At 38.8% G+C, this 212,400-nt stretch overlaps 3 protein-coding genes across 4 annotated transcripts in view; 1 reads left to right on the top strand and 2 right to left on the bottom strand.

Moving 5' to 3' along the window:
• Positions 1-624, top strand: part of LOC128606885 (src substrate protein p85) — a 30,405-nt gene extending 29,781 nt beyond the window's left edge. For both annotated transcript variants that reach the window (XM_053623409.1, XM_053623408.1), the window contains one exon: positions 1-624. This exon is cut by the window's left edge and continues 48 nt beyond it. In XM_053623409.1, coding sequence (XP_053479384.1) covers positions 1-89 — 89 coding nt within the window. In that variant the 3' untranslated portion in view covers positions 90-624.
• Positions 625-9,945: 9,321 nt separating this feature from the next.
• Positions 9,946-175,849, bottom strand: LOC128606240 (SH3 and multiple ankyrin repeat domains protein 2-like). The gene is made up of 25 exons (XM_053622277.1): positions 175,777-175,849; positions 126,275-126,502; positions 116,606-116,809; positions 114,589-114,660; positions 113,217-113,325; positions 109,322-109,473; positions 104,194-104,361; positions 98,814-98,930; positions 98,647-98,724; positions 97,801-97,867; positions 86,191-86,443; positions 68,157-68,296; positions 67,110-67,238; positions 66,701-66,782; positions 60,547-60,629; positions 54,286-54,410; positions 28,781-28,916; positions 23,145-23,225; positions 22,438-22,446; positions 21,520-21,543; positions 18,129-18,188; positions 17,642-17,766; positions 17,235-17,337; positions 13,841-16,205; positions 9,946-10,449 (listed from the first exon to the last, which is right to left on the bottom strand). The coding sequence occupies exons 2-25, from the start codon at positions 126,476-126,478 to the stop codon at positions 9,978-9,980; spliced, it is 5,358 nt and encodes a 1,785-aa protein (XP_053478252.1). The 5' UTR covers positions 126,479-126,502; positions 175,777-175,849; the 3' UTR covers positions 9,946-9,977.
• Positions 175,850-198,777: 22,928 nt separating this feature from the next.
• Positions 198,778-207,191, bottom strand: LOC128606881 (actin, alpha cardiac muscle 1). The gene is made up of 9 exons (XM_053623396.1): positions 207,096-207,191; positions 206,574-206,724; positions 206,289-206,417; positions 205,138-205,248; positions 204,204-204,288; positions 203,221-203,382; positions 202,091-202,282; positions 201,768-201,949; positions 198,778-199,228 (listed from the first exon to the last, which is right to left on the bottom strand). Exons 2-9 carry the CDS (start codon positions 206,700-206,702, stop codon positions 199,085-199,087), a joined length of 1,134 nt encoding a protein of 377 aa, XP_053479371.1. The 5' UTR covers positions 206,703-206,724; positions 207,096-207,191; the 3' UTR covers positions 198,778-199,084.
• Between the last annotated feature and the right edge of the window lie 5,209 nt (positions 207,192-212,400).

Raw genomic sequence — 212,400 nt, 5'->3', positions numbered from 1 at the left:
TTGAGATGATTGACGAGGGCTGGTGGAGGGGCGTGTGCAGGGGGGCTTACGGACTTTTCCCAGCCAATTATGTTGAAGTCCGGCAGTAAGCCCTGCCCATCAGCCTTGCCCAACTCCCTGGAGGAGAAGGGATCTCCTTTGCACACCTTTCCATTTGTATCCCTTTCGTTTTCCTTCGCCTCACTGCGATGCTTTCGGCATCCTCAGGTCTTGCTCCTCTCTTCCTACTTTATCCATTCCCCTTTTCTTTGCCCAAGAATAAGCCCTGCTGTATCCCTATTCCTGAGCAAAATCCTTCCTTCATTGTCACACGTTTTCCTCTCCTTGTTGTTCCTGTTAACATTTAACAATAGTGTAGTCCACGATGGCACCAAAATGCAACATAATTGATCAACTGGGATACAATCTTGGCTTCGGGTTTTATTGATTGCGTACATGCAAGTGTGTGAAGATGCGAGGACTTCTAACAGATGGTAAATTTTGGAAGGGTTGGTGGAAGATTTGGTGTAAAGAACCCAAAAAAAAAAAGATGTGTATTAGAAAGGGAATGCTGTACATTTTTGGGTGGAGAGGCAAATATATGGATTTGAATTCCTGCCCAAAGTACATTAATGCAATCCAAAATTGTAAAATCATTATTATTATTTACACTTTTCATGGGTTTGACCTTTATGGATTTGCGTGCATTCCAACTTTGCATATGTGGTTTTGCTGGGTTAGAGCTGCAATTTGTACATTGTGGTGTTTCAGCTCTGACTTTTTGTCTTTCTATTTTGAGAGTACAATAACGGCTGCAGATTTACAAATCTAATTATGAAAATGCGATTACAGAAGCGTGATTTTCATTGATGTATAATACCATTCATTTTGACTGGTGTTTTTTTTTTTTTTTTTCTTTCATTGCTGCCATTACATAGTCTGAGACACTCTGCAAATCCTTTCACACTATGTGAATCTGTAGCTTCTTAACTCGATATGTTCGGCATTGGCAACACTAACAGAAAATAAATAAACATATAATGTGACCAAAAACATATAACACTAAAATATACTATAACTTACTGGTATACAATAACCAAAGTGCTACCAGTTGAGTTCAGTTCTTTCCGAATGTTATGGCAGGAAATGTCTTTAAAAAAATATATATATTTTGTTTTGTGAAATATGTATTGAGCCTGAGCAGCAGGAGAAATGTAGATAAGATTTCTTTATGTGCGTCCTGGGCATGCAGTGTTTTTGTCTTTTGTCCATGTCTATGTACGACTTGTGGTTTGTAACTCGGAGCCACTGCATCGTTTTCTTCCTGACCAACACAATGTTGAGAGGTGTTATATAGCTGAGTCTGCTGGATTGAGTGCACTTTTGATTTGGAGTTGCCCTTATAACGGCTGTCCCAGAAGTGAAACCTGAACAGAATAATGATCAAGTTATCTTGGTGTAACAGATTCTAGCATTTGGGACATCCTAAAGACGAGTATGCATGTATTCCAGTGTTTAGAACAGAGCTATAGAGCGAGCTTGATCTTATCTGATGATATGTAACGGACCCATTCTGGTGCAGTGGGATTTTAATTCATTAATGATGCATCCATGACTAAGTAGCAACAGCTAATCTTTTGGGTTTGGGGTTTTTATAAAAGTGACCTTCTCAGATCTGTTATTTTTATCTGTATCTTGCTGGCTTACCTCTCATTACATGCCTGTTTTGTTTTGTTTTTTTTTTTTTGTTTTTTTTTGTATGAAATGAAATTTCAATTAATAAAACATGGATAGTTGAAATAAACAATTGGAAATGCTTATTTCTTCCTGTAAACAAAAGAGAAAAAAACTGGAGGAACAGCTTAATTGTGTTCCTGTTGTCAGTATCTTCATCAGCATTTTTGAGTGTTTTTTCCTCCACAAACTATGCATTGTCTATTGCTAAGGGCTCAGGTGGTATAGCGGGTTGTCCACTAATCGTAGGGTTGGTGATTCGATTTCTGGCCCACATAACTCCACATGCTGAAAGGTCCTTGGGCAAGACACTGAACTCCAAGTTGCTCCGAATGGCATGCTAGCGCCGTGCACTTTTTGTTTTGGAGTGAAATCTGGCCCAAGACAATCTATCTAAATCAATTGGTAGTCAAAAAAGTGCAGGTCGACCGATGACTGACGAACACAATGGGAAAGGTTAGACTCAACACAGACATAAGTGAGCCAGGTGCTGAGAGCGTATAATGCTGAGGCTTGTACTTTTTAACACAGCCCTCCTTATAGCCCAGTCAGCTGTATTGTTCCTTATCAGAGGAGGGTGATAATGACCTACCAGTTGAGCTGGCACTTTCAACCCTGGTTTCAACAGCTGTAGATGGGGTTGGTTCTGCCCCTCAGTCACCTGAAAGCTACCTATGAAAGTCACTCTAAAGATGGACTTTGTGAGAGAGCTGAACGATGTGGTACGACCCAAAACCTCAAATCACCACTCTTTTGCATGGCACCTCTTATGGCAGAGTTTGCTACGCCACAGTGCAAAGACTTTATTGACATCTTTCAGGGAGAATTCAGATAGACCCCATCTCAACTGCAACCCAGACCACCAGGGTTCTGGTGAATCATGAACAGGTTGGTGTTGGCCAGATGCACTGCTGGTGTTCTTGCGATTTGGAGCTATATGCCCAGATATGAGTTGCTCAAATGAAAACTTACACAGGAAATGCCTTTCCATTGGAACAGGCATTCCAATCTGCAAAATGTGAACCCTGTGTAAGGGAACTGTTTGACAGCTCACTTCAGGATATGGCCCAGGTGAGGGCACCACACCCTGGTTTTACTTTCCAGTGCCTACAGGAGATCCACCTTCATAACACTGACTTCTGGTATAGGCATCTAGTAGGCCTCATCTGTGCCATGGGGCAGACACCAAAGCAGCTTACTTGTTTCAGTGTCAAGCGCTTAAATTAATTGAGAATGCTAGCAACTCTATTCACCCAATGTGTGGGTTATTTTGCTTGCCATTCAGATTCATTCAGGCCATCATGTGCAGTAATGGCATCTGTTGAGTATGTTGGCACTATTTATAGTAGGACAGTAATTCCCCTGGGCCTGTTACAACTGTGGGCACTCCAGACATGGATTATTAGCCTGTGACTGGACCACGTGCACCCCAGACTGAAATGCATTGACCGATCAGCCATAAGATTAAAACCAAATGCTTAATACTATAAATAGGTCCTGAGTACCTTTCAGGTTTCTCATGAAATTGTTGGTATGTTGGCCAGTTATTACAAACAGTTCACCAGGGGTGGTTTATCACCAGGATTCATTGTCATTCAGAATCTCTCACCTTGCTGGTATTTATTGTAAATACATCATGCATCACTACGTGACTTTTGTTGGAATATCTCATCCTGCATGCACAAGGTGGTATACAGGTGCTTTATACAAAAAACCACAATTACAGTGGTGGTTGAAAGTTTGTGAACCCTTTAGAATTTTCTATATATCTGCATAAATATGACCTAAAACAACATCCTAAACGTAGATAAGGAGAACCCAATGAAACAAATGAGATGAAAATATTTATACTTGGTTGAGACAAAAATATTATACGTGGTCATTTATTTATTGAGGAAAATTATCCAATATTACATATCTGTGAGTGGCAAAAGTATGTGAACCTTTGCTTTCAATATCTGGTGTGACCCCCTTGTGCAGCAATAACTGCATCTAAACATTTCTAGTGACTATTGTTCAGTCCTGCACATCACAACATTTCTATTAGATTAAGGTCAGGACTTTGTCTTGGTCGTTCCAAAACATTAACATTATTCTTCTTTAACCATTCTTTGCGAGAATGACTTGTGTGCTTAGGGCCATTGTCTTGCTGCCTAACCTACTCTCTCTTGAGATTCAGATCATGGACAGATGTGCTGATATTTTCTTTTATAATTCACTGGTATAATTCAGAATTCACTGTTCCATCAATGATGGCAAGTCGTCTTGGCTCAGATGCAGCAAAACGGGCCCAAACCATTATACTACCACCAGCATGTTTCATGGATTTGATAAGGTTCTTATACTGGAATGTAGTGTTTTCCTTTCTCCAAGCAAAACACTTCTAATTTAAACCAAAATATATATATATTTTGGTCTCATCCATCCACAAAACATTTTTCCAGTAGCCTTCTGACTTGTCCATGTCACTATTAACAAACTGCAGACAGGCAGCAATGTTCTATTTGGAGAGCAGTGACTTTCTCCTTGCAACCCTTCAATGCACACCATTGTTGTTTAGTGTTCTCCTGATGGTGGATTCATGAACATTAACATTAGCCAATGTGAGAGAGACCTTTAGTTGCTTAGAAGTTACCCTGGGTTCCTTTGTGACCTCACAGACTATTACACGTCTTGCTCTTGGAGTGATCCTTGTTGGGTGACCACTCCTGGGGAGGGTAACAATGGTCTTGAAGTTCCTCCATTTGTACACAATATGTCGGACTGTGGATTGGTGGAGTCCAAACTCTTTAGAGATGGTTTTGTAACATTTTCTAGCCTGATGAGCATCAACAACTCTTTTTCTGAGGTCCTCAGAAATCTCCTTTGTTCATGCCATGATACACTTCTACAAGCATGTGTTGTGAAGATCAGACTCTGATAGATCCCTGTTCTTTAAATAAAACAGGATGCTCACTCACACATGATTGTCTTCCCATTGATTGAAAACACCTGACTAATTTCACCTTCAGATTAACTGCTAATCCTAGAGGTCCACATACTTTTGCCACTCACAGATATATAATATTGGATCATTTTCATGAATAAATAAATGGTTTTGGGGGAAAAACTGCACGTCTTCAAGTTACTGGCATATATATATATATATATATATATTACGGGGGGAAATTGTATTGGATGCGTCAACATTGTTTTTTTTCAGTAAATAAGACAAGCCTATGAAATACTGGGAGAGTGTAGTCTGGTCAGATGAGAGCAAAATTGAACTTTTTGGCCATCATACTACACATCATGTTTGGAGAAGAAATGGCACTGCACATCACCCTAAAAACACTGTGTGTAATATCATAAATACATACATACACACCTATATCTGTGTATATATGCTTAAGTGTTTTTACAGGCAGCCAGTTAACATAAACTAAGGAGGATGTTTGTCATATTTGGCTAAACATCTTGGTGTTATCATGAAACTACCTTTTTGCACCAGGTGCTATTCAAACTTCTAAAGGACATCTTGGAGTTTATATAAGGGCTTGAACACCCTGCATGCATACCTTCCACCAAAATCAAGCTCTATGGTGTTAATCAGTGAATACTCACATTAGGTCATAAATGCTAGATTTATTTCTTATAGTTAGGTTTGGTTTCCATACATTAAACATTTTGGGCAGGAAAAAAAGCAGTCGCAGGAATTGATCTTCTTTGACATTTTAATAATAATTTTGTTACTTTCTAAATAAGAGGATCTGCACAAAATTACAGCAACGTAAAGAACATGAACACAAAAATAGAGTGAGGCTAAAAGGCTTACCTATTTAAAAAATAAATAGTAGCTGAATGTTGGGGATGTGAGGCCTGACGGTGAAGTTCAGCGTTTCATTGAATTCAACTACTACTTTAATCTACATTTTCATACTCAGTGAATGTGGTGTCACATTTTCCATTGCTAAATAGCTTTATATAGAGAGTGTAGACGTGGCCTGTGTATACATTTACAGCATGTCAGGTATACACATATTTTACAGAAACTCAACCATTATGATTTAGTAATGTAGACTATTTTACCTACAAAATCATAAAAGATGTATCTTTAGATCTTACAGTCACAGATTTCAGGATGTATTGTTGAAACTCACAACCAAGGAGATTCATAAATATAAATATTGCTTCTTAAGGAATCAGATAAATGTACATATTTCATCTCATTTAAATATTTCTAAAACACAATTTGGCAAACCGCACCATTTCAGTCCCATAACTTTTATAAAATTCCATACATTTCTATAGAAATCATTAAAAATACTGTGCTTTAAGTTTTTGCTGTTGTACTCTATTGTAAAATAATCTCTATTTAAAAAGGGTCGACACAAAGCAGTGTGACTTGGGCAGCAAGTTTCCTTTCCACTCTCAACAAGTAATAATAATAATAATAATAATAATAATAATAATAAACCATAGGATAACTCTAAAATCATTCACTCACGGCCCATCTGAACATTCACACACAAACACACACTTTTTGAAATATTACAGGGATGGAATAAAGGTGGAGGAATGTTTAGAATCAAAATCAAAGTGAATCTAAAAACTGAACGAATTAAAAATTAACAATTCGAAATCGTCATTTGTCCTGTGTCTTGGAGAAATCTGCCCAAGTAGGAAACATTTTTAATAAAGAAATAAAGACTGTCACAGACTTACACTCCTTTCCAGACTTTCTTTCACCTTGTCTTTATCTAAACTCCCTTATCTGTTTTTCTGTCTCTTTCTTTCTCCCTATCTTCTAGCCCCCCCCTCCAGTATGTCTTGCATTTTCCCACCATTCCCTTCTCATTTCATGTCTTTCTTCAGCTCTTTCTCTTTCTCTCGATGTGTCTCCTTCTCTCTCTTCCACTTCATATATATCCCACCTTTTTATCCTCCCACTCTGTCTTTCTTTCTCTCGCCCTGTGGTCTCCTCTTTCTGTAAAACTCAACCTCACTTATGTAAAACTGCAGCTGGAAAATGATGTGTAAAACGATAATGAAAGAAAACAGAAGACAAGCCGCTGCTTAATGAATGGAATACAATTAAGACATCTTAAGACATAAGGGCATATTTTGTTATAATAAAATAGAATAATTTAATGATATTTCATTTCTTTGATCGGCACAGTGTGGGTTCAAACCGAGCCCGATTTTGCCAGGTTTTAAAAACACATTCGTAAAATACAGTATTTCCACTTCTTGTTTTCGTTACAGCTGAATTTGAAATGTTAAACTTGATGTTTTATGTTTGACCAGCATTAATTCCACTCTATAAATGGTTAGATACAGTGGGGGAAATAAGTATTGAATGTGTGAGCATTTTTACAGTAAATATATTTCCTATGAGGCTATTCACATGAAATTTTCACCAGACTTCAGTATTAACTCAAGAAATCCACACATATAAAGAAATCCAAACATTTAAGTCCATAAATGAATGTGTAATAAAGAGGAATGACACAGGAAAAAAGTATTGAACACGCTAACTGAAATGTATTTAATACTTAGTGGAGAAGCCTTAGTTTGTAATGACAGCTTCAAGACGCTTCCTGTATGAAGAAATTAATCATCCGCAGTATTCAGGTGTGAATACCATGATCCTTCCACCTCCAAACTTCACTGTTGGTATAGTGTTTTTAGGGTGATGTGCAGTGCCATTTCTTCTCCAAACATGGTGTGTAGTATGACAGCCAAAAAGTTCAATTTTGCTCTCGTCTGACCAAACTACACTCTCCCAGTGTTTCATAGGCTTGTCCAAATGAGTTGTAGCAAACTTTAAATGAGCTTCCACATGCCTTTTATTTAGTAATGGAGTCTAGGCAGAGGGAGGGGGGCCAGGGGGCATAGCAGTGGAGTGCATTGCCTATTGTTTTCTCTGTCACTATGGTACCTGCTGCCTACATACTTCAATACTCTTCTGACTATTCTTCTGACTCCCTGGTCAGAAATCTTGTGAGGAACTCCTGTGCATAGCCGGTTGCTTCCACTTGTGGATAATGGCCCCAGTGGTGCTTACTGGAAGATTCAGAAGTTTTGAAATACGTCTGTATCCAATTCCATCAATATGTTTTGCAACAGTAAGGTTGTGAAGGTCTTGGGAGAACTCCTTGCTTTTACCCATCTTGAGATGTTTCTTGTGTGACACCTTGGTAATGAAAAGCCTATTTATAGACCATCAATTTACTAGCCCAGCTGATATTAATTTGCACAGATAGGAGGTATAATTACTTACAGATTTCAGCTGGTTCCTTGCCTTTCCTTGCCTTGGAGAATTGCTTTCTCTTAGCATGTTCAATACTTTTTTCCTGTGTCATTCCACTTTATTACACATAACTTTATTCATGGACTTTAATGTTGTGAATTCTTTATACTTCCAGATTTCTTGATTTAATACTAAAGTCTAGTGTAAGTTTCATGTGAAATATATTTACTGAAAAAAATGTTGACGCGTCCAATACTTATTTCCCCCACTGTATAGAACCCTTACAGGTTCTTTGGTTGTCCTTTTGTGGGGGAACTTTTAAAGGTTTGTTATCAGAAAGGGTTGCTAACAGCCCCTAACTATCCAAAGAACCCCTTGAAGAGCCATTTTTCTAAGCGTAACTATAAATGTAGAAAATCAAAGGCATGGAGTGAGAGACATGAGAGGAAAACCGAGGGAAAGAGATGAAACAAGAAATTATGAAGAGAAAGAAATGGAGAGAAGGCAAAAAATGGAGAGAAACAGATGAAAAAAGAGAAAGAAAGGAGGAAGAAATCTGAGAGACATGGACAAAGACAGAAGTAGGAGGATCATCTCACACCTCATACATGTAAATAAATAATGCAGACCACTACAATTCTAGAAATATATTGCGAAAGCATGATTGTAAATGAGAGAGTCTGTCTGGGGGAAAAATAGTAGTGGCACACTTGATTTTGAGTTATTCTGAGCTGATAAATGGATAAAACCACCCTTCAGTCACAAGGAAGACGAGACGGAAAAAGGGACAGCCACACACACAGCCACACACACTCACACACACACACAGAGGAGGGGCTGCTACAGTGGTAATGCTGTCCTGATATGACAGGTCCATAAATGTATTTGTGTGTATGTGCGTGTGTTTGTATAGTTATGACTAGGCATGTGCCGATGTCAGTTATCACGATATTCAACACATAGAATATCATCACGACTCCTGTGCTCTATTCAGGAGTTAGGCAGCATGTTTGGGGATGAAGTATGTGCTGTTCTGAAGGCAGCATGAGGATCTTCTAAGCGGTCTTCCAAGACCGCTTATTTTAGACAAATTTGAAGAAGCGCTGTGTTGAAGAATATAATCACATAATTCTGTTCACCAGCCATAGTGGGCAGGACTGGGGAATAACAATTTAGCAGTGTCACATTAAAAAAACAACAACAATATAATGGTAATATTATAAACCATTATAAAATGTTTGTCTTGATTATCGTGATACTGAAAAATATAATATCAGCTCATGCCCAGCTGAAACAGTTTCTCAAGGCTGTCTGCAGATCACAGACCACCAGTGTTGTTGAGCTTCTATATGTAAAAGTAGGTGTGTCATGGAAGTCTTGAAACAGGAAGAAGAAAGTCATATCTGCACATGTATCTTGTTAGCCAGCTAACTGACCTGACAGGATTTGAACCAAATTTTTAACTAATATTTGTAAATAAATAAATAAATAAATAAATGATCCCATCTGCATTCCTAACACTAGGAAGCTAGAATGGCAGAATTTGAGTTATATTTCTATTTATGTCACGTTTATATTGGTTAGTGCTAACAACCACGGCTCTGCACTTTGTAGACAGACTGTCCTCCCATTTTTGGCTTGGGTCTCATTCACACGTACGCACATGGAAGTGAAGAAAAGAAAGAACACAAACTGACAATCTGACACATCTTTTTGTTCCAGTGTGTGTTTGCTGCATCCATAAAGTAAACCGCCAGACATTTTTATAGTGATGAAATATTTTTTTTTCTAGCAAAGATAGAAAAAAGCCTCCAGCTCAGCTGGCGATCTGAAAAAGTCAGAGTGGAATCCGAATCCGAAATGAATCCGAAGTTTTTTGTTATTGTTTTTTTTTTTTTAAACTCACGCACTCATTCACACGTTCGGGAAGGACGTGTGAAAAGTGAGTGTCCTTACTGATAGTCCTTCGTGCTCAGCATTTGTGTAGGGAGAGACAGAAGGCAAGGGAAGAAAAAGTGCACTCGTCTTTGCTTTATCTGTCCATCAGCAGCTTAAGCGCCCTCTCGATGTTCATGCGATGGCCAACACGCGTCACTCCTAAATCGATGAGGTCGTCTTTTTGCAAGTTTGGCAGGTGAGATCCCTCGATCTCGTTCTCCATGAAGGCGTCTCTGTGTTCGGCCATGTTGAGGCTCTCCAGCCAGTCAGCGACGTCGTGCTTGGACCACAGCAGGACGGGCTTGCTGGAAAACGGCTTGGAGTTGGATGAAGATGAGGACGAGGAGGACGAGTGCAGGAGTGAGAGAGGAGACGCTGAGCGGCTTCCGAACGGACAAAGAGGAGGAGTCGGTGCTGGTGATGAAGCAGGGCCTGGTGTGGAGGGGGTGGGGCTTGATGCAGGAGGAGAGGTGACTGAAGGAAGGATGGAGGGAGGAGTGGATGGAGTGATGAATGTTAGAGCAGTGGAGCGCTGGGTACCTGAGACAGAGGGAATGGCAGAATCCCTAAAGAAAAGACAGAGAAGGAGAATATATATAGAGTGAGAGAGAAATGAAAAGAGCGAGAGAGAGAGAGAGAGAGAAAAAAGTAAAAGAAAAAGGGAGTGCGGAGGAGAGTGATAGAAAAAAAAGTGTAGGAAGTTTAAATAAGATAGCATGAAAGAGAAAAACAGGGAGAGAGACAGAAAGTTAATCCACAGTTACTGATCATTAGACAAGGGGTAATTTTAAATCAGCTTGGTGCTCATCACTATTCACTATTTAAATGAATTAAATAAGAATATAACTGTTAGACTTTTCATCACAATCCTTTTTATTGGCACTTGGTCCTCAGCATTATGGTTGTATTGTTCTTACTTGATATTATTTTACATTCTCATATCTCGTGTGTGCACACTAACCCTCAATTGGAATGTGTATTAAAAATTGTGAATTCAAATGAAAAAAGTAATTAGGTGGAATCCTGTGCCAACATTGAATTTTCATATCACTATAACTGTAAAGACACAGCAGGTGTTTCACAGCTCCAGGGTCCAGGATTAGATCCTGAAATCCAGTTTCTGTCTCCCTGTAGTACAGTAGGTTCTCCCTTGTCCATGTGGGTTTCCTTTGGGTTCTCCTGTGTCTTCTCAAAAGCATGCTGGTATTGCATTACCTACACTAGGTTGTTCCTATGTGCAAATGTGTATGTGTTGATTTATAATAATAACAAATGGCGAAGTCCTTGGAGGTCATAGAAGACGACCTGGATATGTGGCTTAAAGCTTTGTGATTTCAGGTTATTTTAAGGCCTACTTACAGTGGTGCTTGAAAGTTTGTGAATTTTCTATATTTCTGCATAAATATGACCGAAAACATCATCAGATTTTCACACAAGTCCTAAAAGTAGACAAAGAGAACCCAATTAAACAAATGAGACAAAAATATTATACTTGGTCATGTATTTATTGAGGAAAATGGTCCAATATTACATATCTGTGAGTGGCAAACGTATATTAACCTTTGCTATCAGTATTTGGTGTGACCCCCTTGTGCAGCAATAACGTCAAATAAACATTTCCAGTACCTGTTGATCAGTCCTGTACATCGGCTTGGAGGAATTTCAGCCCATTCCTCAGTACAGAACAGCTTCAACTCTGGGATGGTGGTGGGTTTCCTCAATGAGCTGCTTGCTTCAGGTCCTTCCACAACATTTCTATTGGATTAAGGTCAGGACATTGTCTTGGCCATTCCAAAACATTAACTTTATTCTTCTTTAAAAATTATTTGGTAGAACGACTTGTGTGCTTAGTGTCATTGTCTTGCTGCATGACCCATTTTCTCTTGAGATACATTTTCCCTTAGCATTCACTGATATAATTCAGAATTCATTGTTCCATCAATGAGTGCATTTACATGGACAACAATAATCCACTCTTAATCCGATTAAGACCATACTTTGATTAAGAAACTACCATGTAAACAGCAATTTTTACTTACCTTAATCTAATTAAGGTCATACTCGGAGTAAGCAATAATCGAATTAAGACAGGTGGAGTACTCCTGTTTTAGTCGCATTATGGACGTGTATTACAGACATGTGAACACCTCAATCACATTATGAACGTCGTGTGAGAGTTTTCACCACATTTTGGGACAGGACACGATCACACACGGCACTTTTACGTTTTACGGCAAACAAGAGAGTTCAGCTGCGTCCCAAACCGCATACTTGCCTACTATAGGCCTGTAGTGGGGAAAAATACATGTAATTACGCGGTTTGGGATGCAGCCCATGGCTTCAAGCAGTTGTCTATTAGCACGTATAGCATGAAAAATAATTAACTGCACTTAAAGCATTCATAAAAAAATTCTAATAAAAACACCCAAAACTGTATACGGTACCATAACAAAGACCAACTGTATGTTGATACGTGAAATTCTGGAGGGATGTCGGACGGCGTGGCGCGGTGACGTAATGACGCGGGCTGTTAATCTAATTATGTTCTAAAACATGTAAAACGGGAACATGACAGGAGTATTCTAAAAGCGACTCATGTAAACACCTTAATCACATTATTATCTTACTCAGAGTAAGGTCAATAATTAGATTACTGCTGTCCATATAAACGTAGTCAATGATGGCAAGTCATCCTGGCCCAGATGCAGCAAAACAGGTCCAAACCATTATACTACCACCATCATGTTTCACACATGGGATAAGGTTTTTATGCTGGCAGTGTTTTCCAGTCTCCAAACATAACACTTCTAATTTAAACCAAAAAGTTATATTTTGGTCTCATCCATCCACAAAAATATTTCCAGTAGCCTTCTGGCTTGTTCATGTGATCTTCAACAAACTGCAGAAGTGCAGGAATGTTGTTTTTGGAGAGCAGAAACTTTCTCCTTGCAATCCTGCCATGCACGCCATTGTTGTTTAGTGTTCTCCTGATGGTGGTCTCATGAACATTAACATTAGCCAGTGAGAGAGGCCTTTAGTTGCTTAGAAGTTACCCTGGGTTCCTTTGTGACCGCGTGGACTATTACAAGTCTTGCTCCAGGGGGGATCTTTGTTGGGAACAATGGTCTTAAATTTCCTCCATTTGTACACAATCTGTCTAACTGTGGATTGGTGGCGTCCAAACTCATTAGAGATGGTTTTGTAATCTTTTCCTGCCTGATGAGCTTCAGCAACTCTTTTTCAGAGGTCCTTAGAAATCTCCTTTTTTCATGCCATGATACACTTCCACAAATATGTGTTGACTCTGATAGATCCCTTTCTTTAAATAAAACAGAGCGCTCACTGACACCTGATTGTCATCCCAGATTGAAAACACCTGACTCTAATTTCACCTTCAGATTAACTGCTAATCCTAGAGGTTCACATACCTTTGCCACTCACAGATATGTAATATTGGATCATTTTCCTTAATAAATAAATGACCAAGTATAATATTTTTGTCTCGTTTGTTTAACTGGGTTCTCTTTATCTACTTTTAGGAATTTTAGAATCTGATGATGTTTTAGGCCATATTTATGCAGAAATAAATAAATAAATAAAAAATAAAAAAGCACCACTGTATTTCTCAATTAGAATACACATGTATACAGTACACACAGCCTGAAACACAAGTTGTTGGAGGGGTTTGTAATTTCCATATACAGCCACTAGGGAGAGCAGCCACAATGTGTAACTGCACATATTAAATGCATATGGTTTTCATATTGTTTAAAAACAAAGCTAACCACACATTCAAATTATGTATTATTATTTTGTCATTCACTCTACTAGTATAGCATTAAACTATCGATAGTACTGTGTACAATATACTCAGCCATAGATAGTATACACACTATATAGTACTGTATACACTCACCATATACATATATATATATATATATAACATTACAATCTCACCTGTTTGTAAAGCCCCTGGGTCCTGTTGGAGAATCAAGTGAATCACCCTGTTTTGGGGATTTGTCCCGATTCATGTGCTGCAGGATGGAGCTCAGCTCACTAATAACATTTGCCTTAGGATCTGGATTAGAAGAGGGGGGGCTACGGAGCTCAGGAGGTTCCCTCCAAAGCTTAGAAGCTCGCTGTGTGGGTGTTTTGGGGGTCTCTGATAGTGGTGGAGGAGTTGCAGGTGTGGGTTGATTGAAGGATTCAGGACCCTCCTCAATCAAGGGGTCCCTGTAAAGTGCATTGCTCTTGTTGATGATGGGCTTCATTTTTGGCTTGGGCGGCACAGGCGGTCGGTCCACCAGGAAGACCTGCCCGTCTGCATAGACTGTGCAGGTGTCCAAAGCCTCACTGCCTTCTGAAGGCAGTGTTGAGATGCTGGACACAGTAGAGATGGTGCTGGTGGTCTCTAGGTGAGGGTCTCCGCTACTTCGGCTATCCATTTCTATTCCAGAGTCTGTAATTGGCTCAAAGCTCTCAGAAGGAGGTGGAGGGTAGCTGGAAGGGGGAATGCAGTTTAAAATCCCAGGACGATTCAGTTCTACGTTGATGGGTGGAGGAGCATGGGGGTGGAATAGAGGCAAATGTCCCCCTGGTATACTGTTTTTCCTCTGCTTAAGAATCTCTGCTACCTGGTCTTCAGGAATGTCAATACTGTTGGCAAATTCCAATGGAGGTGGTAAAGGTTCAGCAAACACAAATTCCTCATCAATATCAACTGAAGCCAGTGGTGGAGGGGGGATTCGGAAAGGCAGTTTGATAGGCTCATCCACTGATCCACCTGCTGTGATACTTTTTGTTCGGGATGGGGCAGGTGTCTGGGAGGTGGGAGCTGAAGGCAGTTTGGAATCTGAGTCTCTTAGTTCTGTGTCCTGTTGAGGTGCTATTTCCTCTTTCCCTTCATCATTTACATTATTTTCTTCTGTCTTCACTCCATCCACAGTGTGCACCATCAACAATCCTGTTGGCTTCTGCTGTGAAGTATCTACAATGTCAATGACCATGTTCTTTTTTTCCTCTACCTGCTTGCTTTCTTTTGGACCTTCTGCTTCATATTTAGACTCTGTTATCTGCCTCCGAAGACCGGGCCGGCCTGTGCAAACAGAGGCAGCAAATTTGGCCTCAATGCCTGAGCGAAGCTTTGTATCAATAAACAGGGGTTGATTGATATCTGGTTTGTGAGGCTCCACCTTTGGGGGAGGTGAAGGAGGCTGTTTTTGCTCTTTTATAGCTCTGTCTCGGGCTGCCAGAGCCAAAGCTAACGGGGAATTGGGATCAAGAGTTTTACCCGTAACCGGGTGTAGGTATCCTTCACCATTGGTGGTATACGTCTTTATTGTTGCTGGAAGGCTGACTGGACTATCCAGATCAGGGCAGTTCCTTGTTCGTGTGTTCAGAGGTTCACGTACAATCACAGGTTCAGGGTTGTTAAAGTCTGTCACATTGCCTCCACTACCACCCCCACTTCCTCCACCTCCTTCACTCTCACCTCCTCGTGAAACATTACGCAGCGAAGCAGGTGGTGCCATGAGTGTCCGAAGCCTTTCATCATTTGCAAACATTCCCTCATCAATGGACTTTGACTGCCGCAAACGAGGGGTTGGACTGGGCATTGGTAAATCCTCATCCCCCAAATCTGTGGAAAGAAAAGCAGGGGAGTTTCTACGTGCTTCCAGCCTCTTTTCCCGGTCTCTTACTGCCCCAGCAATAGCGGCAGCAAAGGGATTATTTACATTGAGTGTATCCTCTGGTCTCAGCTGGCCTGGATGATCCAGAGTGTTTGTCTCAATCTCCATGCTGCTTCCCTGGCTACTTTTTCCACTGCTGCTAGTGGATGGTTCTTTGACAATGATGGTGGGGATTGGAATGGAGCAGGTCTTCTCTGGACTATCTTCGACATTTGGCTGCTTTACTAACATCCCTTTCCTGCGTGCTGGCTTGGCTGGGACATAAGGTGCCTTGTTTCCTACTTCCGAATATGGGTTCTCAGGGACTGAGGCCCTGTTTCGATTTCGGGAATTGTGCTGGTTTGATATGGAGTTTGAAGGGTCATACTGTTCTGAGTTTTGCCGCAGGAAACCACCTCGACCTCTGTTGATGGTGTTCGTATTTACGTACCCTTTGCCTGCTTGGGGTTGCATAAAGCCAGGCTGGTTGTTGCTATAGCCTCGGCTATTGGGGGCACTGGGGCTAAAAGGGGGTGATGGAGGGGAGATGCCAGGTGGAGGTGGAATGTCTTCTGATGTATCAGGCATTGAAAGGCTCCGTGTGAACTTTAGCAATGGAGGAGTCAGGAACTGCTTTTCCTCTTCCGTAATACCTAGACAATACAAACAGGGCATATGTTATTTGACCATCACAACCAAGACCAAGTAAAAACAAAAATGTTGTGTAAATTTCCTTCACAAGTTAGCCCATTCAGACTTTTTTTTTGTTTTGTTATAATAACACTAGTTAATTAATAACACTGCTTAGGAGGCACCATATTAATAGTACAACTTAGCATGGCTAAAGTGTAAGTGAAACTTTATCTAACCCCAATGTCTTTCAACATTTTGTGAGGCATGTCCAGAAACATACATATACATTCATCTGCTCTTCTCCCAGTGGTTGTGCTGGGTCTGATAAGAAGTGACATCAACAGCATAATTCCTTGCCTTAGGCCATACTGTATGGTCAGAGAGACATTTAAAGGACCATGAATAATAAAAATATCACTTATTAAAACGTACTTTCCAGTTGCCGAAGGAATTTGGCCACTCCAGAAGCAGATCAGCCTAATTTAACCATAGTTTAATGAACTAGGCTCAGCTGGCGAGACAAAACCTGTTGTGTGATAAAAAGTGTAATCTGCCCTGGGAAAAGCAATCAAGTGTAAAAATAGAACCACAGGATCTTTCTGGTTGGATAAAGAATCTGTGCCATGAAGTAATCATATTATTGACCTAGGATATTGTTCATAAAGTGGCATTTTTCAGCTTCTAATATCAATAAACCACATGACTCAATGTTCTCAATCTTTAATTCTCCAGAACTAACCCTAGCATTGAAAAGTGCCTAAATGAATTTGTCTAAGCATAGTTACAAGACAAAAAAACATCATACAGCTCTGCCTGTAGTGCTGTAAGGGCAGTAACACACACAAAAAAAGAAAGTTGTGATCTCAACAAATAGTTTTAAAAGTACTAGTTTACCAGACTATCATTCATTTCATAGAAGTTCTGATAAGTTATAATAAGTTATATAAGTTATAAATGCTACAAAAATAAGTTCAGGTAAGCATTTTACCACAAATATAATGTGACAATATTTTGTAAATCTTAATAAAATGTCATTGTGTCTTGCTTACCAATGGACTTTTGTCTTTTCATTGTCCCCTTTTGTATACCCAAAAGGGGACCGCTAGGAACGGTGGGAGGAACGACAGCTACACCTTGCCGTTCATACATGGCCTGCAAAATAGAAATGTAAGCATTCAATATCATAAGTACATAAATAAATATATTTAGATTCACCCCAACGGAGGATATTCTACAGCTTAACACTCTGTACAGCCTGTACAGTGAATGTGGTATGTGGTTTGGAATACATCCAGAGTGGACTGATCTACTGTTTATTCAATATGATCTATGTAGTGAATAGAATATGTGATATTGGATACATCTACAGTGATGGTGTTTTTGTGGCTTATATAGTGATTAAGGAGTAGAATGTGATTTCAAACACAGTGGTAAAATGGTAAAATTCAGGAATTACATTGAAATCAGTAGGCGTGACCAAGCAGCGGCTGGAGGGGCGAGGCTTAATGGTGGCCACTCTCATGTCCACTGAGCCATTGTCCCTTGCGTTTTTCTGCGATGGAGGCACTTCATCCACTTTATCTGTGACAGACAAAAAAAAAAAAAAAAAAAACACCGCACACTGAAAAACAGGACAAGGATATTGACAACTTTTGACTCCTATGAAAGGAAAATCTCCATGGTGCCAAAAGCTAATAACTGCATCAATCTTTTCATCAAAGGACACTTTTGATGAAATTAAAAGCAATAATAAATGTAATAAACAAAAAAGGAGAATACAGCCCTCAAAGCCGTGCAAGCTCTGTACAATTTGCGCTCTGTGCTTTAGCTTCTGCTGCCGAGCTGCATGCGAGCGATTCACAGTTTCTTTTTTTATCTTATTTATTACATTATGTATTCTTTTGTTTTCTGTTCAAAGCCTCCATGCATTTTTGTGTAATTACTTAGTGTGACTTGAAAAACAATCCTCTTCTTCAGACCCTCAACATTAGAAGACTGAGTATCTACACAGAGACGGGGAGAGAAGCATGATTTAGCGCTCTAGACGCTGAAGCCACACATGCTCCTACAGACTCTACATATACTGTACATCGATTTACACGCTCTATATACTGTATACATACCTGCATACTCACATTCATAAACACAGGTATTTAGATGACACTCAATTCACACATGAACCCAGATTCTTTGTTACATTTCTAAGAATTCTATTTTTATGATTCTTGCTATTATCAATAGTGTCTGTGATGGATTCATTATCAGTTGAATTATCAATTTAATGATTTTATCTGGCCAGTTTGAATTGGGCAGGACAGTGTTCGGAGTAAGTGACATAAGGTAATCCCATCTATGAATCAGCCACAAAGCCTGTGACTTCTTCACCCACCCTCAGATCCTCTTGATATAAACTGCATCTACCTAGCATTTACCATTTTGAATATACCATTTTAAGCACTACAGTTGTTCAAAGGTTCTTCAATGTCATTTTTAAAATGGTTCCAGCTTTTTAAAGGCTCTGTACTTGGGACCCTATTTTAAATAGAAATGTTTGTTTAAAAAGAGTGACTGACCAAAGAATCCTTTAGAGTGCTAAATGTATCTTTTTTTTCTAAGAATGCACGTGTTCACATGGGAAATAGAAGAAGACATGAGAATTAGCTGAATGGTTGGACTATGATGAGATAAGGCTGGCTGTATCCACTGCAGTTAAATGCAAGGACAGTATAGCTCCAACTCCAAAGTGGCAAGTCTGTTGCTTCTGAAGCATTGCAGTGCTGCTTGCAATATGATGCTATGCTAATAAGTATAACTTTTAAAAACAGCTGGAAGTGGCAAAGCAGCAGTCATGCATATACAAAGGGCAACCGTTTCTCGTTTTTGGTGCTAAATAAGCAACGTACACTGTCCTGTGTATTTATTGAAACATTATTTATTTATTTAATTATTTAATATTATATGTACATATATATTTCTTTTTTTTTCTTTTGCACACTCATCTCACGCTTTATGTAGTTTTGTGTACTGTACTACTGAATTGTTATGTGTAGTGCCATGGTCCTGGAGAAACAACAGTTCGTTGTATACAAGTCATATAGCGGAATGACAATAAAAGCCACTTGACTTCAAATTAGAAAAAAATTAAAAAGTCTTAGAAAAGATAATATACAATTTACATCCTATAGCCTACGTTGGTCAGATTTGGAAGAATAGTGTAATAATAATAATAATAATAATAATAATAACAACTACTCTTCTTCTTCATCGTCTCCTTTCTTCTTCTTCTTCTTCTTCTTAATTATTATTATTATTATTATTATTATTATTATTATTACTATTATTATTATTATGATTTAAGCCTTAAATCATCCCTTGAGGATGATAAAATGAATGAGAACAACTAGCCCCATTACAGGAGTTGGGCATGCCAAGTGGTCCCGCCCCACCATCAGCTTCATTAGAGCTGGTGGATCACCTCATTCCCCATTGAAAACATCTTCAGGAATTCTCAACTCTGCAATAGTCCAGCAACTATTATTAGGCATTGAACTGCAATTGAAGTTACCTAGTCATGTTGCAACTACCACCTTGAGACCAGACATTGTCCTACTGTCCTAGTCGACCAAACAAGTTGTCCTGCTGGAGCTCACAAAGCCTACTGGAAGAAGCCTTTGAAAGGAAGCTTTGCAAGTAAGAGGGTCTGGTCAGCGACTCACAGCAGATTGGCTGGAGAATGGCCCTATCTCTGTCCAGAGCCAATATCACCAATGTGGGAAAGAATCTCAAGATGGCTGTGCCTTAAGAGAGGAGAGCCATGGGGACAGTTGCTAACTAGCCACAAGCTGGGGTCTGAGTAGAGTCAGCTGGGTCACCGGGCTGTAGGATGTTGAAAGCTCTGAAACAGTGGGCACTGGTAGCAAGACATTGCACTAATGATCAGATAGTCATGAGTTCAATTCCCAGCACTGCCACTGTTGGGTCCTAGAGTAAGGCTCTTAACCCTCAACTGCTCAGTTGTAAAAATAAAAAATGTCCTTTCACTTCTGTAAATCGCTCTGGATAAGGGAGTCTGCCAAATGCTGTAAATGTAAATCTGAAACAATTGAGGATTTCAGATACATCACTGATTATGTGTCCAGAAGTATCAGCAGATATACAGTATATTCAGAACCGTTACTTTGTTTGCAGAATAGCAATAAGCAACTTGGTGGAACTATTTTTTGTCCAGAAGAAATGAATGATATTAGACATTTTAAATAATGTGCATATTTTCTTTACAAAAAAATAATAATAATTCAGAAATAAAAGATAAAAGAAAAGTTTAAATTAATATCTACATATAAAGGGCACACTCTCCTTCCCCTGTAGTCTTATGCTTGTTGTGAGGAGTATAGAAGATAATCAGAATTCAAGATAAAGATAGATAGAAAGAAAAAAAAAAGCCAAAGGGAATGTAGCATTGACAATTAATAATTATTATTCGGACTCCTAACATTCAACTTTGTGTAATCTAAAAACAAATGCCATAAATTATAAAATCTATTGATCACTGAGTCCTCTTATTTGTGCCCTTGTTAGACATAACATTCTCGATTAGCACACCCAAGACTAGAACAAGAGATTCAAATGGGAATGGGAAACAACTGATTGTACTTGAGTTAATGTTCAACAAATATGTCTTGTTGAAATGTATGCTATGTTTTTATTCCATAGATTTAGCTAGCACTGTGCTGCAGTCATGCAAGAAAACAATGTACTGTAAGTGCCGTTAAGACAAAAGTTCAACAATATATTTTATTAAAAATGAAGATTAATTTGTGCATTACCTGTGTCACAACTTCTCTGGTTATCCATGTTAATGCAGGCATGCATTACAGAGTATTTACCCCAGAATATGCTCCTTCCTACAGTTTTAATAATGGGAAATGCATCTCCAGGTGGGAGGTCAACCAGAAGCGAGTAATGGTTGAGTTCATTTTAAGTCTTTTCTTTTTAAGGCTTTTTTGCAAAGGAACATACAAGCTATAGTATAGTAATGTTAACACCAATACTTTTTGCAGGCTCAGTAGTTCTGATTATAGGAATATTTTGTATATGGCAATGTATAAGGAAAATAGAAAAGAAAAGCGACTAAAAACTCTAAAATACTACCATTCAACAAATGTTTCTGTTATAACATTCTAATGTTATATAGAAAATACAAGTTAAATTGTGACTTAAGACAGAAATATATTCATGCAAAAATGGAAGAAAGATGTTTATGGTCTTGAAATTAGCCACTATAAAACTTTAGAGTCTATGCTACGATGCTACAACTTAACTGCTAACACTTACCACCTTTCTTTTTCCTCAAGGTGGCTGGAGAAAGAGCGGAAATCATACTGCACAGATCAGTATAGGAAAGATAGAAATCTTCCACACAAACACACACTCACACATACTCATTCTCATACTCTCATCCATAGCCATGAAGCTAATGGTGCTAAGCTTGCTGTTCAGTTTTTGCCTGAGGTGTTGTGAAATTCTATATAGCTATATATCACATAAATAGTGTATTCCAGGTGAACTCTATGATTCATTCCAAGGCTAAAGAGTAGCTAATGACATGAGCCTGTTCCTGAATTGGGGTCATACCTATGTTCCAGGATTTACATTCTGAGCAGATTTTGTGCTGGAAGCTTCTCCTGGTTTGCCATTTGAATACCTGCTGACAGTGGCACCAGTGGCCCTGCTTCATCTCTACCTAATGGTGCCTTTGTTGCCATATGAGATTGTTGAAGTTATTTCTTTTTTTGTTATTGATATTAGACACCTTTAAATATCACATATTTATTGATATGCAAGATTAAGGGGGAATTTTTCCTTAAGTACTTAATTACCAGGAAATGCAGATTGGAAAGTTGTAGTATTGCACACGGGCCCAAGACATACACAAAGCAAAGCACACTCTAAATTTCAACAAAAGTCCAACGAAATACAACACCACAATATAAAGTACATAGGCAGACTTTGCATGCCAGAGCTCACCATTAAAGGTACATTTCTGCCCAAAATAAAGTGTACACATAATTCATCGTTTCATTTACCCCAAATGATTCAAGACATGTTTGGGGTCTGAAGTTTACTTTGTTAAATGTATCTTGGCTTATCAACAACTATGCAACGACACACTTGGTGATCATGCAGTGCCATTTAATCCAAATAAACCAGATGGTATGTAGAGAAATGTGCAGGCAAAAGACTCTTCCTTACCTTTATCCACTGCTCACGTTAACCCGGATTAGAGTACACACAAATAAACACACAAAAATAAGAAGAGAGATCTGTGTGAGCACAGCACAGCAAATCATCACAGTGTGTGTGTGTGTGTGTGTTAGGATTGTAACTGAATATGAATACATTATACAAATTGAACAGATAATGCATCCTAAATGAATACAAATACAGTTACGGACATTCTACAACATACATTCTAGATAATTGTGTGCTTCCAACTTTGGGTGTGATGGTCAGATGTCCACAAACTTTTAACCGTATGCAAATTAATATTTGTTGATATAAGTAATGACCATTTTCTAGCAACACTCCCCCCCCCCCTTTTTTTTATACAGCATTTTGCAGTGTTTCTATGGCATAATGGTACGGTTAACAAAAAACAAACAAACTGTTTTTTTTTTGTTGTTTTTTTTTTTAAAGATATAAATAATAGATATAAACAGATATAAAACAGATAATACACTATGTGTGTAAATGTGTGCCTGTATGTGTATCATGTCTATGTGGATGAGTGCATCTTTGGGTGTGTCATCACTTTGTATATGTGTTTATGTGTATGTTTGTATGTTAATATGAATGTGTCTAGGAGTGTCTAGGGGTGATTAATTATGTAAGGCACTGTCATATATGCATCTGTGTGCATATGTATTGTACTCTACTGTTTGTGAATGTGTGTGTCTTACCCATGTCCTCCAGTTCTGATGTCATAGATTTGGAGCGCATAGACAGTGCTGTGGTTGGTGCTCGCTTTGGAGGAGGCGGGGCTAAAGAGAATAACAGTGCACACTGTTTTGTTTATACAAATGTGAGAAATGAAAACCTTAATTTTTTTTTGTAATTGTTTATTACAATTAGGTGTCACAAAAGTGTATAATTTTATTTGTCTACATCAATAAATAAGTAAATTACAGCTGCATACAGTCTGTTTATCTAATTTATGTCACACGTTTAAGGTTTATTTGATTCACCTGCAAAAAATAATTCACAAATTAGATAAAATTAGATTTGTGTAAAACACAGTCTGTATACCGATGCATATGTATGTGTTTGTGTATAGTACAAAAAATTTAATTAAATAACTCACAATCTGCTCTCATGCCCTGAACGTCTTGTTACTATAGAAACCATAACGTATTAGAATGAGCATACTTATATAGATATTCATATGCAGCTGGCATTATTATTAGAGCTAATGTTATGGAAAAATAGTAATTAATGCCTTCTGACCAATGTTTGGAAATCAGAAAAGAGAATTCAGGGCCATGGTACAGTGCATCCGGAAAGTATTCACAGCTCTTCACTTTTTCCACATTTTGTTATGTTACAGCCTTAATCCAAAATGGATTAAATTCCTTATTTTCCTCAAAATTCTACAAACAATACCCCATTATGACAATGTAAAAGAAGTTTCTTTAAAATCTTTGCAAATTTATTAAAAATAAGCAACAAAAAAAGCACATGTACAGTGAGGGAAAAAAGTATTTGATCCCCTGCTGATTTTGTATGTTTACCCACTGACAAAGAAATGATCAGTCTATAACTTTAATGGTAGATTTATTTGAACAGTGAGAGACAGAATAACAACAAAAAAATCCAGAAAAACGCACATCAAAAATGTTATAAATTGATTTGCATTTTAATGAGGGAAATAAGTATTTGACCCCTCTGCAAAACATGACTTAGTACTTGGTTTAAAAACCCTTGTTGGCAATCACAGAGGTCAGACGTTTCTTGTAGTTGGCCACCAGGTTTGCACACATCTCAGGAGGGATTTTGTCCCACTCCTCTTTGCAGATCTTCTCCAAATCATTAAGGTTTCGAGGCTGACGTTTGGCAACTCGAACCTTCAGCTCTCTCCACAGATTTTCTATGGGATTAAGGTCTGGAGACTGCCTAGGTCACTCCAGGACCTTAATGTGCTTCTTCTTGAGCCACTCCTTTGTTGCCTTGGCCATGTGTTTTGGGTCATTGTCATGCTGGAATATCCATCCACGACCCATTTTCAATGCCCTGTCTGAGGGAAGGAGGTTTTCACCCAAGATTTGACGGTACATGGCCCCGTCCATCGTCCCTTTGATGCGGTGAAGTTGTCCTGTCCCCTTAGCAGAAAAAAAACCCCAAAGCATAATGTTTCCACCTCCATGTTTGACGGTGGGGATGGTGTTCCAGGGGTCATAGGCAGCATTCCTCCTCCTCCAAACACGGCGAGTTGAGTTGATGCCAAAGAGCTCCATTTTGGTCTCATCTGACCTCAACGCTTTCACCCAGTTGTCCTCTGAATCATTCAGATGTTCATTGGCAAACTTCAGATGGGCATGTATATGTGTTTTCTTGAGCAGCGGACCTTGCGCGCGCTGCAGGATTTCAGTCCTTCACGGCGTAGTGTGTTACCAATTGTTTTCTTGGTGACTATGGTCCCAGCTGCCTTGAGATCATTGACAAGATCCTCCCGTGTAGTTCTGGGCTGATTCCTCACTGTTCTCATGATCAATGCAACTCCACGAGGTGAGATCTTGCATGGAACCCCAGGCCGAGGGAGATTGACAGTTCTTTTGTGCTTCTTCCATTTGCGAATAATCGCACCAACTGTTGTCCCCTTCTCACCAAGCTGCTTGGCAATGGTCTTGTAGCCCATTCCAGACTTGTGTAGGTCTACAGTCTTGTCCCTGACATCCTTGGAGAGCTCTTTGGTCTTGGCCATGGTGGAGAGTTTGGAATATGACTGATTGATTGCTTCTGTGGACAGGTGTCTTTTATACAGGTAACAAACTGATATTAGGAGCACTCCCTTTAAGAGTGTGCTCCTAATCTCAGCTCGTTACCTGTATAAAAGACACCTGGGAGCCAGAAATCTTTCTGATTGAGAGGGGGTCAAATACTTTTTTCCCTCATTAAAATGCAAATTAATTTATAAAATTTTTGACATGCGTTTTTCTGGATTTTTTTGTTGTTATTCTGTCTCTCACTGTTCAAATACAACTACCATTAAAATTATAGACTGATCATTTCTTTGTCAGTGGGCAAACGTACAAAATCAGCAGGGGATCAAATACTTTTTTCCCTCACTGTACATAAGTATTCACAGCCTTTGCTCAATACTTTGTTGAAGCACCTTTGGCACCAATTACAGCCTCAAGTCTTTTTGAGTATGATGCTACAAGCTTGGCACACCTATTTTTGGGCAGTTTCTCCCATTCTTCTTTGCAGGACCTCTCAAGCTCCATCAGGTTGGATGGGGAGCGTCGGTGCACAGCCATTTTCAGATCTTTCCAGAGAGTTCAATCGGGCTCAAGTCTGGGCTCTGGCTGGGCCACTCAAGGACATTCACAGAGTTGTCTTGTAGCCACTCCTTTGTTATCTTGGCTGTGTGCTTAGGGTCGTTGTCCTGTTGGAAGATGAACCTTTGCCCTAGTCTGAGGTCCAGAGCTGGTTTGGAGCAGGTTTTCATCAAGGATGTCTCTGTACATTGCTGCATTCATCTTTCCCTCGATCCTGACTAGTCTCCCAGTTCCTGCCACTGAAAAACATCCCCACAGCATGATGCTGCCACCACCATGCTTCACTGTAGGGATGGTAGTGGCCAGGTGATGACTGGTCCCTAGGTTCCTCCAGACATTACACTTGCCATTCAGGCCAAAGAGTTCAATCTTTGTTTCATCAGACCAGAGAATTTTGTTTGCCATGGTCTGAGAGTCCTTCAGGTGCATTTTGGCAAACTCCAGGCGGGCTGTCATGTGCCTTTTACTGAGGAATGGCTTCCGTCTGGCCACTCTACCATACAGGCCTGATTGGTGGAGTGCTGCAGAGATGGTTGTTCTTCTGGAAGGTTCTCCTCTCTCCACAGAGACACGCTGGAGCTCTGTCAGATTGACCATCGGGTTTTTGGTCACCTCTCTGACTAAGGCCCTTCTCCCTTGATTGCTCAGTTTGGCTGGCGGCCAGCTCTAGGAAGAGTCCTGGTGGTTCCAAACATTTTCCATTTATGGATGATGGAGGCCACTGTGCTCATTAGGATCTTCAGTGCTGCAGAAATGTTTCTGTACCCTTCCCCAGATCTGTGCCTCGATACAATCCTGTCTCGGAGGTCTACAGACAATTCCTTGGACTTCATGGCTTGGTTTGTGCTCCGACATGCATTGTTAACTGTGGGACCTTATATAGACAGGTGTTTGCCTTTCCAAATCATGTCCAATCAACTGAATTTACCACAGGTGGACTCCAATAAAGTTGTAGAAACATCTCGAGGATAATCAGTGGAAACAGGATGCACCTGAGCTCAATTTTGAGTGTCATGGCAAAGGCTGTGAATACTTATGTACATGTGCTTTTTTTGTTTTTTATTTTTAATAAATTTGCAAAGAATTCAAACAAACTTCTTTCACGTTGTCATTATGGGGTATTGTTTGTAGAATTTTGAGGAAAATAATGAATTTAATCCATTTTGGATTAAGGCTGCAACATAACAAAATGTGGAAAAAGTGAAGCGCTGTGAATACTTTCCGGATGCACTGTATGTCTCAAATCAACAACAACAATGTTCTTTTTCAGACATTACTACTCTACATAGTGTGTAGTGTAAGTGTATTTCTGTCTCTCTCTCTCTCTCTCTCTCTCTCTCTCCCTCTCTCTCTCTCTCCCTCTGTATCTCTCCCTTATCTCTCTTTCTCTCTGTCTGAAGTGGCAGATGGCTGCACTGTGATTTAGGTCTGAGAGCATCAGGTGCCAAACGGCCATTCAGCAGGGCACTGGCATCCTGTTCTTAACTCCTCTGTTCTGTCCATCTCAAAATGACCCAGTTTCATTTTTCATTAACAAAATTGACATTTTTCCTTTAGCTTATTATCTCTGTTATTTATTACTTTTTTTTGTACATACAATGGTCTCCAAAAGTATGCAACCACCAGGGAAAGTGCTTCTATTTTCATTACAAATTTTATTATTGACAGCAACTTGAGTGAAAAAAGAATCGTTGAAATTTTTACATTAATTTCTGAGATTCTGAAACTATTTGCTACGTCCCCTTTTTTGCTTTAATGACAGTGTAGTGACAAATGACCATCTTGTCACTTAGAGATGTTGTAGGCCGTACAATGTACAATGTAGTGTTATTTCCGACATATGAGATCCGAACAAGACATGCTTCCAGTCTAGTACTGCTTTTATCCACTTTATTTATCACAAAGCTCATAGATGTCCTTTTATACTCGCAGTTCCAATGCACAAACACATAGAAATTCCACCAGCTTGCTTCCACCTGCACATGTCCTAACACAGTCAAAAATTGCTGTGCTTCTCTCCATTACACCTACCTTCTCTTACTCTCTGGCTACCTATATACTAATTAGACACACACTCCACCCAGTGTTAAACAATGAAATTACAACAGACATTGAATACAACATAATGGCTCTTACAGGCAGTGTGCATGAGGACAATCTGACTGTTTGTACAAATCATTTAACATGGTCAATATCACAATTTTACTTACATTTAAATAGGGACTTTAATATTAAACAGTCATATTAAACAACATTAAATGCTCAAAGATATTGAGCATTTACTTTCTTTGTTTTAAATATTTTACGATTCTAAAAAAAACCTTTCGTTTTATTTCCAATTTTGAATGAAACAAATTGGGTCTCAGACTTTTGGACCCCACTGTGTATATACTGTATACTGTGTATACTGCGCAGTACTGTGCACACACATATACAGTACTGTGCAAAAGTTTTAGCACATGCAAAGAAATGCTGTAGAGCAAAGATGACTTCAAAATAATAAAATGAAATGTTTCTACATTTAAAAAAAATACTATAAAGAGCAGTAAATATCAGTAAAGGAAACTAATTCAATATTTGGTGTGACAAAGAAATAAAAAATAAAATAAATGTTATTGAGCATGTTGCAGAATCAGTCACGGTTCTTCTGGAGACTTTGACTGTCGCACTTGCTTCTTATTTTTTGCAGCAAAATCCAGCAGCCTTCGTTGTGTTTTTTGTCTGAAAAGTGTTTCTTACCACTTAATATGCTGCTTTCTTTACTGACATTCAAACATTTTTCTGTAACATTTAATTTTGTTCTTGAAAACTAATGTTTGGAAATCTAAAATGTTTTTTGTACTGACTCGATAATATAGACGTCATAAAATAATAAATCTATAACAAAGTTTGGACAAAAAAAATAGAGTGCCTAAGACTTTTGCAGAGTACTGTAGATATATTATTTTTCTCATTTACCAAGGAAGGTATGAAAACTTCTGTGTGTGTATACATGTGTGTTGTTTGTGTGTGGATGTGTGTCTGTCCTGTAGGAGCTGTACCTTTCTTCCTTGCATTGTCATCATTGTCCAGGTTCCTGGTGACTGTCACGACTTTAATGACGAGTCTGTTTCCACCCTGTCGTATCATGTTGACCACCTGCCTGTGACCCACCTTCACCACGTTCTCCTGGTTCACCTGAAAACACACACACACACAGACACACACACACACAGTTACAGCCAGCACAGTTTTTATATAGAAATACAGGCAACTCCAAAATTATTGGCATCCTTTGAGACTATAACTATATATAATATATAAAATATATATAAAAAAGAAACAATATATGTATAAACTGCAATATGCAAGAAGGTATATTTTGATATTGGGATTTATTTATTTATTTACTTATTATTATTATTATTATTATTATTATTATTATTATTATTATTATGAAATTTAGTTTTAATCAAAACACTGATTTCAAAATGACTAGCACCTTGACAGTTAATAGTACTTTGAGTTTTCTATCTTGGATTTATTCTCTGCTTTGTATGGGCTGATTGATTCAGCTGCCTTAGGTATTAGTGTGCCTATTGGTAAATTGGGCTGCATTAATGCATGAAATGTGGATAGGACCTGAGTCATTTGAACTGCGGAGTCGGAGCAACAAGAAAACAAGAGTGGAGCCAATCTCTGTTATGACTCACTGAGATTCACTGGGGAGGGAATATACTGTAGGTCATGACCAAAAGGATTCATTGAAAGTATATACAATTGTATGTACAGTACAATAAAATGTACACTATTCAAGGATGTTAAAAAAAACAATGACAAATTAATGATGTAAACAAATGAAAATCTCTCTTTCAGAATCCTATATCAAAGATATTTGATGAAGCTAGAACCAGTAAGTCTTTGGTCTGTTAAAAGTTACTGCTGTTCGCAATTGCAAACCATGTAAGCTGTGACCGAATGAAAGGAATGAGTCAGTGCATGGCAGTGAAGACTTCATTTTCACAAACTTAATTTATCATTTTAATACACAGTATTATCCAATTACTGCCTATTCATTCATGCAACACTCCATCATCTGTAGCAAGAGGGTCAACCCTACCCTACCTCTTTGCTTAAGAATTCAATGTAAAGAGCTTTGAGTGCTTGGAAAACCGCTATATATATATCTAAGGAATTATTATTTATTATTAATTCCTTACTTAATGTTTCACTTTGCACTTTTGTGAATAAGTTTTAAGAAGGAAATCTTTTATAGGTACTTTTCATCACACTAAAAATTAGAATCACCGTGGTAAGAAAAGACTCTTGTAAATGTGGCCCCTGGTACTTAGTGAAATTCTGGATGTTATGAATCTTCACAGCAGCCGCTGTACTGTGGATCTAGATCATGCATCAATGCATCCATCCATTTTCTGTACCGCTTATCCTACACAGGGTCATGGGGAACTTGGAGCCTATCCCAGGGAACTCGGGGAATGAGGTGGGGGACACCCTGGATTGGGTGCCAACCGATCACAGGGCACATTCACACACTCTTTCACACACTATGGACAATTTAGAGATGTCAATCACCCTATAACGCCTGTCTCTGGACTGTGTAAGGAAACCGGATTACCCAGAGAAAACCCCTGAAGCACAGGTGAATAGAATTGGTGAATAGAGTCCTGTTGAAAACGCTTTTGTTTGATGGAATTTTACATGTTTGCAACTCATTTATACCTCATAGAAACAGGACGTAGTTAAACAAAAAAGACCACTTTCTTTGTTTCCATTTATTTATGGAATTATTTGCATTCTTTAAGGGTCTCTCTAAGTGCTTCATCAAAGGCAATAGAGGATATGAGTCATGATACTGCAGGACACACACACACACACACGCACACACGCACATGCACACACACACGCACACACACTTTGCCTCTCTTTTTCTGTCATCCTGGCTATTACTGTAAACCTTTTCCTAGAAGACTGCTGTCTGACATATGAAGAAAAAAGGAATGTCAGCTTGTCATCGATAACAACACACTCACCACATCACTTACACTAAAAATGTGACAAAAAAGGAAGTAGGGGGTGCTGATGTGGTGATTCAATGCAATCATTTAGTATGAGTTTATTCAGTGGTAGAAGTGGCTCATTCAATGTAAGCTTGTTGAGCTAGCTATAGTGGCTCAGTGGTTAAGGCTTTGAGATTTTTAAAATTTTTTCTATTCTTTTTACAGATTAGAAAGTCTGGTACATATCCCAGCACTTCCATGGTTGAGTCCTTGAGCAAGACCCTTCACCTTCCCCTCAGTTGTATCCTGCCACAGTTGTAAGTTGGCTTTTTTTTCTTTTTTTTTTAAATGTCAGCCAAATGAGCAAATGTACTTTACTGTAAATATATACAGATTACTGTAAATTTTTACTTTATTTTATTGGCTTCCCTATTAAGACTGTAAATCTTACAGTCAACTTTTTGCAGTGTATGATTTTGGATTTGAAGCACTGCATAGACCAGCCTTGTAACTCACTCACTCATATTTGGCAGACTTACAGTGGGGGAAATCAGTATTGGACGCATCATTACATTTTTTTCAGTAAATATATTTCCAATGAGGTTATTCACATGAAATTTTCACCAGACATCAGTATTAACTCAAGAAATCCGGAAATATAAAGAATTCACAACATTAAAGTCCATAAATAAAGTTATGTATAATAAAGTGGAATGACACAGGAAAAAAGTATTGAACATGCTAAGAAAAAGCAGTTCTCCAAGGCAAGGTAAGAAACCAGCTGAAATCCTTTGTTACCTGATATGGTAGTATGAAAATCTCAGTAGGTTTGATTAAATAAACATCTACTAATTCATTACTATAATTACCTATAATCTTCATAGATAAAATAACCAGAAAACATGAATGAACATGAACAAATGAATTCTAACGTATAATCTAAAAATATTATCTAAGGGTAACCAAGAAAAAAAAAGTTTGAAATTCACTGCAATTAGCATGGAAAACACAGGAGCTGGTACTAATCAGGCTACTTATAAGCTTCTCCATTGCATTTTATCTTGGCCTTGACTCCTGCTCATAGGGCTGCATACCAATACCAAAGCCTTCTTGATTCCTTCATCCTAGATCCTTCAGTCTACCGTCTTTAAGGAATTTTCTGAAACATTTTTATTAAGACAAAAAAAAAAAAACTTTTCAATTAATGAGACAATAATAAGCAATAATACAAAATTAATAATATTACTTAAATCAGGAACAATGTGAATGCATGAAAAACCTTGGACAGGTAGATTAAAATGAAAAATCACACTGCAATTTTGTATAAACTAAAACATTTACTTTTAAGCTTTTGTAATGTAAAAAAATAAAATTAAAATTAAACCAAGACAAGTCTGGCCAGTTCTTTTTCCACCTTTAATGTCATATACTGTAGCAAACAACAAAATTCAAGTGACTAATAAATAGAAACATTGTAGGAAAAAAAGAAAAATAAAAAACTTACAATAGCCTGCTTGAATAAGTATGCACCATGTGTGCTTAGGCTGCCACCACCATGCTTCACCGAGGCTATGGTGTTCTTTGGGTGATAAGTTATTTTGTTTGTGCACCTTTAGTTCTTCTTTAACTTCTACTTTGTTCTACAAAGTTCTTCTTTGGTTTCATTAGACCATAGCACATTTTGCCAGCTGGATTGGGGGGATTTATGCTGGCTTGGATGTTTTTTGTTTGTTTGTTTGCTTGTTTGTTTTTGTGAGAAAGGGCTTCTCTCTAGCCACCCTACCCCATAGCCCAGACTAGAATATGGGATTGGTGTCACATGTAGGGAGTGACCAGTACTTGCCAAATATTTCGTCAGCTCCTTTAATGTTTTAAATTTTGGAGGGACGTCCTGTTCTTGGTAACGTCACTGTTTTTCCCCATTTTGGCCATGTTGGCCTTCATGTTGTATCATGGTACATGTAATGTTTTGGAAATACTTTTGTACCCCTCTACTGATCAATACTTTGTAATAATTTGTAAGCTCTTTGCAGACCATGGCTTCTGCAGTTGGATAAAACCAACATGTCAAGAAAATCCTACAGAAACACCTGCTCTTTGATCTCTGATATTTGGGCTTAATCAGAATCTCTTCATTGATTAAAGGTCATTATAAAAGGTTGTGCACACTTATGCAAACAGTTTATTGTAATTCTTTTTTTCTTTTTTCATTCCTATTTCTTTGTTTATTTTATTCCTATTTTATTCTTTATGTGCAACCCGCTCTACCACCTGAGCCACAGCTGCCCGTGGCTGATCCTAACTATGTAGGTGATCTTAACTATGGTAGTGCTTAATGAAGATTAATGAATGAATGATCATATAGAGTAGTTATGCATCTTTAAAACCACCTGATTATCAGTCAAAAATTTGTTGTTTAAATTTAATGCAAGAAATCCCTAAAACAAATGATCTACATATACAGTATGCCATATGTAAACTGAAAAGCATCAGAGAGGTAGCAGCATGCTGCATCACTTCTGGTGTAAACCATCAATTTAAATGCTATTCATCACTCTTAGGTTACCTGCATGCCTTTATAGTAAATGAATCACTGAGTTGAGGACTTTAAGATTTTCATTAAATTCAGTAACTTTATAGTAAACCAGATTTCAGCTGATCTGGGGCATATCCCAAAGACAGTGGGCCCAAAGCGGTAATAAACTCTGGATGGGATGCCAGTCCATCACAGAGCATCACTCACATTTGTCTTACTATCCTTATAAGGACCTTCCGTTGACATAACTATTAATGCAGGTAATTAATGCGACACTACATCTAATCCTAAGCTAAAAAACTAAACACTCTCACACACACACACACACACACACACACACACACACAATCACTGACACCATTGGGCAATTTGAAGTGGTCATTTTGGTCAACAATTTTTCTTCTCTTGCCAGTGCTTTGCTCAGCACATTTCCTAACTAGTTCTTAACAACAATTAAAAAAAAAAAAGTTAAAGGTACTGAAAAAGATGCATTGCTGACTCTGTCCTCCAGCAATATAATCCACACTGCGACACTATCACACCTGCAGTACAAAGTGCAGACATAAACACTGTTCAGACACAGGTAAGATAATGTATAGCTATATATTTGCTATGGATAAGTTACTATGGTCATAGTCATTATTTACATTTTTAATCTTGTTGCAATGCAGCTTTATAAATTCAGCCACTGGTTTTATGTTCAATAATCACACGTCCAATACAAAAAGCATTCAAAGAGAGACTGTTAAAAGGTTTTAGGTTACACACAACATATCAACAGAACACACATTATGCATTTTGGATTAATGTTTCAAACTATAATCAGGTGTCAGTTTGCTTTCTATGTGAAGTAGCTGTCTGAAAAATTCACCAGTCTACAGAGAGAAGGATTGTTTACAAATGGAGAGCCTTCAAGACAGTTTCCAATCTTAGGAGTGGGCATCCACACAAATTTAGTCCAAAGTCAGACTGTTTAATGCTCAGAGATACTGCATAAAGAAAAACCCAAGAGCTAAATCATGTGACCTACAGACTTTCGCTCCAAAGAAGATATGGCAGCATGATATAGGTTTGCAAAATTGCATCTGAACAAACCACAAAAGTTCTGGAACAATATCCTTTGGACTAATGAGACCAAGGTGGAGATGTTTGGTCATCATGTTTGGTGAACCAAAACCAAACACAGCACATCTCGGTCTGGATGAGGGAATACCACCTTAAGCTCAACCTGGCAAAATCTGAGCTTCTGGTCATCCCAGCCTGTCCCTCAATCAACCACAACCTCACTATACAGCTTGGCTCAACCACACTCAAGCCATCCAGGACAGCCAGGAACCTTGGGGTGATTCTTGAGGACAGCTTGACCTTTACAGACCACATCTCAACAACTGCATGGTCCTGTAGGTTCATTCTGTACAACATCAAGAAAATCAGACCCTATCTCACCGAACAGGCTACACAACTACCCGTATCAAATTCAAGGCCTTAATGCTCACCTACAAGACCTTGTCTGGAACAGCACCCATCTACCGCAACTCTCTCCTGAAGGCTTACGTTCCCTCATGCAATCTGCGATAAATCAACGACCGACGCTTAGTAGTGCCTACTCAGTGTGACTCAAGGTCCCTTTCAAGAACCTTCAAACTAACTGTTCCTCAGTGGTGGAATGAACTTCCGACCTCAATCCGGACCACAGAATCTGTCACCATCTTCAAGAAACAGCTAAAGACCCACCTCTTCTGTGAACACCTAACCAACCCCTAAAAAAAAAAAAAACCCTTACTCTGGCACTTATACCTCAACTCTGTGACTTTGCTTCTTCTAGAACTCTATTAATGGATCTTGTATGGTTGCACTACTTGTATTGTTCTCTGCTTGATATATCGCTTTGCTTGTATTTTCTCATTTGTAAGTTGCTTTGGATAAAAGCGTCTGCTAAATGAATAAATGTAAATGTAAATGTAAATATCACAACAAACACCTCATACCAACTGTCAAGCAGGGTGGTGGAGGGGTGATAATTTGGGCTTGTTTTGTAGCCACAAACTCGCAGTCATTGAGACAACGATGGACTCCACTTTACACCAGAATATTCTTGAGATGAGGCCTTCTGTACAGCAGCTTAAGCTGGGCCAAATATTGGGTCATGCAGTAGGACAATGATTCCAAGTGCACCAGCAAATCGACATGTGAACGGCTAAAGAAGAAAAATATCAAGGTGTTGGAATGGCCAAGTCAAAGTCCAGACCTCAACCCCACTGAGATGCTGTGGCAGGATCTTAAGAGAGCTGTGCAGAAACGAATGCCCTGAAACATCAATGAACTGAAGCAATTACTCCAAAATGATGAGATACTGATAAACTCCTACAGAAAACATTTACTCCATGTTATTGTTGCTAAAGATGGTTCTACATCCCACTGGGTTTCTGAATGTTGGTTTAGTTTTTATTAAAAAAATGACTAAATATTGCAATCTGTTGTGTTTGTTTTTTGTTTTTTTTGTCACCTGAGGTTATCTGTTTGTTTATAGAAGTTGGTGAGGTGAGGACCACACAACTGTGATTTAGACGCTGATGAATAAAAACATAGAATTAAAGGAGGGTGTACTTACTTTTCCCCATGAATGTATAAACAGACTTATGGGAAAATACACACTCCAATGCTGGTATGTGTGTGTGTGTGTGTGTGTGTGTGTGTGAGGTGTTGTAATAATTGACTGTGCACCTCTATGGTTCGTATATGGTATGGCCATAACATCGAACATAGCCAGAGCTTCCTCTGATTGGCTGAATAGACTATCATTCAAGCTGTAAAGCTCCCTCTGGCCGCTTCAGTGCAGGATGCTTGGCAATAGTCACCATGACAACGGGCATCACACACTGAGGGGCCAGCACCATGTCTGAATTCATTCCCTATTCACTGTATAAAGCATTATTTGGGGTGCAGTCATTTTGTAACCTCATCTGAATTCTTGTTGGACAAATTCTCTTCCTGGAAGAGTTCACTATACTGTATTATTACCCATAATCCACTGTGCATAACTGATGCATACTACTTCCACACATATTACCAAAATGCATAGTGATGGCAGATAAACCTTATTTATATGTAAATATAAATGGTTGTTTAATCATGATTAAAGCCAACAGGCACTCATCAATAGTGTATTTAATACAGAAAACTGCTTTTGATACATCTGTAGTTTTGTGGTTTCAAGCTGCTATGTAATTTGTAACCTTTGAATTGTTTGCATATTTGTTTGGTTGTGATGATGTGTAGAGCACTCGCTAGTATGTGCTGTACCTGTATTTATGACAGAGATTTTAAACGTGGAAATTGTTTGTTATCGTTTCATGAAACTGTCTGAATACAACAAGTGCAACTGATCCAAACAATGGGCCTCATTTTTCAGGCTGGATACACATGGATTCATTCGTAAGTCATTTGTATGAATGTCTACACAAGATATTTCATATTAATAAAAATCCCGTAAATTCGGAAAAACATCCATATACTACTCATCCTCCTGAGTGTGTGTAAATTTACACGTAAGAAGCCTGACTAATGTAAACCTCGACTTGATCGACATCAGATCATATAATTTGCATGGATTACTGCACCTTTATACTGTATATATGGAATATGCTGTAGAGTATAAATTGCTTATTTTTTATTACAATTACAGCATTTAGCAGACACCCTTATCCAGAGCGAATTGCTCTATCCTCATGCTAGTTCACTAGGTCAGGGACTAAGAGTTCCCTTGATCCCGCTGTCTATGCATAGTTGTAAGCTGTAAGGAAATGACTCAACTGATTTAGCACTCACTTATTATTATCAATATTAAAATTAGAATATAAATGTTTTAACAAGATCAAAAAATTTAACCTAGAACTCTCTAATATGTGAACATTATATATAAGTGCCTTCACTGCACCTATTGTCTGCCTTTTTCCTACTGTCTACAGTTGCTTTAAATTGTTGATCGTGCATTGAGATGACCATCTCGGAAAGAGCGACACACCCCAGTATTCAGCCTGTGTATGTATGTACTATGTGATCGTTAAACATAAGATGTATAATGTGTAATTTCTATTTTTACAGACATGTTTCATGTCAATCTACTTTGTCTTTATCGTTGTCTTCTGCACTGTCTTTCCTTCTCTCAATGACGTCTGCAGTGGCATGAATCATCACTGCTAGCTTTAACAGAGCATTACAGTTCACACAGACACACAAGCACACGTACACAAACAGCTGCAGCAGAGCTAATGCCTGTTCTTAAACTCAGAGAATAATACACACACACACCAGCATAGGCAGGTCCATCACACACACACACACACACACACACACACCAGCATAGGCAGGTCCATCACACACACACACACACACACACACACACTCTCTCTCTCTCTCTCTCTCCAACAAACTGTCTAATTCATAGATAAAGAGTCTTCAGATTTTCAACATGCTGTAGAATAATCGTGTGTGTGTGTGTGTGTGTGTGTGTGTGTGTGTGTGTTTATTCACTGACTGCATCTTCTGGGTCTGAATGTATTTAATTACACTGATCACAATGGAGAGTGAGAGAAGATTCCTGAGAATGCCACCACACACACACACACACACGATCTAGCACTAGCATGATGCAGATTAATAATCTAATTTATAGATTGATAAATAATAGTTTAATTAGTAATAATAATCAGATTAAAAATTCATATCAAGCAGTGGTGGCTTGGTGGTTTGGCTCTGGGTTACTGATCGGAAGGTCGGAGGTTCAAGCCCCAGCACTGCCAGGCTGTCACGATTCCAAGGTGGAGACAGATGCAAGTGTAGAATTTCTTTAATTTATAGCTCAACCAAACACAAAACAAGAACTGTGAATTAGCAGCAAAACACTAAGGCTATGAATAAGGCCCTTGAGCAAGACCCTTAACACTCTCTGCTCTAGGGGTGCTGTATCATGGCTGAACCTGTGCTCTGACCCCAGCTTCCTAACATGCTGGGGTATACTGTGCATATGTATATGTGATCAATAAAGACTCATTATCATTATTTCAGCTGAGCATAGCTTTACAAACTCTGACAGGTATTTTCACACTGTTGGTTTATCAGGTCATCCTACGCACTGTTGCTGAACCTTTTCAGGGGGAAGTAGCTTATGCCTGCTCAAAAAGTAGCTTGAAGATACAAAATGAGGTCATGGACTAATGTCTATATTGAATGAATTGAGTTTTATCAAAATAGTAAGTGCTCAAACTTAACCCTAGGATTTATACAATAGGACTTCCATATTATTTGAACATTTTATTAATCGCAGTAACCTATGTACAGTGGATTTTAAAAGTCTACACATCTCTGTTAAAATGTCAGGGTTGTGTGATATAAGGAAAAAAATGAAACCAAGATAAATCATGGCAGATCTTTTTCCATATTTAATGTCGTGTAGCAATGAGCAAAATTGAAGTGAAAAAAAAAAGAACCTGCTTTCAGTGGAAAAATGATCATTTTTAAAAGTAATTCAAGGATTTTCTTGACATCTTTTTGGTTTCATCTGACTAATGAAGCCATGATCCGCAAAGAGCTTACACAGCACATACTTGATTTTATTACTGAGAGGTACTGATCAGGAGAGGGGTACAAAAGAATTCCCAAAACATTAGCTGTACCATGGAACACCACGAAGGCCATCATCAACAAATGGAGAAAATGGAGAACCACAGTGACATCACCAAGAACAAGACGACTCTTCAAAGTTGAAAACGGTGATAACTTATCCGCGAGGGTGCCAAGAGACCTGCAGCAACATTAAAGAGCTGCAACAACATTTGGTAAATTCTGGTCACTCCCTGTATGTGACAGCAATCTGACATATTCTTCACATGTCTGGGCTGTGGTGTAATGTGGCTAGACAGAAGCCCCCTTTTTCACAAAAAACAGAAATAAAACAAAGATCAAAAAACATGAAAGCCCACCTAAATGTTGCAAAACCATGTGGCAAAATGTGTTGGTCTGATGAGACCAAGGTAGAACTTTTGGGGCGTAATTCTAAAAGATATATTTGGCACAAAAACAAGACAGCTGATCACCTAAAGAACACCAAACCCACTGTGAAGTAACATCATGCTATGGGGATTCTTCTCTTCACCTGGGATTGGGGGTATAGTAAGATCATAGATAGTTCCAAATACCAATCTATTTTGGCACACAACTTGCCTCTGATAGACAGTGAAGAAAAGTGTCACCTTCCAGCATAAAAACAAGCCAAAGCACAAATCCAAGTCAGCAAAGGAATGGCTTCATATGGCCTCATGAAGATCAACGTTTCGGAATGGGCCAGTCGGAGCTCAGAGCTAAATCAAACCTGTAATATAATAAATATCTAATATATATATATATATATATATATATATATATATATATATATATATATATATATATATATATATAATATATATGTAATATAACAATGTAATATAATATATGATATAATATAATAAATATCTTATAAAACCTGTAGAATGGCTAGAAGAGGGCTGTACACAGGTGATCCCCTTGCAATTTGACTGATCTGGAGCATTTTTGAAAGGAAGCATGGAATAAAATTGCCAAATCAAGATGTGTTAATTTGGTAGACTCGTACCTAAAATACTGTATACTGAGTTCTGTATTCAAGCAAAATGTGCTTTAAGAAAATATTAGTTAAGGGGTGTACACACTTGTGCAAATAGGCTATTGTATCAAACATTGTTCACACACTCACTGAGTTTCTTATTCTAGTGATGGATAACTATTTTTTCCTTCATTAAATGAAATCATGATGTAAAAACTTTAATTAGAGCTATTGAGCTGAAAGTCTATGCTGTACTGGATTACGTAATGGGTGAAAGCTAACCTAGCAGGTGAAGTCTATCCTAGAGGGTGAAGGCTAACCTAGTGTAGAAATCTAATCTAGCAGGTGAAGGCTAACCTGGAAAATAAAAGTTAATCTAGCAGTTGAAAGCTACTGTAGAAGGTGAAAGCCAACCTAGCAGATGAAGTCTATCCCAGAGGGTGAAGGCTAACCTAGTGTAGAAATCTAACCTAGCAAGTGAAAGCTAACCTAGCAGGTGAAAGCTAACCTACTAAATGAAAGCTAACCTAGCAGGTGAAAACTAACCTAACAAATGAAAGCTAACCTAGCAGGTGAAAGCTAACCCAGCAGGTGAAAGCTAATCTAGCAGGTGAAAGCTATCCCAGCACCTGGGTTCTCTGATCAGTCTTATGAATGAGCTTAGCCAGTTTTGAGCAGTGTTTTATCATATATCATTTATCATTTCATTCTTGTGTATTTTTCTTTTGTTAAATTTAAGCTTTGATGAATGTTTAATACAACCCCTTTGGCATTAGTTTGGCATTAATAGTTTCTTTTAATTATTTTTTAAATATTTGAAATAATATTTGAAATAATACTTTCTATTCCTTTGGCATAATGGGAGTATATCTATCCTAAAAAAATGGATGCAGGATGAGCAAAGAATGATAATAATGCTTGCCTATTTCATTTGCAGCAAGGAGAATGTCCCAGAATGCATAAGCATGTGACATAAGGGCTACACACACACACACACACACACACACACACACACACACACACACTTACGCACAGGTTTGTACAGTGATACACACTTAAACGCTGTGCTTTGCTGCCCTTCAGCTGTGCCAAGCAAAACTGGGTTAGCAGGCGGAGCACTTCACAGGATGAGGAATGTGTGTGTGTGTGTGTGTGTGTGTGTGTGTGCGCATGTGTGTAAGAGCAATCCAAGCAGAGCAATCCAAGCAGAGGTATCACAGGCCTGTGTAACCAAGGCAACAGCCCAGGAAGCTGATGTCACAGAAGCACCACATGCCAGGGTGAAAAATAAAATCTAAAGCATGGTGTACATATGCGTATGTGTGTGTCTGTGTGTGTGTATACTGGTACATATGTGCACTCATACTATGCCCTGTCCATCAACAGTATGCAGTACACAGCATGTGAACAGCGTGAATATTACTACTCAAGCCAACATTTCTAAATATGCAGCCAGTGCTATATTCATGGTTATAATGCATCCCACAAAGCAAGGCAGTAGGCAAAAACAGAAGAAACTAAACATGGTTAAATGTTTATACTGCAGTATGTTTTCTTCTACTGTATATTTTGCAGGCACTAAAATGTTCCTTAGGTTAATGGTCACATGAAGAACACTATAGAGCTTTAATTGGACCCCCTGCAGTTCACCTATTAGGGGAGTAGATCTGTTAATGATTCAGTCAACATGGGGATACATTTTCTCCTCCAATACCTTGACTGTCTGTTGGTGTACACTAGGATCCTTTTTCTGGATTTCAATTCAGTTTAATAGAATCATTCTTGATCTGGTCCACTCCAAAGTCTCCCAACTCAACATAGTTGCCTATGAATATTAAAAGTTCACCAACATTCTGACTGGTAGGAGGCAGAAGTTAAGGCTGGGGATTCTCACTTCTGAAACCCCTATCCATTAGATTTGGTGACCCCAGGAATGCATACTCTTTCCATTGCTCTTCTAATTCAAGGGTCCATCTGTTAAACTTTGCAGATGACACAATCATTGATCTCTTCAGAGATTATGAGAAGTTTGTACTGTGATCATTTTACCAGTGCTATAGCCCCTAAAATATGTCTTATACAATCCAGCCATACAACAAAGCATGAAGGCTGAACACTGGGTAACACAGACCCCATTATTAGAGCACTAAAGGGCACTTCTTGTTTCTATAAACTCCATTTTCTAACTACCTGGGATGGTCAAATCTGTCAAGATACCTAACAAACAGGATGGCTAGCAATCTACAACACACAAGACTCCATTCCAACCTGCTCCAAGGGGGCACAGACACAGGATTGATAAGACTGTCTCCCCAAGAAAACTTCAACAATGAGACAAATAGGTATCAAATGATCTGGTATTACAGAACACTTTCTTTTCAAATACATCAAATCAGAAAAGTGCTCAGGACACTCGTAACCTCCGTCTTCGTGCACTGTGCTGTTTGTTTGATATCTGCATGCTCCATGAACATGTAATCCTAGCAGGTTTTATTCAAAGGCACAGGGAATTCAACAGCAAGGTCATATTTGGTGTTAAATGCATTGTAAAACCATACTTGGAACTTTGGACTACGTTCTGTGACTGTACAATACTACAGTTTCATGATAGAGGCATTTTATAAACATTGAATTGGAATTGGCTGACCAATCAGCTGCACCAAAAGAGGAGAGGCAGAGAAAAATATATAGTCACTCCTTAGTATAAATTCTTGCAAACTCAGAAAACTCTTGGGCATTAGTCTCCAGTTGCATAAGTCTGAAAGTCTGAGGTTCTAATGCACCATGATCTCTGGATAAGCTGCCTCAACTGAAGCTATGACGGGACCTTCAGTGTGATTCTTGATGAAATCTGTCCACACAGAGTTATATGTCTTTGTCCGCAAACCATGCACAAGCAGACTCAACATCATAGCTGGATGTTCCACAAAAGCTCTACTGAACTGTGCAACATTGAGTCCCAACAGTTTCCTACACTCTCTGTGTATTAGGGGTGTAACACAATGCCATTATCTGTATTTGTATTTGTATGTGTTTAGTGTTAAATATTTGTATCTGTTTTCATATTCAGTCTAACCAAAAGGCTGAAAAAGAACAATGTGCCTAAACGTTCCTATCCTGAACAGTATGGGCTAGTTTCATGTCTCTTAGTGTGGTTTTTGAGTTGTATTCGAGGTGTGAATTTTGCTAAAACCTGGCAACCCTCCCCATGAGGTTCAGTGAGCCGTTCTCTTAGCTCCACATTAAAGTAAAAACATTGCACTATCGATGCAACATTTTTTTTGTTCATCCTGCAGATTCTTGATGCACACATACTCTCACAAACTTTATGGAAAAAAGAAGAACACTATGCCTAATATTTCGCATCTGTATTCATATTAGCTTAGGATGCATTATCTGTTCGACCGGAATAATGTATTTGCATTCAGTTACATCCCTACTGTGTGTGCTTGTCATTCCACTTCATTCCACTCATATCCAATTGTTTTATCTATCAGTTATTTTCACTACACCTGTATATAGTATATTTTGTATTATATTGATGCATACCGATAGCTGAAACCCACTACTCACTTCCCTTATTATACAAGAAAAGAATGGCTGTGGTGAATTGCAAGTTCATAGTCACCACTATCTTCCAGTAACTGAAGTGGAAAGCCAATATCAGCTGCAATAGCAAAAGGCTCAGCTGAGGTTATACCTATTGGGTCAGTTCTACACAGCCACCACTAAATCTGTCCTCACCATCTCTGTAACAAAAAATTAATGCCCCTCCTCCAGTAGTAGCTTCATATAATTTTTTGTCAACACCACCAGACAGTAGTAAAGCTCCATTCCACATGCTATCAGAGAAATGGGTGTTTAATCCATCCACACATATGATGACTATGTTACTGTCAGCAGTATATAATAGTTGCTTACCATCCACTTTATTAGGAACACCTGTACACCTACACATTCATGCAGGTATCTAATCAGATAATCATGTGGCAGCAGCACAATGCATAAAATCATGCAGCTGCAGGTCAAGAGCTTCAGGAAATGTTCACATACATGTAAATGTGGTATAAAAATTATATATAAATAAGAAGTGTATATGAAAATTCGGACATACCGTATATACAAATGTACAAAATATATACACAAAAGTGTTCCTGGGCAAATTGCACCTGGACACCATTCCCATTGGCTGGGAAGATTTCATGTAACAAGTACCAATCAGGGTGATGATGAAGGAGCTTCCTTATCGAATATAAGTTACAACATTATTAAACACTCGAATGTAAAAAAAAAAAAAACTAAACACTACAGAGCCGTAGCAAAGACCTTGAACATCTCTCTCAGTACAACAGGTACAATAATATGCAGGTGGACAGTTAATGGAACCACATCTAATCATCCCTAGACAGGTGCGCTATGAAAAATTTCACAGTGCACTCTCAGACTAATGATAAGGAAAGTAAGATAGAAAAGAGCAGTCATTCGAATATAGTTGCAGGTCAAACTGAAAGCAGGAACAACATTTAGAATACAATAAGCAATAAACTGCACTGCAATCATCTCCATTCCTACATCTCATGCAAGACTTCTCTGCTAAAAAAAGAAGCACAAAGATGTGCATCTAAATGTATAGACAAATCAGAGCTCTTCTGGAAAAAAGGCAAAACAAAAACAGAACTCCTCGTCAATAACTCAGCTTGTCATGTTTGGAGAAAGAAAGAAGGGCTGTCTGTATGATCCCCATACCCACAGTGAATTAAGGAGGTAGGAGCACCATGATATGGGACTATTTCTCTGTAAGTGGTACTGGTGCATAACATGTCATTGACATGAATGGAACAATGTATCGGGACAAATTAGAGAAGAATTTAATCTCGTCAGCCATGAAGCTGAATCTGTGCAGATAGGTGTCGGAACAAGTCAATAACCTCAAATTTTCAGCCAAAATAACTGAAGACTCGTTTCTACAAAAGAAGGTAAAAGTGCTTGCATGGACTAGCCAATCTCCTGATTTTTTTGTGGAACAGTTTGAAATTGTGAGGCCAACAGAGGGACCCTGGTAACCTTGTGGAATTAAAGACAATTTGCCAACAGGAATGGGCCGAAATGAGCCCGTAATGCTGTAAAAAGCTAATTACATCTTACAGTAGAGATCTCAAAGCTGTAATAGCCAACAATGGCTTTGCCACAAAGAACAAATGTTGTTAATTTGTGTTGTCAAAATACATTTTTCCCTATCAATTTCATTTTGAAAACATATCTTTTTTATTCTTTTGAATACATACAATACACTTTTGTTCATATTTATAATTACAAAGTCAAAAGACATTATGTGTTCACTGGTAGTATATTAAATAACAAAAATAAGAATGTTTGAATACGTATTTCCCCTTACCATTAGCGATTGCTAGAAAACGTTTTAATTTGCTATTTTTTTGTTACTTGTTCTGTCTATTCCAATTATTATCACATTAATACATTTACTGTTAATGCATTCCTAAAATGTTTTTTTTTTAATTCAGACAAAATTGGCTATAAATGTTTACAACAGACTGAACAGAAAATTAGCTGTTTTTGCTAAATTGCTTTATGTCCTTCTCTGTTGCATCACTAAGTGATTTTTGGTTTTAATTACCAAGTATATATGTTTTGAATAATCTCTTCACAAAAATGAAGCAAGGTAATACTAAGAAAATTGGCCTGACAGGTATAGTAGCCTGTTATATATATTAAATGTTAATTAGCACATACTGTGCTCTATACTGCATAGTACTACAATCAATATTATGGTGTATGCACTTTATACTGGTGCATTATATGTGTGTCATTTCATACACATCCTCAGACTACTCAGATTTACTGATCACTTGTGTGGGTGTCTTATGTCTGGCTTCTCAAATGTCCAATTGTCAGAGTGTTTGTGAATAAGGACTACTAGCAGAAAGCAGTATTGTCAAACATAACACAGTAATTCTTGCAAATATGCATGTTTGAGTTTATACATGGATTGCTAGTCTATGATTTAGGTGAACACTACCACATACTGCAACAACAAAGGCAACAACAATGATATTTTGAAATCCTTCACATTTGTCTCAAATAATGGTCCTTAGAGGACAGCTGTCATGATGCTACTATTATTTAATAATGTAACTAAATTATTTCAAGTTCAAGTGGGTTTATTGTCATTTCAACCATATACAGCTGGTACAGTACTCAGTGAAATGAAACAACGTTCCTCTAGAACCATGGTGCTACATAAAACAACACACTAACCACAATGGCAAGTCAAATTTAAAATAATTTGACCTGCCATTACCTGTACAGTACAGAAGGCAGGAGAAGGACACTATATCCCCCTGTCTCTCTTGGCAATTATTTATTCATTCACTGATTCATTAATCATGTGAGACTGGACAGTGGAAGGTCACTACACTGTGTACATGCTACAAACCTGGCCAGAACATTTTCAGTGAAAGTGTTTCTGTTCATAAAGTATTGACAGAATAAGATAAACATTGTAGAGTTCAAATCTGACCTTATTACGCAAATGATACAGTATGTGAAAATTAAAAAGAAAAATGGGTGTAGTAGTAGTTTTTTTTAACGGTTTTATAGTATTTTTAGTGCAACAACTACAGTTGCAATCAAAATTATTCAACCTCCACCAAGGCTTTGTTGCAGAAGAAGTCCTGGAAGATTCTACAGGGCCATCACAGTCACCTGACTTGAACTCCATAGAAAGTGTCTGGTGGGATTTGAAGAAGGTGGTTGCAGCACGTAATCCCAAGAATATTACTGAACTGGAGGCCATTGCTCATGAGGAATGGACTAAGATTCCTCAGAAACGCTGCGAGAAGCTATGTGTCTTGTTTGCAGCAGGTAAAAACAGCAAAAGGGTGCTCTACTAAGTACTAAAGATGCTTGCCATGAAGGGGTTGTATAATTTTGAGACTGGAGAAGTCATTATAAGTTGCATTTTCAGTTGAATTTGGGGAAACCAATTAAAACATTCGTTGTGTTGAACTATTTCAAATGTTTTTGTTTTATTTGTTCATTATAAACAGCTTAAAGTCTGTAAATCTTGACAATAAACCGGATTTGCAATTGGGGTTGAATAATTTTGATTGCAACTATATATGACAGTAAAAGAGCACCAGCTGAACACACACACACACACACACACACACACATGATCTAGCACTAGCATGATGCAGATTAATAATCTGATCCAATAGATCACCCAATCTCAATAAATCTCTTGATTTTTACACCTAAACTGTAAAACTGTAAAGTGTAAGATGACTGAGGCTGTCTGATGGAAAAAGTTTGTTCATTTGCTTTTTTAATCATTAAATGGAAGAATCATTTGAGTACTTTCAGAATTGGAAAACTACAGTACACGTCTGTACGTTCTACACGTTAGCATTTACAAGACCCCCAGTGTCTGACTTTAACACACATTCATCTGGCAAAATGTAAAATTTGGTACTGGTGCATAGCTGTTAATTTACCAGACACCATCTTAAAAAATTTAATTACTACATAGCGATTGCTTTTAGACAGCCAGAGTATTATTGCAATTTTCTCCTTTTTTCACTTCTGGGGATAACCACAGTTTTAAATGCTACAACTTAATTAAACATTTTTTATTTTTTATTTTTTAGATATATACAAAAGAAAAACATATTTTTGTTAATGAAAACATGTAGTTTGCAAAAAAATTCATGTAACAGAAAATTTCATCATCCAAAGGGTTTCCCCAAGCCACAATATATAGGTTAGTGTTGATGTACAATGCACTTGAGCATGTGCATTTTCCCAGCTTCACTCCAATTTTTCTAACAGTCGGTCATTGATATTTTTATTTATTTATTTTTTTTTTTGCAATACTGATAGAAGACTTCTATATGTACAATAAATATATCCTCTAACCAACCATGTTATGTGTTCTATGTGTATGCCGCTCAATTTCAAAGGTTCCTGATAAGTCTTTTTTGGGGACTGTTGCTAAATTTGGCATTGACATATAACTGGTTCACCAGTTTGTTCTTAATATATTGCCATATCACAGGGTGTAATATAATATATAATTCATATAATTAATATAATATAAGTAATATAATTTTAATATGCTATTTTTATCTATATCATGCAGCCCTATGGGCAAATATGTAAATGACCTTTTCTGTAAGGCTTATGTGTTCCCAACTAACTTAATGAGTCATAAGTGGCTTTGGGTATAAATGACCCGATTAGTCAGTTAGCCCCGCCTCCAGCCCAAACACAGCTTCTCAGCTCTGCCCCTTTCCTTTAAAAGGAAACTCATGATGCATATGTACTTTCAGCAAAAGAGGTGGGGTTGGTTGCAGTCGTGAGTCCAGAGCAAACACGACACAGAATTAGGCATGGAGGTCATCAGAGAATACGAAACATTGCTAACTCCCTACTTCCAATTACCTACCACGATTTACACTGTAAACTGTATTTGTATGTGTATGTATTATATTTGTGTGCTCATGCATCTATGTTATAACTGACAAGATTGGATAAACTGGTAAAATGATCACACATTTCAATAAGGGTTCTGCTTTATATGCTTGGTGTGAAATGATTAATAATTGTATGGGTTGCAAATAAACAATGTAAATCAAGCCCTTGTTAATGACTACACATGCAAATGTATTTTGTAGAATGAATGAAGAAGCAGATCTCAGATCTCATATTTTGGCAGTTATTTTAGATAAGTGTTACAGTACATGACATTACTTCATTCTGTTATTCTACTAGGTTATTTCATGTACTAACTTTCCTGTGAATAAAAACAAACCTACTGTAGATAATAAACTGCATTTCCTGATCATTTCTGTTTCCCACTCTAGCTTTTTTTTTAAACTCAAGTTGAAACATTTTATAATCACAAACGGTTCATTTAGATTATAATATTTATAATTAAGAATATTATTATATAGTACTATAATTACTGTACAGTATATCAAAATTTTATTGTATGTACAATGTGCACCAATCAGTTGTGGATACCCTCATTGGTGGCAGTGACTAAATGTGAATACATAGCATTATAGTTCTTCAACTGACAAATTAACTCATTAATATACCAACTGCCACAGCACAAAATTTTAGTAGGGATCAGTGCCACTCCACCAGTTCTTGGTTAGGGGAAGTCTGTGCTGAGTTCATCCCTGTGTTTACCTGGGATTCCTCAGGGTACTCTCATATCTTCATGTTGATATTTCTGTCATGTTGATATTTCTGTAAAGCTGCTTTGAGACAATGTCGATTGTAAAAAGCGCTATACAAATAAAATTGAATTGAATTGAATATCTCAAATAAAAGTGGGTGAAGTGTCATCTTTAATTATCCTCCAAGATAATTATGCATGATGGACTGGTGTCCAAGCCAGGGTGTGTCCCTGCCTTGTGACCAGTGTTCCCAGGATAGGCACTGGATTTAATGAGTTGCATGCATGCTGCTAAACAAAAAAGCAGCCCTGTGTAGAAACACAGTCTAACAAAGAAACTGAATTTCCCACATTTTAAATATTTTTTAAATGGCCCTAAGTTTGGATGGTGGTGAGGGGCATTCAACTAACATTTTGAAGCATGATGCACATTATTCCTCTTGTTTCCTTCTATATGATAACAGTAGTTTTGGTGGATATCTTGCTGAAACAGACATCATCTAAGACATACTCAGCTAACATCTGCCACTTGCGCACACACATTCACTCACAGCTAGGGGCAATTTCACGCAGTCAATATGCCTGCCTGCATGTTGTTGTTTTTTCAGAGATGGGAGAAAACCAGAGATCTTGGAAGAAAGCCACATGAACACAAGGATAACTTGCAAAACTCTGCACAGACAGTAATGCGAGCTCAGGATCAAACTAAAGACCCTGGAACCATACTGTCCCTACAGTAAACCACTGTATTATACCCTATATTGTGTAGTGTTGTCTGTCACACACACACACAGACTCTTATGAAAGTTTTATGCCAAGCTGGGCAGTGTCGTAAATCATGCATGCAGAAGGGCATGTTTCAAAGAAACAGAGCTGCAGGTCACACACACACACACAGACACATACACACACACGCACACAGACACACAGACACACACTCTGTCTCTCTGTCTCTGCTGCATTTAGACAGCACAACTATATAACAGCAAAATGGGAAAAGCCCTGCGCTTCAGACATGCCCCATTTTTAAAATAGCATTTTTAACATTATTTTAAATTTAATTTTGTTGCATTTTAATGAACAGCTTTTTTGTAATACCTCAAAAGTCTGAATGGATCACACAAACACTGTGTTATATACAGAATTAATTATTATACTTTTGTAATGTTGAATGTTTTAATCAATTGAGGCACATATTCAGGCAATCATATGGAGGTACCACTATATGGAAATTGCAGCGAAATGGAATTTGTGATTACCTCATAGATAGATAGATAGATAGATAGACAGCTTTGCATAGCAGTGTACTCTAATGTGTACTCAGTGTACTAATTTGCTTAATTTTGGTAAGTGTTTCCCCAATACCGTCCATCTTTAACCATAGTTCGCAAGCTAGCAGTACAGTTCTGCTATAAAATACATAGCTCCAGCGTTCCAGTCTCTGAATCTGAAATTATCTTTTACCAGCTTTGGCAATTTCAGTATAACCAGCGTTCCTGTCTAGCTATACTGCTATACCCAATAGATTGGAGTTCCCACCCTCAATTCAACTGTAGCCAAGAAACCTCAAAGACCATTTCTCCATTTCCATTTATGTTTTGCTGTTTGTTCTCTACTCAACTGTAGAGTTGAGCGATAATCAAAAATTCTTTTGATCAAATGATTTTACTGTGTTGTCAAGTTCAACAATTGCTGTATTTTGCATGTAATTGAGTAAATAGAGAGTAAAGAGAAAGAATGGCAAGTTGGAGATCAAGTAAATAAAAATTTAAATAAAATAAAAAAGAGAAGGAAAGGCAGACTGGGAAGGGTGAAGCGTGGTGTAAAAAACAGTAAAAAAAAGATGTGGGAGTGGAAATAAAGAAAGAAAGAAAGAAAATGGATGGAAAGGTACTGTACAACTTTACTGCTTCATTATTATAATAATGACAGCATCCTGACTATATCATCACACTAGAGACAAACTGCACACACTGCAGCTTAAGTGTGTGTGTGTGTGTGTGTGTGTGCGTGTGTATGTGTGTGTGTGTGTGTGTTAGCAAACTGTTCTCTGAGAGGTGCTAATTCTGAGGAAGTAAACTACAAAAAAGGTCTGTAGGCAGGCAACACAAACACAGCTGAGTACTGCTTTAAGTACTGCTTTTATTTCATCAGTTATCAAACACTATTACTTTATTTCTTCTTCTTCTTCTTCTTCTTCTTCTTCTTTTTTTTTTTTCTTTTACAAATAGAATGTGTCCCAGTCAGAAAACAGCCCTCTAGTTAGGATTTCTGTGCAGCAATTATGTGCTTCAAAAATAATAATAACTGTCCCATACAGAAAGCAGCTGCTGACATCTGAGCTTCCTTATTTTGTACAAATTTGAGAGCAGAATCACACACACACACACACACACACACACACACACACACACACACACACACACACACACAGTATCTCACAAAAGTGAGTACATCCCTCACATTTTTGTAAATATTTGATTATATCTTTTCATGTGACAACACTGAAGAAATGACACTTTGCTACAATGTAAAGTAGTGAGTGTACAGCTTGTGTAACAGTGTAAATTTGCTGTCCCCTCAAAATAACTCAACACACAGCCATTAATGTCTAAACCGCTGGCACAAGCTGTTACAAGGTCTCAGGTGTGAATGGGGAGCAGGTGTGTTAAATTTGGTGTCATCGCTCTCACACTCCCTCATACTGGTCACTGGAAGTTCAACATGGCACCTCACGGCAAAGAACTTTCTGAGGATCTGAAAAAAAGAATTGTTGCTCTACATAAAGATGGCCTAGGCTCTAAAAAGATTGTCAAGACCCTGACACTGAGCTGCAGCACGGTGGCCAAGACCATACAGTGGTTTAACAGGTCAGGTTCCACTTAGAACAGGCCTCGCCATGGTCGACCAAAGAAGTTGAGTAGACGTGCTCAGCGTCATATCCAGAGGTTGTCTTTGGGAAATATACGTATGAGTGCTGCCAGCATTGCTGCAGAGGTTGAAGGGGTGGAGGGTTCAGCCTGTCAGTGCTCAGACCATACGCCGCACACTGCATCAAATTGGTCTGCATGGCTGTCGTACCAGAAAGAAGCCTCTTCTAAGATGATGCACAAGAAAGCCCGCAAACAGTTTGCTGAAGACAAGCAGACTAAGGGCATGGATTACTGGAACCATGTCCTGTGGTCTGATAAGACCAAGATAAACTTATTTGGTTCAGATGGTGTCAAGCATGTGTGGGGGCAACCAGGTGAGGAGTACAAAGACAAGTGTGTCTTGCCTACACTCAAGCATGGTGGTGGGAGTGTCATGGTCTGGGGATGCATGAGTGCTGCCGGCACTGGGGAGCTACAGTTCATTGAGGGAACCATGAATGCCAACATGTACTGTGACATACTGAAGCAGAGCATGATCCCCTCCCTTTGGAGACTGGGCTGCAGGGCAGTATTCCAGCATGATAACGACCTCAAACATACCTCCAAGACGACCACTGCCTTGCTACAGAAGCTGAGGGTGAAGGTGATGGACTGGCCAAGCATGTCTCTAGACCTAAACCCTATTGAGCATCTGTGGGGCATCCTCAAATGGAAGGTGGAGGAGCACAAGGTCTCTAACATCCACCAGCTCTGTGATGTCATCATGGAGGAGTGGAAGAGGACTCCAGTGGCAACCTGTGAAACTCCGGTGAACTCCATGCCCAAGAGGGTTAAGGCAGTGCTGGAAAATAATGGTGGCCACACAAAATATTGACACTTTGAGAACAATTTGGACATTTTCACTTAGGGGTGTACTCACTTTTGTTGCCAGCGGTTTAGACATTAATGGCTGTGTGTTGAGTTATTTTGAGGGGACAGCAAATTTACACTGTTACACAAGCTGTACACTCACTACTTTACATTGTAGCAAAGTGTCATTTCTTCAGTGTTGTCACATGAAAAGATGTAATCAAATATTTACAAAAATGTGAGGGGTGTACTCACTTTTGTGAGATACTGTGTATATATATATATATATATATATATATATATATATATATATATATATATATATATATATATATCTTCTTAAAGTAGGCAGTCCTCTTATTCTGTTCACACAATCAGAAATATCCATGACATTCCAACAAACACAGTACGGCGGACCAAGCTGTCATTCAAACAGAGAAGTAAGTTTGCAAATGTAAAGTGCTTTGTTTCCTAGTGTAGCCAACAGCCGTATTTGTGTTTGTAGAGTAGGTAAATATAATTAGCTAATATAACACAACCTCAGAACTTAGTTTATGTGGCTAGTTTTTGTGGCTAACTAGCTACTGTAGCTACTAACTTGTAGGAGGCAAAAAAAGTGTAGGTTGCAAAAACAACAACAGCAACAACAACAACAACAACAAAAAACAACCCAACTGAAATTTAATTATCATGCATCTGGACCAAGATCATTTGAGAAAATTTATAAATGTACAAAATGTGCAAAAACACAGGTCAACATGCCATGACATTTTTAAGGTGATATAGTTTCGCCCCACCTTGGCACACCAAACATTATTCGTCCCATTGTGTAATGTGTACTTTCTTCTAGTTTCTCCTTCAGACATTTAATAAAAAACCTCGTTCATGTTTATTATACCCTTCACATGTGCCTTCACAATCACTGCTGATAACAAGTTATGGCTGTACCAGTCTCAATGCACACCAAATCTAAGGGGCATCACTTAACACGGCTATCTGTAATAGGCTGCATAAATCTACAGTCTCAGCTAGAAAGAAATCAGCCCCAACCTCTACTTCATATGTTACACGTATTTCTTCTTATGTCCACTTGAGTTGCTGTTGTTCTTGGCTCCAAAATAGTAAAATATAATGAAAAACCCCATTTGTTAACAGCAATTAAGAGCATATGGATGGCTGTGCTAGCCCATTCATACCAGACGGCCCTGCCGGACACACTATGTACGGTTATGTACTGTACACTCGAACATCATGTAGAATAGTACAGAAGCATGTGATTTCATGCAAAGCTTGAGGTTCAATGGAGTTTTGTTATAATAAGGATCAGCTGAATTAAATGTTCGATTTGGATTGGACAGCTGATTGGATAAAATCATTAGTTTGTAACTATGGCTGACATAATAGTAAGAACACTAATTAAAAATTTATTCCAGCATTTGAGAAAGGACAGAGCTTTGAAATGCACCTTACCTCAATGAGGAAGTCACCGGTCCGAAGCCCCGCCTCCCATGCAACTCCACCTTCATCCACTGACTCCAGATACTGAAGGGCAGGAAAAGCGGGAGTAGGTGTAAACTCCTCGATGGGCGTGTCCGCTTTTGAGTGTATTGGGAGGTAGAAACGAGAAAATTTGAAGACAGTTAAAATGAGTTTGATTGAGTGATAGAGTGATAGATTGTATGGTAGTGTTTCGGAATGGGTGCGCATCCTTGATGGGATGGAATTGTTAGATTTTTTTGGGAGATAATGGAAGTGGATTTATTTTTATTCTGTTTATTAAGTTATTATAGTTATTATAAATGGATGTGTATTAAAATGGGAGTGTATTAGTGTGTATTAATTAGTTTAAAGGAACACTTTGGCCAGAGATGAAATTCAGACTTTGGCCCTCTTACCCCATGTATAGTTGGCCAAACCAAAAGCTGAGACATGTTTGGGGCCTGAAGTTTGCTTCTTTAGTCTTACACTGGAGCTAATGATGGCTAATGTTGCTAGTAAGTAAGGGAAGCATTTAGCCTGTAGTTGGACATCGTCCAAACTGCATGTCTAAATCAGTGGTTCTTAAACTTTTTCACCGTGAGGCCACCCTTGTGTAGGATGCATCCCTTTGTGGCCCCCTAGAGTCGTCAAATTTTCACAGTTTCGTTTTTTTTCACACTAGACCCTTCTGTATTAACTTCCTCAGATAAGAGACTATGTGCTCTAGCTAAAACTTATACATTTTAAATAGTCTTAGGTTTTTATCAGTGTGTGGCTAACAGTAATGTACACTTGTATATCAACAGACCCCCCTCCCCTCTCCTTATCAGTGTTTGAAAACCACTGGTCTAAATCATCAAACATTCACCTTAAGAGACATCTTTTGGTTATGTAATACCATTTCTACATAAAGATTCTTAAAACAGGAGAATAAAACTGTATTTTGAAATTCAGGATCACATCCAAAATGCCATTCCTCCTTCAGTTCTTGTGTGAGCTTATCTGATACTTATGACACCGAACTATGTGCTCAATAAGAACTTGATTCTGACTTCAACATGGCCACTACTACTGTTTCTACCTTTGTGATGTCCTTCTGTCCAGTTTATAAAAAGTACAGTGACAGAAACCACACAAGCAAGTCTGAGATTAATGAACAATTCAACATAGTTTGAGTGTGTTAGCATAAGCTAGATTAGTGGTTCACAGTTTTCCTGCTCCTTTTGCCTCCTGCTCTGCACATATTATTGTTTCCTGCTGTAAGACACATTCAATTATATGAAATGCAATCAGTGGTCAGGATGTAAAGTCTCAAAGTCTACACTTACTATCCAGTTTATTAGGAACATTTGTATACCTGCACATTTATCTAGATTTATCCAATTTAACTAATCAGCCAATCATGTGACAGCAGCACAGTGCATAAAATCATGCAGATACAGGTCAAGAGCTTCAGTTAATGTTCACATCAAACATCAGATTGAAGAAAATATATGATCAATGTGACTTTGATCATGGCATGGTTGTTGGTGCCAGATGGGCTGTTTTGAGTATTTCATGCTGCTGATTTCCTGGGATTTTCACACACGAAAGTCTCTAGAATTTACACAGAATGGTGTGAAAAACAAAAAAACATTAAGCAAGTTGGCAGCTCTGTTGCTGGAAACGCCTTGTTGACAAGAGACGTCAGAGGAAAATGGCCAGATTGGTTCAGGCTTCAATTCATCCATCCATCCATCTTCTATACCGCTTATCCTCTTCAGCGTCATGGGGAACCTGGAGCCTATCCCAGGGATCATCGGGCACAAGGTGGGGTACACCTTGGACAGGGTGCCAATCCATCGCAGGGCACACTCTCATACACATTCACACACCCATTCATACACTACAGACACTTTGGACATGCCAATCAGCCTACCATGCATGTCTTTGGACTGGGGGAGGAAACCGGAGTACCCGGAGGAAACCCCTACAGCACGGGGAGAACATGCAAACTCCAGAAAAGCATCTCAGCATGCACAAAACATTGAACCTTGAGGTGGATGGGCCAGAACAGCAGAAGACCACATCATGTTCCACAGTCTCCTGACCTATATCTGTATGCTTTTATACATTGTGCAGCTGCCACATGATTGGCTGATTGGATAACTCCATAAATGAGCAGGTGTGCAGGTAAACACATGAAAGTAAAGAGTAGTTAGATTAAAACTTGTGTTGCAAAGAATTTTGACTGCACCACATATGTGAAATTGTAACTGTGTAAAGTGACCATAGAGCTAAATTTTGTCAAAGAGAGTGACCATTCTGACCATCTCCAACAACCAATAGCATGGCTTTCCATTACCACTAAACACTGCATCCATTATTGAGATTAAAAGCTCTGTGAACCCATTTCTACTTAGTGAAAAGTGATGTGTTATGCAATTTAAAATAAGTTTTATATTATAACATCCACAGAGGTTCATAAATATAACACCTGCAACCCAAATGGTTCAAAAACAAGATGTTGCAGTATGTAAATTAAATTAAACGTGTTTGTAGACGGAAAAGATAAGATAAGATAAGATATTAATTTGGCTAGTTTATTCCTGTCAAGTATTTATTTACATTTATTTAAAATTATTAAGCTCAGAAATTAGCTCTGTGTCTCAAAATTAAATGTTCATGTTCATGGCTGTTTACAGCGGCTGTTCTGTCATCTAATTTGCAGATTCACATTAGCCATTATAGCTTAAAACTGCAGTGAACCTATTCAGTAACTTTTATTTGGGGAAAGTTTTTAAAAGTTCAGTATTTCCTGAATTTGATCGTGGTGACAGTTTACATTCTCACTAGGCTCGAATCAAACTCAAATCAAACCTTCTACAGGATTGGGAAACATTGCTTAAACACACACTCTAACACACTGTTAACTCATCCATTTTGTCCTTATGATGGGTGTGCTAATGATGGAAAATGTGTAGAGCATGGAATCCTCATAGCATTTATTAATGCTAACCCTAACAGCTGGATTAGCAGAGTAGAAAAATTGTATAAATAGAGCACATACAGTACTGTGCAAATGTTTTAGGCACCATATTATTTTTTGGACCAACTTTGTTATAGATTTTTATTTTACATTATCAAGTCAGAACAAAAAAACATTTTAGATTTCCAAACATTAGTTTTCCAGCACAAAATTAAATGTCAGTAAAGAAAGCAGCATATTATGTAAGAGAACACTTTTCAGACAAAAAAACACAATGAAGGCTGCCGGATTTTGCTGCAAAAATTAGAAGCAAGTATGACAGTCAAAGTCTCCAGAGGAACTGTGACTGGTTCTGCAAGATGTTCAGTAAAACTTACAGCTCATTTCCTTATAAAACTGTAGAAGGTGTACCTGAGACTACTCATTTTTTAAAAGCAAAGGATTGCCAAACTAAATAGTGACTTTGTTTCCTTTACTACTGTTTACTGCTCTTTACAGTATTTTTTAAATGTAGAAACATTTAATTTCTTTATTTTTGAAGGCATCTTTGCTCTACAGCATTTCTTGACTTGTGCACAGTACTGTATATTATTACAATCACAAACCAGTTTCTGTTTCATTCTATTTTTGTTTTAAAGCATTGTACAAATTTAACAAGAGTGTAGTGAGTACAGAATTGTTCCTAATTTCTTTTTATCTATTCACCGTATTCTGCCCAATTTGCGTACCTTGCTGGGGTAAAATATTCCCATAAAATTATGGTCATCGACAGCATAATAATTCTATGTGTAATTCAGTATAAAATTAGACTTTATAAAATGTGGTATTTTATGGGTATTTAATAATATATACATATGAAATACAATATTTTAATAATTTTATAAAAATCTGAATTTATACTGAATTACACATTTTATTACACCATAATTTTATGGGAATACTTGGCCCCACCTTGGCCGCCCCAACTTGCCCCCCCGATCATTAACTACAAAATGTTACCTCACATGCTCACATTACCTCACATGCATTACACACGTGTGTGTGTGTGTGTGTGTGTGTGTGTGTGTGTGTGTAATGTTAATTATACATATACAGTACTGTGCAAAAATCTTAGGCACATGCAAAGAAATGCTGTAGAGCAAAGATGCTTCAAAAATAGCATGAAATGTTTCTACATTAAAAACAAAAACTATAAAGTGCAGTAATAAACAGTAATAAATGAAACAAAGTCAATATTTAGTTTGACGACCCTTTGCTTTAAAAAAAACTAGTAGTCTCAGGTACAATTAGTGCAGTTTTATAAGGAAATGAGCTGTAAGTTTTATTGAGCATCTTGCAGAACCAGTCACAGTTCTTCTGGAGATGTTGACTGTCACACTTGCTTCTTATTTTTGCAGCAAAACCCAGCAGCCTTCATTATGTTTTTTTTTTTGTCCGAAGTGTTCTTTTATGTAAGATGCTGCTTTCATTCCTGATATACACACATTTTTCTGTAACAAAATTTACAATAAGTAAATTTTTTTGTTCATTTTGTGCTGAAAAACTAATGTTTTTCGAATGTTTTTTTTTTAAACATTTTTTTTTGTACTGACTTGATAATGCAGAAGTCATAAAAAAGGGTGCCTAAAACATTTGCACAGTACTGTATATTCTGTTATTATTCTGTATAGTAACAGAACAGTAATAGGAAAATAATGCTCTTGTGTGCTGTTGTGCTTGAGGGAAGGGGCTAGTGCAAGAGGAGAACTTTCTGAACTAACGGACTATAGCACTTACAGCCAAGTAGGTATAATTTCCTGTCCTGATTAGCTGGATGTTAGTGATCATTTGTTTTTCTCGTGTTGGGATACCACATACACTGGAGCTTTATATCTGAGGTGCTATTTTATTGACAGACACCAGAATATAAGGAGAACTTCACCAAATCTTACAAAAAAATGTAAAAAAAAAAAAAAAAAAAGAAAGAAAAGAAAGAAAAAAAAAGAAAGAAAAAAGAAAAGTTTACTTTTTTCTCACCTGCAGCCATTAGCTTCTACCGACACAAGCCTTTAAATTTTAGATTGAATCCACTTGGGGTAAGGGGAAAACTTCATCTGGGCTCAGGTAAGAAGACTAAACTGAGGATGAAATCTGTTTTTCAATTTGTTCTTAAAGTAATGACATGGTTGTAGTGGTGTGTTTGGTTATCATTAGCAGGAGAGTGAGGATCATCAATTCTGAGGAAGGCGATGATGAGGATTGTGAGAAATTAAATATAATCAAAATTTCAGGGTCTCAGAAGTCTGGATGACTAAAAGCTAGTTTAAACCTGCACACCTTGATTTTTAATGACATGATGTGGTTGTTTGGAGGAGAAGCATTAGGCTAAGGAAATCAGTTATTACAATAGGTATAGCTGTTATGGTGTGTTTCACCAGGAGTGTCAGATAATGGTGATGATGGTGATGAAGAAGAAGAACTGAAATGGACTAGAAGTATGTGCTGGAATTAGGAAAATTCTTTTAGGCTCTTCATGTGTGTGTTCTGGTGCAAATCACCGTTGAACACCTATATAAAGTGCATGATGATGATGATGAAGGTTAGAACTGAGATGAAAATATCTGGATTAAAAATCTGGATCAATCATATGTTTGTGTGTTTGGTGTGGGATGATGATGATGATGATGATGAAGGAGTGACCCAACATAAAGCAACAGTGTAGACTCGATTGACACATGCTCTCAATCCAGATTACTAATCCAGACATTTTTCTTGTGGTTAATAGCTAAATGTGGGTGTTTTAGGTGTTTGACGCGTAATAGTAGGATTGGAACTGACATGGTGATGATGATGCTAATGATGATGATACTGATGATGTTGATGATGACGATGATGATATTTCAAGTCCACACCTCTGTTTTCTGTGGTGATTAATGCTAATTATTAAAGGTGTGATGATGATGATGATGATGATTAAAAGGTGTGAAACTAAATAGACCCAAAATGTGGACTGGATTGACACATAAACTCAACCCAGCCTTCTAATCTCTAAATTAATGGCGATTTGTGGGTGTTTTGGTGTCTCATTAGAAGTGTAGCTCTAATGATGATGGTGATACTGATACTGATGATGCTGATAATTATGATGATGATGTAAAGTGAAATATCATAATATGGACTCAATTGAGAAAATTTGGCTTGAGGAAATAATGTGGGTGTCTGAGAACAGATTTGTGAGATGGATGATGATGATGATGATGATGATTATGATGATGGTGGTGACGAAGGTAGGAACTCTGGCTTACCTTTCGCTCCTCTCAGCACGAACCCGAATCCCTCGTTCTCCTTCTTGTGCAGCACCACAGTCTTTTCGTCGATGGCGCAGTCGCTGCGGAGGAAATTGCGAACGTAGCGTCCGTTATTGCATCCCATCATCCTCATCATGGCCACCGCCTTGCGGCCAGAGTGCACGTTCATCATGATGGAAGGTAAGGGAGGACGGACCGTAGGGATGGAAAAGATGGATGGTTGGATGGATGGCTGTGTTTCAAATTAATGGAGGGGTTAACGCATCCCCTCTTTTCCTCCGTCCCTCGGAGAGCGAGTCGCTCACCGAGGCCTCGTCGCTAAAAACAACCATCACCGGCTCGATGAATAAATGATGAAATAAATGATGAAGAGCGGCAGCAGAGGAACGAGAGGAAACGTAGAGCGGAAAAATGAGTGCAGGGAGTGATGGCAGCACACAAACGCAAGGATCGTGCGAGTGAGTGTGTGTCATCAGCAGCCAAGAAGCAGCGGTGACATTTTCATTCCTGCGATCCTTTTGGCAGCATGAAGAAGCGAGTGTGTAAGAGCAGGAGAGGGTTTCTCTCTCTCTCTCTCTCTCCCCCTCCCTCACTCATTTCTCTCTCACTCTCTCTTGTTCACTATCTCTCTCGCGCTCTTTTATGTAACATTATGTACTACTCAGTCAGCATCACTTCCAGTTTGAAGATTTACATGCAGTTTTATTATACAGTAATATCTGTCTAATAATAGATTTATTTAATAATAATAATAATAATAATAATAATAATAACAACAACAACAACAACAATGTTGTTATTATTATTATTATTATTATTATTATTATTATTAAGTAACTTTAATCTTAATAATAAAAATCTTCACATGTCTATAAAGATTACAAGTTGCTTCCTATGTGTGTGTGTGTGTGTGTGTGTGTGTGTATGTGTGAGTGAGTGAGAGTGATAAACAGAGAGAGGGAGAGAGAGAGAGAGAGAGGGAGAACAAGGTTATATGTGTGAGCATGAGTGTGTGTATGAGTGTGAGTGTGAGAGACTTCTGCAGTCCTACAGTCCTAGCAACAGAGCAGAGGATGCTTAGTTACCCTGGCAACCAAGTCTGTTTTTTTTTTTTTTAAGATGCCGTGCTGATGGAGGTTGATTCAGGTGATCATGTGATCTAAATTTCACACACAGGTGAATTGAATTCTGTGACAGCGTTTTCAATCCCGTAAGAATAACGAATGATAACGCAGCTTTTCAAATCCACATAAAACCGTTTCCTAAAAACTGAGAAAATCTCATCCGTAAATTTGTAGAGTTTTGTGTTTTTGGTGTTAAGGGAGTACACACTAGATGGTCAGGCAAAGATGCACATATTAAAATCCCTAGTGTTGAATTAACACCCAGAGTGTTCATTTGTGTCCAGTGGACTTATATAAATACTGTAGGGTGTAAATTCATCACTCTGGGTGTTAAATCAACACTGGGGATTTTGCTGTGCAGTGTCACACACACACATAATGTGCTTTGATGTTGTTTATAGGCAACACTAAATACTAAAACGTCTCAACGAGGATGGAAATAAGCATGATCCCATCATCACTACACAGAAATGGAGTAATACTGTTTGTCGTGAATGTCACTGGACTTGTTTGTACTTTTTATGTGCTAACACACAAGTGTGAGAAGCTACAATGCAAATTGTGGATGAAGGCGTGGTCAACAGGGTTGCCAGGGTGGCAGTGTTTACTGCCCACCGTACTAGTTTTGGAATAAGGTTGTGGGTGTAATTGGCGAGGTGGCTTTTTTTTTTTGAGTGGATAGTTTACAAATAATCCCAAACCGCCATGATCTTGTTTTAAAAGCAATAATCAGAATTAATCAATTCCCACAATCAAAGGGAACATGTAAATCCAGATATTGTGTTTATGATGTGCGAAGAATTTCTGTTGTAAGACACTGCAAAGACTGGGACAGGGAAAGAGGGATTGTGAAGTGGATGGCAAAAAAAGTGTACTGCAGATATTGCCAATCAAATATTTTTGGAGAGATTTCTGAACGGACCTAAAAGGTACAGACCAGCTAAAAATGATATGTATAAGTTTGAATCAGTTACATTCATTCGGACTGTTATTATGCTTTGTGTAATTTGTTTTAATGAAACAATCATTTGATAGTAAATGCTTGGGAACGATAGATAGATAAATTAAACATATAGATGGATGGATGGGTAGATAGATAGAAAGATAGATAAGCAGAGGAAAATTATGTAATGACACTGCAGATATAACAAAGCTGATTTTTTTTTTTCAATGAATGAATTAAAAAAAATTTAATTTAATAAAAAAATATCGGGAAGCATAACTATTCACACTTCAACCCCCCCAATGTTCAAACCAAATCTACACCTATGGACACACAATTATTTTTAGTCTTCAAGTTTCCACTACCTCAGTTTTTAGATATTGTCCACTTACATCACTGACCATATTGCACTACAGTACAATAACTTTTTTAAGTTTTAACAATGGAATGTGTAAATAATATGGTGAGGCCTTCAATAATTCTGGAGGAAGATCAGAACGCTTAGGATCATTTCAGCTATATGTGACTCTCAGCTCTGATTGGAAAGGGCAAATGGGCAATTAAATCTGGCTAAAGGAGTGAGGACATAAAAACTACATTACAAATATTGTAGTAAAACAGGCTATAGGTTTCTCTTTCATTAAATAAAGCCTTGTTGACCTTAAATCTAAATTTGTTTAAATTAACTTTGGGTTAGTCAATTAATTACCAACTAACAATAGTCCATTAACAGTCAAAAGGACTTTCCAAATGCATCTCTAGTAATAACACAACTACTGATTCATAAGACATTCTTCCTCAGATCCCTCCATCTCCTCTTGTGTTCAGACTGTAGACAGTTTGCAGTTCATGCAAAATTTAACGGCACCTTCTGTCAGTGTGTAAAAAAAAAACCAAAAAAACAAAACAAAAAAAAAAAAACGACATGAATATTTAATGCAGTGTTGTGTTTCAGCCCCCCAGGGAAAATTCAGCTTGACTTTGAGAAAAAACAGACTGAATTATCTCATTAAAATCCAATTTCACTGCAGCAGCACATTTGGGTCAGTGCTGCAGAGAAATAGATATTATAAATGTCTGCATCAGAAACAACAAGCTGGGCTTTTCAGCGTTTTTACACTTCTGATGTCACTGTCAATTTTGCAGTATCAAGAACACAGTGTTTGTGTGTGTGTGTGTGTGTGTGTGTGTGTGTGTGTGTCTTATAGTGTCTTATGAATAGTTTTATGCATGACTGACTGGATGGAGATACTACTGACAGTTCATGCGTCCATACATTATTTCTGGCCTATTAATTCCGCTCTGCAAAAAAAGAAACACTGTAAAGGAAAGAGAGTAAAAAGGCTGAAAAAAGTTTCATCTGTGACAAAACCTTCTAAGACAAGGTTGCTAGAGCCTGTTCCCTGAACATTAGCCATAGTCTTCTTCTTCTTCTTTCTTAGTTATTGTTCATTAAATGTGCTGCTTTAAAATCTATTTACATATATATTTTTCTGTGGTACTTCAGTGTTTAAATATTGGCACTATCACTCCTTATGGAATTATATGAAAATACAGTACCATTACTATTTTTTGAATAGCTAATATCCGCTAAGGTAGTTAGTAATTTAGCTACAATGATTAGATTAAATGATTTGAGTCACTGCCAGCTAGGAACAGGCCTCTGATAGTTTTTATAGTGCTATACTATACTATAGTATAATATAGTATGTGGAAAAGTTTTAAGCACCCTATATTACATATATGAGTCTAATATGCTGAATTTATGCCTTCTGCATTAGTGTGTTCATACAATAGAAAAGGGGGAAAACTGATTTCCAATATATTTTATTACCAAGAAAATAATGATCATGTTAATGTTAATCAATGTAATAATCGATGTTAATGTTAATTTTTTTTTGTTGTTGTTTATTATTAAAGCGCACCAATTACGGTTTTGAAACTTGCCTAATTTTGTTTTAGAAGTCTCATACAATATATTTACATGCATCCAAGGTCAAAAAACACTTTAACGTGCTCATAATTTAAACTGCAGTATTACCCCCCCAGTGTTTAGGATTCATTCTAAACTCCTCCTTTCAGAGAGCATACTCTGCTCTGATTGGTCAGATGTCCCAGTCTGTTGTTATTGGTCTACTGCTGTCAGCAAGCAGCCAATGAAGACCAGAGGCAAGGTTTCTTGTTACAAACCTACTAGGTGTGTGCAGGAAGTAAGTCTGGAATTACTGACGACTCGTTTCAGCTGTTCAGAATCGGTTCCTTCTTTTGGGAGTCAATAACTCTGTTTGTCATGCACTTTGATTTTTGAAACTTTGCAGATGTTTTTACATTCACAAACAACTCTATAACAAACTACATGAAAGGTAATATTTGAAAAACCATAATAGGTGCACTTGAAGTAATGGACTATTACCAGAGACAGAAGAACTGTAACAGGTTCTTTATAGAGCCTGGAACAACATATCATTCCATTAGAAAACTGCATGACAGTGTACCTATGTTAAATTATGTTTTGATAATATTTTCTCTCTTTTTTTTTTAAATAGTTTTTTGTTCAAAATGCAAATATTTTAATACTTAGACACTTCTTTATGAAGGCATCTGCATGTTACACAATGTCTTTAGATATGCATAATGCTCAACATGAAGAAAAATAGTATAGTATAGTATTACTTTCTTGTAGTAAATTAACCATTCAATTCTTCATAATTAATTTCACTTTTTGTAGAACTAAGTATATATGTCCAATGGGCTTCATTTATCAATATTTTAGTAAAGTTGTGTATAAATATTTGCATAAGCCAAACTGAAGACACATTTTCCGCCAGAACGTTTCGGGAGTGCTTATGTTCCATTCGCAGTGCAAAGTTCAAAGCTTGTTTCCCGACATAGCTCATTTGCATTTAGTGATGCCCACAAAACTCCATAAAAGGTCAAGCACACAGAGGGCTGGAAACACTAAATTACTACCAAACAGTGAAGAAAAGGTAGAAAGGCAGAAATGGAAGTTAATTTGACTCACTTCTGTGTCAATAAACAATTTTTAGCAGTGTAACAGCACAGGTCAAAATCTAGAGACAAATTACAGAAAAGGTAAATTAAGTGTGAAATGAGGTGACAAGAAAATGTTGTGGCATGAAAACGGAGGAGAAAAAAAAGGAGATCTACTCTGTACCCTGGTGATCATGCACACCAAGCACGTCACACTGGAAAACTGGCATTTTAAAATTGCTTTAAGTGTCTCAGCTGATTTACTGGATCTAAAGTGTTGCACAGTGTTAAAAGAAGATGCTGTGGCAAATTATAAGCCAGCATTCATCCTCGAAAATACAAACAAACAAACAAGCAAACAAAACATACCGGTCTTATTATTACTGCAGCTAATTAATACCATGCGACACCTATATAAAACCCTAACCTTAACCTCAGTGACCAAAAGGAAACCTTTTAGATGCACATGCACACATGTCTGTGTGTCTTATATGACAGATACAATACTGTGCAAAAGTCTTAGGCACATGCCTAAATATTATGTTTGAAGCAAAGTTGCCTTCAAAAATAATGAAATTAAATGTTTCTACATTAAAAAAAAATATTATAAAGTACAGTAATAAATGAAACAAAGTCACTATTTAGTTTGATGACCCTTTGCTTTTTTTAAAAAAAAGAGTAATCTCAGGTACACCTTCTACAGTTTTATAAGGAAATGAGCTGTAAGTTTTATTGAGCATCTTGCAGAACCAGTCACGGTTCTTCTGGAGAATTTGACTGTCGCACTTGCTTCTTATTTTTACAGCAAAACCCAGCAGCCTTCATTATGTTTTTTGTCTGAAAAGTGTCTCTTATGTAATATGCTGCTTTCATTAATGACATACAAACATTTTTCTGTAACGTTTCATTTTGTGCTGGAAAACTAATGTTTTGTAATCTACAATGTTTTTGAACTGACACAATAATGTACAAGTCATAAAATAAAACTTATAATATAAGAAGACTAATAAGACTTTTGCACAGTACTGCATATGGTATGACTTATACAGTATTCTGTTATGAATTAATATGGATTTATGTACGATGAACGTACCTGGAGGCATCAAAGCTGTCATATGATCCCACGGTGTAATGCCTGAATAGCTTCTTTTTATCTGTCCGATCTATTCGGCTCTCTGGGGGAACACAAAACCGTATCAACACTTAAAAAGTTGATAATCAAAACATCATTATAAGCAAAAAACAAAAATTAAACCTAAATATTAGTGTTTTATTTAATTGTAACTATCATTAAACATTTAAGATAACATTAGGGTTTAGGATAATATAGCTAATTTAAATGTTTTTCATCCGACCACAATGATTTGAATATTCACTATTGAATTTTTTTTATCGTTAAATTCTTCTATTGTCCACATTTTAAAGCTGTGCTATCTACAGCCACAAACAGAGACAATATGACAGCCACACACACACTCACACACACAGGTGTGTAGACTTACGTGGTCTGTCCTCGTTGGTTTTGCCAGGAATTTCTTCCACACAATTAGCTGGAAACCAGCCGACACGGCCACGAGTGCTGCCTTCCCAGTAGCCACCTTCACCAACACTGAGGACTGAGACAGCCAAAAATCAATTCACCATTCTCCTCTAAGATTTGTTATTGTTACTGATCTGTTACAGATCAGAGACAGAGCCAGTGTTTAGACATTCACTTCATTTTATAACAAGTGTAAGACATTTTGAACACACAGCATTGACTATTGTGGAATCTTAAAGGAGACCTATTATGCAAAATTCACTTTTATGTGGTGTTTGATCATAAATGTGTGTGTGAGTGCATAGCCCATTTTATTTACAAATATAAAAATGTAAAAGTTGAAATTGTATAAATATTCTGCCACTTGTGCAAATTAGTTTTTGATCTAATGGATAGATTCAAATGGTTACAGAATCAGATTTTAAGCTTGTTAATGAATAATTACATATAATTAGCACATTTTATCAGTAGATTATATGGCTTTATTTTGTCCCCTAGTGGGATAAGAAGGTCCACGAGGTGATTTTGATTTAAAACATGGCTTTTAAATTCATTTAGTGGGCCGGATTAGGACCTTCACTGGGCTGGTCCTGGCTTGTGGGCTGTAGGTTTGACATCCTGGTTTATTTCAATATGTAGTGTAATCTAGGAGCTTAGTAGAGAACAGACTTTACTTCAGTACATGTGAGGTTTGTAAATTCAAGCACTAACCATATTTTATTTTGGGACAACGCACATGATGTTAGCAACCCCTTCATTAGCATAGTACATGATGGAACAGGTCAGTATGTGAATTTGCTCATTTGTTTAGAAAAAACAGTCCATCTTTCAGGCCCTCTCAAGACACCACATGTGTTCATATTTCTCACTGTAAACACACTAAACTATTATGTATATTCAAACACTGTCTAGTACATAAGTATGTGATTTGAGACATGCCTTAAGGGACCTGCATCTATGTGTGTACATGTGCATGTGTATGTGAATATATCTGTGGGTGTGTACAGACCTTTGACCCTGTCATTTTTATACAGTGTGATTTCTCCCTCTGCTTGAGGCTGATAGGATCGCACGGCAACAAAATGGCGACCGGGGACAGCACTGTACAGCTTCCTTCTTGACCCCGAACCATCAAGACTTGTGTTTGCTCTGAGGAAGATAGGAAGTGGAGAATTAAAATTGCTCTACTGCAGTAGCTTTCTTCAGGGACTGAATTTGAGAGTGTTGTTATAATAAAACATCCTCCTGCAAACATCATTGGAACTGGAAACATAACCATCACATTCAACTGTAATCTTTCCTCATGCTGCATAACAGGACTGGTCTACTTTGCTGAGGAAGGTCTGTCTGCAGAACAGGGACCAGTGGGTGTCATTAAGGGGGGGTAGATGGAAATGTGTTCGAGTTCATTCTGTATATTTAAGCATTACTGGGTAAGCATCTAATGCTTAAATGTAGTTTAATAATTACACACAAAAAAGTGAGGTTTTCTCTAATATCCTATCAGGTTAGTGTATGTCCACCAGCTAGTTGGCAGTAAAGGTGAAGATTATGAAAAAAAAATCATTGCATAAATCATGGCAGATTAGCTGACTTTAGCGAGCTGGCTAACAAATCAGGCAAAGTTCATATTTCAAATTTCAGATATCACTATTAGGACTCCATCAATCCATCCATTTCTGTACCTCTTATCCTTCACAGGGTCATGGGGAGCCTGGAGCCTATCCCAGGGGACTGGTAGCATGAGGCAGGGGACACCCTGGACAGAGTGCCAATCCATCTCAGGGCACAATCATGCACACACACTCTTTCACACACTACAGACAATTTCGAGGTGCCAAACTGCCTACAACGCATTTCTTTGGACTGGGGGAGGAAACTGGTTGACCCGGAGGAAACCCCCGAAGCACGGGGAGAACATGCAAACTTCATGAACACAGGGTGGAGGTGGGAAACCCCAGCCCTAGAGGCATGAGGCAACAGTTCTAACCCCCTATTTAGGACTCATACATATATAATTACAGAATTAATACTGTGATGTGAACACATATAAATAAAAATATTACACATAAATAACATTTTCCAACAAACAGTCACTTTTTTTATGTGGCTTTAATGGCAAATCAAATAGCATGCTGTTGGGCATGTAGTGATCTAGGAAGGGTCTACAAAGACCCTGTTATGTTAAACTGCTTGCAGTGAGAATATATGATGAATTGGATGATATTTTGTGTATTGCTTTAGGATTAGTTGAAGAGGCACATGTGTCACATCAATGACTGCACAAAAAAGGACAAGCAAACTACCTTCCCATGATTCCCAGACAGCCAATGATCTACAAACCTCATCACATGATCCTTCCCAAGCAACATTCAGCTGGCTACTAATTACACACACCTGTTTGCTATCCATACAACTCATTGAAATAATCCAGACTCACAAACAGTCACTGCCAAATAGTTTCTTGAAGAAACCTTTCTATGATATTACTATGTCCTTTGTTCATTGCCTTTTTTTTTTTTTTAACCTTGCCTTGTCTCATATTTACCCCATTTAGCCTAGCCTGACAACAGCCTATTGTTGTTTTTGAGTATTTTTGATGGACTTTGTTTAATAAAGTCTTTAACCTGAACCTGTGTCCTTCCATCTGCTGTTCATGACATTGTGGGCAGCCTAATAGAAGTACAGACTAATCTTATTGACAGTACTGTATTTCTTAAGGTGTTACTAGTGCTAAGATAGATTAGTTCAGTCAAATACACAGTTCTATTTTGATCTGTCAACAAAGTAGCTTTAGTAGGGGAGAGCTGGCACAGTTGTAACACAGCACAGTTATTACACGCTTATTTTTTCTAAATGTGCGCATGCAGCCGTGACTTTATTACATGCAAATACAAGCACATTGCTTATCCTTGCCTGTCTTAAAAACAAATGAACAAACAAACAAACAAACAAACAAACAAATCAAAACTGGACTACTGCAACGCACTACTCTCGGGCCTCCCAGCCAGTTCTATCAAACCCCTTCAAATGATTCAGAATGCAGCAGCACGTTTCATCTTCAAACAGCCCAAAAAGACCCATGTTACACCCCTCTTCATCTCCCTCCACTGTCTTCCTATAGCCACCCGTTCCCTTACACAATCTGCGATCAATTAATGACAGACGTTTAGTAGTGCCTACGCAGCATGGCTCAAGGTCCTTTTCCAGAACCTTCACACTAACTGTCCCTCAGTGGTGGAATGAACTTCAAACCTCAATCCAGACCTCAGAATCTGCCACTATCTTCAAAAAACAGCTAAAGACCCACCTCTTAACTAACTGAACACTTAACTAACCCCTAAAATGCCAACCCCACATTATCCTTAAAAAAAAATAAAAAAGAAATAATCTACTCTGACACCTACACCTCTCCTCTGCGCACTTTGCTTTTCTTGAACTCAATTAAAGATGTTTTATGGTAGCACTACTTGTATTGTTCTCCGCTTGATACATCGCTTTGCTTGTATTTTTTCATTTGTAAGTCGCTTTGGATAAAAGTGTCTGCTAAATGAATAAATGTAAATGAATAAATGTAAACAAACAAACTAAAAAAAACAGCGCAATTCATCCTGTTGTATTTGTGAAAAGTCCATTTTCTGTCATATAGGTAAAGAATTTTTTTCCCCCCCTAATATTATTTTTTCCTTGTGTGTGAAATCTGTGCTGTTGTCTACACTTATCTCTAAACTAATTGTTAGAATTGTTTTCAGAGTTCATGCATGCTGCTGTTTGAAAGATTGCAAGAAATCCTGGGTGTGATGAGCGGTAAGTGTAACACCTCTCATACTGTAATTATACAGAATCTTGCTTCAGAGTGTCTCACTGTTAAGACTAGCAAAAGGTAGTAGCACTGAAACAGAAAAAAATACACACAAATTTTAGTCTGTGTAAAAATGAATTCCAGTTGATGCAGAGCACATTAATATGTTGGTGTTTGTAAAATCAAAATTATAAACCTTAGTAACCATATACCATACTGTAATGATCATGGTTACTATGATATAAAAAAATGAATGGAAAATAATGAAAACAAGCATAAATATTTTGTAAATACTCCACTCTTCCCTCAAAGGCATATCACATGGAGAAGTGAATGCATGACGGGTTAACATTGATTTTCCTGATGTACGTATAGGTTTACAGCATATACAGCTATAAGCATTGTAATCAGCATTAGTTCCAAATTTAACCAAGTGTAAATATACATTGTAATTATGCATTATTCATGAGCTGGTACACTGTAGTTACACTGGAATAAAAGCAGAATATAATACAAAAGTGTTTCATTCTCTCTCTCTCTCTCTCTCTCTCTCTCTCTCTCATCTCTTTATATCTGATCACACTCATTTTCTACCAGAGCATCAAAACAATTTCTGCCATTGCAACACATCATTATCAAAAATATATTCAGTTATATTGAACAATTGAATTTAATGAAAATAACACCATGATAATAAACAATAGAGGGACCCCCCCATTCGTAATCTTAGTCCTTTTTTCCCCCAACTCATCTTCATCAAGGGTGCTAATACTTTTAGTAAGCATAACCTTGGTAAGTCAGTGCATTTTGTGAATACATGTAAAGAAGAATGTCTGAACGTCTCCTCACTGAACTGATGTGAGAGCTCCATCTTATGGAAAGTGTCTTTAACACAGTTATTTGTGCTATGAAAATGACACTGCGCTGCACAGTGCACACTTGGATGTTAAAGGGATTGATATCAACGAAATTATATTCGATATTCCAGCAACTCATATAACCATATGTCTAAATAATGTTATGAATTACTTTTTCTTTTCTTTTCTTTTTTACAACTGTGCTGCTGTCAGGGATTTTGTAGACGCATCGGATGCAAGTGCAGATTTTACTGAAAACAACCAAAACTGTAAAACAAGATCCATAAACATAAACATTGGATATAAAGCAAAAACAGGCCAGACTATGAGCAAGGCTGTGGAACACACGACGACACACGCACAACAGCGACAAAAGCTTCACAAAGAAACATACAAAAACTAATCCTGCGTCCCAACTGGCATACTTACAGTGCTGTGAAAAATGTGAAAAGAAGTGCTGATTTCTTCTGTTTTTGTGTATGTAATTTCAAACAAAATACAACATAAAACAAGGGCAACCTGAGTAAACACACAATACAGTTTTATTATTATTTTATTTTATTGAAGCAAAAAAGTTATCCAACACCTATCACTTATGTGAAAAACGAATTGCCCCCTTAAACTTAAAGGGGACGTATTATACAAAATTCACTTTTATGTGGTGTTTGAACATAAATGTGTGTCAGCAGTGTGTGTACACAAGCACCCTACAATGGTAAAAATCCACCCACTCCTTTTTTATATTTCCCATAAATGATAAACAGTGTCTCAAAATCAGCCGTTTTCATTTTCAACGTAATATGACATCACGTTGTAACAAGCATCGCCCAGGGAGTCTGCCCTATTAGTATAGATCCTCCCGTGAGTGAGCTGCACACAATCTGGCGTGTTTTCCATGCTGGAGCAGCTACAGTGATAAGAAGAATGTCTCAGCTTCGTAAGCATTGTAAGTGTTCTGTTGATGGCTGTAAGAATGAACATAAGAGTCTTCATGTACTCCCGGCATCAGAGCCACTGAAGACACAGTGGAGATGTTTAATTTTTGAAGGAAATGTGCCCCCAAAATAGCTAAACTCTTGTATGTTTGTGCGAATCATTTTACACCAGACTGCTTTGTGAACGAGGGTCAATACAAAGCAGGATTTGCTGAAAAGTTGATTCTCAAGCATGGATCAGCACCAACTGTTCGTGATCCAGCTTCATATCCAAAAGATGTAAGTATCGCACTAATTTATGTGTCTTTGTTGACTACTTAAATAGCCCTTTATATAAACCAACCAACCCCCACCACAGCCACTTATTCATCCTGAATACCTACTTCACGACTATGGAGAAATTTTGATTTTCAAAATTCTCCATAGTCGTGAAGAAGGTATTCAGGATGAATATATATATATATATATATATATATATATATATATATATATATATATATATATATATATATATATATATATTTGTTGTTTTAATTGTTTTATAATATTTCTAAGTATAGATTTTTGTAACTTATACCATTTGGAAAAAACAACAATTTCTTTTATCAAGGATAGTAACGTCTGGCATGTAACCCTGTTCACTGAGAAGGGAACTAGACGTTGCATTTAGCATAACACTATGGAAGCGCCCTTGCGCGCGACCAGCATCTGAAGCTTGTGTAAAATCATGCCTATTTATAGGCCTGCCATGATCAGGTGACGTGGCAATTAAGTGTGTCACGTGATATATATATATGGCACCTGTGAACCATGCCGTCAGCCTCTAATTTTGTAATTAACACTTTTATTGATTCACAAGTTAACACAAAGAGACAAACAACATATATAATGAACCAAACTATTTTAACATAAATCCTCACTATAACCCCTCCCCCTACCAACCTCCCACCCCACCCTGGTCCCCCCACGAACACCCCTGTGGTCAATAGAATATAAACTCACATATCCAAAAAAATTAAAAAAAAAAAAAATAAAAATAAATATATATATATATATATATATATATATATATATATATATATATATATATATATATATATATATATATATATAAAATACACACAATTAAAAAAAAAAAGGAAAATACAATAATCAAGTATAATCATAGACTAAACTCTAAATTATACTCTCCACTGCCCCTCCTCGAGAGTCCCCCAAAAATGCCAAATAACTGCTCCATTTCTTCCTGAAGGAATTCCCAACTCCAATCCTTCTGCTCGACCCCTCCTCAAAAGCAGCCACCCTCCCCATCTCCACACACCACTCTGGAAACGAGGGCGCTCCATCTGATTTCCATCCCCTTAAAATAACCTGTCTACCAATCATCACACTGGTCAAAATCCAATCTTTTTTGTACCTATCCTCCAATTTTGTGACCTCACCATCTCCCAAAATACAGAGTCTAGGGAAGAACGAGATCTGAGTGTTCAACACCTCACATACAAAGCTCTGCACCTTCAACCAAAATTCTTGGATCTTACGACACCCCCAAAAAACATGGGTAGTGTCTCCATCTTCTGAATGGCATCGCCAGCAGGTGGGTGTGTCTTTAAGACCGAGCCTATACAATTTAGAGGAGGTCCAATAGAACCGATGTAAAATCTTAAATTGTATAAGGCGCACCCTTGCGTCTCTAGATGCAGTTTTTATATTTTTTAAAATCCTAGCCCACTCTCCCTCCCCCAATTCCAAATTTAAATCTTTCTCCCATAATCTCTTGAGAGTGGTCGAGACTCTGTCCCCTAGACTCTGAATCAGTAAGGAGTAATACACTCATGCTTCATGTCCGCTTCCAAAAGCAGAAATCACCTCTCCCAGAGTATCTGCTGCTTTAGGGGGGTGCATGCTACTCCCAAAAATAGTAGAGAGCAAGTGGCGTAGTTGAAGATACCTAAAAAACTGAGATCTAGGGATCTCAAAATGTTGAACCAATTTTTCAAAAGATAACATCACACCACTCTCTTAAAGATCACCGAGTGTATTAACCCCCCTTGTGATCCACTCTGACCAACAAAAAGGGGACTTAGTAGTTTGGGGTTTAGCCATAGGCTCCAGGCAACATTGAGATAAATACCAGAATCAAACACTCTGGACACTCTTGTCCACACTGAGTGCAGATGTGAAATAACGGGGTGTGATTTAACTTCTCTGGTTAGATTAATGGAAAGGCTTTGCAGTGGCAAAATAGGGGCAAGAACTTCTTGTTCAATGCAGAACCAGGGAGGGGCTCTCTCAGGTGGAAGTGACCAATGAGCCAAATGTCTGAGACCAAACGCATAATAATAAAACAGAATCTTGGGTAGGCCTAGCCCACCCTTGTCAATCGGCCTATGTAACTTATTGAAATTTAACCTGGGACGCTTACCATTCCAAATAAAAGACTTCGCTATACTCTCAAATTGCTTGAAATAAGAAAGAGGGACATCTATAGGGAGAGATTGTAGCAGGTAATTGAATTTTGAAATACAACTCATTTTAATAACATTAACCTTCCCGATCATAGATAAATGTAAAGAAGACCACCTGTCTACATCACTCGAAAACCTTTTTATTAACGGGTCAACATTAATACTAACTAAATCTGACAAATTTTTTGGAAATAAAATACCCAAATACTTAATGCCCTGTTTGGGCCACTGGAAGGCACCAGGCTGAAAGGCCGTTACTGGACAGTACGCTGTCAGAGCCAAAGCTTCGGATTTAGACCAGTTGACTTTGTATCCTGAGAATTTGGAAAAGGAATTAATAATTCTGTGGAGGAAAGGCATAGATCTAGTAGGGTCAGAGACGAATAATAAAATATCATCTGCATAAAGCAAAAGCTTATGCGCCACACCTCCCGCCACCTCCCCTGGAAAATCATTCTCCTTTCTTATCACAGCTGCTAATGGTTCCAGGACAAGACAGAACAATAATGGGGAAAGATGGCAACCCTGCCGGGTGCCCCTATCTAGAGTAAAATAATCTGAAATTAGTCCATTTGTTTGTACTGCTGCTACCGGGTGTCTATAAAGTAGCTTAATCCAACCAATGAAAGTATTCCCGAACCCATACACTTCCAAAATCTTAAAAAGATAATCCCATTCTACCATATCGAACGCCTTTTCAGCGTCAAGTGAGATGGCAGCAACCGGAGACTGATCATTCGCTACTGACCACATGATATCAATGAGACGTCTAATGTTATCAGAAGAGCTACGGCCCTGAATAAACCCAACCTGATCTATATGTATAAGAGATGTCATAACTTTACTTAATCGGTTAGCCAGAATTTTCTACAAGATTTTTACATCTAACTGGATCAGGGAAATTGGACGATAACTTTTACACTCACTTGGATCTTTGTCTTTTTTAAGAATCAGACTGATCTGGGCTTGTGTCATGGTTGGAGGAAGCTTTACATTCTTTAATGATTCTGTATAAACTTCTAACAGAAGTGGAGCCAGTTCTGTAGCATAAGATTTGAAAAACTCAGCGGCAAAGCCATCTGGCCCTGGAGACTTGCCTGTAGGCAGGGCCTTAATTACCTCACCAAGCTCCTCCAGGGTATCTCAGAATCAAGAGAATTTTTTTGCTCCGTTGTCAATTTCGGGAGTTCTAATGGTTCCACAAAGTTTCTAATATCTTCATCAGTAGACGAAGACATTGAACTATAGAGATCAAAGTAAAATTCTTTAAAAGCATTATTAATATCAATTGCCGAGGTAAAAATTTCACCACTAACAGACTTCACTGCGGGAATGGTAGAAAGGGCCTCCCTCTGTTTTATATATCTAGCCAAAGGTTTTCCTGCTTTGTCCCCCGACTCAAAGTATGACTGTCTTGCCCTGAATAACCAAAACGCCACTTTCCTCGACAAAATAGTATTATATCTATATTTCAATCTGGTCAATTCTCTGAGACCATCAGACGACATTCGGCGCTTCAGCTCTGCCTCTGCACTTTTAATATGTCCTTCCAACTCCACGAGTTCTCGTGCTTTGGATTTTTTAATGAATGAGGCATACTGTATGATCCGACCCCTAAGAACCGCCTTAAGTGCCTCCCACGCCACGCCCACAGAGGATACTGAGGACCAGTTGGTCTCCATATAAACATCAAGTTCAGTCTTTAACATTTGTCGGAAATCAGGATTTTGTAAAAGGGATACATTAAAGCGCCAACTAAATGATTTCTTCTTCTCCGTTTGTGGCAACACCTCTAAACTCACCAGGGCGTGATCTGAGACTAGAATGTTTCCGATTGAACAATCAGCAACAGATGAAATGAGTGATTTGGATATCAAAAAAAAAAAATCTATTCTAGAATAAATCTTATGGACTGAAGAAAAAAAATGTACCAGATGGGTTCAAAAGTCTCCAAATATCTGCAAGACCAAGATTTTTACACATCCTGTGAAGCATCACTGTTGCTCTAGGGGGCTTACACACTTTTGCAACACTATGATCAAGGACTGAGTCCATCAAAAGATTACAGTCTCCTCACAATATTATATCATGTGGGGTGCCAGCAGATTGCAACATCCCTTCAAGATCTATAAAAAAGCCCTGATCATCAGCATTGGGTGCATAAATATTAGCCAAAATAAGACTTTGCCCCTGAATTTCTGCTAAAACAGTAATTACTCTCCCTAATTTATCTTTAAACTGTTTGAGACATTTGAATTGTAGATGCTTATTTACCAATATAATGACTCCCCTGCTCTTACTTGAGCCAGCACTAAAGAAAACATGACCACCCCATATCTTCCCAAATTTTTCAGATTCCTGCGGGGAAAGATGCGTTTCTTGAAGAAACACAATATCATATTTCTTACGCTTAAGAAAAGTAATGACCTTCCTTCTTTTTATGGGGTGTCCTAACCCATTCACATTCCACGTGGAGAGAGATAGTACACTCATATTAACATCTGACATTTTGATATAACAGGAAAAATTAATTGTGATGCAATAATCAGCGAGCCGGCTGTTATGAAAGAATGACGTCATTATTCCAAAGTCCCGTGGAAGTACTCCACAAATCGGACTTCAGCCAACAGGAGGCACAAACGCAAGGAGCGAGCAGAGACATCTGCCACTGTCCTGAAGCAGTGTTATTCAACAAAAGAAGCCCCACCGCTAGGCGGAGCCAGCACAAAAGGAAACAAAACCGCATCCTGGTTCCTCTGATGGTCAAGAGCCAATTCACTCGGAGGCCGCATAATTTTGCGGTCGTCTGTAGTATCTATTATTAATCTGGGCTGGAACTTCATTGTAAAAGTGATCTTCCGTCCATGCCTAAATTTCTTTAAGGAAGTGATATTTCACAAAACAAAACAACCTCTAGCCGTTCGGCAGCGCCAACGCAAAAAGAAATAAAAAACGGCGCCCATTTTCCTCCAAAATCCAGAGTACGCACAGCGAGTCGACCCACTCACAAGAGAAACATCCAATGGATTATTCACCCATTGATTCAATAAAAGACATTGCCTGATTGGGACACGTAAATACTTTGCTGCCGTCTTTGGTGTTTATTCTCAGTCTGGCCGGAAACATCAGTGCAAAAGTGATCTTATGTTGGTGCAAGACTTTCTTGCATTCCTTGAACCGATCGCGTTTCTCTCTTGTCGAGTTCGCAAAGTCCGGGAACAAGAAGATATTGTGATTCTTCCAAGAACCTTCCTTTGCTCCTCGCCTGGCGCAACACGAGATCTTTATCGGATGATCTCAGAAACCTGGCCAGGATTGGTCGCGGCCTGTCTCCCTCGCCAGATCTCCGAGCCGGGACTCTGTGGGCCCGCTCAAGTTCTAATTTATGGCCTGTTACTGTATGTCAAGCAGACTCGGGAAAAGCTCGTCCAGAAATTTCACCATATCTCTGCCTTCTTCATGCTCAGGAACTCCAATAATCCGCAAATTATTCCTTCGGCTTTGATTTTCCAAATCTTCCAATCTTTCAAATATTTTTTCCAAGTCTCTCTTGGTCGCGGGCGGATTAGCGGATAATGCCCTTTCCGAAGACTCAAGATACTTGATTCGTTTCTCAGCATCCGCCACTCTTGTAACTAACTCAGAGAATTTTATTTCTATCGCGGTAATCGAACGTCGTATATCAACGAGATCTTCCAAGTCAGCAACAACCTTCGTCAACATCCCCGACATGTTGGACAGTTGGCGCTGGATTTCTTCTCCCGCCGCACCACCCAAAATGAGTCCGCGGTCCACAGGCTCGTCTGGGCTTCCATCTTGAACACGTAAGTGTCTTTTAATGTCTCCAGAGCTCGAGGATTTTGACTTCTTTGCCATGTTTACCTCAAACAGCAAAAGTGTAACTGGGTATACCGTATTTCACCAGATTATATCATGAAAATAATTAGAAAAATTAGCAAAGTGCGCAGAGCTGTCTTTCACATGTCTGCCCTTCGTATGGCGTCATGTGACTCGCCATCAGCCTCTATTATCTGAAGCGAAGACACAATTCACAGGCCTACCCCGGTATGATAAAGCTACGCAACGTCTCATTCCCTTCTCAGGGAACAGGGTTACATGCGTTGCGTTTAGCATAACACTATGGGAACGAGAATACCCACTCCGTCATACTGAGGGTATGGCCTGTTCAAAAAGACCCAAGCCCGAGGATCACTGCAAGACACTCGAGCCTGGGGCGGAATGAATATCTAGGCTGTAATATTGAATGAATGTGTGTGGCGTAGACCACCCTGCAGCAGCACACACATCCTGTAAGGATATCCTGTTGGACAAAGCCTTCGAGGAGGCGACCAACCTAGTGGAATGAGCCCTTATGCCCAGAGGCGTAGCAAGACCGCACACCTCATAAACGATAGAGATTGCTGAATATAATCCGGAATTGTATTGTAATTGTAAACGATAGAGATTGGGAATATAATCCGGCCAAGGATAAAGGAAGGCCTTGGATAATCCAGGGGCAAAGTCAAGGCAGGAAGGGGCAACAGAGAGAGCTTGTAGATCTCCTACTCGCATGAGAGATGTCAGGGCCAGCAGAAGAGCTACCTTTAGAGTCAGAAGCTTCTCAGAGGCTGACTCTAAGGGCTCAAATGGGGCACTTGACTAGACGTAGTTGTGAACTCTCGCTAGAACTTGTGGGAGCAGAGCAATCGGGGGAACACATGCATTCCTGCTTGGCCAAACCTCTGCCATATGGACTCCACCACTTGTGGATGGAGCCACCAATCCCTGGGCCTCACTGCCAAAACTTTCCCTCTGCCCAGAGAAGAATTAGTTGCGCCTGCCTGAACAGGGGGCGTGCACATAATCCTCCCTGGTGGTCAATATATGAGACCACCACTGTGTTGTCTGTAAACACATGGTGACCTCTCAATTGACGTTGGCTGCTGCTGCCATAAGCTCCAATAGTCTCTCATAGAGACTGGAGGGGATGCCAAGATCCAGATTTATCTTGCTCAATGTTGATAGGATTGACCCTATGCACGTTGGGGATAGAAACGCCCTCATCGTAGTAGAATCCTTATAACCCCTAGAAAAGTTGTCCACTGCACTGGAGAAAGCATACTTTTCTGAGGTTCAACCTGAGCTCCAAGCTCTTCATGTGGGTGAGAACAACATCTCGATGTTGAACCGCCAGGCAACGTTTCTGGGAAATTTTAGCCCATTCCTCAAGAGCAATGGCCTCCAGTTCAGTACTATTGCAACCGCCTTCTTCAAATTCCACCAGAGATTTTCTATGGGGTTCAAGTCAGGTGACTGAGATGGCCCTGTAGAATCTTCCAGGACTTCTTCTGCAAACCAAGCCTTGGTGGAATTTGAGGTGTGCTTGGAATCATTGTGCTGTTGGAAGGTCCAATGACGCCCAAGCTTCAGCTTCCTCACAGACGGCATGACGTTTTCTCATAGGATTTCCTGATACTTCAATGAATCCACCTTGCCTTCCACACGCTGCAGGTTTCTAGTGCCAGTGGATGCAAAGCAGCCTCAGAGCGTCACTGAGCCACCACCATGCTTGACTGTGGACAGAGTGTTCTTTCTCCATTCTTCTTCCTCCAGACATACCGCTGATCCATTGTGCCGAAAAGTTCCAGTTTTGTTTTATCACTCCACAGAACAGAATCCCAAAACTTCTGTGGCTTATTTATATGATTTTGAGCCGACATTTCTTGTGCTTTTGGGTCAGTAGTGGTGTACGTCTTGGAGTTCTGGCATGGAAAGCTTCTGCATTTAATACGGGCCTTACTGTGCTCACCCATCCTCAGTGTATCTTGCCACCAATTCATGCTGCAGGTCTTTTGCAGTCACTCAAGGGTTTTTCACAACCTGCCTTCTCAGAAATCTGGTTGCAGCCATTGATAGCTTCCTTTTTCTGCCCCATCCAGGTATTTCATGTGTTCCAGCTCAAGCACATCTGGTGCAACTAATGAAGCCCTTGATTAGTTGCATCAGGTGTGCTTGAGACAACACCCGTTTTGCATATTTATGCTTTGGTGAGGGATTCTATTCAGGGGTTGAATAATTTTGAAACTGGAGAAATCATTATAAGTTGCATTTTCAGTGGAATTTGGGGAAACCACTTGAAGCATTCATTGTGTTGAACTATTTCAGCTGCTTTTGTTTGATTTGTTCATTGCAAACAGCTGAAAATCTGTACATTTTGACAATAAACCTGATTTGCAGTGGGGGTTGAATAATTTTGATTGCAACTGTATACTGAATATATAAAATTATAGTGAACATTATAAAATTATAGTATGTTATAGTGACCTCAATAAAACAACCAAATCAATTGTGTGTAAAATTTTGATATTTCATATGTTTTATACAACTAAAAGTACCTGGGGTAAACCCCAAAGAATGCTACAAAATGTATACAGGACATTGAAAAAATATCCTCATGTTAATTTTATGCTTACCAAGTTGTCTCCATTAAATTAGGAAAAGTCATTAAATCTGAACCAAAAAAAAAAAATGATGTCAATCTTGTATTTACAGACATTAAACATTGAATGGGGTCAAATTGACCGCAAAGATAATAGGAGGGTTAAACTTCCTTAGGCAATGAAATTCTGTCTCCTGGTTTAGATCAGCCTGTAGTTTCTGTATGAGCTCTAGAAAGGAAATGACTGTATTTAGACCAGCTATCGTGATGCTAGAGGAAATGAACTTTCCAATGATACCAAACGTTATTTCTTTTTGTTCCACACTGGACTCCTTGAAACCAAATTGTTTCCGAATGGCTGAAATGCTTTTATCTTTCTTGTCGACCAAAGGTGCTCTTTCTGCCATCTTGGCTCGAGCTGAACTAAAAATGCCACAGCCTGGCAGGAAGTGAGTTTGGCCTTTTAGGGAAGGGAGAAAGCACACCGCAGTAAAGAAAAAATGGCGCGCAGTTTTTAAAAAGACCAAACGAGAACATTGCAAACCAGAATGCAGCATAATTATTGTTTTATCTTGATTATTTTGTTTTCATAATCGAATTTGAAATAAAAAATTTGATTAATCGCACAGCCCTACAATACAGTAAGGTGATTGTCTTTTTTTCGAAACATGTGTACATTTTGTGGGAATTATTTTACACCAGACTGCTTTGTGAATGAGCTTGTTAGCAGATTCCATGGTAATGCGGTTAAAGTTATCGATTGATTGTAAGCCAGAGCTATGTGGCTTTTTCATTTTTATTTTATTTTTGTAGTGAGGTGGAAAATAGTGTCATTATTTAAATTGATTCATTCATAGAATAAGTTCTTAAATAGTTGTTTGGGTAAAATTACAGTCATAAAAAGTTTAATGCTGTAATAATATTGTGAGGTGTGTACAGAAAAAAGGGATGTGAAGGTGTAAGTTTATGTTTATGTGTTAATGGACTGATCAGGAGGGAGTTACAGGTCACCAGAAGGTCGAGGAAAAAACGGCGAGAGAGAGAGAGGAGGGAGAAGAGCGTGCGTGTGGAAGGAGTGTGAATTCGCTAGCTGTTTTTTTTCTTTCAAGTACCATCACTGTGAGTTAAGTGGTCGACCAGAGCACTATATGTGACTTTAGTGGTGGAATAAGCTATCTGTGGAGAGTATAACCTCGGAGAGACGTTATATTACCGCGGAAAGAATATAATAGCTAAGAGCTAGCTGTTAAGTCTTGAATACTAGTGCACACGTGGACTTTTCTAAGTTAACGAACAGCCGACTGGAGGTGCAGAGACTGTGTTTGTCACAGAGAAAGTAGCCGTGGACTTTGCGGATGACTATCTGTGTGTGAATCTCCTTTTCTTCTTATCTTGCAACGACCCTGTGTGAGTGTGACCCCATTCTTGATCAAGGTACCATTTATTTGTTTTTGCCCTCGTGGTGAAGCAGCCATTTTGTTTGAAGCTTCTACGTACGCCAGCTACATTCAGGCCTGCAACGGGGAACTTGGTACTGTTATTTTGTTTGTTGTATAGGGTAGTGCGTTCTTTGTTGGTTAATCTGGGTAAATAGCTTATATCTTTTGAGTGTTATGCACACATTTTTCTGTTGTGACATTTGAAACTTCTTAAGGCATTCGGAGAACTGTACATGATGCTGAATGTCTAATGCCTGACTTTCATGTTAAATACTTTGTGTCTATATTAGTAAAACTGTTAAATGTTTAGACATTGGTTTGATTACTGACTTAAAGGTTAAACATAAGTGTATACACCTTAAGTTAGTCTATTTTTCTGAGATAATAGACAGTTAATCAGTGATAAGAGATATTATCATTGTATGAGGGGATATAGTGGACATTTCCTAAAGAGTATATTTATTAATTGGATAATTATGGAATGCATGGGGAACCCAAGGCATTAGCCGAGTAACACAAAACACAAAGAAGAGTAAATATTTAGTATTTCTGTTGATAAATAGAAAAGAACTTAGGGTAGCTCCCCCAAGTAAAAGGAATTACACCAAAGGGGCGCTACATTTTTATAATTTTCCTCAATAAATAAATGATCAATAAATGACCAAGTATAATATTTTTTGTCTTATTTGTTTAATTGGGTTCACTTTATCTTCTTTTAGGACTTAGTGTGAAATTTATTTCTGCAGATATATATATAAAATTCTAAAGGGTTCACAAACTTTCTTTTCTTTTTTTTTTTGACTTCCGGAATGTGTAGTTGTTGTGCTCTTGGAGGTATTTGGGAAGGTTGGCCACTTCTGGGAAGGCTCACTCCTGAGCCGTGTTTTTCCATTTGGAGATAATGGCCATCACTGTGCTTTTTTGGAGTCCCAGAGCCTTTGAAATAGCGTTGTACCATGTCCCAGACTGATGTATTTCAATCACTTTCCTCCTCATCATTGCTGGAATTTCTTAAAATTTTAGCATAGTGTGTTACTGGGTAAGACCTTTTAACCAACTTCATGCTGTGAAAAAATTGTATTTAAGTGCTGATTTGATTGAACAGGGTTTGCAGTAATTAGGCCTGGTTGTCTCTAGTCCAGCTGAACCACATTATGAATGCAGTTTCACAGATTTGGGGAATTAATAACTATAGGGGCAAATACATTTTCACACAGGCCCAGTTGGTACTGGATAACTTTTTTGCTTCAACAAATAACATATCAGATCTCAGATACTATTTAGTATGGATAGTATGACAATTTGGACGCAGAGCAGGACTTAAGTAAGGGTGCTTATTAGGGGTAAAACAGATCAGGTGTGAGTGCTCAGTGAGACATGTGACAAGGTCATGTGATGTGCAGGAACTGATGGGTAATGTAGTCAAGTGCCGATTTCGGCATAACCATGACAGCTGCTCTATGCAACATTACAACCTGCAGTGATGGCCATGGAAATACACACACACACACACACACACACACACACACACACACACATACACATACACACACAAAATATTTTCTAACATGACTATTATGTTCTAGAAATGAAGTGAAATCACTGTATTTACTATCAACAAGCAAGTAGTGAATTCTACTGTATTGACTTTAAAATAATCATAAATAATATTTTTTAACAAATTTATATGGACAGACAAACTGCCTAATGGCTTTGAAACATACAACTTACTGACTATGTTATCTATATCTTGTATATGTGATGTATATTGTTTAGTTGCTTGTAATTTATTGATTTTTTTATTAAGAAAGGTTAACATTCATGTGATGTGTGTGTAGATAGATAGATAGATAGATAGATAGAGAGAGCAAGAGAGAGAGCATTACATAGAGATAGAGAGACAGAGAAACAGAGCGATAGAGAGAGAAAGCTAGAGAGGGAGAGAGTAAGAGAGCGATGGAGATAGAGAGAGCGAAAGACACTACCATATGTCAGTTTTTAATCTACAAAGAGGTCAGAATGTCACATTTTAATCAGTTCTGAGGCTTTGTGGACTTGGCAAATAAAGCCCTTGATATCAGTGGGCATGCACACACACACACACACACACACACACACACACACACACACACACATTTATCCTTGTAATTATGTCTGATGACATAATACCTAATGCAGCTATTTAGTGATATGCTACACCTAAGTCAAACACTAACCCTAACCTCTGTAACCAAAAGGAAACCATTTGGCTCTTTGGTTTGTTGTTTAATAAAACTCATGGAAACCAGTCAAATGCCCAGCCAAAGATCAAAACTCTCAGATATTCCTATCCTTGTGGGGACATTTATTCCCCACCAAAATATAAAAACATGCCCACACTCACACACATTGCACACAGTGACACTAATCTTCTTAATCCTGATGATAGTCAGGTTGATCCAACTTCAGTTTACAAAAAACAATAAACAGAATCCAGAGAATGGGAGATTCTTGTTATGTATTATAATTTTAACAGAGCAGGCAGGACTCTTGGACTTTAAATATTAAAATAACAGAGCACCTATATTCCACCTATACACTCCATATATATATATATATGTGTGTGTATGTGTGTGTGTGTGTGTGTGTGTGTGTGTGTGTGTGTGTGTGCGCATGCGTGTGTGCGTGTAGAGAGAGAGCCACAAAGTTGTGGCTACACAGTGTCTGATGAGATTATTCACTAAGATCTCCACTGATGAGATCTCTACTGATGAATGTCAAAAAGTCCCCATAATGATAGAAATTATTATTTTTTTTTTGCACAGACTGCAATGTTTATTAAAAATAAAAACAAAAATAAACAAACAACAAATAACTGAAATAATGTTTGCTTTTTGGTTAATGAGGTTAAGGCTAGGTTTAGATGTAGACATAGCTATGGTTATATGTCACGATTTTTGCCTTGTCTTATTGTGTTATCATTGTTCCCTCCATGTTGTTTTCCCTCTGTTTGTTAATTGTCCTACTGTATGCATTTTAGCTGAAATGTCCCAGAATTATTTATTTATTTATTTATTTATTATAGAATTATATGTGTGTGTGTGTGTGTGTGTGTGTGTCTCACCTGTGCTGCAGTCTATGCTGTTCTTCTCCCAGACGGCTGAGCGAGGGCGAGCGGCTACGTGGCTGGGCTCTGGTACTCACTGTGCCATTAGGGCTGGTTTGTATGTGTAGTTGTGTGTGTGGTTGTGTGTTTGTGTGTTGGGGATGCAGTTGGAGGAGGTTATCACTGTTGGAGCGCAGCAGCACGCGTGGAGGCACCAAATGATGAGGGGCACGACGTCTCCTGGAGTACGAAGGAGCCTCACGGAAAGGCACTGAAAGAGATAGGAAGAGACAGATTATTATTATTATTATTATTATTATTATTATTATTATTATTATTTCACTGTGCATTCACAGTGTATTATTATTATGGGAGTCCACCATTTCATAATTATGTACGGTCACAAGATGCAAATCCCTCATTAGCAGTAAGAATCTGAAAGCCAGATTAGATTTTGCAAAGAAATACAGAGATGAGCCACAAAAGTTCTGGAACCAAGATTAATCTCTTCCAAAGTGATGGAAAGGCCAAAGTGTGGAGAAAGAAAGGATGATCATGATCCAAAACATACAAGCTCATCTGTGAAGCATGGTGGAGGTAGTGTCATGGCTTACTAATCTTTATCGATAATGTAACTCATGATGGTAGCAGAAGAATGAATTCAAAAGAACAGGAATTTATTTATTTATTTATTTATTTTTTTTTACCAATTTACAGAGAAATGCATCCAAATTAATCGGGAAGTTCATCATGCAGCAATAGGATGATAAATGGCAAATGGCGCACTTATATAGCGCTTTTATCCAAAGCGCTTTACACTGTGTCTCATTCACCCATTCACACACACACTCCAATGGTAGCAGAGCTGCCATGCAAGGCGCTAATTTGCCATCGGGAGCAACTTGGGGTTCAGTGTCTTGCCCAAGGACACTTCGGCATGTGGAGTCATGTGGGCCGGGAATCGAGCCGCCTACCCTACGGTTAGTGGACAACCTGTTCTACCACCTGATCCACAGCCGCCCCGATGATTCAAAACATACTGCCAAATCAACAAATGAGGGGGTAAGTGGAAGGTTTTAGACTCGCCAAGTCAATCACCAGACAGTAAAAGCCTGGAAAAGCATCACAAAAGAAGAAAGCAACAATATGGTGATGCCAGTGAGTCACAGGCTTGATGTAGTTTTTACAAGCAAGGGATATGCAACCAAATATTAAGTGCTATTTACTTTACTTTACTGCAATACTTATCTGTTCCTATACTTTGCTCACCTAACAATTGGTTGGTCTGATACGAAAGGTTCTATGTTTTATGTTGTTTAACACATCTAGATGTAAATACCAGGAAATAAAAGATGAAATATCCATATTTTTAGCTCAAAGCCAAACGTCTTTGGTGTATAGCACAAACAAATGAATTGACCTTGTCGTTCCAATAGTTTCAGAGGGGACTGTATTACTTAAGGGTATCCTAATTAATGTATTCATTCAGTAACCACTAATCGTGGTCAGAGTTGTGGTGGATCCAATGCCTGTCCCAGGAACACTGGCACTGCACCTTTGATGGGACACCAGTCCATCACAGGGCACCATGAACACACACATCCACACACTCATTCACAGATAAGGCAATTTTGCGTAGTCAGTTCCCCTGTCGGCATGTTTTTGGGAGGTGGGAAGAAAGCAGAAAACCCAGAGGAAACTATGTTGTCGTGGAAAAAATGTGAAACTCCACACAGACAATAATCCACACTCAGGATTGAACTAGGGACCCTGGAGCTATGAGGCAGCAAGACTACTGCTGCACCATTACGGCACTTCTGCTTAATGCTAAATAAATTGTATGAATGTGAAGCTTTAAGCCAGATTCCTTGATTAAAATCAAGGAATCTGGCTTAAAATCCAGTGAGACAGAGACATCTGAAGGATGTGGTTAGTAAGGCAGCTGCTTCCAGAATGCAGAGCAGCTATAATAATATTATTGAATTGTTGGATTGTTATAGTTTATAAGTATATCAACTTAAATCTACGTTTTATACCTAGAGGTGGCATTCTAACAGATTGTTTAATCAGCCTGTGCAATTGTAAGTTTCTGACGCTTATTTGCTTTATTCCCCTCTAACTGGATTCCAGAGATGCAGTGATGAAGAAGAAGCAAAAAAAATGTTAATCATTCTATGACTGTTATGTTAAAACTTCTCCGGAGATGTTCCAATGTGATCAAACACTGTGTAGCAGCAGACAAAACTGTGTTCCAGCACACTTAGCAATATCTGCGTGTAAAATCACAGTGAGTCTATTAACATTCGGCTCGGATGATGAACTGAATGCTTTTTGTTACAAATACAGTACTAACTGAGGACAAACAGGAGACGGTTGTCAATGACATATGTTACGTCACATATGTCAAAATCCCAAGGATACCTGGGAGTGCTGAGGTTATGAGAAATTGAGATTGGTGTAAAAGATGCTCTTGAGGGATTTAAAAAAAAAAAAAAAGTATTTTAAAAATCTGACATGAACAACTCATCATTCTGCCCTTCAGGTTCTCTCAACGTCAGCACACTAAAAATAGCCTTCCCTCGTTCTTTTCCTGTCTGATCAGGAGTGAAGAGTTTCAGATTTAGAAGTCAAAATGAGGACGTTGTGCTGAACTGCAGTCTCCAGGAAAAAATTAATGCAATTTTTCACATTATCTTTACTAATAATTGTATAGCATGCTCTTATTGACTGAACTGACTGAGAGCAGTTGGGATGATAACATACAGATAACACTGAGGAGTTTACTGAATATACCAGTACTGGGTGATAGTCTTTAATTAATCGACACCTTCTGATCAATCAGAAGAAACAATTCAACAGTGCTGAGGTATACAGTAAATTAATAGTTGAACTGAACCAATTTCTATTATACAACAGTTAGTTACAGTCTAAGGAGCCCTGTACTTGAGAATTAAGCCCTGAAAATTAAGAATTCGTTTCCACGACTTATTAATACGTGAGCACGTTTTACTAATTTGTTCACTTGTTTTAGGTCAATTGTGGCCACGTTTTATTAATTCTTACCATTGTTTTAGGTCAGTCGTGCCCATGTTTTAGAAATGTGTGCCTATATCGCATATTGAGAGCCAGGGGACTTTACTGGTGACAATATGGTGACTTGGGGGCTGGTTTTGACTTTATTGTTGATCAGCTGCAAGGCCCTGGAAAAGGTCATGGATATCGGTGGATGTATACAAAGTGTTTGCAACAAGGTATTTGTACCAGGAAAGAATATCATTCTCTCTATGCCTGACACAGTTAACTCCCTGACCAATGCTTGAGCACAGCCCCTAAGTCACCCTATCGTCACTGGTAAAGCCCCTTGGATCTCAATATGCGAAGTCGGTGCCTCTCACTTAAATCGATTCAGTAAAAGGACGGTGGATTTATGAAATTGCAGGCATGAATTGGTAAAATGTGGCCACGATTTGCCTAAAACGTGGGAAACAATTAATAAAACGTGCTTACATATTAATAAGCCATAGGAATGTGGCCACAATATATTGTTTCTTTACCCGCATGTCATGTGCGGGGCTCTGTACTGGCCCACTAATTTGATTGGTCAAGTGGCATTCCAAGAGTACCTATACTTCACTGTGTGGATCATTCCCTTCGTCTGTGCTTGCTACGTAAAATTTCACTTCAAAACCTTTACTACAGTAGAGTCATCGACATAATCAGTGGACATTGCAAGCGATACTTTTCATGAATATAACGTTTTGGCTTAAAATATGAAATCTTGCCACATGATGATGAAAAGGAAAAAGGGATGCCAATTTTACTGGAAGCATCTTTAACGGGAATGTTACTTTGAGTTAGCTAGCCAGCAAACCAACGTGCTATAAAGTATAGCTGTAGTGTGTAGCTTCTTTGGGATCTATTTTGACCAGCAGAATAATGAACAGAACATTTCGTCATATTCTAAATATCACTTACTCAATATAAATTTCTTGTTTATAGAACTGTTGTATAAAAACAATATTGCATGAGCAAGTGTGCAGTTTTACTGAATATCGGCATGGCTATGATCACCTTCGGCACTTGTGGTGAATCACATCTGTTATCGGTATTAATGCCGATTAATGTTTGTACTATATTGATTAATTAGAAGAACACAATAGCTTTACGGCACCTTCAACTGCTTGGCCTATGCCCACAATTTTTGGATTAACCACCACATCCGGTCTGATCATCTGCAATGGAGTGATGCGCTCACACACTTACTACCTTGATCAACCTTCCCATTATATATAGCCACACACACACAATACAAATATATTTACTGTTATCTTTACTAGAATGGTCAAATTTGTGCTCATAAATGCTTTCATCCAGCTGATATTTTGTTAAAAAGGATTGAAAGTCCCTTGAAATGTGCCATGGAAAAAGTGCAGTTTTGCAGTAATGAGAGGGTTCTCTGTACTTCTGTAACAGTCAAAAGACAAAGTTCCTGGACTCGTTACTGTCTGTAATGACATACGACTTTCGACTCAGTATAGTGGAGTAGGCAAGATTCAAAAACCGGTTTGCTCTAAAGAGAGCTGCATGACTTCAGACATACCCTGTTGAGAGTTACACAAGCAAGATTAAGGGAAGTTGGTTCCATGAAAAATGTGTCTCCCATTTCCAATGCTTGAACTTTTTGGGCTAATTTAATTATTTCATTATTTATTTATTTATTTATTTTGCAGTTTTTGAGATGTAGTTAGGGTGGAAATTTTGCTGAGACTTCACAAACCTGCACAAGTGTGGCCAGAGAACTTATCTTTAAGTAGCCATGTTTAAATTTGTTACATTCTAATGTACAGCTTTTGTTTTGATATGTGCTGCTAAGAGTCTGAATGGATCATGCAAACAGTACCTGAACACTGTCATTAATTTTTAATTATTGTATAATTATTAATTATACAATAATTATAATTATTGTTTTAATGTTTATTATAGAAACTTATGGCATACAGTGCCTCCGGAAAGTTTTCACCCAAAATGATTATTTCTCTTTTTGCTGTATTGCAACATCAAATTTAAGCATATCATATCATATAAATAAAATTAAGTATTGGAAGATAAGATGTCAATTGTCCTTTTGCTGCAATTACAGATTGAAGTTGTCTCAGATGTGTCTCTATATGCGTTGCACATTCTGATTTTTTAAAATTATTATTATTTGTCAATGCAAATTATCCACAAGTCTGCATAATTAGATGGAGAATGCTGGTGGACAGAAATTTTCAGGTCATGCCACAGATTTTCAATTGGAGTCTGAGCTTTGACTCAGCCATTTCAAAACACAAACCTCCCCCCCCCCCCCCAAAGTGCTTTGGCTCACTGCCTTGTCAGAATATATATTTTTGCCTTAAATGCAGATGTCTGGCTGACTGAAAAATGTCACCTCAATAAGTTGCTTATATTTGGCTTCATCCATGTTGCCTGTGATGGCAGCGAGCTTTCCAGTTCCTCCTGCTGAAGGCAAGAGCATGATGCTACCACCACCGTGCTTGATTGTAGCGCGGTGTTACCTGGGTGCTGGGCTGTATTTGGTTTGCACTAAACAAATGACAACTTTAGTCTCAACAAACCAAAAACTCTTTTCCCAAAAGCTCTAAGATTTGCATGGCCTTTCTCAGAAATGGCTTGCTACTGGCCACTCTCTTATAGAGGCTGGATCGGTGAAGAGCTGATGATATTGTTGAGGTCTGCATAGGTTCTCCTTTTTCAGCCAGTAATCTCTGTAACTAGTTCAGTGCTGTAGCTGTATCTACATACACTTCTCTGAGAATTGCCCTTCTTGTCTGAGCACTCAGTTTGACCTGATCTGGGTTGTACTGGGTTGTGCCAAAAAATTATCCACTTTGTTACAATGGATTTCGAAATGGTCCAAAGAAGTTTTAAAGTTTTGTCAATGTTTTAATAACCTTCTCCGTCTCAAAGCTTCTTGGGCAGTTACTTGGTCTTCATGACCACAGGGCTGATCTGAACTACCATTTTAGCTGTGAGACATCACAAACTCAGATATATTTATTGTGGAGAAACAATCACTGGGTGAGAAAATAATCAAATTTTGTGTATCCTTACACCTCTAATAGATAGTTAAAGGTTAAGGCAGCAGAGTACACCTTACAAGCTGTGGTCATTTAACACAATTAATCCCCACACACTCACTTATAACTTTTTCATTACAGAGTGAGTGGACATTTGCCCCAGAACTCTTTGCCTTCATCATTAACTTCATTAATCGCCCAAACTCTGATGAGGTTTTCATCAGGCATGAATGACAAGTTACTGACCTATGCGCTTGCATTTATTTCCCATCAGACAGCAGGAATTAAAGTGATCTTTCAGTCATAAATTTAATCTACACCATTCCCAAAGGTATGTTTGATGTCTGAAGTTTGAGTCTTTAGTTCTGTACTAGAGCTCTGAGTCTAAAATAACCAACAAGTAAGTGAAGCTGGAAAGTTTGAAGGTTATCTAATCAGCCAATCATGTGGCAGTAGTACAATGCATAAAATCATGTGAATACTGGTCAAGAGCTTCAGTTAATGTTCATACCCCACTTCAGAATTAGGGGGAAAATTGTTGGTGGCTGGTTTGAGTATTTCAAAAACCTGGGTTGCCAGTAAAGTGCTGCAAAATTTACAGTAAACAACTGGAAAACATATTTACTGTAAAATACTGTAAAATCTTACATAGTGTAAAATAACACAATCTAGTACACTTGCTCAATGCAGGATACACGTGAGCTGAAGGGTTGTGCTCTAAGACCCAACCATGGCAGTTTGGCAATGCTGGGATTTGAACACACAACCTTCTGATCTGTAATCAAAGACCTAACCACTGAGCCACCACAACAAGCTAGTGTGCATTGATTGAACCACTCATACCTCTGAATTAACTCCACTAAAAGTTATTTAGTTGAGTGACATGTGGTGGGGCGCACGGTGGCTTAGTGGTTAGCACGTTTGCCTCACGCCTCCAGGGTCCGGGGTTCGATTCCCGCCGGTGCCGTGTGTGTGTGCAGTTTGCATGTTCTCCCCGTTTCTCTGGTTTAAACCCCCAGTCCACAGACATGCATGGTAGGCTGATTGGCGTAGTGTATGAATGGGTGTGTATGTGATTGTGCCCGATGCTTCCTGGGATAGGCTCCAGGTTTCCCGTGACCCTGAAACGGAGTAAGCGGTTGAAGATGGATGGACCTGTAGGGGCTTAGTGGTTTAGGCTTTGTGTTTCAGTTCAGAAGGTTGTGTGTTCAAATTGCAGCATTGCTTAGTTGTATCCTGCATCAGCCAAAACAGCAAATGTACTGTGTTCTTTTACTGTGTACCATGTAAGATATTATAGTGCATTACAGTAAATATGTTTTACAGTTGTTTACTGTAAATTTTACAATACATTACTGGCAACCCAGTTTGCCCATTACTGTATATTATTGGAAAATCTACAGTCTTTTATATATATATATATATATATATATATATATATATATATATATATATATATATATATATATATATATATATGTATATATATATATATATATATATATATAGTGTGGAGCTCATGGTGCAATTAACAACAACAACAACAACAACAATCCAGTGAGCAGAAGTTCTGAAGGTGGTAATGCCTTGCTGATGAGAGTAGTCATAAGAAAATGGTCAGCTAGTCTGGTTTCAGTTTCAGACAGGAAGGTTAAGGTAACTCAAACAACCACTCTTTACAACCGTGTTGAGCAGACAACCAAGCACAGGAATCTGAGGCCACAGTGGGCACAGGTGCACCAGAACTGGACAAGTGAAGATTAGATGACTTCAATGCAAATCTAAAGAAACAACTTCAGACACTATATTCGTCTAGGCTGAATGACTACATGTGATTGGGTACAGTAAAGAGGAATTGTGTAAATTTGACCCTTTAAAGCCAAGAGTGATCTGTAAATGGTTACAGTTAATACTTTATTTAAATGAAAATTAATACTAAGATTTGGTCTGTGTGCAGGAACAGAATTACAACATTTGACACATTACACAATTCCCATCATTCTTCCATATAAGTAAAAACAGTGTCTACTTATCGACTGCAAGCAGTAGAGATGATACATTACATACATTAAGAGTAGCATACTAATTGAGTAAGCATCGGGTGCTTGACATTACAGGACTATAAGAGCAGACAGCAGAGGTGGCAATAGGTAAAGGCTAAAAGCCAATGAGAATAAGCTAAGAGAAAGACCCACTGTAGGTCACAAGTATAGAGAACAGAATGATACAGTGACTGATGTTGTAATGTTGTTAAAAGTGTTAAAGCATTCCCTTACCTTCCTTCTTTAAGGCACACAGAAAAGATTTCATTTTTACTCCACTAGCTTTCACTGACCGATATATTCTCCAGAAATAGTCAGAATATGATGTTTCCTCAATTAGGAAATGAAAAATAAAACAGCAGTAGAAAGTGTGAGAGTGAGAGACAGTGATCACAGATCATGATTTGTCTAGAGCTGGCAATAAACTGGAAAAGATTCACACTGGACCCTCCACCCTGCCCCCAACTCTCTCGCTCTCTCTCTCTCTCTCTCTCTCTCTCTCTCTCTCTCTCTCAATGACTCTGACCATCGCTTCTCACTTCTCACTCATCCATTCACATGGATTCTTTCAGCATGTGTGCATTACTGTGTTTCATCTTTCTTTCATTCTTCCTTTCCTTTTCCTCCTCTCTTTTAATTTTTTAATCTCTCAGTATCAATCTTTCTGAGTTATACAGTATATCTCTCGTATCTCTCGTACCAAATCATTTACTTTCGGCTTAATTTTTTTAAATAATGATTTATTAGTGTGATTGTCTTTATACACAATAGCATATAACAATTATAAAAGCAGTGCTGAAGGTAACTGTGAGATCAAAGCAGAGGCTATTTGCACCCAGGTGAGAATAGAATTATATACCAACTGCACACAATCACATTGCCAATCCCACTCTTTATCACACCAGTCTGGGACTGGTTTACACTATAGTAAGCTTAAAGCTAGTTAGCTTGCTAATGACTGTGGCTACTGGATTAGACAATACAATAGCCTAACAGTAGCTAGCATGATACTGAACTACTGCTAGTTGTTTACACAATTTAATAACCTGATGTTATCTAGCTTGCTTTTAATTACACAATATGTAGACTAACATTAGCTTCCTTGTTAGCAAACTTGGCTAATATTCTGTAGCTGGAGAGGTAACATTATCTAAGCTTACTACTTAACAGTCAACATTAGCATAAAGGCATAAGGAGCTGGTCATCTTAACTAATGTTGCTAAATACGGACATAATGAGACACATTACAGTTCCATACAGGAATTTCTCACATAGCTAAACTTGTGAGTTAATTGTGGCTCAAAGTTAAATAATAGATTCTTCAGTAATAAAGATCACTTTAAATGATCAGGTTAGTTTTTAATAAATTATTAAATAAAACCAGCTCCTGGTACAGCACTCAGATTTATGCATAATCACAAATAAAACCTCACTGCACCTGTTCTTTCACATGTACGATGATTTTAATTTGCATTGTGTCATGAATCATGTGGAACAGTTTAGATGACCTATGTGAACATCTACTGAAAAACAAACCCCCTCCATATTAATCTACAGTAGTAAAGGGAACATTTCATTTTTGGCTGAACTATACTTTTAATGCTTACTAATAGCCTGGATCATTCAAAATGGCATATGGTATATTCTATTAAAAGAGTAACATGCAGGAACTCCTAAAACACATTATTCATTAAGTATTTTTTTTTAATTAATAAGAATACACCTCAGCCAGTTAGAGGTTTAATGAACGAGTTTCTTCAGTGAATTAAAAACAGCTACGGGATTTTAAGAAATAACATTTCAACAAAACATTGTAGTAATCCTTGAACGCACCTTTTTCTGTGCAGCACGAGGAACCCATGCCGATTACCGTACATTCCCAGATCAAACAAGGAAATAGGGTAATAAATAGGAAAGAAGGGAGCAAAGGGGATAAAGGAGGAGTAAATGGACAGTTCGGATGCATCTGGAGTTCCTGATGTCCGATTTTGTGTCCATGATGCTGCCTGATCAGAATGTAAACCTCTTAAACTGCAGCTTGTCTCATTCCGCCTGCTGGACAGCTGTGAAGCTCGGATTAACTGTGCCTTATTTCTTTCTTTCTTTTACATCCATCCATCCATCCATCCATCCATTCATCTATCTATCTATCTATCTATCTATCTATCTATCTATCTATCTATCTATCTATCCATCCATCCATCCATCCATCCATCAATCTGTCTGTCTCTGTCTGTCTGTCTGTCTATCTATCTATCACACTTGGAATAAATAATACAACAATAGATCCTCTTCTTCCTCTCTCTCTCTCTCTCTCTCTCTCTCTCTCTCTCTCTCTCAGTTAGTGTCACCTGGTGGATTTCAGAAGTTCTAAGATAAATAAGAACAGTAATTCAATAACACACACACACACATACACACACACATACTCAGACATACTTACTTTCATTCTTTCACCCTTAAATTGCATAGAAATATAAATCGTGTACCTTTCAGAATTATTGCCGGCCTTCGTAAAAATGAGCAAAAAACAAAAATATATCGAAAAATTAACTTGGGCAGTAATTGATACTTTGAGCCCAAGCGTACAGAGACATTATATTGTTTTATTTAAACTTTTTACTTTTATTTTGACTTTCAACATTGGTTTCAAACTTCTCAACAGCCTTAAAGTTAATATTTTGTGATGTCTGCCTTGGAGAGGATAATGGCACTGAATCTCTTCCTTGTAGAAGGATCTTGGTTCACCCCTCCATCAATTGTGATCCTTTATATTCTTTCATTCGTGCTTGTGGACTTTCCTCCTCAATACAGACCACAGGATTTCTGCCATTTCCTTGCCGATGATTTTTGACGGGATTATTGATTATTACTTAATGTCATAATAATTTTATTTATTCTAGCCTGCTATAGTGTTGGTTATTGTTCTCACTTTGAATCTGTTTTTTTGAATTTTTTTTTTTTAATGTATGTATTTCTGTCATTTCTGATTATTGTTAGTTTTCCATCTGTTTCTGTTGATTGCCTTCAAGGTTTGAGAGATAGTCTTGTACTGTGTTCATGCTGGGCCCTTAATTCAGTTCCGTTTATTGTGACTTTAATTATTGTTTTAATAAATCCCCCAGAAAAGTGAATCTCTGTCTTGTTACATTTATATCTTTTCTTGTTGCACATACAATACCATAAAATAGTTAATGTACATAATGTATATAATAGTGTGTGACCAGTGACGCGTCATTTGTTTTTGCACGTGTTGAGTTTGACAAAAATTTGACTCTCAGTGTCAGAATCATTTCACAATCTGTAAATGAGTGTATTAATGCTGAAGACTGAGACTTCATCACAAAAAAGCAGTATTGTAAGTTTACATCACTGCGATCAATTATTTAAAAATTATATTCAAATACAGTAAGTATAAGGTCTTTCACAATTTGTGTGTGTGTGTGTGTGTGTGCGTGTGTGTGTGTGTGTGTGTGTGTGTGTGTGCCTGTGTGTAAGACTCTCACCTACGTCACTCTCTCTGTGGTTCTTGATCAGCTCAGCAAGCTCAAAATTTCCTGCGATGATGGCCACCTGACACACAGTATTTTAGCAGAGTTCATTGAGGTTCAAGAATTCAGAAAAGAAACAAGGGAATTTCAACAGAAACAAATGCCTTCATCTGGAAAATTCCATACTGTGTGCACCCAGAACACACAATTCATACAATATATTTTCTGTTTGGGCTGGGTTTGAATGTGTGTGTGTGTGTGTGTGTGTGTGTGTGTGTGTGTGTGTGTTATCATACAACATTAGGGACAGTATTCTATAGTAAACAACATGGAAGAGGATGAAACTTTTAGTGCGTTCACCATGCATTCATTGTCTTTTGCATTAAATCTTGGTTTTTAATGTATTATTATATTGTTATTATTATTTTAAAATATTATACTTTATATAATATTTGTAATTTATTATTACAGTTATTTATGCATCCATCCATTTTCCATACCACTTGTCCTACACAGGACATGAGACTGAGCCTGGGTTATTCCTTATTATTTTTGCTTTGTTGCATGAATATGATGTTAAATCCTTAATGTACTGTAAGTGCAGATGAGCAGAGTGTAACTAGGTGTGTGTACTCACACAGCTCACCACATTTCAGTAAAAGTGCAGCAGAAACCTTCCCTTTTGCTGCTCCATCTCTAATATAAAACTCTTTAATGGGTGATTTTTTTTGTCCATTACTCTTATTCTTAGACTTATTTTAGTCTGAGTGGCTTTATACATACCAGCCCAGGAACGAAATACATCTTTACACTTTCTACAGGAACAGGAAGTGAAAAACAGATAACAGGAAATAGACCAACCTGAAATGGAGTTTGGCTATTGTAGTTCTTCACCTCTTTATCAGCTCCCCGAACAAGCAGCACACGAGCACATTTATCCTGGAGGAACACATAAAAGGGTAAAATATAATGGAAGAAATGTAAGCGAGTTCCTTACTTTCGATAGTAAAAAAACAGCCACCACACACCTGGTTGTAGAGAGCACAAATGTGCATCGCCGTGTTTCCCGATGCATTCTGGGCGCTCATATCAGCTCCATAAAACAGGAGATGCTCAAGATGCTGGACATGACCGTGTCGACAAGCCTGCATGCACACACACACACACACACACACACACACACACACACACACACACAGAGTTCAACATTTACAGATCATATCATACAGTGACAAGATTTTAAGCCTTGCCACAGACTTGCCACTTTATCAGGTGCACATAATATACAGGTGCATCTCAAAAAATTTGAATATCGTGGAAAAGTTAATTTTTCCCATAATTTAATTAAAAAAGTGGAACTTTCATATATTCTAGATTCATTTCACATAAAGTGAAATATGTCAAGCCTTTTTTGTTTGAATATTGATGATTACGGCTTATAGCTCATGGAAAGAAATAATCCAGTATCTCAAAATATTAGATTAAAGAATTTATAATACAGAAATGTCGACCTTCTGAAAGGTATGTTAATTTATGCACTCAATACTTGGTCTGGACTGCTTTTGTGGCTTGGAGGCAATCAGCCTGTGGCACTGCTGAGGTGTTCTGGAAGCTCAGGTTGCTTTGATAGCAGCCTTCAGCTCGTCTGTATTGTTGTGTCTGGTGTCTCTCATAGATTCTCTATGGGGTTCAGGTCAAGCGTGTTGGCTGGCCAATCAAGCAAAGTAATACCATGGTCAGCAAACCAGTTACTAGTAGTTTTGGCACTGCAGGCAGGTGCCAAGTCCTGCTGGAAAATGAAATCAGCATCTCCATAAAGCTTGTCAGCAGATGGAAGCATGAAGTACTCTAAAAGCTCCTGGTAGACTCTCGACTTGAGAAAACACAGTGGACCAACACCAGCAGATGACATGGCACCCAAAATCATCACCTACTGTGGAAACTTCACACTGGACTTCAAACTTCAAGCAACTTGGATTCTGTTCCTCTCCACTCTTCCTCCAGACTCTGGGACCTTGATTTCCAAATGAAATGCAAAATTTACTTTCATCTTCCCCATGATTGAGGTTGTGTACTGAACCAGACTGAGAGATTAAAGGCTCAGGAAACCTTTGCAGGTGTTGTGAGTTAATTAGCTGATTAGAGCTCTTCTCAGGTCGACATTTCTGTATTATAAATTCTGTATTCTAATATTTTGAGCTACTGGATTTTTGATTCCCATGAGCTGTAAGATGAAATCATCAAGATTAAAACAAAAAAAGACCTGAAATATTTCACTTTATTTGTAATGAATCTAACATATATGAAAGTTTCACTTTCTGAATTAAATTATGGAAAAAAACTAACTTTTCCACGGTATTCAATTTTTTGAGATGCACCTGTAAATACTACCATGTCAGTGTCACTGCTGTGGTAAGAATGATCCATCACCCAAATATCTTTTCAGTGGTGGTCTACTGATAGTCCTGTTCATACACAGCTGCAGTAAATGGTTGCTGAGTGACCTACATTTTACTTATACAAAATAAAATGGCCAGCAAATGTCTGCAATATACACGAGGTCACAAAATCATGGCCACCAGATGGCAGCATGACTTTGTAAAATATTAAACTATATCTCCATTTATTACTCTGACATGTTGTCAGTTCCAGATTATGGGCAAATTCATCAGCTGTCCAATAAAAGGTGTGACATTTATCAGCTCAGACAGATTCATCTGGGTGCTGATATATATGTTATTGTATTTTATACCACAGTGTGGTTGAATTCTCAAATATAATTGGTCAGAAGGTGTAAATAGTTTGTGTATAACAGCACAGTTCAGACAGTATTTCTGGCTGTAACATGAACGGTAGGGTTATATTAATGTGCTCGTTTTTAATACATTATTGTTTCTATAGTAACTGCTCATCTACAGGGACTTGTATGGTGGATGGGTCATATCATCTAAGACTAAGACTAATAATAAACAGATTTTTTAAAAAACAAGGTAAATGTATAATTGTTTATGCAGTGACTTTTCTGGTGACATTTATTTAACATTTGTGGAAGGAGTCTCAGTTGTAAGTGCTTTGTAACAGAGAGAGAGAGAGAGAGAGAGAGAGAGAGAGGATTTTGAGGGGATGAATGTTTATCACAGCTATAACATAAGTGAGAACAAGAACGTTTCTCTCGGACAAGGCATGGCGTGTTGCTCATTAATAAATAAAAAATTGTAATTGTCCAATCGCTGTGGTATAAGCAGAATTAACACACCCTAGACTATGTTGTTATACAAAAATAATATGTCTGCTGCAGTACATTTGTACACTGACAAGGCAGCAGTGTTAGAATAGTAAATCTCTAAATGTCAGGCTGGATTTACTGTAAGACTCAAGCACTCCACCCACAGATCGTCTGACACATAGCTTCCCAAAACTATTAAAACTGTGTCAGTTATATTTGCCGCTTTTATTGGTCCATTGTGATATGAATTCATAGGGGTGCCAATAATTGTTTCACACCTATATTTAACAAAGATATATTGGATAAACCTGTGTTTTGTTTGCAATTGTTTGATATACATGAGAGCAGAGTATTTTTGTGAATCGTTTGAACAATGGATCGAAAGGTTAAACAATAAAGACATTTTTTCACAGCCTTCTTTGCTCATATTTACCAAGGGTGCCAATATTAGTGGAGGGCACTGTACATGAGACTGAGACTGGGTTATTCCTTAAGTGCAGATGAACAGAGTGTAACTAGGTGTGTGTACTCACACAGCTCACCACATTTCAGTAAAAGTGCAGTAGAAACCTTCCTCTTTGCTACTCCATCTTTAATATAAAAATCTTTAATGGGTGAATTTTTGTCCATTGCGCTTGGGCTTATTTTACTCTGAGTGAGCAAATGATAGCAAGTGATAGCAATGAGCGTTTAAGAGAGCTAGACTGTCTCAGAAAGTTTTGCGAGGTTTAGAGTATCCTAGATCTGTAAACATTAGACTCAGTTACTGTATAAATGTGGTCTGTAAGAAGTACAGTAAACCATGCTGCTTCCAGGTTGTATTTGCAACGTTTTTACAACCGTCTCCCCCAACAAATCATACAAAAACAAATAGTCTGTGACTGGTCATTTGCAGTGTCTGTGAAGTGGCCACTTTCAGGGTTCTTGGCAACATACAGTATAGTGATAATAACTGCCAGACTGTCCAATCATAGCTAGAGGTCTCACTTACAAAATTGGTCTGGATATGACTATTTACTGAGCTCTCTCTCTCTCTCTCTCTCTCTCTCTCTCTCACACACACACACACACACACACACACACACACACACACATGTGCCAATAGACACAATAGGAAGGAAATCAAACAGATATGTGATATGACTGACATCTCACACGGAAAGGTTATCAGCTTCAAGGCATCAACATTTAGTGAATATAAAGGTTCAGACACACACACACACACACACACACACACACACACACACACACACACACACACACACACACTCAACACCTTAGCTTTCCAATACTGGCATTCTGGCATCATTCACACACAACAATGTCTTTCTCAAATTAAGAAACTGTTATTTACAATTGAAAACAATAGTCATGTAATAATATTTCATCAGCTTTACTTTAATTTGTGGGTTTGTTACATTCAAGAAAGAACAGGTAAGTTAGCTGAACATGCTATCAGAATATTCTATACTATTCTATACTATTCTTGGAGTGCTTTTGGGGTCCTTTCAGAAGGGCATTTCATTACAACTAATGTAGGATTTTCCAGGAAATTATTATTTTAGTAACAATGAAGAATGATCATTTAAGAATGATGAAAAACATGTGCAATAAATATTCAAGTTAGAATTCTTTTTTATTAATTTGATGGAGACCCCAGGAGATAAATCCTTCCCTGTGCACAGACTGCTGTCTTCATGGGCTATATGGAGTTGCAGTTCTATAAATAAAAGCATTTCTATTGTTTGTCCAGAAATATGGCACAAATATGGTTTTATTTTGGAGCTCAGTAAAGCAGTAATTAGTTCAGGCTACTGGAGTAAACCACTCCACAAACAAATAATGCATCTCCAGTTCATATGATTTTAGTGAACTGGATCTTTGTTCCATGAGCAGGGTTGCCAGGTATAATATCTGTGTATAGATGGACATTGCAAATCAGAAATGTGCACCACTGTCAACTTGTTTCTCCATAAAATAGACTGAGAAAAAAAAGAAAAGACAAACGTGTCTACTTTTTTAATATATCTTAACATTTTTGGGTGCCCGGTGGTTTAGTGGTTAGCACGTTCGACTATTTAGTTATTCAACTCATTCTACATTTAGTTGGGAAATGCCAGACCTGTCTCCAACTGTTAAGTGGAATATGCCTGTGTCTAAAATCCCTAATATAGAGATCAACTAATACTTCACTGGAGCAAACAAATTTGACTGATGAGCCACTCAATAAATCTCATCTCAATAAAGAGTTAGATGTGCCTTTAATACAAGTTTACTTTACAATTACTTGGTGTTACTTAGCTGCAAATTGCTGTGAGCGTCAAAATCAGTAATTATATTGTCAGTTATGCTGATGAAGGTATGACTGACAACAAGTGGAATGAAAGTGACTCATAATCAGTTTTACCACTACCACTAGGTTACTGCATATGCATGCTCAAGAGTGTGCGTAAACATCCTCACGCACATGAAGAACTTGATAAATCATATCCTATTCACATTTGCTTTCTAGAAGTGTGAACCTTTGGTTTTATTTACTAACATGGTATTTTAATCAATCTCAGTGGAACTGTCATAAAAGTATTTTATGGCAGTGTTAATATGACAAGACTGGTTGATATTAGATCATGCTTTAAATGATTAAATGGCACATTTGGAGCCATCACTGTGCTTACTTCTATCAATCACCCAAAATGCACGCTTGAGTTGCACTTGCTAATATAATTATATGGACATTCTGTAATTTTATTTATCATATTTTCTCCACCCCACCACACCCTTGAGACTTGAGACTTGACTTTTCTTTGCCCTGCAGTGCTGCAGTGTTCAGCTTTATTGCATGCAGTAATCAGGGTTAATGTGCTCTGGCAGAGAGAAGATTGACCCTAAACGAATTAACTTTCTAAAATAAGATACCTAGCAAAGTGATGAGAAAATGCTTTTGTTTCATTGCTTGCCTTTGTGTGGTGTGGTTCTTTTTGTGTGGTTTTAATAACCTTTATGCTTTAGAAAATATTTTGGCCCCTTACAAGCACTACACTTCACACATACATATTAGTAAAGTAGGACTGAAAATATAATCTGAGAGACTGATAAAAAACAATAAATAAATAAATAAAAAAGAATAAAAACAGTTCTTATTATTGGACTCTGATTACACTATACTAGAGGTCAAAGGTCACCTGATGAACTTCATGCCAGCCGTTCTCATCCTGGCAGGTGATGCTGGCATGCTCGTGAAGAAGGAGCTCGCAGCAGCCTGAGTCGCCACCCACCATGGCTGTGTGATACAGTGCCGACAAACCACGACTGTCCTTATAATCTGGGGATGCCCCCAACTCCAGCAGAGTCTGATGAGAAAGTAATACTGTGTTAACACTTGCATTATTTTAGGGAATCTTTTTTATACCACAATCACACCTCCATCTTTCTCTGGCTATGCTTGAAATGCATATTCTGCATACTAATCATACATGTATGTGAACAACATGAATACTTATAATATGGCAAAGATACACAAATTATGTACTAATGCATTCCAAAATGCAACCTAGTCATAATATGTAAAAGGAAAGCTTTAGTGGGCTCAAAACTTGATTAAAAAAAAACGAATTAAACTTTAATTATAAAGTGAAGCAAGGTGTAAAAATAAGTAATATAATTATATATATATATATATATATATATATATATATATATATATATATATATAAGCGATAAAGATACAGAGCAGTACAGAAAAAATCTTGAAGTGATCTGTTTTGCCGTTTTAAGGCTGAATACAGAGTACATGACTGTGTAACAAGGTCATGAGGCTGTCAATTAAACTAAAGACAAAACATTTCAAACAAATAACTCACTTAAGCTTAGATTTGGTTTCATTTATTTACTTCAGATGACCATGGATATACTAAAACCAGCAAGAGAGAGGATGAAGACAGGTCAGATGACAAGTAAGTAGATATAATAGTGGACATTAAAAATTCAGGAGATATGTAGTAGGCCTGGGAATAATATTGTTGGAGATTAAATTTGATTCATTATTAAGATTCCTAATCAGTTATCAGCAATAATAACATTGCCAGCAAAGCTATGTTTTGGTTTCAAAATACATTGTCACACTTAATGTTGTTAATGCCTATAAGCATTGTTCTTTAAAAATAAGAAGTTTGTGTGTGCTCATATTGCCCACAACTGAGAGTAAGAATTCTGCCACTGTGTAAAGAATAGAGTTATAATGTAATAAGTTTTAAATGTTGCAGGAAATGGAAAAATACATAGGTAGATAATTTATTTGTCCTCAAAGAGGAAATTTGTTTCCACCGTGGATGTGTAGAACAACATAAACACGACAACACCATACATGTTAACCAGCAAAACAATCACAAACATAGAGGGGAGAAGGGGACAAAAAAAAACATCAGGATCATACAACAAATGCCAGAGCATAAGAAGGCATCACAATGTCTGATTACCTATGTGTTTAACACTCATATTGCCATAGGAACAAAACTCCTACCATAGCTAGCCTTTCTGCACATAGGCAGTCTATACCTGCGGCCAGAATTAAGGGGGTTGAAATGTTTATAAAGTGGGTGGTCTGGATCATTTAACATTTTCTGTGCCTTCCGGAACGTATATGAAATGACAGTCTGATAAATTAAGGTGGGAATACCAATAGTTTTTCTCACTAAATTAGTTATCTTTAAGAGTTTGTTCTTATTGGTAACTGGAAGAAACAAATGGCACCATACATGAGAATCAGCTCAATAATACTTTGATACAGAAGAAGAAGCAGTCTAGGCTGAACAGACAGATGTTTAAGTTTATGAATAACTGTCAGTCTCTGTTGACAGCATTTGTAAATACCTAGAGAGTGATGATTGAAGTTGAGATGTTTATCCAATGTAATGTCCAGATATCTGAAATGCTCCACCCTTTCAACCATCTCTCCATTAATGATAATACTGGAAGGATGGGTCAGTGTTTTGGAAGAGCTAAAAACCAGTTCCTTATTCTTTTCGATATTAAGATGGAGAAAGTTATCATCACACCATGTACTAAAATGTGCTATGGAGCGTTGATAATCCAAAAAAAGAATCCATCCATCCATCCATCCATCTTCTATACCGCTTATACTTCTCAGGGTCATGGGGAAACCTGGAGCCTATCCCAGGGAGCATTGGGCATAAGGAGGGGTACACACTGGACAGGGTGCCAATCCATTGCAGGGCACAATCACATACACATTCACACAGCCATTCATACACCCATTCATACACTATGGACACTTTGGAAACGCCAATCCGCCTACCATGCATGTCTTTGGACTTGGGGAGGAAACCGGAGTACCCAGAGGAAACCCCCGCAGCATGGGGAGAACATGCAAACTCTGCACAGACGGGGCCATCGAACCGTGAGTGGACCATGACAGTCATTTTTTATAGAGAATACAAAGGAGTGGACTAAGTACACATCCCTGAGGGGGCCAGTGTTGAAAAAAATAATGGGCGATAATGCATTGTCCACTTTTACCACATGTGGTCTATTACAAAGGAAATTATAAATCCAGTGTACTAGTGGTGATGGAACTTGCAGACACTGTCGTTTCTTGATTACCTGATGATGCTGAATTGAGTTAAAGGCAGAGCTAAAGTCAATGAAAAGAAGCCTGGCATAATTTCCAGGAATATCCAGGTGTTGAAGTAGACAGTGCAAGAGACAAGCCACTGCATCCTCTGTACCTCTCTTCCACTTATATGCAAATTGGAGGCAATCTAAAAAGGGTGAAACATATGGAAGCATAATGTTTTGAACCATTTTCTCAAAGCATTTCATTAGGATCAAAGATAATGATGCCAGCCTGTAGTGATTTAACTCTTTTGGATGAGTTTTTTGGGAATAGGAATAACAATTGATGTTTTCCATGTGACCGGTATTGTTGAAGCACAAAGTGATCGAAGGAAAAGAAAATGAAGAATGGGGGTTAATTTCAGAGTGCAGTTTTTCAAGACCTGACCTGGAATTCCATCTGGCCCAGGAGCCTTATTCAGTTTGCATCTAATAACCTGGAAATAGACATCCTGCTTAGTTAGAAGCGACTTATAATCCAGTTCTTGAGAAGGCAAAGAATCCAAAAAGCTATCACACTCTGCTGAAAAATTAGAGGTATCAAAATGGGCATAGAAATGATTAAGATTATCAACAAAGGTGGTGGGATCTGGTACAGAAACAGTCTGTTTAACTGCTTGTCCAGCAAGAGACCTGACTCACTGAAAAGCCTGTTTGGTGTTTATATTTGCAGAGTCCTGATCCAATTTGTTTTTATACTTATTTTTAGCCTTAAAGATTTCAGTTTTAATGTCCTGATGTATAATTTTGAGACCAGCAAAGTCCTTCCGCTTAAAGGCAAGTTTTCTTGAAAGAGAAAACTTAAAGACAACTTAAAGGCAAGAGATTTTATCAATGAGTTGATCCATGGTTTTGAATTTGGGTATGTTCTGATAGTCTTTACCGGTATCAAGGAATCCATACAGAATTTAATGTAATCAGTAATAACTGAAATCTGTTCGTCAAGCTCTCCCTCAAAGACTTCCCAGTCTGTACCCGCAAAGCAGCCTTGAAGGCATGCAATAGCATCCTCCGACCATTGAGGGACGCTGTGTATTACCGGCTTGCATTGTTTCAGCTGTTGTTTGTAAACAGGAAATAAAATGGATAACATTATTATCCGCTAATCCTAGCGGTGGGTTTTATTTAATCTTGTTGGTACATCTACATATTGATTGAAGGCTGGCAATGAGTAATCAAGCTGACAGCTGTTGAAATCACCAAGAAGTAGTACTGGAGCATCCGGGTATTTGCTGAGCATAGTCTGTGTATTATATACTATCTGGTCAGCCATTGCCTTGACATTAGCTCTTTGTGGAACATAAACATAGCTAAGCACAACATTCGAGATCTCCCTGGGGAGGTAAAAGGCACGGGCGGACAGGGTGAGCAGCTCCAGGTCCAGATTACAAGTCTTCCCGTGTACGTTCATGTTAGTACACCACCGCGAGTTGATATACATACACACACCACCTCCCTGCTCTTTACCCGAATTACTGATTCTGTCAGCCTGGAAGATATCAAAACCTTGGTATCCAGGACAGACTCATCCAGCTAGGACTCTGTCAAAGCGAAAACACATGCCTACCTGAACGATACATCCATGAGACATTTCGCATGCAACAAGTCCCTTTTGTTTTAAAATGAATGAACATTTGAAAGGATGATTTAGGGTAGTGGAGGTTTAAAAGGACACCTTCTGAGTCTGCAACGCACCCCTCCTTGCCTTCCTCTTTTCCTCTTTAAGGCAGATGTTAATGTTATATCAAGTGAAGTGACGATAGATTGGTTCAGTTGGCAGTGGATAGAGTTACGAAGGAGTAGAAGTTCATCCCATGAATAGGCGAGTCCATGCCCCTCTCTGACATAATTTAATTGAATACTCCAAACAGTGCAGTCACTAACCATCCATGTAATTATAAACATAATCTAAATCCAACCTGTCCAATTTCCCATGATATTTCAGTCGTAGATAAACAACAAAGAAATAAACAAACAAACAAACAAACAAACAAACAAACAAACGCACGCACACACAAAAAATGCGGCTTTTAGTAACCACTGGACGTTTTCTAAGCTGGCAATTCAGCCACTTAAGTTCAAAACATATACAGTATCATCAGAGAAATGGGATCGTTATCCAAATTCACACTTGCTTAACTTGATTTTCTAGTCAGCATTTCTCAAATTACTTGGATACACTTCCTTGCCTCTATTTTGGAAAAAACTGCCTGGTGATTCCAACTGTCTGAGCATAGGTATTACATAGCAATTACATAGGTAATTCTGAGGTCTGAATACTATATTTTGATATTCACTCCTTCTAACTCAACTCCAAAAACAGCAAAGTGTGAACAAGGTAAATATCTTGATATTGTTATTCAGTGTCTTTGCTCTGTTAGTCACTTGATGTAGGAGAGAAAACTTATTTATGTTAATTGTGCCATCTGTGCTAGTAAGGTTTTCTGTGCATCTTTAACCACAAAAACCTTGGTTCTGTAAAAATACAAAAATGAAACAGTATTGGCTACACTATAAGTGAATTACAGTGGCAGGGAGTCACATGACTGTATAATATACCAAATGAATATTTTTTCACATTGCATACTACTACAAGGAATAGGAAAGATACTGTATATAATGATGGTGTATACAGTATACACAGTATCCATTCTGAACACAGTCTCTGCCCTTCCATACCATTAGTGTGTACTTGTTGTTAGCGCGAGCTGCTCGGTGTAAGGCTGTCATGCCATCTTTAGCTCTGAAGTCCAGATGAGCTCCTCCATTCTTTAGCACTTTAATGATATCAGCCATGTTCTCCAAGTGAGCAGCAGACGTCAGGGGCGTCTCTGTGCAGGAATCACACACACACACACACACCCCTGAATTCAAATGATTAAACAGAGGAACTTTAATATTTGCTTCAAGACTCTTAAGTAGGTAACAAAATACAGTCATGTGAAAAAAATAAGCCATAACCCATGGAAATAGTTGGCCATGGATATATCTGGACAAGCAAACATTTGATCCACTTTGAAACAGTGCCTATTAATAAAGTTGATACACTCTATCAAATAACACATAAAATTGACATTTTGTAGTAATTTTCACAATCTAAATGAACAAAAAACATAATTTAAAAAAAAAGTAAGTATGGAAAAAGTAAGTACACCCTTACATTTATCACACCTTCAACTCCATACAATTAGAATCAGGTGTTCAAGACTGGGTGCCAATGATTAGAACCTGCTTAGGGAGTGCAGGTGGAACCTGTCTTATTTATACCCCTCTCATATATAGTGTCTGGTGTTCCCTTTGTTATTGAAGTGTGTGGTGTCATCATGCCAAAATATAAAGAGTTCTTTAAGGCCTTCAGAAATAATGTTGTGGATGCCTATGAGTCTGACAAGGGATTTAAAAAGATTATTTGAAATACATCATTCCTCTGTAAGGAAAGTAATCTACAAATGTTACAGATTTCAAATGACTGTCAATTAGTCCAGGACTGGCCATGCCAGCAAATTCAGCCCAAGAGCAGATCATCTGGTCTAAAAAGAAGTCTCCAAGAAGCTAGAAGTCTTGTTGGTGTCAACTGGTCTCAATGGTGTCAAAGTGCATGCTTCTACAATCTGAAAGAGATTGCACAAATTTGACCTGCATGGGAGGAATGCTTTGAAAAAGCCTTTGCAAGACTACAGTTTGACAATGAGCATATAGACACAGACCAGCCCTTTTGGAATAATGTGCTCTGGACAGACAATTCAAAGATAGTTGTTTGGCTACAGCAGGTGTCCCCAACATGTCGCTCGTGAGCTACCAGTAGCTTGTGGCCTGATTGTAGGTAGCACGTGAAGACATTCTGGCAAACCTTTCCCATTTCATCCAATCAGAGTGGGCTATACCACTTCCTATCCCACCCCCTCCACTGAAAATGTAGTATTATTTGACATTGGTCATCATGCCAATGTTTCAATCAAGCACGTCATCATTCTCATATTATGTTATAGTATTAGCTAGAAAATTTTGTTTGCTTCAGGATGAGTGAAGACAGTGTTCCACCAAACAAAAGGAAGAAAACATACTATTTCCATGAGGAATGGGAGAGTGAATTTTTCTTCACCAATGTAAGCGGAAGATGTGTGTGCCTAATTTGCAGCGCTAGCGTTGTTCTCGAAAAAACGATGCAATATTGAGCACCATTTTACTCAAGTTCATGGTAACTTTACACGGGACTTTCCTGTGGGTAGCGGGCTACGAACTGAAAAAGTGAAGCAGCTGAAAGCAACATTACAAAAACAACAATCTTTATTCACCAAACCGATAAAGACAGGAAATGCTGTAACAGAGGCATCATTTAAAGTGGCGCTGATCTTGGCAAAACAAAAGAAGCCGTTCATTGATGGCGCCATGATGAAGGAAGCGATGACTGCAATGGCCGAAACTTTGTTCAGGGACCACAAAAGCAAAACAGAAATTATGTCCGCTGTCACTGATGTCCAGCTCAGTGCCAACACACTGGCAATGAGAGTTTCCTTGCTTTCTTCAGATGCGAGGAGACAGTTAGAACAGGACATGCAAAGGTGTAAATGGTTTTCATTTCAATGTGATGAATCGGTGGACTTGAGTGATACAGCCTAGTTGGCTGTTTTTTAAAAGTCATACACTAGACAGTAGAGAACACAGTGTATAGTGTAAGTGATTTGGGACACAACTTTAGTATTTACTCTCAGAAGCGTGTTTACAGAAGAGAAGTAAAGTAGTGAGTAAACGTGCCCCATGCCAACGATTGAGATTGACAATGATTTTCATAATCGATTGTTATCAATTTTATCGATTATTTGTTGCAGCTGTAAACCTGTGTTTTGTTTGCAATTGTTTGATATCCATGAGAGCATTTTTGTGAATTTTATGAACAAAAGATCAAAAGGTTAAACCATAAAGACAATTTTTCACAGCCTTCTTTGCTCATATTTACCAAGGGTGCCAATATTACTGGAGGGCACTGTAGGTGGCCTTTGTCAATAAATATCCATATTCTATTTTCACTCTGACAGAAAAGAACAATCTTCAGAAGCCTCAGTATGATGAATCAGAGGAGAAAGTAACTTTAATCTGAAAATCCTCAATGCAACAGAAAGCGAATATTGTGGCTTTGATTAGCATTATCATCACATTAGAGATCATCACATATTACTGAAATTAGTTAGCTACATACAACACATCCATTTCTAGTGTAACTGGGGACTGAAGGTCACAAATGAATGACTTGGTAGCACTTGTGGCTCATCTGAAATGAATGAAGCAGAAGTTGAGGCTGTGTAACTCACAGGCTCATCCTACTTATAGCTCCTTGACTTGTTATCCTGATGTTGACATACAAAGACTCTACCAGTCTTGGTTCGCCCAACTGACCTGCACCGGGGCTCCATGGCGTGTGTCCTGTCTAATGGATATGTGCCTGCTGGTGATGGTTGTGTTTTCACCAGACAAAGAAATGTGTCATATGTACACTGGCAAGCACCCTACTGGAGAACACCCTACAGGCTTCTGGCATTTGAGTACACTATATCTACCTTGTAAGGAGGGCCCTATATAACACCAGCTGGTGTACAAACTAAACTTCTGGCAATGTCCCCCCACTTTTACACAATCCAAGATCTCACTGTTTTCAAAAGCCAAGAAAATCAGTACTCTGTCACAAGAAGCTCAGTCCTTTTTGGGCAAAGATGACATTGATCAGTAGACAAAAGAGAGGGTTCTGCTTTCTTGCACCAAAGAAACATGTCAGTTTCCATCGAAACTTGAGAAATTTTAACTAGTTCCTGAAGACCCTTCCATGCTATGAGTAAAAGATATTGTTCAAAGTATGCAGCCACAGGATTGGTTCACATCCGTCGACCTGCGCAAAGCTAGAAAGGCCACACTAGTGGCAGACACTATCCAGGTATTATACACCGTCCCTGGCTATTAGAAGGGGTGAAATTAAATGCTACTTACATTAGTAACTGTGGTTCTGTGAATGCCATATATAAGCTATATATAGTTCATTACAATTTAAAACCTGGGCTGGTTTGACAAAAAGGTTCAAAGAAATAATTGTTGTATGACAGTAGTATTTCTTGTAAATGCTGCATAATACATTACTACTTGACCTTAATGGAATATCTCAGTATGTGTGTGCACATGTACAAGGGGTTATTCATGTGTTATACACCACCAGTGGTGGTTATACAGGGTTCACAGAACCACAGCATACCCAATTAGCATTCAACCTACAGGAATCTAGTAAATTCTCAACAATTTTAATCAAGTGTACTTAGAATTAACTGTTACTAAAGTAACAGAGGTGTATTCGATCAAGCACAATAATACAATTGTGATTTGCCTTGCGGATAGTACTACTTGTCAAATCCATGCTGTTATAGAAAAGCAATCAATACCCTCTGACCCATCAGAATAGAAAATTCAATACTGCCATTGTGTAGCAGAATTATCATTAAAGACCTGCTGTAGTGAATAAAATAATACTCTATATTCTGTGTGTGTGTGTGTGTGTGTGTGTGTGTGTGTTTGAAGGTGGAAGGGGGTGTACCTCCTGTTTCTGAATCGTGGTAGTTTGGGTCAAGTCCTTTATCCAACATTTTAGAGATTTTCTCTGACTGGTGATTTTGGATGTAATCCATAAACTTCCTCAGATTGGCCTAATGAAGGAGAGAGAGAGAGAGAGAGAGAGAGAGAGAGAGAGAGAGAGAGAGAGAGACTTTCCCTGTATTTTTCGGGCCAGTTATAAATAGGTAACAGAACAGCTCCCCATACACATTTAAAAAAAACAGTGAGAAAGAAGTGAAGTGAAGGGAAGCAGATGAAGGTCACATATGATGCATGTGATCACATAATATCAGTGGGAATCACTTGGAGATTGCAGTGATGGAGTAATTTGTATATATTGTAAATAAACGATAAAGTTATGTTTGATTATTTGCATTCATTCCTGAAAGTTTTTTTTTTAATATAAATTTTATAAATTTTGCTGGCAATGACATGTTAGAACAATACTGTATACAGTTTTCCCTGTGTGCTGTAAGAGAGTTTTTTTTAATGGTGTAGTGGTTTCGTTGTGCTAGTTACAGTAAATAGCATAGGGATTTGCTTGATCTTGAAATTTTACTTTACCTTGACCCACATTTCCCTTTATACAGTTTATAAACAAGACTGAAAGTTGGTGTTTTGGTCAAAGCAAGACATAATCTGCCAACAGCAAACAAAAGATGTTTTGTCTTTTTTGTTTACACAGTTAAAACAATTAATTATACAGCTTGATTGAAGGAAGTATTAACAATCCCTGCAACGTTTTCTAGTACCACTGATACATGGTCAAAAAGTTGATTTATAGCCCAGGGAGATAGTAAATGTGAATAGTGAAGCCTATTTTTAAACCAGAAGCCACATGCTACGTATGGCAAGCCAGGAACCACACCATGATGGTTTTCAGTTCACACTGTGACTCACAAGCATCATCTAGATAAAACATGGAGCAATAGTTTATATTCTTTTTATGGGTCAGTAATTACAATGTGCAAATATCTGCAAACTGCAAGCTGGGAGATATAAATATAACATAAAACATATTTTCCCACTGCATATGACTATATAAAATGTATTAGCCCAAAAAGATCTTCACTCCTATGCCCAGTGGCAGGTCACACTTCCATTTGGAAGAATGGAATTATGACCAACTGCTTGGACTCCCACTGCTGCAGTATGAGTACAAATTGAAATATAGACCTTTTGACAATTGGCCTAGACTGCAACATAGCATCATTATGGTATTATGCAATCTTTTGAACTAGACACCACTAGCATGCTGTTTGTGGCAAGTGGCAAAAATAGTTTTGCTGAATTGCAGGAATGGCTCCTGGTGTAAAATAGTCTTAAAGTGCCATGAAGCATGTATGCTAACTTACCTTGGTATGTAATTTGGCAATTTGCTTCTCATCTACACTGGGTTGTTTGTATACTCTGCTTTTATACCGAAACTGTAAAAGAAACCAGAGAACATTACAGTTGTGTTGAAGGTATTAAGATCCAGTCCATCTGTCAATCTGTGCACACACTATAGCTACCCTAGTAGTTTGGTAGCTGCAGGGCTCTATATTAGGGCCTTTTGCTGGTGGAAGTATAATTTAAATGCAGACAGATGATAGAAAACACATTTGAATTATATCAGCCGGCTAGTTATTTCTTATTATATAATGATAATGATTCTTTATTGGTCACATATACATATGCACAGTGAAATTCTTTTCTTCACATACCCCAGCATGTTAGAAAGTTGGGGTCAGAGCACAGGGTCAGCCATGATACAGCGCCCCTGGAGCAGACAGGGTTAAGGGCCTTGCTCAAGGGCCCAAGAGTGGCAGCTTGGCATTGCTGGGGCTTGAACCATTGTTGGGGCTTCAACAATTAGTATCCCAGAGCCTTAACCACCAAGCCACACTGCCCCATATAACAGTTTTTACTGATTTTAAGTAAATCCCTGCATTGTTTACAGCAAAAAAAAAAAAAAAGTTCATGTAAAATTGCTACATCAGGAAGTAACACTAACAAAATTATTAAAATATCCCACCCCACCCCTTTCCCTCCTCTCATCCAGTAGCGTTCCTTACATGAGCAGTATGGTATTATTAGGATATTATTTTAAGTCTCAAATGTGTCACAACCCATTTTAAGTTGCAAAGGCTGTTCCAGTCTGGGCCAGTGATGTAAAGCACTTTAAACGTATAGCTATCTGTAAGTATACAACAATTGCTCTACAGTCTGTAAGTATATACTGCCCCACATACTCTATACTTCCAGGTAAGTATTGTTTTTTTTTCTTTCATTATTTAATAAACTTCCACTGATTACAGTACTGTGCAAAAGTTTTAGGCACATGCAAAGAAATGCTGTGGAGCAAAGATGACTTAAAAATAATGAAATTAAATGTTTCTCCATTAAAAAAAAATGCAGTAAAGAACAGTAAACAGTGGTAAATGAAACAAAGTCAATATTAAAAATAAATAAATAAAAGTAGTAGTCTCCGATACAATTTGTTTAGTTTTATAATGAAATTAGCTGGTAAGTTTTATTGAGCATCTTGCAGAACCAATCACAGTTCTTCTGGAGACTTTGACTGTCACACTTGCGTCTAATATCTTCAGCAAAATCCAGCAGCCAGCATTATACTTTTTGTCTGAAAAGTGGTCTCTTATGTAATATGCTGCTTTCTTTAATAACATACAAACATTTTTCTGTAACATTTAATTTTGTGCTGGAAAACTAATGTTTGGGAATCTAAAATGTTTTTGTATTGACCTGATAATGTAGAAGTCATATAATAAAAAATCTATAACAAAGTTATTAACAAAATAGGGTGCCTAAAACTTTTGCACAGTACTGTATATCCACTTCAAATTTAATCAGAGATATGTTTAAAAAGATGAAATTGATAAGGAAACAAGTATTTGGACACCACAAATGGACAATATTGGTACTTTGTTGCAAAGCTGTTGTTGGGTGCAGTTCATTGCTTATTGTTTTCTGTGTAACTGCTGTTCCTGCTGCTTTCAGTTCATCCTGCAACTTTTTTGAGCATCTGCTGACATTTTCTTTTTAGCTTCCTTCCTCCTTAGGGTACATTGTGAAATCTTGCCTGGCACAGTTGTTGTTCTTGAGGAAGGTAGGAAGTTTTTATAATTATACCAGATGAAATTTATACAAGAACATTTTTCATCATTTAATTTTTTTAATTTAGCTTTTTAAACATATATTTGTTTATGCTTATGAATGCATGCTTTTTTCATTATCTGACATTATGTGCATAAATTTGAAGTGGATATATGCACTGGAAGTATATTAACTAAAAAACAAAAGTGTCCAAGTTTGCATACAGTAGTGTATATTGTACCATTATAAACAGAGACTGAGCTTTTCCCTTTTTACCTCCAGAGTTGGGATGCTTTTACTAGTTGGTTGTGGATATTCACTGAGCAGACGTTCTTCATCCAAGAACTTTCCATCTCGGCCATTATTTGCTGGCTGGAAGAGGCCATAATTCAGCACGTCCTTTAAGCTTTGACTCAAAGTACAAAGGATCTGCTGCTTCACCGCCCAGACCGTCAAGTCCACATCAAACCTCATACATTTCTGTTTGGGAAGATAAAACTGTCATTTCAATTTCCTGTCATTATCATTTCAGAAGCTACTAAACTCAGAGCCTGGAAGAAAAACCATGAAAAACTCCATACAAACAGTAATCCAAGGATCAAATCAGGTACCATGGGACTGTGAGACAGCAATGCTACCCACTGTGCCACCCAGTATTTTATAATCAATACAAAAAAAAAAAGGCAAAAAAAAAAATTGCATAATGTATGATTATATTTCTTAGCTTAGCAATGTTTTTGAAATAAATTAAGGCTCTCCTTGTACTATTACCTAAATGAGCTTCAACTGAGAAACGAGACTGTAGTCAATAATAAAAAAAAGGACTTTCCCTGCTGCACATAGAGGAGTTCAGAGTTACTTCATAATCACTTTACTTCTATCTTATAAGTATCAAATGTCTTAATTAAGCTGGTAACTGTTATCTGGTTTTACTGAAACATTCAACTCATTCTCATTCAATAGAGATTTGATTGCTTCTGGCTGTTTAGGAAAATGTATAGTTGATAATTTAAGAAGAACAGAACTTCAATTCTGTTTTTTTTTTTATTATTATTTGTTATAAATAACAATTGCATGATCCTTGCCAAATTCTATAAACAAACAAATAACCTCAATATGTAGTTTGTTTGTTTTTTCACAAAAAAGGAAACCAGCATTCTGAAACCAGGTGGGAAGAAATAAGTATACCCTTCCTACTTCCACAACCGTTAAGAGAGTAATTAGCAGCTAGGTATAACAAATTAAATGCTCAAGATTATTTAATCATCAAGAAGTGTGACTGCCTCTATAAAAACAGAACTTTTGGCAGTTTGGTGTTCTGGAGCACTCAGGTGTGTATCTACATCATTCCAAAAAGAAAGGACATCAGTCATGACCTCAGAGAAGCAACTGTTGCTACTCATCAACCAGGGAAGGGTTATAAGGCCATCTCCAAAAATTTTTTAATTAATTATTCTACAGTGTGAAGGATTATTTACAAATGAAGATCCTTCAAGACAGTTGTCAATAGTCTCAGGAATAGGAAGTCCCAGCAAATTCAGTCCAAAGTCAGACCATTTAATGGTCAGAGATATAAAGAAATATTAATAATAAGAGATCTCTGTAAGCACAACAAATGTATATTTTAATGACAGCACAATCAAAAAAGACTGAACAAGTATGGCTTTCATGGAATGGTGGCTAGGAAAAGCCCTTCTCTACAAAAAGAATATGTCAGCACAACAAAAGTTCTGTAAAACTATTCTTTGGACTTATGAGACCAAGGTGGAAATGTTTGTTCATCATATACAGCACCATGTTTGGCAAAAACCAAACACAGCGTGTCACCACAAATGCCTGATACCAACTGTCAAGCAGGGTGGTGAAGGGGGGATGATTTGGAATTGTTTTGCAGGCACGGGACCTGGGAAACTTGCAGTCTTTAAGACAAGGATGAACTCCTCTTTATACCAGGATATTCTTGAGACAAATGTGAGGCCTTCTATCCAGCAGCTTAAGCTGAAATGAAATTAAATAACGCGACACTAAAATGATCCCAAACACACCAGCAAATTGACATCTAAATGACTAAAGAAGAAAACATCAAGGTGTTGGAATGGCCAAGTCAAAATCCAGACCTCAACCCCATTGAGATGCTGTAGTGGGATCTTAAGAGAGCTGTGCAGAAACTAATGAACTCAAACATCAATGAACTAAAACAATGTTGTAGAGGAGAGTGGGACAAAATTTCTCCAAACTGATTTGAGAGACTGTTAAACTCCTACAGAAAAAGTTTACTTCAATTTATTGTTCTAAAAGGTGGTTCAACATGTGGCTGAATTATAGGGTATACTATTTTCCCACCTGGTTTCTGAATATTGGTTTACTTTTGGGGAAAAATTACTACATATGGAATTCTGTTGTTTGTTTGTTTTTGTTGTCATCTCAGGTTATTATTTTGTTTATAGAAGTTGGTGTAGACCACACGATTGTTATTTAGATCTGCGTCATCTGAACCGTACACTTCGGACATACAGGTTCAAGATGCTGACGCTCAAACTTATCGTGTCACATATTCAGTTCAAGGACTGGTTTGTGACGATAGATCTGAAAGATACATATTTCCACATAGGAATATCGCCCAGTCACAGGAAGTTCCTGAGGTTTGCGTTCCCTTCGGGCTAGCTTTATCCCCTCGCACCTTCACAAAGTGCATGGATGCTGCTCTGGCTCCCTTGTGACTCCGGGGCATCCGTGTACTAAACTACCTGGACGAGTGGTTAATTCTAGCATGATCCAGGGAACTGGCGGTTCATCGAGATGTTGTTCTCGCCCACATGAGGAGCTTGGGGCTCAGGTTGAACCTCAAGAAAAGTATGCTTTCTCCAGTGCAGAGGACAACTTTTCTAGGGGTTATATGGGATTCTACTACGATGAGGGCTTTTCTATCTCCAACACACGTAGGATCGATCCTATCAACTTTGAGCAAGATAAAGCTAGGTCTGGGCATCCCCTCCAGTCTCTACAAGAGACTGTTGGGTCTTATGGCAGCAGCAGCCAACGTCATACCATTAGGCCTATTGCACATGAGACCGTTTCAGTGGTGGCTGAAAATTCGGGGGTTTCATCTGAGGATGAAACCTCTGAGAGTAATCAGTGTCACACGGCGATGCCTACGTGCTCTGAATATTTGGAGGTGTCCCCAGTTTCTAGCCTCGGGTCACACTCTAGGGGCGTCTCCTTATCGCAAGACTGTAATGACAGATGCGTCCCACACGGGCTGGGTTGCAGTCTTAGATGGCTGTCCAGCTCATGGTCTTTGGAGTGGCCCTCATCTGGAGTGACATATAAATCGCCTAGAGATGCGGGCCATGTTCCTAGCACTGAAATTCTTTCTTCCTCAGTTGAGAGGTCACCATGTGCTAGTTGTGTCAGCCAACACAGCGGTGGTCTCATATATCAATCACCAGGGAGGGTTACGTTTATGCCCCCTGTTCAGGCAGGCACAACTAATCCTTCTCTGGGCAGAGGGAAAGTTCTTGTCAGTGAGTGCAATGTACATGCCGGGCAGCCAGAATGTAGGGGCAGGCATCCTGTCAAGGCAGGGGCTGAGGCCAGGGGTTGGAGGCTCCATCCACAAGTGGTGGAGTCCATATAGCGGAGGTTCGGACAAGTGGAAGTGGATGTGTTCACCTCTGAGGAGACAACACACTGCCCACTGTGGTTCACCCTCACTCCTCCTGCACAATTGGGGCTGGACGCCATGATGCACACATGGCCGAGGTCACGTCTATATGCTTTTCCACCAATCGCTCTGCTCCCACAAGTTCTAGCGAGAGTTCGCCAAGACTGTCTACGTCTGCTGCTAGTAGCACCTTATTGGCCGGCTCAAATATGGTTCTCTGAGATAATCTCCCTGCTCGACGGTACTCTGTGGGAGATTCCCATCCGCAGGGATCTACTGTCTCAAGCTGGAGGGCTGATTTATCACCCTCGGCCAGAACTATGGAAACTGTGGGTCTGGCCCCTGAGGGGCACCAGCTCATAGATTCTGGTCTCACAACTGAATTTGTAGACACCATGTTAAACGCTAGAGCACCATCCACAAGGAAATTGTATGCGCTCAAGTGGCAGCTTTTTGTCTTGTGGTGTGAGGAATGTCAGCTAGACCCAGTGAACTGCGCAATAGCTACAGTCCTGGAGTTCTTACAAGAACGTTTCTCAGCAGGGTTGGCTCCTTCTACAATCAGGGTTTACATGGCACGTGCATCTGCTGTGTCCAGTAAGGGCTCTCTGTACTTACGTCCACTGCTTCGGCAAGTGGTGTAAGTCGGAGCAGCTGCTGGTCTGCTTGGCGGCGACAGTAGAGGTGATGCTGTGTCAAAGCAGCGTATCTCTAATTGGATAGTGGAAGCAATCTCTATGGCTTACGAGGCGCACGGTCTCGCCACGCCTCTGGGCATAAGGGCTCATTCCAGTAGGGCGGTCGCTTCCTCGAAGGCTTTGTCCAAAGGGGTATCCTTACAGGATGTGTGTGCTGCTGCAGGATGGTCTACGCCACACACATTCATTCGTTATTACAGCCTGGATATTCATTCCACCCCGGGCTCGAGTGTCTTGCAGTGACCCTCGGGCTTGGGTCTTTTTGAACAGGCCGTACCTTCGGTATGACGGAGTGGGTATATTCTCGTTCACATACTGTTATGCTAAACGCAATGTCGAAGTTTTCTTTGAAAGGGAACATCAGGGTTGCGCATGTAACCCTGTTCCCTGAGAAGGGAACGAGACGTTGCATAGCTTTATCATACCAGGGCAGGCCTGTGAATTGCGACTTCGCTTCAGATAATAGAGGCTGGCGGCGTGGTTCACAGGTGCCATATATATATCATGCGACGTGCTTAATTGCCACGTCACTGGATCATGGCAGGCCTATAAATAGGGGCATAATTTTACACAAGCTTCAGATACCGGTCACAAGGCAAGGGCACTCCCATACTGTTATGCTAAACGCAACGTCTCGTTACCTTCTCAGGGAACAGGGTTACATGCGTAACCCACACGTTTTACTTTGTGAATTTAATATATTTTTGAAAATATACACAGATTTCAAATCTGATGACTGCAAAACATTCCAAAAAAGTTGGGATAGTTGACTGTTTACCACTGTGTAACATCACCTTTTCTTTTAATAACACTTATAAAGCATTTGGGTACTGTAGACACCAGTTAGTTAAGTTTAGCAAGCGGAATTTTCCTCCATTCGTCCATTATACATTTCTTCAGCTGCACAACTGTACAGGGCCTTAGTTGCCTTATTTTGTGCTTCGTAATGTGCCACGCATTCTCAATTGGACACAGGTCAGGACTGCAGGCAGACCATGCTAGCACCCACACTCTCTGCTTACGCAACCATGTGCTTGTAATCCAGACAGAATGTGGTTTGGTGTTGTCCTGCTGGAAAATGCAAGGATGTCCCTTTTAAAGACGACGTCTGGATGACAGCATATTTTGCTTCAAAACGTGTGCATATATTTCTGCATTAAACACACCCCCATATCATGACAGATGCTGGCTTTTGGACCTGACGCTGATAACAGCTTGGATGATCCTTTTTCTCTTTGGCTCGGAGAACACAACGGCTGTTTTGTCCAAAAACTATTTGAAATGTTGACTCATCGGATCACAAAACACGATTTGCTACTGTTCATCTCAGATGAGACCGAGCCCAGAGAAGTTGGTGGGCTTCTGGACAGTGTTGATGTATGGCTTCTGCTTTGCATAGTAAAGCCTTAACTTGCATCTGTGGATGCAGCGGTGAATGGTGTTAACTGAAAAAGGTTTACCAAAGTATTCCCGAGCCCATGTCAGGATATCCATTACAGACTCATGACGGTTTTTAAGACAGTGACGTCTGAGGGATCGGAGATCACACGCATTCAGAAGTGGTTTTCGGCTTTGCACTTTAGGCACTGAGATTTGACCAGATTCCTTGAATCTTTTAATTATATGGTGTACTGTAGAAGGGGAAATGCCCCAAATCCTACCGATTTGTCTTTGGGGAAGTGTTGGATTATTTGCTGCTTTTGAGGGAATAGACCTTTTTTGGAGGCCTAGTACTTATATTCCTTATATACTATGATTAGACGATTGCCTCCCCTGTTTCACATCACCTTCTTATGTCAACTTGTCACATCTCTATTAGTCCTAAATTGTCCTGTCCCAACTTTTTTGGAATGTGTTGCATGCATCAATTTCAGAATAAACGTTTAACTTAAAAAAAACTATACAGTTGATTAAGTAAAACATCAAATACCTTGTCTTTGTACATTTTTTGTTTAAATACAAGTCAAAGTGCATTTACAGATCACTCCTCTTTGTTTTTTCCTGGAAAAGTGATTAGGCTGAAATTATTGAGCGAACTTGACCAATAAAATGACAGCACCTGTAAAAAATACTGTACCTCTTATTATTATATATTATTATTTATTATTTATTATTTTTTTTCCTTGAATGTTCAATGTTGAGGGTGATGTGAGGTAGGGGTGTGTTCTTTCAGTGCAAAAAACCAATAAATGTAATGTTAATTTTATTTAAATAAATAAATAAATAAATAAATAAATAAATAATAAAACTTTTACAGATCAAGGTCTTACAATGGTTGGCTGTGCAGCATTTGGATGCAAAAAATAAAAAATAAATAAGAAAAAAAGGAAAGTATGAATGAGCCCCAGTAATGAAATCCTTCATAAACAGCAGAATACCTGCTTATAATAACAGACCAGTCTGATGTGTGTAGACTTGTGTGTGGTTATGTTGTATTTTCTGCCTGTATTTAATAATAATAATAATAAAAAAATCTAATCACAGACTATATACTTTGTATGTTAACAAATGGTAATAACTGCAATTAATTTGAGGTAAATGTAGGCCAACTGACATCTGGTTATGGTAGCTAGTGAAGTGTTGCTCAGGCTAGCTAACTGCAATTAAAATGTAACTAGCTATTGTATAACAATAAAAATGAACTAAAGCAGGCTACATAAAATACCACTACTGACTAGATTTATGAGAGGTCAGCTAATGCGTTAAAATGTCAAAAAATGTGATAATTTCGCCATCTTTCCAGCAATTGTGTTTGGGAAACGTTGAAATGAATGGGGTTCAGTGCTGGAACTATTCAGTGTTTGGAACTATCAGTTGCCTCATGACACAAAAGTCATGACAAAAAGATCATCATGGTGTAGCGCAAGGATCATGGTGGCAAGCTCTGCCCTGTCCATTAATACTATTTTGAGCTGGAAATCAGTTATTTGGGGTTTGGCCATGCCTACGTGCTTTACAAGTCACATTTCTGGCTGTGACAGCCAGTGTTCACATTGTCCCAGCAAACATGAGATGTCTGCCAGATGTGTAGATCATGTCTATATTGTGTCGGTCAGTCCAGAACCATATCTGTATGTCTGCACAATGTGCAAATCAGGTTCAGTATCTGGACATCTGACTACAGCCCTTCTTTGACGTAGATATGCAGTTCAATGTTTGAACATCTGGCTAGGAGTTATTTTGGACGTGCAAGTCATGTGCAGGAACTTGACATAGGAATTGTCAATTTAATTCAAAAGTTACCTGTCATAGCATAATGTTCATATTGCTGTTATTGTATACTGTCCAAATATTTGGACAAATTTTTTGATGCTTTGGAAATTGTTCTTGAAACTTTCATGCCAATAAAGCCCCATTGAATTGACCTGAATTTTTTACAAATGCTATGCTATGACAGGCAACCATGCAACGCTGTCCAAAATAATCATTATCAAATATAATAATAATTATAACACACTTTTACTGCAGTTCTGCAGGTTTGTCCAAGTGCTGTTGCCATATCTAGCTGTCCAAGATGGTGGACATGTTCACACATTCAGTACTCAGATTGGGCAGCGACTCACATCCATGAGCCTCGCTGCTTGCAATACATGTGATGTTCTACTCATGCAAGGGCCATGTTGCAGCAAGGCAAAAAACCCACCAACATCCCAGAGTTGAAGCTGTTCTGTACTGAGGAATGGGCTAAAATTCCTCCAAGCCGATGTGCAGGACTGATCAACAGTTACTGGAAATGATTAGCTGTAGTTATTGCTGCACAATGAGGTCACACCAGATACTGAAAGCAAAGGTTCACATACTTTTGCCACTCACAGATATGTAATATTGGATCATTTCCCTCAATAAATAAATGATCAAGCATAATATTTTTGTCTCATTTGTTTAATTGGTTCTCTTGGTCTACTTTTAGAAATGTAATGATGTTTTAGGTCATATTTATGCAGAAATATAAAAATTTACATTATTATTATTATTATTATTATTATTATTACTTTGAATGGGAAAATATAGTAGGGCAGAGTAGAGTTTTCTACCACTCCAGCTTGGTCTAAGTGCTGTTTCAGCTGTTTGGCCAAGGGCAGCAGGTGTGGTGGGTATCTACATTTAACCGTGATTTGGTTCAGATGATGGTAATATATGCAGGCATGAAGATCCCCTCCCCTCTTTTGTATGAAGAAAAATGCCACAGTTGCAGGAGAGATGGAAGGTCTCATGTAACCTTGCTGTAGTGCTTCAGAAATGTACTCTTCCACAGCCTTGTTTTCAGTTAAAGTTAGCAGGTAGATATTGCTACCTATTCAGGTGTCATAGTACCTGAGAGCAGGTTTATAGCACAGTCAAATGGTCTGTGAGGAGGTAGAGTGTAGGATATGGTGTTGTTAAACACCTTTTTGGACTCACTGTAGCATTTGGGAATCACTGTCAAAAATCAGTATCTGACATATGGACCATGATAGAAATATGGATTTATTTTGGAGAAATAGTACAGTGCATACTGACAAGAATGTCAAGCCTTCTCTGTACTGGGAGTGACTGGATATTCACCAGAGTAGTAGCAGAGACCTCTTTCCAAACCCTTCTGACATTTTTTGATGGTTACATGAATATGGGTGATTTACATGAGCTCTGGAGCTGGAGGATTCTCACTGTTGATGCTGGCAGGGAGAAAAAGAAGACTCAGAGTTGAGGAGCTTGTCTAGGCAACTGGCCAAACTGATGTGGGGTCTTTTGACAACCCACTGTCACAGCCAGCCAACTCTGTGATCATATTCCATCTCAAACTCTGGTTGAAGGCAGAGATGGGTTCAAGTTTGATTCATCTGCTTCCTGTAGCCAATGTGCAAAACGCTAAGATATAATTGGTTGCTGACTGTTGGCCTTGTTTGAAAGACATGGGAAGATCACCTGCTTCACTGCCATGGTTAAGGTGATGAAACATGTTGCAAATCAGTTCTACAGAACTGTCTTAGAACATGACTGCATAATGTCAACTTCATAACTTCAGGTTAGGTGCTTGACTGGAGATGATGTGAGGGGCTGAAGGTCATTTCAAGAAATTGTACTTTGCAATTTGGGAGTTGCAGACACGGAGTGACACAGGAGGGAAATTAATTTTTCTGTATTCTGTCTTAACCATCAAATGTATTGTGACTATCAATGTTTGACTGTTGAAATATTGTGTAAGGTGTGAATTTATCATGAGATGTAAACAAATTAAAGACTCTGTAGTGAGCCAAATGATTCATTTTGTTCCATCAAAAACATATATATTAAGAAGATAGCAAAATAACGTACACAAAGACAATTAACACAGAGATACATACTGTATACGCTGAGATAAAAACATTTTTAATGCAAATTGTATATTTAGTCTTGTATATTATATCAAAAAGGCTGTTGTCCTTGTTTACTTTATAACCTTTATATACCTTTATAACCAAATAAACATCAACCTGAAAATGTAAACTCCTTAATGGAAATCAAATGAAACTACATAAGAAATTTTCAGTTCTCAAATATTCAATCCTTCCCAGCTACACACACACACACACACACACACACACGCGCGCATGCACTACTCACCGTCTGCTGCAGATCTGGAATAATCACCCTGATGACAACTGTGTTGCTCTGAGTGTCCTCCATCAAGCTCAGCGGCCTCTCAGCCGGCACTCTTATAGTCTCATAGATAGTGTCTTCTTTAGAGCTCCCGGAGATAGACTCATCAGAATAATCAGAAAAGCTCTGAGCCATTTCATCCTCACTGGATGTTGGACTCCGTGGCATAGTATGGGACACACACAGAGTCAACTGTGGAAACACACACACATACACACACATAATTTTCTATTATAATTACTTTATATTAAAATGTTAGACAAGTTGATTAGTTGCATAAATGTATCTATATTTATGTATATTTATTTAAGGCATCAATCATATTAGATTTAATGTTTTTAATTAGTTCAAAAGAAAGGCAAACTGAACATGAAAGAATGGCAAATTCATTATTTTATACCCAAATAATGCACAAGTAAAGGCAATCATAACAAACTATAATGTTAGAAACAAAAGCATGCTTTATAAGTTGTTAATCATTTGCATGAAAACTAAAGCAATAAAGCCTGATTAAATCCGCTCCTTAGTGAAAATGAATGTATCAGGGTGCTGTTTAGCATAATTAGCATACACATAAAATTATAACGTGATTTGCAGTGATTAAGACTTGACAAAATCATGCAAACACATCTTAATGAATGTGTTGAATACACAGGATTAGGGATGTGAATGTGCTACATGGGCTGATCCACATGGATATACTTTGATGTTTTATTTTAGCCGTGAAATGTCTTTTAGTTTGTATAAGCTGTTCATGTTTATGAATTTTATGAAGGGAATATAGTCTTGTAATTTATAGGAATTTGCAGTTGTGTTTAACGGTTCAAAAGCTGAAGAAGATATAAAGTTATTTCTCTTTTTAGTTTGCTATTTATACACACAATCAATTACTCTGACCAAGTCAATTAAACCCCAACAATACCTGGATTGTAAAGACCAAAAATGTAATCTATCACACTAGACAGGGTTTTTATTTATTTATTTTTTTTAGATATCATTAAGTGTGTGTGGGTGTGGCTCGTGGTCTGTCCTTGTATCTCCATCTTTACTTCTCTGTTCACGTATATACAGTAAAGTTGTAGGAAATGGGGAACAGATTATACCAGTCAGTAACAAGTGTGAGGGTAAAGAGTTCATAAATAAATATGAAAATAGGAAACTAAAGAGGTCAGAGAGATGCACAATGAGACTGTAGCAGTTGGGGGTATGGTTTTATTGATCTGCAGTGGGATTGTTGTGCCTGAGGAACGAGCTACAGGTGTAATGATTATTGTGGCACACCATCTTTTGGCTGCTTGTAATCCTTGTTATTAGGAGGCTAAAGCTGGTGGAATGCTTGAGCTCAGGGTTTCTGGGCTAAAGTGAGTTATGCTGATTGGGTGTCCCCAGTAAGTTTGGTTTCTATATGGTGTTTTGTAAGGGGGCTTGGGACCACCAGGTTGTCTAAGGAGGGTTAAACAGATCACATTAATAGACTGGAAACAGGGCTCAAGTGTGCAACACCTATCAGTGCAGATGCATATGGAGCTGGCAAATGGAAAATAAAATACAGACCTGTTTAATCATATCTGGTAAGGTTTATTTTAGACTTGTAATTGTGAAAATAACTTTACCATTTTAAAAGAAAAAAAAAATAATACTGAAATATTCCTGAAAAGGGTGGTTTGTGGAAACAAGACTGAACATACTTTATCATAGTTCTGTGAAAAAGTAGTTCTTCTGTTTTTGTGTATATCTCATACTAAATAGTGTTAGATCTTCAAACGAAATGAGTAAACACCCAATACAGTTTTTGTGTATTTTTTATTGAAGCAAAAAAAGTTGTCCAACACCTATCACCAATGTGAAAAACTAATTGCCCCCTTAAACTTAAAATCTGGTTGTGCCACCTTTAGCAGCAATAACTGCAACCAAATGCTTCTGATAACTGGAGATCAGTCTTTCACTTACTTCTAGGACCAAGACTTACTCCTATGCTTTGGCTCATTGTCCTGCTGCAGTTGCGCTTGAGTTTCAACTTAAGGACTGAAGACCGGATATTCTCCTTTAGGATTTCCTGGTACAGAGCAGAATTCACATTTCCCTCAATTATAGCAAGTTGTTCAGGCCCTGAAGCAGCAAAGCATCCCCACACCATCACACTTCCACCACCATGCTAGACTGTAGGTATGATGTTCTTTTTATTGAATGCTGTGTTTGGTTTATGCCAGATGTAACAGGACTCTTGTCTTCCAAACAGTTACACTTTCGACTCATCAATCCACAGAACATTCTCCCAAAAGATTTGAGCCTTAATGTTCTTCTGGGTTAGCAGTGGTTTTCGCCTCGACACTCTTCCATGGATGCCATTTTTGCCCAGTGTCTTTCTGATAGTAGAGTCATGAACAGTGACCTTTACTGATGCAAGAGAGACCTGTAGGTCCTTTGATGTTGTCCTTGGCTCTTTTGTGACTTGCTGGATGAGTAGTTGCTGTGCTCTTGGAGGAATTTTAGATGGTTGGACACTTCTGGGAAGGTTCACTACTGTGCCAAGTTTTTCTATTTGGAGATAATGGCTCTCACTGTGGTACTTTGGAGTCCCAGATCCTTTGAAATAGCTTTGTAACCCTTCCCAGACTGATATATTTAAATCTTCATACTGGTATTCTTCCTCATCATTTCTGGAATTTCTTTCAACTTTGGCACAGTGTGTTACTGGGTAAGACCTTATAACCAACTTCATGCTGTTAAAAAAAGTTCTGTTTAAATGTTGATTTGATTGAACAGGGTTTGCAGTAATCTGGCCTGGTTGCGTCTTGTCCAGCTGAACCCCATTATGAAATAACTTTTTTGCTTCAATAAATAACATTAGTACTTAAAAACTGCATTTTGTGTTTACCCATGTTGCCTTAGTTTTATCCTAGATTTTGTTTTAATTTCTGAAACAATTTAGTATGAGATATACACAAACACAGAAGAAATCAGCAAATAAATTTTCACAGCACTATACACTACAAGGAAGGAAGGAGGGCCTGGTGGTATATTACATTCTCTCTCTCTTTCTCTCTCTCTCTCTCTCTCTCTCTTTCTCTCTCTCTCTCTCAAACACACACACACACACGCACACGCACACACACACACAAAATAAGATTATTAAATATTAGCAACAGTGTGTGTGTGTTGTGTATATTGTGTTTGCTCATCTCTGTGACTCATAAGTCTGGCCAAAGGTCAGAGCTCCCTGTCTGAAGTTCTCTTTTTGGTTAACCTGGCAATGCCTGCTTCAGTCGCCATGGTGCTAGACTCACAGTGGAGTTTATAGATGGTTCATGGATGGTGTGTGAGCTACAGCAAACCTATTGTTAAGAGTTTTATTGGATCAGGGCAGTGTTATAGCAAGGCTGGGGAGTGAAGATGGACTTTAAAGATGTTTGATTTGTTCCTCTTCATGGAGACAATGCATGTTATTAAATTAAGGCATTTTGGTTTACACTCAACTTTACCGCAATCAGAATCACATTTCAGTAATCCATCCTAACTGCCAGCTGTGACGCATACAGTCCTAACAACCCGCCAATGCTTTTGTCTGTTAATACAGCGGATATATAATGGCAATCTAATGTATATGTAACATTAATTTTAGAATTATGTATCACTGTATTATTATATATAAAGTTGCTCAGACATTTTAATGGAAATCCTTGGTCTCTGTTGCTGCTTTTATTTAGTTTAATCCACACATCATAACCATTGTAATGGTGTGCCTGATCCCTAGTGGATCACTCTATTGCACTATTAACTGGTACACTGCTATTGTACAGAATATTGTATTTATCTATTCCTAACAACTTTGCTCATAGTCAGATATCTTCCTTCTTACATTCATAGTCAGTTGTTCTTTATCTTTTGAATTGTATTCATATATTTGTATGTTTTCTATGTTAGCATTAGATACTGGAAGACCAAACCTAATCTCATTGCTCTTTCTATGTGCAGTGACAACAAAATTATTTATAAAGTTACATCTGAAAAACTTTCACTACCTTACTGGAGGTAAGTTGCATATAGAAAAGCTACTACATTTACATTTATTATACCTAAGATATATTGAGTATATGCACTCTAAAAAATGTTGTTGTTTTTTTTTTTATCCAAACACTGTGTTGAGCATTTTGCGTCATTTAATTGGGTTATTTCCTCAGTCTTGGGTAGTTTTTGGGTAGTTTTGTGTAACTGAAATGCTGGGTTAGGGTCATTTTCACTGACAGTAGAATCAATGCACCCCTCCCCCACCCGATGCATCAGCCCAGCTCCTTGGGTCAAATCAACTCAGCACAGACTGTTTAAATTCGCCTCAGGTGGAGGTCGCAGTTTTCACACAGACAGACTGTTAGATTTATTTGGAGAAACAAGATTCGCATTTATATATATATATATATATATATATATATATATATATATATATATATATATATTATATATATATATATATATATATATATCCATAAAACCATTACTGTACATTAGAAAATGCAAAAATGTGCGATAACAGTCCAGTTTACATGACATTAAATGCACCACTATCTTCGTTAGTTTTGCCTTACTTGTTTGTAATGCCCACTGTTCGTAAGTTGGTTACTCAGTTTTTTGGATATATTAAACATCTCCTTTGATCAAAATCTGATGTTCTCATCTTAAATATATGACTAAATATATGAATATATGATTTCTGATCACCTTCTTGTATATGATTAAAGGAGATAGCATGTTTACATATTTGTTTTATAATATGATAAATTTGACATTTTCAAAGGGTAAAAAAACCCCTGAAAATATGAACCCATTTCTGAATTAAAATTAACCCAGCATTTTTGTAAAAATGAAATCATCCTTTGGGTTGAAATTAACAACCCAACTTGATGGTTAGTTTAGCCAAAAATATGTTCTGTTCTGTTCTATATTTGCCCAGCCACTGGGTTAAAATAACCCAATTTGGGTTGTTTTTAACCCAGGGTTTTTTTAGAGTGTGGTAATTAGTAGGAGTGATATTTTGCTGCGTTTTAAGTCGTCACGTTTTATTGTTTTATTTCCCACTATGTGAAGCTACATGCTTTATGCTAGTTTTAGCACCGATTTCATATGCTGGAACAAACAAGCAAAGCTAGCAAGTATTTCTCTTTCTTTTAAAGAATTTATCAAGCAAAAAGGATATTTTGTGTGCATGTGCCGGTATGTCATAGCTGTGTATGTGATGAATGTTATAAAATATATACTATAATTGTTTTCTACGAATTTAATATGTTATTGAAATAAATAAATAATATTTGTATTTTTTATTTTATTTCTTTTGATCAGTGTATGGTATCGAGTACAGAATGTAGCGGTATTAGTACTACATGTGCAGTTACAGTAAGTATACTGTATATGTGTATACAGTGCCTGCAGAAACTATTCCAATTCTGCCAAATTATATGGAGATTATTGGTGGACAGGAATTTTCAGGTCATGCCACATATTTTTAATTGGATTTAAGTCTGGGATTTGACTCTGACATTCTTTTTGGAACGTATATTTTCAACCTAAATGCAGATGTCTGGCTGACTGGAACAGATCCTCCGCAATAGTTTGCTTATATTTGGCTCCATCCATGTTGCCTGTGATGGCAACAAGCTTTCCAGCTCTTCCTGCTAAAAGCAACACTAGAGTATAATGCTACCTTGCTTGATTGTAGGAACGGTGTTTTCTGGGTGCTGGGCTGTAGTTGGTTTGTGCCAAACATTATGCTTTAGCTTTAGACCAAATGGCTCAATTTTAGTCATCAGAACACAAAATCTTTTCCCAAAAGATTTTCGAACATAGCCATTTTCCCCCTTATGGTCACTCTTCCATGGAGGCTGTGAAGAGCTGATGATATTATTGAGGTCTTACATAGGTATTACATAGGTTCTCTTATTTCAGCCAGTGAAAACTTATAAATTATTATGCCATATTTAGACTTTTTTATTATTAAAATAATTCTGAAGACATCTAAATACTTTATTTCATTTTATTTCTGTAGAGAGTCACATCAAAATAAGGGGAAAAAATCCCACGAAGATATGCTTATATTTGATGTTACAAAAATACTGCAAAACGAGGCACTGTATATATCTACATGCGGCTTTGGTACCTCAGCAATGTTTTAGCTACCTTGCTGGAGAATTTGTGTGAAATAAGGATATTTTGTTTGTATGTGCAGAATAAATGCAAAGGAAGAGAGGGAAGAAAAGCAGATTCACACCACAGACACATCATTAGCCCCATTGCAGAGATACTGTAACAACCACACTGATCCAGTCACTGCCAGAATAGTGATGAGATTGTCACACAAATGCTTAAAGTATTTACTGAGTAGTAATCTAGAAAAACCAACATAATTATAGGTGGGATCAATCATGATTGGCTTGTAAAATTCAAATCCCTTTTTGCATTCATTCTTATTTTTCAGTGTGAACACACTAGTTGTGTACACACAAACATTTTCTACAGTAGTACATACTATGAGTATGTCATTCTATTTCCTAAACCCCACATATAGGTTGTGAATTTGCATGATTATGGCAAAAGCCCTTAGAAAACTCAGCAAACTCAGCATTTGAATCCTCACTGTATTCCTGAGTCTTCTGTATTACACTAAGCTTCCCTTTGAAATATTTTATGAGCTTATCTTAGTCTAGACACTTTTATGTGTGTTCCAGTCAACCCAGACAAGGAATGATAGAGCCTTGCAGTGTCCCATTTAATCAACTTTCTTTTGCTTCTGTTTTCTTCTGACATAAATCCTGTTTTTCACCATTACACTCTGTGCACTCCAATTAAGATGAAGACTTTTTCACCTCAGCCATTAAATGGTGTGATGTCTCTAATTTTAACTAAAATACACTTCAGAAAATTATGTGCACAAACCACAGACAAAACTACAATGGATATAAAAAGTCTACACACCCCTGTTAAAACAAGAGGTTTTTGTGATGTAAAAAAAATGAAACAAAGATCAATCATATCAGAACATTTCCACCATGAAATGGAGTTGGAGACAGATGCAAGTGCAGTTAAAAGCTTTATTTGAAGAGAGGCAGGCAGACAAATCCAAACGATGGGCAAAAACAAGTGAAGGGTCAGGCAATCAGTAAGCAGGCTTAAACAGAACAGAGACAAGAATCAGAAATGTGAGGACAAAACAAGATCAAAACCATGAAACACAGAACAGGTCAAAGCTTGGTACGGGTCTGGCGGAAAACACAGAAACACACATACTTCACACTGCACAAAGACACACGAGGGGTTTAAATACTAAACGTAATCAAAGAGGGATAACACAAAACAGCTGAGATGTTAGGAAAGAACTTTATTGGAAGCACCTTTTGATTTTAGTACACCACTTAGTCATTTTGGGTAAGAGTCCTTCAGCTTGGCACATGTTGACTTGGCAATATTTTCCTACTCTTTCTTCCAAAAGCATTCTATATCCATCAAATTGTAAATTTCAGTTCACTTCAGGTCACCGCACAGATTTTTAATTGGATTCAGTTCTGGGTTCTGGCTAGGTCATTGATCTTCTTTTGGTTAAGCAATTTCTTTATTGATTTGGAGGTATGTTTTGGGTTGTATTGAAAGGTGAAATTCCTTTTCACCATCAGGCACCTTCACCTGAATGTTTTGCACAAAAATTGACTGGTATTTGTAGCTATTCACGATTCCATTCACTTTGTTAAAAATCCTAGTTCAAACTGAAGAAAAGCAGCCCTAAAGCATAATGCTACCACCACCATGCTGCATGGATATGGTGTTCTTTTGATTATGTGCTTTTTTTGCACCAAACATACCTTTTGGGATTGGTCTCATCAGACCATAACACATTTTGCCATATAGTTCGGAGTGAATTAGTTGAGCTTGGATGTCTCTTGTGAGAAAGGGCTTTCATTTAGACACCCTACCCCATAGTCAAGACATGTGAAGAATACGAGAGATTGTTGTCACATGCAGAGAGTAATCAGTACTTGTCAGATATTTCTGCAGTTCCTTTAATGTTGCCGTAGGTCTCTTGGCAGCCTCCCTGGTAAGATTTTGTCTTGCCCTTTTATAAAATTTGGAGGGACGTCCTGTTCTTCGTAATGTCACTGTGGTGCTCTATTTTGTCCACTTGTTGATGATGGCCAAGCAACCAAGAAGATGTGAAGAAAGTCCTATAGTTACAGCTGATCTTTATTTGAGCTTTGAGCACGGCCACATGCCCCATTATAAAAGGAGGTGCACAATTATGCAACCAGGCTACTATAATGTTTTTTTTTTTTTAATTCATTAATTCATTAATTTCTCTTTCTCATACACACACACACACACACACACACACAGATATATATATATATATATATATATATATATATATATATATATATATATATATATATATATATATATAATCACATTAAAGGTGGAAAAACATCTGACATGATTTATCGTCGATTCAATTTTTCCCTCATCATAAAACAAGGGTGTGTAGGACTATTTTATGTCCACTGCACTGGATAGTTTTGAGGCCCACAAGCGCCTTCTAATTTTACTTTTTCATATGTCCACTATATTGATTCTAGTGAGACCTAGTATATCGGCATCTTTATCACTAATTATATAATCAACAACTTATACTAGACTGTGTAATATAAAACAACTCATCATTTACTATTCTGGATAGAGTTTCCCAAAAGCATCACAGCACAAAGACCATCATGAAATTGTAGAGCATTCATCACATTGAACACTCCCTCAGTTAAGCTGATCTTAACTTTGCATTACTTTTGGGAAACTTGGCCCCCAGTCAGAGGAAGCTAGGTTTAGTCTTGGTTCATCCCAAAATTCCTCTAATTTTTTTCCATTGTAGAGAGTTTTTCCTATTTCTGTCTTACATAGCTTGCTCATTGGGGATTAACTAAAACAGTTTTGAAACAAAATAAAAAGCTTAATCTCCATAATTAGCATTCAGATAGTAACAGTGCTCAATCTTTTCAGCACACAGGACTTCCAATTTACCCATGAAAATGGGTGTAGCTCATGGATCCATATACCCTCATAGTGGTATGAGTAAAAAGTTGAATTACTGTTTGATGACTGCTGAAATTATTAGTATTTCCCCATAAGATTTTTGACCCAACTCTATGGAGATAACTAGAGAACTTGTATGATAAATGTCAGTGTTTATCATTTCTTTTCTCTGCCTTTGTGCAACATCTATGAAAGAGAATGCAGACACGTGCCAATTGAAGAAGAAAATCTCAAGAGCTTTCAATAATCTGCTGATTAGTCAAGAGCGGGAAGGCAGCATCACAGGGGGGCTTGTCTTCTTTGATGAGTCTGAATGTGTCATTTGGCATCACAAACAGAAAACTTAAAGCTTGGTGTGTAGCCACTTGTATAATGAAATACTTTGATTATGCAACAGAACGAACAGGAAATTAACAGTGTGAATGGGTGATGATTAACAAACATGGCTATCAGCAAAAGTTTTGTGTCCCTTTGGTCCAATGTTTAAAGGTGGAAAAAATTTGTTTCAGTGGTAAGCAAATTTAAAATGTGTCATTTTGACCTAAATAGGACAGAAATACTCAGTGAGATTTTGTTCTGCTGTGCTCCAAGTACACAGCTGTTGTCAGATTAGCAGTGCAGACTCTGAGTACTTTTCCAGTAGGTTTTTAAAAATCCTTGTCTAAAACTGAAATCTGTTTATATATGCATATGCAAATCTTCTTGATTTGTTTTGTAGGACAGCATATAACAACCCCAGAGGCATAGAATGGACAGTAAACAGTTGTCTAGAGATACTCAATGGCAACTACATCTGTAATTTGTCCCACCACCTCCAAGACTGCCAAGATCTGAAAATTCAGTCCAGGCTATGCAACCTAGACATAATATAAGGCCTATTCATCAACCCACCAAAGACAAAAACCATGAGAATCAACTTCAATCAAGAGGAAAAGATCTAAATGAGAGGGTCAATACCTGTGAAGTGTGATCAGCAGAATTTTTGGTACCGATGAAGAAATTAAGGACTGAAAAAGAAAAGCTCACAAAACTAAGGTGGAAAAGCCTTGGTTATCCTAAAGTCAGGATATCCAACTAAAATGTGAAATCTGCACTCCTCTACAGATCAGAGACATAGACAGGAACATCAACCATCAAAATTCTACAAATGTTTGTCAACCGTTGTCTACGAACCATTTTAGGAATGAGATGGTCTAATACCATCAGCAACACTGCATTATTGCAACGGACCAACCAAGAACCTATTTCCACAACAATAAAGACCTGAAGGTGGAAATGGATAGGCCACACATTGGGAAAAAAGAACTCTAACATCACAAAACAAGCTTTGGAGAGGAATCCCCAAGGAAAACTGAAAAGAGGAAGACCAAAGAACACCTGGTGCAGTGGATTAACAACAGGCCTACAAAAAATTGCCTTATCTTGGGGAGAGGCAAAAACCATCACTAAAGATAGTGTTAGCCTGTTTCAGCTACACTAGACCTTCTTGTTCAAATGAGAGCAGGGCTTTAGTTTGGCTAAGTTTGGACATCCCAATATTGTTGTGCCCCAGTCTGAGGCTAATGATGTTGCTGCTTATGTTAGAGACCAAATACAGATATATGTTATGTTTCTTAATACATTAACACATGGACCCACTTGTGTTGATTATGATTATGATTATGGAAACAACTAGGGGGCATTGGCTGAAACTCAGGGGTCTCAGCATCAGAAGAAGTGTGAAAGGCTTTTGTGTAGCATCGAAAAGTTTAATGAAATTACCACACACCATCATTACTGAATTGAATTGAAGGCTTATTTAACCTTCTCGTTGTTGAACAGCAGCACAGGGTTGTGGCCTCATTCATTCTGCTATAATTCAATCATCTCAGTTGAAGGTCACAAATGAACAGGGAAGCAGATAATATGCACTGAGTGCTTATGACAGAGTGGATTCTCTGTCTATAATGGTTTTATTCATCCAGATCATGATGAAGGTCAAAGGGTGTATAGGCAACTGGACACATATATTGTAATCTTTAAGTTGCTTCTTTAAATGTCTTACATTTGCACAATTGTTCTGATATCACCTGTTGTCTACAATGGCATACAGTACATATGACATGTTTTCACACCAATGCACATTTTAAGTCCATAGTGTCATGCTATTCTCATCATGTCAGACAGAAAGGTTTAAATGCTAGGACCTTCCTAATAATAATGAGAACTGATTAAGAATGTCAGATGAACAGAGAAACATCTTTGAGTTTAAAAGATAAGTGCAGTAAACAACAATTACAATGTCTAGATATCAGAAGTACTGTGCTCTATAAAGAACTGAACAGCTCTAAGAAGCTGAAAGAGCAAAAAAGGGGTGTTTTCCACTGAATTAATATTGATACTTTGTCTGATTGGCAATTTGGTTATTGGTTACACCTTCAAGTGACACAAATAGTTCCTGTTGGTACCAATAATTAACAGGGAACAAAAACAACATTGCTCAAACCAATGGTACTGGAACAGTTTTCTAGTGTCAAAGATTCTGATACTTGCAGTGGCAGTGGCAAAGACAGTGTGAGAGTTCACCAATGGAAATAAAGTCATATACAGACCCCCCACCCGTTCAACCTCTGCAGCAATGCTGGCAACGCAATGCTGTTATCTATGTGTATAAATACTCCTGTTCTAGACGAAATAAACTGGAAGTCTCTGTGAACAGCATGTGTGTCAGTGTGTGTGTTCATTTAGACTCTCCAGGCACCTGAATACTCTGTGGTAAACGACACTTTCTAGCTCATAGCAGCACAGAAGTAAGAGTTAAGAGAAATAAAAGGCTGTAAGGTTGACGGAGGACTGAAAGACATAACGGCACCTTTTTCTAGCCCCTCACCATTTGTGCATTCCTTTGTCTCCATTGTGAATCCATTTGTGCGAAGTTACATACCTTCCTGTTTCATGCAAATATGCCCTTCTGCTTAGCCAATCAATAGTTAACCCATTGTCTCTGTTGTGTGCCAAGCCTGATATATACGCTGCCTTTCTTTGAAAAAATCAGGAGATCTTTCCATTTGAATTTTGCATGTCTGTATGTTATTTGGCAAACTATTGCAAGCTTAGTGCGGGAAGTGTGTAGCAAGGCAAGGGTGCCTTTTTTCTGGTGTATTTTTGCTTTCTCTCTTCTTAAGAATCGTAACCCGGCGATTGTCTATTTTCAAATCCTAACAACACCTTTGGGATGTATTGAAACACCAACTTCACCGGAGGTCAGTGCCAAGCCTCCTGTGTTTTTGTGGCTGAATGGGCACAGCCATGGTCCAAAATCTAGTGGAAAGCCTTCTTAGAAGGGTGGTAACTGTTATAATGAGGGACAATTTAATATTAATGCTGGTGGTTTTTGGATGTTCTCCATGCATTTACTGCAGCTGTCCTCAGTTCCTGTTTGTTCTTGGGGCATTTTACTTTCAGGATTCAGGTCAGGTGATTGACTTGGCCATTGGACAATATTCCACTTCTTTGCCTTAAACAATCTTGGGTTGCTTTGCATCATTGTCCACCTGCAGTGTGAAGTGCTATCAGAGTTTTGAAGCATTTGGCTGAATTTGAGCAGATAATATAGCCCTATAAACTTCAGAATTTATCCTGCTGCTTTTGTCAGTTGTCACATAATAAATAAATACAAGGGAACCAGCTCCATTGGCAGCCATATATGCCCACGCCATAAGGTAAGGTGGTAGGCTTTGAATCATGAACAGTCCCTTCTTCATACTCTTCTCTTTCCATCGTTCTGTCCACAGTTCTGAATGTTGTTCCATAACTGTACAGGTTTTAATTAATTTATTTAGATTTTTTTGTTTGTTTTTGAGGCTCACCAATGGTCTACAGCTTGTGATAAACCCTCTGTATTTGCTCTGATTAAGTTTTCTCTTGATTTTTGATTTTGACACAGATACACCTAACTCCTGTGTTCTTAACTGGCCTCAGTTTCTGTGGTCTTTCAGGCCTTTTGGTGTTCCTGAGCTTACCAGTGTGTTCTTTCTTCTTAAGAATGTATGAAATAGTTGATTTGAATAGTTTGCTATGACCCTGAAGGGAAGGGGTTGGGTTTTTTTTTTTTTTAGTTATTATTATTTCTTGCTTCCTGGCGGTGACAGCTCTTTTGATTTCATATTGAGAGTTAACAGCCAGGGATGTTGCTAGGTCTATTTTTTTGGCCCCCAAAATATTCAGTATTTTGAAGCAAATTAATAGCCTATATCAGACAGTATTTGATTTCTTTTTTTTTTTTCCATCAATGGTTCAATTCCACCACATCTAAAACCTGTTCCTGGCAGGCACTAGGTCCTGGGGGAGTGATCCATACACGACAGAGTTTACTGTTTTTACATTTTACTTTGGTTTTATTAATTATGCTGACCATTACTACGGTTACAGTTCAGCTGCTCACTCACACACTTGCTGCAGACTCACACACAGGCAGCGAGAGTGCAGAATGATGCAGTCACGTGCCCCTCCTGGTCTTAAAGGGAAATACTCCCAGATCATTACAAGAGGTGAATCACAAGGGATCGCACCAAACTGTATCAATCATTCGATTACGCATCATGTCATGTATACTTGGACAGACAAATAAGACTGTGCCTCAACTACACAGTAGCTCTATTATAACTGCCCATGTAAACGTAGTTAATGTAATTAACAAAGACAGTGTGCAGTAATGTAGCGTTGATTGCCGTCTCACTCACTCACTCACTCACTCTATAAATAAAATCCAAAAATTATTTTGGCTACATACTGTAGTACAGCATTTTTTGCCTTTTGTTGGTGTTGGATGGATTGGGACAAAGTGGACTTTAATTTCTTTATTTTGATATAATTTAAGTAAGTCATATTAGATCAGTCTCTAACACAAATTATGAGACAGGTATACCTTGACCAAAAATAACTTTATTTCTATAGATTTTACACCCATTGTTACTCTAAAATATACATGACTAGAAAGACGTTTTGGTGTCTTTAAAATCTTTTGGGGGGAGTATGCCCAGACCCCCCTAAAAGAGGCTTAGCCCCCCATTAGAAATCCCTAGTGATGTCCCTGTTAACAGCAACAGATTCCAAATGTAAAGTGGAGGAAATAAGTATTGAACTTGTCAACATTTTTTATTCAGTAAATATATTTCCAATGAGGCTACTCACATGAAATTTTCACCAGACATCAGTTTTAACTCAAGAAATCTAGAAATATAAAAATTTCAACATTAAAGTCTATAAATAAAGTTCACCCGATTTGGATTTTCTTGATATCTTCTTGGTATCATCTGACTGCTGAACCCATGGTCCGCAAAGAGTTTACAAAGTATGTACAGGATCTCACTTGTTGAAAGATATCAATCAGGGGAGGGGTATAAAAGAATTTCCCAAACATTATATATACCATGGAACACCATGGAACACCATGAAGGCCATTATCAACAAATGAAGAAAATGGGGCACATTACCAAGAACAGGATGTCCCTCCAAAATTGACAAAAGGACAAAACGAGAACTTCATATTGTTGTCTTTATCCACATGTCTAGGCTAAGGGGTAGGCTGGCTACATGGAAGCTCCTTTTCACAAAAAACATCCATGCCCCACTAAATCACCCCAAATCATGTGGTAAAATGCATTATGAGCACTATTCGGATGGGACTAGTTTTCCAGGGGGATGTTAGAGAAATTTGTGTTTTACAGGCGTACTTTGCGATGTTAATCTCATCCGAATCTGCCAAATCTGTGTTTTTCTCACACAACCTCTGTAAAAAAAATTCCAGCGCAAATTGCCTACTGTTTTTTGGCTAACTCAGTGATCCTCTGAGAAATCTAATCCCATCTGAATGCCTGTGATTGCTGATAATATTTCTTCACAATGCTTTTCCTTGTGTGTTTTGGCCAATGTAGAAGCTCTTACGTGTGTGTTTTCTGCTTGCTACGTGCAATTCATATATGGAGATACATGTTTTTGCTACCTGGTGAAGAAATAAAAAATAAAATCAAGAAGAGCCAAATCACATAAATTGTTACGACCAGCCACTGTAATATCAGTGTCAGGTGATTACTCACCTTAATTTCTGCATTCAATTATCCATCCATCCATTTCCTATACCGCTTATCTTTCAGGGGAACCTGGAGCCTATCCCATGGAGCATAGAGCACAAGGCCAGGTACACCCTGGATACTAATATTGGATCCTAAGCTATAGTCTCCTCCTTAGTCCAGTTGTACTGCTCTGTCATACTCCTGCTTTGCCTGCTAGTGTGCTTTATTGGTTTATTGAAGGATAGGTGTTGATACGGTGGTGAATGGTGTCTGAAAATCCCTTGATACTAAAGTCACATAACACTAATTACAATTAGTGCATAATTGCAGTATTTTTTCCTGGCAAAACCATTTCCACTATTGTTTTTCCACAACATTCACTAATCAACAAACAATTTGTCTACTAAATCAAATGGAATTTTTTAAAATAGCATTACCAGTAACAGCGGTTTTAAACACCAACACAAGTAACCATTTTGGTGAGTAAAATCCATTTAATGAAAACTTTCTGCTCATAATATTCAACATAACAGTAATGAATGGAAACACACACCCATATGGACACATTTCATTCATATATTCTAATGGTGACATTGCATTTTAAGTCATGCATGTATACAGTATATTCTCAATATATCATTAATTCTGAACCTGCTTTAACCTGCTGTGTAGAGGTTATGGAAAAATGAGGACATGCATATAATAAGGCTGCAATTAACTGGTAAAATTGGACAGAAATGAATGTGATACTTGTCGTGACACTTATTCATTCAGACTTAACAACAGGGCAGTTTCAGGCATATTATGTTGTTTCTTTCCACAGTTAAAAGTCTCTAAATTATCACTTGTCACAGAGTTACTGAAGAAGGAAACTGGCTTAAACCTGCCTGCCAAGCAAGGTAACACACTGTGTTCTGAAAAGCAGTAGGGATGATAATGTGAAAAAACAAACCCACAACATAAATTAGTGCACTAACTGACTCCATATCTGGTCATACTTTTAAAGAGATAAATGAACCTGAGATAAAGGTTCATACCCTACTTGAGTGTGTGTAAATTTATACATAAGAAGACTGACTAATGTAAACCTCGACCTGACTGCCTTCAAATCATATACTTTGCATGGATTACTGCACTTTTATATATATATGGAATATACTCTTGAGTATAAATATCTTGTTTTTATTACATTTACAGCATTTAGCAGACGCCCTTGTCCAGAGCGACTTACAGGAGTGCTTTGAAGTCTTTATCAAAAAGACATCCTTATGCTAGTTCACTAGGTCAAGGACTAGGAATATGATTAAGAAAATTCTGTTAAAACCAGTCATTTAATATTATTGGCATTAATTAAATAATATGCAAAATAAAGAAAGTGAGCAAACCCTGAAATTCCTCCAAAAGCACAGCAACTACCCATCCAGGAAGTCACAAAACCCAAGGACAACATCAAAGCACCTACATGCCTCTCTTGCATCAATAAAGGTCATTGTTCATGACTCCAATATCAGAAAAACACTGGCAAAAATGGCATCCACAGAAGAGTGGTGAGGCAAAAACGTCTGGGTTACACAAGTAACCCTGTTCCCTGAGAAGGGAATGAGACGTTGTGTTTAGCATAACACTATGGGAGCGCCCTCGTGCGCACGACCGGCATCTGAAGCTTGTGTAAAATCATGCCTCTATTTATAGGCCTGCCATGATCAGGTGACGTGGCAATTAAACGTGTCGCGTGCTATACATACATACATACTGTCACAGCCCGGTCCGATCAGAACTCAAATTCCCAAGATGCAACACTCGCTTCTCATGCACGCATGCGCTCACCATCCCCGGAGTTCTGATCAGTCACACCTGGCACCAATCACACTCACTCACCGCTAGTATTTAGGGAAGTCATTCACCCAGTTTATACGCGAAGTATACGCTCAGTAGCTCCTTTCTCTGCGTTACCAAGCCGTTCTAGTTTGTTTGTTTATCGTGAGCCTCGACCCTTGTTTTCTGTCTCGACTACGCTTTCTGCCTATCCCTGTTTGTATTGTTCGCCCGATCGCTTGACCCTTGTTTACCCTACGACTACATTTCTTGAACTTCCCGATTCTACGCTCTACCCCCGCCGCCCGCTCCTGCTTCCGTGCCGTTTTGAGGTTTGTGACAGAATACTTTGCCTTCTAATGGAAGCAGCGGGAGATCGTTGGCCGCAAGCCATCGAGGGACATGGCCGGATGATTAGTGAACATGATCACCGTCTCGCCCACCTGACTGAGCAGGTAGCTCGGCTAAACCAAGCCACGCAGCTTTCTACGGCGCCGACCCCACGCTTACCTTCCACTCCAGCGCCGGAGAAGTATGATGGAGATCCGGCACGCTGTCGAGGTTTTTTACTCCAGTGCTCCCTGTTTTTTTTCACGTACCCAGACATGACGGAGAATCAGAAGATAATCCACTTCATGGAACTTTTAACCGGGAGAGCTCTCCTCTGGGCTACCGCGGAATGGGAACAGGAGGGGAACGGTATCAGCACGTATGAGCAGCTGACATCACGCTTCCGCACTGTATTCGATCACTCTCCAGACAACCGGGAGACTGGGGAGGACTTATTGTCCTTGGTGCAGGGATCACGTTGTGTGGCGGATTATGCTCTTGAATTTCGTACTGTGGCCGCTAGGAGCGGATGGAATCAACCAAAGCTATGTTTCGCCGGGGATTAAATGCTGACATCGTAACGGAGCTGGCGTGCCGCGATGATCAGCTGACCCTTGACCCTTGACCCTTGATCATCAGCGTAGCTATCCGCCTGGATCGTCTACTACGGAGCCGCCGCTTCCTACGCAGCGAGGCGGAAGCACCGGCATCTGAGAGCCCTAGCGAACCCATGCAGCTGGGGAAGACCCGGGTGAGCATGCGGGAGAGAGAACGACGGCGCCGTGAACATTGTTGTTTCTACTGCGGCGAGAGGGGCCACTTCGTGCAACAATGCCCTCTCAAACAGCGCTCTACCCGAGGGGAAACCAAAACTGCCAGACAACCTCAGCCAGGGGTAAGTTTAGAACCCATTGCCCAGTACTCAGTCCAGTCTGCATTCGTATTACCCGTTATATTGGGTTACTCAAGTGTTTCCTGTATTTTAGAGGCGCTGATCGACTCTGGAGCGGCGGGGAACTTCATTAACCAAGAGACCATACTCCAATATAACATCCCCGTTCGTCCTCTCAGCACCCCCCGCCGTGTCCAAGCCATTGATGGAGCCCCCATTGGAGATGGCTTAATCACCCACTGTACCGAACCTATTAATCTCTGCACCAGCGCTCTTCATCAGGAGAAGATTACGTTCCATGTCATTGTGACAGCCCAGCATCCAGTGGTTCTCGGTCTTCCTTGGCTCGAACATCACAATCCACAAATTTCCTGGAATCAAAGGGAGATCACTAGCTGGTCAGCTCACTGCATCAATCACTGTCTTCAAGTCCCTGTGATCTCCTTAGCATCCACATCCATTGAGAGCCCAGACAAGGCAGACAACGTTCTGATCCCCAGTGTTTACCACGACCTCATTGAAGTATTCAGTAAGAAGAAGGCTAGCGGACTACCTCCTCATCGTGAGTACGACTGCGCAATCGATTTGCTCCCAGGCGCTACACCACCGCGAGGGAGAGTCTATTCATTAACGGTCACCGAGCAAAGGGCCATGGAGGAGTACATTCAGGAGGCGTTGCACCAAGGGTATATACGACCATCTACTTCTCCAGCATCCGCGGGGTTTTTCTTCGTGGAGAAGAAGGGAGGAGGTTTACGACCATGCATCGACTACCGAGGACTAAACCAGTGCTGCGTCAAGTACCGTTACCCACTACCTCTAGTACCAGCCGCTCTGGAACAATTACGCACTGCCACCATCTTCACGAAACTGGACTTACGCAGTGCATACAACTTGGTCCAGATTCGAGAGGGAGATGAATGGAAGACTGGGTTCAGCACAACTTCAGGCCACTATGAGTATCAGGTCATGCCGTATGGGCTCTCTAACGCTCCCTCGGTTTTCCAATGTCTGATTAACGACGTGTTACGTGACATGCTGGGACACCATGTGATCGCCTACATCGACGACATTCTGATATGTTCTGACTCCCGGGAGGAACATGTTCACCACGTCCGCCAAGTTCTACAACGACTGCTCCGTCACCAGTTATATGTTAAAGCTGAGAAATGCGAATTCCATAGAACCACCATTGCGTTTCTGGGATACGTCATCAGCCCCGAGGTGATCTCCATGGACCAGGAAAAGGTCCAGGCAGTAGTAGGCTGGCCCACACCCTCGACGATCAAGGAACTACAGAGGTTCCTGGGGTTTGCGAACTTCTACAGAAGGTTTATCAGAAATTTCAGTGCCATCGCCAACCCCCTCACGTCCCTGCTAAAGGGAAACCCAAACGTCTATCATGGAATTCAACTGCCCAATCCGCCTTCGACAAACTCAAGAAAGCCTTCACTACTGCACCCATCATCAAACATCCGGATCCATCCAGACCGTTTATAGTGGAGGTGGATGCGTCAGAGACCGGGGTAGGAGCCATTCTATCCCAACGATTTGGAGAGAAGCCAAAGCTCCATCCGGTAGCATTCTTCTCGCGAAAGCTTTCCCCCGCTGAGAGAAACTATGATGTGGGAAATCGTGAACTCTTGGCAGTTAAGTTAGCGCTGGAGGAGTGGAGACACTGGTTAGAGGGGGCTACACATCCATTTGTCATCTTCACAGACCACAAGAACCTGGAGTACCTTCGCACTGCAAAGCGACTCACACCCCGCCAGGCCCGATGGGCCCTATTCTTCACCAGGTTCCATTTCACTTTATCCTACAGACCCGGGTCCAAAAACACAAAGGCTGATGCTCTGTCTCGTCTCGACCACACAGAACGTGTCAACGAGCACCCACCGACGCCTGAAAGAGACCACAGACATGTACAAGCACAAAGCAGATCGCCGCCGCAAAGAACACCCTAATTACCAACCAGGCGATCGGGTGTGGTTGTCCACAAAGGACTTGAGACAAGCTCATAGTTGTAAAAAACTAAAGCCAAGATACACTGGACCATTCAAGATCCTCAAACGAGTCAATGAAGTCACCTACCATCTGGAACTGCCACGACACAGCCGCATCTCCCCCTCATTCCACATATCACGTCTCAAACCTGTTGTCAACAGTCCACTAGCCACCGAAGTACCAGCTGAAACTCCTCCGACCCCTCTGGAAATTGATGGACAACCGGCTTACCGTGTCAAGAACATTCTCAAATCTAGACACAGGAGGGGCAAGCGCAAGTATTTGGTCGAGTGGGAGGGTTATGGACCTGAGGAACAGTGCTGGGTTCCCAAGCAGGATATACTGGATCCACAGCTTACTAAGGACTTTCACACAACTCATCCTCATCTCCCTGGTCCACGACCCCGGGGGAGGCCAAGAAAGAACTCTGCTCCCGGAGTGAGCCCTTTGGGGGGGGGGGGGGGGGTTCTGTCACAGCCTGGTCCGATCAGAACTCAAATTCCCAAGATGCAACACTCACTTCTCATGCACGCATGCGCTCACCATCCCCGGAGTTCTGATCAGTCACACCTGGCACCAATCACACTCACTCACCGCTAGTATTTAGGGAAGTCATTCACCCAGTTTATATGCGAAGTATACACTCAGTAGCTCCTTTCTCTGCGTTACCAAGTCGTTCTAGTTTGTTTGTTTATCGTGAGCCTCGACCCTTGTTTTCTGTCTCGACTACACTTTCTGCCTATCCCCGTTTGTATTGTTCACCCGATCGCTTGACCCTTGTTTACCCTACGACTACATTTGTTGAACTTCCCGATTCTACGCTCTACCCCCGCCGCCCGCTCCTGCTTCCGTGCCGTTTCGAGGTTTGTGACACATACATACATATATATATATATATATATATATATACACACACACACACACACACACACTATATATATATATATATATATATACAGATGGGCCTCAGCCGCCTGACACCATGCATGAACCTCAAAGGCTCCATCAACAGGGGCGTGGCTGTCCGAAATGGCGGCCACATAATTGTAGAAGGAGCCAACCCTGCTGAGAAATGTCCTTGTAAGAACTCCAGGACTATAGGAATTGCATGCACAGTTCACTGGGTCTAGCTGATGTTCCTCACACAACACGACAAAAAGCCGCCACTTGAGCGCATACAATTTCCTTGTGGATGGTGCTCTAGCGTTCAACATGGACTATACAACCTCAGTTATGAGACCAAATCTATGAGCTGGTGCCCCTCAGGGGCCAGACCCACAGTTTCCGTAGTTCCGGTCGAGGTTGATAAATCAGCCCTCCAGCTTGAGACAGTAGATCCCTGTGAATGGGAATCTCCCAAGGAGTGCCATCTAGCAGGGATATTATCTCTGAGAACCATATTCGAGCCGGCCAATAAGGTGCTACTAGCAGCAGATGTAGACGGTCTTGGTGAACTCTCGCTAGAACTTGTGGGAGCAGAGCGATCGGGGGAAAAGCATATAGACATGACCTCAGCCACATATGCACCATGGCATCCAGCCCCAATGGTGTGGGAGGAGTGAAGGCGAACCACAGCAGGCAGTGTGTTGTGTCCACGGAGGCGAACACATCCACTTCTGCTTGTCTGAATCTCCGCCATATGGATTCCACCACTTGTGGATGGAGCCTCCAACCCCTGGGCCTCAGCCCCTTCCTCGACAGGATGTCTAGTCCTACATTCCGGCTGCCCGGAATGTACATTGCATTCACTGACAAGAACTTTCCCTCTGCCCAGAGAAGGATTAGTTGTGCCTGCCTGAACAGGGGGCGTGAACATAACCCTCCCTGGTGGTTGATATATGAGACCATTGCTGTGTTGTCTGTCACAACTAACACATGGTGACCTCTTAATTGAGGAAGAAAGAACTAAGAATACGGCCCCATTTCTAGGCAATTTATATGCCACTCCAGATGAGAGCCACTCCAAACACCGTGAGCTGGACAGCCATCTAAGAGGCGTGAGAGAGGCATCTGTCATTACGATAAGGAGACGCCCCTAGAGTGTGACCCCAGGCTAGAAACTGGGGACACCTCCAAATATTCAGAGCATGTAGGCGTCGCCGTGTGACACTGATTACTCTCACAGGTTTTATCCTCGGATGAAACCCCTGACTTTTCAGCCACCACTGAAACGGTCTCATGTGCAATAGGCCCAATGGTATGACGTTGGCTGCTGCTGCCATAAGGCCCAACAGTCTCTTGTAGAGACTGGAGGGTATGCCCAGACCCAGCTTTATCTTGCTCAATGTTGATAGGATCGATCCTACCATATAACCCCTAGAAAAGTTGTCCTCTGCACTAGAGAAAGCATACTTTTCTTGAGGTTCAACCTGAACCCCAAGCTCTTCATATGGGTGAGAACAACATCTTGATGTTGAAGCGCCAGTTCTCTGGATCATGCTAGAATTAACCAGCCATCCAGGTAGTTTAATAAACGGATGCCCTGGAGTCACAAGGGAGCCAGAGCAGCATCCATGCACTTTGTGAAGGTGCGAGGGGATAAAGCTAGCCCGAAGGGAAGAACACGATATTGGTATGCGTTGTCTCCAAACACAAACCTCAGGAACTTCCTGTGACTGGGAGATATTCCTATGTGGAAATATGCATCTTTCAGATCTATCGTCACAAACCAGTCTGTGAACTGAATCTGTGGCACGATAAGTTTGAGCATCAGCATCTTGAACCGGTATGTCAGAAGAGTACGGTTCAGATGACGCAGATCTAAAATTGGCCACATACTCCCATCTTTTTTGTGGACCAGGAAATAACAGCTGTAAAAACCTCCCTCCCTTAGGGAACGGAGTGCATGTTCTATGGCCCCTTTGTCCAAAAGGGATCTTACTTCCTGCGCTAACGTTGGTCTCTGCTCTGTGCTGACTACTGTGGTGAGCACACCTCTGAACCAGGGGGGTCGAGCTCTGAACTAGACCCTGTAACCCTTTTCTATGGTAGACAGAACCCATGGAGACACATTTGACAGTATTTTCCATGCTGCCAGATGGTCTTTTAGTGATGTTGGCTTTTCCACATTCTGTTGGAGGGAAAGCATCAGATTTTTGTTGCCCAGTGACAGCTCACTGACCAGAGAAGGCTGAAAGGCTAGGGGAGGCCCTACAGTAGCACTGGGGGCTATCTGCCCTAACAACGTCTTGTCCCCTGATACGTCCCTCCGTGGCCCATCAGGACTGTTCCTTCCTTGCCTGCTTTGTTTTTTGATCTTTCTTAGATCAGGCCTGTTAGCAGGCCGCGGCTGTGGCCGCCCGGTCCCCCTGGCTCTCCGCGGGGGGGGAGGCAGGCCACCACACTTGCCTTTGGTGCCTCCCTCACGCCAGCGCTGGCCCAGGCTCCACTCATGGATGCCCGGGCGAACTCGACACGACGGGGAAGGAACTGGCTGAATGCTGCCGTTTGTTGTTTTGCCTCATGAAACCTGTCGGTGATGGCATTACTTGGCTTGGAAGGCAAAGTCGGCCCCCCTAAATTACCTGCCGCTGATGGAGAGAGGTGGCTCGCAAGCGTCTACTCCACCTTCGGCATCGGTAAATAGCCGTGCTGCTCACTCCTCATGATGGCTGAGTAATCAGACATTTCGGGGTTATAAACACGGCTAGTGTATGGTTATCCCCAGAAGCGTGATATCTCATTATACACTTCTGGAAAAAAGGGGAGTTTTCTGCGGTGTGAGGGAGATTTATATTTATTTTCACTGGAGAGGAAGCGCTCATCCAGCCTGCTACGAGCCACTTCCTCTTCCCCGGGCCAGTCTATATTTAGCTTTTCAACTGCTCTAGTAATCACCTCAAGCAGTTCTTTATATGCTTGAGAGCTGCTCTCAGTTTTTGGTGCAATGGCATCCCCTACCGACTCCTGGGAGTCAGCGAGGGTGTTTTTGCTTTCCATAGGGGAAGGAGGAATCGTGATGCGAGCTCCAAAGTCAGACGGAGAGCTGGACCCGGAAGACAGAGGAAGAGATAGAGCCGCGCTCATCTCCGGCACCTCTTCCAAATCCATATGAGATCCCCAGGACCTGAGCCGGCTGGCTGCCTCGGCAGCAGCCAGCCCAGATCCATGTGGCTCTGAAACCCATCTCCCTTCAGACGAGAAGAGAGCAAGTCGCAAGCGGAGCTGCCTAATAGTAAAATGATCACAATGCTCACAGTTAGACCCCTCAATGGCTGCCATGGCATGCTCCACCTCCAAACACTTCACACAGAAAGTGTGTCTCCCCCATGATGAAACGGGAGCAAGGCGTAACACGCTTTCTGAATTCTCTCTCGCTCATTCTTTCTTTTTCTTTTCTTTTCCTTTTTAAAAAGGAATAGAAAAGTTCAGAGATTTTGAGAAAATATATAGGAGAAATGAAGTGTATTTTTGTTTTGTTACACAAACAACCAACATGCAGTCCCACTGAAGATAATAAGGCTGATGGCAGGGTTCACAGGTGCCATATATATATCATGCGACGAGCTTAATTGCCACATCACCTGATCATGGCAGGCCTATAAATAGAGGCATGATTTTACACAAGCTTCAGATGCCAGTCGCGTGTGCACTCCCATAGTGTTATGTTAAACGTAACGTGGAGTTCCCTTTAAAAGGGAACCAATGTTAACCCAGAAGAACATAAAGGCTCGTCTGAATTTTGCCAAAACACACCTTGATGATCCTCAAATCTTTTGAGAGAATGTTCTGTGGACTGATCAGTCGAAAGTGGAACTCTTTGGAAGACAGGGGTCCCATTACATCTGGCATAAACCAAAAACAGAATTCCAAAAAAAGAACATCACACCTTCAGTCAAGCATGGTGGTGGAAGTGTGATAGCTTGTGGATGCTTTGCTGCTTCAAGGCCTGGGCAACTTGCAATAATTCTGCATGAATCTCTGCTTGCCTGTCGGACATCTCAGTATGGGTGAGGGAACACCACCTTAAGCTCAACCTGGCAAAATCTGAGCTTCTCGTCATCCCAGCCTGTCCCTCAATCAACCACAACCTCACTGTACAGCTCGGCTCTACCACACTCAAGCCAACCAGGACAGCCAGGAACCTTGGGGTGATTCTGGATTACAGCTTGACCTTTACAGACCACATCTCAACGACTGCACAGTCCTGTAGGTTCATCCTGTACAACATCAAGAAAATCAGACCCTACCTCACTGAACAGACTACACAACTACTAGTCCAGGCTTTTGTTATCTCAAAACTGGACTACTGCAACTCACTACTCTCCGTCCTCCCAGCCAGCTCCATCAAACCCCTTCAAATGATTCAGAATGCAGCAGCATACCTCATCTTCAACCAGCCCAAGAGAACCCATGTCACACCCCTCTTCATCTCCCTCCACTGGCTTCCTGTGGCCGCCCGCATCAAATTCAAGGCCTTGATGCTCACCTACAAGACCTTGTCTGGAACAGCACCCTCCTACCTCAACACTCTCCTGAAGGCTTACGTTCCCTCACGCAATCTGCAATCAATCAACGACCGACGGATAGTAGTACCTACTCAGTGTGGCTCAAGGTCCTTTTCAAGAATCGTCAAACTAACTGTTCCTGAATGGTTGAATGAACTTCCAACCTTAATCCAGACCACAGAATCTGTCACCATCTTCAAGAAACAGCTTGTTACGTTCTCCAATGTATTTCTGTTTGCTCTATGCACATGAGTACTAAGAAAATCAGCATTTCTGAAACTTTTAAAAATCTGGTCGAAAATTTTATTTTAGTTTGTCTTATGCAAACATGTACACACATTTTTTTTATTATTATTAAAAGATTAATAAATGTGGCCCATTGTCTTCATTTACTAATTCTCTCAGTTACTGACTCACTTGCTTATTCTCTGAATGATTCACTTACTCCCTCATTCTCTCAGTGTCTCACCCTCATTTAACCAATAATTCACACACTATCTTATTTTCTAGATTATTCACACACACGCACATTCTTTCTATGATTCATTCACTTTTTCTCTCTACTCACCCACCTATTAACTCAGTTATACACATACCCTAAATTATATACCCACTTATTCAATAAATGATTCACTTACACACTGAAATAACTTTTCTCGATGATTTTCACTCACTCACTCACTCTCTTAAATGATTCACTTGCTTTCTCATTCTCTCAATGATTCAGTAACTCACTCACTTATTACATCACTCATTCACTCACACAATCAATCACTCATTTATTAATTCATACTCTCATGCACTCATTGTAATAAGTATCGACTCATTCATTGACTCAGTCACTCACTCATTCACGTGCTCGGTCATTCAGCCAGTCACTCATCTGATCGGACATTCATTTGCTTATTCTCGTCCTTCATAAAGTCACAAAAACTGTTCAAATTAAATAGAAACCCAGAAAATTAAACATCACACACTATGGGTGCCCAAGCTGAACTCAGTGCTGCTACGGTTGGCCGTATTTGGGACACTAGCTAAATAAAGAGTGTCTATATGGAGCACTGAAACACTATGTCCTCTTTCCCTCCTTTTACATCTACTCTGTCCATCTCTCCTTTATGTCCTTTCTGTCTTATTGTAGAGGAAGAGATCAAGACTAAAATATCATTACAAATATCATTACAAATATCATTACAAGCACGGTGGCTTAGTGGTTAGCATGCTCACCTCACACCTCCAGGGTCCGGGGTTTGAGTCCCGCCGGGGCCTTGTGTGTGCGGAGTTTGCATGTTCTCCCCGTGCTGCGGGGGTTTCCTCCCCCGGTCCAAAGACATGCATGGTAGGCCGATTGGCATGTCTAAAGTGTCTGTAGTGTATGAATGGGTGTGTGAATGTGTATGTAACTGTGAGGGTGCCTGCGATGGACTGGCACCCTGTCCAGGGTATACCCTGCCTTGTGCCCCATGCTCCCTGGGATAGGCTCCAGGTTCCCTGTGACCCTGAAAAGGAGTAAGCGGTAGAAGATGGATGGATGGATTCTTCATTAATAAGTGTCAGCTGGGAGAAATAGCTGATTAGTGTATAATAAATCATGAAAAGTTCATACGTAGTATTTTGAATAAGCAAGCAGTTGAATTCAGTGAATTTATTTAGAGATTTATATAACTAATAAATTAAACTAAAACTTTGACCCACACTGCTATTCATCTACTCCCTCACTCAGTCGTTCTTTTATTTGCTCACTTACTCATCCACTCACTTTATTTAGACAGTATTAGATCTCTGTGTGGGACTATTAATTCATCCCGTACTTTGGTGATTTTCTTTCTGTCTGGCTTTCCATCATTTTTTATACCTCCATGAGAAAATGGGGAAAATATAAAACTGGCCAAATATATGTCTTGACTATTCAATATTCAAGATGTTGCACAGTTTCTAGATCACTGTTTAAATTTAAGTAAATTTGTGATATTGACGGATTTGTACAAAATATCAATTGTTTCTGTGAGACTTATTCCTTCCATTGAAGCACATGTTCAGATGACATGGGGATGGATTTGATCTAACATGGATCATCAGGTTTTACACAAGCCTGTGGAGTCAGGGGACATACCAAATACTACGAAATTCTGAAATTCATATAAATATTTAGAAATCTATGTAAATATCAGTAAAGGTGTTGCTGATAATGTCATTTGTAATGAAAAGCATTGAAAAAGAATGCCAAACAGAAGCATTTTTACTAGTGCAATCCCACTTTATTTTCAGGGGCATGGTGCAATCAAGCAATGGGAGAACCACCATTCCTATCCCGGTGGACACCAAAAATCTAGCTACTATGGAAAAACCCACATGAATCAGTTAGTTAGTTAGTTAACCACCTTACTAATTTAACAGCCTAATTTATGTGTCAAACCAGATTTAAATATTGACACAATCACCCAAGAAGCCAAACTGAGCCCTGGTTGTGGTGCTGGTTTTCTGTGTGTCTTGCAAGTTAATAAATGATAAGCTTTTTTTTTTTTAATCTGGGACCTTCTGTGCTTCTCTACTATCTGTCTCTTTCTGTCTACTGATAAGAAGGTTAAAGCCTGCCTTGTGCATAATGGCAGTGGGACACCACAAAAGCTGGCAAACTGCTTCTGTCACTCTCTCTCTTTTACACACACCAAAGTCTCTCTAGAAAAGTCTGTCCCCTCTGTGGACATCTCGGCAATGAACCCTTTAGAATTTTCTAAAGTTTTTGCATAAGTATTACCTAAACATCATCAGCTTTCCACAGTCCTAAAGGTAGACAAAGAGAACCCAATTAAACAAATGAGACAAAAATATTATACTTGGTCATTTATTTATTAAGGAAAATGATCCAATATTACATATCTTTGAGTGGGAAAGTATGTGAAACTCTAGGATTAGCAGTTAATTTGAAGGTAAAATTAAAGTCAGGAATGGGCTAAAATTCCTCCATGTCGATGTGCAGGATAGATCAACACTTACCGGATAATTTTAGTTGCAGTTATTGCTGCACAAGGGGATCACCAGTATAACTTTTAGGACGTGTGAAAATCTGATGATGTTTTAGGTCATATTTATGCAAAAAAATTCAAACTTTCAAGCACCACTGTAAATTATATATGGTTCAGAGTTATCAAATCTTTGGCCCAAATAGAATGGAAAAAAACAACAACCCCAAAAAGACATTATGAATTTTCTGCAATAAGTGAAAATTGAAAGCAAAGGAATGCCCTTGCACTGACTTTAGTAGGAAAAGTGAGCTTGCATTTCTCGGCACAGCCTTTCAAACATCTCATTTACACTGTCATATCCAGATTCAAATTATTTAATTCAGGCTAGAGAGCGCTGAATCCAGCTTCACACATATAGGAACTATCAAAGGAGTTGATCATTTACAGAGAACTTCGAGTACTTTGCTTTTGTTGTTTATCAAAACTCTGCCACAGACGAGGCATTTTGATTTCCCCTTGTTCATTAACGTCACACTTGTAAATTCATATTCAATAAATGTTCCATATTTTTGTGTGTTTTTTCTTGATTAATTTTGTTGCAGAGTCAGAGTCCCTCAGTGTTTTTAAGGAACTACAGGAGTAATTTGTCCATTTTTATTTGAACTCTTTGTTACTTGGTTAGACTGTAACTTCCAGCAACATGTCAATAAGACGTGTCTTCACGGTCAGAGCGATATTTATAATATTAATTTGTAAAGAAATTAAAAAACAAAAGAGGAGATTGTGAGTTTCTCTCATGATCCTATTTGCAAATCAAGCAACCCCACTTAGGGTCATGATTCCTAGTTTTGGGACCCCTGCACTAGCCAATTCACATGTTGTGTCTTTACTTAAACTGTTATTGCACACACACACACACACACACACACACACACACACACACACACACAGATTTAATATAAGCAGAGAAACCTCATTTATTTCTCTCAGATTGGTACCTATTTAGGAAGCCATAAATATATTTACCTCCATATATCTTCTGTTCTGTTTAATTATAAAACCAAAGATGGCAATAAAACCCATGTAATGTTCCCAGGTTATGTAAGCTGCACGGCCAATGACATTTACCTTTAGCGGTCAAAAATCAATCCATCAGTTTATTTATCTATCAGACTATCCCTGCATATATCCTTGCTTTTAAATAAAGTACAAATTCCAGTTTTGTAATGATTAACCCAAAGATTCACCCCTATGGAAAAAATTGTACAGCCCAAACCTGACACTACATTTTAATTAGCATCTCAATTGACATGTTTTGTGCTAACCCCCATTATTCCATCCAAAATGTTAGCTGACCTTCTCACTGGCAAAATTAGCATTTAAATTGCCTCTCTGGCCATGCCATCGATTTTCATACATTCATATTCAACTCCCATGAAGGTGACAAAGAAAAATAGACATGTTTTAACTATGAACACACCCACATTTAGCACTTAATAGAGCGTCTGATGCAAAAAGAAGTCTCCAAGAAGCTTCTACAATCAGAAAGAGATTGCACAAATTTGACCTACATGGGAGGCGTGCCAGGAAAAAGCCTTTGCAAGACTACAGTTTGCCAATAATTATATAGGCAAAGACCAGGCCTTCTGGAATAATGTGCTCCGGACAGATGAATCAAAGATAGAGTTGTTTGGCCACAGTAACAGCAAACATGTTTGGTGCAGACCAAAGCCATCTTTTCAGGAGAAGCACCTCATACCAACTGTGAAACACGGTGGTGGAAATGTTATAGTTTGGGATTGCTTTGCTGCCTCACGGACTGGACCGCTTGCATTCGTTGATTCAAATATGAATTCTGCATCATATCAAAGAGTGCTTGAAGATAATTTGAGGCCATCTGTCCAAAAGTTGAAGTTGAACCAAAAATGGACCTTGCTCAGGTCGAGGCTCGTGCTCAGGATAATGATCCTAAGCACACTAGCAAATCCACCAAGGAATGGCTCGAAAAGAAATGGAGGGTTATGGAATAGCCTAGTCAAAGTATATTGCATGGAAGAGTGGTCAAAAATTCCAGCAAGCCAGTGTCAGAGATTGGTGGACAATTATGCAAAATTTGTTTGTCAAAATATGTCTAAAAAGCCAACAATTTCCATGGGGTGTACTTATTTTTTCACATGATTGTATTTATCTATGCCAATGACCCACTTGGTACTGATTCATTTTATGGGCATAATCCAACTATTCAAACATTCACATAGATATTTTTTTTTATTCACGACTTATCATTAGATTCAAGTTGACATTATTTTTAAGACCTACTTGGTGTTTTTGAGTTATTGAGGTTTGAATTAAACATTTTCATATAAAGTGAACCCACAAATAGGCTAATAACTATCCAAACCCTCAATAAATGTAATTACATTTATAAAAGTGGTTTGTGATTAACAGAACTGTAACAAAATATAAAAAATTGTGGACCTGGCAATGTTTCACAGCCCCTGGAATCCCTGGACCCTAATTTGAGAACCATATGGCTGGAGGAATTTCATATTGAGATTTTAGTAGTTATAATTTGATTTAGACAATTTGCCTAGCAATTATTCCCAATTAAAGATTTTTTTTTTCTCCCTACCTGACACATTGACATGAGTACTCATATTGGCTCAAGCTCATGGGTAAATTAGGTTACATTCTGTTTTGTGTGGTAACATGGAGGTAAAAGCGTGCTGAGACACATTGGTTTCACTCTGGTTGCCTTCTCCTTCACTCTTGCGTTTTTATTCCCTCTTTAACTCTCACTCACTCTTGCTAATCCAAGGTCCTGCTGTCTGTCTGTGGAGGCTCATATCTTTACTCAGCAGCCATCTGGCCAAAAAAAGCCAACTGCCCAATTAAAAACTGTCTGATGTACCTAAAAGGCAGCCAAAGTGAAGAAAAGGGTCAAAATGCTAATAATTGGTTACTTTGGATGCCTGTTTAAAAAAAAGAAGGCACAAGCCCCCACAGTCATTCCATTTTATTTTAAATGGGTTTATATTGACTAATTTAGTTGACATTTTCTCTTATACAATTCCAGTAAATTGGGTTATTCTGATCGAGACATCGATCTAATGCACTTTTAATTAATTATTTGTTTGCCTGTTTGCTACAGCGAAACATGATCTAGCCTAATAGTAATCATGAACTACTATTGTAGTAAAAAGGGTCAAACAAACCAAAATGATGATAAATAGGATTATACACTGCTGTGAAAAAAGTATTTCTGTGGAAAAAAAAAGTTCTTCTGTTTCTGTGTATATCTCATACTAAATAGTTTTAGATCTTCAAACAAAAAACAACATAAAACAAAGGCAACTTGAGTAAACACACAATACAGTTTTTATTTATCTATTTATTTTTTATTGAAGCAAAAAAAAGTTCTCTCCCAACACCTATCACCCATGTGAAAAACTAATTTCCCCTTTAAACTTAAAATCTGATTGTGCCACCTTTAGCAGCAATAACTGCAACCAAATGCTTCCGATAACTGGAGATCAGTCTTTCACTTAATTCTAGGACTAGGATTTACTCTTATGTTTGGATTATTGTTTTGCTGCACAATCCAGTTGCGCTTGAGTTTCAATTTACGGACTGAAGACCAGACATTATCCTTTAGGGTTTTCTGGTAGAGTGCAGAATTCATGCTTCCCTCAATTATAGCAAGTTGCCCAGGCCCTGAAGCAGCAAAGCATCCCCACACCATCACAGTTCCACCACCATGCTAGACTGTAGGTATGATGTTCATTTTTTGGAACTCTGTGTTTGGTTTATGCCAGATGTAACGGGACCCTTGTTTTCCAAACAGTTACACTTTTGACTCATCAATCCACAGAACATTCTCCTAAAAGGTTTGAGGATCATCAAGGTCTGTTTTGGCAAAATTCAGACAAGAGCTTCTTCTGAGTTAGCAGTGGTTTTCACTTCGCCACTGTTCCATAGATGCCATTTTTGCCCAGTGTTTTTCTGATAGTGGAGTCATGAACAGTGACCTTTATTGGGCAAGAGAGACCTTTAGGTCCTTTGATGTTATTCTTGGCTCTTTTGTGAGTAGTTACTATGCTCTTGGAGGAATTTTGGAAGGTCGGCCTCTTCTGAGAAGGCTCACTCCTGAGCCGAGTTTTTCCATTTGGAGATAACGGCTCTCATAGTGTTTCTTTGGAGGCCCAGAGCCTTTGAAATAGCTTTGTAACCCTTCCCAGGCTGATGTATTTCAATCACCTTATTCCTCATCATTTCTGGAATTTCTTTCAATTTTAGCATAGTGTGTTACTGGGTAAGAACTTTTAACCAACTTCCTGCTGTTGAAAAAGTTCTATTTAAGTGTTGATTTGATTGAACAGGGTTTGCAGTAATCAGGCCTGATTGTGTCTAGTCCAGCTGAACCCTATTATGAATGCAGTTTCATAGATTTGAGGGGCAAATACATTTTCACACATTCCCAGTTGGTATTGGATAACTTATTTGCTTCAATAAAATAACATTGTCATTTAAAAACTGTATTTTGTGTTTAGTCAGGTTGCCTTTGTTTTATCTTAGACTTTATTTTATTTTCTGAAAGAATTTAGTACAAGATATAAACAAAAACAGAAGAATAATGTGGCAAATACTTTTTCACAGCACTGTATAAAAATATTTTTATTATAGTATAACTAATTAATCCACCCATCCATTTTCTGTACCACGTATCTTACACAGAGTCAGGGGGAGCCCGGAGCCTATCCCAAGGGAATCGGGGCACAAGGCGGGGGGCACCCTGGACGAAGTGCCAACCCATCGCAGGGCACAATCACACACACACACTACAGACAATTTAGAGGTGCCAATCAGCCTTCAGTGCATGTCTTTGGACTGGGGGAGGAAATTGGAGTACCTGGAGGAAACCCAAGAGGTATAGGGAGAACATGCAAACACCGTTCACACAGGGCAGAGGCAGGAATCGAACCCCCAACCCCAGAGGTGTGAGGCAAACATGCTAACCACTAAGCTAATATTAATGCAGCGCTAAAATGTATAGTTTGTTGTAACAGTTTATTATCTAGTAAGTGAAATAAATAGTATTCTTTCTAGGTGGCTATACTGTATGTTACAGGTATGCAACATTCTTTTGAGTTAAAAACTGAACTATAGCCATTAGCATCCGAAACAGTGACAAAAAATTACAAGAAAAATTGAAAAAAATTACATTTAGTGTACTATTGATATTAATAGCTTATATGGATAGTCTGGTAGTCTGGATAGACACCTTGTATTTTTGTGTCTCAATTACATCCTGACAACATATGATTGTATTTCCTGACTAGAAGGGATGCCAGATCTGCAAAAAGCAATCCAATATCATTAAAAAATTCTCTCACAAAAATCTACACTCAAACAAAGTGTATATATTTAGTTGTCTGATGGCCAATAAAAGCTTTAATGTGTGTTTAATGTATGTGCTCTATCAGTGATCATGGGTTAAAAATAAATAAATCAGTCCGTCATGCATATACAGTTCTAACAAACTTGATAACAGGGCTGTAAACTCATAACCTAATACAATGTTTATGCTCTGTTTTATTTGCTTTGTATCATTGTCTCAGTAGAGTCCTTTTTAAAACTGGACCAAATATATTGATAACAGTGTCTGTATTTATCTATACACTTTGTATTTCTTGTTTAAGGCTCAGTGTTATGTCAGGATTCAAAATTTGTTGTAATATTTAACTGTAAAATCTTAACCTGTTACGCTCCCGCCGACAGATGGCACTGCGGCGTCGACATGCACGCGCGGCTTAAGAGATTGAGATCTAGATCTTTAGAGATTAGAGACTTTTGCATATGGACACGCGCCTTTTGTTTGTTTTGGTTTTCCCCTGTTTAAGCATTGGTTGATGTTCGAGGGTGTGTCTTGATTTAATCCAGGTGTCTATGTTTCTGTTTGATTGTGTTTGTTATTTAAACCCCTCGTGTAGCTGCGCACGTCGCGTGGAATTAACCTGAACTAACCCGAACTAAACGGAATCTACCCACGCGAATCGGTACGGGACTAAGAGACAAAGCTAAAAGAGTTGCAGCAAAGCAACACCAAGCCAAGCAAGTTGAGTGTTTATGCCATGCCATAGTTGAGTGTTTATGCCATGCCATAGTTGAATGTTCATGTCATGCTATAGTTGAGTGTTTATGCCATGCCATAGTTGAATGTTCATGTCATGCTATAGTTGAGTGTTTATGCCATGCCATAGTTGAGTATCCATGCCATGCCATAGTTGAGTATCCATGCCATGCCATAGTTGAGTATCCATGCCATAGTTGAGTGTTTATGCCATGCCATAGTTGAATGTTCATGTCATGCCATAGTTAAGTGTTCATGCCATGCCTCAGTTGAGTGTTCATGCCATGCCTCAGTTAGATGAGTGTTTCCTACCTTAGTTTAAGGAATGTTCAAGTCTTGGATTAAAGAACGTTCATGTATTAATTTAAGGAGTGTTCAGGCCTTAGTTCAATTAGTGTTTCCGTTCCATGTCCTCTGTTCAAGTATCAAATAAAGACTTCCCTCCTGTGCTTACTTCCTGTCCAAGTCTCGTTACGTAACAGAATGCCATGCCCGAGCAGGGAGGTAGCAGGAGAGCACCTGGTCGGGAGGCGCTCAGACTACTGGCCGCAGTACAAGTCCGTGCAGTTACCACAGAGGACGGCCGCTGAAAACGTATGGGTGGGGGTCCCACTCGCTGCTGTTCCTGTTTCACAGCCAGGTGTACTTTGCAAGCCTGGCGGCCCCCAAGCCTACCATGAAACAGTGGCTGGGCTTCCTAGTATCCCGATTTTATCGCCCGGCCCGGGATTGGGCAGAGCAGCTGGCCCGTTCAGGGTCCAGTGCCCTCTATGACGTCACCCAGTTCTCAGAACTTTTTCTGAAGGAGTTCTCGCAGCCGGGGCAAGCAAACCGCCTGGATATACTGGAGAGGGGAATCGAAGTAATGGACAGGGAGGACTGGCCATTGCACCTCTATTATGCATGGCTGGACCAGACAGAAGCAGCAGCAGGTTCGCTTCAGGTTCTGGTCGCAGCTGTGGAGCTCCAGCCCGAAGTTAACATGGCAACCTCTGGGTCCCCGTCTGAGGTCAACATGGTGGCCTCAGAGCTCCAGCTTGAGGCCTATGGGGAGGTCTCAGCTGTGGAGTTCCAGCCCGTGGTTAACAGGGCAACCCCTGGGCCCCCGTCGGAGGTCAATCCGGCGACCTCGGAGCTCCAGCCATTGGCCTACGGCGAGGTCTCGGCTGTGGAGCTCCCCCCGGAGGTCAACCCGGCAACCTCGGAGCTCCGGCCAGAGACCTACGGGGAGGTCTCATCTGCCAAGGAAGCTGTCCTGCTGCCCTGCCCAGCCGAGGAAACTGTCCCGCTGCCCTGCCCAGCTGAGGAGGCTGTCCTGCTGTCCGGCCCCGCAGAGGACGTCCCTCTGCCTTCCTGCACCTCTGAGTACGCTGCTCTGTTTGATTACTCCGCGGAGGACGGTATTCCGTTCGCCTGCCCCACAGAGTTCAGTGCTCTGTTTACCTGCGCTGAGGAGGACGTCTCTCTGCTTTCCTGCTTCGCAGAGGAAGCCGCCCAGCCTGCTAGTCCCGCTGATGACGTCGCCCTGCGTTCCAGTCCTGCTGAGGACATCGCCCAGCGTTCCAGTCACGCTGAGGATGTCGCCCTGAGCTCCAGCCCCGTGGCGGATGTCGCCCAATGCCCCAGTCCCACTGGGAATGCCGCCCAGCCTTCCAGTCCAGGTCCAGTCCTTCCAAGTTCCAGTCCAGGTCCAGTCCCTCCAAGTTCCAGCCCCGTTGGGGACTCCGCCCAGCGTTCCAGCCCCACTGGGGACTCCGCCCAGCGTTCCAGCCCCGTCGTGGGCGGCGCCCAGCGTTCCAGCCCCGTCGTGGCAGCGAGTGTCAGCTTTCACGGCGGCCCCGGACCCCCATTGGAGGGGGGTTTTTTTGGCGCTCCGGGAGAGCGCCTTTGAAGGGGGGTTCTGTTATGCCACCGCCGGCAGATGGCACTGCGGCGCGGTTGCTGTGCGGCTCACGTGACTCTTTGTTTTTATTCGCTTCCTGCCTGAGTTCTAGTTTCTGTTTGAGGATGTCCTTGATTTAACCCAGGTGTCTTTGGTTTAGATTAATCATGTTAGTTATTTAAACGCCTCGTGTTGCTGCGCACATCACGCAGCATTAACCTGAGCTAAACGGAATCTACCCACGTGAATTGGGACTGGACTAAGAGAGACAAAGCTAAAGAGTTGCAGCAAAGCAACACGAAGCCAAGCAAGTTGTGTGTTTATGCCATGCCATAGTTGAGTATTCATGCCATGCCATTGTTGTGCGTTCATGTCAAGCCATAGTTAAGTGTTCATGCCATGCCTAAGTTAGATGAGGGTTTCCTACCTTAGTTTAAGTAATGTTCATGTCTTAATTTAAGGAACGTTCATGTCTTAGTTGAAGGAGGGTTCATGTCTTGGATTAAAGAACGTTCATGTATTAGTTTAAGGAGTGTTCAGGCCTTAGTTCAATTAGTGTTTCCGTTCCATGTCCTCTGTTTGAGTTTCAAATAAAGATTTCCCTCCTGCGCTTACTTCCTGTCCAAGTCTCGTTCCGTAACACCTTCAAAAATCATCCCAACCAGGATTTCGCAGAGTTTTTCTGTGACTGTCCTGGCCCAACAATGCCTGATTTTGCTGAGGCTTTTTTCTTTTTTCAAAATTCGTGAGTCAATTTGCTGAGTTTGCTTTTTTGGCAGAAAACTACTTGAATTAGTGAAATTTCTATTGCACTAAATTGTGTTGCACTCTTTCGCAGTGATGTTTATTGGTAAATGATATCTTTTAGCTGTACTCATGTTCGACACATGTGAATAGAAGAGGACTTTAGTTGAATGTGTGCTGTCATGATATTACATGACGCATTGTGATGACATTGTGATGCGTCCTGGTCCAAATCTGTGGAAAATCTGCAGTAATTTAGAAAAATTGTAAGCTCCTGCGAATATTGTGGTTTCCTTGATTTTGCCTTAATTTCTGCAATTGCAAAATCATGGAGGGACTGATAGAGAAAATTTTTTTGTAAAAAATAGAGAAAAATTATATATTTTAAGAACAATTGCCCATACGACAAAAGTCAGCAACTTAAGTTGAAAAGTAATATCAATGCTTACGTGAGGAAAGTTCAGAGCTGGCCTCAGGGGCAGTCCATTCAGATTATTAACATTACCTGCTTATATTTCAAGCTACCATGGTTCATGACAGAAGTACCTACCTAATGTAGGGGTGAAAGTGATGTTATGAATTGCAGCATGTGACTGAAAAGGCCATGAGAATATCTATTTTATTTTTTAAATCAGGCATCAACAATTCACATGGCCACAAGACAGCAATAGTGTCATACACTATGTGGCCAAAAGTATGTGGACACCTGGCTATCGCATCCATATGTGCTTGTTGAATATACCATTCATCAGACATCAGTGGATATTGGATATGGTCAAAAAGGCTACTGACTATGTTGTCATTTCTCATGTTGTTTCGGCTTCTGAAACTTGTTGGCCAACTGCTCAAACTACAACTGCATATCATATGTGCATTGGGGGATTTTAAGGAGCTGTCTCAGATGAGTAAAGCAAATCTATGGCATTGGGAGGAGAGTGTAAATTACATGACTGTGTTGTGGGGTAATTTTCAAGGCAAGCTAAGAAAGTATTTTTTAACTGATAGTCATGTTTGGTTCATGTTATGTTGTTGGAGTTCCAGTCGACTTATCAGATAGTATAAACAAATCAGCATAAACAAATGAATTATCACTGCAAGTCTGTTATAAGATTAGTCAGAACAGTGTTGGGTTTCTGTGTGTAGAGTATCAAGACTCTGAGTTTATCTGCTGGTGTGCAGGGCAATGGAAAAGGGGCGGGGAAAACAATTCACACCTCTCCACAATAACACTGGAACAGAGATAAAACAGATAGCACAACTAAAGCTTTTTTGATAGTAAAACACTGTATACAACTACCACAATAAAATGATAACATTTAAACCTAATAGGCTTGTTAAAAAAATAAATACTAATGAAAAACTTCTCAAATTCCTAAAGCCCTGAGTGTCTACTTTCATATGAACCATTAACCACTACTATGGAGTGTGACATCCAAATAAATTTAATGCTTGGGCACCCCCAAAACAGGTTGAAATTCCGTTTTTGGGTCTCTGGTAAAAAGAATCAAAAGTATTCAAACATAATGTACAACTTTTATAGGTGTTCTGAGCAAAATGTTTGCTGTGAGGCTGAGTACATACTGAGAAGCTTAACACATCCTTTCACAAGCATCAGTGAAATGTTATGGATGCAATCCTACATTTACATTTACATTTATTCACTTAGCAGCCGCTTTTATCCAAAGCGACTAACAAATGAGAAAAGTACAAGCAAAGCGATATATCTAGCAGAGAACAATACAAGTAGTGCTACCATACAAGATCCATTAATTGAGTTCCAGAAGAAGCAAAGTGCACAGAATAGAGGTGGAAAGTGCAAATATGTATAATGTTTTTTGTTGTTGTTGTTGTTGTTGTTTTTTTGTTTTTTTTTATGAGTTGGTTAGGTGTTCATGGAAGAGGTGGGTCTTTAGCTGTTTTTTGAAGAAGGTGAGAGATTCTGCGGTCCGGATTGTGATCCTTCACTGTACCATGGTCATCATACCTACACATATGTCATCCTGTTCAAAATGTTACACCCCCCTGGCCCTGTTGCCTTCTTGAGCATCAGTGAATGTTTGCACCTTTTGTAATAGATGTGTATGAATCCCTCAGTTGTCCTCAGTATGAAAAGATGGATGTCAACATTATATAGCCCCTGTTGGAAAGGGGTAAAATATGCAGAAGATGCTGGAAAAGCAAAGAATGTGCAGGACCTGGAGGATTTTTCTGAAAAACAGTGGGCAATTTAAGTGCTCAGGACAAACAAGGGACTCATGAACAACCATCACAAAACATTAAAACAGTTGTGGATCCTCCAGGTAAAGATACACAGTATTAAGAATCAAACGTATGTAAACTTTTGAACTTTTTCATTTGTATAAATTCAGTTATTGTTGTGTCTTGTGAACTATATGTTAACATCTGATATTTGAAATAGCTTATTCAGGGCAAAACTAAATAAAAAACAATTTTTATGATCCTTCATTATTATTATTATTTGTTAATTATTATTATTATTATTATTATTATTATTATTATTATTTTAACTTTTTAACATTTTGCAGGTTCTGCAAGGTGTATGTAAACTTATGACCTCAACTGTATGTGCTAGCATTCAACACTCTTGTATTATGTGAAGTGCTTGAAGCACTGTTATGTCTATGATTCAGCACCTTTGCTCTCTCTGACTATGTGTCAGATCACCTCTTGCTTGGTGCTGCCTCATGCCTTACACATTAAGCACTAATGTGGGCACATTCTGTTATAGAATATAGTTGGTCATTTTCTGCACATTTTTTGTTTATAAAAGTCAAATTGTGACAGCTTGTTATGTTACTGAGAAACTGCAGAATGCAATAAAATCTTTTATGTAAAAGAAAAAATAAACTTTATCTTAGGAATGATGTGAATTTTGTTTGCATCTTAGTGTATTATAGATTGTGCATATTTCCCCAGCATAGGGAAAAATTATTATGTAGACAGACCGTTAAGTCTGCTATTTGTTTGCCATCTTGTTTGCTATATGATTTAGAACATGGATAGGAGATCTACAGGAAATGCCATTGGGGGCATAAAGGAAGCAGGATCACATCACACTCTCCATCTGACCCCTCCCTGATGCAAATATATTCCTTAGAGCTGCTTTCTGCAGGTTTACAGTACAACTGTATCTGTGTGTCTCCAATTTAATAAAAGTCAGAACACTAAAAACCCTAGTTTTTCATGCAGGCGAGATCTCTCCAAGGCTGTGTTTTGAATGGAAATTGTAGAAGCATAGAGAATCCCAAATGTATGTGTATATTCATGGTGAGTGTGTGTGTGCACGTGTGTATGTGTTAGATGATACGAGAGATAGAGTAGAGGGACAGATGGTGAGGCTGAGACACAGCCTCACATTAGCCAGAATATCTATTGAGTCCAAGCCAGGAGCTGTGTGCGTTGGGGTTGCAAGCACCCTAGCACACTAACATACTGGTTTTCAATATGCTAAAGTCTCTGTATCCTGGACACAATATGAAATGTTATAATTATACTTACTATATCTGTTATAACACTTAATATATCTGTTCAGTTTGTACAGACCTTTTGTACACATTGCAAAATTAAGGCTCATTTTTATGATTCTTTTCATAATATTTTTATGTTGTGTATCAGATTGTATACTTTGACTTTTGTTTATATGTAGTAATCAAGAATATGGGGATTTGAGCATAAAATGTGTGTTGAATTAAAAACATTACCCATATGTAAGAATAAAGCCATAACTATCAAGCCATCAGTCAGGTTAATGTTAGTGGTACACTAGGCAGACTGACCAACATCATTATCTGAATAAAGACAAAGATTTTCAAAATAACAATTTAACAAAAAAAAAAAAAAAAAGCTCAAAATAACAAGAAAATGCCTCACAATTATGACTTAGTATAGTACATTGAACAGTACATCTAAAATACATTTTAAAATATGTAGAACACAGGAATATTAACCTAATTTTCTCATTATGAGAAAACAAACCCATAATATTATGTTTATTGTGCTTATTTCTAGGCTTTTGCTAATTTCCTAATCATAGTATTGTCTTGATGTTTTGCCAGATAATTTTGTTTATTTCAATCATTCCATTTTCATGCTTAAGGCTAGACTTGGGTTGAGGAAGCAATGCTGCCGTTTTCAAGTTGTTACCTTTCTCAGTGCCCCACTGTGTGTGTGTGTGTGTGTGTGTAAGCGAGCAGCATTTGACAGACTGATACAGGAAGTGTGGTGTCACTGATTGATCCCCAGAGCTCTCATTCATTATCTTGTCTATCATCCTTTATCCATGAACTGACAGATGAGACAAAAGGGAAACAATGCAGCATGAGGCAGCAGAAATGAGAAAAAACATCCACACATTCCTGAGAAAAACGAATGATGGATGTCACTCAAAATGAAATGAGATGAAAAAGAAAGTTGCCTGAAATACAGCAGTTTATTTTTTCCCCCTCAAATTTATTTACTAGTGACTAGGGTGGCACAGCAGGTAGTTGCCGTGAGCTTGGGTTACTGTCTGTGCATGTTTTCCCGTGTCCATGTGGGTTTCCTCCTACCTGCCTCCCCAAAAAAACATGCAAGTAGGTGGACTGGCTGTGCTAATTTGCCCTAGTTGTGAATGAATATGTGTATAGAGGCCTGGAATTGACTGATGTCCCATCCAGTGTGTATTCACACCTTGCGTCCAGTGTTCCCAGCATAGGCTCCAAACCAAGAGCCACCCTGACCAGGATAAAGCAGTTACTGAAGATAAATAAATGAATGGATATTAGTGAATAGGTTTTCAAATATAATTAACCATTGACACTTAACATTGACATTGACATTTAATGCTAAATTTAATGTGCATTTAAATTTGAATCGCCATGACATGAGTAAATAAGTAAGTTCTGAAAAACCTAGTGTTCTACCTATTGTTCTATGTGTGTGTTTGGGGGGGGGGGGGGGTTCAGCCAACAAGATTCAAATAGTTAAAAGTTGCAATAAATAAACAAAACCTTGCACCCAATTTCACAAATAGATATGGGGTAAATAGTTAACACAACAAACTTATGTGCTTATGCAAATGGGAAAATAGAGGGTATGCATTGACATCACTTTCCCACTGGAACACGCCCACTTGGCTGGACTGAGTGGCAAAACATCCAGAAAAATGGCTGGTTTTAATAGAGAAAACGTTAGTATAACTAACAATTATTAGCTTAAATTTAAGGCAGTTGGACTCGACAGTGACCCTTACAACTTGCCCAAAAACCTGTGGTCCATGGACATTGGCATGTGGGCAGAAATCGGTTTTCCTGACATTTATATGTACCTGATTTAGACGCCCAGGAAATACACTAAGTAAAGTCTGAAGGCATAAAAAAGCCTTGACACTTGATCCTACTTCAAGCCGGGATTTGTTGGAGAAATTAAAGTGAGAAGAACACAAATAAACATTCTAGTTGTATGTGAACAGGTATGTACACATTTTTATTTTATTATATCATTTTATCTGGTAACCCGTAAACTAGCTAGTTCTAGTTTGTTTGTAGCGAACACTGCTTACACTTACTAGCGTTATATATTTGTGAAGGTAAAACACAGTCAGATAATGAATGAGCCCCCATTATTCATTAGTGGAAATAGGCAGCGTTTAAAAAAAAATATGTAGCAAATTTTTCAGCATTGTACAACATGAACACTACATGCTGAAAGAACTTACACTTACAGTACACTGCTCGACTTAGTAAAAAAAGAAGGAATGGTTTTTTTTTGTTGCCACTCCAAAGACAAAAAGATAGCTCCGAATTCCTGTTGAATCTGTTAGCACAGTCGATTGCACAACAGCCTTTTCCCATTTTAGATGCGTTTTTCTATGTTTTTGCGGAATTCACACTGTACACTAATGCTGCCGCTCAGACTTTTTGCCACTCACATGCGTCACATGCATACCCTCTATAGCAACCAATTTACTTTTTAAAATAAAAAATAATAAATATTTTACCAGTAGAAGCTTAAAGGTTCAATATCTCCTGTGAAATAATGTCTGACCATTCTGACCCTTTATATGAGACATCAAGAAATGTCTGAAAAGTGTGAAAATATGATAAAATGGATGAGATTAAATAAAAGCACTGCAGTTATTCATTAGCATTGCCCCCTGACAGTTCCATAGTACTGGGTTCAATCATTAGCTTCGGACACTGTCTGTGTGGACTTTTTTCATGTTCTCCTTGCATCTAAATTGGTTCCTCTGGGTTCTCAAATCCCCCCTCCCCCCAAAAAATATGTTGCTTAATAAATTGGCTACTCTAAATTGTCCCAGCTGTGAATAAGTGTGTGAATGTGTGTGCATGCCATGCCATCCAGGGTGAATACCTGTCTCATGCCCAGTGTCCCTAAGACCTACCATAACCCTGACAGGAATAAAGCAGTTACAGAAGATGAATGCATGAATAAAAGAGTGTGTTGGCATATACTAATATTGTCATACCTCATTAGAGCTGTAGGAAATTTATAGACACTGACATTTTGTTTGTTGATTTTATTAAGAAAAATTGGCCATCAGCCAATCAGAGCAAGCTAAGGGGAAGAAACTACTGTGGCTGGTTTAAACAGCAAACAATTAAAAGAGAGATAGAAGGTGAAGTTTACTGCACCATCAGCTAAAGACAAAGTCTGGTATTAAATCATTAGATATACTGTCTACTGGTCTGATCTGTCTGCTTTGTTATGTAGAACAAATAGTTATTATGTGAGAACTTGAATAATAATAAATTGTAAACAATGTTTCCTAATTATCATCAAAGTGTCAGGGTGCAATATTTGTCAAAATTATTTACTGCAATAATCTTTTTAATGTTGCCAACTTCAGACTAGGAAATAACTTGTGCGCCATTCTCACTTCGCATGACTCACACTGGATCGTCCTGACCTAAATAAAAAGAAGTCACTTTGGTATAATTTTCTCTACCTACTACTTTTAGATGTTCTATTAAACACTTGCCTGTCTACTTTATAACATTTATAAGATGTTTCTAAATATATTTTATTAGGTAAGAATTCTTTACAGATCTGCTGTACCAAAAACCTTTTAACTTTTTAATTATTAATTAGAGAAGTTGATATAATTAAGTGATCGATTGGAAGCAGCATGTACAATATTACATAATGCAGAGAAGCATACTGTAATTGGATGGGTCTCAAATGCTAGTGATTGACAGAAGGGCTCTTAATAGAGGAAACAGTCAAGAGTAAAAGATCATGTAATTTGGGACAGAAACTGAGTTTTTTCCTCATTCAGATCTGAGTGACAAAAGAAAAGAAGTGTATTGTGTTTCTTCTAGTGTCTGACTCGCTGTGATGATTATCTATTATTCACACACAACCACTTCTGCATGAGTCAAACGTGCAGGTAAAGTGGTGCTCGTCATACGCTAATGATTCTGACAGTACATATACTTTCTTAATACATCTCTTCTATTGACAATATCTAATATTATCTCCCAAATAGATCTGCATTATGTAAAAAACAGTAGCATATTGCAATTAAATTGCTACATTGAGGTCCCAGGAGGTCCCCAATTCAAATTAGATAATTATTGGTTATTGTATAACATACATCAGCAAACTCCGTTAAAGCCACACATTTAAACTTTAGCTCTATGTTATGTGCATAGACATGTGCAGCACTGTCACTGCATCGTTGCTGATGAAACATCACACTGAAGCTGAACACACTAGGAGGAGAGCGGTAACTGAACTCTTTAAAAAACAGGAAGTCACACTGATGACTACCTAGCTAGTGTGATTTTAATTGACAGAAAGGAGAGCCAGTTATGCTCTCTTGATCGCATGGCTTTGGCATCATTAGGATAGGGTAAACATGCCACTCAGGAGCCTTGATTCATTATTTAATGTCATTAAACCACCAGATAAATAAGCTGTGCTCAGTTGCACTAATCTGTTTTTTTGTTGTTTTTTTTTTCAACACTCTTCTGAGAAAAAAAAAATGTTGGAAGAGGCTTGCCAAATAAACAAACTTTATCCACTGCTTATGAAGAGCTTTGCATGTAATGAAGAAATTACGGGGTGCCTTTCACTTGAAAACTCAGTGTAACAAAAAAAAAAATAATAAAAAAGCATATTCACAATTTGGGTTAAAGCTGCTTTTGTTGTGCTCAGGAGTCAGGGAATTTGCATTTTGCCTATATAAACAATTTTGTGTCATGTTTTCAGGGGAAAGGACACTGTGCTGTCACATACTGAGGAATTTGGAGAAAAGATTTGTGAAAATAGTGCATTGTTCCTGACTAAGAAACTGTCAGTCTATAATTCCATTTCTTTATTTGACTGGGGGTATGTATGATGGTATATTTTTGGCTGTATTAAGAGGGACAAGTTCAAAGTGGAGACCTCCTGGGACCTCAGTGTAACTCCCAATTGTCCCTCTTCAGTCATACTGAAGCAGAGCATGATCCCCTCCCTTCGGAGACTGGGCCGCAGGGCAGTATTCCAGCATGATGACGACCACTGCCTTGCTAAAGAAGCTGACGGTGAAGGTGATGGACTGGCCAAGCATGTCTCCAGACCTAAACCCTATTGAGCATCTGTGAGGCATCCTCAAACGGAAGGTGGAGGAGCACAAGGTCTCTAACATCCACCATCTCCATGATGTCGTCATGGAGGAGTGGAAGAGGACTCCAGTGGCAACCTGTGAAGCTCTGGTGAACTCCATGCCCAAGAGGGTTAAGGCAGTGCTGGAAAATAATGGTGGCCACACAAAATATTGAACTTTGGGCCAAATTTGATATTTTCACTTAGTGGTGTACTCACTTTTGTTGCCAGCGGTTTAGACATTAATGGCTGTGTGTTGAGTTATTTTGAGGGGACAGCAAATTTACACTGTTATACAAGCTGTACACTCACTACTTTACATTGTAGCAAAGTGTCATTTCTTCAGTGTTGTCACATGAAAAGATATAATCAAATATTTACAAAAATGTGAGGGGTGTACTCACTTTTGTGAGCTACTATATATATATATATATATATATATATATATATATATATACATATACATACACATATGTATATGTATATATATATATATATATAGAGAGAGAGAGAGAGAGAGAGAGAGAGAGACCTCAGTGTATCAATATAATTGCAATATGCTTTTTTTTTTTACATAATGCAGATCTATTTGGGAGATAATATTAGATATTGTCAATAGGAGAGATGCATTAAGAAAGTATATGGAGTACTATCAGAATCATTAGCATATGACAAGCACCACTTTACCTGCACGTTTGACTTATGCAGAAGTGGTTGTGTTTGAATAATAGATAATCATCACAGCAGGTCAGACACTAGAAGAAACACAATACACTTCTTTTCGTTTGTCACTCAGATCTGAATGAGGACAAAAAGAGGACACACAACTCTCTCTCCATCACATTTATCTCACACTTTTTTTTCTCTGAAATTCGATAACCTGTTTGACAGTGGTTGGTGATGGTAACACTAGTACACATAAAACACACAATACAGCTTGTAGTATTAGTCAAAAGGATAATTTTATTAAAATGTGAATGATTGTGCTTCTGTCAACTATAGTATTGGTAAATATTCTGAAATGTAGCTATCAAACAAGTGCCAGCCAGTGGAGAGACTGGAACACACAGCATCAGTTATCCTAAACATTTTCTAGAACACTTTCTACCCCCATCTTTATCACATAGTCAAGAAATATTTAATGTAGGGTCATTAGCCACAAGTCTCCTGACTTGTTTTCTTCACTTGTGTAGTTATCTTTTCCTAATAGTTTCACTGTATTTACTGAATAGTTCATAGTAGTTACTGAACAATATATTATTTAAACAAAATGCTACAATAAGCTATGCACGTTTAGCTAACATACTTCAGAGACAACCCATCATTCTCTGGCTAGCTAGGTTATTTAAAACAAGCTAGCTAGCTATCTTAATGATCACTCAATAATTCAAAAGATTTCCAATTCATTTCAGCTTGGCACCTTGGCACACAGATTTACAAAGATGCACACTGTCTCTAACTCACTAACAGAGTAACATAAAGTAATTAACCCATGTCGTATACCAATGGAGAAATCAATGGAATAAAAATTCAAATACAAACATGCATAGTCTAATTTATTTGATTTAATTATTAAGTTAATTGCCCCTGTTTCCACTAATAAAAAATTTCACCAACAATTTTGAGAATGAAATTGCAACAGAGTTTTTTTCCCAGGTAATTGGTCCTGATGAACTCTAAAGTGATATTGACGTCCCTTATCTGACATTTCTCTAATGAACTTCATAGTCGCAAAGAAATGAAACAGCCCTTAAGATGACCCATGGAGTTCAACCAATGGTAAATCAACAAAGGAGAATTAAATACAGGATCGTTGAAATGAAGACATGTACAGTATACAGAAACACATTTTTCAAAAATAGAACATTATACTCAGGCATGATGGACAGGTGTGACTTTCTGCAAAGCTGAAAGCACTTAATTACCCTCTTCATGTGAAACCCAGCTATCACACACCAATTTACTCCTGGAAACTAGGCAAAATGAAAACTAGAAACAGTTTAGATCTCAGAATGAAAGATTTCTGGGAGAAAAGAGAGATCTTTAAAATGAAAATAGACCCTGTTTTTCCCCATCTGTTATTCATATAGAACACTATAGGAAAATGCATCAATGTACTGTATTCACACCAATTCAAAATTAAATACAATTAAAATAATGATATTAATGAATTTAGAATTTATATTCCCAAAGCCCACAAGCAATCACAAAGACAACCACACAAAGTAAGTAAATAAGTAAACACAAAACAAAAAACAAAAAACAAATAAATAAAAGCCAGATAGAAGCAGCATTAAACATACACTTTTCTCTTTCTATCTTTGTGAGGACCTTCCGTAAACACTAACCCAAACATTTACCTCAGCAACCCAAAGGCTCTTTTAGTTGTGTAATTAAAAGCTGTAGTTTTGTAAAAAGCAGGGTTTTTTTTGTTTGTTTTTTTTGTTTTTTTTGTGGGGACCAGCCAAATGTCCTATATTTGTGGAGACAAATATAGATATAAAACCCACCAAGATATAAAAACATGCCACACACACACACACACACACACACACACACACACACACACACAAACACAAATGCCCATTATTAAAAAGTAAAAAAAAAAAAAGAAGAAAAAAGGGAAAAGAAAAAGCTGCACCAGACCACAATATCTATATAAAGCTCATCTAAAAACCTTCACTTGAACCGATTGGGGACTGTGAAGTTGGCTATGTTACATTTCCCTGAAGCATTAGAGGTTTTCCCCCAAAAAATCACTGTACTAATCAAACACCCTTTGCAGGACAGAAAACCCCTCTAATTTCACTTAGCTAAGGCTCTTTTATGTAAATCTTTGCTGCTGCTTAATTACTTAATCCATTTGGGGGAAGTTTCTTGGATGAGCTATATAGTACTTGATTTTGTATATATTTTATGTAAATGTATATATTGCTTGCAGGCAAGTTTAGATGCCTGTTAGTAAGCCTTATTTCACTAAATGCTTGCTGTTATTAAAAATGTACACATTCACATTGTTTTATCTATATTCACACGCACATTTTCATGCAATCTCATCTGATTATTTAATTATTGGCTGTAGATACTGCCACCACATTTGATCACACATCAGTTAATACTTATTCATTTATCCCCTCTTTATCCATCTGCTGTTAAAATGGTTACTGTCCACATGTACTCAGTTCCAGGGAAACAAGTCCATAAATTCATAAACAAATCAGTATAAAAGCATAATCCAGACATAAAATAAATTTAGCAAAGAAAAAGATGGATTGCAAAGTAGAGAGATCGATGCCCTCCCTGAATATGTGGCACAGAATGCCATAAATGCCATAAATGTAGCAGAAAGATGAGGGAACTGGACTTAACAAGACTTTGTACTAAAATTGAAACGGCATCCTGTGAAAGCAAACTGTCCCTTGCTTTCTATGTTCCCATTATACTTCAAACTTAAAGACTATTTAAACAACCCACCAAGAAAAACAGCACTTGAAATTCATTTGGTGCAGTTATAAATAAACCCACAGTTTTACCTGTAAATCCACCTGCTGCTCTCTTCTGTCACTCCTCTTTCCTTTACAGTCTACAGCTCATCACCCCGTCTCTTTCCACTGTACTGTAAGAGCGCAGAGTGAGGATGAGCAGAGCTGAAGGAGGAGGAGAAAAGAACAGGAGTTGGAAAGAGGAGGGGCAACAAGAAGAGCAAAAAAAGACAAAGCGGAAAAGCAGAGGGAATAAGAGGAGGAGCAAGTAGGAGGAAATACTAGAGAGGACAGAAGAGGAAACATGACAATTAAATAGTAAGTAGTAGAATGAATAGTAAGAAGAATAGGAGAAGGAGGAGACAGAAATGAAAGAATAGGAGAAAAGGCTAAAAACAGGATAGAGGATAGGAGAAGAGGCAGTGACAATATAAAATGAGATGGTTGAGCAGGAGAAAAAGGGAAATTATATGTCCAAAGACATGTCTTGTAGGCTGATTGGCATCTCTAAATTGTCCATAGAACATGCGATTGTGCCCTTCAACTAGTTGGCACCCCACCTTGTGCCCTGAGTCCCCTGGGATCCCTGTGGCCCTGTGTAGGATAAGTGCACAGACAATGGATGGATGGATGGAAAACCAAACATTTCCAACCATTCATTTTCGCTCATTATCTGGTGTTTATCTTTACAGGTGATTGAAGGATTTTTAAAAGAAGAGTCCTAAAGAGCCAGGCCACAGTTCCTGTACAGGGGCAAAATAAGTACAAGTATAAAGATAATTTGGGGGATAACTGCCTGTCTTCCACAACAGTAAATAAAACCATGCCTCAGGCAAGCCCAGTGAACTAACAATCAAGCATTCAAATTATACACCATATTATAGGAAAAGAGCAACTATACAAGAAAGCCAACACTGTTTTTTATCAATACTTGACACTTTGGAAAGCTTTTAGAAATGATAGAAGGAAGGGATGGCTTGCATTGCACAGCTGACAGATGGATTCCATATGGTGATGGTCAATCCTTACCATCCAGCTAGCAAACACTCAAGTCACACATTTTCCAGACCATGTAGGAGAGGCCTGAAATGCACACCTGGCAGATGGAGGTACAGGGCATATCTTAGGGGGTGTGGCCTAAAAGAAGCAACAAGAGAGAAATAAGAGGACAGGTTCTAATTAATTAATGCATTCATTCATTCTTTCTATATTTAAGGCTATAATCAATATGTATCTGACATACATCTTACTGTCCTGGTGAAGACCTCCACTGACATTGTTATTAATGCAGCTATTCAGTGCCATGCCTACAGTGAAATCTAACACAAATCTAACACTAAAAAAAGAAAAAAGTTTTCCTTGTCTATTGTGGGACCAGCCAAATGTTCCTATAAGGTTAAAACTGTCAGATATGCCTATCTGGGTGTCCCCACTATCATAAAAACATGACCACACACACACACACACACACACACATGCACACACACACATTTACTGGTTCTGTCATGTTCAGGAAGTAATCCCTCTGAAACTGTTCGGCCTCACCATGGCAACTGACCTATATAGTAGAAGAGGTGTGAAACACTGTCAGAGCCCTCACTTGGTGCCCACCCACACACATGCATACACACCCACCCACACACATTATACATGCATGTGAGCCACATAGAAACTTGGCAAATTGGCTTCATACTAAATCACAATATGCTAAGTTGTTTATTTTTTTAATATAAATATGTTTTTTTTAAATAAATAAACATTGGTGAGCTCAGGAACCCCAAAAGGCCCAAAAGATCAACCTGTGACCTAGAATCTGGTCACAAATTGACCAGTATCTGGTTAAGAACAACCCCTTCACAACAGTTGGCTAGATCAAGAACACCTTGCAGGAGGTAGGTGTATCAATGTCAACATTCAACAATCAAGAAAAGACTTCACCAGAGTAAATACAGAACCACAAGCCTCAAAAACAGGAAGGACCAAATTAGAGTTTGCCAAAAACATTTTAAAAAGCATGTACAGTTCTGGAACAACATCCTAGAAATGTACAGATCAACATTTACCAGGAAGATGGGAAGGGAAGAAAATGGAGAAAGGAAGGGACTGCTCATGATCTGAAGCATAGCACTTCATCTTATGGTTTGGGCATGTGTGGCTGCCAATGGAACTGGTTCCCTTGCGTTTAATGAGGGATCTGATTGCAGACAAAAGCATCAGGATGAATTCTGAAGTGTATAGGGATATATTATCTGCTCAGATTCAGCCAAATGCTTCAAAACTCATTTGATGGCACTTCACAGTCCAGATGAACAATGACCAGTAGCATATTTGGAAAGACTTTTTTTTTTTTTTACCACCTGATCTGAATCCAATTGAGTATGTATTTCACTTGTTGAAGGCAAAATGCCCCAAGAACAAGCAGAAACTGAAGACAGCTGCAAAAAGCTGTAAAAGCCTGGCAGAGTATCACCAGGGAAGAAACCCAACATCTGGTGATGTCTGTGGGTTCCAGACTTCAGTCAATCATTCATTGCAGAGAATTTGCAACCAAGTATTAAAAATTACAATTTATTTAATGATTGGTAGTTTGTCCAATTACTTTTGATGTAATTCCTACAACGTATACATGATTTGGATGTAAATACTCTCAGATTAATGCCGAAAGTTCAAATTCATTATTTAAAAATTCAAATATCCTATCTAACAATAGCTAAAACATCAATAACTTTGTTTATGTACAAATATTTATGGACCTGACTGTATATAGTGTAATGTTATTATTTATATATACATTCATATATTAAGATTCAGATATCTTGTTAATAAATAATTTCCTTCTCCTATGCAATAATATTTTAAAAAGTAATTTTCTTTCAGTAAACCTTTAACTAAATCTTAAAGGTTAGTTCAGAGGAAAAACATCTTTGTACACATGTAATCATTTTATGCAAAGCAATTTACAGTTGAGTTGAGTAGATGAAGGTTATGGCTCTTGTTCTTGAGCCCAACAGTAACATCTTAGGTGTGCTGGGATTTGAACACACAACCCTCCAACTGTTAACGAGCACTGAGTCACCTCTGCCCTGGTGCGACATTACTGCCAACCAAAAAAAATAAATAAAAATTAGGGAGAGAGAGAAAGAAAGAAAGAGAGACAGAGACTGAGCTGACTGACTGACTCCTGGCCTAGTTTGGGCATTGCAAACATTATTTTAAAAATAAATAAACAAAATAAGCAAGTATTTTTTTTTTTATGTGTTTTAAATATAAACGTTTTAACTATTATTAATGCATTATTCACATTTTCTCATATGATTAGCTTCATAATTATGGGAGTATTTCAAGAGAAGGGGCATAAACATTACAGATAAAGGCATACATTTTCCACTTCACCAGGAGGGAGTGGTTCAGGGACAAGTTGTTGGGATAAGGTCTGGTGAAGCAGACTTAACCCTCATTTTTGTGTGTCTATCATCCTCTCAACTGAAGAGCAGAGCAAGCTAGATAACTACTGTTCATTCATTCATTCATTCATTCATTTAAACATTTCTGTCATACCAATAGCCATTCAAGATAGGTCTTCTCTGGAAGGAGTGCTGTGAAATTCATATTAGTTGTTGTGGATTTAAGTACTGGTTAAAATAGAAGCGTTTCCAGCACTAAATTGGTGCGAGTTGGTTTACAATAGTCATAACTGAGTTCTTGTTCTTGTTACAGCTAATTCTGTCTGATATATTGAAGCTGGGTGATCTAAATTTCAAATATCACTCTTTTGTGCCTTTGCACCCTGTCAAAAGCATTAAAACATTGGCAACTGAAAAGTCAACATGTACAACTACAACTAACTGTAGCTGGCACAAACATACTGTAGACCCCTTGAGTTAATTTAAAATTAATTGCATTGAGTTGACATAAGTTCACCAGAGTTGAGCTGACAAGTTGACCTGAGCTAAGGTCACTTTACTTGCTACCGGCTAGAGTTTAATTGAATCAGGTTGGACTGAATTTGTTTTGTTTTGTTTGTTTTTTTTTGTAAAAATGACTATTTGAGTTGACAATTTGAATTTAGTTGAGCTCAGTTTATTTTAGTTGATTTAAGTGGAGTTCATTTTCTTTGAGCTCAGTGGAAGAGAACAGAATTACCTTGATTTGAGCTGATGTAATCTATTACTTGTTCTATTTGATTAATGGCCTTATTTCTGAAAATACAATGCCATTGACTGATTTATTGCACACTTTTGAGCTCTCTCTCTGGCAAAGCAAGCCTGGGAGCAGAAACAATCTCTCTCTCTGATTCTCTGTCTCTCTCTGCTCTCTCTCTCTCTCTCTCTCTCTCTCTCTCTCTCTCTCTCTCTCTCTCTCTGGCAAAGCAAGCCTGGGAGCAGAAACAATTGTAATTGACAAAGCATGGCAACCCCTCGTAAACACCAGCAGTGAGAATTACCTGGATAACTCTTTTTGTGTGCATTGGGCACATGTGGACACATCTGCAATAAATATCATTGTCAAACAGAAATATTTTTCTTACTTCTTCTCGCCTTGGATACATGTCGGACGACATGTATGGACATGTGGAGATATCCACTTACAGTAGCAGCTTGTGACTACAGGTTTTAACTACAGGTACCCTGTCGTCCAAAGCTGAAATAGCCTGCTCTTATTTCTTTTCTTCAATTCTACCTCTGTGAGTGCATTGTTTACATTGCAAACACTGTGGCATCCATTAGCTTCATGTTGGCCTTCTCTTGTTAGCAATGCTAGCTTTTAACTGTTTGACATATTATCTCTCAATCTCCCTGTCAGGCCACGTCCTCTCTTTAAATGATCTCCTCTGAGTATTCCACATTGCTTCCATCTAAATGTACAGTATCTCACAAAAGTGAGTACACCCCTCACATTTTTGTAAATATTTGATTATATCTTTTCATGTGATAACACTGAAGAAATGACACTTTGCTACAATGTAAAGTAGTGAGTGTACAGCTTGTGTAACAGTGTAAATTTGCTGTCCCCTCAAAATAACTCAACACACAGCCATTAATGTCTAAACCGCTGGCAACAAAAGTGAGTACACCACTAAGTGAAAATATCAAATTTGGCCCAAAGTTCAATATTTTGTGTGGCCACCATTATTTTCCAGCACTGCTTTAATCCTCTTGGGCATGGAGTTCACCAGAGCTTCACAGGTTGCCACTGGAGTCCTCTTCCACTCCTCCATGACGACATCATGGAGATGGTGGATGTTAGAGACCTTGTGCTCCTCCACCTTCCGTTTGAGGATGCCTCACAGATGCTCAATAGGGTTTAGGTCTGGAGACATGCTTGGCCAGTCCATCACCTTCATCCTCAGCTTCTTTAGCAAGGCAGTGGTCGTCGGAGGTGTGTTTGGGGGCGTTATCATGCTGGAATACATGCTGGGATCATGCTCTGCTTCAGTATGTCACAGTACATGTTAGCATTCATGGTTACCTCAATGAACTGTAGTTCCCCAGTGCCGGCAGCACTCATGCAGCCCCAGACCATGACACTCCCACCACCATGCTTGACTGTAGGCAAGACACACTTGTCTTTGTACTCCTCACATATTTGCCGCCACACACGCTTGACACCATCTGAACCAAATAAGTTTATCTTGGACTCATCAGACCACAGGACATGGTTCCAGAAATCCAGTAAAGTCCTTAGTCTGCTTGCCTTCAGAAAACTGTTTGCGGGCTTTCTTGTGCATCATCTTTAGAAGAGGTTTCCTTCTGGGACAACAGCCATGCAGACCAATTTGATGCGTTGTGCAGCGTATGGTCTGAGCACTGACAGGCTGAACCCCCCACCCCTTCAACCTCTGCAGCAATGCTGGCAGCACTCATACGTCTATTTCCCAAAGATAACCTCTGGATATGACTCTGAGCATGTGCACTCAACTTCTTTAGTCGACCATGGCGAGGCCTGTTCTGAGTGGAACCTGTCCTGTTAAACCGCTGTATGGTCTTGGCCACCGTGCTGCAGCTCAGTGTCAGGGTCTTGGCAATCTTCTTATAACCTAGGCCATCTATATGTAGAGCAACAATTATTTTTTTCAGATCCTCCGAGAGTTCTTTGCCATGACTTGCCATGTTGAACTTCCAGTGACCAGTATGAGGGAGTGTGAGAGCGATGACATCAAATTTAACACACCTGCTCCCCATTCACACCTGAGACAAGTCACATGACACCGGGGAGGGGAAATGGCTAATTGGCCCAATTTGGACATTTTCACTTAGGCGTGTACTCACTTTTGTTGCCAGCGGTTTAGACAATAATGGCTGTGTGTTGAGTTATTTTGAGTGGACAGCAAATTTACACTGTTACACAAGCTGTACACTCCCTAATTTACATTGTAGCAAAGTGTCATTTCTTCAGTGTTATCACATGAAAAGATATAATCAAATATTTACAAAAATGTGAGTGGTGTACTCACTTTTGTGAGATATTGTATATCCTTCATGAGTAATTAGGAACATAATAGGAGGTACAGGTTAGAGTTAATTGCAAAGAGTGTTGAGCTCTAGTACAGTCGTTTGAAATTATAAATAATTGCATAATGGTGATGTAATACAGCCTTACCCACCCTCATAAGATCCAATTTGCCCCTTGCTTATGCTGTCCATCCCAAACACCTCTGACAGTTTGCAGACTATATGGACAAAATAAATACTGGTCAAAATCATTTAAAGAACAAACAAACACTGATATACTTTTATATGTACACAGATTTCAGTGATTCTGTCTCTATGATAGGTCTATCACTCACTTTTCTCTCCTGTCTGTCCCTATTGTCATTGTCTCTCTCTGCTCTTCCTGTTGTTGTTTCACTTGCCTGTCTGCATTCTTATTCTGGTAATAGCTGCAATTTTCAACTTACCTTCAATTTCACTGTTAACTCTTCGGGGCCTTCATGCAATTTATACACAAACATGTGGGTGGTTTTTCATGCTTTCTTTAACTAGCTATGTAGTTTGTTCCCCTTCATATTGCACTAGCCAGGTCCTAACCATAACACTATGGCAATCAACAGTAACTCAAGACAGGAACACACTGCAGAGACGTGTGGACAGATTGAATATAAGAATTTATATACAGTCTATGGATATGAGGCCAAAAACATCACTGCTTTTAGAAAGGGTAATCGTGAGAAGTTCAGAGAGTGGGAAGCAGCTCTGAAGGGTTTTGTTAAAAGCAACATGCATTACAACACTTTCATAACGGTGAAAATAATTTTGGGCTGGTGCCATCCATGATAGTCACATGAGTGGGAAGTGCATGACAGCTTGGTCAGTTTTCCTTGATGTTTTTTTGTTGCACAAACTCTGAAGAAGAATATATCTTAATGTTCTTAATGAATGGAGCTTGTTCCTGTGCTTGTGCTGTTCAGTTCTCCTCTGCACAGATCATATGATTTCTTTTACAGAGCTCATACTTATTTAATATCCCATTCTTTGCAGATAGTTAACCTCATCTGTGTGAGCAAGGGAAACAAGTAAAAAAAAAAAAAAGGGTCTGAAAATTATCCTCATGTCATGCATCAGCATGAATCCAACTGCAATCTTATTGCCATGCTATCTGAAAACATGCCATAAATCTTCACCTCATGGGTTATGAAAGTTAGCAACACCTGTCTCCCCTGCAGAGAGAAAAGACAATTTCTTTATTTTTTCCTATACTCACCATCCAGTTTCTGTCACACTTGACAACTCTCGAGACTGAATGTGGACCAATTCTTATAGCCTGACAAACAAACAGATAAATTCTGTGTTTGGTTTGGATTCTGCCTTACGTATGAGTCCCTTTGGATACATGTTTGTGCTAATATATATATATATATATATATATATATATATATATATATATATATATATATAGTATATAACATAATACCCCTATGAAATTGGGACAGTGGTTAAGGCCTTCACCTATTGATCAGACGGTTGTAATTTCCCAGCACTAGTTGGCTGCTTGAGCAAAACCCTTAACCTTCCACTGCTCAGTTGTATCCTGTCTCAATTGTAAGTTGCTTTGAATAAAAGCTTCAGGGAAATGTACATAAAACTGAATTAGTAAAGTAGCATCGGCTGGTTCAGATGAACCATGCCATTTAATTGTCCTTCAGTCCAACAAACAAATGTCATATTCCTCTAAAATGGCAATAGATTATATGTGGCAATGTCACGTCTCAAAGATGGGTACGGAAGCAATCGCAGATTTTAAACGTTTTATTAAATGAACCAACAAAACACAACAGATTCTATGACTAATGCAAAACATTGTGGCAAGGACTCAACATGAACTAACAGAACCAAAACATGGTAAAATGGACAACGGTAATGTAAGACAAACATAAGATAAGGAAGCAGTGCAAACAGTGGCTATATATAAGCGTGCTCGTTAACAGAAACGTGATTCAGGTGCAGGTGGTTATGTGACATTGATGTAGTACAATGTAGTACAGTGTAGTACAGGCTGATGGGAACTGAAGGCCAGAGTACCTTCTTGATATATGACAGAACCCCCCCAAAGGGCGCTTCTCCCGGAGCGCCCAAAAATGCACTCCCTCCATCTGGTGTTCCTGGCCCCTTGGGCAAAATGTCCCCAGCAGAACTAGGAGACTGAGCGGCGTCCTCAGTGGAGCAAGAAAGCAACGCAATGTCCTCAGTGTAACAGGTAAGCAGAGCGACGTCCTCAGCGGAACAGGTAAGCAGGGCGACATCCTCAGCGGGGCTGGACAGTGGGACAACTTCCTCTGCAGGACAGGAGAGGGGAGCGATGTTCTCCACGAGGCCCGAGGGAAGCTCCAAGATTTAACAGGTGGACAAATCCTTATTTTGCTCCTCTATTTGAATATTGAAGTGATATGTTTTCAGTTTTTCTCATTCTCTGGTCTTATTCTGCTTTATATATTTTTTAATTGCTATGTCTGTGAAGGCCTTATATTGGTTTGACTGTCTATTGTCTTACAAGAGTGATTGCTTCTTAATAGGGTAATGTGACACCCTGTTTTGTTTTTGAAATACTGTTAATGCCTATGTACCTTGAGGTTTTGATGTTACGTTATTATTTCAAACAATGTGAAGTTCTGAAAATGTTAATTGAACAAAAAAAAGAAATGCTGTTCTTGTTGCAGAATGTTGGACTATAGTTATGTGGAACAGGCAAAGATGTGATTAATGGTACTGCTTTCTGTAGCCCTACTTATGTCAGCTGTCACACAGGCACCTAGGCACTGTTACGTTTCCTTTATGTTACGGCCTGAGGCCAGCCCTTGTTTTAAGTGGGGGGGGATATATAATGATCGGCTATGATGATGTCATGTGGGGTCAGGGGGCGTGGTAGCCGCCCTGCTCTCCCTCTCTCTGTGACCTCCACATTGTGTGCTGACTCACGGTCTCATGTTAAGGTACCATTTTTGGGATGTTTTACTTGGTTAATCTTCTTCTAATGACTGACCTGTAACCATGCGTAACCCTATGGTATCCTTCAATGCAATAAACGGAGAACAGCACTTTCGCTTCCTGTCCGGCTGAGTCATATTAACTTTCCTGAGCAACCCGTGAGAATCTAGCCGGATCCTTACAAGGTGCAGGTGGTCATGTGACATTGATGTAGTACAGTGCAGTGGCTGATGGGAACTGAAGTCCAGAGTACTTTCTTGATATATGACAGGTAATATATCATCAATGCTTTGATGTACCACCTGAATACAAAACACTATGTAGACAGTAGACAGAAAGAAAGAAAGAATGCAGAACGAATGCAGAAATGAAAGGAAAAATCAAAGGGAGGAAAAAATACATAAAATTGTTGCTATTGTACACCAGCTGTAATGCATGAGTTAAGGTTGCTTAAAAGTCTTAATGAAAAGACATTTCTCATTCACTGCATCTGTCCGTGCGCTCTCTCTCTGTTTCTCTACCTTTCGAATACAGGTCCTAAACAATACAGTATTTCTCTATAAGTCTTCAACTAATATCATTCCAGTACAGTGTGTTCCTACTGTAGAGAAGATATCATATAGGAACAAGTAGTCACTGATCCAATATCAGGTGTTAGCCACAAAAAGGATTCTGTGTATTGTATATCCTATCATTTACAGGCATTTTTATATTACTCCTGAGTATTTTTATATCTGAATTTTTTTCTTTCTTTCTTTCTTTTTTTTAAGCAGGAATTGTACTCTTTTCAGCTATTTTCTTTTCTGGCCCTGAAGCAAATTCTCCCATGGTAAGTTAGATAGATCGATAGAGTTTTATTTGCAGGGCCAGGATGTACTGAATTGTGTTTTTCTGGGTGTTGGATCATTGGTCCATTAATAAAAATAAAAAAATTATAATAATAATAAAAAAAAACAGAACTTTTAAAATAACATAAATAATGAATCGTTAAATAACAGAACAGTGCGAGAGCAAATCAAAATCAAACATACAGTAAGGAGATTACAAAATTGTTTGATTAGTGTTTGAACTGTGACTAATTTTGGAGATTTTGTGTCACATTTATCATTATGTTTATCTGGTACTGCAGATGGAAATGAGCTAGTTGCTAGCTCTGGGACAAGAAATTTGAAATGGTTTTGAATGTGATTTTTTCTCTATGCTGCAGAAACAAAAAGTCATCTTAACAAATGAAAATATCTTAAATATAGTCATATTTATCTAGTATTTACTATTAAAAAATTACAGTAAATCAACTATAACATTTTTTAAACCTATTTCTAGACATTGTTTTACTAATTTCAAGCTTGAAATAGTCTTGATGTTTTTTTTGGCAGATTTGTTTTCTAATTTTAAGCATTTTTTTTTAAGAATAAATGCTTTAGGATAGAAGCTAAATTATCTGCCAACAGAAAAAGAACATTTCAATCTTGAAATAATCTAAACAAATACATAATCTAAATAAAAACATCTAAAAATGAGTTTAATAATCTTATATTTATAATAATCTCACAATAAGAAATATTTAGTACATTTGCCTATATTCACGAAATCTTCGATTACTATTTTTTTTTGCAGTGTACACGGTTTCCTGACAAAGTGGCCTTAGTAAACTAATCATAAACATTAATAATGATGACAGAGATGGGGAAAGATGGGGCCTTAATAAAATTGGACATATAAAATTATAAAACAGCATGAGAACAGAAGGCTGGGAAGACGGTAAAGAAGAGGCGAGAGAGAGAGAGAGAGAGAGAGAGAGAGAGAGCGAGCGAGAGAGAGAGTGAGCAAATGATTGCTTCTCTCCTCACTTGAGACAGACCTCATTATAAACTAGGACACTATATAGGGCAGAGCAGAGCAGGAAAAAAAAAATCATGCATGAACATGAATTCAATGCAGCAATCGTCCAATGATCATCGCTCACTCACGTGCTCTATCTCTCTCACACACACACACACACATACACACACACACACACAAAATGATATGCACGGGTCATATGATTTTGACCTGTCATGTGTAAATGAAATCTAACCCATTTTGAATGAGAACTTTCAGCAGTATTCATTTCATTGGATGAGCATCGTGTCCATCCTAAAGTTTGTTCCATTACTTGAGCGAAGTTGGTTAAACAAGTGTTAAATGAAATGCAACTGTATAGTGTCATTGGGTACAACGCATGTCTTTGGACTGGGGGAGGAAACCAGAGTACCTGGAGGAAACCCTCAAAGCATGGGGAGAACATGCAATTCTGCACACACACAGGGTGGAGGTGGGAACCAAGCCCACAACCCCAGAGGTGTGAGTCAAATGTGCTAATTATTAAGCCAGTGGCTCCCTATTATTATTATTATTATTATTATTATTATTATTATTATTATTATTATAATAATAATAATAATAATAATAATAATAATAATTTTAAAAAAGGGTTTGAGTTAAGGGTCACAACCATCCATCCTTTCTCCATAGTTCATTTTCTCTGAATCCCATTTGCACTTGAAAGCTGGAACTGTGTTATTTTACTCTAGCTAGATATCTGATCATGACAGCTGGATAATTAGCTAGCTAGTTAACTCATAAGAAATAAAGCATTTACAATTAAGGTAGAAAGTCAGAAATTTCACATGGCTTTCTGATGCATACAATAAAAATAACGGTTTTCCTCATGATGATCCCTCACCTCTCTCTCTCTCTCTCTCTCTCTCTCTCTCTCTCTCTCTCTCTCTGCTATATCAATGCTTTCCTCAAGCAGATATAAATCATAGTCATGAAACAAGGACACACATGAAAGGAGGGATAAATGTACTCTCTGTTACGGTGAGGGAGCTCCTCCGATGAGATCTGTGGTGCAGTCAAGATGAAATAACTGAAACTAGGGCTCAGTTGTTGAGAAGTAATCTGATCGGATTTCTGCTATCGGATTGGATCAAATCTTGAAAATGAGTTGTTCAAAAGAAAAAAAAAAACGGATTCTGAAATCAGATTGGATCGTGTAATCCAATCTTGCTTTTGATCTGGATCAAACCTTTAGTCTGTGTTGTTCAAAACTTTTTAGTAGAATTGGGATACCTGTTATCCAAACAATCAGGATTATCCTGATCCCAGCAGAAGAGTGGATTCAGGGAGGATTTCAGGAACAAAATGTAATAAAACTTTAGAACTGGTCAAATAATACAATATTTGTATCATGTAGTGTATACATTTATTTATATTTTGCATGGATTTGTTTAACCATTACAGTGATAAAATAGATAAAGTATACATTAGGCTACTGCCTTTCAGTATAGTAAAGTAAAAAAGAAAAAAAAGATTTTGTCCCCATAAATAATCCCTCAAACAGCTGTCAATATCAAACAAAAATAATATATTTAATTTTAACTGTCATTTGTCACTGTATATTAATTACAATGACACAATCATCAGAGATGAACCAGTCAAAAGTAGTTTCTAACAATTGCATCCCTTATTGCTCTCCACACGTGAAGAACTTTGAACATTCTTATTTTGTTAACTGTTGGACATTTAGACTTTTTTATTTAAACGTGTTCAAAATATCCATAATTTATTTGTGAATAATGTATATTTGTTTGTTTGTATTTATTTGTTGTGGGTCATATGCGGGGTCTGACTGTTTAAAGAAATCGAAAAAGGAAGGGGATGTTTGTATTGTTTATTATGCTGTTTTCTGTCTCTTCAAATAAAAACACTTAAAGTGACCCCATGCTGGCTAATCTACCTGTTGTTCGTAACATAGCTAGTAGCCTACACTGTGGTATGTAGTCAGATTTAGAGCACTAGTAATCTGGATTTGGTACTCTTGAAAGGTTTGTATCTGGATCAGGGTGATCCAATCCAATGTTGCTTTGAAAAACTGACACAAAAGTAAGATGGATTACTTGATCCTGGATAGCAAAACATGGGATTTTCAAATCCGGATCATTCTGATCCAGATTAAACTTTTTGAACAACTGGGCCCAGGAGACTTGAAAGGAGAATGCTCATCATGGCCATTTGTAGTCATTTAAACAGTTACTTCAAAGGCCACTTCTAAATGGTCATTAATTAAAGGATACTACGCTACTTAAGAATAGTGTTGTGTTTGTATTAAAAATGGAAATATAAAAATTTAAGAACACCTATAAAGACAGGTCAAATTCTAATATGATATTAATGTTACAGTCAGTAATAGAGAACTGTGTGCCAAAATGGAACAAGTGAAGATCATTTCCAGAATCTTTTTTTTTTTCACTACTGAGGTGTGGCATAAGGGTAATGTATGAAAACTGGGTAACAATTATCCTACCAATTTCAATCGCAATGCTAAAGATGCAAAGAGAGCATTTTAATACCTAATGTTTTATTTGGGGCAGCATAGTGACACTGCTCCAGGGTTCACAATTCCATCCTGAGCTCGGGTTACAGCCTGGGTGGAGTTTTACATGTTCTCCCACATGGTTTTCCTCCAGTTTCCGCTCACATCCTAAAAACATGCTGATAGGTGGACTGGCTATTCAAAATTGCTTCTATGTGTGAAAGAGTATGCACATGTGTGTACGTGATGCCCTTTGATAGACTGGTGTCCCATCTAGGGTGTATTCTCACCTCACAACCAGTTATCCTAGATCTAGGCTCTAGACCCACTTGATCCTGACACGGATAAAGTTGTTACTGAAGATGAATGAATGAATGAATTGAATGTTTTGTTTGGATCTGCATAAGATGGTCAAACAAATTGGAAGACGATGAAGCCTCTACATGCTCTCCATTATCTTCACATAATTGTTTCCTCCCTCCTCAATATCCTTTCATCCATCCTCTCCCTGCTCATTATCCCTCCCTCTCTCTATCCATCCTTCTCTAAATGCTCACCCCCATCTTTCTATCCATCTTCCTCTTCCAGCTTACCATCCTTTCATTCTTCTTGACCTGTTCACAATCCACTTACAATGCAAATAGTATAGAATATGCATTTCCAAAGTATGAGTATGATGAACAAATACTGCCACATAGTGGTCACAAGCACAACCTACATGTCCTTAGATAAAAAGAAAAAAGTCTTAAATTTTGTTTACATTTATAGCATGAAGATAGCAATATCACACCCATAATCAATAATGTGTGTGTAATATGGCTTGGAAAATTGTGCAAGTAAAATTATATTTATAATGTATTAGAATGTGCAATTGTATTTGAGCACTTGCATGCATTCAACTGCCAAATTCGATTTTGACTGGCAGTGGGCATGGGCAGAGAGGAGTCCTGCCTTTCAATCTTTGTGTAGGCAAAAACACTGTTCTAACATTATTGTAATTCATATTTATTTTAGTTTTTTCCCTTCAGTACTTTTTTGTGGGCCCTTTCACCTTGCCAGCTGTAATATTAGGATTAGAGAGACCTTCTCCATTCCTCATCTTCTATTATCTCTTGTTGTTTCTACCTCTTATGCTCAGCCATGTAGCATTTCTCATTGTTCTGTTGTTCTGTCCTGTTATATATATATCACAAAAGTGAGTACACCCCTCACATTTTTGTAAATATTTGATTACATCTTTTTATGTGACAACACTGAAGAAATGACACTTTGCTACAATGTAAAGTAGTGAGTGTACAGCTTGCATAACAGTGTAAATTTGCTGTCCCCTCAAAATAACTCAACACACAGCCATTAATGTCTAAACCGCTGGCAACAAAAGTGAGTACACCCCTAAGTGAAAATGTCCAAATTGGGCCCAAAGTGTCAATATTTTGTGTGGCCACCATTATTTTCTAGCACTGCCTTAACCCTCTTGGGCATGGAGTTCACCAGAACTTCCTTCTGGGACGACAGCCATGCAGACCAATTTGATGCAGTGTGCGGCGTATGGTCTGAGCACTGACAGGCTGACCCCCCCACCCCTTCAACCTCTGCAGCAATGCTGGCAGCACTCATACGTCTATTTCCCAGAGACAACCTCTGGATATGACGCTGAGCATGTGCACTCAACTTCTTTGGTCGACCATGGCGAGGCCTGTTCTGAGTGGAACCTGTCCTGTTAAACCACTGTATGGTCTTGGCCACCGTGCTGCAGCTCAGGGTCAGGGTCTTGGCAATCTTCTTATAGCCTAGGCCATCTTTATGTAGAGCAACAATTCTTTTTCAGAGCCTCAGAGAGTTCTTTGGCATGAGGTGCCATGTTGAACTTCCAGTGACCATTATGGGGGAGTGTGAAAGCGATGACACCAAATTTAACACACCTGCTCCCCATTCACACCTGAGACCGTCACATGACACCGGGGAGGGAAAATGGCTAATTGGGCCCAATTTGGACATTTTCACTTAGGGGTGTACTCACTTTTGTTGCCAGCTCAACTCATTTTTGTTGAATTATTTTGAGGGGACAGCAAATTTACACTGTTACACAAGCTGTACACTCACTACTTTACATTGTAGCAAAGTGTCATTTCTTCAGTGTTGTCACATGAAAAGTTATAATCAAGTATTCACAAAAATGTGAGTGGTGTACTCACTTTTGTGAGATACTGTGTGTGTGTGTGTGTGTGTGTGTGTGTATATATATATATATATATATATATATATATATATATATATATGATCATGATTTTATTCTCTCCTTATGCTCAGGAGTAGGGACAGCTTTGTCACTGCAAATTGCATTGGTCAGCTCTGGTGACATGTCTGAGGACAAGCTACTCTTGTGCACATTAGGCACTTAATTATCGAGGAGCTTCTACCTAGTTTTCTCTATGTGGGCATAGTACAGCTAATTGTCCCTCTCAATCATGGGCAAATGTAGTTTGTGTTTTCTCTTTTATCCTATTTTATCTCAGGTAGATGTGAGATTACCATCTGCTCATCTGTGCACACATTCTGGAGAGCTGGAGTCATCCTCCAAACATTCACCACACCAATTGATCATTGATATTCAGTGTGATGGTATCTGACATGGGCTCAACTTGCAAAAAGTTTTCCATCACATTAGATTATAAGAGAGGAGCATTTTAAAAGCATGTGAAACTGTGATTAACTGTGCACAACAATTGCAAAATTTGCAAGTGCATGATTTATCTAAATAAATGGATAGTATTTTTTTTTTCAGAAGCGATAGAATATTTGAAAGATATTCTCCAAACATTATATAGACAGTAATGACATCACTCTAACCTTGGCTGCATCTTTATATCATATCCATGAGAAAGACAAATAGGAGCAGAGACGAGACAGACCATTGACAGATTCTCACACACCTTAAATGTTTTTGAAGTTCTAACCAAGAAAGCAGATAGAACGGTCACTGCACTCATGTCCATTCTCCTGCAGTACCTCCCTCAACAAATGTCTAGGTACACTATCACAGGCATTCTCCAAATCCACAAACCGCATGTAAACTGGATGAGCATACTTCTTAGACACTAAGGTTAGGCGAGATAAAGCGCTGGCCCACAGTGTCATGGCCTGGATGGAACCCACACTATTCCTCTTGTTCCTTCCAAGAACCCTGGCATAGATTTTGCCTGGGAGGTGGGGGAGTGTGATTTCTCAATAATAGGAAGACATGCTCTGTTCCCATTTGTTTATGGACCACCATCTCAGTTTGAGTTATAGAGTTTGCATATTAATTCTGTTTGCAATATTTGGTGTCTCCCATCTGTTTCCATCCAACTGGCCTTTTACCGCTAAAATGGTGTGTGTGATGATATCATCCTTAAAAAAAACTAATTGTTGCATAAGTTTTAGTGTATCGCAAAAGAAATCTGCCCTTGAGCTGTTTCCATACCTAATTTTGTGTACATCGCAAATTGTGTACCACGTATCGCAACCTCAAATCTGTAAAATGGAGAGAGTATTGAAACAATTAATTGAAATTGGCCAGCTTACTGTAATTTTAATTTCACAATTAATTGCAGTTGTATGGAATATCAGAAGACGACGTCAAAACGGAGAAGCTGCTCATTTGTTAGGGCTCCAAGTAACTGCCCCTATGCGAAGAAGCCCATGGGTCTGGCAGAGACCATGCAACAGGGCGTTCTGGGAGGTAGTCGTGGAGAGACACTTCACCGAATGTCTCTGGCTGCAACATTTTAGAATGTCACGGCCCACATTTGAGATGCTGTGGTAGTTAATTGGTTCAGATGTTGCGTCCATCAAAGGTAGCCACAGAGCACCAGTTTTGACCCAAAAGCAGATTGCCATCACCCTTTTCAAGCTGGCAACCTGCGCTGATTACAGGGTAGTGGGGGAAACTTTCGGGGTTAGCAAAATGACCATCCCATAGAAGTGTATATGCTGTGTGCACAACTATTAAAGAACAATGAATGCAGAGTTATATAAGGCCACCGAATATAGTGCAGGCCAGAGAGATAGCATACCGTCATTCCTTGTGCCATCTTGTGACACAGGTTTGCGGTTTCCTGGATGGCACGCACATCCCTATTCTTCCACCAATGGATGACTACCATGATTATATTAATTGCAAAGGGTGGCCATCTATTGTTCTCCCGGCACTTGTCGATGACAGGTGAATGATACGAGATATTTGTGTTGGCATGCCTGGAAGTGCCCGTGACACAGCTGTGCTCGCAAGGTCAGATCTGTTCAGGTAAGCCTAACCTAGTTAAGACCATTCAGCAATTGGATTCAATTACCAGTATAAGTAATGCTACACACACAGTCATAATGATTAACACAAACTAGAGATTGTTGTTCAATATCTTACCACTCTAAATATCACTGAACTACACACTGAAAGTAATTTGAAAGTAACTTGGGGTATTAAAAGATTTAAAGGTAATAACAATGGGAAGAAATTTGACACATACAGAAGCTGAAATATTTGCCATTTAAACAACAAATTGTTTAAATAATGAAAACATGCATGGCCCACATGAGGTGTGTTAAATCTTTTGATTGGCACAGTAAATGAGCTTTGCTGTATTTGTATTACTCAGAGACACCCTCATGCTACAGTTGATGTGTAGGGAGTCCAGGTGCCTCTGCTAGTGACAGGAGATCCAGCTTATCCACCTCTGCCTTGGCTCATCAAAGGTTATTCTGGACCCAATCTCTCAGAAGAACAGGAAGCATTCAATCGTCACTTGAATGGATCACGGGGTTAAAGAGGACCTACTATGCAAAATTCACTTTTAAATTGTGTTTGAACATAAATCTCTGTTGGCAGTGTGTGTACATAAGCACCCTACAATGGTAAAATCCACCCACTCCTTTTTATATTCCTAATAAATCATAAACAGTGTCTCAAAATGAGCCATTTTCATTTTTGCCTTAACGTGATGTCATATTGTAACAAGCCCCGCCCAGGGACTCTGCCCTATTGGTATAGATCCTCCCCTGAGTGAGCTGCACACAGTCCGCCATGTTCTCTGTGCTGGAGCAGCTACAGTGATAAGAAGAATGTCTCAGCTTAGTAAGCTTTGGAAGTGTCCTGTTGTTGGCTGTAAGAATGAACATAAGAGTCTTCATGTACTCCCGGCATCAGAGCCACTGAAGACGCAGTGGAGAAGTTTTATTTTTGAAGGAAATGTGCTCCAAAATATCTTAACCCTTGTGTGACCTTATGGACATTTTTTGTCTTTTTAATTTTTTTTTTTTTTAATAATTTTGTCTGTGTTAATTCAAACAGCATAAATTTAGCAAAAGGTGTGTATTGGAATTGGAATTTTAATATTTCACTTTCATAAATCTATTTTAAACTAGATACATAAAATAGTTACACTCAGGACCTTAAGGACAAAAATATCCCCACTGAAAAGCATTCAAACTGCAATAATGAAAACTGCAGTACTCCAAACTCGTCCCCTGTATGAAAGTCATACAAGCGCTCATTTGGCAAAAGAGTTGACAAATGGAGTGAATACATGGAAGTTAGGGAGGCCAAACTCACAGTAACCACAGATAATGCTGCAAATATTGTGAATGCAATCCATGAAGCTGATGGGCTGGGGCCACAGATAAGTTGCTTTACACATGCTCTAAACCTCACAGCCAAGAAAGCAGTGTCAATCAACACGGTGTCCTGCCCTCTGGGGAGGGTCACAAAAATAGTGACTTTTTTTCACAAAAGTACCAAAGACCACCATGTTTTGACTGTGATGCAGATGTTAAACTAGTCCAGACACAAGTTACTCCATGATGTCACAACTTGGTGGAATACAGTACAACAAGATACACAGAATAGCAGCAAGCATCTATTCTGCCATACTGGACAACAGTCTGAAGGCATCTGTCAAGAACATAATGTTGAATGACAGTGAACAGAAACTGGCAGAAGAACTGATTCAGGTCCTCAAACCACTGAAAACAGTGACAACTCGCATGAGCAGTGAAACAACCCCCACTATATCGATGATCCTTCCTCTGAAAGAGATGATTCTCAAATCCATGGCACCAGGAGACCAGGACAGTGCAACAGTCAAAGAAGCCAAAGCAGCCATTATAAATGACCTGGCAAGGAGATACACTGGTAATCTTCATGATTACCTCCAAATGGCCACAGCTCTGGAACCCAGGTTTAAATCCCTGCCTTACCTTGATGACGACTCTCGAGATAAGCGCTATAGGAATATCAAACGAGAAATTCTGGAGCATGAACAGCAGGTACTATTTGATTATGTTTTCCGTAAACCATGTGTGATTTGGATTGTTTTATCTCTATATAGATGCTTGTTACTAGGGATGCACTGAAATTTTGGCTGCCGAAAATGGCATTTTCAGTTTTAGGGTCAAAAAGAAAAAAGGCCGAAAATATGAGTTGAAAATATATGCCGTTACGGCCTGCCCCTCAGTGCTCGACGCTCAAATTTCACTCTCACGCTATCATTGCATTGCAACATTACTAAATACACGATTTAAAGAGCACTATTTTGACGCAGAGAAAAAGCAACATGCATGGGAAATGATAGAGTTAGAGCTGGAGCTGCTGAAAGATCGACGCGCAGCACAGAGCAAAGTGTGCCAGAGAAACGGGTGCATACCAGTGATGAGGCACAAACTCCCTCACTTTCTGACATGTCTGACGAGATTCTACAGGAAAGTGCCCTGATCCACAGCAATGCCACAACAAGCGCAGCTACGCTTTCCATTGCTTGCGCGGACTGCACTCAGGTATTTATCTGCCCCAAGTACCAGCACAGAGCGTGAGAGACTATTCAGTGCAGCGTCTCATGTTCTTGATGAGAACAGGAAGCGTCTCTCCTGCCAGAAAGCTGAGCAACTTTTGTTCTTGAAGAGAAACCTGCCACTTTTGCTTAAATAGAAAGCAGTCTAATTTTCTATGTGTATAGCAGTTACATTAAAATTCATGTAGTCCTGCAAAACTTTGCTCTTGATTGAGGCTAGATCTTTTGTTTACAGTTTGAGGTTAGTTTTAGTTCTATTGCTGATGTTTTGCGCTGTTGTTTTGCACAATAATCTTAAATTAATGTGGAAATACGTTTACATAAACAGAATAGAGACCTAGTTCATTACTTGACTGCTGTTTTGCATATCATAATAAGAACATGGCGGACTGTGTGCAGCTCACTCAGGGGAGGATCTATACTAATAGGGCAGAGTCCCTGGGCGGGGCTTGTTATAACATGACGTCACAATAAGAACAAGTGCAATGGCAAAGTAATAAAATGGAAAAGTGGAAAAGTGGGATCCCAAATATACAAAAGAAGAAAAGTATCAAAATAATAAAAGCTCAGTACAGTTGAGAGTGCACTCAAATTAGACTAGACCCGGGTCTGTTAAAATAAAAGTTCAGAGTCCATTGATTGCACCGATATTGGATTAATGCAAGGTGGGTGTCTTCCTCCAGGGAAAGCAAGTGTCAGTGTGCACACAGTTCTACTTGACCCCTTGGGCCAAGGGGAAATAGATCAAGGCTCTCTGGCTCAGTGTCTCTAGGTTGCAACTTTCTACTTGCAACCGGGCTCTATATCAAGTGGGGTTGGCTTGCCATCCAGTACTGGAACAGTTTCTCCAAGGATCTCCAGAATCTCCACCGCCGGTTCGGACTCCACCAGTAACCGCGGTCACTCAACATCTGAATCCAACAATAAAACCTGACCAGTGCAATGGAACGGCAGGTTAGCTTGAGCATGCACTCCAGATTAGACTCTCTTGTGGTATTCCACACTGTTAGTAGTTTACACCCGTAACAGAAAGTAAGTATCAGTATACCGCTATGATGATTCAGTTACCACTGGCATCACTTCCAGCCCCAACCTCAAAGAGTTCGTCAGTAGTCAGTGCTGCAGATTACAATCCACACTGAGCTAATTCGGACTGATATAACGGCTAAGAGGCAGGCCTAACCATTCTATTGGCTGGGATGTAGTAACACTCAACCTTACAGGCTAATGTCCCAATAACAATATGCCCTCGTACTGGATGATAAATGTTTACAAAAAACTCCTTTTTAGTTCACAAGCGATCTTTTCAGCATAACACACTTGTATATAGTTATCACAAAATGTACAACCACTTGTACATAAACATATTTATTGCATATTTACTTCACTCAGGACTTATTTATTTATTTATTTTGCTTATTGCCTAATTGTTTCACTCAGAACTTATTTATTTATTTTACATATTGCCTATTTCACCTCTGGGTTACAGTGTCTTCACTGGTTTCAGTGTATTAAAGTCTGCATTCATAGTAACACTGTTTTGAACACTATTAAGACATAGGAAGAGGAGCAAAGATATTCACGAAGCTAGATTTGCATATTGCATTCATAACCACATACAGACTTTATGAATATTTAGTCAAGTATATTATAACAATATATAAGTATATGTATATATTATATTCTAATATTTGTATATATTTTCTAATATTTTTATGTATTAATATTTCTATAATATATAAATAGTAAATTGTAAATAAGTATGCATATGTACACTCATTTTCCACTTTAATAGGAGCACCGGTACACCTGCACATTCTTGCAGTTGTCTAATCTGCCAATCCATGTGGCAGCAGCGCAATGCAAAAAAAATCGTGCAGATACAGGTCAAGAGCTTCCGTTAATGCTCACATCGAACATCAGATTGAAGAAAAAGTGTGATCTCTATGACTTTGATTGTGGCATGAATATGAGTATTTCAGAAACTGCTGATCTCCTAGGATTTTCAAGCACAGCAGTCTGTAGAGTTGAGACAGAATGGTGCGAAAAACCAAAAACTTTGAGTGAGTGACAGTCCTGTAGGTGAAAACACCTTGTTGATAAGGGAGGTCAGAGGAAAATGGCCAGATTGGTTCAGGCTGCCAGGAAGGATGTAATATGTACTCATATAATCGCTCTATACAACTGTGGTGAGCAGAAAAGCATCACAGAATGCACAAAACATCGAATCTTCATTGTCCATAACTGTGGACACAATGCATGAATACAGTAGTGCTTGAAAGTTTGTGAAACCTTTAGAATTATCTATATATCTGTATAAATATGACCTAAAACATCATGAGATTTTACACAAGTCCTAAAAGTAGACAAAGAGAATCCAGTTAAACAACTGAGACAGAATATTATTTTTGTTCATTTTACCAATACAAAAAATAGCAAAAAACAATTAATGTGGGTTTGTACCAAAATTTATTGCCATTGAATTAAAATCAAAATAAAACATGAACGTAAACACAATCATGTTCTGAGTTACAGACTTAATCAGTGCTCTGCTGAAACTGGATATTAAAAGGGGTGCTATAATCCAAAAGTTTCACAATAATTAAGCGCTCTTTTAAAAATTCAGCAAAATGTCAAATTTGTGTAAAAATAGGAGCCTGGAAACCACACTACTGACAATGTATTCACAAATCCTCATGAGGGTGTGAGCTGAGGTATGAGTGAATTGTGTGCATGCGTGGAAGTGCCTCGGAGTGTGCTTAGAAGCACTTTCTGTGGACAATGGAAGGTCCAGCCTCTTCATACTCATCCTTGCTGATCCACATCTGTTGGAATGTGGACAGAGAAGCCAAGATGGAGCCACCGATCCAGACTGAGTATTTACGCTCAGGAGGAGCAATCATCTACATGTGTGTGTGTGTGTGTGTGTGTGAGAGAGAGAGAGAGAGAGAGAGAGAGAGAGAGAGAGAGAGAGAGTTTGACTCATTTCAAAGTAACCAAAAACCTTCATAACCATATTAAAACAAGATTTAATCCACATATTTTAAGATGAGACAAAGTGCAATGATATAATATATGTCTGGGAAATAAACAGACTGATTAAAGGTGTAGTAGATATCGTTCTTGTTTTTTGGTTAAATCTGGAGATCTAGAATAAATCTGTTACACCAAGAAGCAAGTGGAAGAACATTATGTAACGTTTGCGTGTAGCTTCCCCTTCTATGCTTGAGTCTATGCTTGTAGCACTAATCTATCATAACAAAGTATGAGTACAGAAAACTGGTAATTGGTTATATATCTGAACTCTGAATTTTGTAGCAGTCTGCCTACAAAGACAGCATTTAGAGAATTTTGCTTGCCTCAGAGAGAGCAGCACCTTCTAATAGAATTTGGCCAAATGTAAAGTCAGCATTGCACTTGAATATCTATGAATATCTATGAATGTCTATGAATGACTATGCATTCATGTCTATGAATGCAATACCATAATTCTATTTATTTAGGTAACTGAACATCAGCCTACACGACCTGAGATCTGTGATGTTTTCAGTTCAATTGTTATTTGGGGTTTTCCAGGATGGTTACAATGCCCTCCACTAATATTGGAACCATTGGTAAATATGAGCAAAGAAGGCTCTTTTGTTAAAAATATTCATAAACGTACTCTGCTCCAATTGATATCAAACAATTGCAAACACAACACAGGTTTATAAAAAAATATCTTTGTTAAATATAGGTGTGCAGCAATTATTGGCACCCCTATGAATTCATATGAGAAAAATATATTTGAAGTATATTCCAATTGATATTTTAAATTTTTTAGTACACCTGGGTGACTAGGAACAGAAATGGTTCAACCATGACATCCTGTTTCACAGGGGTATAAATATGAGGCAACACATAGGTCAAATTCCCTTAATCATTCATAACAATGGTTAAGACTAAGGAATATAGTTGTGATGGGCGGCAAAAGGTTGTTGAGCTTCACAAAATGCGAAGTGGCTAAGAAAACAGCACAAGTATTGAAAATGCCCATTTCCACCATCAGGGCAATAATTAAGAAGTTCCAGTCAACTGGAAATGTTATGAATCAACCTGGACTTGGACGTGTGTCTATATTGTCTCAACACACTGTGAAGAGGATGGTTTGAGTGGCCAAAAAATCTCCAAGGATCACAGCTGGAGAATTGCAAAGTTATTTGTATCTTGGGGTCAGAAAGTCTCCAAAACCACAATCCGAAGTCACCTACATCACCACAGGTTGTTTGGAAGGGTTTCAAGAAAAAAATACTCTACTCTCATCCAAAAACATACTCAAGCATCTTCAGTTTGCCAGACACTACTGGAACTTCAAATGGGATCGGGTTCTGTGGTCAGATGAAACCAAAATATAGCTTTTTGACAATAAACACCAGAGGTGGTTTTGGCACACAGAGAGGTAGCCATATGGAAAAGTACCTCATGCCCATGGTTAAATATGGTGGTGGCTCTTTAATGTTTTGTGGCTGTTTTTCTGCCAGAGGACCTAGACATTTTGTTAGGATACATGGCATCATGGACTCTATCAAATATCAACAGATTTTAAATGAAAACCTGACTGCCTCTGCCAGAAAGCTTAAAACAGGCCATGGTTGAATCATCCAGCAGGAGAGTGATCCAAAACATACATCAAAATCAACACAAAAATGGTTTATTGACCACAATATCAAGGTCCTGCCATGGCCATCCCATCCCTGACTTGAAACCCATAGAAAAAACCTGTGGGGTGAACTGAAGAGGAGAGTCCACCAGTGTGGACCTTGAAATGTGAAGGATCTGGAGAGATTCTGTATGGAGTAATGGTCTCAGATCCCTTGCCATGTATTCTCCAACCTCATCAGGCATTATGGGAGAAGACCCAGAGCTGTTATCTTGGCAAAGGGAGGTAGCACAAAGTATTCACTAAAAGGGTGCCAAAAATTGTTTCACACCTATATTTAACAAAGATAAACCTGTGTTGTGTTTGTAATTGTTTGATATCCATGAGAGCAGAGTATTTTTGTGAACTTTTTTAACAAAAGATCAAAACGTTAAGCAATAAAGACAATTTTTCTTAGCCTTCTTTGTTCATATTTACCAAAGGTGCCAATATTAGTGGAGGGCACTGTATATGCAGTATAAACACAACGTTTTATTGTTTTAATAGCAGTTGTTTCATTTAAAAAGAAAGTTACTGCTGCCTTAAACTGAATGCTAAATAAATAAATGTGTAAGTTAAATAAAATTAGGGGACAGCTTATTGAAATTCCATTTGTTCAATGGAATTCATCCATTCAGGCAAGTTAAAGGGCACTAACAATTCATCAATGTAGGTGAACTATATGGCAAAAAAATATATGACAATATTTGAAGAAAAGATCCTGATGTACATAATATTTATGTCAATTATTAAGGGAACATTACCTTGATCTTCATGGTGCTGGGAGCCAACGCAGTGATCTCTTTCTGCATCCTGTCTCCAATACCGGGGTACATGGTGGTGCCTCCAGACAGCACATTATTGGCATAAAGGTCTTTACGGATGTCAATGTCACACTTCATTATGCCGTTATATGTAGTTTCATGGATACCAGCTGACTCCATACCTGAAGAAAAAAGTGGTGCCATACATTTAGTTTGAACTCAGTCAACACATTCCTAACAATTCTAGCACTTCTATACTTTTATTATTATGTGACTGGTTTATGGCTGAGCCAACAGAACAAAGACATAAAAATTTAACTGACCAATGAAAGAAGGCTGGAAGAGAGTCTCTGGGCAGCGGAAACGCTCATTGCCGATGGTGATGACCTGACCGTCAGGGAGCTCATATGATTTTTCCAGAGAAGAAGAAGAAGCAGCAGTGGCCATCTCATTCTCAAAGTCCAGAGCAACATAGCACAGCTTTTCCTTAATGTCCCTCACTATCTCACGCTCAGCTGAGGAAGAAGAATACATTTAGATTAAAAAAAATGAAAAATCATAAAAACATCAGTCTTTGATTAGTAATATTATAGAGACTTTCAAATATTAAAAGCCCATTCTGTGTACAAATTATACAAAAACATACTGTATAAATATATAAGACATAAAAATATACAAGATTTGCACACACACACACACACACACACACACACACACACACACAGACACAATTACTGTATATAGACATGTGTGTGGCAACAATGTGCCATTATGCCTCTGTAGCATGCGTACATGCAGTGTTAGAATACTTCCAATGACTGTGTTATTTACAGAGGTGACAATATATCAGTATGATCATATACCCATATAAGGAAATCTGACACAGCTATTCCATTAACATTACTGGTATTAATTAATTATAACATTACAAGAAATGCGATTTTCAGGTGTGAGATGGCGAGCTTGAAACCTGGCCTGGAATGAGTGGATTTAATGAGTGGTGTTTTAACCCTGCTGTGATAAACTCTCTGATCCTTTTAAAGCGTTCGCTTTAAACTGTTCTAGCTGTTTCTCTCACTGACTGAATCATTACACTGCTGAACATAAGTCTTTACACCAAATAATTCATAAATTATTCAGCAATATGAAAGACATGATCACTATCCCAACCTTTTAAGGGTTAATGCCATCTTCTTTAAACATGGAAGCACTCAGTGAACTTTACATTCCATTTGTATATTCGTTCCAGACCTCTGAACACACACACACACACACACACACACACACACACGCACACACCACCTGTTGATGAACATGCGGTGGGATTAAAATTCCTTTAGGCACATGACAAGGATGATGACCTCTATTTCAGAATGTTGCACACACACACACACACAAAAACAACTGTTTGAAAGTGTTTCTGTGACAACAGTTGGTAGGAAATCATGATCACCTGTAGTGACGAAGCTGTAACCTCTCTCAGTGAGAATCTTCATCAGATAATCAGTCAGATCTCGACCGGCCAAATCCAGCCTCATGATCGCATGAGGAAGAGCGTAACCCTCATACACCGGCACATTGTGGGTCACACCATCACCAGCGTCCAACACGATACCTACATATACACACACACACACAAATACACACACAAAACGTAACTGAAAGGATTTTTTTTTAAAGAAAAGAAACTCCGTAATGTCATATTAAAAGTTTGATGCATGATGCTATCCGTGGGTCAACAAAGGGAGGAAGTTAATTCGATTCATCTGTCGCAAAACTCATCATTATTGAATTTAAGATAGCATAGTTTTCCACCATTAGCTAAGCTGATCATAAGCCTAAACATTCCACTATGCTAACATTATTCTGCTACCTACTTAACTAATGTTAATGTTATTTCTCTAACTTTATCTATACGTAGAGAGCAAAGCTCTTTAACATGCTGTTTACTGTATTGCGTCATTAAAAACAGTAATTCATGATAAACCATCAGGTTTGCATTTGGCTGATTACATATAGCTTAATCTGTGCCTTTGTTGGTCCATGGATGCCTGTAATTTGACAAAATCAGGACATGCATGTGCTTTCCTGTTTCCTCACTACACACACACACACACACACACTCACACACACACACCCCATATTAATACAATCTCGAGTGCATTCTCAGTAAACTGCAATGTAACATTAAAAGTCTAGTCTTTCGTCAGTGGTAGCTCAGTGGTTAAGACACTGGACTACTAATCAGAAGGTTGTGAGTTCAAATCTTAGCACTGCCAAGATGCCACTGCCACGCCTTTGCGCAAGGCCCTTAACCCTCAAATGCTTGGTTTATAAATGAGATAAATGTAAGTCGCTCTGTAAAAGGGTGTCTGCCAAATGCCTTAAATTTAAATGTAAATGTAGTCTAGCGTGTGCGTGAATGTGTTTTCTCACCAGTGGTACGGCCGGATGCATATAGTGACAGCACAGCCTGAATGGCCACATACATGGCAGGGACATTAAAGGTCTCAAACATGATCTACACACAGATGAGAAAACAGTGGGCATTACAACACTGATCACATTTAACATAATGTTAGTCTGCATTATGTTTGTTTGCTGATGTGTAGCAGCACAGAGATGAGCTCGGTTAATTTCTGTAATACTTTCTTCCTTTGCCGTTATTATTGACATGAGCTACATTTCAAATTGGAAGCCATACCCTTACATTTAAAATGGTTTGCTAATCATTTGCTAAGGCAAATCACAGAATTAATATGCTCTTTGTAATGCATTATCATTGCTATAGTCATGGCTAATTCCCAGGTATGGCGGGCATTCCACATAATCTATTTCTAATAATAAACACATTAAAAACGTTTTCTTTTTTAACAAAGAACAATGTATACTCATTGATATGGTGACATTTTCTGTAAGGAGACATTTATTCAGCATTTTTGGAAGGAGTCTCCAGTGTCAGTCAAGTTTTCCACCATGGGCAAGTCTTCAGGGACAAAGAACATTGCATTTTGTGGTTTCCTGGTAACAAGCTGCATTCCTTTTGTTTTAATAACTTTTAAAGAATGGGATGGAATGACTGTTTATAGCTGCTATGACGTAAGTGTTAACAGGAACTTGTTTCTCAGAAGCTCCACAATAATAAATATATCTATAAACGGATAAAATAAAAAAGTATGGCATGTTGTTCTTTAATATATATTTTTAAATGGTTAGCGTGGGCACATATCTGGATGTGCTGTTGTAGGAAAATGATTAACTTGAGGTGGTAATGCATCACACCACACCTCTTTCTATAGGTAAATAAATAAACAGACAGGCAGACAGACAGACAGACAAACAGACAGAGAGATAGATAGATGACACTCACCTGTGTCATCTTCTCTCTGTTGGCTTTGGGGTTGAGAGGAGCTTCAGTGAGTAGGACTGGATGCTCCTCAGGAGCCACTCGCAGCTCATTGTAAAAAGTGTGATGCCAAATCTGAGAAAGGAAAAAAAACAAAAAAAAAAACAATCCAACCCACATGTAAAAATGTGATGGGTGTTTAGATTGTGGCCAAATATACAGTGGGGTGTATATATATATATATATATATATATATATATATATATATATATATATATATATATATATATATATATATATATGTGTGTGTGTGTGTGTGTGTGTGTGTGTGTGTGTATGTGTATATATATATATATATATATATATATATATATATATATATTTTTTTTTTTAATTTTTTTTTATTTATTTTTTTTTTCAAGCAAATTTGTGATATTGACCATATTAACTCCTTTGTATAAGAGGTCAGATTCTCCATGAGTCTTATCCCAACCAAAGCACATGTTAATACGACAGGCCAATGGATTTGATCTGACATGGATCATAAGGTTTTACACAGACTTATGGAGTCTGTGTCAGCTTGAGTGCCCACTGTCATTGATGCAAAAAGGGGACATACCAAATACTAAGAAACTCTGAAATTCATGTAATTATTTCAAAGATTCTACTTTTCACTCAAGTTATTGCTGATAATATCATTTATAATGTAAATCTTTGTGTAAAATTTAAAAGAATGCCAAACAGAAAACATTTTCACTAATGCCCTCAGACTTTTGGACCCCACTGAAGTCCTGAACGCTAAATTCAGCAGGGTAAGTATATTTAATAGACAGGTCAAGGTAGCCCATGACATATAATGGACATTGGACAAACTGTATAGTGTACATGCTAGAATGTCACTGTTCAGTTGTTGCTCAGAACCATATAACTGTCATGCCAGAGTGATACTAGCAAAGCTACTAAAAGTAATCAAACCCCAGCCAGGACTCACAGTGGGTGGAAATGTAAGTCAATGCAAGAAAGTTGAGCAATAAAATGGAGAATGCTTGAAAATATTTGCTCTGTACAATGTGCTTTAGTGTTTTGCTAAATCGCTGTGTGATTTAGTGTGATACTGCAAACATGACATTTGATCCCACTGTATACAAGCAGATAAAAAAATTCCATAGTGTTACCTTCTCCATGTCATCCCAGTTGGTGATGATGCCATGCTCAATGGGATATTTGAGGGTCAGAATGCCTCTTTTGCTTTGAGCTTCATCACCTACATAGCTGTCCTTCTGACCCATACCCACCATCACACCCTGAAACACATATCGTCCAACAATCTGTTATTCATCACTGAGAGAGAATAAAAGAAGAAGTTTGCAACTGTAACCAATACACTCCTAACAATCATGCTTAATTAGAAAGACCCCAATGGAACATTACTGAAGATCTATTTTGTAAAACTCAATAACCTGATGGCGAGGCCTGCCAACAATGGAGGGGAAAACGGCTCTGGGAGCATCATCACCAGCAAATCCAGCTTTAACCAGTCCAGAACCATTATCACACACCAGTGCAGTGGTTTCTTCCTCATCACACATCTTCTCTCACACAGCTGAGGACCTACAAACACGAAAGAAAGAAAGAAAGAAAGAAAGAAAACAGAATAAAAATTAAGTTATGTGAATAGTACATCTAATAGATTCTTTCACAAATATGAACCACTGAATGTGCCAATTTAATTTATTTATTTATTTTTGGTATTTTTGACATTCAATGTACCATTTTAATTTTAGTAGAAGAGCTAATATGACTATGTAGTCGAAAAAGGAGTTTTATTACATAGTGTTTTACGTGGTTCTTAACTTACATTTTTTACAAATTGACTAAAAAGAGAACTAAATAAAATTAAAAACCAAAGAAAGACCAAAATAGCTAGAAGATATATACATGAATAATGAAAAAAAGTGAAAGTAAATGAATAACAGACTCACTTAGTAGAGGAGAAGAAGAGACTTTTTCGCTCCCTTTAGATAGTGGACGATGTGCTCACCTGCTCTCAGTATTTATACACACACCTTCATAAAACCCATAACCTTTTTTGGACACAAAGTCTCTCTCTCTCTCTCTCGCTCTCTCTCTCTCTCTCTGTGTGTGTGGACAGACATGCTTTTGCCGTCAATGGAAAGGACATGTGCAGGTTCTTCTGCACAGAGACAATGTCAGACACTTAGTTAATATTAGATGGTCATTTGTTATGCAGGCATCAGCAGTTAGATGTTTGAGGGTGAAAAGGTGATCAGACTCTCTGTGGTAGGTCTCATGCATGTGTTCATAAAAAGTTCCTGAGTCCAGACTCGGTTTGAGGAACATTTCTCTCCATGCAAAAATGTAATAGTGCCAGGATCTGTAACACACTACCTTAATTATCATGAAACATATATAACCTAGTTATACAAAGTAAAAAATAAAAGACAACAGACGGATGATAACACATTCTAAATATGTATGTATTTTAACATCAGAGGAAGGCTATAAGAAAGGCTATGGTGGTCGGTAAAGAAGGCTATGGTGGATGGTGAGAAAGGCTATGGTGGTTGGTAAGGAAAGCTGTGGTGGACAGCAAGGAATGCTACGGTGGACGGTAAGGAAGGCTATGATGGACAGCGAGGAAAGCTATGGTGGACAGTGAGGAAGGCTATGGTGGATGGTAAAGAAGGCTATGGTGGATGGTGACGAAGGCTATGGTGGTTAGTAAAGAAAGCTGTGGTGGAGAGTGAGGAAGTCTATGGTGGATGGTAAGGAAGGCTATGGTGGATGGTGAGGAAGGCTATAGTGGACGGTGAGGAAGGCTATGGTGGAGAGTGAGGAAGGCTATGGTGGACGGTGAGGAAGGCTTATAGTGGACGTTGAGGAAAGTAGTGGTGGATGGGGAGGAAGGCAGTGGTGGATGGTAAGGAAGGCTATGGTGGACGGTGATCAAGGTTATGGTGGAGAGAGGCTATGGTAACTCAATTGAACTCAGGTGGAAAGTTTTATTCTTTTCCCCCTCCATTTTGTTGTTACAGTACATTCGAAGGGGGTGCTTAGAGGAAAAGTTGGGATGTGTAGATATAGTTGCAATCAAAATTATTCCACCCACATTGCAAATCAAGTTTATTGTCAAAATTTACAGACTTTCAGCTGTTTGCAATGAACAAATCAAACAAAAGCAAGTGAAATAGTTCAACACAATGATATAGGTTTCCCCAAATTCCACTGAAAATGCAACTTATGATTTCTCCAGTTTCAAAATTACATTAATAGTCTGGAGTAGACCATGCATCACTGGTAGTGGGTCAGGCAATCTGCAAATGGGCATAAACGAGGCTAGACTAGAATCAAATAACGAGGAAGAGAACAGGATCAAAACTATGGCACAGAAACGAGGAACCAAGGCTTTGTATTCTGAGCACACTCACATAATACTTCACAACAAACATAGACACACGAAGGGTTTAAATAACAAACAATCAATGGTGAACACAAAACAGCTGAGACTAATGATGACACATAAGGGAAACATCCATTGACAATACATGGGCCCTCTGGGCAAAATGTGAACACCATGTACAAGGACCTGAGGCAGGCATTGTCTATGATGTGATCCTTTCCCAGAGGATCCAGGAAGCGGACGTGGCTCATTCAGGCAGCAAGCAGGCGGTGGGTTGGCAACTGGCTCACTGGGGTCAGATGGCTGGGCGAAATCCTTAGTGGAACAGGAAAACAAAGTGAAGTTCTTGGCCACAATGGGAGGCGGAGCAATGTCCTCGGCTGAACATGGAGGCTGAGCAGTGCCCTCAGCTGGATGGGGAGGCTGAGAGTCGTTCTCCGTTGACTCTGCAGGCGGAACTTGGTTGTCTGTTTCAGCAGACTCAAATGTGAGCAGAACTTGGTTGGTCATGACGTCGACCTTAGGCAGGAACATGGTATGGGAGGTAGTGCTGTTGCCCTCGAACAGGAACCTGGCTTGGGAGGTCATCTCGTCGCCGTCAGACAGGAACGTGGCTGGGGAGGCCATCTCGTTGACCTCAGACAGGAACGTGACTTGGGAGACTGTCTCGTTGACCTCAGACAGGAACTTGACCTGCTGGAGCTCTGGAGATGGGACCACATCGTGGGTCTCATGCTGGAGCTCTGGGTAGGAGGTCGCCATGTTGACTTCCAACTGGGGCTCTGGAGCTGAGGTTGCTTTGTTGACCTCTGGCAGGAGCTCTGCAGGCGAGACCGCCTCTTGGCTCTTGTGGAGCCATTTGTGGGTATGCCAGCTGACTTGAGAGCAGAAATATGATCCATGTGTTCTGGAGTTTAACACACGCTGGACACTGTAGTTGGGCTTTTTGCTTGCGTCACCCCCTAAGCAAATCAATACATCAGATCAAGACCTAAGGCCTAAAGAGTGTGTGTGTGTTTATAATCTACAATGTTGTCATATAGAACAACAAACTAACAGTTTTAGTGAACAGAAATAAAAGTGAAGGCTGGAAGAATAAAGCTGTCAGTTAGGCCCAACACACACATACTCTATAAATAAATAAGTCTGTGGTGTTACAATGGAGGAGAATGGCCTTGTCTCTTCTGACCTGTGCTGTCAATCATAAATGCCAAAAGCGCTTTGCTATAAAGAAATCTCTAATTCTGACCATGTTCAAATTGCTATGTTCAGTTCAGCTCAATTTTAAATTCACTCAATACTCAATTGCTTTTCCCACGATGAAGGTATATTTGCTTTTTGTTTTCTCTAATGAACATAAACATGTTCCAAAATGAATATACTGTACATTTAACATACATATGATTTAGAAAACCATAGATTATTCACAATTATACTGCATTGCTCTTAAATCTGATTGGTCAGAATGTTAACTTCTCAAAGCTGATTGGTCAGAAGGTGTTTAATTTTTTTTGTAACTGTATAGCTCTGACAGTAGTGCTGACAATAATTAAAATAATACATAATTCAGATCATTATATTATTGCATTGGTTACATGTTATCATTTCTATAAAAACAGTTAATTCTCACGGGCGTTTATGGCTGCCACTCTACATAATATAAAATAAATAATGAATGACTTAAAAAATAAATGTTACTTAAAATATATAGTCTTCGATATTCAGGACAGAGGACTTTGTGTTTGCAGTTTCTCAGCAACGTAACATAAGCTGAAACTTCAATAGAGAGAGAGAGAAAAAAACAGATTCTTGTAAAGGAACGACTGTCTATAACTGCATAACTGCTGTAATGTACATTGTGTATGTCTAGGTCATTATCTTTTTGAAATGTCAATCTTCTCTCCAGATTTAGTTTCTTGGCTGATGAGATAAATTCTCCTCTAATATGTACATCTTTTCAATGATGTACTGATGGTGTTCGTGGTATCGAACTCACAACCCTTCTTTCTCCAAACATAATGAGATGAGTGCTGCTCTGGGAAACCTTGGATCCTGGTATTCATGCTGATTTTACTTTGACAAGTACCATCTACCTAAACATTATTGCAGATCAAGTACACCCCTTTGTGGGAATGGTGGTCCCTAATGACAGTGGCGTCTTTCAGCAGGATGTGTCCTGCCACACTGCAAAAATAGTTCAGGAATGGTTTGAAGAACATGACTAAGAGTTCAAGGTGTTGACTTGGCCTCCAAATTCACCAGATCTCAATCCGATTGAGCATTGGACAAACCAGTCTGAGCCATGGAGGCCCCACCTTGCAACTTACAACACTTAAAGGATCTGCTGCACGTCTTGGTGCCAGATACCACAGTACACCTTCAAAGGTCTTGTGGAGTCCATGCCTTGACGGCTCAGAGCTGTTTTGCAGTACAAGGGGGACCTTCATAATATTAGGCAGGTGGTTTTAATGTTATGTCTCACCGGCGTATTGTTCTGAAAAAGTTCTGATTTCTGTAAATACTTTTAGTCACACATCTCTATGCTTATTTTTTAGCAGAAGATTTTTGCATGAGGTGTAGGAATGGAGATGATTGCAATGCAGTTTATTGCTTATTATTCTCCATGTAACTGCTGTTCCTACTGCTTTCAGGTGGTCCTGCAACTCTTTTCAAATGACTGCTTACCTTAATCAGACCAGGTCAGCTGTGGCTCAGGTGGTAGAGCGGGTTGTCCGCTCATCGTAGGGTTGGTGGTTTGATTCCCGGCCCACGTGTCTCCACATGCTGAAGTATCCTTGGGCAATACACTGAACTGAATTGAACATTGTATTGAAGCAATTATACTGTTTTTGCTATGGCGCTATAGCGTTTTCCATTTAAGTACTGTTTAATAATGTAATCCATGAGAACTTTCTGTTCAAAGTTATTATTTTAGCTGTCTACCACAATATACTGGAGTGGAAAGTAAATATGGGCTCAAATGCTAGTTTTCAGCTTGAATGTGTGGGTATTTACATCCAAATCTGGTGAACAGTTTACGAAACACTATACTTTTTATGTTGGTTTTCCTGTTTTTAAGAATTACCAATGGGGTTTACATCTTGTCGCAAACCCTCTGTATTTACTCTGGTGATGTCTTCCTGATTGTTGACATCGCTACAGATACGCCACCTTAGCTCCTGGAGGGTGTTCTTGATCTGGCCAACTGTTGTGAACGAGTTTTAATTCACCAGGAAAATTATTCTTCTATCATCTGTCATCATAGAGGTCTTCTAAGGTATTCTGAGTCTTTTGGTGTTCCTGATTTTCTTTTTGGGTGGGGATGGCGATCACAGTTCAGGTGTTTAGTTGACTACACTCACATATCTGATATATTGATGATTTAAGCTTTAGGATTGTGGGTAAGGTGATATTTTACCAGGAATTTCCATTGTGTAACAACTACGGTAATCGTGAATGACTATAGAAGTAACAGAAGCTTCCAAACTATTATTTCATCATTACCGCATAATTATTGCATTACCCCTTTAGACTTAAGGGCTACGGTTAGGGTAAGGGAAACCAGAGCATATGAAGTCTTACTTTACATCTGTTCAGCTCTATTACAGAGACATCATTCAGGTCAGTTTGTACCAAGATATACAGCAAATAGCAGAGCTCATTAAAAAAGACTGGTGTTTTTAAATGTAAATAAAAAGGTTGAGGTTAGACATGTCTCATTGCCTCCAGCCATTTCTATTACCACCTGTGCACACATACACCCACCATCAGGATGAGCCCTGAGCATGAAGAGGGCATTCAAGGCAACATTTCCATCAGAATTGTGGTACAATGAAGTGAAGGTAGATTTGTGGCTAACAAAACAG

The sequence above is a fragment of the Ictalurus furcatus genome, chromosome 4 (genome assembly GCF_023375685.1).
Source record: "Ictalurus furcatus strain D&B chromosome 4, Billie_1.0, whole genome shotgun sequence".
NCBI lineage: Eukaryota > Metazoa > Chordata > Actinopteri > Siluriformes > Ictaluridae > Ictalurus > Ictalurus furcatus.
This window is presented reverse-complemented; position numbering and strand designations above follow the sequence as displayed.

Excerpts from the sequence above, each read along its gene's own strand:
- LOC128606240 (XM_053622277.1), bottom strand. The coding sequence starts at position 126,478 with ATGCCACGGAGTCCAACATCCAGTGAGGATGAAATGGCTCAGAGCTTT. Across the intron at positions 98,931-104,193 it reads GCTGGCATGAAGTTCATCAG|GCTTGTCGACACGGTCATGT; the intron begins GTGACCTTTGAC and ends GTGTGCATGCAG. Across the intron at positions 23,226-28,780 it reads TGACAATGCAAGGAAGAAAG|CCCCGCCTCCTCCAAAGCGA; the intron begins GTACAGCTCCTA and ends TATTCTCTTTAG.
- LOC128606881 (XM_053623396.1), bottom strand. The coding sequence starts at position 206,702 with ATGTGTGATGAGGAAGAAACCACTGCACTGGTGTGTGATAATGGTTCT. Across the intron at positions 205,249-206,288 it reads ACTGGGATGACATGGAGAAG|ATTTGGCATCACACTTTTTA; the intron begins GTAACACTATGG and ends TTCCTTTCTCAG. Across the intron at positions 201,950-202,090 it reads CTTCCAGCCTTCTTTCATTG|GTATGGAGTCAGCTGGTATC; the intron begins GTCAGTTAAATT and ends TTTTTTCTTCAG.